Source organism: Topomyia yanbarensis, chromosome 3 (assembly GCF_030247195.1).
Source record: "Topomyia yanbarensis strain Yona2022 chromosome 3, ASM3024719v1, whole genome shotgun sequence".
Taxonomy (NCBI): Eukaryota; Metazoa; Arthropoda; class Insecta; order Diptera; family Culicidae; genus Topomyia; species Topomyia yanbarensis.
Genome location: NC_080672.1, coordinates 152,345,382 through 152,567,636, shown reverse-complemented (window position 1 = coordinate 152,567,636; position 222,255 = coordinate 152,345,382). Strand labels below are relative to the sequence as shown.

At 37.4% G+C, this 222,255-nt stretch overlaps 2 protein-coding genes across 10 annotated transcripts in view; one reads left to right on the top strand and one right to left on the bottom strand.

Annotated features, from left to right (window-relative positions):
* The window catches only part of LOC131692707 (kinetochore-associated protein 1), a 62,952-nt gene extending 53,819 nt beyond the window's left edge, over positions 1–9,133 (bottom strand). The window contains exons 1-7 of the mRNA XM_058979909.1: positions 9,039–9,133; positions 8,835–8,943; positions 8,542–8,777; positions 8,080–8,487; positions 7,832–8,022; positions 7,324–7,775; positions 6,056–7,270 (exon numbers count right to left, since the gene is read on the bottom strand). Coding sequence (XP_058835892.1) covers positions 6,056–7,270; positions 7,324–7,775; positions 7,832–8,022; positions 8,080–8,487; positions 8,542–8,777; positions 8,835–8,930 — 2,598 coding nt within the window. The 5' untranslated portion in view covers positions 8,931–8,943; positions 9,039–9,133. The remainder of the gene's footprint in view (positions 1–6,055; positions 7,271–7,323; positions 7,776–7,831; positions 8,023–8,079; positions 8,488–8,541; positions 8,778–8,834; positions 8,944–9,038) is intronic.
* A 41,575-nt stretch (positions 9,134–50,708) lies between these two features.
* Positions 50,709–222,030, top strand: LOC131692403 (guanylate cyclase 32E). 9 transcript variants are annotated; one of them, XM_058979427.1, is made up of 16 exons: positions 50,709–50,741; positions 51,205–51,745; positions 158,445–159,188; positions 178,434–178,672; positions 178,803–178,925; positions 186,764–186,950; positions 187,307–187,557; positions 188,011–188,082; positions 205,881–206,026; positions 206,099–206,246; positions 206,758–206,848; positions 207,213–207,400; positions 215,004–215,288; positions 215,348–215,594; positions 220,133–221,444; positions 221,503–222,030. In XM_058979427.1, exons 3-16 carry the CDS (start codon positions 158,897–158,899, stop codon positions 221,696–221,698), a joined length of 3,777 nt encoding a protein of 1,258 aa, XP_058835410.1. In that variant the 5' UTR covers positions 50,709–50,741; positions 51,205–51,745; positions 158,445–158,896; the 3' UTR covers positions 221,699–222,030. The 9 variants fall into 9 exon arrangements, with proteins under 9 accessions (XP_058835410.1, XP_058835413.1, XP_058835416.1 ...); XM_058979430.1 differs by having other exon boundaries at positions 50,715–50,902; positions 51,512–51,745; XM_058979433.1 differs by having other exon boundaries at positions 50,715–50,953; positions 51,715–51,745.
* Positions 222,031–222,255: the final 225 nt, after the last annotated feature.

The following is a 222,255-nucleotide window of genomic DNA, read 5'->3' as shown; positions in this document are numbered from 1 at the left end:
TATATATATATATATATATATATAATATATATATATATATAGTATATATATATATATATATATATATATATATATATATATATATATATATATATATATATATATATATATAGCGCTTGTCATAAGATAGGGACAACAGCGACGATAAGTACGCGACGGGAATATTTTTCACACTATTCACTTCTGTAAACTAGAAAAGTCAGCAAAGTGTAACTAAATGATCACAGCAGTCGTGTTTTTGCTTTGCTGAACACCATAGTACATCGTGGCACATTGCGGCACAGACTATCACACTGTTTGTTTGTAAGCATTCGATTTGTGCTAAGCGACAAACCCCTTGGGTTCTGAACTGAGGGTTATTGAGGTCCTGGCGCGAGTTTATGGTAGTGTCAGGCCTCTGAACAGCGCACAGCAACTAAAAATAAATTCTCCCAGTCCGGTTAACGGTAATAAACGATGCTACAGTAGACACGTGGCGGTACTTCGTTTGTCCGACTTTTTGCTGTGTCCGTAATTTATCGATTTAGTGCATGGAAAATCTAGGCATAGACTTTACTACGGCTCATGTATGTACACGATAATAAGATGTGGTCCCATTGTCCATAAATTTATGGCCTATACATAGTACATACGACTTATATCCAAGATTTTCAGCCTTTACTCTCCGAACACCCTATTTGCCGTTCCATTAACCTCATAGGCTTTGCTGGATTATTTTTAAACCATTTTTTTTCTATTTTTTGACCTGTTTCATTCCAACCGTATTGGAACGACACTTGTACTGCTTACACGGAAAAATAAAACAACCCGCAGAATAAGTTCTTTTAACTTAAATTTAGGTAGTTTTGAGTCTTGCGTCGCTTTCGCACTTATTAGTGTTGTCAACAACAAAGAGAGAGATTCGACTCAGTCGAGGGGAATAAGGTACTTTTGTGTTGTTTGAGGTACACTCAAAATTAGGTAGATTCAACTTAAATTTAGGCATATTAAAGTCAAGGTTGAGTACAAAAAACCTGTCAATGAGTTGTGGTTTTGCCATGGTTAAAGTAAAACTACCTTCCCCATGGTTTACCTAATTTTACCTTATTCCACGATACCCCGAGATTGAGTCAAAAGAGCTCAACTTTTGGTAGTTTTTCGTATCCGTGTACATTTTATCACTTTCCCATGCCTATTTTATATTAAGCACTGCTCTTTTTGACATATTCACCACCGGAACCATCTTCTTTACACTTGCACCAGCACGCAATAGAACGACAACGGCTTACCGTTTTGAATTATGGCACATTTTTGGAAACATAATCTTTAAATAAAATTTGTAACCAAAACATGTTCTATCTCAAAACATTCAGGACCTACAATGTTTGCATCTTCAGAAGATATATTTAGCACCTAAAACTTTTTTAGGACATCACATTTCTATCCAGCTTTATTAACAAGTTGATAACAGCGCCGCCCTAACGACTGAATTTCGAACTAGTATGCTTCAACCAAATAAAACGCTAGGTGACATACAGCAATTTTCCCAAAAACACCATAACTCTATAACAAAAGAAAAAAAATGATTCCTTGTGATGGGGAGGTTATTCCGCGGCCCTTTCAACCACAGCTTGCCAACACATGTACCAACATTGCTCAGCGGGCCCTCCGCCAAGCCCGGACCGGGCGCTGGGGAGGTTCTTCCGCGGCACCTGCGACTTCAATCTGCCAACCCATCTACCACCATCAATCAGTGGGCCCTCCGCCACACCCGGACCGGGTGCTGGGGAGGTTGTCACGCGGCCCTACCAGCGTATTATCGCCACCGAGTGCAATATATAATCAAAGAAATCAAGGACTTTGTAAAATGCAATGTAATGACTCCTTTTTTTCTAGGCGAATGACCCTCAGTGGTTAAAGCCTTAATAAACATAATAATAATAATAAAGATTTGAATGTATTGGTATTGCCGTTTGAGGAATTTTTTGATGTGACCGTTTTAGCATGAAACGTCTTGCTATTAGAGCAATTTTTTCTTATTACCGAAAAGGTATTACGCTATAATCGCTACATTAACGTTCCTGAACAAATAATAATAATCAAGATTCTTCTTTCCTGAGGAAAAAATTCAAAACCACGGAATATACATTGGTTCTAATTGTTTACTCCTATCAGCTTCCGAAGCTTGGAGCAAAGTGACCATAATCCAAAATGAACTAATTACTACCGACATGGATACCAAATTACGTATTTTCATAAACCATATTGTTATTATTGTTGGGATAAGTGTAGAAATTTCTGCATTTGTAATCAAAATCTAACAATGCATGTCATTTTAAACAATTATCTTAGTATGAACGAATAAAAATGACACAATTGTAACATTTGATGCTTTAGAAAACGTTTTGATATTTAATGTAACTAGTTACTTGTTTCAACTCACATTCATTGCTGTTTCAACTTACCTTGGTATGAGAAGCGTTGAAACAAAGAGAACACTGTTACAAAAATCAATATATTAATGCTTTGTTATGGATTTGTACCAGTTATTCTGATGTAATTTGATAAAGCATAAACAGAAGTAAGAAATTAAAAAAAAAAGCAATCATCGAATGACAGTTTTTGTCGATTTATCTAACAAAAACAAAAAATTGTTTCAACCCTCCTCGGGCTCCCCTACTGCAACTATAGGTACACCTCAACTATAGGAGCACCCACCGTATACATGAGTAGTGCAAAAGCAAACTAATAGAAGTAAAACAAAACAGACCAATGAAGTAGAAGAAAAGAACGGGAGTGACGTATTCAAAGTTGCTTATATTTGGGAACATAGTCAGTATATTTGGTTTGGTTCGCGTTGATGATGGATGGTTCTTAAAGATTACTAGACAGATTTTGAACATTTGAATTGATATGGTCCCAATACTTTGGATAGTTTACTTAATTTTTTTACCGGGCTGATAGGACTGCAGCTTATAGCTTAAGGGATCTCGGTTCGTCCTGCGAGACAAAATTAGCAAAATCGGACGAATTAGCAACGGTTTGCCAGGTAAACACCGGTCCTCGGGAGTACGAAATTTTGCGCCTGTTTGTCTCGAAGTGTTTACGTCAAGTCCTCTATTTTGTCTAGTTCAAGGAATCCTGCCCCTTACAACGCGTGCTAAGTCGTCTGTGATTCATTAAAACTTCGCATTGATTTCAATTAGGGGAACATGGGGAGACTTGACCAAGCGCAGAATTTTATTATTGGCTATGACGTGTTATATTAGGTTCTTAAAAAAAAAATTCAAAAATATTTTTATACTAGTTTCGGTCTGTTGAGGAAATGTTAAGTTTGGTATGAAAAATTCTTTCCTTACAGAAAAGATTCCGTATTCAATAAATTTGCGTTAAATTATGTTATTTTTTATCAAACTTTGTATGGACATATCTACTCGCCTAATAATTACTTCTAAAGTCTCATACATTATTATATACTTTATGAACTAGTGAAATGATTTTACAAAAATCGGAACATTGAAATAGTTATTACTAAAATTTGCACGAGATTGAACGCAATAACTAATGTTGGGGCGACTTGACCAAGATTTTATGGGGAGACATGACCAAGTGGCAATAAGCCGAAGAAAGATATTTTTTTTGATATTTACTATGCTGTCGTACCTACTATTAGTGTCAATCACGTCCCAAAAAATCCCACATCAAACATCAGTCTTTATCTTTTTGTACTAGTAACCAAAGTTAGTAGTGATATGGCTGATTTCGTGACGTGTTAATATGCAATGTAAGCAGTACAGTTAATCCTTAAAAGGAAATGCATTAAACACAGTCGAAATTTATGAAATGCAACCCGCAGTGGGGAGACTTGACAAAAAAAAACGATCTTGAACTTTTTTATCTTTTGAAAAAGTAAATTAAATTTTTTTTTCGAGAGTTGTCCTACTGGAGCTGTAGAGCTAGGTTCTCGGAAGGGCTCCCCGTCAGAATCACATACTACAATTTGCAGACGAGACAGGCAATGTCGCCCAATAAAACACTGCAATAGGCCAATTGTAGCGGGCCGTGATTCTGAATGTGATATTCATTGTACGGTTCAGGCATGTGCGGGCGTAGGGACTCGGAATCGCGTGTATCATCGCGAAGGGCTCGAACATTTGTACGTTAATGTGCTCGATCGCGTGTGCGTTTGTATGTCGCGTGTGCTAACGTGTAACTTCGCGTGCATAAATTCTATTTCATAACCGTGTGCCTTTCGCATATTCGCGTGTGTTCTAGAATAATCGCGCGCGGACCGTGAATCTGATACTTAATTTTTTGTGTACGGTTGAGATTCCAGAAGGAAGTGGGTTCTTCCATATCATTAGAGTTCCCAATCATGTCGTCGTAGAACGCGTGGTCTAGTGGATATGAGCTTTATTTTTTTTTTATTGGTCCAACTGAATGTATGGACCTAAATTGCTAGAATGAAGGCTAAAGATTTCCGGACGTGACCGATTCATGATCGCGCGCGTTTGCGGGTTCGCTTTTGGGACCGCGTTTGTAACTTCGTAAGTACTAAAACGTTCACAAAATTGCCGCAGTGTTATCAAGTTTACGCGATCGCGGGCATAGGTGTGCGTAGATGATCGCGAAGGGCTTAAGCGTTCGTATGTTGACGTGTTTGTCGCGTGTATGTGACTTCGCATGTATAAATTAGATTTTGAAACCCTGCGGTGATTCATATATTCGCGGACCGTCATTCTGATCTTTAGTTTTCGGTGTACGGATCACATTCTGACAGGGAGAGAGTTACCCCATATCACTAGAGTTTCCGGTCATGTCGCCATGGAACGTTTTGTCTAGTGGATATGGTAGTTATTTTTCAATTTTATTATTTTTTTAATAATTAACAAGGACCTAGATTGTTTGTACCGAGGATAGATACTCCCGGACGATCCCGATTCATGATGGCGCGAGCGCGGGAGTTTGTAGGTTGACACTTGAGATCGTGTTGGTAAGTTTATGAGTGCTGAGATTTTCACCTTATCACCGGGGTGTAATCATGTTTGCGAGTTCGTATGTTGCTTGGAAAATCGCGAGGGGCTCTAACGTTTGTGCGCTGACGTGATTTTGTAACGTATGTTCTTGAATAGTTGCGCGAACCGTGAGTCTGATATTAAATTTTCAGTGCGCGGTTTGAATTCTGGCAGAGAGTGGGATCGTTTATATCGATAGGGTTCCCGGTCATGTCGCCATGAGACGTGTTGTCTAATAGGTATGGGCGTACTTTCTTAATTGGTCCAGCTGAAGGCATGGATCTAGGCTTCTAGGATCAAGGATAGACTTTCGGACGTGACCGATTCGTAATCGCGTGCACGATGGCATTTTTGTAGGTTCCCGCTGAGACCGCGTTTGAGAATGTGTGAGTGTTAAGACGTTCACTATCACCATCTTTGTTGACCCAGCTGAAGGCGGGTGTAGAATGGCAGTATAGGACTCGAAAAGAAGAAATAAAAGACAATATATGAGAGACGTAATAGATTAGATAGGTACAAGATACAGCTGAAGTTATGATCATCACATGAGACATAGTACTGATTGTAACATTCCCCCGAAAACCATTCCCTAGAAGAAAAAATACCAAAGCTATTTCCCCAGAAACACATATTCCAGAAAGTACTAATTCCCCGAAAACTGATTCCCAGAAAGTACCATAGCTCAGAAAACTTTCACCCAGAAAGAACCATAACCCAGAAAACTGTTCCGCAGAAAGTACCACAACACAGAAAATTATATTACCGATTTTTTTTCTTCTATTTTCTCAGTAAACAATTCGTTACATTTAGATCATGTGTACTTAAATACTTGTTATAAGTTTGCTATTCGCAGTATTTTTTAATATTTACGCATTGTGCCGTTTTTATCAGCCCCTTTGGTGTATTTTTGGTGGACCAAATGGGGGCAACGAAATCGGGTTAAAACGCTGACAAAATTGGGGCTGATAAAAAGGGTGTTCACTGTGCTGTTTATAATCGCAAGTTAGTCTCATGTAGAAAGGAATATAGGACTGACATGGGATAATGGGCAGTGTACCTACCATTAAAATTTCCACCACGGACCGACAACAGTTCTGTTTACGTTGCTCAGCCAATCCATCGATGTAGCGAATCGCGCCGACGAATTCTTCGTACTCCGCAAGTCGAATCATCACGTTCATGTCCACTGCGTGAGCGATTTCTGGAGCCGATTCAGTTAGTTCTTTGATGTCATTCAACATACTCGGTTCGCGCATCTTCAGCACTCGATTGGCTAACATTCGCAGGCAACCCTGGCTCTTGGCCGGCCAACCGTACTTAACTTTAATAATTTTCACAACCTGAGTGCGCTGCTCGAGCAAAATTTTCGCTGCTGTGGGATGGTCAGAATTTGCATACTTTATCAGTGGTGTTATAGTTGGGGACCACGGTGCCGGAGATGATTTCAGTATATCAAGAATGACATTCAATTTGGTGTCTTCGTTATGAATTACCCCCACAAGAATGACGCAGCGTTTCTCCCAATAGCTTATGTTTTGATTAGAGACCAGAAACTGAATGTACTGGGTGATGGAGCTCTGTAGTCGAATTTCCTGTCCAACAAACATTGGGTAGAGAAACTCGGTTACAACCCGCTTTAAATTCAACAGTTGCACAGTTTGTAGCAGTCGAAAAGCGGTATGTTCTTTAGTTTCCTGGAGATAGTTTTCGACGTTGGTGGTGAGGTTGAACTTTTCTTTCAGCAAAGTAAGATCCTTAAGAGCGTCACTTAAGTGTTCCATCTCTTCCATGTTGGTCTCGTACTGCAGTCGCATATCCATGATTGGGAACTTCACGTCTTTGAAGATAACGATCACATCGTTTATGAAAGTAAGACCAACTTTCGGCCAAAATGGAGAAAACTGAAGAGCTTTTGTCTTTCCAATCACGAACGTTACCAGCATGCGCATCATTTGTGGGAGATGTTGCAGGATGGGAGGTACGAAGTGCATTAGCCACTGGATCAATTGCAACGGCGGAGTGCCTTCTGGAATTGATTTCAATAGGCTAGCAATTTTGAGAGCGTCCATATTCAGGATGATGGAAGATATATGGCGAGACCATATGAGACAGGCTGCAGGCATGTCGGTTTTAAACAGTTCAATGCAATGTTTGGTAAGATTATGATGATACACAAAATTTTGCCATTCAGAGTCCACCTCGTAAGGGTCAATTAGTCTCAATGTGTCCAATCGAAGCAAATGTTCGTTAATTTCTGCGGCTTCAGTGCAGTTTTTCTGTAAATTGAAAATATGTAAATTAAACCCTTAAATAAAATTTGACTGCATACATTTATTTTATCCAACAAAAATTGCAGGAACACTTTCTTCATGTTTCGTTCGGGAATAGCAACCAGACGAATGGTGAGGAAAAACGACGGGTCTTTGACCATGTTCAATATTTCCATCATTTTGTCAAAGGTTTGCTGAAGTGTCTCGATTGCTGCATGCCTGCTAGTGGCCAGCTGTCCTAACAAACGACGAGTCTTTGCCTGATAAATTAACTGTAAACTAAGATCAAACTGTTTGGCAAAATCTTCGGCTTCATCTAGACGTCCTGTGCGGATCAACTTATCCAGACGTAGTGATGGTTGTGTTTCTGACAAGATTTTCATTTCAATTTCCTGAACATGCTGGTTATTTCCAGCCACTCCTGTGATGTAGTAAATGTTTACTGCACTTTTAGGCTGCTGTACCAACCAGACATACTCGTTAATATCCAGTTCGTATTTACATTCCAATGCTGAAAAATTGAATTCATTATAATGAACAGAAACCATGTATGTAGCCAGCACATACAAGGAAAATCGACAATTTTCATCAATCTTATACCGCTCTCATTTGGTTTCGTCAGTATCAACAATTCGACGGTATCTTCCGTGCATTCCATAATGATGAAGTCGTCAATTTTATAGGCTACACAGAGCTCTGATGTCAGTTTAACAGTGGAACAAATTTCAACTAACTGCCCATTGTGCGTTAAAGCTACACTGTGAAAGAATCAACCGTTTTCAAAATGTTGAGAATTTAAGTTTTAAAAAACGTACTAGCATCCAAAAAGGTTGAAAACTTTTTTCATGCCACTGTATTCCGGTTTCAACAAGACCTTGCTAAAACTATTTGAACGTTGAAAATACACCGATTCATTGCTCGTTGACATGACTGAAGTATATGCAACATTATTTTCTAGATTGTAGCTTACCATCGGCACAAAACTAGTTATAATTTCGCGCAGATGTTTCTCAAACACACGATCAATAACGATACAATCATCAAAGTTCAACGTATTATCCATGTTGCTTGTGTCCAACTGTTTTAGCGATTCGTTTACCTTGACTTCGTCGATAATGATTTGATACACTGGACCTCGAGAACATTGAACAAAGTAGCTTCCATTCATATATCGAATTTCTGCAAATGTTCGTCCTGTATTATAGTCATCCGGATGGGTTGACCTGAACGAAATTGTTAATAGGGAACAACAATCTTAATTTAAGATAATTTCTTACAAGTTGAATAAGTTGAACCCTCGTACATGAAATCCGCTTATCATTCCATTGGAGAGCGCACAAACAATCAGGTCGCCACTCTCCGAAGTCGCAACACCCTCAATATCACACGAAAGGTCCAAAAAATTTCCATCGTTACAACGGTTCTCATCCTGGAACAGCACCAATGTTTTGTCGATTGAAATTATTAGTCGGCGATTCTGTAGAATTCCAGTTACGCGAGGATTTCTTTCAACCTGCAGTATTAGTATTTATGAAGAAAGGATCAAAACAGGATTTAGAAATATAGTTACCAATTTCTCGCTGGAAATACGGAAAAGACCGTTACTACAGAATGCACTGTTCAATGTTTCATCTTCGACCGAGATTAGTTCAAAGTTGGACCACATTATTGTATTCACACTTGATAATAAATAATATTGGTTAGTATAAGCAAATTTACAGTAAAAAAACTAAAACTAAAACGGGTTATTCTTTAAAAATAACTAAATGCCTACCGTTTGCCGCCCGCGAATGGATGACGACCAGGGTGGCCAGATTGAATTCCTTAATATCGGTAGGGTCACTGAAAGTTTATCGGTAGTTATCGGTAGGCCGGGTTGTTGTCCCAAAAACGTAGTGTTGACATCGTTCACATAGAATTGTAAAATACTGAAATACAGATCTCAGTCCAAATCCAACCCAAAAAAAGGAAAGTTGAGTAGGATGTGTCCAAAATCAATAAAATTCGGTAGTTTTCGGTAGGTATAACAAAATATCGGTAGTTTTGCCTTGGTCATCCGTGAATCGGTAGGGAAGACCAAAATCGGTAGGACTACCGATAAATCGGTAGGTCTGGTCACCCTGATGATGACATACACGCTCATTGAAAATAACTCAAAAGTGAGTGACCAGCCACTCAATTCCATAAAAAGTGCACATGGTCAAAAATTGAGTTTTCCTCACTTACTCAGTTTTGAGTTCGGGTACAAAATGTCAATTTTGGGTACTTTTTACGCAAAGTCAAAATATGAAATTTAACCGATCTGTATTTTTAAAAATACTAACAAACGCATTAATCTGTATATAAAATTCCACTTACCTGCATCTCTAGTTGTTAATACGATGTTTATAAATTTATTCCGAGGTCCTTTCTCCTTTCTCCTGTAAATAGGAGCTCGTGCTACTGGATCTGCAAAATAATAAAGTATGTTATTTTAAAAAAGAAACCATACTTGTGAAAACTTACCTTTTAGTTTTCCGAATGTCTCCTCGTTGATTCTTTTGCTGTTGAATGAACATTTGAATCTATTTTCATTTTTTTTGTGCGGTTTTTTTTCGCTCAAATAGTTTATAATCTCATGGTTACTCAAAAGTTCAGTCAATTCTACTCAAATCGATACCCATCTTTTGACAGTTTGCCCCGGTTTTTAAAATTGAGTAGCGGAAACTCAAATTTTGAGTAGTTTTGAATGAGCGTGTACACGCTCATTGAAAATAACTCAAAAGTGAGTGACCAGCCACTCAATTCCATAAAAAGTGCACACACGCTCATTGAAAATAACTCAAAAATGAGTGACCAGCCACTCAATTCCATAAAAGTGCACATGGTCAAAAATTGAGTTTTCCTCACTTACTCAGTTTTGAGTTCGGGTACAAAATGTCAATTTTGAGTATTTTTTACGCTAAGACGAAATATGAAATTTAAACGCTCTGTATTTTTAATAATAGTAACAAACGCATTAATCTGTTTATAAAATTCCACTTACCTGCATCTCTAGTCGTAAATACGATGCGTATAAATTTATTCCGAGGTCCTTTCTTCACTTCCCGGTGAATAGGATCTCGTGCTACTTGATCTGCAAAATAATAAAGTATGTTAAATTTAAAAACAAACCACAATTGTGAAAACTTACCTTTTAGTTTTCCGAATGTCTCCTCGTCGATTCTTTTGCTGTTGAATCAACATTTAAATGCATTTTCAATTTTTTGTTTGCGGGCTGTATCACTTCGTGCGGCAGTAAGTCTTGTTTTCACTCAAATAGTTAGTAATTTCATGGTTACTCAAGAGTTCAGTCAATTCTACTCAAATCGATACTCATTTTTTGACAGTTTGCCACGGTTTTTGAAATTGAGTGGTGGAAACTCAAATTCTGAGTAGTTTTGAATGAGCGTGTACGTCAAATTCGAATTCAAATCTCGCATATATTTTGAAAAGGGCCAATTGGCCAATTGCACTGGGAAAAAACCTATAGTATCTGTGACCCGACTTTCATAGTTGTTTAAATAGAGTCCAAAATTTTTCCCACTTGGGAATTTTGCATAATTCCAGGCGATTGGTACTTATACCAAAAGACAGTTTCGGTTCATATTCCTCGTCGGCAAACAGAACCTCTGTGCTTACTATCGAGACATCACTCGGTATAAGCCAGTGGTTTAGTGTTCACGCAAGACGTGTGACTTTTTGGAATTTAGTGTCTAACTAGTGCAAATTTGGGTACTAGTTCAGATACATAGTCTAACTGGACACCCAGATGGTGCCAGTTACTGCCGAGGAGAATCCGAAACACTACACGCTCATTGAAAATAACTCAAAAGTGAGTGACCAGCCACTCAATTCCATAAAAAGTGCACATGGTCAAAAATTGAGTTTTCCTCACTTACTCAGTTTTGAGTTCGGGTACAAAATGTCAATTTTGAGTACTTTTTACGCTAAGACGAAATATGAAATTTAAACGCTCTGTATTTTTAATAATAGTAACAAACGCATTAATCTGTTTATAAAATTCCACTTACCTGCATCTCTAGTCGTAAATACGATGCGTATAAATTTATTCCGAGGTCCTTTCTTCACTTCCCGGTGAATAGGATCTCGTGCTACTTGATCTGCAAAATAATAAAGTATGTTAAATTTAAAAACAAACCACAATTGTGAAAACTTACCTTTTAGTTTTCCGAATGTCTCCTCGTCGATTCTTTTGCTGTTGAATCAACATTTAAATGCATTTTCAATTTTTTGTTTGCGGGCTGTATCACTTCGTGCGGCAGTAAGTTTTGTTTTCACTCAAATAGTTAGTAATTTCATGGTTACTCAAGAGTTCAGTCAATTCTACTCAAATCGATACTCATTTTTTGACAGTTTGCCACGGTTTTTGAAATTGAGTGGTGGAAACTCAAATTCTGAGTACCCACTGAGACGTCCAAAAAATTGTTTCAAAATCGTTCAACACGGGTCCAATGATGGACGTTCGTTGAACGGTTTTTTGGACGTTGTCCAAATTGGTCCAACGAACGTCCTTCATTGGACGATTTTGAAACCAACCGTTCTTAGAGGGTAGTTTTGAATGAGCGTGTAAAACAAAAAAACCATACACGCTCATTTAAAACTACTCAAAATTTGAGTTGCTAATACTCAATTTCAAAAACTGGGGCGATCTGTCAGAATATGAGTTTCGATTTGAGTTCAACTAACTCCAACCTTGAGTAACAACTAAATTTTCAATCTGTTGGGTGAAAAAAACTTTGTTAAAGTTCATATCTCGACAAACATATGATTACGGCCTAAAAGCCAACTGTCAAAATCCACTTTGAATGGAAATTCCGGACAAACCGTTACACGCCAATCACAGATGTTGGTAGTAAACGAAAGAGAAAAGTTTTCTCTTTCATAAACTGTTGTGAACTGTGTTCGACTAGTAACGGTTTGTCTGGAATTTCCATTCAAAGTGGATTTTGAAAGTTGGCTTTTAGGCCGTAATCATATGTTTGTCGAGATATGGTGGGACGCCAACTACGCAATGTTAAAAAAACGATCTAGTAGTGCAAGAATCGGGGAAGACACAATCAGAATCTGAAAGGTAAGTTTCGACAAGTTTGTTGATGTTTTGAAATAACATTCCTTCAATTTTTCCCACTTGGGAATTTTGCATATAAAAGTGTTTTTCGCTGCTGATAGCGGGTGGCTGAAAGGAGTGAACAACAAATTAAAGAGAGAGCAAGTGATTTGCTTTGGAATAAGTGCCGGTGAAAATAGATGCGATATTGCACACGGCAACGGCAAGACTTTGGTGTTCATTCTGTTGTGTTGGTACACTGCAAATAATCCACACATTGAACTCAAGTGTTTAACACTTAATTTTGCCGCAACTGGCTTCACACTTAGATCTTATGTGTTAGACACTTAATAACAATCTTCTTTAAAAACTCGTTAATTCCAACAGATGCCACACTTAAGTTTCATATGCGTGGTGCTTTCAAATGAAGTGTCTGAAAAATAGTTATTGAGTGTGATACACATGGACATCAACTGTGTCAACTTAAAGATTAAATAATTTCTTATGAAAGACATGTGTGTAAATGTTATTTTCTATATGACAAGAACATTGTTTGCTTTGAATAAAAATAAAGTACACTAGATATTTCTGTTTTATTTAGACCTTTTATTTTATTTTATTATAAAAGCCAACTTAATCTACTTACAAATAACAAATTTATGGAGTAAAGTTTATTTTTAAGCTTCTGAAGACAACTTGCTGGGTAAGTTCGCCCCCTTGAAAAGCTGGATGTCTCTAGCTTAAGTTCCGCTAGCACCTCATCTTCATTCTGCAATAAAGAAAAAACAGGTCAATAATTTATAACTTTACATAATATATTACTTACCATCTAAAATTACCAGAATACGCTGCCGAAATCCTGTCTAAATATCAGTTCTGCAAGTTTTTTCACAGCCATCTCAAATTGATGTGGAAAACTGAACTTTTTAAATGTTTCTACACTTAATATTGCCGCACTTGTAAAAACCAATGGATTTAAAGAGCAAAACTTTTCTGATTTATTGCACTGACACATGAAATTGAATTGTGATGGTTATCGATTATGCCATTAAATGGTACACATACTTTTCAAGTGTAATTTTATTAAAGTGCATATGAAAAAATCTTAATTTTTCCATGTGGTTTGAAACTTAAATTTTATGGGTGGAATGTTTTCGAAAATATGGGTGAAACATGTATGATTTACTATGTTGACACTTAAAATTTTAAATGCGATGATAGTCGACCATGTCATAGGGTGGCACACTTAATTTTGAAGTGTAAATTCATTGAAGGACAAATGGAAAACTCTTGAATTTTCAGTGTGGTTTGACACTTGAATCTTATGTGTTGAAACTCTTCGAAAAAAAGTGTACATTATTTGCAGTGTAGAGTTCTCATTCAGTGAGATCCCAACATAATTTCGGACAGTTCAGCGCAGTGCTGCCAGTTTTACTGCAGTTCTGCTGGCTTGAGTCGTGCGAAAAGTTTGTCGAATATTGTGTCGGGCTGAAATTTTTAGCAGAATTCGATACTTTTTGTTGGTTGAGACGGGTGTCGAGTACGGTAAGGTACCATATACGGGACGGTGAGGTGAGCGAAATAAATAAAAGCATATTTTGTTTATTTTTTATTTTTGCGCTTGAATTGTTTTATTTAGCACATTCGATATGGCTGAAGGTAGCAATGGTAAGGCCAACGTGTTGATTGGCACGATTGAACCGTATGTGATTGGTACTTCGTTCACCAATTATTCTGAGCGGTTGGAATATTTGTTCCAAGTGAACGGGATTGACGATCCGGTGAAACAAAAAGCGCTCTTTGTCACGTTGAGTGGACCGACAGTTTACGAGGAGCTTAAATTGTTGTATCCTTCAAAGGATGACCTTAAAAATGTTGGTTACGGTGATATTTCGCAAAAATTGCGTGAGCGTTTTGACAAGGTCGATTCAGACTTGATTCAGCGCTATAAATTTTATAACCATGTACAAGGACCAAACGAGAAGGCAGAGGATTTCGTGCTAGCTGTAAAATTACAGGCCGAATTCTGCGCGTTTGGCGAATTTCGCGAAACTGCCATCCGAGATAAACTTGTGATGGGAGTTTTCGATAAATCTTTGCAGGAAAAGCTACTGAATGAGGAAAACCCTAGTTTGGCAACGGTTGAAAGATTTATTGTAAACTGGGAGTTGGCTGGGTCACGGGTTCGAATGATCGGCGATCGACAAGGTGGCCAAGTAGCTTCGGTAAAGCAACGTTTGGGTCGAAAAGAAACGTTCGACAGAAAGGTCAGCCGTGACAAGAAACGGCAAGGGCGAAGCAGGAGTGGCGAGTTTCGACGAGCTGGACGATATGCGGATAAAAAATGTGATTTTTGTGGAATTAAGTGTCACATCAAGCGCAATTGTTGCAAGCGCGTGCGACAGGAGCGGAATTCGGTAAAGTTTGTTGGTGTGACAAGGAAAAAGAGTTTGAGTTTTGGCGATGAGAAAATCGGCGAACTTTTCAACCGTTTACGAGCTGATTTGGACAATCCTGAAAGCGATAACGATTCAGGTGATTTTTTATGCATGAAAGTATCGTCCATGAATAAAATAAGCGAACCATGCTTTTTGAAGTTACTTGTTCAAGACAAGGTGGTTAAAACGGAGGTTGACTGCGGTTCGGCTGTTTCTGTTATTGGTTCTATTTTATATGAGAAATTGTTTGACTTGCCATTACAGAAAACTAACAGGGAATTGGTGGTGGTGAATGGTTCGAAGCTGAATATATTAGGAAAACTTGACGTTATGGTTCGTTTTAGGACCATTGAACTTGAATTGCCATTGTTTGTATTGGAGTGTAATTATTCGAAGCTGAATATATTAGGAAAACTTGACGCTATGGTTCGTTTTCAGGACCATTGAACTTGAATTGCTATTGTTTGTATTGGAGTGTAATTATGACTTTGTGCCATTAATGGGACGTAGATGGCTTGACGTATTCTACCCGGATTGGAAAGAATATTTTACAGGGGTTTTTCAGATTAACAATTTACATTTACCAAATCTAGCTGAGATTTTTTTGCTGGAAATAAAGCAAAAGTATTCTCAAGTATTTTCAAAGGATCTTACCTCGCCAATCATTGGTTTTGAGGCGGATCTTGTGTTGAAAAAGGATGGTGAGATTAGGTTGGTAATAGATTGTAAGGTGTCCATGAATAAATTAATTATTCTCAACAGCTATCATTTACCTTTAGCGCTGGATATTTTCGCAGATTTAGCGGGTTGTAAAATTTTCTGTGCCCTTGATTTGGAAAGAGCGTATATTCAACTTATGCTGTCAGAAAAATCCAGGAAGTTTGTGGTTATCAACACGATCAAGGGACTTTACACTTACAACAGGTTACCTCAATGAGCTTCATCGAGTGCGGCGATTTTTCAATAGGTAATGGACCAGGTGCTGGCTGGATTGAAACATATACGCTGCTATTTGGATGATGTACTCATAGCTGGAAAGGATTTAGACGACTGTCGTAAGAAAGTTTCTGCTGTTTTAGATAGGTTAGCTCAGGCAAACATTAAGGCGAATTGGAGTAAATGTAAGTTCTTCGTGTCATCTTTAGCTTATCTAGGCCATATTAATTCGGATAATGGGTTGCTTCCTTGTCCTGATAAACTAGCTACAATTAGAGAGGCTACAGTACCAAGGAATGTGACGGAGCTGAAGTCGTTTTTAGGGCTCGTAAATTATTATGGAAAGTTTGTTCCCCACTTGTCTTCGAAGATTAGTTGTTTGTATAGGCTTTTGAAGAAAGACGTGAAGTTCGTGTGGGATGAGAATAGTGACAAGGCTTTCGTTTGGTGTAAAAATGAGCTACTTAATGCTAATATTCTCGAGTTTTACGACCCTATGAAACCAATAGTAGTTGTTTCGGACGCTCCACGTTATGGTCTAGGAGGAGTGATTGCACATCAGGTAAAGGGCGTAGAAAAACCTATCTCCTTTACTTCTTTCTCTTTCAGTAAAGCTCAAATGAAGTATCCAGTACTTCATTTACAGGCTTTAGCATTGGTCTGCACTAAGGCATTGCAAAAAAAAAATTTTTTTTTGAATTCTCGAAGGCCCCCCCTCTCATATTGTGACAAATGTCAAATTAAGCTCAGGTGCCAAATTTCACAACATTTGGACAATTTTAAACCCCGCCCACTTCGCTTGAATTTTTTGAAATTGGTGCTATGGGAAAATATGGAGGAAAAATACATTAAATGCTATAACTTTTAAAGTAGCAATCAGAAAATTACAATTTATACCTCTTTTGAAAGGAAATAGTTTTAGTATTTGAATGGAGATATTTTTGTTCCAAGGAAAATACGGAAAAGTGGGGTACCGGGTCATTTTGGCCCCAAAATCCCCTATTTTTAATGATTTTTCTGCTCCGTGATGCAAATCATACATATTTTGTAGTTATTCTAATGTGAAAAAATCTCAAAAATTGAACGGAACCCGGAAGTCAGAATACGAGAAATTGGGGTTATAGGGCTTTTTGTCATTCATATTAAATTTTATCATTTTCTCATGTATATATCTCTATTATTCTTCGATTAATTTTCATAAAATGCAACTTGTTGAACGTGTAAAATTCTGAAGAATAAAACAAAAATAAAAACGTTACAGGTAAAATTCAGAAACATCATACTTTTTGATATTTACTCTACAAATCTCATTTTTTTTTCCTTATTTGTCCTAATACCTCAACTTTCCCTATTTTTCCAGGAATGAAACTTTTCTCATGTGATCCCTAAGCATATTTTACACTAAAAGTAGTAAATTAAATAAGAATTTTGTTGTTAAATGGAGTTAATATGTGCGACTTTATGATAAAAATGTGAAATCGACACTATATATCAGATAATTTGATGTTCCTGAATTTTACCGGTAACGAATCTATTTTTGTTATAACTCTAAGGATTTTCCACGTTCAACAAGGTATAGTTTATGAAAATTGAGTGAAGAATATATATATATATATATATATATATATATATATATATATATATATATATATATATATATATATATATATATATATATATATATATATATATATATATATATATATATATATATATATATATATATATATATATATATATATATATATATATATATATATATATATATATATATATATATATATATATATATATATATATATACGAGAAAATGATGAAGTTTAATATGAATGACAAAAGGCCATTTAACCCCAACTTCTCGTATTCGGACAAAGGTCAAAAAGACTCCGATCGAATTTTGAGATTTTTTCACATTAGAAAAACTACAAAATATGTACGATTTGCATCACGGAGCAGAAAAATCATTTAAAATAGGGGATTTTGGGGCCAAAATGACCCAGTACCCCACTTTCCCGTATTTTCCTAGAAACAAAATTATTTCCATTCAAATACTAAAATTATTTCCTTTCAAAAGAGGTATAATAATTTTCTGATTACTACTTCAAAAGTTATAGCATTTAATGTATTTTTCCTCCATATTTTCCCATAGCACCAATTTCAAAAAAATTCAAGCGAAGTGGGCGGGGGTCTAGAATTGTCCAAATGATGTGAAATTTGGCATCTGAGCTTACTTTGATACTTGTCACAATATGAGAGGGGGGGCCTTCAAGAATCAAAAAAAAATTTTTTTTTGCGATGCCCTAGTCTGCACTGTGAGGAAGTTTCACAAGTTTTTATATGATCAGAGGTTTGTTGTTTATACTGATCATAAGCCTTTGGTTGGAATTTTCGGGAAAGCAGGGAAAATGCTAAATTTGTAACCAGATTACAAAGATATGTTTTGGAAATGGCTATTTATGATATCGATATTATATATAGGTCGTCTGAAAAGATGGGAAACGCTGACTTCTGTTCGCGGTTTCCGTTGAATCAGGCAGTTCCAGCACAGTTTGACAGAGAAACCACAGAGAACAGACGTCCATCTTCAGCATTCAACTTGTGTAATATCTGCAACGGTTTCGAAGGTAGTTTGGATATCTAAACCAGGTGCGCTACTGTCGTCATGTTTTTTTGTGGCTGAGTGCGACAGAATTGACAGCGGTTATTCCTCTACTCAGTCAATATAGTCCGGAACCGATTCGGACTTCCAGCATGAATTCCAGCTCAAATGCGTCAACCGATAGAGTCGGAATCGGTTGTTTTCTTTGAGCTAGATTCCATGCTGAATCCATCCAGGATTTCGAACCGGTTCCGGAATCGATTTGACGGATAGTTGGGATAGGTTGCTTTGGCGACGCTAGTGTTTTTCGAATATTAATTCAAATGTTTACACACGTTTTTTAAATATTTTTGTTCGATCATGGATGTCTGTTCTCTGTGGAGAAACTGTCAAAAGTATTAATTTTAGCCAGGAATTTCCTGTAGATTTTTCTCAAGTTGCCAACGAGCCGACGAATTTTTACAACAAGTTGTTAAGTTTATGCAGAATGGTTGGCCAGAGAGAATAGACAAACGTTATGCACACATTTTCTCAAATCGTGTTGATTTGGAAATTGTCGGGGATTGTTTGTTATTTCAGGACAGGGTGTTGATTCCAAATTCCATGCATAGCTGGATTTTGACATTATTACACGCCAATCATTCTGGAATTGTGAAAATGAAACAATTAGTTCGTCGTGCAGTATTTTGGTTTGGAATTAACTCAGACATTGAAAAATATATCGATGATTGCGAATCTTGTAGGAGAATGGCTGTTGTTCCCAAACCAAAAGTAATTTCTGCGTGGATCCCTACCAAAAGACCATTTAGCAGAATTCATGCCGATTTCTTCCATTTTGAGCACAGAACATTTCTGTTGGTTATTGAAAGCCATTCAAAGTGGATCGAGATTGAATGGATGAAACATGGAACTGATGCTAGGAAAGTTTTAAAAAAATTGTTGGGGTATTTGCTAGATTTGGATTGCCAGATGTAGTGGTTATTGACGGCGGTCCTCCGTTTAATTCTTGCGGCTTTATAATCTTTTTAGAAAGGCAAGGAATCAAGGTGTTAAAAGCCCTCCTTATAATCGTCCCAGTAATGGACAGGCAGAGCGATCTGTCAGGATTGTTAATCAATCAAAAGATTAGACATTGATGATCAAATTAATTTGTTTCTGATGAACCACAGAAATACTTGTTTGTCGTCAGATGCCAAATTCCCATCAGAGAGCATATTTTCATACAAACCCAAAATGTTAATCGATTTGTTGAACCACCAGTCTCATTACAACCAGCAATTAGCTGAACCACCACCACCAAGTGATAAACCGATACCAAAGATTTTTGAGCAGATTCAACCTAGTGAACCTGTAGATAAGTTGACGATAGGCGATGTGATTTATTACAAAAATCACAAATCCCAGGATTTCGCAAGATGGCTGAAGGCTTAATTTATAAAAAAATTATCGAAAAATTTATTTCAGATTGTGATTGGAAACGTTCGGCTCACAGCTCATCGAAACCGGCTAAAGGTGCCAAGTAAGACGATGGCTAAGGCGCGTGGAATTTTATTTCCTTCCGCTAGCACGGTCGTTACCGAAAAACATTGTGATGGTAAAACCGCCAGTCGAAAGCGAGATTTTCGCGGTACGACGAGCGATGATGAGGAGGATGTTTTCCGAGGATTTTCAGAGAGGATTATCAAACGGAGGAAACTTTTCGAGTCATCGAGTGGCAAACGAAGAACAGCTAAAATACAAACTCCTACTCTAAGGAGATCGAACAGATTAAGAAGAGCCAACATCGAAAAGAATTTTGTATATTCTAAGTGAAATATTTTATGATATAATTTTGAATTTATTACTATTAGTTAAGGTTTTATTATGTAGATTTATTTAAACTGAATTATATCGTGCTGAATTTATAAACATAAAAGGGGTAAGGATTGGTATGTATTGTCGAATGACGAATGACGAGTTTGCGCGAGGATACGATTAAGAAAATAAATATATACAGACGGTTGCTGGGCGATCGTTCTCAGTTTACTCACACCATCAAAACATACGCGTGTTATTAATCAAAGAGAACTGTCCCTCAGTTTACATAGTTTAAACTATCAATATGTTATTTTCAGTTTGATAGGAAACAAGACTTGCAATTTCAACATGCACTTGGAAAACAAACACTTAGTTGGGCTCAGCAATTTCCCGTACAGCTGAGTAATCAGTAAATGTGTATACCGATATCTCGGAAAAGTGTCATTTGTTTGCTGATTTTCAGCGATATATTTCCCGAGTCTCACAGACAATTGGGCGGTGATAAGTCAGACGGGACTAAGTCGCAAAACATCAAAAAATGAGTTAATGATAGCACTGGATAAAGAATTTCTTCATCTACATTCCATTTTTACCGGATTTGAAATATGAAACAATAAACAAGAATTAAGGCAAAAATTATTTTCCAATTATAATGTAAAGGAGTGCTCAGCTGTTCAAATCTTGGCAAAAATCAAATTGGCAAATACTTCACGGTCCACTAGAACCCCAGGTTGAGAATTACTTGATTAACATGATCGAAAAACCTCGTCTTACAATATTGCGAGAATTGCTGGATAAAACGACAGACAACTTAGTGTCACCGAAGCTTTCTTCAGAAGATGGCGTATAACAAAATAAAACTTCATCAATCAGAAGAAGGTTTTAAGCAGTAGGTTTAGTCACAGAGAACAGACATATAAGCTAGAACGGACTTTCCCGAAAAACCTGTGTAAACATTTAAATGAAAATACGTTGAAAATCACCATCGCATACAGGTTTGCATGCGTGAGTCACCATTGTATCCAAGTTTGCATACAAATCCCGTATAGCAATTGCTGGCCGATCGAAGCGCCGACCAGTGGCAAGTTGCTACTTGCCGTTGTCATTTCAAAACGTCAGTTTAATTTCTTACACAAGTTGAAAACTTTACTTGTATGTCAGTTCTCAGTGGTTTAGTATTAGACTTAAAGAGTAGAATACAACTATAATAAAACTATTACTTCTGTAGTAGGTCGCATAGCAGGTTCTACTGATGACAATAAAACTGGGCTAACTAGTCATAATATAGGTTTATAGCACCCTATAGGAAGGCATGGAAGAATTTAAATATTAGTTTTATTAAACGCTATAAAACTTGATTATGACCAAAATTGTTACTTGAGCTGGTCGAGATATATATTGGCTAGAAGAAACAAACGGAATAACAACAAAAAAAGATTTGTGAGGCTTGCACATTTGCAGTATTGCTTGAGACCCGCAGCTTGATTGCTAGTTAAATTGTTTTCACTAAAATAAGATGGCGTCTCTTTGTTATTCTAGTCTCTTTACACCGAACTATAGGAAGAATCAATGGTGAAATTGGTATTGAACACAAAAACTTACCACAATGTGATGTTGCAGGATCTTGTTCTGCTACACTGATAAAATTAGCTGTATTGTATCTTTTGATTTCGCACATGATGTTTTGTAATTTGTAATAGCACATAAAATTATCTGTCACACGTAAGTATCATGTGAAAACTATTGAAATTCATGTGGCGTACATCAAAATGATAAAAGTTCGCCACATAGAAATTTGTTTCATAAAAGATTTCATACCAAATGTATGTGTGATTAATACAATTTATATTTTCAGAACATTTTTGTGCATATGCATATCATGTGTGTGGAATACATAAAATATAAGGATTTTTAGCAGTGTATACTTACACATTCCACAATTTTCCACATTCGTTGGCTAAACGAAGCGCACTAGAAAAACAAACTGTGTCTAACTTACTGTGTTTAACATCCTACACTTATGAAAATGTAAACGTTATGCCTATTGATTTTACACATAATTTTTTGCAATTGGCGGTGGCATCCCTAATAAACTTAATCTTATGTTTCAAGAGCCTAACGACCAGATCAGGGTATCATCCAAACAATATGTGGAATCGTTGCACTATATGGGTTAAAGTTCGTGTATATTTTTATTAGGGATATAGACACTATTTGCTGACACATAAACCTAATGAGTGTATTTACAAGAAATATTAATCTTACATTCACATTTGATAACTATAAGGCACATAAAACCCAATTCTATAACAATACGCACATATACATAGTTTATACAGATGACACATAGAAGGTATGTGTGCGCTGTATAACATTTCTTCTTCATATGAATTTTAAGTGGTTTGAAGCAAATAGAATTAACGTTTGGATTTTTTTGAGTGTACATAACAGAGAGCAGCTTTCGATAAGATAAATCACGATATCGCAATCGCAAAAATGGAGAGATTTGGAATAAATGGTAGTGTTTTGCAGTTATTTCGATCCAACCTCACAGACCGAGAGATAGCGGTTGTCATAGGAGATTGTCAGGCCCCCACCTTCATTTCTACGCCAGGAATACCTCAAGGAAGCCACTTGGGACCGTTGATGTTTCTTCTATACTTCAATGATGTACATCTAGTTCTGAAGTCTCCACGATTGTCTTTCGTAGATAATATCAAGATTTTTTGCCTAATTCGTTCAATTGAAGATTGCAGCTTGATGTCTTTGGTGATTGGTGTAATATGAACCGCATGTGCGTGACCCCGAAGAAGTGTTCGGTAATATTTTCACGGAAAAAGGATTCGATTCATTTTAACTACCATCTACTAGAAACAGACATTTAATGCGTCAGTCACGTTAAAGATCTGGAAATGATTCTGGATTCTCAACTTACGTTTAAACAACACGTCTCCTTTGCAGTTGGTAAAGCATCCCGATCACTGGGATCTAGGGGCAGATCACTTGTGCAGCATTTTCAAAAATCAGCGAAATTAAAGGCATTTCTTTCCATCAAAATAGACATCCATAATGTACTTTGCATTGCGTGCAATGTACTTTGCGTCAAAACCCTATAAAAAACTAGCTTTACATTCAACAAAACGTCGAATAAAGTCAGCGTAGGACGTTTGTTAAACAAACTTTTCTGCGAGAGATTGCCAAGTTGATGCAAAAATGGAAATTAAATGCATTTTTTTTCTAATTTGATATACATTACTAGAGTGATCTCCCCCGTAGATTGGGATGCATCTTCAGGATAGCCTAAAAATTTTACGAATATCTATGATCTCAAATCGCTCTACTGCTCTTTATCGCGATCAATCCTAAACTATTGCTCTGAAGTTTGGAGTCTAAATTACAATAACTGCGTTGAGACAATAGAGTCCGTTCAGCGTCGCTTTTTACGTTTCGCGCTTCGTAGATTGCCGTAGATCCTTCCCAACTACCTCGCTGTGAAAACCGGTGTCAGCTGATTCAATAACAGCCCCTACATATTCGAAGGAATACCGCAAGAGCTTTGTTCATCACTGACACTCTGTAATATCGTATAGATGGCCCCAGTTTGGAACAAATCAACACCAACGTCGCACCTCGAGTACTACGCAACAACATTATGTTCAGGTTACCATTCTGACGCACTAACTATAGTACACTCAGGCAAAAAATACAGCGAATTTCATAGGAATATCGTATAATTTTTAACCACAAGTAGCACGTATGTAAATCATAAGATTATCTTATGAAACGGCTTTTATTTGGTCAAATCGGTTTGCTATGATTTCTTGTTCTATAAGGCATCTTTGAATTATCATAAGACAATATTACATTATACATTTCTCTTATGTTTATCAGAATCATAAGATGCTCGTATGAAACTCGAACGACTGGCATATGCAGTAACTTGTAAAATGTTAAGGTAAACGTACAAGTCGTATGTTTTTCATAATAATCTTATGAAAACATAGTTTTGTTACTTTTCTAGTCATCATAAGATGAATCTTATGAATTTCGCTATGCATTTTGCCTTAGTGTATGTATGGAGCCATCATTGGTGTGCAACGAATTTTTAACCATCAGGCAGCGTCAGCATTCGATTTCAGGACTTCTCGACAAACTCTGCGTATACGTTTTACAGACTATTTAATCAATTAGCTAACAACACTTGACCATTGTTTTAATTATTGTGTTACTATTGATTTTGTGTACGGCTTGATTGTTAGAAATAAGATTAGTATTAATGCGAAGACTGCATATAAATAAGACTGGCAACTCTGTCCAGAATCTGGAGACAGTAACAGCAACACTTGCGGATGAAGGTGATACTTCCCATAGTGATGCACACACACATATACATTTTTACATTAAGCTTCCTACCTTACTCCAATAGAGGCACTATAACCTCTGTCCCTTCTCGTTTGTATGCGGGAAGGTAAGAGATATCAGTCTTGTTAATATGTAGTCTTCGGTATTACCTAAGTCGCTCGAGTTCTCGCTTGTATTTTGTTTGTCTAGTGCACTTCATTTAGCAACGAAATTGTAGAATCCTGTGTAAGTATAGTAGAACAAGATCCCTGGCCTAAAGTCTGAACGAAAGTCAGATTGTGGTAAGTTTTGGTGTGCAATACCAATTTCGACATTGATTCTTTCTATAGTTTCGTGGTTATTACCTAATATGCTGATAATTTTAAGTGAAAAGATAATGAATCCGAAAATAAGTATTATTTATAATTTTCATATTAGGCAATTGAGGGCGATTGAACGGCGCGTTCCGTAGGTGATTTGGTGGCGATTTAAGGGCGGATACGGTGGCAAAAAATGAAGCGGCAAATCACTTAAATGTTGTAATTGAAATCTGGGACGGGACTTGCCGATAAATGTTTGCTTTTTCTTTTTCCTGTTCATTCTATCGTTCGTCTCACATTGTCTTTCTTTTTGCCTCATACAGTTTAAATGGGCTGGTTGCATTTGACAGTACCTCCTGGCTGCATTTAACGTTCAATTTTTTGCTATTTGCATGTCTCGTCTCAGATTGAGATCGCCCCCCATTTTGCCGGCAAATTGAAGGGCAAGTGGTGCATACAAGTTGGTAAATAGCCCCCCGTTAGCCAGCAAATTACCATTTTTCACTGGAATGGTACCAGTTTCCTAAACCAGTTTCCCCGCTGCGTGCGGGGGCTTTGTTGCAGTCGCTGGGTGTTCGCCAGATATTTCAAGATGGCGCAGAGTAATCAACTATTGTCATTTGGTACATCTCAACCACAGAGAACAGACGTCCATCTTCAGCATACAACTTGTGTAACATCTCTAACGGTTTCGAAGGTAGTTGGGATATCCAAACCAGGTGCGATACTGTCGTCACGTTTTTGCCTTTCTCAATAGAAAGGTATTGCAATTGCTCTGAAAACCGACTTTTTAACGGAGGCCCGGAGGGCCGAGTGACATATACCATTCGATTCAGTTCGTCGAGTTCGGCAAATGTCTGTGTGTGTATGTATGTGTGTGTGTATGTGTGTGTGTGTGTGTGTGTGTGTATGTGCGTCTGTGTGTGTGTACGCGAACACAATCTCACTCACTTTTCTCAGAGATGGATGAACCGATTTTTACAAACTTAGTCCCAAATGAAAGGTGCAACGTTCTCATAGGCTGCTATTGAATTTCTAATAGATCCGACTTCCGGTTCCGGAATTACAGGGTGATGAGTACGATCACGCAGAAAATGTCGATTTTAAGAAATTCTGCAATGAATGTATAATGGTGAAAATTTTTCCAAAATGTGACCACAACTGCTTCGATTTGTAGTACTAGGTTATTAACAGCCATTCAAAGTCTCTTTGGTCACATTGGCCACCATCATCGGTTCCGGAAGCCCCGGCGGAAGTATCCAAATTCAGACTAACAGTCACATCGGTTTCTCGGAGATGGCTAGACCGATTCGACTAAACTTGACCTTAAATGAAAGGTATTACGTCCCCGTAAATGGCTATTAAATTTTATCCCCAACCGACTTCCGGTTCCGGAGTTACGGGTTGTGGCGTGCGATCACATAGAACCGATACCCCGATGGAAGCAAAAAAGGTAAAAATTTCGCTAAAATGTCTCTCAAATAACTTAACTTTGCAGTTCTAGGTCACCGACGGCCAAACAAACTTTCGTTGACTACATTGACCACCATAGACGGTTCCGGAAGTGCCCGGGAAAAGCGGCCATCTTTCATAACTAGCAAACTCATATCAGTTTCTCGGAAATGGTTGGGCCGATTTTCACAAACTTAGTCCCAAATGATAGCTATATTATCCCCACAGATGTCTGTAACATTTCGCACGGACCGCTTGTGTGGTTCCGGAAATATAGACTGAACGGTCCGGTCACACATGAAATTCCCATATAAGCCGGAACTCAAAATTTTTTTCAAAGGGGGGACCCCATGAAATTTCAGAAATCGAATTCGTATTTTTGATGCCAAACATCTTTAAAATGCATGAAACGTCGAGATTTTATGTTATCACGAAATTTTTTTTTTTTAGAAATCGACTTTTTGGGACTTTGCCGATTTTGCACCTTTTTGCTTTTCTCAATAGAAAGGTATTGCAATTGCTCTGAAAACCGACTTTTTAACGGAGGCCCGGAGGGCCGAGTGACATATACCATTCGATTCAGTTCGTCGAGTTCGGCAAATGTCTGTGTGTGTATGTATGTGTGTGTATGTGTGTGTGTGTGTGTGTATGTGCGTCTGTGTGTGTGTACGCGAACACAATCTCACTCACTTTTCTCAGAGATGGATGAACCGATTTTTACAAACTTAGTCCCAAATGAAAGGTGCAACGTTCCCATAGGCTGCTATTGAATTTCTAATGGATCCGACTTCCGGTTCCGGAATTACAGGGTGATGAGTACGATCACGCAGAAAACGTCGATTTTAAGAAATTCTGCAATGAATGTATAAAGGTGAAAATTTTTCCAAAATATGACCACAACTGCTTCGATTTGTAGTATTAGGTCACTAACATCCATTCAAAGTCTATTTGGCCACATTGGCCACCATCCTCGGTTCCGGAAGCCCCGGCGGAAGTATCTAAATTCAGAATAACAGTCACATCGGTTTCTCGGAGATGGCTAGACCGATTCGACTAAACTTGGCCTCAAATGAAAGGTATTGCGTCCCCGTAAATGGCTATTTAATTTCATCCCGATCCGACTTCCGGTTCCGGAGTTACAGGTTGTGGCGTGCGATCACATAGCAAATTGTGATTCAAACCGATACTCCGATGAAAGCAAAAAAGGTAAAAATTTCGCTAAAATGTTTCTCAAACAACTTAAATTTGCTGTTCTAGGTCACCGACGGCCAACCAAACTTTCGTTGACTACATTGACCACCATAGACGGTTCCGGAAGTGCCCGGGAAAAGCGGCCATCTTTCATAACTAGCAAACTCATATCCGTTTCTCGGAAATGGTTGGGCCGATTTTCACAAACTTAGTCCCAAATGATAGCTATATTATCCCCACAGATGGCTGTAACATTTCGCACGGACCGCTTGTATGGTTCCGGAAATATAGACTGAACGGTCCGGTCACACATGAAATTCCCATATATGACGGAACTCAAAAATTTTTTTCAAAGGGGGGACCCCATGAAATTTCAGAAATCGAATTCGTATTTTTGATGCCAAACATCTTTAAAATGCATGAAACGTCGAGATTTTATGTTATCTCGAAAATTTTTTATTTTATAAAAATCGTCTTTTTGGGACTTTGCCGATTTCGCACCTTTTTTCAGTTCAATATTACCATGGCTGTTTTTTCTTTTTCAAAATTTTAGAACTCGAATAATGATTTATTTTCCTGTGTATAGTTTTCATGTGATGTATATTAATAAAATGTAATATATGCATTTAAAAGTTTTTAATGAATATAAACAACGCACACATTCTCGTGATTCATGATTGAGAAAGGCACAATTGCACCGCTAGGTGGATTAAAATAGGTTTTGTGGCTGAGTTCGACAGAATTGACAGCGGTTATTTCTCTACCCAGGGAAGGTACTGGTAAACTACATTTTTTTCGGTATATTTACATTTGCACAAGCCGTACAGCCCGCTACAGCGACGCATCACTACAGCTCTTGCCAGAACGGTAGCCAAACCGAGTACATTTTCCCGTAGAGCAGTAGAATACATTTTTGTTTTGCTGCTGTACACCGACTGCTCGGTGAGAGTGTGGCGTAGTAAAGTTTGTTTTCTCGCTTTGTACACTTTTCTCTGCTTAGTTAAAGGGAGAGGCCCGCACACGAAAGCGATGATGCCGGTCGTGGCGTAAACGAACCGCATTTATTGCCGTCGGTTGTGATTGAAAATATTGAGTAGATTAAAAATATTAAAAAGTGTAAAATAAGCAAAGAGAAGCTGTACCGCTTGCGTCTGGTGGCTGTACTCGGGGCAGTATTTCTTTGTCACGTTACTGCTTTGCTTACAGACTGCCGTACAGCGCTGGGCGTCCTGCAATAGCGAACGACAGCAGCGTCAAAAGAGAATGTAGGCAGAAAAATTACAGCCGCAGAAAATGTAGGCATTTTGCATCCTTGCCTCTACCCAGTCAAACTAGTCCGGAACCGGTTCGGATTTCCAGCATGAATTCCAGCTCAAATGCATCAACCGATAGAGTCGGAATCGGTTGTTTTCTTTGGATTCCATACTGAATCCATTCAGGATTTCGAATCGGTTCCGGAATGAATTTGACGGATAGTTGGGATAGGTTGGTGTGGCCGCGCTAGTGTTTATCGCATATAAATTCAAATGTTTACACACGTTTTTAAAATATTTTTGTTCGATCATGGATGTCTGTTCTCTGTGTCTCAACTTTCTATAAATAATATTTCGTGTAATTTGGATACGGTGAACACTTTGCACCGTATCGTAAGGATTCCTTGATTATATTTTAAGTCATCCGTACACATTTGCATACTTCATGAGCGATACCGAAGCTTGCGGATATTTTTATTCTGATTTTTCGTCCTAAAGTATTTGTGACTATTTCTTTCTTTTCAAGCGGCACATGAGATAACAATAATAATAATATAAAAAGACGGGTGGGAAATGTCAGAGACATAACCGGAGTGAAGTAGAATACACTTGAGGCTGTTAATACGAATGCTACAATTTTGACTATATTCTGATAGGTTGTAATAAAACCAGTTAATTCGTTATTTCTAATGGAAATACCGAAATATCGGTACACCTACATCGAAATCTAAAATATTTCAACATTCGGCTTTTCGGCCATCCATCGATAAGCCGTGTAGTGTCGGTAAGAATTACACTACGGATTACATGTTCCGGTGGTAAAAACCCACCAAACAGGAAACCCCAATTCCATAGTGTCATGCGACCCGTGCGATGGGTAAAATTGTTGAGGGGGTTTAAAAATGGCGAATGGAGACTGGGAAGAGTTGGGCGTAGTCCCCAGTATGCTGCATTACGCAGTGGAACGTTCACTTTACGCACCGAAGATTTTTCGCCGATGTTCCGCTTAATTTTGTCTGGTGAACTACCATGCGGTTTCATCGTTTCCATACATTTGGGTGTATACTAGGGGCAGATCACTTGTGATGCATTTTTTAAAATCAGCTAAATTAAATGCATTTCTTTCCATCAAAATAGAAATTCGTAATGTATTTTGCGTTGCGTGCAATATGTTTTGCGTTGCGTGTAAGACGTCAAAACCCTACAAAAAATTAGCCCTACATTCAACAAAACGTCGAACAAAGTGAATCAGCGTAGGACGTTTGTTAAACAAACTTTTCTGCGAGGGAGTGCAAAGTTGATGCAAAAATGGAAATTAAATGCATTTTTTCTAATTTGATGCAAATTTGTTATACATTTCTAGAGTGGTCTGCCCCTAGGGTGTACAGTGTACACACAGATTTTTTTATTTTCAAAAAATTATATCTCCGAAACCTAGATCTGACTCAAAAATATGTTTGGAGATGTTGTGTAGAATTGAATGATCTTTCAAATAAAAATATAAAAATATGGAGTAGTTAAATACCCTCGCAGTGAAAATCAAGAAAAAAACAATTAATACGTAATTTGTTCATACAAAATCCAATATTTTTCAAAGTTTACCATTTTTTTCTTGAAACTACAATACCTTTCATTTTACCTATTAACGATAAAAATCGGTGCAGCGGTTCAAAAGTTATGATGTTTTGGAGATATATTTTTTTGAAAATAAAAAATCTATGTATACACCCCACATGCATGGGAAACGATGAAACCGCATGGTAGTTCACCATACACCTCCAGCGAGTCACAGCAGCTATGAATAAAGAAATCTATGATCTACTTACATGCTGGGTGCAACATTCGTTTCAACCTGGAGGCTGTCCATTAACCACGTAGAAAAAATTCAGACATTGCAGACCCTGCTCTCGCGTTCAAAATATTTTTACCGAGCGTCCAGTTTTGCTAGACTATAGCTCCCAGCTAGCTTCCGACAAATCATGCTGTCATCCATATTGAGTGTTGTAGAAATTTTATCTTACCTAATACTATCCTTATCAATGGAAGTATTGCTCGGATTTGGAAAAAGGAGTATTCTTCCTATTTGCTGATACAAAGGACATGGTTGCTATGAGTAGCAGATAGTTTTTGGGTAACTAGAGAACTTTTACCTGATTTTCGGGTTTGTTTCAATAGCTTTTGTCGCAAGCAAGTTGAAGAAATAGGTAAATTTTGCTTTTGCTGGTACTTCATCACTAGCTCGTAGGTTCGAATATATTACATAAAACGAGGAATGTTTTGAAAGAAATTATAAGTTAGAAAACAAAATTTCCTACAACAACAGTTCAATTGAAGAATCTCTTAAAATGAAACGTAATATTGAGTACGCGTATCAGAAAACTCAGCAATAAATTGTACGATTGTGCAGTGAAAAAAAAAATTAAAATAGACGAGAGCAGCTCCTTCATTTGTTTTCGTAGCTACAAGAAACTGTATGAACCAAACGATCCCGAAATCGAAGAAGCCGTTGCAGGACTATCGAGAGTCGTTGTTACAGTTATATTAACGAAAATATGACATGATTGTTTTTTAAATCTCAATTCTTTTCTTCAAACTACTAACACGAACTCTTGTTCTTGAAACCGTTTTTCAACGTCCTTCGAAACATTGACCGCCATTGCAGGAACTTCCGGATTCGTCCATTTTCCTACCATGGCAAATAATAAAAAAGAAAACATTTGCATGATTTTTTTTCTGATAATCTATCATATGTATTTTCAGAATCGTTAGAAGTACCCAGTTCTGAATCGATCGTTACCACTTACAACGCAACTTTGTCGGACGATAATGAAATTCTTACACAACTTAAGGAGAAATATAAAGAAACAAGAGACAGCAATGAGCGATACAGAATTTTAACCACACTTCCCAAAAGTTGGACTACATATAGAATTATGCAGGAGTTCAATGTTTCTACCAACACAGCAAAAGTATTGCAGCAAGAGGAAGGAACAATGATGTTGCCTGAAAAGAGTTTAAGCTCTGCGACAATAGGAAGAGAAACGATAACATGTGTTACGAATTTTTATAATAGTGACGATGTAAGCCGCGTCTGTGCAGCGAAAAGGAATTATTTAATATCTAACAATGAAGAAGGCAAAATTTACGTACAGAGAAGATTAGTTTTGTGTAACTTGCAGGAGGCGTATTCTTTCTTCAAAAATACTTATCCTGATATCAAAATAGGATTTTCCATGTTCGCTAGTAACCGTCCAAAACACTGCATTTTGGCAGCGACAAGTGACACGTATACCGTATGCGTGTGTATATATCATCAAAACATTAATATTATTTTTAGAACATTACAAAGCAGTAAATCACTTCCAGATGGTGTTAACTCCTATCATGATTTGTTTCTAAAAATAATTTGTGAAAATTCGAGCGAACAATGTTGGCTGCAGTTCTGCGGAAACTGGTCTGGAATGCAAATTTTAGCGATATATATATATATATATATATATATATATATATATATATATATATATATATATATATATATATATATATATATATATATATATATATATATATATATATATATATATATATATATATATATATATATATATATATATATATATATATATATATATATATATATATATATATATATATATATATATATATATATATATATATATATATATATATAAATATATATATATATATATATATATATATATATATATATATATATATATATATATATATATATATATATATATATATATATATATATATATATATATATATATATAAATATATATATATATATATATATATATATATATATATATATATATATATATATATATATATATATATATATATATATATATATATATATATATATATATATATATATATATATATATATATATATATATATATATATATATATATATATATATATATAATTTTTTATTTGATGATTACATTATTTTGTTTGCATTACATTTCAAATTTAGTATATTGGGAGTTCAGCCACAAGTGGTGACTTTTCATCCCTATTGTTTACATGATTCGGTTAATTATTATTAAGATATAATATGCTTTCGCAGTTAAGTGATTTTTGCAGTAGGAAGTTTAAACCTACTTGTCATGTGAATAAGGAGCTAAACAAATCTTATAAACTAACTTAAAAAATATAAAGAGAACTAATTGGTGATTGCAACGATTTTTGTCGGAAGTTGCTTATAATACACACCAAAAAATAATGAAATTTAAACGACATGTAAATCAATACGAATATAAACATACACAGATTAAATCGAAAATTTGATTGAAAATTACGTTAAAAGCAATTGGAGCATCAAACAGCATACAAATTTACACTTTCATTCGTGTAATATTACATGTCATTCATTTTACAGCAGTATTCGAGTAAAAATACATTGAAGTGCATTGGTTTTCCGTTTAAAGAAACTGTAATTTGAATCCACGCGTAAAATTATAATAAAATTCGTTGAAGAAAGCACGATAAGTCGTGTGTATTTGTGGTGGAACTTAATATCACATTTATATTAATGCTCCAAATATGTGCATGAAAATAAACTTAAGATTACATTTTTTTTGTGTACTGTTCGCCATAATTTCTAATGTTTCTATGTTTGCGAGCCTGTGCAACTCGTTTGTGCTAAACCAGGGAGGACGCTTCAAAATCATTTTCAGAATTTTATTCTGAATCCTTTGAAGCGTTTTCTTCCTAGTAGCACAACAACTTGCCCAGATTGGCACTGCATATAGCATTGCCGTTCTAAATATTTGTTTATAAATTAATAGTTTGTTCTTTGGGCAGAGCCTAGAGTTCCTGTTTATAAGAGGGTATAAACATTTTATATATTTGTTGCATTTTGTTTGGATTCCTTCAATATGATCCTTAAAAGCTTTTATCGTGAATCAAACCCAAGTATTTAACTTGATCTGACCGCGTTAAATTCAAACCACTAAATTTAATAATATGGTTATGATTTTGTTTAAGAGAAGAAGCTCTTGGCTTATGCGGAAACACAATCAATTGCGTTTTTACTGCATTAGTGGAAATTTTCCATTTTTTCAGGTAATCATTGAAAATATTCAAGCTTCGTTGCAGGCGACTGCAGATAATACGGAGACTCCTACCAGTGGCTGAGATATTAGTACACTCAAGTTTTTTTTACGCGGTTTTTTTTTGCGCGGTATTTTTTTACGCGGATTTTGAAATTTACGCGGTTTTCATTTACGCGGATTTTGAAAATCACGCGGTTTTCATTTACGCGGATTTTGAAATTTACGCGGTTTTTGAAATTTACGCGGTTTTCATTAGCGCGGATTTTGGAATTTACGCGGTATCCATCAATGAGGTTCCCTTTATCGCGGATTCTTAAATTTAAGTGGTCTTCATTTACGCGGATTTTGAAATTTACGCGGTTTTCATTTACGCGGATTTTGAAATTTACGCGGTTTTCATTTACGCGGATTTTGAAATTTACGCGGTTTTCATTTACGCGGATTTTGAAATTTACGCGGTTTTCATTTACGCGGATTTTGAAATTTACGCGGTTTTCATTTACGCGGCTCGTATCCCCCGCGTAAAAAAAACCTGAGTGTATCATCACAGAAAAGTGATTTTTTACAGCCTGTAGGTAGATTTGGAAGATCAGAGGTAAAAATATTGTATAGGATTGGTGCGACGCTTGACCCTTGCGGGACACCTGCTTTTACGGGTAGCTTATTAGATTTACAATTCTGATAAGAAACCTTTTTTAACACAATGAAGATAATTTTTAATTATCTTTATTATGTAAATTGGAAAATTGAAATCCCACATTTTGGCAATTAAACATTTGTGCCAAACACTGTCGAAAGCTTTTTCGATGTCTAGAAGAGCAACTCCAGTGGAATAGCGCTCTGAGATATTTGCCTTTATCATGTTAGTTACTCTCACAAGTTGATGAGTAGTTGAATGTCCAATACGAAATCCAAACTGCTCGGGTAAAAAAATAGAATTCTCATTCATATGTGACATCATTCTAGTTAGGATGATTTTTTCAAATAATTTACTATTAGAAGAGAGTGAACTAATTGGTCGATAGCTAGACGCTTCTGCTGGGTTTTTATATGGCTTTAGAATAAGAATAACCTTGACATTTTTCCATCTTTCAGGAAAGTATGCTAAATCAAAACATTTGTTGTTGACCAAGTATCTCATGGTGATTTCGGGAAGGTTTTTAAGAAGAATGTTGAAAATTCCATCATAACCTGAAGCTTTCATATTTTTAACTTTTTCATGATGGATTTGATCTTATCATAGTTTGTTTCAACAATCTCGTCGAGAGACAATACTTGATTTGAAACGTTTTCATATTTTTGTGAGACTTCGTTTTCAATAGGACTCACCGCATTGATGTTAAAGTTATGTACGCTCTCAAACTGCTGAGCAAGTTTTCGAGTTTTTTCTTCGTTTGTAGGAAGTATGTGGTCACCTTCCCGTAAACCTGGAATTGGTTTCTGAGGTTTCTTAAGAACTTCTTAGGTTTAGAATATGGCTTTATTTGCTCAACCTCTTTCGCGAAATTTTCATTTCTTGAGAGAGTGAATCTATCTTTAATTTCTTTTTGTAGATCCTGATAGATACATTTCATAGCAGGATCACGAGAACGTTGATATTGACGTCTTCAAACATTCTTCGAGCGAATCAGAAGTTGAAGATCGTCGTGAATAATAGGAGTATTAAATTTTATCTGTGTTGTTGGTACTGATAAATTTCTAGCATCAACTATAGAATCACTTAAATTTCGTAATGCCGTATCAATGTCAGCTTTGTAAATCATGATCATGATTAAAATTATTCTCAATATAAGCAAAGCTAAACTCGAGATTACTAGGTCTCATACAGACGATTTAAAAAATAAGGTTCAGTCACCGTGAACCAGGTATCTGCTACGCCGCCATGATTTCTATACCAACATCTAAAACGTCGCGTTAGGGTCGATCCACAATAAACAGAATCGATTTCATTCGACACAATTTTGTGAAACTCGAGTTCGTTCAATTTGTTGGTGAATCATGGTGAAAAGTTTTTGTTATTCACCGACATGTCCAAAACAACACTTTTCATCAATTGGCGGTGCAATATTTAAACTTTTTAACAAACATCTAAAGATTGAGGCATGCCGTGCCGTGTTTGAATAGTGAAGGTCGAGCTTTGAGCAAAACGAGCAGAACAATTTGAACTGTCAGTGGGGCCCATAATTTGTGTGCCCGCTGAGATGTTGACTTATGTCAGTTCAATGCAAATGGGATAGGGGTGCCATATACGTGCCGTGAACCGATGAACTCAATAATAGTGTGATTTGTAGCCCCCTCGTTGGTTGGCGTCGATCGCGTTTCCGAATATCCGAAATGCGTTGATAAAATACCATGGATACATAATAAACAATGTTGCAAAAATTCTCTGCATGAAATGAAAGTCTTTAAAATGGCGATTGGTTTGAAGTAAGAATATTTAAATGATGAATACTCACAGAACACCAGTGATTAAAACAACGGAAGGTTTTTTGCTCCTACAGGTAAAATGCAGAGCAGCAAATGCACGGAATCATACATTTATTTTGATAAAAAGTGAGATTGTTCTTTGGTGCATTCTCCAAGCCTATGTATCTTACACCTATTTCGTAAGTATTTACATCCATCTTGTGGTAGAATATCAGATAATAAACATAGTTCTGGCTCGTATACAATGATTTTCGGTTCAGAAAACCAATATGTTTGTAATAATAATAACATATTTGAAGCAGAATTATTGGTTTGTTATTTATAAGAAAAAACTTTTCGGTGGATACCTAAGAGAAGAGAAGACAATCGCGTAGCCAATTTGATCCAGTCCCAACCTCAATATTGAACCAGCTTCTGATTGGTCGTATTTCCAGTCAAAAGCGTTCATAATATTTTCAAACGGGATGAAAAACAGTGCTGCTGAATTTATTTTGGCTACTTTTCATACACATGAACATTTCATGCAAATTGAATAAATACCCTGAATGACGATATAACTACGTGTATTGTTAAGGAGAGACGAATTAACATAAAATTCAATTTTTAAATGCAGCTACTATTGTGAATTCTTGACAGAGGGTCGATATTTGAGGAACAATTATTTTCAGCAATTGTGAAAAACATGCAAATGGAATCTGGCAACGATGGATGCTTGTTGTCTTTAGAAGATGCTAAAATTAAGAAGAGCAAGAAGCCTGTTGTCGTCTCTTCTCTTAGGTGGATACCGTCATAGATCGGCGCTGCTTGGCGTTGCGCAAAGCTTCGCTGCAATTCATCGTTGATCTGTCATTCTGACGGCGAACCGGGTTCATCGAGGGGTCGAACTTGAATGGTACATCAAAAATACCTGACCACTCTATCTTGAGTTTATCTTTGATATAAGTTTTGTAGCTTCGTGAGAAAGTGAAAAAGTTACTGGAAGGTGATCAGAATCAAAGTCAACATGTGTAATCAATTCGCTACAAAGGTGACTTTGATATGTCAAAACCAAATCAATTGTTGATGGATTCCTTACAGACGAACAGCAGGTAGTACCATTCGGGAACAAAATTGAATAGTAACCAACAGAGCAATCATTAAAAAGTAGTTTACCGATGGAATTGCTTTGAACATTATGCCAGGATCGACGTTTGGCGTTAAAATCACTGATTATGAAGAATTTCGACCGATTTCTTGTAAGTTTTTGTAAGTCTCCTTTCAAGAAATTAATTTGCTCGCCAGTGCACTGAAAAGGCAAACAGGCTGCAGCAATAGAAATGATACCAAGAGCGGTTTCAACTTCAATACCCAAACTCTTCTTGGTGTCAAGACACGGTGTAACAGAATGTTTGATCCTGCGATTAACCGCTATTGCGATTCTTCCGCCGGATCCAAAAATTCGATCAAAACGATGAATAACAAAACTACTCTTCACAACGGCCATATGCACATTATGTATCCTCAAGAAATTGAAAAATTTGAAGTCGGAGATCATCACTGTTATAGGCGGAGGTGATTGGGTTTTCTTCTCATTGGCATTATGCACAATGTGATGAAATTTACAAATTTCATCAGCCTCACATTCGGATAAAACATCAAATGAGTTGCTGCAATCAATTGAATTTTCGGGTGGAGAAGATACCCTTTTCCATTTAGTTTTAATTTTTGGCACAGGACCCAGACAAGTTGGAAGAATTAAATATTTCTTTAGGATAAATTATTCTTGAAAAAGTTTTTATCTTGAAAAAGACTGATTGAGTAGAAAAAGTAGGTAGTCTTGAGAAAGACTGATTGTCGAAAAAATATAGGTAGTCTTGAGAAAGACTGCCCCAAGTAACAATTAAAATGCCTCGGGGATTTATTATTGTTTTATCCTGGTTTTATGAAGGAATCCTTAAAACCGGTGATTTTACTATGGTTCTATGTAGCTGTCATCTCATTTGTTTCTAAATTTTACTATAAAACTATGTTATGATTTCCACGATAAAGCTTTAGGTTACAAGTTTATATAGTGGTTGTGAAACGGTTCTATATACTTTGTTAGAACTGTAATAAAATTAACATACAACAAGCGATTAAGTTATAAGACAGTTTTATCGTAGATTATTGCACGTATTCAGGTTTTGTCTAATGTCTATATTAAAACCTCTTTAAAATAATTACACTTATGAAAGGCATGAGCTTTACTAAGGAGTTATAAAAATTGTCATCAGAAGCTCGAATCTTTGTTTACTTGGTTGTAATGTAGTAACTGTAGTGCAAATAAGTTACTTCGAAAATACCGTTTGGAAATGGAAATCTCCCTCAATTTCTTTTGGCCCAAAGCAGAAGACGAACCAAGAATAGGATTCGTCTTTGCAGGTTATTATCTCTTCAGAATTTCTGAACAACCGCTGACAGGAGAATTTGTTTGTTTTTCTCGTTTCTCCACGATTATCAAGATGGTAAATAAAGGGTAGAGCTTTTTTGTGCGTGCTGATGCAGTTGAATCACGAGAAGCTAATATCATTAATTGTTTCGTTTTTAAAACGTTTTGTGATTTAGTGACTTATGTTGATGCTAGAAAACACATTCAACAAAATAACATGCGTTTGAAGAATTAGTAAATTTCAAAATTAGATCATTTGTGAAAACTACGTCATTATTGATAATTAAATAAAAGCTGGTAAATGATTCAGAGGGCATGGTAATTTTTAATATTGAAAGCAGCAATGTAATTAATGGATTTTCATTATTTCTAGGTGTGATGAAGAATACATCACTTTGCCGACAAAAACAGCCATTGCAACAATTTTAAGAACCACTTTTCGCATTATATTACCAAAAGGGAAGTCTGCATTTTAGTATTATACACAATAAGCTCATACAAATGCATTTCGGTCTAGGGGCAGGTCACTCTAGGCATAACAAATTTTAATCCAATTTGAAAAAACGCATTTTATTTCCATTTTTGCATCAAATTTCACTCTTTCGCCGAAACATTTGTTCAACAAGCGTCTTACGCTGATCTACTTCGTTCGATACTTTGTTGGATGTAGAGTTAGTTTGTTGCAGGGCTTTGACATTTTACACGCAACGCAAAATGCATTTCAAATGTCTATTTTGATGCAAAGTAAATATTGAATTTCGTTGATTTTTAAAAAGATCTGTCCCTAGATTTCGGTACACAATTTGAAGAAAATCTCTGCGAATCTTTATCGAACAAGGACTATTGACAAATCTCGCGCTCGATTGGAATGACACTGACGGTTAATGGTGAACACACTATAGAGATGGCGAGTATTTAGCGTCTTTATTTAATCTATCGAGTTACTCAAATTTGACAACCGCACCGTTACGTAGTAAAAACTCCCACCTTTCTTTTACCATCCTGGACAAAGTCACTGTCAAAATAATCAAGCTGTGATTTTGTCCAGCATAAAACTTGTTACTCTCAACATAGATGCAGAAGTGCCATGATAAACACACTTGCTATATGCTCAATTATGATCATTTTAGGAGAAATTGTCTTATGGAAGAATAATTCAAGTATACCAAGCTTTATTAAAACTATGTCGCCTAGAAGCAAAACTAGCAAATTGCAAAGTAAAATTTCTCGAATATACGCCTTCTTGTTCGTTTGAAGGGTGGAATCAAACGTTTTTGGACATTTTTAATGTAGAATACATTTAAGGTTTCAATATAGGGGTCCCGTTTCAAAATATCGGCTGCGGCGCCGCGTCAGATTTTGAACGTTAATAACTTTTATCATACTAAACAGAATGATTTGATTTTTAGGCCAATTTGTTGCAAATATGTTCCTCTATGCTGTATTAAAATTTGAAGTATGTATAACATGTACTAATAACAAAAAAAAATGTATTTTGAAAAATCTTTCGAAAACGACTCGGAAAAGTGAAAATTTTCAGCCCATCCCGCACAGAGCCGTCACTTTGGTAGACCAACCGAACAATAAAATAATGAAAAGTTTATATATAGGTCCACTACATGTTTGTTTCTATGGTTATTCGCATTGGGTTGCTTGACGAGAGCAGTTGGTGGGGGAAAGACGGCATATTCCTTTGGTTAGGCCATTAGAAGCCGGACGGAAAGGAAAGGCTCATGCACGGCACGAGAACGAGCGAGAAAGCGATAGTAGTGCATATTAGCGCGATTATATAAATATCTGTCGGTCGGTTTTTCTCATCATTCGTATTCGTTCAAGCACTAGCAAGCAGCCAGTCCACCGAAGGAAAGCAGTTGGCGATGACGACGGCGGAAAAAGTGCCCCAGCTACTGGTGACTCATCGCAACCCGATCAGGAACTGTCGCCCTGCAAGAATTTCGCCCCAACTAAAGGGCAACAGAGTAGGCTACCGTTCCAGCGTCTGGGTCGTGAGATTGTACAGGACTGCAAAATCGAGCTACGCTTACAAAGCTCAGTCGTAATGATGCCCCGAGAAGCCAACGATGCATACTTGGTCGGTTTGTTCGAGGATGCAAAATAGTGCTTTCTGGCTCACCGTGTCCGCGGGGAGTGCGTCTGAATTATGCTCCCGCAATAAAACAATAAACGGTTCTTTACAGGACCAATTAATTGTGTTGTAATAAGAGTTAAACTGAAATTTACATTTTATGGTGTATAACAAATAATTTTCAGAAAGCAATATAAGAAATACGATGTGTGGAAAGAAAGAAAGAGAATTTAAATTATCCTCTCTCGCTCGTTTTCGTGCACTGCTTTTCCATTCATTTCTGCTGCTACTACCATCATAACTAAAACGAATGTGCGTGTTCCCCCACCATCTCATGGCCAGTGTTGCAACAATTGCATGTCGCTATAACAATTTGAATTATTTTATTGTTCCTCTCTAGTATTGATAAAATATAGAACATGCAAAGTACACTAGTCGCATGCTTTTATTCGAACTTTTTGGCAGCCTCCGTTGATTAACTGCATAAATCGATTTGTTTGTGCAGCTCCTTGCTAGTAGCAAACTAAATAGCCTTTATCAGCGCTAACAAATAAGACAAAAGAATTTAAATTTGTGAAAATCTTCTCCTTCCTTCTTTTCAAATCTGCAACATTCTTTGAAAATATTGTTGGAATGTTGTTATTGAAAAACTGATCATGCAAGTTTGCTAGCACTGGCCACTAGATTGAAGGCGATGGAAAGACAGAATATTCGTTTTGGTTATGCTAGTATTGGTAGCCGAACGGAAAGGAAAGGCACAGGAATGGCACGAAAACGAGCGGGAGAGCGATAGTAGTGCTTTCTCGTGTTTTCATATATGAATATTGGTCGGTTGGTTTTTCTCATCATTCGTATTCGTTCAAGCACTAGCAAGCAGCCAGTCCACCGGAGGAAAGCAGTTGGCGATGATTACGGTCCGCAAAAGTGCCCCAGCTACTGGTGGCCCATCGCAACCAACTACCGATCAGGAACTATCGCCATGCTAGTATTTCGCCCCAACTAAAGGGCAACGGAGCAACTAATCCGCTGGCTAACATTCCAGCGTCTGGTTCGTAAGGTTGTGTATTACTTCAAAGTCGAGCTACGCTTACAAAACTCAGCCGTAATGAAGCCAGTGATGCCTACTTGGTCGGTTTGTGGGAGTGGGCGTAAATTACAATAAAAGCAACGGTTCTTTTCAGGACCAATCAATTGTGTTCTAGCGAGAGTTAAACTGAAACTTTCATTTTAAGGTGTGTAGCAAATTTTCAACAAGCAACATAATACGTTGTGTGGAAAGAAGTAGCTTGCACATGGAACAAAAATTTAAATTATCCTCTCGCTCGTTTCGTGCACTGATTTTCCATTCCTTTCTACTGTTATTATCAGTATTACCAAAACGAATGTGTTGTTGCATGTGTTTAAGAGAAACGTTGAAGTCGCATGCTTCTATTCGAGCTTTTTGGCAGCCCCCGTGAACTAACTGCATATGATTTTTTTGTGCAGCTCCGTGCTAGTAGCAAACAAAATGGCCCTACTAGTGCCTGATTCGTGAGATTGTGCAGGATTTCAAAGTCGAGCTAAGCTTATAAAGTTCAGCCGTAATGGTACCCGAAGAAGCCAGTCTTGTCGTTTTGTTCGAGGCTACAAAACAGTTCGCCAGGCACGTAACTATCATGCCAAAAATATCCAACGATCCAGCGCATCACCATCAACACCAACGCCGATACCAAAGGTTCTTTTCAGAACCACCATTATTACCATAGAGAATTATTTGAAAATTTCCCATTCAAACGTGATTCTGTTGAATATTATTAGATTTAAATTAACGTCTCGAATTGAAATCACGACGCTCTGGTTATGTGACAGACATTACCCACCCATCTTTTAATGTAGAATACATTTAAGGTTTCAATATAGGGGTCCCGTTTCAAAATATCGGCTGCGGCGCCGCGTCAGATTTTGAACGTTAATAACTTTTATCATACTAAACAGAATGATTTGATTTTTGGGCCAATTTGTTGCAAATATGTTCCTCTATGCTGTATTAAAATTTGAAGTATGTATAACATGCACTAATAACAAAAAAATGTGTTTTGAAAAATCTTTCGAAAACGACTCGGAAAAGTGAAAATTTTCAGCCCATCCCGCACAGAGCCGTCACTTTGGTAGACCAACCGAACAATAAAATAATGAAAAGTTTATATATAGGTCCACTACATGTTTGTTTCTATGGTTATTCGCATTGGGTTGCTTGACGAGAGCAGTTGGTGGGGGAAAGACGGCATATTCCTTTGGTTAGGCCATTAGAAGCCGGACGGAAAGGAAAGGCTCATGCACGGCACGAGAACGAGCGAGAAAGCGATAGTAGTGCATATTAGCGCGATTATATAAATATCTGTCGGTCGGTTTTTCTCATCATTCGTATTCGTTCAAGCACTAGCAAGCAGCCAGTCCACCGAAGGAAAGCAGTTGGCGATGACGACGGCGGAAAAAGTGCCCCAGCTACTGGTGACTCATCGCAACCCGATCAGGAACTGTCGCCCTGCAAGAATTTCGCCCCAACTAAAGGGCAACAGAGTAGGCTACCGTTCCAGCGTCTGGGTCGTGAGATTGTACAGGATTGCAAAATCGAGCTACGCTTACAAAGCTCAGTCGTAATGATGCCCCGAGAAGCCAACGATGCATACTTGGTCGGTTTATTCGAGGATGCAAAATAGTGCTTTCTGGCTCACCGTGTCCGCGGGGAGTGCGTCTGAATTATGCTCCCGCAATAAAACAATAAACGGTTCTTTACAGAACCAATTAATTGTGTTGTAATAAGAGTTAAACTGAAATTTACATTTTATAGTGTATAACAAATAATTTTCAGAAAGCTATATAAAAAATACGATGTGTGGAAAGAAAGAAAGAGAATTTAAATTTATCCTCTCTTGCTCGTTTTCGTGCACTGCTTTTCCGTTCCTTTCTGCTGCTACTACCATCATAACTAAAACGAATGTGCGTGTTCCCCCACAATCTCGGCCAGTGTTGCCACAATTGCATGTCGCTATTACAATTTGAATTATTTTATTGATCCTCTCTAGTATTGATAAAATATAGAACGTGCAAAGTACACTAGTCGCATGCTTTTATTCGAACTTTTTGGCAGCCTCCGTTGATTAACTGCATAAATCGATTTGTTTGTGCAGCTCCTTGCTAGTAGCAAACTAAATAGCCTTTATCAGCGCTAACAAATAAAACAAAAGAATTTAAATTTGTGAAAATCTTCTCCTTCCTTCTTTTCAAATCTGCAACATTCTTTGAAAATATTGTTGGAATGTTGTTATTGAAAAACTGAACATGCAAGTTTGCTAGCACTGGCCACTAGATTGAAGGCGATGGAAAGACAGAATATTCGTTTTGGTTATGCTAGTATTGGTAGCCGAACGGAAAGGAAAGGCACAGGAATGGCACGAAAACGAGCGGGAGAGCGATAGTAGTGCTTTCTCGTGTTTTCATATATGAATATTGGTCGGTCGGTTTTTCTCATCATTCGTATTCGTTCAAGCACTAGCAAGCAGCCAGTCCACCGGAGGAAAGCAGTTGGCGATGATGACGGTCCGCAAAAGTGCCCCAGCTACTGGTGGCCCATCGCAACCAACTACCGATCAGGAACTGCCGCCGTGCTAGTATTTCGCCCCAACTAAAGGGCAACGGAGCAACTAATCCGCTGGCTAACATTCCAGCGTCTGGTTCGTAAGGTTGTGTATTACTTCAAAGTCGAGCTACGCTTACAAAACTCAGCCGTAATGAAGCCAGTGATGCCTACTTGGTCGGTTTGTGGGAGTGGGCGTAAATTACAATAAAAGCAACGGTTCTTTTCAGGACCAATCAATTGTGTTCTAGTGAGAGTTAAACTGAAACTTTCATTTTAAGGTGTGTAGCAAATTTTCAACAAGCAACATAATACGTTGTGTGGAAAGAAGTAGCTTGCACACGGAACAAAAATTTAAATTATCCTCTCGCTCGTTTCGTGCACTGCTTTTCCATTCCTTTCTACTGTTATTATCAGTATTACCAAAACGAATGTGTTGTTGCATGTGTTTAAGAGAAACGTTGAAGTCGCATGCTTCTATTCAAGCTTTTTGGCAGCCCCCGTGAGCTAACTGCATTAAATGGTTTTTTTGTGCAGCTCCGTGCTAGTAGCAAACAAAATGGCCCTACTAGTGTCTGATTCGTGAGATTGTGCAGGATTTGAAAGTAGAGCTAAGCTTATAAAGTTCTGCCGTAATGGTACCCGAAGAAGCCAGTCTTGTCGTTTTGTTCGAGGCTACAAAACAGTTCGCCAGGCACGTAACTATCATGCCAAAAATATCCAACGATCCAGCGCATCACCATCAACACCAACGCCGATACCAAAGGTTCTTTTCAGAACCACCATTATTACCATAGAGAATTATTTGAAAATTTCCCATTCAAACGTGATTCTGTTGAATATTATTAGATTTAAATTAACGTCTCGAATTGAAATCACGACGCTCCGGTTATGTGACAGACATTACCCGCCCATCTTGTTTTATTGTGACCACGACTAACGGTTTAATATAGACACCCCATTTCAATATTTCTGAAGGAACAGAAGGTCGAGTTTGGAAAGTTTGTAACTTTCATTGTACTTAACCAAATTACACAATGTTCGCACTAATGATTCAGAAATATGATCAGGAATCTTCTGTTAGATTTGTAAGTATGTATAATTTACATGAATAAAGAAAAATTGATTTTCAGGAATCAATTATTATCTGTTCTTCCATTGGCCAGTACTACGCGACTTCCTCATGCTAACAATTAATTTCATCGTTAGCCATCTCCCTCACCAAGGCCAACAACGCCAACAAAACCGGTCCTTTTCAGGACCACCATCATTTTTGTAAAGAATAATTTGAAATATTCCTCGCCCAAATCACCTTTTGTCCGAAAATTCCAATGAGTATCAAAATATTTAAAGAACGTGTTCCTTATGTATTCTACATCTCTCCGGTTATGTCGCAGACATTACCCACCCATCTTTTTTTGAAAGAATCTGTACTTTTTAAGAAAACATTAACATTTTTTACCAAAACTTGGTTAAGTGTTGTTTCAATATTTGCAGAAAAATATTACAGAATGCTCTTTTTTAGCAAATTTCATGGGGCGCATTTATTTTGCGTTGCTCTTTCATGAGATTTCACCATAAATCCTTAATGGCAATGAAGTTCTTTTATATTTACTATTCTGAAAAAAATGTATACCTTACAATATGGCATTTTGTTCGATGATTGGCATCATGCGATGTTAAGGAATAAAACCACGTTAAAATTTTATTGAATACATTTAATCAGGGAAAAATCTAGGTTAAAATTGAAAGTTCCAACATCGATAGAATAAGAAGTTTTATGGACTTCTTCAGGATGATTTTACACCGCTTTAAGATGGTTTAATAGCGCTCATATAATTGTTTTCCAAACTGCTAGGTCAGGAGTAGGTTTTATGCTGTTAGTTTAATATCACACCTGAAGAGTAGAATAGAACTTTAATAAAACTTTTACTCCTATGATAGTTTGCATAACAAGTTCTACTGATTACAATAAAACTGGGCCAATTTGTCATAACATGGGTTTACAGCAGCATGTAGGAAGTACATATAACCATAAATAATTGAAAGTTCCAACATCGATAGAATAAGAAGTTTTATGGACTTCTTCAGGATGATTTTACACCGCTTTAAGATGGTTTAATAGCGCTCATATAATTGTTTTCCAAACTGCTAGGTCAGGAGTAGGTTTTATGCTGTTAGTTTAATATCACACCTGAAGAGTAGAATAGAACTTTAATAAAACTTTTACTCCTATGATAGTTTGCATAACAAGTTCTACTGATTACAATAAAACTGGGCCAATTTGTCATAACATGGGTTTACAGCAGCATGTAGGAAGTACATATAACCATAAGGTTGGCATAGGTGGTTTCAAATATTATTTTATTAAACGCTATAAAATTTCAATATAACCAAAATTGTTACTTGGGTGTTGCTGATGAAAAACTCTAGGTAAACCAGGAGCTATCAAGATTTGTGACCGGTTCGAACGAAGGTTCAAGCCGGTATGGAAAAAAAAGTTAAAAAATCGTAGTACACGTGTAAAGCAAATTTCGGGATCACAGTCATTCCATAGTTTTAAGCCTCAAAATGAAAACTATATTATTGTCAAACGGCATTCATTTTCGACGGAAGAAATATGTGTTAAATTGTAGCTAAAGAAATGCCTTGTGAAAAATAGAACGAATAAAGTTATAAAAATGTTTTATTTATTTCTCTTCGTGCTTCTTCTGGAATTTTGATACAAAAATAAAAAAAAATGCCGAAATATGACCCATTTAAAATCATCTGGATTTTTATTGAAGTGGAATATCTAACCAAAGATGACGCTTGGTAAAATATTTTGAACGCGAGGGTCTGCAATGTTTGAATTTTTATCTACGTAGTTAATGGACATCCCCCAGGTTGAAACGAATGTTGCACCCAGCTTGTAAGTAAATCGTGGATTTCTTTATTCACAGCTGCTGTGACTCGCTGGAGGTGTATGGTGAACTACCATGCGGTTTCATCGTTTCCATGCATTAGGGGTATATACATAGATTTTTTATTTTCGAAAAATTATATCTCCGAAACCTCTAGTTCTGAAATATGTTTGGAGATGTGGTGTAGAATTGAATGATCTTTCAAATAAAAATATAAAAGTATGAAGTAGTTAAGGACCCTCGCAGCGAAAATCAAGAAAAACCAATTAATACGTAATTTGTTCATATAAAACCCAATGCAGTGAAGACCCGTTTTTATCAGCCCCTTGGTGAATTTTAGGCTGATAAAATGGGGACATTGATAAAATCGGGACATACATTTTTCGTTCTTTTTAAGAAACTGAAGCTCTTTAAATATTCTTCTTTGTTCCCTAGATATAGCCTCATAACTTTTCTTTAATTTAATTCGCTTAAGGGGGTCTAACAGCGCAAAACTAAATTTTTTTTTGCATATTTCGGATCTCTAAAATAAGAAAAATATGCTTAAGAAAGAAGTTACTCGAATTCAACTTGGTTCATCTGCCCGAACCCATCAAACTACCAACTATCAATTTTCATATGAAGCTGATAAAATCGGGTCAAAAAGCTGATAAAATCGGGGTTGATAAAATCGGAGGCTGATAAAGTCGGGTCTTCACTGTATTTTTCAAAGTTTACCATATTTTCTTGAAACTACACTTGAACATCTTTCATTTGACCTATTACCGATAAAAATCGGTGCAGCTGTTCAAAAGTTATGAATTTATAAAAAATTCAGCTTTTAAAAAATCACGACTTTTTGGACCAGCGACACCCTAATGACGAAATACAAAAATACGTATGTAATATTTTTCGGTAAGGAACGATTCTACCAAATATTACAGAATTCTATATATATATATATATATATATATATATATATATATATATATATATATATATATATATATATATATATATATATATATATATATATATATATATATATATATATATATATATATATATATATAATATATACAGGGTGTTTGGTTCATGGTTAAGAATCTCTCGGGGGGTGATACACTGCCATATTTGGAGAAAAAAATTGTTCTACACATACCATCAAATCTCAACCGTTACAGAGTTATTGAACTTTTAGTGTAAAAAACTTATTTGTCTTAAAATACCTCCAACTTTAAAAGTATACTTTATATTTTAAATGTTTGAGTTCCATTCGAAAGGTGAGAAAATTTCGCATTGAGGCATGCCCTCACATGTTTCAGCTAATGAGTTTAAGTAGCCTTTTCAAAGTAATTTATTGAAAATTAAACAATTTTAAACGATTTTTCGTTCATTTCTTGAAAATCCTAATAGTTAACCTCATCATTTTAATAATTCAGATTGTTAGCTGCTTAATTCGTTCTTTGACATGATACACTTACCTTTTCTTATTTTCATGATTTTGGGTTATTCTACTTGGATATTTTTATCTCATTTTCACTAGTACCAGCTCTAATTGAAAATTTATGGCACTTATTGTACTTTTTTTCTTTTTATTCGAAAGCCAGGAAAATTTTACAGTGAAAAATGTATTAATACCTTTCAGTTAAGTGAATTTAGTATTCTTTTAAAAGTAAATTAGTTTAAAGTTAGTGCTATTATTAGAATTTTCGTTATTTTTTTTAAATAGTAAATAATAAACATCACCATTATTATCATGGGAATAATGCATCTCAGCAAGTTCTACAGTTCTTTCTTTGACTCCATTCAATTATCTCTTTTGGTTTCGACGCAAAATCGTTTTTATCACATCGTTTCATATACAAAATAACGATTTCGAACCCACTACATTTGTGGAGGGCCCATGCTGTGTTAACTATTAAATAGTAGCAAAATGAAAAGAGATATAGACAAAGTGTCTAATACAAAGTTATAGAGAACATTAAGGGGCATCAAATGAACAATAGTAACGATAAATTTTGTTGATTAATAATTAGAATAATTAAAAAACTCTTCAAAAACACAAATTTTGAGTTATTTCGTTAGTAAAAAAATCATTTAGTACACTTAACTAAAAGATTTTTGTACATGCATTGATAGGACATTTTCTCAGCTTTCCAATGAAATCTTGTAAATAACGATATAAAGCATATTTTTTAGATTAGAGTCTTTTAAGCACTTACAAGTCGGTTACAGGAAAAGTATAGTATTGAAATTACAAAGAAATGAGAAGAGATAGAAATATGACATCCAAGAACAAATTATGAATCGTCCTAAAACCCAACTTTTGGATAATGGATATTGCTATAATCATACTTCATTATTTCGAGAAAATTAGCAAAAACCTCCGCAAAAACACTAACTTTTAACTACTTTACAGCTAAAAGGTAATTAATACTAATTACTTAAAAAATATGAGAACATCATTCAATAGAAAATTTTCTCACCTTTCGAATGGAACTGAAACATTTAAAATACAAAGTATATTTTTAAAGTTAGAGGTATTTTAAGACAAATAAGTTTTTTACTCAAAAAGTTCAATAACTCTGTAACGGTTGAGATTTGATGGTATGTGTAGAACATTTTTTTCCTCCGAATATGGCAGTCTATCACCCCCCGATAGATTCTTAACCATGAACCAAACACCCTGTATATATATATATATATATATATATATATATATATATATATATATATATATATATATATATATATATATATATATATATATATATATATATATATATATATATATATATATATATATATATATATATATATATATATATATATATATATATATATATATATATATATATATATATATATATATATATATATATATATATATATATATATATATATATATATATATATATATATATATATTAAAAGAAATAGAAGAAGAAATATAAAAAAACTCTTTTAACACTATTTATGCTTAGTAATACGGGAAGAACAAAAAGCCCTCGTAAACAAACTTATGATATTTGTAGAATCCCCCGTCCCCCATGATTCTACGTGATTTATGAACCTACCTTAGTCGATGGCTTCACCCACTGTAACCGGCTCATGAAAAACCGCATGAATGAAACCAGAATGAAAAACCGAATCTAGCCGAATGAGCACGTGGTTTGCGCTCGTATTCTTCTGTTTTTCTTACACACGATAACGTTAACCGTGCATAGTATGCGTGCCCGCCCATTGAATATTGGTAGCATTTCATTGTGCTTTCCTCCGCTGCCGTCTTAACAAATGCCGCAACACACCCTGTTTATGCCTGGCAGCTGACCGGTGTTTTGTTTGCGAATCGCTTCGGCTATGTTCGTATGTTTATGCTTAGCCCTTTCGGACGCGAAGCAAACGGTTCGTCCAGTAGAAGACGAATTGTGAAAATATTGAGCGCTATGATTTTTATTTACACTACATGCAGGGAGCCTTTACTATGCAGACGAAGTAGTAGCGCTGTTCAGTTGCTCGCATGACTTCGTCGGGATCGGACGCTTTTTTATGGTATAGTTGTGTTGTGCACGGTTGCATAAAAAGTGCAGTTTAGTGTGTTGGGTGGCTGATCAAGTGATCTGAGTGTATTTGTTTTATTTGCAACCTCACGGGGATGCATATGGCTCATGTTAGGTGTTGCACCGAAACGAAGTGCATTCACTTTCACCTGAGTATGAACAAGAAAAAACTCTTTCGATAAATTCCTTTCATCAGATTGATGGGTTAGTGAAATATGCAGTAATTATTGATCGTACAGGGTTTACTATTCGATTTCGTGAATACTGTTACTGTGCTGATTGCGTTTGTGTTATGATAAATTACCAGATTTGCGTGATTATTGAACTCACGCACGACGTTGAGTTCAACGATCTCATCAATGTTTTGTTTTCGTCGTTTTCATGAATCTATTGAGTGAAGAATAAGGAAAAAGATACGTGTAATAATAATTGCGAAAATTTATTTTTAAAATAAGATGCTGTGCACCGATTCGCTAGAACTGGGCCGTGTCACCGTCGGTCGGTTTGTTGAACGTTGAACGCGACGCCGCGTTCTAGTTTTACAATTTTAGTTTTCATCTTACATTCTGCGGTTTATGTGTGCGTTGTGGAAATCGTATGTGGTTTTTCGTATCTCTTTTGATTGCGTAGCAAAAATAACCTTGAGTGATTCGTGCTATGAACAAGTTTTCAAGTTGAGGCTGGACATTTTTGCTCACTTTCCCTATCCATTAATTGCAATGTATCTATGTTGTGTATCCGTGTTAAAGTTCAGCTTTCCAGTTTTACTAGTAGTGTGAGTTCTTCAAGCAATTGAACAACAATTATTGGAAATGTCACAATCTGGTTCGTGGTTATGGATGTAATACCGTTTGGTAGTATGTATTATGTTTATATCCGATCACTGCGGGAAGTTTCAAGAAATTTAAGTCGACCAAAAAGTTAAGCGCGGCCATGTTTTATCCGTTAAAGAAATTTTTTTGAAGTGTGCATCCGCCGAATTCGGTTTTCTATTAGGTGAGTTTCTATTTATTCCTGAGATCTTAATTTCATGTTTTATTTTTGTGAAGTGTCAAATCTGTTTGATTAAATATGCAATTTAAAATATATTAGGAAAAACCTGTTTTAATCCACCTAGTGGTGCAATTGTGCCTTTTTCATTTATCCAAACTATTGTTTAATAGCTGGTTCGTACAATATAACATTATGGAAATTTCTTTCATTCTTATTACACTTGGTAAGTATATAAAAAAGCACCTTTTTGCATTCATCGCGGTATCATCCACAATCCGTAACTCCGGAGCCGGAAGTCGGATGAAGATGGAATTTAATATCAGTTTCCGGTGACGCAACACCTTTCATTTGAGACTAAGTTGATCAAATCGGTCCAGCCATTTTCGCGAAACCAATATAACCGTTATTCTGAATTTGGACGCTTCCGGATCCGTCGATGGTGGCCAGTGTGGCCAAAAAGACTTTGAATGACTGTTGGTGACCTAGATCTACAAATTCAGCAGTTGTGTTTACATTTTGGAAAAAAAATCACCTTTTTACATTCATCGTAGAATTCGTTAGAATCGGGATTTGCTGCGCGATCGTGCGTATCACCCTGTAATTCAGGAACCAGAACTCGGATCCACACAAAATTCAACAGCAGCTGATGGACCTTTCATTTAAAATCAAGTTTGTCAAAATCGGTTCAGAAAATTCCGAGAAACCGATGTGGACAAATCAACATTTTTTTTAGTAACCAACTCAACTCTTTATCCGGAAGAAGATGTCGGTTGAAAATGAAATTCAAATTAACAAATCCGCACATACACACACATACATACATACATACATACATACATACATACATACATACATACATACATACATACATACATGCATACATACATACAAACATACATACACACATACATACACACAGATATTTTGCGATCTAGGCGAACTGAGTCGAATGTTATATGAGACTCGGCCCTCCGGGCCTCGGTTAGAAAGTCAGTTTTTGGAGCAATTGCATAACCTTTCTATATGAGAAAGGCAAAAGAATAATATTTAATTAGCTTAATCAGCATGAGTTCAATGTTATCTTCATGTGATTATATTTTGAAATGTTGGTGGAATGGGTTTGAAACGTATACGGGGTGGATGAAGGAAATGCGGGCGTGAGGGTGGTCCAAGGGGAGGGGAGTGATGAAGGAGGGAGGTGTCCGGGCAAGGTGGGGGGAGGGGCGGCGACGCAATACTCAACTGTATATTTTGCCGTCCATTTGAGACTTGGTTTGAGAAAATCGGTTCAGTCATCACCGAAGAACCGATGTGACTTTAATTGTGGAATATGCTCGGAATTCCGGACTTCCGGAATCGTCGATAGTGGACAATATATTCAAAGAATGTTTGATTGGCAATCAGTGATCTAGATCTGCGAGTAGAAGTAATTTGGTGACCATTTCAATAGTTTTTAGCCTTTGAGGTATTACGATTGTACCGATTTATATGGGAAATTCCAGTGTATCCTTACTAACACCCCTGTAACTCCGGAAGCAAGAGTCAGAACCGAATGAAATTCAGCAGCAGTCATTTGTATTACTGTATCTTTCATTTGAAATCAAGTTTGTAAAAATCGGTAGAGAATTCGTTGGGGAATGGGTGTGATATTAGCTTAGGATCTTGGCGGGTTCCCCGGGGGCGTCATGACCCGTCATAGGTGGCCAATGTGGTCAAAGCTGCTCATTAGTGATCCAGACCCGCAAACTAGAGTAATGTATCATCAATTTTAATTTGTTTTACATCGTTTGAACATCATGGTTGTACCAGTTTATATGGGAATTTGCTGTGTGACCGCACTCTTCAACCCGTAACTCCGGAACCGGAAGTCGGATCAACTAAAAATTCAATAGCAGCTTATGGGAGCGTTATACCTTTCAGATGAAACTAATTTTGCGAATGTCGGCCTCAGCCATCTCTGAGAAAATTGTGTGAGTTTAAATGACACACACACATATACACACATACACACACTGACATTTGCCGATCTCGACGAACTGAATCGAATGGTGTATGACACTCGGCCCTCCGGGCCTCGGTTAAAAAGTCGATTTTTACAGTGATTGCATAGCCTTTCTTTATATGAGAAAGGCAAAAACACCCACATTATAAACCAAAAATATCCATGCACTAATTTGATGTGCGAATTGTAATCCTACTTGCTCGCGACTAGAGTAAATAATCCGGTGGAAAATGACTTGACTGACCACATGTTTTACGACGTGTTCGCGAAATAACGACTAGATTGGAATTGTACATCGTATTAAATACCACCATGATAACAAACTGATACAAAACTTTTTAAAATGGGTGTAAAATCACTTGAATTTGCCAGTCTAGATCAATAATTACTAACCAATGTCGATTTGACCACATTCGTCACCTACGACGGATCTGCATTCCATATAAGCCGGAACTGCTCAAAGAGGAGAGTAAAAGAAAATTCCTAATTAAATTTGTATTTTTGATGTCAAATGTCTTTAAAATGCATGAAACGTCGATATTTGATACAATCTCGAAAACAATTTTTACCTTTCTCATATAAAGAAAGGCTATACAATCACTGAAAAAATCGACTTTTTAACCGAGGCCCGGAGGCTCGAGTGTCATATACCATTCGATTCAGTTCGTCGAGATCGGCACATGTCTGTGTGTGTGTGTTATTTAAACTCACACAATTTTCTCAGAGATGGCTGAACCGATTTTCACAAACTTAGTTTCATCTGAAAGGTATAACGCTCCCATAAGCTGCTATTGAATTTTTAGTTGATCCAACTTCCGGTTCCGGAGTTACGGGTTGAAGTGTGCGGTCACACAGAAAATTCCCATATAAACTGGTACAACCATGATGTTCAAATGACGTTAAACATATTAAAATGGGTTCAAAATCACTTTAGTTTGCGTGTGTGGATCACTTATGATAAATCAAAGTAGCTTTGACAACATTGGCCACCTATTCATGATGCCTCCGGGGAACTCGCTAAGTTCCTAAGATAGTATCACAACTAATAACCCAGCGAATTCTCTACCGATTTTTACAAACTTGATTTCAAATGAAAGATACAGTAATGCCATTGACTGCTGCTGAATTTCATTGGGTTCTGACTCTTGGTTTCGGAGTTACAGGTTGGTTAGTAAGGTTACACTGGAATTTCCCATTTAAATCGGTACAATCGTAACACCGCAGAGGCTAAAAACTATTGAAATGGTCACCAAATTACTTCGATTCGCACGTCTAGATCACTGATTGCCAATCAAACATTCTTTGGATATATTGTCCACTATCGACGATTCCGCAAGTCCCGGATTCCGGGCACATTCCACAATTTAAGTCACATCGGTTCTTCGGTGATGACTGAACCGATGTTCTCAAACCAAGTCTTTTGTTTTGTAAAAGTTGTGGGTGATATTGTGTTTTCGAGCATACCAAGTATTTTTTTTGAATTTTAAACACTGTGTTATTTAGGGTGATTTTAAATTTATTTCCCGATTGATTTTATTTTTCGATAGTGCGTAAAAAGAGCTTCCAGTATCCGTATAGATATTAAATCTATCCATGAATTAAAGTTATTTTTTAATAGTTTTTGTATAATATGCAGTTGGAGTAAGTTGGCGGTGACGCATGCGGGTCAAGTTGGCGCTACTATAGTCATCAAATATTTTTATTTTTGGAATTCACTCCAAAGTAAAACTTTGTGTATCTCGTTAATGCAGGGGATATTTGCTTCGGCCAATCGCCTGAAGAATTTCGAAAATATGCTTTTGAATATGGAATACGCGACAAGGTAAAATGCCGGGGTATAGAGACTGAAATATATTGGCAATTGTCGGCTAATATACATTTTTATTGAAAAAACTTTCAGCACAAACCTTTGATATAATTGAATCTCCATTTTCTGGCGTATTCATACATACCGCCAACTTACTCCGGGGTCGGGAAAATTGGCGGGTTTTCCGCGTAGCACATTTTTGTCTATAAAAACAAAAAAAATTCAACAAACACTTTGATAAAATTCAGGGATGTTGGCAACAACCACATGTTCTATTTTGCAAGATCTATCTACATCAAAGCGGTAAAAAATGGAAACTTAAAACATCGCAAACTAGCCCCGTCTGCCCTATACTTTTTGTTTAAAGTGAGTCTGCGTCAACTTTCGTGGTAGTAGTGGGATACGTGCTAAGTGATATAGAAATGCAATAGACATTTCCACAATTCTATTGAACAAAACCAGCTAATGAATCATAGTTTGGATAAATGAGAAAGGCGCAATTGCACCACTAGGTGGATTAGAACAGGTTTTTAAAACAAGGTTTTTCCTTTCTCGTCTAGAAAGGTTATGCAATCGGTCGGAATTTCGACGTATTACTTGGATTTGGATGTTTAGATCATTAATTACCCATCGAACTTGCTAAGTCCCTAAAAAAATGTCATACCTATTTCTCAGCGAATAATTTATCGATTTTTACAAACTTGGTCTCAAATGAAAGGTACAGCGTTCCCACTGGCTGCTATTGAATTGCTAATTGATCCGAATTCCGGTTCAGGAGTTACAGGGTGATGAGTTCGAACACGCAGCAAATCCCGATTTCAACTATTTGGCGATAAATGTAAAAAGTTGAAAATTTTTCCAAAATGTGTCCACAACTGCTTGGATTTGTAGGACTAGGTCACTAACAGACCTTCAAAGTCTCTTTGGCCACCTTGGACACCATCGATGGTTCCGGAAGCCCCGGCGAAAGCACCCAAATTGAAAATAACAGTTACATCGATTTCTCAGTGATGACTGGATGTAAGCAGAAACAGGGGGCCCATGAAATTTCAATAATCGTATTCGTATTTTTGATGCCAAACATCCTTCATGCATGGAATGACGAGGTTTTATGTTAAACCGAAAAAAATATTTTGAGAAAATTAGACTGAGAATTTCCGTCGGAATTTCGACCTTATAACCGCGGTCCGAGTCTTTTATACCATTAGATTTAGTTTGTGGAGAACGCCAAAGGTCTGTGTGTATGTTTGTGTCAAATAGTGTCACTTAATTTTCTCGGTGATGGGTGAACCGATTTGCACAAACTTCGTTTCAAATGAACGGTATAACGCTCCCATAAGCTACTACTGAAGTTTAACCGACTTCCAGTTCCGGAGTTACAAATAGAAGAGTACAGTCACATAGCAAATCCTCTTATAAACTGGTAACACCATAGTGTCCGAGTGATGTAATACATATTCCAATAGGTTTAACATTACTTGGATTTGAGGGTCTTTTTTTCTTTTTTTTTTACAATGGAGAAGACGTTTACGTACTAACCCAGTACACGTGCTATTAGTAGGTATCCAAGCTACCACACGGGGTGTACTGGGGGCGAGTCGGGCTCGAATGGTGACGCTGCCATTAATACCGACTAAACTCCATTGGGCTCCGCCATTGTTCCCCCCAGGGACTACCTCTCGGTATTACTTCTGGGGGGATGGCTGTACTTGATGTACTCATTCACTCTCGCTCACGCGTTCATACGTGCTGTATGAGGCTTACTTGGGTGCTCTCTCTATCGCACCTTGATTCACTCTCTAACACTCCACATGAGGCTGACTTTTGTGCACACCTTTTTCGTTCCTTGCGAGGCTGACTTGTGTGCTCACCTTTTTCATTTCTTGCTAGGCTTACTTTTGTGCTCGCCTCTACCATACCATGTGAGGCTGACTTGGATGCTCACCCTATCACTTGGTTCACTCTCGATCGTGCCACTCTATTATACCCCTGTCACTCCCCCTGGCATCCCATGTGGGACATTTTTCTTAGGCCCAACTTCTGACATACCATGCGAGGCTGACTTGTGTGCTCACCTTTCTCATTCCTTGCTAGGCTTACTTTTGTGCTAGCCTTTACCATACCATGTGAGGCTGACTTTTGTGCTCACCCTTAACATACCGTGTGAGACTGACTTGGATGCTCACCCTTTCACTCCTCTGTCACGCCAGGAGGCATCGATAGCTAAGTCCCAACATACTACGCTACGACCCTCCCATCTTGGCATGAGGCAGTCCACATATACGCCTATACACTCGCTCTTCTGTCTTGCTTCAGGGTGGCTGGGTTTACCCCTTACGCGGTTGCCAGTCGCTGCGCCAAACCTGCCTTAGCATGGACAGACCATTCACTCACTTTTTTGCACTCGGTCTTTTTCGCTCCAACTAACCAATCACTAGTTAGTCGTGCCCATCGTCTGTTGCTAGGTTAGCCAAATTACCTGTAGCCTACAGGCAATCTGGGTGGTAGCAGCCGAGACTGCGTTCCACTTCTCCACCGATTAACACATCCGCTGAATAAGGGTATCAGGGGTTGTGTCCCAGCCACAGACGTCAAGCATTGCTCTTCTTTCGACGTCGAACCGAGGACATACGAACAGTATGTGTTCGGCAGTTTCGTCTACACCTGGTCAGTCCGACAAGGACAAATACGCCGATGTCCTTAAATCGATGAAGGCGGCCGAAAGTCTCTCGGCCCTTGGGCAGGATGTGCGTAGCGTAAGACGCACCAATACGGGAGAGATGCTCCTGGTGCTGAAGCGAGGCGCACAATCAAGTGCAGTATATAAGGCCTTGGCCCAAGAGGTCCTTGGTGAGGGCGCCCAAATCAGGTCGCTAGGTGCGGAAACAACTCTCCAGTGCAAGCACTTGGACGAGTTCGCGACCGCAGAAGACGTCGTCGCAGCCGTCAAGGAGCAATGCGGCGTCACAATCGAGCGGGCCTCTGTGCGATTGAGGGACGGACCCTCTGGCACCCAAGTAGCCTACCTCAGGCTACTGAATGCGGATGCCAAAAAGGTAACCGAGAAAGGGAAGCTGAAGATCGGCTGGTCGGTATGCCCTATTAGTATACCCCAGCCGCCTTCAGTGGACAGGTGCTATCGGTGCCTAGAATCCGGCCATAAAGCTTACGAATGCAAAGGCATAGACAGGAGCAAGCTATGTCGTCGATGCGGCGAGGAGGGGCATAAAGAGCGGGGGTGCACTAAGGCATATAAGTGCCTTATCTGCACCGCTAAGAAGCAAGCCCATAAACATGCTATGGGCGGACCTTCGTGTCCCTTCGGCGAGTTAAATAAGAAGAAGCCGTGAGAGTCACACAGCTAAATCTTAACCATTGTGCAGCAGCCCAACAGCTGCTGTGGCAGTCGGTCTCGGAGTCGAGGACAGATGTCGCCCTCTTATCAGACCCGTACAGCATCCCTGCCGGCAACGGCAATTGGGTGTCGGACGGGTCTGGAATGGTGGCAATCTGTACAACGGGAAGGTTCCCGGTTCAAGAGGTAATACACCCCTCCGCCGAGGGTGTGGCGATTGCCAAGATCAATGGTGTGTTCTATTGCAGCTGCTACGCCCCACCAAGGTGGCCAATAGAACAGTTCTACCAGATGATCGACAGGCTCTCGTCGGACCTCGTGGGCCGGAAACCGGTAGTAATAGCGGGAGACTTCAACGCTTGGGCAGTGGAGTGGGGCAGCCGCTGTACAAATAGCAGGGGTCAAGCGCTAATGGAAGCGTTTGCGAAACTCGATACTGTGCTAGCTAATGATGGCTCCGCTAGTACATTCCGTAGAAACGGAGTGGAGGCGTGGATTGATTTGACCTTTGCCAGCCCGAGTCTGGCTCCAGGCATGGAATGGAGGGTAGACGAAGGCTACACCCATAGCGATCATTTAGCAATCCGCTTTAAGATCAACTATGGTGTGCAGCATCCGAGGGCGGGAGATCCGTGTCAGGTACGCGGGTGGAAGTCCAATCACTTCGACAGCGAAGCTTTCACCGCGGCCCTGGGACTGGAGGCCAACACCGACAGTCTAAGCGGGGATGCGCTGGTAGCTGTTCTACCACGCGCGTGCGACGCCACTATGCCGAGAAAAACACTGCCAAGAAACGGTAGATGCCCGGTATACTGGTGGAGTGCCGAGATTGCAGCTCTACGGTCAGCCTGTCTCAGAGCTAGACGTAGGATGCAAAGAGCTCGCACCGAGGATGCTAGAGAGAACCGCCGTGAAGTGTTTCGAGCTGCGAAATTAGCCCTTAACAAGGCTATTAAAAGCAGCAAGAGAGCGTGTTTCGACAACCTGTGTGAGAGTGCCAACGCGAATCCGTGGGGTGACGCCTACCGGATTGTGATGGCCAAGACCAAAGGGGGCTCCTCACCCCCAGAACGGTCTCCGGACCGGTTGGCAACGATTATCGAAGTACTCTTCCCGTCTCGAGCCACAAGCCCCTGGCCACCTGCACTACGAGACAGTGCGGGCACGGTCGAAATGGTGGCTCCAGTGACGAATGAAGAACTACTCGCAGTGGCTAAATCCCTAGCAATGAACAAAGCTCCAGGGCCGGATGGAGTTCCAAACAACGCTCTCAAGGCAGCGATCATAGCGAACCCGAACATGTTCAGGCTAGCTATGCAGAGATGCCTTGACGAGTGCCGTTTCCCCGATAGATGGAAAAGGCAGAAACTGGTGCTGTTGCCGAAGCCCGGGAAGCCTCACCCCGTACGCGGAAGGTACGGACGGTCTGTCAAGCAACCAGTTTGGCTTTCGAAAGGGTAAGTCCACAGTGGACGCTCTCAACTCAGTGATAAATACTGCCGAGATAGCGATCCAACGAAAAAGGCGAGGTATTCGATACTGTGCGTTAGTGACACTTGACGTGAAGAACGCATTCAACAGCGCAAGCTGGGATGCCATCGCGCTCTCGTTACACCGGCTTAGCCTACCGGTGGGTCTGTACCGGATCCTGGAAAGTTACTTCCAAAACCGCGTGCTGATATACGAGACCGATGCCGGTCAGAAAAGGGTTCCGATTACCGCCGGAGTCCCGCAGGGCTCGATCCTAGGCCCGGTGCTATGGAACCTCATGTATGACGGGGTTCTGAGACTGAAGTTCCCTCCTGGGGTCAAGCTCGTCGGCTTTGCCGACGACGTAACCTTGGAGGTCTACGGGGAGTCAATTCCTGAGGTAGAACTAGCCGCAGAACACGCGATTAGCACGGTGGAGGAATGGATGAGCGCGAGAGGCCTGGAGCTCGCTCATCATAAGACGGAGGTAGTTATCGTCAACAACCGCAAGTCGGCACAACATGCAGTTATCCATGTGGGAGAAGTCGCGATCACTTCACAGCGAAGTCTGAAGTCTCTCGGAGTCATTATAGACGACAAGCTGACCTTCGGCAGCCATGTCGACTATACGTGCAAGAGAGCGTCGACTGCTGTTGCGGCACTATCGAGAATGATGTCCAACAGCTCAAAGGTGTGCGCCAGTAGACGTAGATTACTGGCAGGTGTTGCCGTATCTATCCTCAGGTACGGCGGCCCGTCATGGTCAAGAGCACTGAGGGTAACCAGTTACCTACAGAAACTGGAGAGCACCTACCGCGTGATGTGCCTCAGAGTGATATCTGCCTACCGCACGGTGTCACACGATGCATCCTGCGTGATAGCGAGCATGATGCCAGTCGGGCTGGTCATTCGGGAAGATGAGGAGTGCTTTGAGCTACGTGGAAATAGGGGAGACCGCGAGCGCACCAGGGTGACCTCGGTCGCCAGATGGCAGCGTGAGTGGGACAACTCCTCGAAAGGTAGGTGGACCCACCGGCTGATACCTAGCATATCGAGCTGGGTGGGAAGACCCCATAGGGAAGTTCACTTCCACCTGACACAATTCCTGTCAGGCCATGGCTGTTTCCGTCAGTACCTCCACAGGTTCGGACACGCGGAGGTCCCAGTCTGCCCGGACTGCCCAGGTGTAGATGAAACTGCCGAACACATACTGTTCGTATGTCATCGGTTCGACGTCGAAAGAAGAGCAATGCTTGACGTCTGTGGCTGGGACACAACCCCTGATACCCTTATTCAGCGGATGTGTCAAACGGTGGAGAAGTGGAACGCAGTCTCGGCTGCTACCATCCAGATTGCCAGTAGGCTACAGGTAATCTGGCGAACCGAGCAACAGACGGCGGGCACGGCTAACTAGTGATTGGTTAGTTGGAGCGAAAAAGGCCAAGCGCAAAATAAGAGAGTGAATGGTCTGTTCATGCCGAGGTAGGTTGGCGCAGCGAATGGCAACCGCGTAAGGGGTAAACCCAGCCACCCCGAAGCAAGACAGAAAAGTGAGTGTATAGGCGTATAAGTGGACTGCCTCATGCCAAGACGGGAGGGTCGTAGCGTAGTATGTTGGAACTAAGCTATCGATGCCTCATGGCGTGGCAGAGGAGTGAAAGGGTGAGCATCCAAGTCAGTCTCACACGGTATGTTAAGGGTGAGCATAAAAGTCAGCCTCACAGGTTGGTAGAGGCTAGCATAAAAGTCAGCCTAGCAAGGAATGAAAAAGGTGAGCACAAAAGTCAGCCTCGCATGGTATGTCAGAAGTGGGGCCTAAGAAAAATGTCCCACATGGGATGCCAGAGGGAGTGACAAAGGTACAATAGAGTGGCACGATTGAGAGTGAATCAGGTGATAGGGTGAGCACCCAAGTCAGCCTCACATGGATGGGTAGGGCGAGCACAAAAGTAAGCCTAGCAAGGAATGAGTAAGGTGAGCACACAAGTCAGCCTCGCATGGAACGTAAAAGGTGAGCACAAAAGTCAGCCTCATGTGGGAGTGTTTGAGAGTGAATCAAAGTGTGATTGAGAGAGCACCCAAATAAGCCTCATACAGGATGTATGATCGCGTGAGTGAGAGTGAATGAGTACAATTAGTACAGCCATCCCCCCAGAAGTAATACCGAGAGGTAGTTCCTGGGAGGAATGATGGCGGAGCCCAATGGAGTTTAGTCGGTATTAATGGCTGGTCACCATTCGAGTCCGACACGCCCCCAGTGCACCCCGTGTGGTAGATTGGACCCTACCGTTAGCACGTGTACTGGGCTAGGACATAAAGGTCTTCTCCATTGTAAAAAAAAAACACCTGGGCAGTCCGGGCAGGCTGGGACCTCCACGTGCCCGAACCTGTGGAGGTACTGTCGGAAATAGCCATGGCCTGACAGGAATTGTGTCAGATGGAAGTGAACTTCCCCATGGGGTCTTCCCACCCAGCTCGATATGTTAGGTATCAGCCGGTGGGGTCCACCTACCTTTCGACGAGTTATCCCACTCACGCTGCCATCTGGCGAACGAGGTCACCCTGGTGCGCTCGCGGGCTCCACTATTTCCACGTAGCTTGAAGCACTCCTCATCTTCCCAAATGACCAGCCCGACTGGCATCATACTCGCTATCACGCAGGATGCATCGTGTGATACCGTGCGGTAGGCAGATATCACTCTGAGGTCAACACGCGGTAGGTGCTCTCCAGTTTCTGTAGGTAACTGGTTACCCTCAGTGCTCTTGACCATGACGGGCCGCCGTACCTAAGGATAGATACAGCAATGCCTGCCAGTAACCTACGTCTACTGGCGCACACCTTTGAGCTGTTAGACATCATCCTCGATAGTGCCGCAACAGCAGTCGACGCTCTCTTGCATGTATAGTCGACATGGCTGCCGAAGGTCAGCTTGTCGTCTATAATGACTCCGAGAGACTTCAGACTCCGCTGTGAGGTGATCACGACTTCTCCCACATGGATAACTGCATGTTGTGCCGACTTGCGGTTGTTGACGATAACTCCCTCCGTCTTATGCTGAGCGAGCTCCAGGCCTTTCGTGCTCATCCATTCCTCAACCATGTTGATCGCGTGTTCTGCAGTTAGTTCTACCTCAGGGATTGACTCCCCGTAGACCTCCAAGGTTACGTCGTCGGCAAAGCCGACGATCTTGGCCCCAGGAGGGAACTTCAGTCTCAGAACCCCGTCATACATGAGGTTCCATAGCACCGGGCCTAGGTCGAACCCTGCGGGACTCCGGCGGTAATCCGAACCCTTTTCTGACCGGCATCGGTCTCGTATAGCAGTACGCGGTTCTGGAAGTAGCTTTCCAGGATCCGGTACAGACCCACCGGTAGGCTAAGCCGGTGTAACGAGAGCGCGATGGCATCCCAGCTTGCGCTGTTGAATGCGTTCTTCACGTCGAGTGTCACTAACGCACAGCATCGAATGCGTCGCCTTTTTCGTTGGATCGCTATCTCGGCAGTCTTTATCACTGAGTTGATAGCGTCCACTGTGGACGCTATCGGGGTTTGCCTGTTGAGGATAATCCTCTCAAGCAATTTGACAGTCGTGTCGATGAAACAGATTGGTCTGCACGCCGATGGGTCGCCTGTCGGCTTCCCGGGCTTCGACAACAGCACCAATTTCTGCCTTTCCATCTATCGGGGAAACGGCACTCGTCAAGTCATCTCTGCATAGCTAGCCTGAACATGTTCGGGTTCGCTATGATCGCTGGATTTGCGGGTCTAGATCACTAATAACCAACCAAGGTTGCTTGTTCCTAAGCGAATGTCACACCCCTTTTTTCCAGCGAGCTCCCAACCGATATTTACAAACATGATTTAAAATGAAAGATATAATTCTTTCATCGACTGTTATTGCATTTCATTTAGTGCTGACTTTTGGTTCCGGAGTTACAGCTTGGTTATTGCGGTCACATAGGTCACAATCTATTGATATTAACATCAAATTACTTCGATTCGCTGGCCTAGATTACTGATAAATAAATTGTCCCCTATCGATAATTCCGAAAGTTCCGGGTTCAGTACATATTCCAGAATTAAAGCCACTTCGGAGATGATTGAACCAATTTTCACTAACCTAGTCTACTAACCTAGTCCACTTGCCTAGGAAGGTATAATATGCATTTGGGTGTTGAACCCTTCCATCGACATGTCACGACCCCTCGGTCGGCACAACTCACTAAGACGATCACCCTTTAGTTAACGACCGCGGCCGTTAGATTATGTCTGACAAATCATGATGGGAGATAGAAGAATGATCATCTGAGGAACGTGTTACAAGGCTATCAGGTTTTGCAGTTTGTGTCTAAATTTATTAATTAAAAAGCTAAACTAAATTGAATTGAAATTTATGCTAAGTAAGTTAGTTTGAAGTGTCCTATTAAATTTTATAACCTACATACATTGATTGCCCTACTTGAATTTGATAACCAACGTGCAAGCAATATAATTTGTTAACATATATACTTTTCTTAACCTATAATTGGATAACCTAAAGAATTGGATTATGATTCGGTGAAAATCATAACCGGACCCATTATAGGTACTATATTATCGAATACGTGCGTAACATAATTTAACATCATCGAATTTTATTGTAACTATCTATCAATTGTATTAACAGGATTGTAATTGGATAACTTTTTAATCAAGCTAGATAGAAATATTACGTCTTCCAGAAAGTTGTAGGCCCTATCATTTGAAATATATCTTCTGAAGATGCAAACTTTGTAGGTCCTGTATGTTTAGAGATATAGCATGTTTTGGCTAAAAATTTAACTTGCAGATCATGTTTCCAAAAATGCTATGATATTTCAAAACTTGTAGGACATGCAAAATTAGTATCTTCAGAAGATATACTTATGATTAGCTGACATACAACTTTGTCGCAGACACCATCTTTCTATCTCTTTCCTTTAAAAAGATGATAACAGCGCTACCTTAGCGACTGAATTTCGAACTAATATGAATTTATCAAATATGGCGCTAGATGCAATGCAACAACTTTGTCAAAGACACCGTGACACTAAAACGAAAGATAAAGAAACGGATGTGTGAATTGTGGGTTACCCCCTTTTGAACGCTAGGTACTCCCGGGGTTACCCCCTGAGTAACAAAAATGCTCATGAATCAAAAAGTAGTACATGCAATGATCTTATTGGTTCTAGACAACATAAGTCAATGGACTACTAATAAAATAATGCATGTTTACATTAAAAAAAATGTTTATTTGGAAATGCGGATTTTTTTCAATTTTCTGTAATAAACGCAAAATGTAGGTTAGCCCCTTTTGGACGCCAGCCATTCAAATGCAATTCTGATGTATGAACCACTAATCGTCGTCGATGTGCAATGTTATAACTTCAAAAGTTTTTAAACTGTCGTCATATTCGATTTTCTTCAATTACTTTCTCTTTCTGAAAACTCAGATCTACGGCACCGAGCAGACAAATACATTTTAATCATTAAAGTGCCACAAAACCGCACAATATATGTATACATACAAGTGTACTTTTGTATAAGATGTTTAATGATACCTCTTGCTGAGTATGACTCAAGGATATATACTGTCAGATGTGCCACTCGTATAAGGTAAACATGTCTTGCAAAAGTTGTTTTTAACCGTGATCAGCTTTCACAGTTAGCGAAACGAGACCTTAATGAACTCATTAGCAGAGGCGTAATCAGATTCCATATGAGGGAAGTATGCCTTCATACGGTGGTTGGTCTTAGTACGCAGTTAGCCTTGAAAACGACCTTGATCAGCTGCAGACATGCGAAACAACCTCAGACTAACTAACTAAGGTGGTGCGGAGGGCAACAAAAACCAATGACTTCAAATATTTGCACACAATTGATCAATTTGTATGCCTCCTTAGATCATAGCTCATTAGTTACGTTCTATTCTGTTTTCATTTCATAAAATACGCTGTATGTATTACCTCAGGTTATCTAAGTCAGAATTCATAGCCTTTCAAATATCTTATTTCTTGTGACATTAGTAACCAACTGTAAAGGATTATGTTGGTTGGCCTATGGAAGTAGCATTATTAGTAGATAGTTAGATTAGTACTAAGGACGTAAAGTGCTCAAACCGAAAGTAATTTTCTTTTACGATTTTGTAGGCAAGGTAACAATGGAAAATTATTTATACATTCATTACACACGAAAAAATCAGTCGCGCGTGGCTCTGTGTATGAGCGTTCCAACAGTAGATGTCCAACCATTTTCACGCCGACGAGCGCCACGGCAGATATGATAAATGTTGATAAAATTGTCTGAAACAGTAAGTTCAATAAGATTTATGAAGCTTAGACTTGTAGTTACTCGATGAACCAAAAATTAGAAAAAAGTATGAAACATGAAAACAGAAAAATCTTGTTTTGCAAAGTAAAAATCGCTTTTCTTCAAAATACAGGGATTTGTTTGTATAATATAGTCAAACCAAGCATTTACACACAGAAGGTAGCGCTTCCCAAGTCTGGCACGACAGATTTATGTGCTTAGCGCACTACACTTCTATGAATGACGTCATCAATGGCTAGGAACAGAATTGATCGGACAAGCTCATCAGCATTCGATGTCTGTCTCTCGCACTGACAAGTACAGTATATTTTTTCGTTCGAGTTTTGTCGCAAAAGTCGCGTTGCCATGTGGAAACCAACAAATCCCTGACATGGGGAAGAATAAGCTATCTCTTAGCGGAGAGCGTTGCCTTCCCGATGCCGGAGTGGATGGAGTCGAGTCCATCAAGAACATTCTTAGCAACAATCGGTATGCTGTTCTTCCTGTCGAAGAGATAGAGAAAAAGAAACATTGCGTGGATGTACTCATTCAACATCTGAATGGTATAATCGCTGAAATTCGACATTGCACAGAGGGTATAAAAGTTGTCGTTCCTTCGGAGGCTGAGTACAAGACGGTGTCTGAATACCTTGGAAGTGTATAAGGCAGAGTACTTCACACACGATATAGCGTCACAAATGCTATTTAAAGTGGTACTGCGAGGGCTACCGGACATTGAAATCGCGCAGCTGGAGGCAGCTTTGAAGGCAAAGAATTTGAACCAAGCGCAAAATTTAAAAATGCGATGGCTCAATGAGACTATAAAATACCTTGATCAATTGTACCTAGTGCACCTGCTGAAGGGCACGAAAAAGTTGACGGAGCTGAAGAACTAGTGCTCGAGAATATCATCATCCAATGGGTGCAGTACGAGCCTGTTCACTGCGATGTAACTCAGTACGGCGACTGCCTGAGCTTCGGGCATGGATGCACACTTTGCCACATGAAGAGCCGCTGCCCTAAAAGTGGTGAAAACATGCGCCTTCCGACGTATTGAGACCGAAACAAATGTCGCCTGTCCAAATTGCGTTAAGCGACATTTGTCAACCGGTTGGTGCTGTCCCAAACGCGCGCAATTCATTAACGTTCGGAAGCAAGTGGCCCAGCGAAATCGATCGAAGCCGAACAACGATACGAACATATCAACGACGGAACTGGGTGAAACATGAAGGAACCAAACGGTCCTTGCTCCCCTCCCACTACCATCCTACAGTACCAGTACAACAGTTACAGTTCGACTTCGGATATAACCCGTCACTGCCCGGATTCCGCACGTATGCGGAGGCAGTAAAGGCAGTTCCTGAGGATACCATGTACTCAATAGAGCAACTAGCATTCATCTTCTCCGAACAGGATAGCCACACATGGGCCTTTCGCACAAACAACTACCAACACCGTCGGCTTCTCACTACGACTGGGTAACTTCAATGCCGCTTCTGTGGCAGCTAAACGAGCGGAGGTTGCTGACTTCCTGCAAACACAGGATATCGATATCGCCTTATTAACGGAGACGCATCTAAAACCGGACATCAACTTCGACCTGATCACGCCATCGTCAGACTGGATCCAATTGGGGCCGCAAAAGGTGGCGCAGCGGTCGCTGTTCGTCGAAGACTTAAGGCAAAATGCTTCCTGATTTTCGCCTGTCCGCCATCGAAATCGAAACAACCATAGGCGCTATCATGTTAAGTGCGGTATATTACCCAAGGCTGGTAAATGAATGAGATGGTTCTTCAAGGACTTTGAAAAATCACATCATTAGGCTAACTAGGCGACGCTCCAAGTTCAAGTATATCAACGGCGGTGATCTGAACGCTACGCGTGAGTCATGGGGAAATAAGAGGAGGAATCGCAACGGCGTCATTCTAGGCGATGACCTCCTAGAAGGTCACTAAAACATCCTTTGTCCTGCCTTACCAACCTTATAATCCCACAACGGAGTCGGACTAATGCTGGATATTTTCATCACCAACATCAACGGTCACTTGTCACCACAAACAACCATCACAGATTTGTCATCCGACCAGATAGTGTCGTTCTGGTACAAAATAGAGTGAGTTCCTCTCTTCAAATCGATACCACCACAAAGCATCTCATTAGAATAAGAAAAATCTTCCGGAGACTGTTTTAGAGAGCAGGTTCTTCTGGGGGCGCAGAGATGGTACGTGTCTACTAACATCAACCGAAAAGGCGAATGCATTCGCCACTGGCACGATTTAGAACAAAAGGTAGACTAAAGTCCAAACTTTGCCGTATCGGTTCAAATAGGACGATTTTATGTAATTTTGGTATGCTGAATTCATTTTTGATATTAAAACATTTCAAAAATAAGCGTTTACTATTCATTAGGGTGACCCAAAAAATCTTTTTTCCAGATCGTTTTTAAAATTTGTGTATATTAATTTTTGTGTGCTAAATCGTTTTTGATATTAACACACGTAAAAAAAATTTCATTATACGTTAGGGTGGTTCAAAAAATTATTTTGTGGTGAAGGTTCGAAAATTTTTTAAAGAAGATTTTTTGCGCTGAATTTCTATTTTAATTATTAGAATAGAAATTAACTTTACTATTTATTAGAGTGGCTCAAAAACAAGTATTTTGTCTTTTATAATGATTTTTTTTAATCGTATGTTTGGAATTCTTTTTCCATATTGAATTGAAACGAATTAATTGACATCTCATTATGGGGCTTCAGAAATGACTATTTGGTTTTTACGGATCAAATAAGATGTGTGCGACTAATTTTGGTACATTTAATTCATTATTGGGTTACTTGATATGAAAGCTAAATTTTCTATCATTTTCAAAACAAATATTTTGAACGTCTTAGTGGAATGTTTAATTACTTCCACTAATCAACAAGATGGTTAATTTTTTTTTTCGTAGGTGTGTTTTAAGTTACTTAGATTGCTTATTTCATATCGTAAATGAAAATAAATCCAAACCCCTTTTTTTGTGTATATGGTTCATTTCAAATGATGTTATTTAATTTGGATAATATCGCATACCCTTAAGCTATATCAGTGCTATGAAAATTCGGATCAAAATAGTCTCACCAAATGACTAGAACTCAACTATGTTCACTCTATTTGACAGTTATTTCGCATGTTAGCAAGAAATAGTTCCAGAAACATTTTATAACCTATTTCAGAAGGTTGAAAATATTTACTGATTTTCAAACATTCTTAATACCTCTTCTATATAAAAAACATACTTCCCATTCGGCTCCTTACTCTTGATCACTAGTAAAATCCTTGTAGATCATGCTCTCAATGCTATTTGAAAGTTGTGCAGATATTCGTGTTATTATTCTAGCTATAAAGTGATTATTCAAATACAATATCAGTAATAACCATGCGTCTCCATTCACAGTTTTTTTTTTAATTTTGACTGCTTATCGCAAGTTTTCGCAAAACTAGCATACACTCATTTTAATGAAAAAATTAAAAGCTTTCGAATGAATATAGTGTGATCGCGGGTATTCACGGGCGTCGTTGTTATTATCGCATTAGAAGTTCGAATTCAATAAAAATTCATGACAAACAGTTTTCTAAACACTAACTAAACCAACTAGTGACTTATTTTTGGCGATTTTACGATGTAATTTTATCACACGGATAATTTTGGTGAAGTAATGCAATGCATAAAAACAACCATTTCTTTGAAAAACGATTATAACCGGATGTAGTTCCTATGGTCAAATTATGCAAAAAACACTTGAATTATACCCTTAAAAAGGCTGCCAAAAATTCATTTTACGTTCAAATCACTTAAAATCTAGCAAAAATGTATCTGATGGCTCAGCTGATAGGAGAAAAATACTAGCGAGAATATCGCATAACATTCATATATGGACTTAAGTCCGGGCTCGTCCTACTGTGGAATGGGCTTTTGCGGCAGTTTGAGTCTTCTCACAACTTAGGACAAAGCATAGGTAATCCACACAAAAGGACCGTTGCTGAGGGCATAGCCGAGATTAATCGATCGGATAGTCTCATCCCTGAGGAATCGAAGTCAATGCGGATGAGCCGATGGCTTTTGTCAGAACATCCAAAAATATGGAGGTTCACAGTTTTGATAACACTTTCAACATCGAGCTAAAGCATTTGAGCACCACCTCATATGCCATCTTAGGCAAATTGTACTCGACTTTTCACTTCGCTTAAACGCGAGTATTTTACATTTTCCAAACCAGATTTTTAATCTATTGCTTCTTAAAAACGAAGCAAGCATGCTGAGACATATTAAAGAGCAATCTAATCAATGTAAGCCGAGCTAGAATCGAAATAGTGTGACATCCTGACTAATGAGATGAATAAGGGCTCGTCTACGCTATATAGACTAAAACTAAGATGCAGGGCCATGCGGCCAAATCGCTTAAAATGTACAATAATTTGTAAACCAAAACGGATTCAAATCCAAAAATTAAATAAGAAGTAGAGGACAAGCTCAGTTACCAATTGAACGGCAGGCGTTTCGTGCTTCCACAGCCAATGTAGCAGACTGATAAGTCCGTTACAATGGCTGTGGAGATACGTTTCGCAGTGCCGTTCAACAGGCGACTGAGCTTGTCCGACCAAACACAACGCTTTCCCTCTTCCTGATGCTGTGCTCGTTTTAAGCACAAGTTTTATGTACAATCTCAAACGCATTAATTCGTATAAAGCACGTGCACAAAATCGCTTGTACAGTAGAACTCCATGTGCGAACACGGTTAATATAGCGTCGTGGTACTAGTTGTCTCTTTCGGTCCACATCCATCATCACTAGCGTTGACTCCTTTTGATTGGTGTGTATCTTCCAATCATGTACAGGGATGCCATTGTGCCAGATTTATTTGGTACAGCCAGAGTTTTTTACAGCTTCCAGCCAAAAAGACAAATTTTTCATTATGCCAGATATTTAAATTATAGAAATTCTTACACACAAATTATAATGTAACTAAAAGTACTGAGTACATTTTGGAGATTTGAATTATATCTTCCCTAATTCATTAATCACAATTGTTGCACGTTCTATGAAGACTAGAATGTATGTCGAATTTCAATGGTTTTTATGTTGCTGTCCAATGATAGGCTTTGCCAGACATTTTCAGGTAAACTGCCAGATTTTCTTTGAAAAATGTGATAACCTGCTCGTGTATGTATACTATACACACAGCTGTTTGATTCGAGCATTGTACAACTACACAATTCATTTGGGTTCAATGTTTGAGACGAATACCTAATACGTTTGCGGTTGCTGACTTTGGCACATTTTTGCCTTTGTCATAGAAAGGGTACACTGAAAAAACTAGACACGTTAACATCATGTGGAAACCACTTGAATTGATTCAATTGTAAAACACATGAAAAAGATACGTTTCCCATTTCAATATCTGATAGAGTGTAGACAATGTGATTTTCAAGTGGAATTCTTGCGAACATTAGGGTGACCAACGTAGTTTGGACCATTTACCTATTTTGGACCCTGTTAATGTATTTGCCTCCTGCACTGCCAGGTTTCTCTGTATTTGTTTGGTTTGATGCAACAATTACATACCTAAGATTGTCTATTAAGTTTCAATATCATTAGTTCATCTCTAATAGTTTAAAATTGAACAGAATCCACGGTGTTAAAAATAGCATCGAAAACGAAATGCCATTGTCAGATTTCCAAATGAATTACACGTGAATATCGATTAGTTTTACTTATAAATTTATTGAGCAGACGAATCGGTGAAGTCAATTGTTTTTCACTTGAATGTTATGTGTGAAGTTCATATTATGCGTCTCAACAGCATGGCAACCAACATTAAATGGTAAAATATGTCGTATTCATGTGAAAGTTGTATGAATATAATTTGAAACATCACATGAACCGCGTTTTAATAGGATTTCATGTGAAACTCGAATGGAAATCATTTGATTTGCTTTTCAACATGCAAGTACACATGAAAATGATGTTAAATTTCGTATAGTTTTATAGGGTGAATTTTTATTAGTGTACACAATCACTCTGAACATCGGCGACCTAATCATATGCCATTCGAATCAGTTGGTAAAGATCGGAAAAATGCCTGTGTGCGCGAATGTGGTAAAAAATGTCACCTCTGCTATTGAATTTTGAGTCGATCGGAGTTCTGGAGCTACGGGGGAATAAAAGTGCGACCACACAGCAATTTTCCATAAAAACTTGTACCACCATGATATCAAAATGATGCAAAACCTTTTAAAATGGGCGCAAAATTACTTGGATTTGCCAGTCCAGATCACTAATGACAAATCAGAGTCGCTTTGATCACATTGGCCACCTATGACCTACTGTTGAAAGAAGAAAGAGAACATTTCAATATCAAATTAGTATACAATCACTCTGAAAATTATCAGAGCCGTAGCTAGGGGTGTATGGAGAGGGGTTATCGCCCACCGATCACCCCTCATAGATCACCCCTCATTACACCCTTCTCAGACCACCACCCCATCCATCACTCATACCCCCTCCCCCTCTCATCCACTTCATCGTTATACAACGACTATATCACCAATTCTAACAACTTAAGCTGGGTAGTGGTTCGTTTGTGGGGTTTTAATTCTCCTATCACACCCACCCCCAGTTGGCAGGAAGACCACATTAAACTAATGGTGATTAGGCTAATTAAGTATGATATTTCTTTGTTTCAAGTATTTCACCGTCAACACGTAGCTCATCAAGTTCTTGGCTCGTGAGCCAGGTGCAAAGCATACTTAAATTGTAATACATATTTCCACAATTGTATTGAACATAACCAGCCATGGAGTCGTAGTTTTCGAGAAATGAGAAAGGCACAATCCTACCACTATGTGGATTAAAATAGGTTTATTAAATTATAAATACTCATAACTTCTAAACTAAATGAGCTATCTCAAGCTATGTATGCATAGATAATATACGTCTGGGGCAGCTCTAAAAGTGTGAGGAACACTACTGACGGAAAAAAAAATTCAATAAGTTGTAACGAAAAGTCTGTTTTTAGGCATACTCTCTTTTACAACATTCTAATAGCTATAAAATTAAAACCATTCAATTCAAAATGTCATGTTACCTAATTCCTTCAAAAATGTTGCTGAAAATTGTTTTACTTCAAGTTTGGAACACTTGATTACTCAATCTAATATTATTTCTAAAAAAATTTCAAATCATTGAAACAGTTAGGGTCACCTTAATGACACTTATCTCAAAAGTTGTCTCAATTGACACAGATTATTTGTTCTGAAGACATAAATGTTCTAGAACCAGTAGTTCAACCACAAATATTTTTTGTCATTTTGAATTCAGGATTCGCACAACTGTGCTATGGGTAAATTACTCTACACAATCTAGATCTTGACTTGCATCAAAGGTCCGAATTACTCTTACACGGTAAAAAATCCTCACGTTGATGGAAAGTGATTTGCAGTTGATTTCGCACTACTTGCCCAACATTTCAATGCGAGGTGTCATTCTGTTGGAATGGATCATTTCAAAGCACTACGAAATCAACAACAAATCACTTCCATTTGAAATGTGTTGCACATTGCTTCTAATAGATCTTGCATTTAACTATATACGCATTCCTTATGGTAGGGTGATGAGCCCATTTTCGCCATGTTTCTATTATCACTGTACCCATTTGAAGCCGTTGGTTAGAACAGTGTCTGCCATCTTTGTTCAACGCATTGAGTCAAATGGCAGCGCAACAATAGGGGCACTCGATTCGAATTTTCGTTGCGCTCAAACACGCCAATTTCACTGTTTTCATCGCATTTGTGTCATAATATTGTTTCTTAACAACGAAGCAAAGCTGTTGATGTCAAATTTTACACATTATATTGGTTGTTGGCCGAGAAATTAATGAATTAGTGAGGAATCTTGCTTAGTATGGTGAAAATAGGCACTTTACCCTATATCCGATTATGGATTACCTGAAAACAAATAATTACATAATAAATTAACCACAAGTAAAATATACAATACTCACGTTCTACATTACTTTGGAAATGCAAGTTTTCCATTTTTGCTCCTATTTCCGAGCATACGTTTGTAGTCGATTAAAGACTTTAGTGTTTTGACACTTGTAATTAATAATGGAACCACTCAAATTTAATAGATTAGTACAGTGGTGCGAATTCAACGGATATTCATTTCAATTTAAAGATAATTTCTATTAAATAGCTTTCAAAGACCAGGTCATTCTGATACGAGTTATAAATCCTTAGAAAATCAATGCCAAATCACTTAAATTGTTAGTGATACATGATAAACTGGTTCAAGTGCAGCATCATTTGAATTAGACGTGACAATTTTTTACCGTGTACCCTAATCCAGTTCGGACCACCCCTTTTTATCTTTTTATGCAATAGAAGTGAATTCAAAGTTATTCCTATTTGTTTTTTTTTTATTAAATTTAGGATTGTGAAATCAGAAGTTTCCTTTGATATTTAAAACTTTGTAGTAAATATATAGTAAAAAGCTGGCCCAAATCAACTTTAAAATTGGGTTTTGAGCTGAAACATCGAAATCTGTCAAGCGATTTGCCAAATCTTAAGTTTTGCTGAAAGTTTGATCGACTGCGCACCCTTTCCTCTCAAGCGGTTTTCCACGATTTCGTATTAGATTGTATCTATGGCAAAAGGTCAGAATCGGACCAATGCATATTCTACAATTCACTCACCGAATAGTTAAGCGAAAAATTTTAATAGTCTTACCTAAAGAAGGATACTAGATGAAGGATACTATCCAGCATATCCATACACACGATGTAATTAATTGGTGTTGTCCTCAAAACTCTACACACCAATAATATCTGAATTTCATCATTGACGTAATTCCAAACTAGCCACAATCTAACAAACCGTAATTGACGAAATGACAAAATATAAAAGTGTTTTGTTTAATTTTACATGGAAGATGTACTTTCCATGCGCAGTGCCATAAAATTACACTCTTCAACATTTTAAACAAACACCATATGTGAAGTAAAATTGCGTGACTCGCAAAATTCAACGACATGTAAAATAAAAATCAAACGTAAAACTATGTCATTTTGATGCTCGTATATATCATGGTCAGGAGACGTTAATTTACACGATTTTTCCTAGGTGTGTAACATGTGGCAACATGTGCCTCTAGAGTGATAACTGAGAACCGTCAAATTTTGTGAGATAGGGCAGCTGACCCAATAGTTGCGATAGCAGGTAAAGTTGTGATAGTGATGAAAATTAGTTGTTTTTGATCATTTAAATAACGTTAAGGGAAAATATCAGTTTATAAATTTCATATTTCTAATATTACTTAGAATACTATAAGAATTTGTGCTGTAATAGTATCAAATATCTGCATAAAATGCTTTTTCTTTGCGGACTACATAACGACGGTAGCGCGCTAACCATTTCGCTAGCAGGAGTAGTTTTTTTTCTATGCGTATAACTAAGTGAAAACTAAACCGATCGTGCATATTTTTACATATACTTTATACTAAGAAGTTAAACCATACTTTCCAATATCAAACGTTATTGTTTTGACTATTCGTTCGCATAAAAACGTGTATTACAACTATTGGGCCAGGGTAACCTAACATGTCGGTATAGTTGTAATGGTAGAGCCAGTTGTTTTTCTAAGTCCATAACTAAGTGAAAACAAAACCCACTATGCATATTTTCACATATGCATTCTAATACTAAGTTAAAGTTTCAATATCAAAAGGTATAGTTTAGGCTATTTTTTCGCATAAAACGTGTATTACAACTATTGGGCCAATACGGTCTGCCATGTCGGTATAGTTGTAATAGTAATAGCTTTATTTTTCTAACTGCAAAGCTAAGTAAAAACAAAATGCAACATGAATATTTATACATATGCATAAATATAAGTTAAACTGCAGTTTCTAGTATCAAAAAATAGCTTTGGCTATTTGTTCTCATAAATAAAAACGTATAGCACGACTATTGGGTCAAATCAGCCTCTCATGTTGATATAGTTGTGTTACCTGTTGCATTAGTTGTACTACCATTTCCGTTCATCCCAAACTGGTACGGATAGATGTTTTCTTTTTTGTTTCTACTGCTGCTCACATACTCTTATTCTGGTTCACTTTTAAATCGCCTGCTCTCTCAGTCCAGCTACCACTGATATGAGAGTTGTGTTTCTATTCTCTACATACATAGTTTGGGAATATGTAACATCTTTTTTCCATTCAATAGATTGGGGTCGTTTTAACGAGGTTGACAACTTCAAAGTGACAATAAATTACGAAAATTACGTTCAATGGAAAAATAGAAATAAGTACACAAGTAGCCAGTTGTTAAATTGATTATTCGTAATTGTACTCGTTTATTATTTTTACTCTTTATGATTTTTAACCAACAACATAAAAAAACATTTAACCTTTAAAAACCAAAAATCAAATTTGTTACAATTGTTTCAGAAATCTGTTATTCATCGTTACGGGACCATATGATACTTTGACATCCAAACGGCAACCCACGGCCCCACGAAAACCTGTTCAGGAATGTCCGTTTCGAATTTTGAATTTTTCATGAATTTTGATACCCATATTGCCAGTATCCCATTGAAATTTACAAATGGTATTCCAATACCAGATCATTCTTCCGGAAACATCCGAAATCCCGACAACCAGATGAATTCATCCGGTTCATTTTCACAGAGTCTAAAAGTAGATGGGTTTCTGAATCCAAAACAGCTAAAAGAGTCAAAATTGGTTAGAAAATGCCGCAGTTATGAGTATTTCAGTTTTTGGGTACCCGGGTGCTCTTGTCGGCTGTTACGGGGTAAAAAAAATTAGTAGCCCTTGCTCAGGCCCCCGTTTTCCACATCATCAATTTTATTAAACACTGGAATTTCATGGATTGAAATATGAAAAGGTACCCGGGTATCCTGTCGAACACATTACTGTAAAACCAAAAAACTGAAAATACATTAATAATTGTTTATACTATTTTTACTATTATACTATTAGAATTCGATAATGTTTAATGTTCGAATCATTATATTCGTTAAAATGGTACGAACTAACCCATGTGGATGAGTGAAAACAAATATTACAACTATAGGAACATAGACTTCCAACTATAGGAACACTATCACTAATATTGGGTTTTACACAGCGTTTCCTTTTTTCAAACATTTTGCAAAAAGTAGGGGTTTAACTTAGATGTATGGATTTTTTTAGCTGTAGAATTGAAAAATCTTTCAAATAAATACAAATACATAGCATATAGTTTACTTTTAAAATTGCTTAGGCGTTGGCATAGTTCATCCCCTATTGGGTCATCTCCCCTATAACAGAGCTGCCAATTAATTCCCATACATATACGATTTTCATCGTATTGCCGTACTTGATAAACAGCTGAGGGTCCGAATTGGCCAGCGGTCCGATTTGGCCCACTTCCCCCTACACATAATAATTTTTTTGCTCAATTGTGATACATTTTTAGCTTGAAAATTCTAAAATCTCCAAGCAATTTCCGCAAATCCTCGCCATTGCTCAGTTCTACACACTTAGAAAAAATGAAAATTACATTTGACGAAAACAACATTGCAACGTATTTTACTGTCTAATAATGGAATTTTACATGCTTTGACGTGTGAAATAAAATATTGTGTCTCTTTTGATGTAGAACTCAGTTGAATAGAGATGGAGAATTGTGAACAAAGCGCATTTTTACATGTTCTTGAATGTATATTTAAGTGAATTGTAACACTCCTTTGATGTGCATCTTGAGAAATGTAAATATTTTTAAGTGCTTGCTATCTGGTCAGTATTGCAGTCACTGTAGTTTTGGCTGGATTGATCGATCCCACTGAGAAGCGTACAAAGTATGCGGATTTTCACATATTCACATAAGTCAAACCTTTCATACTTTTCCAACGTTTTTGTGATAATAGTACCCGATGCAATTCGCAGCAACCAGAACCAAACAAGTGGGTAGCACGGAAAGTCTCTGCGTGCGTTTAGGTCAACTTTAACGCTATTTCAGAGAGACTTCACTCTTAGAAAAAATAAAAAATTACATTTGACGTAAACAACGCAGCGACGCATTTTTCTATCCGATAATAGGATTTTACATGCTATGATATGTAAAATAGTATATTGTGACTCTTTTGATGTAAAACTCAGACTGAATGACCTAAGAAAATCCGAACATCTCACATTGTCACATGCAATAAAATGTAAATTTATGTGAATTGGGACGCTCCTTTTATGTGCATCCGGCAAGATGTAAAGTTACATGATTTTTTTTGCTGTGTTTTTTATAATTGCTAACGTAGCGCTTTCGTGTGAGTGATATTTATGCTAGTTTTTTACAATTGGATTTATTAGGTGGTAATAGATGTACAGAACAAGCATTATTTTCATTTGTGTGATTTAGGGATATGGGCTACGCAACCCTCCCGCAACTTGACGTTTAGCCTAAGTTGCTTGAAACCACCGCGTTTCGAATGATGTCGCCACCATAGAACGCCGTCCACTAATTGCGATACTGTAAATTTCTATGCGAGAAAATAATTTCGTGACGTCTTTTACGAACTTGTTTTCTTTGTTTACATTCGGAAGAGATAATCAAGATGATCATTTTAAAACAGCGTAATAATTTAAGATAAATACAAACAAGTTAAGGATTACAAATTGTGCCGAATGTAAAATATAAAATGCATGATTTGATTTGAGTGCGCTTCTAGTGTGAACTTTTTCCTCTCCCATTGCCCTTGAAATATCTTTCGCATATGACAATTCGCGAAAGTTTGTCGTTAATCTTTAAATACATTTAGTATTGTGATTATCATTTTTCACTTCGCATTTATCAAAGGCAGGATTGACTTCGACTGTTTATTTCTGACAGTATAGCATCTAACTGATAGGTGCTGCGACATGTACGGTGCAAAGGTTTCCACAAAAATCTGAAGTGATGAGAGTTCATTTTTAATCGGAGAGGGAGCAAAATAGTCCAGTATCATTGTGTGTGTTTTTTACATTGCAATACAAATATTACTACCTAATATCTTAAGACTAAATAAAGGTGCTCACTAACTAGTATAAGCGCCACTTTTTTGTATGCTGATGATTCCAAAAAATCATGAATCATTTAAAAATAATGCATCGGAATAAAGATGCATTTTTATAACAAAACAACACCAAACGCCCAAAAAGTTTACGCTTTTTTTAGAAATTGTTCTTGAATAAAAATTGATCCGCCATTTTAGACCCACAGACCCAAATAAAGTGGTTTCAACGATTTGTATAGGAGCTGTCAAGTTGTTCCCCCTCTGGGGCTACGAGAAACTCTTACGAAAAAATTCGTACACCATTTAGCAACGAAGCGTAATCGTTCACCATGCGTAGGCACACGGTTTACATTGCGTACGAATTTTTCCCTGAGAGTTGGTCAGCTTAGCTATGAGGGATTGTATTTTAGCAATTTATTTGATATATGCTGCCAAAGTTTGACCGTTGCCTAGGGGTTAAAATAGGCCAATAACCATTATCTACTAAAAGTGAAACAGCATGAAATGTCACATCAAAATTGGCGATCTTGCGAAGGTTCGCGCGTTTGGGGAAAGAAGAATTGGCGACGGTGCGGTGCGTCACCTTCAACTAAAACTATAACGCAGACGTTGAAAGAAACGCGAGGTATGAGACTGGATTTTTTGCAGGTTAAACCGGCTGAATGTAGGTTTTTTGCTCTTACGAAGCCGGTTCACTGAAATCGAATGAATGTGAAGGTGCTATGGATTGCAGGTATGCTATAAACAGTCATCGTCTTAGGGTGGAGTAGACACCAACAAAAAGAAACAACTAAACTTGGTCGTACTGTCAGCTGTTTCCTTCCTACCTCGATATCGCGAGGGATTAGTTTTTGAAAGTTTAGCAATGATAAATGTGGCATTATGTAATTATTGAAAACAACTCGGTAGGAATCTAAGACTAGTGCGTTTCTGCTAATCAATTCCATTCCTTTCCAAATAATTACTCTCGTATACATGTCATGTGATCCATCTTTTAGAGGCATTTTTATACGCGAGTTCTGGTGATTTTTCAACTTAATGCTATGAATACTAGGGGTTTGAAAATATCGGGAAAATAATCGACTCTTTTAGCCTATTATTCCATCATCGACTCTAACTATAGATGGCCGAGTGAATTGGGAATCGATCAAAAGAATCAACTCTTGAAAAAGAGTGAGTGAGTGACGAATAACTGAATGAATGTGCTACATCGTATTAATGAAGCATGCCCAAGTAACATTGAAAGTTTTATAGCACGCTACAAGTGCAATCTAAGTTTTATGAGCGGCCATAAAACTATCATAAAACCTCAATTGCTACTAGGGTGATGATCCTAAAAAGACACTTGCAAATGGAGTGAGTTAGCTGTTGATATGAATCATATAAAAATAAATTAGCGAAAGGCACACGCACACTTATTTGTATACATGGAATCAACATATCTACTACAGATCAAAAACAAACAGATATTTCTTTAATCTTTCCTAATGAGCCACTGAATCGATCAAGAGTCGATTCTTTTGTTTCGAGTGAATCGGACACGATTCGCTCACTATACTGAATCGGTTTGCCAATCTCTAGTTCTAACTATTTCTAAGCTCAATAAATTCAAGCTGTGACTTATCCCAAGTATTTCTTTTCCACCACAGCTTGGAAAATATTGCTAATACATATATTCTACGTCCTGTTCGGTAATCTTAGGTGAATATTCAGCAAAATAAATTTGAAGTTGTTGCAAATGATGTTGATGCCGATATAGAATTTGACTCAATATTGAACTTCTGCTAAGTATACTCGATTTTAGATCAAATCAGGGCATGTAAAAAACTGAATAGCGGACGCCATTTGAAATGACGGACGAATGCACCATTTTCTTTCGATGTCGAGTGAATTCTTTTAATGACTTCAATAGCCTTTTCAGAGATATCACGCAAGAATTTATAGGAAATGTTTGAATGTTTTCAATTGTCGAAAATTTAATTTCAGTCCGGTGTTTGTAGACATGCATAATGGAATAGCTGATTTTAATACAATCTTTCGCAAAATAGTTAAAATGTCTGCATTCGAATTAACAGGCTATTTTCTTTTTATTTTGATTATAGAAGTTTTAAACTTTGCCGGGCCATTCGCCTCTTTTTCGGGTTAGAGAAATCTCTTTTGGAAAAACCTCTAACCCTATGTGTGGGATTGGGAATCGAACCCAGGTGAGCTGCGTACAAGAGGAATTCCACGAAGATCCGTCCGAAAATAATTAAAATCCTGATCGACCATCTTGGATTCCTTTGAGACTTTACACATTTCATCGGCATGGAAGACTAAACATTTTCCACAATCAGTAAGATTATTTTGACTCAAGAGTAAGGGCGTAAACATTTCTACGTGTATTAATTTCAATTTTTTCTTTGTTCGATTACTGTATTTTATACAGTAAAACTTTCTGAGGACGAGTTTGAGAAAATGAATATTTATGTGCGAGAAAAATATACACTGAAACAAATTTTGTGTCATTTTTTACAAAAACAAAAATTTGTGTTAAAAATTTAAAGTGTAAAAAACTCATTTTTTCTAATTTTTTATATTTTGTCAATAAAAACCTCAAGAGAAAAGAAACATTTTGAATGTGATTGTATGATGGAGAACTTATCGGTAAAAAAGTTTTTCTAACAATAACTTTATACATATTTTTAAATTTCATGCTAATTGACATACAAAACTGTAATTTTATTACAGAATATAATTCAAACTCTCATTTTAATTCAAAATGTATTTAACAAAAATCTTCCAAAATGCGATAGTTTTCGAGATATTTGTAATTTTGTTCCAACAAAAACAATTAATTTGTGTGATTATGCTCTTTTTAAAAGTTATTCGCTTTACCCAATTATAAAATGTTAAAAATCTTATGTTTATCGTTATAAAGACGTAAAAGAAACTTTTCTAGTGTATTTGGATCATGGAGAAGCTTTCAATAAAAAAATTTTCGTGAAAAAACTATTTTTCAGGATTTTCAGCACGAAAATTTTTTCTGCGCGGTCATTTTTCAACCGATTTTTAATTCACTAAGTGATTTGGCCTTTCCGACAGTATGCTATGTTATGTTCTGCTGTTAAAAGTACTGTGCGGTTTTAGAGCGACAAAGTAACCATTATTTTGCAATTTTTTCATTAAAAGTATGAAAATTTCTCAACATTTTTATTAGGAAGCGTCTTTGTCTTAATAGGAATTTAGGAAAAATATTTAATTCCGCATCCAACGACCTATTTATGTTCAAAATCAGTTGAAAAATGGTAGCTATTATTTTCTTTCAAATTAGAAATCTGTTTGCATGAACTTTTAAGGTGGGATTTTTATATAAAATTTTCAAATAATATATTTTTTTGCTCGATTACGTATATGTACATTCAAAAGTATGTGTGTGAACTTTTAATTTGAAATAGGAAAAAATAACGGACAATATAACTATAGAATCCTATAGTGCGAGACAATACCTCACTAACCCCTTAAGAGTTCATGCGAGCAAGTTTCTTATTTGGAAAAAAATAACTGCATTTTTCAACCGATTTTCATGATAATAGGTCGTTGAATTCGAAATTGAATTCTCTATATATTTCTATTAAAATAAAGACGCTTATTTAGAAGTATGATAAGCAATTTTCATAATTTTCTTGAAAAAATCGCAAAATAATGGTAGTTTTCCTGTTGTTTTCCCAAAACCGCAAAGTTTTTTTTTTTAAAGAATATAACATAGCATATTGTTGGAAAGATAATTTCTTCTTCTTTCCAGAATACTCAAAAAATAAATATTGAAAAATGACCGCGTCGAAATTTTTTTAGCGCCGAAGGTCCAGAAAAATATAGTTTTTTTTTCCATAAATCAAGATTTGAGGGTATACAACATTTTTCAAACATTGTTTTGTGTTGCATTTGGTGAGATCTACAACCTATGGTAGGTCACTGGAAAGTACTAGATCACTGTAGCACCGTGTTATCATGTAGTCTCTTTCTAGTCACCCTTATAGCTTGTGAATTGTTTCGTTCGGAATTCTCGTTCCGGAGATATGGATTAATGAGTCGTATACAAACCCGTTCCACGAACATGAACTGGTTCAAACTATCAGAATAATAAATTAAATTTTTAAGAAAGCAAATGGCCATTAAAAGTACCGTAAAACGGGGTATATTTGATCACCGGGGTTAGTTTGATCAAATGAGACTTTTTTCACTGACGTAGGATTCCCTCTAGCCAAATCATCGAAACAAAATACAAACTATATTCTAAACATGTTCAGCATCTATCAGCAACGATTATTTCGACATTTACTGTAAGGGAATGTAGTCTAGGTTGGGACGGGTTTGTTTAGAGGCTGATATCTTGTTTCCATGACAATATTTTTTAGCTTGTGTACACCATTTTGTAGATATATTATGTGGCTTAATGTCTGCGAATGGAAGATATTTACTAGGAATTTTAAATAAGACTCAGGATCGATTTTCTGCATAACGGAAAAATGATCAAAAAAAAGTTGTGTCGTATTGGTTGGGACACTTCAAACAATTTAAATAATTACAGACAATTTAAACTTTAATGCATTATATTTATTTTCTGGTTAATATTTAATTGTTGATTGGTATTATAGAATAAGAATAGGTAACTGAACGACTTATTTACTTCCATTTGACAGAGTTAATCTGACTCAAAGTTTTTGCATGTAAAACTTGTACGCAATCTTGTACGCATGCGTAAGTGCATGGTGTCCCAACCTATACGATACGCTCGTCCCAACCATTTTTCCGAAGAAAAAATGCAATGTAGCAAACGCAAAACCCTGATCGGTAATAACATTTCAGTAACTTCTTAACACTTTAAAATTATGTACGTTGCAATTTCGATGAAGAAGATTCAATTTAAGATGGTCCAAAATTCAGCACAACAAAAGATTTTTCACTCGTTTTTTGACACTGATCAATGCAGCTGTGACAAGAATGAACTATAACTTCAACTTGGTATAAAAAGTGAGCTACAACCGGGTCAAGTATGCGCTAAAAATAACAGATGGCAACACTGCATAGGAACGTAACTATCGAGCTGTCCAAACCTATACAGCGTCCCAACCTATACGACAATCCCTTACGTTTTATGAACACAAATTCAAATTGAAAATGATTCAACTCTTAACTCGTTTCAATCTGTTCAAACAATTTCTTGTATATTAATGAACCTAAACAACCTCAACTGAACTGATCACATTTTTGGAAACCGTTAATATTTTTGACCAATAATTCATTTTAAAAATCCGATATTTTTGTTGTAAACTATTTAATTTCGACTATTTTGCTGAAAAAGTTCGATAAAAGTCGGCTGTAACCTTCTAAGCAACTTTGTTTTCCTTTAAGACGTCACAATATCGGACCACGAAATTGCCTACGGATATGCAGTTTACACAACAGTTTGAGCGTTATGTCTCATTTCGATACACATATTTTACTGATCAAAATTACCCCGAAAACAATGAATGAAAATTTTCAATAAAGTAATTTTATTTTCATAGTAAAACGAAATCAAATACCCACCAATTTGAACATTTTCAATCTATGGGTACCAGTACTTGTTTTAAAAATGCAAACGGTTACATCTATTTGAATTGAAGCTAGTTATTCGAAAGACTTTTGAAAAAATGATCAATGTTCCCCCATTTTACGGTATCCCTGGACTCATTAAAAGGACTTTCAATGAAAGATCATTTTTGAAATTACAAGTCATTTTTTGTAAATCAATTTGTTTTAGGCGCATTGATCATGAAAACTGTACCTTGGGAATTTCAGTACAACTCAGCTACGCAGTAATGTGTACGACAAACATTTAGTCAGATTAACTATCTGTTCAGTGCATAAACTTTGATTTTAATCCTCACTAATTAACTTGTAAAATGCGTACTGAAGTATCCACCGCCTCTCGACTGATTGTGACTGCCGTTGAAACTACACTTGAAGCGTTCTCAGCATAGGGTAAATATGTGTAGCTGAAGACTCCGCTTTAAGTTTTAGACATACCATCGCTCTAACATTATACTTACATCTTCCATCGAGAGTTCAAGAAGTCTTTGGGAGGCTTTTTTCCCGGATATAATGTATGCATATTTTGGCTTATAGATCTGTTATTTTGCATAAAAGGTCATCAGTTATCAGGAATCAAAATATATTGGCTCAAATGGCACGTTCCCCGTATGTAGTATGTACGAAGTTAATAACTTTGTCGAGCAAGCTCCGTTGAAGGGCCGATGGTACCCCGCACATAATCGCGAAGATTTCTGCTTGGAGTACAGTACAATATCTACCCATTGAGTGAAATAGTTCCAATCTCATTTCACAACAGTAGACACCAGCACGTCCCTCCACCAGAGAACCGTCAGTGTAACAGACCACTTGCGTTTGTTGTTGTCTTTCTATATATCCAGACAACCACTCCTCTCGAGAGGGAATCTTCTCATGGAATGTCCTGTAAGGAAAACTACATGTGAGTGTAATATTGTTGGAAGCAAGAATATCTTCACCCCATGTAACCATTTGTGACCATAATTTGAGTCAAAACTGTTCATATTAGCGATTTTACATGTTCTACAATGTTTGTGTGTGTAAAAAGCGCCATCTTTTGGCTACATTGTTGTTTTAAAAAATTGATCATAGTAGGCTATAAAAAATTAACTTTTGAATCGAAAGAGATAGCGCTTACTAGCACGTCTGCTAGAAGCTTAACACCGATATTGAATGATTTTCTAACGGGTGATGTACTTTTCCAGTTAATCGAATGAATTTTAGTTTCTGGATATAGAAAGAAGAGGTAAAAGATACACTTTTTCCATATAATCGCTGTATTAAACGGATGAATATTTTCAAATATTTCTTACCGTGGTGAATGCAGCAATTTTGTGCATCTTCTTTATCCTAAAGCTAACATTCATACGGTAATATACTTGCCATTCTCCTGGAATGCTGTATGTAAAAGTATAGTATTTGGTTGATGATTTTATCAATTCTTTATAAGAGTTTGAAAATTTAGGAAGCAAATCTTCTTCAGTTCTTTAAAGATTTTTTTTAAGGCGGCGAAAATTTGGTTACATATTTTCAATTTCTTTTTTCTACATGAAAGAAATTGATGTTTAATTAAAAGTACACAACTTTCTAGTATATTCGATTAATGTTTTCTGATCCGCCTTTGAGTTACGCTCGATGATGGGATCAAGGCTCCTCAGTTTCTCCCGCAAATATAATGGTGCGTGCGGAGTATGTTCAAAGTGTTTCCAAGTTCCAAAAAGGATCCAAAGATTCTCATTTATTTAAGTTTTAAATGTCGATGTTGGTGGTGCACTGGCAGTGTTGGAAAAAATTATAAATTTCTGCATTTGGATGGAACCATAAGTTTTCAAATCGTTATAACTATTTTTTGAAAACTCGTAGCTAGTTTCCGTCTTCGACAAAGTTGTTAACCAATCGTTGAACTATAGTTTTAAAAAAAAGCTGTTTTTTCATATTGAGTGAAATAGCGATCTTTATTAACGTTAATGCACAATACTTGATTTTCCCGTATAAAATCCCATACAAACTTTGAAGGCAATGCGCACCGGGAAGCAACCGACCGCTCCCAAATTTTGCACAGGCATTTGGCCCCCAAAAGGAACTCAAAAAGTGCTGTGCTGAAAAATGTCATATGTCGAGCCACTCTAATGCTTATTGTTCTCAAACAAAATTTCTTTCCCTAGAATGAGTACAACTGACAACCACTTGTCTAGTCTATCGACTAGATTATAACATAGCTGAGTATGAGTCTTGTACATATAGAAACGTATTATTATATGAAGAGAGTCAGAGCTTTCAGTGTGAAAAAACACTTTTTCTGCAATTTTTTAGAACATTACGTGAAGCGAATTGATCAAAACTTTCGTACATTATGGTGTATCATTTCAATAACATGCTGTAATTTTTTAATGCAAAAATATCGAAAAACGACTTGGTGACGAAGCTTCTTGTAGAAAACCTCTGGAAAAACATGATTTGCGGTGTTACCTGCCAATCAAAAGCTACTTAACCGATTTCTTTCAAACTTTGCACATACATTCTATATAAAAAATATCTAACGCCGACGTTGAGTTTTTGAGATAATTTTTTGATTCTATTTAAATTTTTTCACGCTGAAATCCTTACCGCCCCCCTTTATTAGATATTTTTCAAAAATTCGGATTTTCACAAATATTTCACAATTTTTTGAAACAATGGTTCTTAAATTCTCCTAATTCGTTTTATGCAATTTCTTTATATAAATCATTTTTGTTTTAAATTTCATTCCATATACTCATTTTTTTCAATTTATTGATTTCATGGATTTTACTCGTTTTGTTCATTTCTTTCATTTTGTATAGTGGACTAATTTTAAAGAAATGATAGTTTCATTTTAATAATTTATTTCATTCAGTATTATTTTATTCATTTTGTTCATTTAAGGTTATTTTATTTATTTCATCTGTATTATTTGTTTCTTTCTTTGGATTCATTCTGATCTATTTATTTATTTCACGCATTAACTTATTTTATTACCTGTTTTCATTGTATACATTTTATTGATTTTTCCACTTTATATTTATATTTATTCAGTCTCTTTAAATTAAAAAGCGCCCTATTTTATTCTTTCATTTATTTTAATCTTATCACCAAATTATTATTTGGACACAAATTAATTTATTTTATTATTTGCAATTTCCTTTTGAAATCATAATAAATCAAATTGATTAATGAAGACATTTTAAAAATTTATATTTGCTCAAGCAGAGTTCCCCCCTAGGACGGAAAATTTCATCCTTGGTTGAAGATATATTATATAAACATTGACCTAGTCTGGTTTCCAAAATTATTGAAAACCCGCTTCTGGCTCATAGTCTGTTAAGGCTGAAGCGCAATAATTTTTCGGAATGCTTATTCGAGCGACTACCACGCGTTCCCAAAATTACGTCGCTACTTGAATCAGCGGGTAATTTGAATACATACTGCCAAACCTTCACTGTAAGGTGCCATGTTACCACCATGAGATGAACATCATTGGCATTGGTTGCACTACTCAAACCGAGTAAAACGAAATTGGAACAACATTTTGTGCGAAACGAGAATGTAACGAGCAGAAATAGTCATAAATTACCTCATTATTAGGTATGACCATCGGGAGCCGCAAACCAACAATAGTGTCTTCGCTATGTTGAAAACCACTCGACAGAATATATTTAAGTATATTTATGTCATGAGTACTGATGCCCACCTACTGCGAACAGTAATCAACAGCAGGTGTGGATGGTATATTTTAAAATCTTGTGTATTCTTTGTTGCATATGTTGTGTTTTATGGAAATGAGTGCGGTTCGTCAAAAAAGATTATAACCTATAGAGGTCGCATGTCGTTGCTAGCACTGGTCGAAACATTATTCACAGCCTAAAAAATATCTCTGTTATGTTTGTAAAATTATCTCTCTGCCACATATTTAAGACCATTAGTATGTCGTTCATTGCTCTAGATAAATAAATGACAAAATAATGGGTAACGATATGCTGGAGCGCCATATAATGGTTCGACCAGTGAAGGCGTTGAACACGGTAGCGATTTGCGATCATTATCGAAATAGATAATCGTATTTTGACTACGACGTACAGTATTCAGTGCCATATGAACACTGAAGAAAACTATACATGTACTATGTACGGTGTAGTCGAAATACTAGTGTCTGTTTTGATAGTGAAATGCAAGTACATTACACATAAGTGAATTAAACGGATATATCATATTTGTCTTAAAGGGTTACATACATTTTTATTTTTCAAAGAATCGATTTTTTTATTACTGTATCTGAAAGTACAACACCTTGAGGGGTGGGCGTAGCGTAGTTGGTAAATCGATTGCCTTGTACGCAGCGCACTTGGGTTCGAGTCCCGACCCCGTACATAGGGTTAGAAATTTTTCATAAGAGATTTTTCTAACCCGAAGAGGCGAATGACCTTAAGGTTAAAACCTCTATAATCGAAATAAAAAAAATACAACGCCTTGAGAATATTTACCCAAATTTTTATTGGGATCCGAGAAATAGATCGAAAGTTACAGCGCTTCCAAGCGCACTTTGTTTACCTAGAGCAGTGGTAACTTGTTGAAATTTTATACTGGATTATCTCGAAATGTCGTTTTTCCTAAAAATTGTTTTTCACTATTGCCGATTGTCTTTTTTTTCTTTCAATTGATCGGAATTAATTTTTCTAGTACCTTAACGATTCCTTTTTTCATAAATTTTTGTTTTATAGATGAGAACTTTTCAATAAAATTTTTAGAGCTTAAAACAGCATTTTTTTAGGAAAAACGTTCCCGAATGCAGTAAAAAAATATTATTTATTCATCTAATCGTTAAGGTACGAGGAATACTTATAAGTATAAATATACTAATGAAATTTTCTTAGTTTAGTGATTTCAGTTTATCTATTGGTCTTCAAACGTGATCACCGCAAACGTCTTAAATAAAAAAGGGTTTCGGGGAAAGAGCCATAACTCTGCCAAGTATAGATGTATTTTTATAAACTTATGCTTGTTTATTTCACTGAAAATGTACTACTAAAATTTTACAAGTTTGATGTAATGAAATCATTGCTTCATGTCTTTACGTAAATTCAAACTTTCTTGACATTTTTCGTACAGAAAGGTTTGTAACTCCTTTAGAGGGCTAAGTGCAATATTTGTTTTAATTGAGATTGCAGTCAACTGTAAATAATTTTGATTGTTCTTCTGAGATATTTGGAGACGATCCGTTGATCACGGAATCTTCCAAAATTTATACTGTCGGTTTTGTTGGACTGTCAATGAATTATTTGAACTTCAATTTATCAAATTTTTAGCTAGTAGCTTTCTTTACTGCCCGTTTTACGTCACTGTGTTACTTTTGGGGAATTTCACGACGATCTGTCCGAAAATCTTAAAAATTATTACCGACCGTCTTTGATTCCAATGAAACTTTACTCTTTTTATCGGTACGGGAGACTACACATTACACTTTAATCTCCACAGTCAATGAGACCAGTTTTACTCAAGAGCAATTTTTATAAGAGCGTTTTGCATACAGCATTTCACAAAAAATGATGTTCGATTACTGTATTTTATACAGCAAAACTATCCGAGAACGAGTTACTGGAATTCTGCACGAAAAAATATTCACCGAAAACAAAGTTGTGACATTTTTCACAATTACAAATTTTTAAACATAAAATTATGTGAAAAATGTTCCAACTTCTTTTCAGTGAAGTTTTTTGTCGTATAGAATTTCACGGTTTTTTACGTGATGTAGCTGAATGTACGTAACTTCAGCGAGATTAAGCTCCATTTCATCATTAACTAATTTTTCCACTTCCTGAACTGTGGGTCTAACACGAGTTTTATTAAAGTTGATCGAATTCGTGTTATCCCATAGCACGGGCACTTTTGTTTCATTTGGCAAACTCATTTCACTTCGCAGCCGGGGCAACGATACAATATTGTTTATGCACTGATATAGAACAAAAGGCTTCACTGGTGCCTATAGCCTGCTATATCGTAGCAATTTTTCGCTTCTGCTTTGTGCGAGGTCAGAAGATAGACTGGGATGGTATTAATAATAGCGTCTAATAGTCTCCTTAGGCCTTTTGTTTCAAACTAGATTTGTTGAGGTCAGTTCAGCAATTGCTGAGATAACTACATGACATTAGTTTACATAAATACAGACACGCACATATACAGACATTATCCCAATTTGTCGAGCTGAGTCGATTCTATATGAACTTTTTTCCGAAATTTGAGTGAATCTATAATATATATCCTATACCCTTTGTAAGAAATATAAAACCGAAATAAAAAGGAAACATTTTAAATGCACTACGGAGAAGCTCCCACTAAAAATGTTTTTCTAACGATAAATAACGTGAAATACATTTTGAAGTTTCATGTCAATTAGCAGTTCAAACCATAATTCTATTATATAATGTGACTCTAAGTGTTATTTCAAATCAAAATGCTTTTATCCAAAATCTTTCAAAATGGGATAGTTTGGAATTTTGTTTCAACAAAAACAATAATTTCGTGAAATATGAAAATATTTTTTTGTGAATTTGAGTTTGAGAAGCTATCAAGAAGAAAATTTTCCTAACAAACACTTTAAACATATTTTTATTAATCATAATATTTTGAAAAAAAAACAAATTACTTATTGAATATGATGCTAAACGCGATTTCAAATCAAAATGATCAAAATAACCAATTTTCGAACGAAAATGTAGTAGTTTCCGAGATATTTTAAATTTTGTTTCAATACAAACAATTAATTTGTTTTATTACGACCAGTGGTGAGCTCCAGCACGGTACTGATGCCAAATTAACCCTAGAACGTTGCACTTGCGTTTTCCACCCTTGAACGAAGCACTGGGGTACAAATGTACCCCATGCGTTTAATTGCAATTTTCGCAGGTAAATCAAATGATTCTAAAAGTTGAATGAATGGACTAGAAACGTAATAAAACGGAATTTAGATATTTTTGGAAAAGTGAAATTATTTGGAGGAGTGAAAGTTTGAAAATCAGGTTTTGGAAAATACCACGAAATGGGATGGAAATTGAAATGAAAACAATAACCAGGAGTACATTGGTAACACGCAACATTACTGTTACAGCAGTTACTGTTTGCAAATTATACTTGCGAGCCATTGTTTTGAAAAACTATAAAAAGTAAACAATAAAACAATAAAAATCAGTAAAAATGAGAACGATTTTTTTTTCTACTTCAAATTTAAATTAAAAAGAATTGAATAAATGATTAAAAACGATTATATAACACTAATTGTTACTTACGTAGTAAAACAACGAGTATTTAAACTGGTATTGTCACGTGTCACATTTGCACTGACAGAACGAAACCTGACGAAACAGTAACGGCAACCGTACACTGGGGTACAAATGTACCCCACGTCAATTTTCGAGCTTGAGCTTGAGCTTGTGCGACCACCCCTGGCTGCTACTCCGTTGTCGATCTGGACTAGCTGAAGTTGCACAGAGAATAAGTAGATAATTATGCTTGGGAATAGCGAAACATCTTTCAATGTGTAACTCCTGGTAATCCTAAAGTATTGATCAATACCGGCGCCGGCCAGGCCCGAACGTAGATCGCGGTAGGAAAGGGAAGGAATGGTTAGTCCGATACTTGCTTTTGCTAGAGGCCGTATATACTACTGCGCACTCCACAAGTATCACAGGAGGAGGATATTTTTGTTAGTAAGCGTACAGAAGTTTGATCACTTCTTCTTTACCGACGTCAGAGGGGTGACTTCACTATCTGGACTAGATATCGATCCACCAAACTCATAGACCGGGGACCAACGGCTTTACTTCCCTACCGAAGGAAGACGTAACCACAGATTTTTTCACCTCAGAAAAATCTCAACGACCTCGGCTGGAATTAAACCCAGGCATATTGGAATGAGTGGCGGTCACGCTTACCACTCAACCACCGGCGCCGTCAAACAAACTGAATATACCACCTTTTCCTACTCTTACTAGAAACTCTAAATTGAACTATGGTTAGGGTCGATAAATACCGAATTCTCGTCTTCACACGGCTCCAAAGAAGGCGTGGGGTACATTTGTACCCCAGTGCAACGTTCTAGGGTTAATAAACAAATGAGAATAAAACGGTTAGCAATCAAAACAGTAACAGTTGTGGATGGAGAAACGTGGATATCTAAAAAATTGAACAATTTCACGAATTAATTGTTTTTGTTGAAACAAAATTCCAAATATTTCGATAACTATCACAGTTTGTAAGATTTTTGGATAGTAAGATTATAGTTTTACCTGCCAATTTGCATAAAATTTAAAAACACGAATAGTTATTGTGGAAGAGGTAGTCCCCTAGGACGACCAACTACCGCTTGATTGTAATGTTCCTACTTTTTATCACCATTATACTAACACCATGTCTCGGTCCTAAGAAGTAAAATGTTAACCAATTTAAACTTCAGACAAACTCATAGTGCTTGATTTTCGCTCACCGCATCAGTGACTAATTATCAGCTTAACGAAGTCGAGCCCACTACCATTTGTAGGTTATTGAATTATCTTATGTATGTACGAGACGACGTGTTATAGAATTTCACTTTATGTAGCTCGTAATGTGGGATCAGAATGTGTGCTTGATGGTTCCGAATAGACCATCCGTTTCGCCCATATATAGTCAAACCGTGCAGTTTTTTGCAACTTCTCTGGTTACATGATATAGGTTTGCCCATATATGTATTTCCATCTGGTGAAATGCAACATTTTCCCCTTAGATAACTCTCAGCAGCTTTGTGGCATGTGATTGGCATCATCAGAGAAAATGATATCTTTATTCCGAACTCCAATGAGAATTTGAGCATCTTTCGCCTGTACATCATAGTGTGAAAGTACAGCCAACGTTGTCATTGTCCTCGTCATCCGCGACCGGTAGCTGCTCGACAAGCACAAGTTGAACCATAGACGTGTTGGGAAGCACCATGTCGTCACATATCGCCACGCTTTATAATAGGATGATGGTGTAAGGAAACACTTGGTTGGTTCTGATGTGTGATAGGGATGAAATTTAAGAACACGTGTGCCTGGTTTCCCGATTCAGTTGATGTTAAGTTGAATAGAGAGTCGTTTGCTGTTTTTGGGTTTTTTGGTTTGGCCACAATACCATACCAGACTAAAGCATATAATTAGCGCAAATTTCGAAAAAGCGCACAGCGTTGAATACAGTGTGTGTTATTCATTTTTTTTGGAAAATATGATAATATGTTATCAAAGGATTTCACACATTTAATACATAACAAGCAATACTTATGTTAATTTTTTTTCAAATAATTTGACTATTGAAACTCGAGTACTTCTTTAATTTGTGCATTGCTGATACTTTAATATAACGTCACTAAACGTTATATTAAAGTATTGTGCAAAATCAACACTGCAGCATGCTGCAGAACAAAAAAGTGTTTTGGAATAACAATAAAATTTTATCAAAACAAGCCTGTATATGGCGCGACAGCAAAATAACGTTGACCATTCCACCGAAAATAATCCCCATGCGTGCTACCCACCATTTAATTGTACGTTGCAAGAAAAGTTTGGCGAGTTGAAGCCATTCTCTTACTTGTAAACCGATTTGTGCAAAGAAACGCGATACAATTAACGTCCTTCCATATATGTGAGTGCAATAATAATAATCGATAACTCTTCCTCGCTTGGCGGAAACCGTTCACTATACGGTTAAACGAAAACTTATTGCACACGAGCACACCTTATGCCGAGGGATGCATTTTATGGCGAGCACAGACGCCAATCGATGCATACGCGTTGAGAGATGCATATAAAATATGAATGTAATTGAAATCGAAAGTGTACAGCTACACTTGAGTTGGTCTTAAAAACTGGAGGCCAACAAATGACATTACTCACGAATGGTATTTCTACATTTAAAACATGAACATTCTCTAAATTGATCTGTAGTCTCGTAGTTGTTTAAGTTTAGATGGGTTTACAAAGAAAAATGCCAAAATTGAGTGGCTTAAGTTTCTTGTGAATATTCCATTGCATCGTCGTTATGGAATAGTTATTGGTAACGACCAATTAGATGGCCTTGACGTCAGTAGCCTGGCAATGAGTTGGAAATAATCATTTCTCCTAATAATTTTGAGCTTTTGACTTCTTTGGAATGAAAATGTCAACTGTTGGCTTTATTTCAGTTATTTCAACAGATTGGTTGAGACCTTAAGGGGAGCAGGTTAATCCAGTATATCACAATTGAACAATATATTATCATAATTTCTATTCCAAATTCTGAAAAATGAGCGAGCGGCAGTGCAAAAAAATATTCACTGAAAAAAAAGTTTCACAAAAACAAAAAAAAATTATAAACCTTTTTTTTGTTTTGTTTTTTTTTTATATTTTGTCAACAAAACCTAAAGAGAAAGGAAACATTTGGAATGATAGAGAACTTATTGATAAAAAAGTTTTTCTAACAATAACTTTATACGTGCTTTTAAATTCCATGCTGAATGTCATATAAAACTGTAATTTAATTACAGAATATAATTCTAAGTATCGTTCCCTGGGCTTGGGTGATGGGCCTAATGGGCGCGTACTCTTGCTTGGTCGATAAGAGTGGGAGATCCGAGCGAGTGCTGGTTCATTGACCTCTGAATCTCATGACTAATAATCATTCGATCGAGTGTTTTGGCGGGCGGCTGATATGGATGTTTCTACTTTCAAATGGGGGAACATGCTGGTTCGGTTGTTCGGGGACTCATTTGATCTTGAGCATAGTGATCGAGTCATTCGATTCGGATCGATGGACTGTCATCTATAAGAGATGATCAGACTGAAGGTGGGTGTTTTTATCTCTTAAATCGCTCTGGCTCGTGAAGATGGCGAGTAACATTCGTTTATAACGAATCGGATTCGCTGTTTTCAGAAACAGAGATGACAATCTCTTATGGATGGAAACTTCTCTTAAACATACTGTTCAGCCACTAGTTAATGCTCAACTAGATCAACTAAATAAACTGAAACACGTAGTTTTTGAAGAAATCCAATCCACGTGAACCACATCACCAAACACCTAATAGTAGTTTAGATGCATGTAATATCTATTTCTGTGTTATCTATTATCTTATCTATTCTATTATCTATTAATATCTATTTCTTTATCCCTCTCGCAGGAGGCTTGACGGTATTGTAAACATCATCAAGCCACAATAGACTAAATAGAATTATCTAAATATAAGGACCCTTCGCTCTTTTTGGTTTCTATTTGCACCAAGTGCTACTACTAGAGGTTAATTAGTTCTTATGTTAATAATTCACCAATCATTATGACGCAAGATTTTATTTATATAAGAAGCCCGCTTCAAGATGTTGATTACAATACGCCTCGATAGTGGTGTATCGAGGAGGCCGGGAGGGCTGATAGGAGCCTTTTTTCTGTTCTTTATCTTTCTTCTATTCACCCGCTCATAAACAACAATCAACTAGTAACAAATAGATAATTGAGAAAGGATGTGCTATGTGTGGTGGTTGGGTATTCAAGTATTAGTAGTGTTTGAAGTACTAATGTATGTCTTTCATGTGATGATCATAACTTTAGCTGTATCTTGTACCTGTTTTATCTATTGCGTCTCTCATATATTGTCTTTTATCTCTTCTTTTCGAATCCTATACTGCCATTCTACTCCCGCCTTCAGCTGGGTCAGCAAAGATGGTGATAGCCAACATCTTAACACTCACACATTCTCAAACGCGGTCTCAAGCGGGAACCTACAAAAATGCCCTCGCGCGCGGTTACGAATCGGTCACGTCCGGAGGTCTATCCTTGATCCCAGAAGCCTGGGTCTATGCCTTCAGCTAGACCAATTGGGCAAATACGCTCATACCTATTCGGCGGCACGTCTCATGGCGACATGACCGGGAAGCTTATCGATATAAGGGATCCCACTCTCTGCCAGAATTGTGGCCGCACACCGAAAATTTAATATCAGACTCACGGTTCGCGCGACCATTCAAGAACACACAACACACGCAAATATGTTAGAAAATCACGTTAGCGTACAAACGTTAGAACCCCTCGCGATTTTCTAAACAACCTACGCCCACCAACTCGCAAGCATGATTATACCCCGTTGATAAGGTTAACGTCTCAGCGCTCATAAACTTACCAACGCGATCTCAAGCGTTAATCTACAAACTCCCGCGTTCGCGCCATCATGAATCGGAATCGTCCAGAAGTCTATCCTCGGTACCAACAGTCTAGGTCCATGTTAATTTAAAAAAAAGTAAATAAAATTGAAAAATTAAAAAAATCGCTCCCATATCCACTAGACAAAACGTTCCATGGCGACATGACCGGGAACTCTAGTGATATTGGATAACTCACTCCCTGTCAGAATGTGATCCGTACACCGAACTAAATATCAGAATGACGGTCCGCGAATATATCAATGGTCGCAGGGTTTCAAAATTTATACACGCAAAGTCACATACACGCGAGCACACGCGACAAACACGTCAACATACGAACGCTTAAGCCCTTCGCGATCATCTACGCACACCTATGCCCGCTATCGCGCAAACTTGATAACACTCCGGTAATTATGTGAACGTTTTAGTACTTACGAACGCGAATCCGCAAACGCGCGCGATCATGAATCGGTCACGTCCGGAAATCTTTAGCCTTCATTCTAGTAATTTAGGTCCATACATTCAGTTGGACCAATCAAAAAAATAAAGCTCATCCACTAGACCACACGCTCTACTGCGACATCGCCGGGAACTCGTGATGTGGAAGATCTCACTTTAATTTAGCATCTGAGCCGTACACCAAATATAAAGTATTAGATTCACGGTCCGCGCACGATTATCCAAAGAACACACGCGAATATGCGAAATGCACACGGTTATAAAATAGATTTTATATACGCGAGGTTACATACACGTTAGCACACGCGACATACAAACGCACACGCGATCGAACACGTTAACGTACAAATGCTCGAACCCTTCGCGATGATACATGCGATCGCGAGTCCCTACGTCCGCACATACCTGAACCGTACAATGAATATCACATTCAGAATCACGGCCCGCTACAATTGGCCTAATGCAGTGTTTTATTGGGCGACATTGCCTGTCTCGTCTGCAAATTGTAGTATGTAATTCTGACGGGGAGCCCTTCCGAGAACCTAGCTCTACAGCTCCAGTAGGACAACTCTAAAAAAAAAAAGAATATAATTCTAAGTATCTTTTTAAATTAAAATGATTTTAACAAAAATCTTCCAAAATGCGATAGTTTTCGAGTTATTTGGAAATTTTTTCCATCAAAATGAATGATGATGATGGTCCCACCTCATACCCCTACAAAGGTGTGAGCTAAGCGATTTATCTAAAAGATAATTGATATTTTGATCCATAACAAAACCAGTTAACAAAAAGAAACGAATTGGTTCAATTTGCAGACATAGCCTTTCCTTCAAAAGAACGTAACCAGATACATTTCAAATATTTCGCCAACAACCAGGGTCCATCAAGAAAATTTCCATTCCGGGAAGATACTTAATAGAATCGGGAATTGAACCCAATAGCTTCCATTTCCGATAATTCTCTGTAAGACTCTTCCCGCCTGACCAAGACATCGGTACTACCACCTGCTAAGATGAGAAGTATCGAGCCTAGTGGCAGTGCAGAGTCCGGTCGAATTATATCATCCACATCAGACCCCTTTAATGAAAGTTTCGTACCATTAACCCAAGGCGATCAAGGGATATTCCTATCCGAGAACATCCTTGATTGATCAGGAATTGAACCCGATATCTAGTTAGTTATCAGAAGGAGTCATCAAGCCCCATACTCAACGAGCTAACTCCGTTATTACCACTATCGCAGCAATAACCGATATTAACTCTATTGTCGAGCAAAGTCAACACAACTCCATCATCAAATGAGACCCTGATCACAACAAAAGTCTAAAAGCTTCGATTCAACCCGATGAGCTTTTAGTGCTGGTCACCATGTTCGATTTCAAGTTAGTCTCTATCTGCTTAGAGCGCGCGTGGCTCAGACTTTTGTATACATCTCATTATTTTGTAATAACTTTAATAAACAAGTAACAAAAATCCATCATCATCATAGCGAATATAATAAATTAGTGTGACTAAATGCAAATATTAGAAGTGAAAAAAATACAATCTTCGTGGTATTACATAGTTATTCAAATAATTCCAAAATATAAAAATCCAAAAAATCTGTCTACAAAGCAGATTTTACGTGTGAAATACATAGTGTTTTGAGCTCCGCCAATGTTGGTGCACGCTTAATATGTCTAGGCGTCGAATTGAAAAAACTTATTCCTTTGTACAACAAGGAGTTCTGTGATCTACCAAATAAAAAGTTTGGTGTTCTAGCATCCGACGCGTTTCTAGTGGTGTACCTATGCACATCACTTCCTCTTTCAATTCGATCACACAAATATCGAGGCAGCATTCCATTAATAATTTTAAAAATGAACACCATTGTTAAGTAATAAATTCTTTGCTTCACAGAGAGCCATTGTAATGCGCTTAGCATGAAACTAGAGGAAGTGTATCTCGTCGCTGTTGTGCTATCTTGTGACAAACGCAATTTTGGGGTAAACTGAGTTAGATATGCCACATTACTTGTTTGAAAAATCTCTACAAAGCGGCGATTTCAGAATTTTGAAATTCTACCTGATTACTTAGATATAGCGAGAAACATGATGAGAAATTGTGAGTTTTTTGCTTCAAATCACTGTATTTAGAGATTTGCTCAAGTTATATTGAAGTTTTAGATTTTTTTATGTGTGAAAATGTCTGAGGAACGCAATGGCATAAACATTTCCAAAAAAAATTACACGAGTTGTGAGAAAAACACAGTTTTAGTTTTAATCTGGAAATAAAGCATATTTGGCAACACTGTAATCAAAAATAACAATTTTTTCTAGATTCACTGACTCATTTCCTTCAAAATGAATTTCACCGATTGTTTATAGACTATATGAACGCAAAGATATGAATAAAAGATAAAATTTGATGATTTGGAAAATTTTCCATGCACGATTATGACACGTCATATAAATTTTGTCATCAATACACGCCTATGACACGTGTGAGTGCGACTTTTGTTTACATTCATAGTAAAAACTCGCAACATAGTCAACCGATATTCGTAATATTTGAGAGATTAATGCAGAATAGATAGAAGCATCAATTGTCTTCTTTGGATTGTTTATTCCATTTATAAGTTTCAAGATATTCAATCTCAAACTTTAAAAATCGTTTTTCTCGAAATGTGCTAAATGGCGCTTGTCATAAAATAGCACAACAGAACAGCACAGGCAGAAGTCAATATGTGGTGAAACAATAGATTTATATAATAAAATTTTACTACTAATTGTTAAATCATTTTTCAGACGGCACAATATACATACCATACTTTTTAGCAATATTTTTGATGACATTGTCGATATGAGACTTAAAGGTTAACTTGTCATCAATGATTATTCCAAGATATTTTAATTCACTAACGCGATCAATAGTCTCACCATTTATTTCAACGTTAACGTCAGGCCTAGTATTAGCCGAAGAGATAATCATGTATTTAGTTTTAGCAACATTTAACTTTAATTGTTTAAATTTTAACCAACGAGCAAGGGAATGCAAATCTTCGTTCAAATGCGCCACGGCTTCATCTATATCCTTAGCTGAAATGAACAGAACAGTGTCGTCAGCAAACAAATTTTACGTCACAAAATCGTAAAACTCACCTCATGTCATTTATATACATAATAAATAAAATAGGACCTAAGACACTACCTTGCGGCACTCCAAGAGGATTGCCGAGAGGACTAGATACAAAATCGTTGAAACTAGTTTTCTGAGTTCTATCACATAAATAGTTTTCAAACCACTTATGTGCTATCCCTCCGATACCAAATCGCTCTAAAGTTTTCAAAAGTAAAGGTCTCGAAATTGTCTCAAAAGCGCGTTTCAGATCCAAAAATACAGCAAAAACAGTCTCTTTAACCTCGATTTTCTCTTTCCATTTTGCTAACACTAGATTCAAAGCGGTTTCGCAAGAGTGTCTCTCTCGGTATCCCGATTGCTCCGGAATTAGCAAATTATTATTATTCAAATAACTCATCAGCTGGCCCTTAACAACAAGTTCTAAAATTTTCTCTAATGTGTGCAACATGTTAATGGGGCGGTACTCTTCGGCTTTATCCGTCCCAGTAACTTTGGGAATAGGAATCACAAGTGATTCCTTCCAAACTGTCGGCACGTGCCCAGTTTGTATCGATTCATTTACAAGGTCCAGCAGATCGTGTCCGATGACATGAAAGCAATCCTGTATCACTTTCGCGTTGACATTATCGATACCAGCCGATTTTCCCAAAGAAAAACAAATATTCTTCAACTGTTCAAAAGTGATTGAGTGAAATCCGTCAAATCTACAGTTAATATTAATCGGCTGTGTTATTTCCACAGGTTCTCTAACCAACTCAATACTTTGATTGATCAGTTGGACACTGCTAACGAAATAACTGTTCAATTTTTCAGCTATTCTTTGTTCAGATTGTTCTTCTACCCCGTTAAAAGTTATGCACTGCGAGGAACTACGCTTAGGTTTAATTAAATTCTTTAGGATTTTCCATAACTCTTTGCTGTTGTTTTGATGTTGATTGATCTTCCTTTGAATATATTCACATTTGGTCTTCTTCAAGGCCCGTGAATAAATATTTCGCGCGAGCGTGTACCAATTCCAAAGACGTTCACTATTAGTTCTGCAAAATTTCTTGTACTTTTTATCCCTTTTACGTTTAAGGCGCAAAAGATCTAAAGAGTACCAGAGTTATTTGAATTAACAAATTTTTGAGAAACTAAACTATTTGTACACTCTTTTAACACGTTAGTTAGAACAGCTGCCTTGTTATCCAAATTTCCATTCAATTTCGTAAAATCCATGCTTCTCTTCTTCTAGTTAATTCGTGTGAGTATGCCCTTTTTAAAAGTTATTCGCGTTACCCCGTTCATGTAATGAATAATTTAACCAACGAATCGCTTTGAAACTTGAATGAGGATGGAACGAGGTCAACGTACTGACCGTTTCAGATTGTAGGGGGTTGGGTTAAAACCTTGTCCTGGGTCATAAGCCTAGGTGAAACTGCCTTTTCTCGCTCTCTGAAATAAGAAATTAATAAATTTAACCCTTAAAGACGCCCTTCAATTATTTTCAAATATTGTAAAAATCATCTCAGTGGCAATACGGTACTGTGATAATTTTTAGATGATTTTCGCAATGTTGCTTTAAAACAACATTGCACAAAGAAAATAACTTTTGGTACACGGGTTTATATGGGCTTCAATGTTATTTCATCAGTGAAATTCAGAAAAGATAAAATAATATTGGCAATTTATAATTGATCAGTTCGAATACCATTCGTTTATTATGTTATTTTCAATTTTGATCTGACATTTCATTGTCCGAAAAGCAAAAACATTCAGATGATGTAAGAAATTAATAATCCCATCATCTCCCATGACATGGAAGAGGGAATTAATTAATTGGATCAGCTGATTGCAGCCGTCCGATATTTTACATCATTTAAGCTGACTCCGTTTGGAGAAAGACAAGCGTTTTTAAGCCCTTAGTGGAGTTTTTTATGAAATAAAAACAGTAAAACTCAATCAACCACCAAAGAAAGATACAGAATATAAACTATATGAGCCGGAACAGGCTCACTGGAAACAGACTTGAGGTCAAATACTATTCAAACCAGGCTTCATACCTTTCTTCACTCTTATATTCTGAGGTCTTCCTTGGGCCTTCCTTTTATGTTGCGGATCGCCTATCGTATTGGACCGCTCGCCTTTTCAGCTCTTCCGGAAAGTCCCTCCACTTCTTCCGGGAATCAACAGCCAAACACTACCGAGATTCAAATCTCGAAACCGGTGTTACTATGAAAAATCTATAAAAATCGTATAAAATATCGCGAGAAAAATTATCGACAAAAAATGAACTGTCTCCCTACGACAACTAATGTCAGAAGCCAGCAGAAAAGAATTTATACCAACAATGTGGCCACATGAGCAAATAAAATCTAGAAAACACTAAACAAATGGACAAGCAAGGCATCGATGATGATTCGACCGATGTGTGGACGCTGAACATAGTCCAGAAATATGAGAAGCGTGTGGGTCTCGAAATTATTTTTTTGGCTGATTCCGTAGCAGGTAATACGAAAGATAAAAATTGTAGTTTATTTCGTTTATTTGGAACAGCCCGTTCAAGCAGAACATAACAAATTCTCTCATGAATAGGCATAAAACCTCCTCATCTTTTCGCATCAACAGATTACATCGAATCCTAATGATACATATAACAACATATTCAACTTAAACTAACAGATATTCTACAGGTAACATACGCTAACAAAACAAACATGATATACTCTTATACTATGAACTAGATAGGATTCGTTTAAATTTACGTTTAAGGCTCAACTGAGAATGCCTGAAAAATCGGCCATCTTGGAAAACGAAAAAAGCAGTTTTTTCTCACGCCGTTGGAAAAATTTTCATGAAAATCAATCAACTACTCTACCAATGCCTCGAGTACATTGATTCATTTTCATGAAGATTGTCCCAACGGTGTGAGAAAAAACTGCTTTTTTCGTACTCCAAGATGGCCGATTATTGAGGCGTTCTCAGTTGTACCTTACAGAACGGGAAAGGTGAAAATCGAAACATCACTACATCGATTAAATATGCGACAGAAGCTGGAAATGGGTTCATTATAACCATAGTTAGTTCGTGAAACAGGTAAATGAAAGAAATTATGGGTACGCAAATTTCGGCTCCTGGTGTTGAAGTTTGGAGCCTGAAGAAGCTCTGGACAATCAATATTGGCTTTCATTAAATCTGAAGCAAATGAAGCTTTAGCGACATTTCGACGAACACTTAGTGTATCAAGCTGTATTAAATTGCATCTGCTGTTCTGCCCATAAACGCATAAGAGTCCCATGTGGATTTTTGTCGAAAATGAATTATCCGTTGGATTGTATTCTGTATCACCACTGAATCACACTGCACAAATAAGATTACCGGGTTTGTTCAGAAAATATAAAAAAAATACCAAAACATGGTTGTCCCATCCATTTGGCTCAATGGATGGGACAATCTTGAACAGCGTTTTTCTCGGGTTGCTGTTTTTCAACATGGGACTCTTATGCTGTTATGGGCAGTGTTGTAGTTCGGCAAATTTTCGGGATCATTCCATGGAAGATGACGAAGGGCGAAGCGTACAAACTTGTGTTGAATTGCTTCAATTTTCTGTAAACCATTCTGGTATAATGGAGACCATACAACTGATGCATACTTAAGGGTGGAGTGGACGAGCGCGCAGTAGACCGATTTCAAGCACTGTATATTTTTAAAGGATTTTGTGATACGAAATACAAAAAAAACCTAGAACTTTGGAAGCTTTCGCGGTGATGTACGATGTGTGATGTTCTTTGAACGATATGTTTGAATCCAGCATAACACCAAGATCCTTCACCACAGTTTCTCTTTTTAAAACTATCCCGGATAAAGTATAATCATACGATAGCAGTGAACGTTTCCTTGAGAAAGATATTACCGAACATTTCGAGGCGTTAAGGACCATTCGATTTGCTATACACCAGGTAGCAAAATTATCAAGCTGTGATTGGAGAAATTCCTGATCAGTTCTACTTTTGATGATGTGGAATAATTTGAAGTCGTCGGCATAAGAAAGATTAGGGACCTCAATACTATTGTGAACATCGTTTAGATAAAGAAGGAAAATAAAAAGTCCGAGATGACTCCCCTATGGCATTCCGGAAGTGGCGCCAAAACTGATGATGTAGAATCGCTTATTTTCACAGCCATTTTACGACCGATTAAATATGATCGTAGCAAAAGCAGCAGTGAACCATTAAATCCGAGACGTTCAAGTTTAGCAACAGCGATACGGTGGTTGATTTTATCAAAGGCCACAGGAAAATCGGTGTATATAGCATCAATTTGATATCTCTGTTGCATAGCACGGGCAATGGTAGATGCGTAAAGGACAAGCTTACTACTGGTCGAGCGGTTTGGCACAAAATCATGTTGTTCCTCATCGATATAACTGGAGCAACTATGGGTGATGAACTCTAGAACGATAACTTCGAGCAGTTTGGAAATAGCACACAGCGCAGAGATTCCTCGATAGTTGCTAATATTAGATTTGTTGCCTTTTTTGAATACAGGGAAAATATAGGAACTTTTCCAACAGGCGGGAAAGACACCTGATTGAAGTGATGAGTTGAAAATTAGCGAGATCGGCGTAGCAAGGGTCATCAAGCATTTTTGATTATTAGAGAGGGTATTCCATCTGGGCCAGGTTTCGATGAGCTTTTCAATTTAACACAAGCATTGCTAACGAATTCGGGCGTGATGAATGGATGTGTCCCAATTGATGGGTGAGTGGGAACTTTATCAGTAGCCTGAGAAATGTGATGGTCACTCAAAGTTTCGGCGACGAAAACGCTACTAAAATGTTCGCGAAACAAATTGCATATACCTTCAGTGGAATTGGCTTCTTTTCCCTCTAGTGTCATGGAAGTAGACAATCCGGCTTCATTCCGTTGCTGATTGACGTATCTCTAGAATCCTTTGGGATTATGTTTCAATTTCAGCTGAACGCTACGTTGATAAGCACTGAAAAGTCTCTGGCTGAGTTTTTTATATCGCTTGTTGATCCGAGTGTAGTAATGCTTAGATTGTGTAGAACGGTGCTTCGAGAACTATTTAAAAGTGGAACGTTTGTTAGATTTAAGTCGTTTTAGGTTGCTATTCATCCAAGGAGGAAAAACTGGAGTCTTGTGGGTCTGTTTCGGAACAAACTGATCGGTAGCATAGAGTGATAGTATTGGTTGTAACCATGACAGCACTGTTGATATCGTAGCTTTGCAGAAGCTCATCCCAATCGGACAGAAATTCGTTCATTGATGCAAAGTTCGCTGTAGTGTAATCATATGCTGGTTTCGTTTTTAGAATCGAGTCGCTCTAGGTTCGCTCTGAGCTGTCGCTTTTGTATGGATTTTGTAAATATTAGAAACCTAGGACGACTCTGATCTAAAACCGAAATCAGCAATAGAACAAAGATTCAGAAGTGTCATGGTAACTATAGAGCATACACTCTGAGATTACGATATGCAGAGGTGGATGGTACTGGCAGGACTTCACAAGTGGCGATGGTGCTTATTGCACAGTTGCTGATCAGCTCAGAGCTAACGAATGCAAGGTCGAGAGTACGAAGGTTGCTGTTCAGAACATCGTTCATTTGGCATACACCTGCGGTGCTGTAATCATGCAGCATCTTAGATATAAGAGGGTTTATAGACGAACGAGCGATATCAAGGTAAACGTAATTAGTAGAACTGCGTAGCCACTTATTGCCTGGCAAATTGAAGTCGCCGAGAATAACTATCTTGTCGTTCAGATCCATTCGTGAAGTTATCCATGAAAGCGAACTAAAGTGTTGATCGATAACAGTCGGATCATTTGTTCGATCTGGTGGGACATAGATCACGCATAAAAAAGAGTATGATGTAAAAGTTGCAACGCAATACAAATTTGCTCTAACGCAGTACAACTAGGGGTGATAATCTGACGCGCTTGGAGGCTTGAGCGAATGGATAGTAGAACACCGCCTCCGTGAGCTTTAGTGCTATTACGATATGAGCGGTCAACACGAAAAACTGTGTACGATGGGTCGAAAATTTGCTGTGAGGTTGTATTATCGTTTAGCCCAGTTTGGCGTAGACATCGTAGATTGCGTCGGAACAGGACAGATAGTAATCTGAAATCTTTGAGTTCATGCCGCCCACATTTTGGTAATATATAGAGAGTGTTTTACTTACACCAACGATTCTCTCTGATCCTGCGGGGTGGGGTTTTGATGTGAGAACATTCGGTCATAGATCACTGGTTGGTGGGGGTGTATTTCCTTGGAGAGCGGATGATGGTAAGGGGAGTTCGATGTGGGAAACCGTCGATAGCCTTAGTGGAGGAAACGGTCGATCGCGCGAGGGGTAAACAAGAGATTGTATTCGAGTAGTCAAAGTATTGGGTTGCTTGTCTAAAAAAGTAGAGATCGATACTCCAGCAGGCCAAAATTGTTCACACGAAATTAAGCTTTCTAGAGCGACCGGAACACATAGTCTGAAAGAAACGTATGAAAGTGGTAGTGCACTGTTGCGATTTTGTGGCACTAGTTTATGGCAGCGAATGTGCGAGGGGTCACATTTTGTTTTACTTACAATATATGCGGTGGTTTCCATCGGTTGGAATCTAGTTAAATAATACCGTCTAAGGGGGATAACTTGGGGAGCTACATACAGTTTAGGAAATGTTACATTACATTTGTATTGGTTGGAATTGCTATTTATCGTACGTGTTATACAACCTGCTAAAGTCGACTGATAACGCGGCAACGGCACGTGTGGTTCCGAATAGGTAATAGCGGTTGCAGCTGGAACGGCAGTCATGGCTGGAGCAGAAATTGGGACACGATTGGTAGTGGCATTTACAGTTGAAGCGGTCATCATAACAGGAACTGCTGCAGCAATAGCAGTGCTGACAGGCACAGTTGATAAATTGGAAGCTCGATTGGAAAAATCCGTGCTTGATGGGGCAGAAGTGATGGCGTTGGCGGAATCATAAGTTGTCGGCCAAGTTGGAACGGCGACGTTAGTGGCAGAGTTGGTAGGGACAATACTTGATGATGAAGTGTTTGCTACGGCAGCGATAGCGGTGGGTGGCAGAGCAGTAACGTAGGTCGGTGGCTTTGCAGATATGGTAGAGGTAGTGGCGTGGATGATGGGATTTTCGTTGGCATGTTCGTTTGATGTTGCATAGTTGGTTGGATGGTCAGCAAGATGGTTGGTTACGTAAGAATGCGAACTGTCAACTATCATCTGTGTTTGGGCATCAGGGAGTTGTTCGTGGATGCTGTTCACGCCGGGTGCGATTCGAGGGTGCGTGGAATTGTCAGGTCCAGGGTCTACAGTGGCAGACACGAACATACCTTGAGAGTTATGGTAGCGGATATCATCTAGAATGACAGAAGCTGTAGTGAATGGTTGACTAGATTGATTTAATGGAACGTCGACTCGCGGAATTTTATCCGGCTGCGACAACGAGGGCCTGGAGGTGCTGCTGGTGCGAGGGCGTTTGCTGTCACCAATATTCGAATCGAAGAGATTGCTTAGGTTGAGATGTAGGTCGTCTATGCAATTGTGGAATGCTTCTCGGGCATCAGTCGTGTTGTCTGAACAGGCACGAGTTCCGGATTATGGCCAACAGTTGGATCTGGCACAGGTATGCGAGTACACACGACACAAAAATTGCATAGAATCCATCACAGCGCCGATTAACTTCAGGGCCGAGCTAGTGCGTTGCAGGATCAAGCTGATAGTATTGTTTGGTGTGTCACTCAGATTGGTTGGCACACGGCATTTATGGCACAACCAACAGACACCCGGACCATCACGAATAGAGAGATGAAAGCTGATTGCACACAGCTCACACTTAATTTTGGCACTATTAGAACCGGAAAATCCAAAACAAGCATCAGCATCACATTTATTTGTTTTCGTCTTTTTCGTGACGACGACCGTTGTGTTAGTGCGAATAGAACGAGAAGATGGCTCGTCGAGGGCAGACAGGAACACGTCTGATTAAAAGACGGATTGGAGTCCAACGGAGGAAATATATTAACAACTAAGTGTGATAACTTTTTTGCCAGTAATTGAAATTTAACACGCGAAAGATGATCGATTTTTGTCGGAGCACAAACTGTAAACAGTATTCAAATAGGGTGACCAACTGAGTGTAGTAACACACATATAAGCAGAGTTAAAAATAATCTAAGCTCTTTTTTGACGGCTGAAAATGAACCTGATTCGACTCGTGGTGAATAGAAAAAATATTCATTCAAATATCCATATTTTTCATTCAGTTGAATATCGTACAATATATTCATTTCACTAATTATCTAGGAAAATGTTTTCAAATGCTGGTAAAGCATATGAAACAAAAATCATCATCGCTTACATTGTGCCAGGGCCTACTTTGATGCGTTTGATTCGTTGCTGCACGGTCGCTTTGCGTAATGCTTGGAGAAGAATGAAAATCTTCATGGATGAATGGGCGGTTTGTTCGTTTGACGTTTTCAGCCGCGTCAATGAATATTGAAAATGAATGCGGCTGAATATGATCAATTTTCATTCAATGAATTTTAATATTTTTAACTCTGTGTATAAGCAAACGAAGTACACTCCGAGTAATCCAGCGAAGAAAATATAAAACAACAGAGTTATACTACGTTCACACTATGAGTTAAAACGTGTTTTAACGCTATCTTGATGACATCTTTCTTGATGCTAATTATTATATCATGTTTTAACTCTGTAGTGTGAACGTAGTATTAAACGATTAAAAGCGTGAAATGGTACTTCTGTTTCTACCATTCCGAAAAGAGACTTGTGATATTCTTGAATGAAACAAATTCATTGATTCGTATAACCAAAATGAGACTTTCATATTGGACAAGTTGAAACAACGTGATTGTGGTATTAATTCGGTATAAATCTTCGAAGAATATCTCCGAAGATATCACCGAAGAGAGTGAAACCGACGATCTATAAAAGGCAATTAACGATAAACAAAACGAATTAGTAAGGGCCATTTCAACGTAGCCCAACGATGATGACATCGAACAATTGAATACTGGTGCTTTCGCAGCGGTCGTTAAAAATGTACTATTACCATGAGCTAGCAATTGTATTGTGCTATGGTCAGGACAACAAATGTAGAACATTGAAACTGGGCTGTACATTTAATAAATATATTGCGCACCCTGTCAGTGCGCGTCCAGTTTACAAGCCATGTAGAAACTCCATTTGCGGACCTATACTTTGGCAATACAGCGCAAATTCGTTAGTTGGGGGTTCGCTAGTTGGGCTGTTCGTCAGTTGCAGGGCCGGCGGAAAGCGTTGGTAGTATAGGTAGTACTACCCACTCGAAATTTTGAGCCATTTTCAAAAAATTTAGATGCGCATCGCATGTATCTCGTACTACACATATTTGAAAACATCGATGTACCACAATTCCATTTGCATAAACGAACGTGATTAAATGTGAATGTAATGTAAGCGTGTGCATTGCGAAAAGGGAAAACAATCCTTACTAATGAACCCCTCCCCTATGCTTTCTACCCACCCGGGCGTAAAGTGTTTCGCCGCCTCTGGTTACCCGAGCAAACGAAAAGCCCATAATACCCCCATGCTCATGGGGTTTGACATGGGTGTTTGAAATGGGTTCAACCCATGAAAACACCATCGCCATGGTCCGGTAGATCCCATATAAAATACCATATGTTGGTATATTTATGGGTTACTGAGACCATTATATGGTGTCTTGATGGTAGTGAATTTTGGCATGGACCATGTTTAAGGTCTTTTCAAGGGGCTATGTGGTGTTTGAACCCACGAGTATTTGCTCGGGTAGTTGGGTGTTGGCTAGTTGGGGCATGCCCCAACTAAAAGACACTCTTATGTCAAAACTAAAAGTCAAAAACTGATTGACCTTTGAATGTCATCGATGTCAAGGGACTTATTGGTTGTTTCTGTGGAGATCTAGGAAAAAAGCATACTTTGAAATTCAATGGAATTTTATTTTTTGAGTGCATATTTCGGAATGTTTTTAGTGAAATAAATGTGTTAAATGTTTCGCTTCTTCCATTCAGCCTCAATTAGTTTATGTCGCAGAGAGGTTAGTTTACTAACTTTTACTGATGTATTCAATCACATTATCCAATGATTTTTAGCTAGTGGCAACGTAGTAAGCTTGCGCTTTATCGGCTTTTTCCGACGGTGTATCCATTTCCTGTTTTATGTGAAGGAATTTATCAAAAAAATAATTGATGACAAAAAGAACACTAATAACATACTTTGTCACAACAATCAACTTTAAACTGGAAGGAAACAGCCTACTTTTATGGATCGTAAAATATTTCTGTTTGTTTTTTATTGAAAGAAAAAAATCAGCGTTTCCCTCGGGTAATTTTTGCCAGCTGTCAGTTGCCCCAATTAACGGATACGATTCGCTAGTTGGGGCGCAGTCGTGACCCAACTAACGAATTTGTGGTGTATCTTAATATCTTCCCGTTGCACAGTGGCGGATTTGCTTAAAAACCTGGCCAAAAGTCGAAAATTGCATGCTAGTACTTTGGGTTCTAGTACATGTCCTTCAGATGGTGCTGCCGCATGCTATTGTAAGTGAAACGCTCCGAAATTTCCATATGTGAGGTTTTGGTATATACAAACAGTTTAAACCATCGCGTTTTGCTCATCTTTTTTTATGGAAAGTTATGCTAAAGGTATGTACTTTATTTATATGTATTGATGTCAAAAGATATTATTTTGTTTGTTTAAAGAAAATGTCAATAACTTTCACGATTTTGTAGCAGACGGTTTCAGCACACATTTTTGCAAAATTATTGAAATACTTTTTTTGTCCACGTATGTCCACTATGTTTCAAGGCAATTTGTGTTCAATCAAAGATTCTCCATTTGGAACACTATAGAATTCTTGCCCGAATTTGCCCGTTTTTGAGTAATCTTTGATTAAGTGGAGAAGGAGATGGATTATAAGATTTTCAGTTCAAAATTTAGACTCGTACTTTTAATTACTACTGCACCTCTGGTTGGCATAGCGAGTCGCACAATACTGCATTTTGAGTAGGAAGAATTGTGTATTAAGTGGTGAAAATTTCATCGAGATTCACTAACATTTTCAAAACTTATCAAAAGTTGAATGCAAAAGACGTAAATAATTTTGGTCATTCACATTAAAAACCAACGGGGTGAGCAGAAGTGATTGCCAAAGGTTCCAAATTTCAAAAACCGTTTACGAATACCATGGTTAAACGTTACCGGGCAACTATGACGTTTGATCATGCAAAGCAAACCAAATCTAGAGGTGGAATATATGACTGGATTCTACGAGCGAAAATCAGTGATGAGTGAGGGCAGAGTAGTGCAAAACAATACTAGGAATACTCCGGCAGTGATTTGGCTAAAAATTTCACTTTGGCGTACACTCCAGCTTGGCGAATTTGTTCGTGAGAAGGTTGTCAGTCGTAGTATGTCAGCAAGCATGACAACAAAACGTGGTTGCTCAAAACTATACCAGGAAGCGGTACAAGCATGTTCTGACCAAGTATAACGCATGTACTTAAATAGGCGCTTCATCGTAATGATGAGCTTTGTACAAATCCTCGGTCTAACAATTTAAATAAAATTATGAATCTTAGTTAATTTCACTTGTTTTCATTATTTTTGTCATATTTTTTTAGTTACTACAATTTGCATGCAAACTTGTTGTCAATTTTCACTCCATGCATTTCGTCGTAGAATCGGCTTATTTTCTATAATTTAAAAAAAAAATACTATTTTTCGTTCTTTGAGAAATATGTGCATCGGACAGCAATTGAATAATAATCGTACAGAGAGTTGAAGTTTTATAACTATAGTTGAAAAGTTTTATAACTATATATTTATATTAGAAAAGTTTTATAACTATAGAATATCCTTTAGCAAATAGGACAAATATGCAACCATGGGTAGTATAATACTGAAACATTGCGTGATCGTGAGGACCTTGATTTTATTGTCGAAGATATTTTCACAGGCTACAGAAATGCGTAACAACTAGCAAGTGCTAGGGTTAAGCTGCATAAAATGGGCGTTGTGGTGATAGGTGGTTTATCTTACTTATTGGCAGTTAACTCTCGGCATGCCCTATATAATCACTACCAACATTGACGTTGAATATGGTATGGTTAAGGTTCGCTAGGTAGTGTGATCGCGCTCACAGTACACAAATCACATGGAGGTACCTTCTCTAGAATTGTGTATGATTACGATAAATATCTAGAACAACAATATGTACGGCTATCACAAGTCACATACTCACATCAATGTTTGGACTTTACTTAACTAACTCGAAAATCAATTTTAAATTTCATCACTCTAAGGGTAATTCACCCCGAATGGTTGAATTGAGAACATAGCTAGATCGCCTTTCAAATGATCAACTGCTGACTATTAACAGTAAATTAGTTAATTTTATTGGGGCGATAGATCATAGTTACAGTTAGATATATTTTGTACAAAGTTTGAATGCTCATTTCGCATATATTTCAACTGACCGTTTACTAACCACATTTTGGCCTTCAGGAAGACTTGGTTGAACAACTGTTATGCTGTCGATATAAATGGTTATAATGGTATCGCCGAATCCATGCGCCCTAATTCTAGAGCTGGTGGTGTTCCAATTAATAAAGGACTACTATATCTACCAAGTCTATTGTGCATTAACATGTTAGTGAAGAATATGACGAGAATTTGTATCTGGCGGATAATTTGACGTTTGTGCAACAGATGCTAAAAGTTAATAAAATGTTGCTGTCTACACTTCGCCAGATACAATCAATAAAGAAAAACATTTTTTTTTCGTTACACGTAATTTATTTCCTTATGCTAGGAAAATTATTCCGGTGGTTGTTTCAGGAGATTTTAACACAGACATTTCACAGAAGGAAACATGAAATCTGAAATAGAAATCTTTTCTCGATCGACATACATGATTTAACATCCATTATTCCAATCAGACAATATCATGCATATTCCCCACGCTCGTTAAATGTCCAATGATTTAGTTCCCTAGTTGGCTAAATAAATACTGAACAAAGTAATTAGTTTGTTCAGTCCAAGAAAAGGTCGATTGGCATCACCCGGTTATAATTTGCGTTAATCCTCCGGAAGTCCGCAAATGGTTCACCGAACGAGCACCCGCTGGTGCCCTCAAACGATTTTCAAAGCAGCGTGCACTCAGTGCTCTAGCGCGACTGCCGGAAGGTTAAACTAAGCACCCCCTTATAATTTGCGTTTAACTAAGATCGGATGAAATTAGTCACATAATAAAAGTGGTTCATTATCAAAGATATCATAGCTGACAAATTACTGTATAAAAATAGCTTCTGCAATCGAGATAGGGTTTGCTAACAACATATATTGTGTAACTGTGTAGCACTTTTCAACAAAAGGAACAAGTAAGGCAACAAACCTTATTCGTTCCATGATACCTTACTGGGACTCTGCCTTTAATTAGCAAGGGAGAAATCACTCAAATTAATAGTGACCTTGGTGTATCATAAAACAAAAAGGGACCCGCCACAATATATCAATATACTGCAACGGAAAATGAACCCGATAAGTAAAAAAGTTATTGAAATCGTTGAAGAATGAAAATCCATTATCGAAGCTATAATGGTGTAATATCTGATAGCAAACTTACGACCATGAACGACTCTTGCACTCAGCACGAGAGAAAATTAAACGTCACTTTTTGATGTCAATCCCACACTTTGAATATAAGATTTCATTACTCATGTCTGTCGGGCAGATAATGTGCGATTGATAATGAATTCTTTGTGGGTTCACAAATGTAGTTCTCTTTCACTTAGCGTATGTGGCATTCAGCATTGGTTCAAAAAAAACTTCCGAAAAACTAGTTATTGATGCTTGATATCTTGACCTGGAAACCGCGAGCCATTTTTCACAATACATATTGCAAAACATGCAGTTCCAACGTGACATAAATGAAATAACACTTCAATGAATTTCTATAGACACACAGAAACTCATTCACTAATGTGCTCCAAATATGTCACAGCTAGTACAAGTAGAAATATGATGAACTACGTCACAATCAAAGACGTGCCATATAAAATAAATACTACTGCCCTAAAGAAAGTGGGAAGCCCCAGCTATGGAATCACTTTGTGCACAGTACATTCTAATTGATTTTCGTTGTTCGGTTCCTTCCTTTCAAGAAACAGCCGTCGAGATTTACTCTGGAATCAAGCAGCGTAAGTGCTGTACAGGAAACGCTAGTCATGTACGCGTATTGTGCAGCTACTTACTGATCCAGCAGGCGAATCGCGTCGGAAACGTCGAACTTGTAAATGGCAAACACTTATTGAGCATTAGCCAAGTGAAAGCATTGTAAACTAAGTGTTTCTAATGAAATGCAATCTACAATGCGAAATATCGCCAGTATTACCGTCAAATAAATTGTCAGTAGGGGAGACCGTGGAGGATTGAAACTTTTTTTTTGTTCTTATTAGATAATCCGAGTAAAATTGCCAATTGATGATTGCTTATTATTCAATTTCTCACTTCTGTTTATGCTTTATCAAATTACGTCAGAATAACTGGTACAAATCAATAAAAAAGCATCAATATATTGATTTTTGTAACAGTGTTCTTTTTGTTTCAACCCTCCTCTTACCGAGGTAAGTTGAAACAAATAACCAATTATTTTAAATATTATCAAAACGTTCTCTATAGCATCAAGTGTTACAACTGTGTCATTTTTATTCCTTCACATTAAGATAATTCCTTAAAATGACATGCATTCTTATCATTATTTTTCACACTGTATTACAAACTGATACTTGTTTTGAAAATTCATGTTAGATTTTGGTTACAAATACAGGATCTGAACTCTGGATTGATCTCAACAGTAATAACAGTATGTTACTTTACCTAACCACTAATTAACTATATCTATAAAATCAATAAATTTGGACCCATTTTTTAAATATTTTGTTATGTATTATTTTTCAACCACTTCCCCTGGAACATTCTGCATTCATTATAATGGTTGCTATGTCCAGTAATACCATTTACAAACAGGTAATTTGGTATCCATATCGGTAGTATTTGGTTAATTTTGAATTATGATCACTTCGTTCCAAGCTTCAGAAGCTGATAGGAGTAAACAATTAAAACAAATGCATATTCCGTGGCTATAAATAACCTAGAACTAATAAACTGAGAATGTTGATCATTGTTGTCAATCAAGGAAAGAAAAATCTTAATTATTATTATTAGCTCAGGAACTTTAATGTGATTATATATACATTACCATAAGACTAGAAGTTCCTCATCGAGGAGTAAGGCTTGGTACACAATTTAAAATTTATACATTGCAAATATAGAAAGAAGCGCATGCAATTCATACATCGTCGTTGTTGTGCTATCTTATGACAAGCGCCATTTTGCACATTTCGAGAAAAACGATTTTTAAAGTTTGAGATTGAATATCATGAAACTTATAAATGGTAGAAACAATTCAGAGAAGACAATTGATGCTTCTACCTATTCTGTACTAATCTTTCAAATATATCGAAGATCGGTTGACTATGTTGCGAGTTTTCACTAAAAATGTAACCAAAAGTCGCACTCACACGTGTAATAGGTGTGTATTGATGAAAAAATTTGTATGACGTGTCATAATCGTGCATGGAAAATTTTCCAAAGAAAAAAAAACACCAATTATGAACTTTTTTCATATCTTTGGCTTCATTTGGTCTATAAACAATCGGTTAGATGCATTTTGAAGGAAATGAGTCAGGGAATCTAGAAAAAAATAGTTATTTTTAGTTACAGTGTTGCCAAATAGGCAATATTTCGAGTTTAAAGCTAAAACTGCGTTTTTCTCCCAATACATGTATTTTTCTTTTGAAAATTATTATAACTTGAGCCAATCCCAAGATATAATGATTTGAAGCAAAAAACTCACAATTTCTAATCAGTTTTCTCGCTATATTTCAGTATCCAAGCAAAATTTCAAAATTCTGGAAACGCCGTCTTGTAGAGATTCGTTAGACGAGTAATGTGGCATATCTAACTCAGTTTACCCCAAAATGGCGTTTGTCATAAGATAGCACAACAGCGACGACATGTTAACTGTAAGACTACATAATAATGATATTGCCATAATTTTGAATCACTGAATAAACAAACAAATGGCTAAGAAATAATAACGGTAGGTAATGTCAGAGACATAATCGAAGTGAAGCAGAATACACTTTTTGTTATTATCGTCTAAAAGGTTTCATTAAAACCAGTTATTTCGGTATTTCTAATGGAATTGTCGAAGTAACGGAACACGTTCGATATGTTCGAATATGTTTGAATATTTTGGATTTAGATGTACGTGTACCGATATTTCGATTTTACCTATTTCCATTAGAAATACCGAAATAACTAGTTTAAAATCAACCTTTCAGAAGACAATAAAAATACAGCATTAGTATTGACAGCCTAAAGTATATTCCACATCACTTCGGTCATGTCTCTGATATTATCTACCCACATTTTTTTAGTCATGGAATGCATTCCTATGAGTTGTCACTTCAATGAAGATTATTATTATTGCTTACAATCAAAATATGCAGTGACAAGGCTCGGAGACTTCAATCCAGGGGCACAAATTTTGACCTACTGTGAAGTTCATGTCGAAAATATTATGTGCATCTTAACCCCTTCATGCCTATGTTGTTTGTGGACAACAACGTTTTTAAACAGCTATAACTTTTTATTGAGAAAAGATTTGTTTACAAAAACAAGTAAGGCTAATAAATGTGACTATTTCCTTTCATTTGAGTATGAACAGTTACAAGGATCAGCACTAGAACTGAACTTATTGTAATTAGTCTGATTGGATTCCGATGGAGCTGTTTTGCCAAGGACAGTTTACGTTGACGACGGAAAATGAATTTTTGATATACCTTCGTTATGTTGCAATATTTCTGAAAACTGATAAAAATTATCAATTTAGACTGTCTTTGGCTACGTTTCTCACGCTAGTGGACTATTGCAAATATTCTAGGAGAATTGTATTGAGCATTGGAAAGTAAAAATTGAGCAGCTTCTATCACTGCGTGGGAAGCACCTATATTTATGAAAACAGGCTTCTAAACCCCCGTTTCAAGAAAAAATAGTTCTGAAACCCTACAGACACGAGAAAAAAGTTGGTATGCCCCAAAAAGGGTTAAAAATTTCTTTCCATTTCAATTTCCGCGTTAAATATATGATTTTGCATTTGCATAGGGGAACCCTGGTATAAAGTATTTTGTTTGACATTTACTTTATCTACTATAGAATCGTCACTAAGAGATTAGTTACAATGCCCCATTCCCACAATTTATCAAAAGTCCTCATAACGCTTGAAACATTAGGTTCTCATTGTGATGATTAGATCATAAACTTAAAAATTATTATTGGAATCCTATTTAATTAAACTAGTCACCATCAATCTTTTTTTCTTTAATTTAAATATTTTGGTTTGGAGGTGATTTTAACCCCCAAAATCCCCGCTTGGCTACTGATATTTAATAATTCACTTTGTCTCACATTAATAGGTTCATCCTATTTTTTGAGGATATTTTTTCTATTGCATCGAACTACACCAAATTTTCGGTAGTTTTTTAAGAAGTTAATTTTTAATAAACGCAATTAATTTTTCATAGATTACGGTGAGCATGATGTCTAGCGTATCGCTGAACGGAAAATTTTAGAATAGTCATTAGCTCTTAGCATTCTTTACTGATTTAGCCTTCCGGAAGTCGCACAAATGGCTCTGAACAAGATCCTCTGGTGCCCTAAGACAATTTCGCTAGATTTTCAGAGCAGCGTTCACCCAGTTCACTAGCGCGAGTGATGGAAGGTTATCGTAGAGTTTCGCGAAAATTATTGTTCCAGCCACGATAATAATTTTCCTTAACGTGTTTTGAGAGTTTTTTAATTTTTTCAATGGCATTCGGATTAGTAATAATGGTTCAATTCAAAGTTTGCGGTCGATTGGTTCAACGGTATTCGAAATGTGTTGCTCACCGTGAGCTCAGTTTTTGAAAATGTCGATATCGAAATAAAGTTTGAAGTATGCACGCATGCACTTCAGAAGCAGCGTGATATCAAGAGTTTCAGTTATTAGTTCTCAATCGCATTAACGAATAAAGTAAACGCTATTAACCCTCTAATTTCCACCACCGCCTCCAGGCGGTCTCTATAAAAATCTAAATAAAACTACTAAAACATGATTGTATGTTGTCACCCGCACTAGCATTTCTTCCCAACGCGCACACATTTCATACACACACATTGTTTGAATATTCGTAGCATTCTGTCAAAAGCAATTGAAGCTCAAAGCTGAAAATTCGAGGAAAACGTGTTAAAAACTATTTTGTGTTTAGTGCTAATCTTCATAAAACAAATTTAAACTATTTTTTTGAAAATTTCAATGACCAAAAAAATATTTTTGAGTAACCACACACACGCACACACAGACAGACACACATTCAAACACACACATACACACACAATAATACAGCTACAAAGCAGGATTTTCCTTCGACAATTGAAATCAATTCCGATATTTGACCCATCAGAAGTTGCTGTCTCTATTGACATTCCTAACAAGTCATTTGGGACTCTAATCGGATTGGAACGTTGCCAAATAACTGGCTGTTCGAATAGCGAATGGCTGCATCTTGAATTGTTCTTTTGTTATCAAGAAGAGCACATATTTTGTACCATTTGCACAGATGATCAAACTGTATTTTATCTGCGTAACCAAGACAATCGTTTGAAGATGCTACTGAGATGAACATTTTTCGGCTTTAAGAATAAAGCATCTTCTCGTTCTAAACTTCTCCGAATGTTATAAACTTACCGATTGCGTTTAACAGTGGCCATTTATCACAAGAAGTATCTTTCTACTCTATTTAAAATTATCAAAATTCTGATATATTATGATAAGAGTTTGAACGTTTCATCTAAGTACAAGACTTCTGCTAAACTATCACTGGCACGTCATTCCCAGGCACTTTCTTTGGCCACCGTGTGCGATAAAAATCAATATTATACCAGGCAGTACTGGCAGCTGTGGCGGCGGCAAATAGGTACCTAATGCTGAATAAGCAAAACTATTCTAGACCGGTCGCGCGTGGGCATGCCACACACACGTCGGAATAATTAAAATCATGTTTTATTGTCGTCCCAATTTTGTACTATACAGGTGCGATAACAATTAACCTAGATTTTCGTTTTTACCCGCTTGCACCTAATGCGAGGAGCAGATGGAATAGTTTCAGCATGAAGGTGTTTGTACACATACAAAGTGCATGTGATATCTTATGGTATCCAGGCTGTCTTCGACAAATGGAGCCAATAAGTGAACTTTGGATGATTTAAAGTTTGTTGGCTTGAATATATTTAGAGATGGCTTATTGCAGTACTCAAAACAATCTCAGCAATCGATGTTTTGGGAGGAAAATCCAGTTAACAAGGTTTCCGTTTTGATAGATTTTCATCAATCTTTTGACCGTTCAGTGAAATTTAATGCATTTTATCACGCATACGAGGTTGCTCTTAGTTTCTGCCAACCAATTATCTGTTACCGAATCACATGTTTTACCGTTATTTAGATAAGAAAGTGTGTGAGTTATATAGTTCTAGTTATGAGATGTATTATATACAGGACATCAACGGAATCATCCTATGCACTTACACTCATCGTGAGTGCCAACATATGGAGTTAATCGAAGCAGTCTTTGACTCTGCCTCTTTTGGCTTTTAATCGTCCTACAGATAAGGCGGGATTTCTTTCTAGACTGAAAATCCAACATACTGAGGACCTTTTTGTTTAGTATGGTTATCTGTGGTATGGTTTTAACCATAATGTCATTCGCCTACACTGCAGAACTATTCCCAGCTGCTCTTTCTGTCATTCCACAACAAATCGCCTCAATGCTATATGCATATATGGTAGACGTGCCCTTATTTATCTCATTAGTCACGATGTTATATTATTTCGCTGATAACTCGGCTTAAACTGATTGGATTGCGCTTAAATAGTTATCGACATCTTCACTTCGTTCTTAAGAAGCAGATCAATTAAAAATCTGGTTTGGAAAACATAAAACGCTCGCTTTAGAGCGTAGCAAAAAGTCAAGTACAACGCACCCTTATTCATCCTACCATTTGAGCTAATGCGTTGAATAGAGATAGCAGATACTGCTCTAACTAATGTGTTCAAATGGGTGGGATGAGGCGCTAAGATGAATTGGGGCACAGTAACCATAGTTTAAATACTTCTAGAAACGATACCGTTTTTATATGTTTGCTCTGTTGCAACTACACTACTCAACTTGAAGATTATCGATTACTGTTATTTTTCATCGCCTACTACGATTACTTGCAAACATTTTCTTAAATATATATCCAATTTTTATATTTGTGTTGAACCATCGAATAATATTATATTTTGCTTCTGTCAAAAACACTATGACGGCAGTTTTTGACATTTTTAATCCACAGGGGGTCTGACGATGTGTCAAAATGAAATTGTTTTCAACTTTTCGAGAAAGTATTTCATATTGAAGGAAAAGTTGTTGGCAGTTGAAAATCAATAGTTTTGGGCATTTTTAATGTACAGGGGGGTTTGATGATGTATCAAAATGGATTTTTTTTTAATTTTTCGGGAAAGTGTTTTATATTGAAGGGAAAGTTATTGGCAATTGTAAATCGATAGTTTAGGACATTTTCAATTCACAGGGGAGTCTAGGGGGGGGGGGGGGGGCTTATGACGCTGTTCTTATGCGTCATAATGTCCGATTATGACGCACATCCGTTTTCGGGCGTTATGATGCAGTCTGATGCGTCATAATGTCCCGGACATTATGACGCAGTACCTTTCGGACGTTATGACCTCGTTATGACACGTTGCCATCTTCGATGTGGCGTTTTTAAACGAGCGTGTAGCACCTTCTAGATAGGACGATAAAGAATAAAAAATGCATTTAAAACTTGATTGCACCTGTTTTTCATACAGGATAAGACTTGCTTACTTGGCCTCATATGGTTTGTGTGCAACAAACATAATTTTGCACATCAGTTCGGTTCGAGATGCTAAAGAGGAAGGTTCATTTATCGGTTTTCTCGCGTCGCTTATGTGCAAAAGAATGGCTGAGCAGCGTACTGCTGGATTGTCAGGCATTTTTCGGAGTTTACGTGTGTGTGCGTTGAAACGGTGTCGTTTTTCGATTTGTGGAAATTTGTGCAATTGAATACCATCCAATTGAGAACGGAAGCGATGTGATCAATTCGAAGGCAATAGTTATGTATCGGAACTAAGAGATTCCGTTTAGTGATTATAATACCACAACTCTTACCATAAAACTGGCCTACTGAGGTGTCCATCCTGACGGCTGCTAAGCGGGTGAGAAAATTCCAATTGGATTTTGTATATAAGTTCTATTCCTTATAGGGAAATGCAAACCAAACTCCATGTGCTCATTCTGTACCCGCATTTCGCGTACATACACGAATCTGGCTCATTCACATACGAACGCGAGCACATATTCGCCTGTGCAATCGGGTTTGCTTTTTCTTCAATTTTGTCTCTCCCAACGTTGCCAATTTATCAACAGATGGATCGCGTGTTTCTACGAGCGGCAGGCAGCCTAAGTATAACGTAATAAGCATACATATATACAGCATTTGGGCTCCGGAGCAAAGTACATAGTGGGAATGAACAAGAGAAAAAAATGCTCTCGTTTAGGTATGTGCGTATATATTCTGTGCTCCACGATTCGTACGGACTACGGGGTTCCCTCAAGCGGACCCTGCTCGGGCGGGGGTATTGTCAGTAGATCGAATATTTAGCGATGTATTGGTGGTGTGATAGCGTCTTGAAGGTATTGATTCCATGAGCAGGATGAGGGTGTTGTCGGTGGAGATGTAGACGGGACTGCTTCAGTGCGTTAATCCTATATAGCGGGCTTTGCACGACCGGAGATTCGCACAAGCTCAAGCATTAGCGGACCTTGCGCGAGCGGAGGGGTTGTCAGTGGATCGATTGTTAATCAATATATGGATAGGTGAAGATATTGTTCATTTAGAAATCAAATGCGATTGACGTATTGAAGCGGTTTTGTCTTTCTTTTTATTGACTATATTCCTGTCTCCTGAAGGGTCTGCTTTGAATTTTTTTGCAGTCAGTGTTTTGGGGGTGCTCTGGCGACATCAGTACGTTGGTCGGTAGTCGATTTGTTGTCAATGTTGCCAAACGTGGAAGGTCCGCTAAACAATTCAAATGGGGCTGATGTATTGGAGCGGTTTTGTCAGTGGATATATTGACAATATCCTTGTCTCGCTTTAGGAATGTATGCAGGATTGCTAGTTTTAAATTATAACGTTTATTTTGCGCACGCTAAGTACGTGAAATTGAACGCTGACGTCTTGCTACGGAGCTCATAAGATTTGTTTCATTCAAATTCTTCGGGTATATGATTGCTTTGCTTCTACATTCAAGAGACAGAATAGCTCAATAGCATCGCTGGTGGATTTTCAGGAGTGCCGCGAGATCTTGATTACAAATGGTACTTTAAAAATCTAGTATTATAATTTAATATATGCCCACTCCATACATTTTATTATTATTTAACGCATTGTTACTAATTGTATTATTGATACTTCATATCTTTAATTGCTTATATAATAATTTATAATGCACTTTTTCAGTAATAAACAAGACGCTGCATTTTTCACACAAGTCACTGAAGTTTAGGTAATGTAGTGTACACGAATTATCGAACGTTCAACATTGCTCGAGTCATATAATAACAATGGTTATGAGGAATACGAATACAACTGATTTATATTTTTATTTAGTTCGTCTATAGGAGCCGTCGTATTCTAGGTGTTACTGACGTTCAGTTTGGTTTGTTTGTTAAATTTTTAGTTCAAATGAGTACTTTTTTAGTCCTTAATAGCGTGCAGGTTTGATGTTGACTATATTGCTTGAATTCACCATATTCATATTATGTAATTATAGAAAGAACTTTAATAATATTTAATGTTGATTGTTATTTTATATTTCCTTGAAAATTTCATTTAGTTATGCAGCGAAGACCCGCTTTTGCTAACACGACTTGAAAATTTTTTGGCACTATTTTGTTAGCCTCACCTGCAATTTTGTCTGATGGTTGCTAGTAGACCAACCTAACAATATTCGAGTAAATCCTTTATTGCATAACCCTCCGAGCTCTCGATCGAAGCAGTTCGTTTTCTGGTGCTGTGTATAAAGTGAACAAGAATAAATTGTCAGTGAAGGTCAACCATTGTTCGAGGCAGTCTTTGTTCGCCGGTGCCCAGGCTGGTGAAGTGAATACCAGAATAGCCGGAATCGCCGCTATATAAGCTAAGTATTTTTTTTTCTTTCATTTCCCTTTCCCCGATCGGTCTCTACTTCTGCCCTTTCCCCTGAATATAAGTTTCATCTCTCGTTTACACCACGTGTTATCCTCGTGCCTAAATGGCCGAGGGCGAAGTAACATTGGATGGGAATGATATTCCCATGGATATACCGGATAAACCCGAAATTACTCCCTCCCCTGATTCCCCCAGTCCTCCCCGTATTAAAACATACCCAGCCAGTTCGACTGGACCCTGGGTGGTGTATTTCCGGCCCAACACGAAATCGCCCAATATTCTAGAAATCTCACGGGAGCTGACTGCCAACTACCCGTCCGTGGCTCAGATAACACGTGTTCGAGCTAATAAGATACGCGTTATAGTAAATGACCTCGACCAGGCAAACCAGATTGCTCGCAGCGAGCGTTTTACGAAGCAATTCAAAGTGTATGTGCCTTGTAGAGTTGTGGAGATCGATGGGGTCGTCGCCGAACCGGGTCTAAAGTGCGAAGACCTGTTGAAGTACGGGGTTGGCTGCTTTAAGGACCCTTCACTTCAAAAGGTGAAAATTCTGGAATGCAAGCAATTGTATTCCGCAAAAACTGAAGATGATAAGACAACTTATTCTCCGTCAGACTCGATTCGGGTGACTTTCTCCGGATCTGCTCTTCCCAACTATGTCCTCCTGGATAAGGTTCGCCTACCTGTTCGCCTATTTGTACCGCGGGTAATGAACTGCAGCAATTGCAAGCAACTGGGCCACACAGCCACTTATTGTGGCAATAAAAAACGGTGCGGCAAATGCGAGGGAGAGCATGAGGATGACGCTTGCGGTGGAGAAACTGAGAAGTGTATTTACTGCGGGGGCCCTCCGCATGCTCTTAAGTCATGCCCGGCGTACAAGCAGCGCGGGGATAAAATTAAGCGCTCCCTTAAGGATCGCTCGAGGCACTCTTATGCAGAAATGCTAAAGAATGCTTCGCCATCTGTCCCTTCCGAAAATTCCTTTGCTCTTTTGGCTGGCGTTGAGCAAGAATCTGACGACCCACAAGAGGGAACATCATTGGTTAACCCAGGGGAATCCAGGAAGAGGAGAAATCTAGCCTCCCCTACATTGCCTCGTAAGGGTGCCAAGGTGTCGTCCACTCAGAGTGCGCCAACCGCAATCAATAAATCCAACGGAAGTGATGCACAAAAGCCGAAGCAATTTGCTCCAGGACTTGGAAATATTAATTCTAACAAGGAGTACCCACCACTTCCAGGGACACCAAAAACCCCAAGTGTCCCCTTTTTTCAAACAGATACTCAGTCCAGTAGCGGACTAATGAAATTTTCTGACATAGTGGACTTAATTTTCACAGCTTTCAATGTTACTGATCCTCTTAAAAGCCTTCTGATACGTTTTCTCCCTATAGTGCAAACATTTTTGAAGCAGTTGACTACTAAATGGCCCCTCCTTGCAGCGATCGTATCCTTCGATGGCTAAGTCATCGAACGAGGTCACCGATTCGATCACTGTTCTACAGTGGAACAGCAGAAGTATCCTCCCGAAAATCGATTCCTTTAAATTTTTACTAAATAGTTTAAAATGTGATGCTTTCGCATTATGTGAAACTTGGTTAACTTCCGATATAAATCTCAACTTCCACTACTTTAATATAATTCGTCTGGATCGAGAAAACCCCTATGGAGGAGTACTTTTGGGGATCAAAAAGTGCTATTCTTTCAACCGAATTAACCTCCCTTCGACACCAGGCATTGAAATTGTCGCTTGTCAAGTTTTAATCAAAGGTAAAGACCTTTGCATTGCTTCCATCTACATTCCTCCTAGAGCCTCGGTAGGGCACCGAACGCTTTGTAATATCACGGAATCCTTACCGGCACCGCGGCTAGTTCTGGGAGACTTTAACTCGCACGGTACGGTATGGGGCTGTCTTCATGATGATAATAGATCAACATTAATCCAAGATCTTTGCGATAATTTCAACATGACCATCTTAAACACGGGAGAAATGACGCGGATTCCTACACCACCAGCACGCGCAAGCGCGTTGGATTTATCTCTATGCTCGACTTCGCTACAGTTAGATTGCATGTGGAAGGTGATCCCTGATCCCCACGGTAGCGACCATTTGCCTATCGTGATTTCAATTGCTAACGGTTCAAGACCATCGGAAACAATCAATGTCTCGTATGACCTCACACGGAACATTGATTGGAAGAGTTACGCGACCGCGATATTCGTTAAAATCGAATCCACTCAAGAACTTTCTCCGGAGGAAGAGTACAGGTTTTTGGCTGGCTTGATTCTCGACAGTGCGAATCAAGCTCAGACTAAACCAGTACCCAGCGCGAATACCCATGGACGGTCTCCCACCCCGTGGTGGGATAAAGAGTGCTCAGAGCTGTACGCGGAAAAGTCCACTGCATATAAGGCCTTCCGGGAAGACGGGTTACCCGCTAGCTATCTACAGTACGCGTCGTTAGAAAGGCGAATGAAGAGTCTAATGAAAGCCAAAAAACGTAGTTATTGGCGCCGGTTCGTCGACGGGTTAACGAGAGAAACAGCGATGAGCACTCTTTGAGGTACGGCTCGACGTATGCGTAACCGTAATAGTACCAACGAGAACGTGGAATATTCAAACCGTTGGATATTCGCTTTCGCCAAGAAGATCTGTCCGGACTCTGTCCCGGTACAGAAAACGTACCGCGCCGCGTCTCCTCACGATACCGCGAACGAAACACCGTTTTCGATGGTGGAGTTCTCACTTGCTCTCTTATCATGCAACAATAACGCCCCAGGGTTAGACAGAATCAAATTCAACTTGCTGAAGAATCTACCTGACATTGCAAAAAGGCGCTTGTTGAATTTATTTAACAAGTTTCTTGAGGGTAACATTGTCCCTCATGACTGGAGGCAAGTGAAGGTCATCGCCATCCAAAAACCAGGAAAACCAGCCTCCGACCACAACTCATATCGGCCGATTGCAATGCTGTCCTGTATTCGGAAGTTGTTCGAGAAAATGATCTTGTTTCGCCTCGACAATTGGGTTGAAGCAAATGGCTTACTGTCAGATACACAATTTGGCTTCCGCAAAGGCAAAGGGACGAACGATTGCCTTGCGTTGCTTTCTACAGAAATCCAAATGGCCTATGCTAACAAAGAGCAGATGGCATCAGTCTTCTTGGATATTAAGGGGGCTTTTGACTCAGTTTCTATCAACATTCTGTCAGAGAAGCTGCACCAGCATGGTCTTTCGCCAATTTTAAATAACTTTTTGCTAAACCTGTTGTCTGAAAAGCACATGCACTTTTCGCATGGCGATTTAACAACATCGCGATTTAGCTACATGGGTCTTCCCCAGGGCTCATGTCTAAGTCCCCTGCTCTACAATTTCTACGTGAATGACATTGACGATTGTCTTGCCAATTCATGCACGCTAAGGCAACTTGCAGACGACGGCGTGGTCTCTGTTACAGGGCCCAAAGCTGCCGATTTGCAAGGACCATTACAAAATACCTTGGACAATTTGTCTGCTTGGGCTCTTCAGCTGGGTATTGAGTTCTCCACGGAGAAAACTGAGTTCGTTGTTTTTTCTAGGAAGCGTGAGCCGGCGCAACTCCAGCTTCTATTAATGGGTGCAACGATCAACCAGGTTTTCACATTTAAATATCTCGGGGTCTGGTTCGACTCTAAAGGTACCTGGGGATGTCACATTAGGTATCTGAAACAGAAATGCCAACAAAGGATCAATTTTCTCCGAACAATAACTGGAACATGGTGGGGTGCTCACCCAGGAGACCTGATCAGGTTATACCAAACAACGATATTGTCGGTGATGGAGTACGGGTGTTTCTGTTTCCGCTCCGCTGCGAACATACACTTCATCAAACTGGAGAGAATCCAGTATCGTTGCTTGCGCATTGCCTTGGGTTGCATGCACTCGACCCATACGATGAGTCTCGAAGTGCTGGCGGGCGTTCTTCCGCTAAAAAATCGATTTTGGGAACTCTCATATCGATTGCTCATCCGATGCGACATTCTGAACCCGTTGGTGATTGAAAACTTCGAGAGGCTCGTCGAGCTTAATTCTCAAACCCGATTTATGGCCTTGTACTTCGACTACATGGCACAGAGCATTAATCCTTCTTCATATACTCCCAGCCGTGTTCGTTTCCTAGATACTTCTGATTCTACTGTATTCTTCGACACATCCATGAAGGAAGAGATTCGTGGAATCCCGGACCATATACGCTCGCAAGTGATCCCCAATATATTTTATAATAAATTCCGAGAAGTCGACTGTGACAAAATGTTCTACACTGACGGATCAAATCTCGATGGGTCCACTGGCTTCGGTATCTTCAACAATACTATCACCGCTTCATTCAAGCTCAATGATCCCGCTTCAGTTTACGTCGCAGAGTTAGCTGCAATTCAGTACACCCTTGGGATCATCGACACTGCCCACAGATCACTACTTCATCATTTCGGACAGCCTCAGCTCCATCGAGGCTCTTCGTGCGATGAAGCCCAAAAAGCAATTCCCATATTTCCTGGGGAAGATACGGGAGTCCTTGTGTACGTTATCTGAAAAATCTTATCAAATTACCTTTGTTTGGGTCCCCTCTCATTGCTCTATCCCGGGCAATGAAAAGGCCGACTCATTAGCAAAGGTGGGCGCATTAAATGGTGACATATACGAAAGACCAATCTGCTTCAACGAATTTTTTAGTATTTGTCGTCAGAGGACACTCAACAGTTGGCAAACCTCGTGGAGCAATGGTGAACTTGGACGATGGCTACATTCCATTATCCCAAAGGTATCAACGAAGCCTTGGTTCAGGGGGATGGATGTGGGTCGGGATTTTATTCGTGTAATGTCCCGACTTATGTCCAACCACTACACCTTGGATGCGCATCTGCGGCGTATTGGGCTTGCGGAGAGTAGTCTGTGCGCTTGTGACGAGGGCTATCACGACATCGAACACGTTGTCTGGGTATGCGCCGGGTACTTGGACGCCAGGTCTCAGTTAAGGGATTCCCTTCGGGCCCGAGGTAGACCACCCAATGTCCCAGTCCGAGATATACTGGCAAATCGTGATTTCCCCTATATGTCCCTTATTTATACTTTCATAAAAACGACAAATATCCCAATTTAGCCCCTCTCTTTTTATTTCTCGTTTTAGAAGCTTTCTCTTGCCTTGTGGGACCGATCAGCTCCAGCTGCAACTATGTAACCGCCGTCGCACTTACCACTACGGAAACTGAAGCGAGAGCGACTCAAGGTCCGATGACTTTTGAAGGATTCCCCGCGGGTCCGAAGAATACCATCCGCCAATCCGACCTACTAGACTGAGGCGGTAATCTTTCGCTGATCTCCCGTTTGAGCGAAAGTTGCAAGTTTTGCTCTTCTCTCCTGGTCACCATCTACGCTTTCTCTCCCCTGTCCTTGATACAACTGCTTCTACAGCCCCCCTCTGAATATCTTGACCAAGCATAAGTCTCCGCTAAAAAAGTTCAAATTTGTATTCTGTATTCCTAGTTTTAAGATAGTTGTAATTTTACCTCTTTGTTAAAACTATTGTCCCCCATCTTGTAAATAGAATTGTATCCCTAGTCTTAAAACACCTGCGAATTTTCTCATAAATATTTGTTCCCCCTTTTGTGTACCAAACTATATTGTTAGTTTTAAGATAACTGTAAATATTTCCTAAAAATTATTACTATTGAATTCCTTGTTTTAAAATTTTTTCATAAAAAAAATCTTTCGCCCCCTCTCTTGTATATAGAATCTTATTTCTAGTCTTAAGATAGCTGTAAAATTTTTCTTTTTTAAAAAAATATTTCAACATTGTAACCTCCTAGTTTTAAAATATACAAAATGTAAAAACAAAAGAATTTGGCACCGCCAAGCTAACGCATTTGTGCCTATCAAATAAACGAAATGAATAAAAAAAAAAATCCTTTATTGAGTAAATCTGTTTCATGTTATCGATGCGAAACATGCAAAATAAAATTGAAATTTGAATTGTACGACCCGATTATGGGTAACGAGCCATGGTTTTCATTGTCTACACTTCATCAGCCGTAAATACACCAGGAGGCTGATAAAACGGGTCTTTACTGTACTGTTATCATTTATTTCCAGCAACACATGGATTGTCTGTATCATCACAATATTATCCCTTTGATTTCATAACTCATTATATGAACTATTTTGTTTTATATTGCTCATTAACATAATTAAATTCATGGTATACGTTATATTAATTGCATGTTGTTATATAATATTCATTATGAATCATAATTTCTATTACATACATTATCCTGATAACATGTAATGCTGTGAACACACTATATAACAATTGAATACTGGGAAGGGATGGGAGCAACATGGTATCATACAAATTGAGGACTGGACGAGGGAACGTGGATAGCCAGCCCAAGTCACTTGAAGGAAACTTGTTTTCTTCAAAAGGTCTTATATGAGTTTGACGCACCCTTCTCAAAACAAACCATCAGGTGGGTAAAGCATGTATAGCGAAATTGTTTACCTTTTGACTGGAATATTATTGTTGGAAGGGACTCTTTTCCTCCTTTTTCCCCTGCGGGGTGTGCGTAAGTGTCTCTGCTTACGTGCCCGTCCAACCCTTTTTGATTTCCCTTTAGTAACAGCAATAATGTGAAGGTTTCACGATGAACTATTTTGGGGCTACTGTAAGTCTACCCGCATTCACTGGAAAAACCTTGAGCTGATGGTGGCTTCAAATCACATCACATCACAACAAACATAATTTTGCACATGAAGGTCGAAAAATTGATACAAATTATTGAGATGTATGCAAGAGGAACATGGCGGCCTTTTACACTGTTTTCGATTGGCTTCAGGATTTCTGCAATGACAGGTACTAACGTCTTAGGCCGGACTAAACTCAGGCCTAAAATAAAAGATAATACCGTGTGGCGGTACCAACTAGATTGAAGCTTACCACTAATATTGAGAAAACCCTCGATTTCTAGAAAATAGCAATTTGCGCTTTTCTTGACGTCGAGGGTGCTTTTGATAATACGTCCTACATACAGGCAAACAAACGGGGTAGAAAAATCGATAGGGGACTGGATTCCTACAATGCTCAAGAGTCGAGAGATCACAGCAACGTTAGGCACAAATCCCCGACTACATACGGGGAACGTGCCATTTAAGCCAATATATTCTGATTCCTGACATTAGGCGACACGAATTCAACTGGTGACAACCAATAGAGGCTGTCCCCAGGGAGGTGTGCTGTCACCCCTGCTCTGGTCACTAGTGGTGGACGATCTTCTCAATGATCTGGCTGAAATGGGTTTCGCGATTGTTGGATACGCAGATGACATTGTGAGCGGAAAACATGAATCTGTACTAAGCGATCGGATTCAATTAGCCCTAAACTTCATCATCGGTGTTTCAAAGAGGGACTCAACGTAAACCCTACAAAAACGGTCATTGTACCGTTTTATAATAGGAAAAAAATGATGTTCGATCCCCAACAGTCAGTAGAACTACAATTAACTATGCAGAAAAAGCGAAGCATCTAGGTGTTATCCTAGACAAAAAACTGAATTGGAACTTGCACCTGACATACACGGTTAATAAAGCACTAACAGCATAGTGGGCGAGTAGTAATTTCTTCAGGAAAACTTGGGGTCTCAAACCGAGGTTGGTTCCATACTGCCTCAAAGTACAATATCATTCTATACGGATGGTTTTAAAATGGGTGAGTTGAATGACTCGGGAGTATACGGATCAAGAATTAATGAAACGATATCAAGTGGCCTACAATTTTCCAGTATTTGCCATATACACCTGTTCCGAAGTCTGTAGGAAACGAAACTGCAGGCATGCAAAAACTGCAATCTTCTCGGACAGCCAAGCAGCACTGTTGGCATTAAGGTCGTCGAAATGTGAGTATTTCCATGGAGGGCCGCCTTGGGGAGATCTGATTTTCCAGCATTCGTTGTGCTTTTCTCGCACTTTAATTTGTTTACAAAGTGGTTTGCCCGTTAAAAAGTTATCGACATTCAAAAAGGAGCTATTTTCAATCAAAAATCGTTAATATCTCCACACATACTAGCGATAGCAAGTTTCCGTCTTCGGCTAAGTAATGCAGTTTAATAGTCCAAACAATGTTCTAGAACATTTATATAATGTAAAAAATCTAGAAGAAAACTTATGAGCAAAAAACTGTTTTAAGGTGCTTTTCACAAATGATGTCCCATATCTCAAAAAGCTTAAAAGATAGAGAGTTAAAGTCTTCAAATAAAATGTTTGTAACGAGTTTCTCTATAACTTTGCTGAAGTAAGTATTTGTCTATCTGAATTATTGAAGAAAATAAATTTCACTATTAGGGGGATTAATCATCAATCCGATAAAACAGAAAGAAGGGGAGCTCTAATCCAATAAACTTTCTCAAAGATACCATATTGCTGAAGTCAACAGTTTTGACACAATCTAAAAAACACCTTTTTGGCTCTTTGGGACCACTGTGCGTGGGTGTAATCATCCTATCTCTTTTTGCACTACACCGGTGTGGCACCAAGAAAAATCGAAAACGATCGGTATAAACAACTGTACACTCTACGCCAAATCACCGTACTGAAATTTGCATTCCGAAGGATACTACTCAACATCCCAATAAGCTCGCCTAAATACCTGCTTTACATCTTCTACCAGTCCTGTTGTGAATAAAATCTACACACTCAAATCGCCTCGGCAATTTTTCAACTGCTGTGTAATCAGCAAATTTAGAAACTGATATCTCAGTAAAGTGAGATTTGCTTGCTGATTTTCAGTGAAATAATTTCCGAATATCAGCTATCAAACGTAACTTTTACTGAGATCTCAGCAAATTTTTTTACTGAAATCTCAGTTGTTGACATTTCGGTAAAAGATGCGAAAAAAGCTGAGATTCGGCATAAAAAATTAGTGTGTAAACAGAATCTCAGCAATACGGGCTCGGATAGCGAAACAGATTTTGTGCTCGGTGGATGGCATCAGCAAGCATTCAATTTACACATCCCTGATTATGCTTCACAGTCAACGCCAATTTCCTGTTTGGTTTACGCCTAATGCGGTATCGAATAAGGGGCCTATTTTAAATGGGGTATAATGAGGAATTAATTTTTCAACTCCGAGCAATTTGAACCTGATTTTATTTGCTGAACATTCTGTGCCGCATCATTGATGCGTAAAAAATGCCTGGAGCTAAGCAATGGATTATTCGATTTAATATTCAGTGACGCATCACGTGGCCTACTTTTTACATTATATGTATATACCGAAAACAAATTACGATTACTGATGTCGGTTACACTGATAACGTTGTCATATGTGTATGTCGGGAAACGTATTGAAGTCAACTTGTTGAGCTTATACGACTGTGAAAATAGACCACAAACATAGGTTAGACTGATATTGTTCCACCAATGTTGCTTGTGCAGAAAACTATTCAGATTCAAATCTAAATTGCAAAGTACATACAACAAGCGTTATCTTTGCAGTCTGCTGTCCTCATTCCAACCAACACATCCGTACAAGTGTCGTTGACACATTCTTTATTAGTATCACCTGGCAATCGACGATAGAATATATACGATAAGGATGTCGCAGTAGTTTTTCTACAATGACCTAGATTTTATTATTATATTAACAGGCCCGTGCGCACGGGGGGGGGGGGGGGGAGAGTTCAGGAAAAAAATATACTTCAAACCGTTTGGACACATAAAATGTCATTTGAGTTCGGTCACTCTAGAATCAAGTCAATGAAGAAACCAAGGACGAAACTTTGCGAGGGTGGCTGGAAAGGGATGTATGTCAAGTTGGACGGCTATTCTGAAGGGTCGGTTAACGTTTCAACAAGCTTCGATATTAGCAAAAGTAGTGAGTAGACGGTAGATGTCGGTTAACGGGCTAGCAACGGTAGTCAAGGAGGAAAATCACGAAGTTGGAGAAAATCGGGATATCGTTGTCTAGAGAAATTTTACCGCCGATGATTATTCCGTTAGAGTGGCAGCGAAATGGATCGCGAAAATAGGCATCGGTATAGGGTGAAATTCTGCCGCCAAGAAGTTCTCAGCACCAGCTAGCAGATAAATAGGAACGACTAGCATCAAGAAGGATAGGAAACCCGGCGAAGGTGGTTGTAAACAGATGTAAATTCTTATGGTCGACACCCCTGGATCGCTTCATGTCTCAACAGGGTACTTGCAGCAGACCTGTGCGGGTGAGATATATCACGAAGGTTTGACAGCAAGTAAGGAAAAGTAGCTATGGATAAAAACATAACTATTAACACAAAACAAAATAAGCAAAAACACAATCCTTGCTAAAGCAGTACTTAGCGGTTGCCCCGGATGGATGAGGATTACAGGATACAAAAGGTTTAAGTTTAGTCGGTTGGCTTAACAACTACTACAAACCAATCCGAATCCACCACGAGCCAGCAGGCAACGCACAGTGGTCGGAAATGCCAAAAACGTCACTAGGGGCCAAACCATATTCATAGAGTATTTTTGGAGGAATTGTTCGTAAGAATATTCCCCACAATCTGATGAAAATTAAATTGAGGCATGGCTTACTATGATTGAACTAGAAAAATTAACTTTTTATACTGACGAGGTAGAAAGATGGTGTCTTCGACAAAGTTTTAGGAATGCTCATAATAAAGAATTTTGTTGAACAACTTGAGCTTGTAGGACTTAATGTTATCGATTTATAAAGCGTTTTCTAAGGCAAACCCCTTAAATTTAGCTTTTTAAGATAGCTTTTTTCGCTGTGACTTTTCGTGCAAACGATGTTCCAGACAAATGTTGAGGTATTAAAACCACATAATATTGTTGAAGACTACATGTTAAAATATTGTCGAACACTGTATATACAAATTGTACCTGAAATCGGAGGCGCGGCGCACACCTCTTGTAAAAATACTCATTCGTTTTAGAGTTATTGAATAATTTCAATTTTTTACACCAAGTTCAACTGCGTATAAGAGAGAAAGGTGCAAACCAAAATGGACGAGCACTATTTTCAATGTCCGGACTAAGCATAATTAATGGTAAGAAGGTTTTAAGCTCATTTTGTAATGTTTTTTTACTTGGGTATTTTAATTTATAGTCTTCAACAATATTATGTGGTTTTAATGTCTCCACATTTGTCTGGAGCACGGTTTGCACGAAAAGTCACAGTGGAAATAGTTATTTTAAAAATACTAAATTTGAGGGTGTTGCCATAGAAAACGCTTTACAAATCGATAACATTAAATCCTACAAGTTCAATTAGTTCAACAAAATTCTTTATTACGAGCATTTCTATAACTTTTTTTTTTATTCATTTCGTTTATTTGATAGGCACAAATGCGTTAGCTTGGCGGTGCCAAATTCTTTTGTTTTTACATTTTGTATATTTTAAAACTAGGAGGTTACAATGTTGAAATATTTTTTTAAAAAAGAAAAATTTTACAGCTATCTTAAGACTAGGAATAAGATTCTATATACAAGAGAGGGGGCGAAAGATTTTTTTTATGAAAAAATTTTAAAACAAGGAATTCAATAGTAATAATTTTTAGGAAATATTTACAGTTATCTTAAAACTAACAATAAAGTTTGGTACACAAAAGGGGGAACAAATATTTATGAGAAAATTCGCAGGTGTTTTAAGACTAGGGATACAATTCTATTTACAAGATGGGGGACAATAGTTTTAACAAAGAGGTAAAATTACAACTATCTTAAAACTAGGAATACAGAATAGAAATTTGAACTTTTTTAGCGGAGACTTATGCTTGGTCGAGATATTCAGAGGGGGGCTGTAGAAGCAGTTGTATCAAGGACAGGGGAGAGAAAGCGTAGATGGTGACCGGGAGAGAAGAGCAAAACTTGCAACTTTCGCTCAAACGGGAGATCAGCGAAAGATTACCGCCTCAGTCTAGTAGGTCGGATTGGCGGATGGTATTCTTCGGACCCGCGGGGAATCCTTCAAAAGTCATCGGACCTTGAGTCGCTCTCGCTTCAGTTTCCGTAGTGGTAAGTGCGACGGCGGTTACATTGTTGCAGCTGGAGCTGATCGGTCCCACAAGGCAAGAGAAAGCTTCTAAAACGAGAAATAAAAAGAGAGGGGCTAAATTGGGATATTTGTCGTTTTTATGAAAGTATAAATAAGGGACATATAGGGGAAATCACGATTTGCCAGTATATCTCGGACTGGGACATTGGGTGGTCTACCTCGGGCCCGAAGGGAATCCTTTAACTGAGACCTGGCGTCCAAGTACCCGGCGCATACCCAGACAACGTGCTCGATGTCGTGATAGCCCTCGTCACAAGCGCACAGACCACTCTCCGCAAGCCCAATACGCCGCAGATGCGCATCCAAGGTGTAGTGGTTGGACATAAGTCGGGACATTACACGAATAAAATCCCTACCCACATCCATCCCCCTGAACCAAGGCTTCGTTGATACCTTTGGGATAATGGAATGTAGCCATCGTCCAAGTTCACCATTGCTCCACGAGGTTTGCCAGCTGTTGAGTGTCCTCTGTCGACAAATACTAAAAAATTCGTTGAAGCAGATTGGTCTTTCGTATATGTCACCATTTAATGCGCCCACCTTTGCTAATGAGTCGGCCTAATCTGGTAAGATTTTTCAGATAACGTACACAAGGACTCCCGTATCTTCCCCAGGAAATATGGGAATTGCTTTTTGGGCTTCATCGAACGAAGAGCCTCGATAGAGCTGAGGCTGTCCGAAATGATGAAGTAGTGATCTGTGGGCAGAGTGTCGATGATCCCAAGAGTGCACTGAATTGCAGCTAACTCTGCGACGTAAACTGAAGCGGGATCATTGAGCTTGAGTGAAGCGGTGATAGTATTGTTGAAGATACCGAAGCCAGTGGACCCAACGAGATTTGATCCGTCAGTGTAGAACATTTTGTCACAGTCGACTTCTCGGAATTTATTATAAAATATATTGGGGATCACTTGCGGGCGTATATGGTCCGGGATTCCACGAATCTCTTCCTTCATGGATGTGTCGAAGAATACAGTAGAATCAGAAGTATCTAGGAAACGAACACGGCTGGGAGTATATGAAGAAGGATTAATGCTCTGTGCCATGTAGTCGAAGTACAAGGCCATAAATCGGGTTTGAGAATTAAGCTCGACGAGCCTCTCGAAGTTTTCAATCACCAACGGGTTCAGAATGTCGCATCGGATGAGCAATCGATATGAGAGTTCCCAAAATCGATTTTTTAGCGGAAGAACGCCCGCCAGCACTTCGAGACTCATCGTATGGGTCGAGTGCATGCAACCCAAGGCAATGCGCAAGCAACGATACTGGATTCTCTCCAGTTTGATGAAGTGTATGTTCGCAGCGGAGCGGAAACAGAAACACCCGTACTCCATCACCGACAATATCGTTGTTTGGTATAACCTGATCAGGTCTCCTGGGTGAGCACCCCACAATGTTCCAGTTATTGTTCGGAGAAAATTGATCCTTTGTTGGCATTTCTGTTTCAGATACCTAATGTGACATCCCCAGGTACCTTTAGAGTCGAACCAGACCCCGAGATATTTAAATGTGAAAACCTGGTTGATCGTTGCACCCATTAATAGAAGCTGGAGTTGCGCCGGCTCACGCTTCCTAGAAAAAACAACCAACTCAGTTTTCTCCGTGGAGAACTCAATACCCAGCTGAAGAGCCCAAGCAGACAAATTGTCCAAGGTATTTTGTAATGGTCCTTGCAAGTCGGCAGCTTTGGGCCCTGTAACAGAGACCACCCCGTCGTCTGCAAGTTGCCTTAGCGTGCATGAATTGGCAAGACAATCGTCAATGTCATTCACGTAGAAATTGTAGAGCAGGGGACTTAGACATGAGCCCTGGGGAAGACCCATGTAGCTAAATCGCGATGTTGTTAAATCGCCATGCGAAAAGTGCATGTGCTTTTCAGACAACAGGTTTAGCAAAAAGTTATTTAAAATTGGCGAAAGACCATGCTGGTGCAGCTTCTCTGACAGAATGTTGATAGAAACTGAGTCAAAAGCCCCCTTAATATCCAAGAAGACTGATGCCATCTGCTCTTTGTTAGCATAGGCCATTTGGATTTCTGTAGAAAGCAACGCAAGGCAATCGTTCGTCCCTTTGCCTTTGCGGAAGCCAAATTGTGTATCTGACAGTAAGCCATTTGCTTCAACCCAATTGTCGAGGCGAAACAAGATCATTTTCTCGAACAACTTCCGAATACAGGACAGCATTGCAATCGGCCGATATGAGTTGTGGTCGGAGGCTGGTTTTCCTGGTTTTTGGATGGCGATGACCTTCACTTGCCTCCAGTCATGAGGGACAATGTTACCCTCAAGAAACTTGTTAAATAAATTCAACAAGCGCCTTTTTGCAGTGTCAGGTAGATTCTTCAGCAAGTTGAATTTGATTCTGTCTAACCCTGGGGCGTTATTGTTGCATGATAAGAGAGCAAGTGAGAACTCCACCATCGAAAACGGTGTTTCGTTCGCGGTATCGTGAGGAGACGCGGCGCGGTACGTTTTCTGTACCGGGACAGAGTCCGGACAGATCTTCTTGGCGAAAGCAAATATCCAACGGTTTGAATATTCCACGTTCTCGTTGGTACTATTACGGTTACGCATACGTCGAGCCGTACCCCAAAGAGTGCTCATCGCTGTTTCTCTCGTTAACCCGTCGACGAACCGGCGCCAATAACTACGTTTTTTGGCTTTCATTAGACTCTTCATTCGCCTTTCTAACGACGCGTACTGTAGATAGCTAGCGGGTAACCCGTCTTCCCGGAAGGCCTTATATGCAGTGGACTTTTCCGCGTACAGCTCTGAGCACACTTTATCCCACCACAGGGTGGGAGACCGTCCATGGGTATTCGCGCTGGGTACTGGTTTAGTCTGAGCTTGATTCGCACTGTCGAGAATCAAGCCAGCCAAAAACCTGTACTCTTCCTCCGGAGGAAGTTCTTGAGTGGATTCGATTTTAACGGATATCGCGGTCGCGTAACTCTTCCAATCAATGTTCCGTGTGAGGTCATACGATACATTGATTGTTTCCGATGGTCTTGAACCGTTAGCAATTGAAATCACGATAGGCAAATGATCGCTACCGTGGGGATCAGGGATCACCTTCCACATGCAATCTAACTGTAGCGAAGTCGAGCATAGAGATAAATCCAACGCGCTTGCGCGTGCTGGTGGTGTAGGAATCCGCGTCATTTCTCCTGTGTTTAAGATGGTCATGTTGAAATTATCGCAAAGATCTTGGATTAATGTTGATCTATTATCATCATGAAGACAGCCCCATACCGTACCGTGCGAGTTAAAGTCTCCCAGAACTAGCCGCGGTGCCGGTAAGGATTCCGTGATATTACAAAGCGTTCGGTGCCCTACCGAGGCTCTAGGAGGAATGTAGATGGAAGCAATGCAAAGGTCTTTACCTTTGATTAAAACTTGACAAGCGACAATTTCAATGCCTGGTGTCGAAGGGAGGTTAATTCGGTTGAAAGAATAGCACTTTTTGATCCCCAAAAGTACTCCTCCATAGGGGTTTTCTCGATCCAGACGAATTATAATAAAGTCGTGGAAGTTGAGATTTATATCGGAAGTTAACCAAGTTTCACATAATGCGAAAGCATCACATTTTAAACTATTTAGTAAAAATTTAAAGGAATCGATTTTCGGGAGGATACTTCTGCTGTTCCACTGTAGAACAGTGATCGAATCGGTGACCTCGTTCGATGACTTAGCCATCGAAGGATACGATCGCTGCAAGGAGGGGCCATTTAGTAGTCAACTGCTTCAAAAATGTTTGCACTATAGGGAGAAAACGTATCAGAAGGCTTTTAAGAGGATCAGTAACATTGAAAGCTGTGAAAATTAAGTCCACTATGTCAGAAAATTTCATTAGTCCGCTACTGGACTGAGTATCTGTTTGAAAAAAGGGGACACTTGGGGTTTTTGGTGTCCCTGGAAGTGGTGGGTACTCCTTGTTAGAATTAATATTTCCAAGTCCTGGAGCAAATTGCTTCGGCTTTTGTGCATCACTTCCGTTGGATTTATTGATTGCGGTTGGCGCACTCTGAGTGGACGACACCTTGGCACCCTTACGAGGCAATGTAGGGGAGGCTAGATTTCTCCTCTTCCTGGATTCCCCTGGGTTAACCAATGATGTTCCCTCTTGTGGGTCGTAAGATTCTTGCTCAACGCCAGCCAAAAGAGCAAAGGAATTTTCGGAAGGGACAGATGGCGAAGCATTCTTTAGCATTTCTGCATAAGAGTGCCTCGAGCGATCCTTAAGGGAGCGCTTAATTTTATCCCCTCGCTGCTTGTACGCCGGGCATGACTTAAGAGCATGCGGAGGGCCCCCGCAGTAAATACACTTCTCAGTTTCTCCACCGCAAGCGTCATCCTCATGCTCTCCCTCGCATTTGCCGCACCGTTTTTTATTGCCACAATAAGTGGCTGTGTGGCCCAGTTGCTTGCAATTGCTGCAGTTCATTACCCGCGGTACAAATAGGCGAACAGGTAGGCGAACCTTATCCAGGAGGACATAGTTGGGAAGAGCAGATCCGGAGAAAGTCACCCGAATCGAGTCTGACGGAGAATAAGTTGTCTTATCATCTTCAGTTTTTGCGGAATACAATTGCTTGCATTCCAGAATTTTCACCTTTTGAAGTGAAGGGTCCTTAAAGCAGCCAACCCCGTACTTCAACAGGTCTTCGCACTTTAGACCCGGTTCGGCGACGACCCCATCGATCTCAACAACTCTACAAGGCACATACACTTTGAATTGCTTCGTAAAACGCTCGCTGCGAGCAATCTGGTTTGCCTGGTCGAGGTCATTTACTATAACGCGTATCTTATTAGCTCGAACACGTGTTATCTGAGCCACGGACGGGTAGTTGGCAGTCAGCTCCCGTGAGATTTCTAGAATATTGGGCGATTTCGTGTTGGGCCGGAAATACACCACCCAGGGTCCAGTCGAACTGGCTGGGTATGTTTTAATACGGGGAGGACTGGGGGAATCAGGGGAGGGAGTAATTTCGGGTTTATCCGGTATATCCATGGGAATATCATTCCCATCCAATGTTACTTCGCCCTCGGCCATTTAGGCACGAGGATAACACGTGGTGTAAACGAGAGATGAAACTTATATTCAGGGGAAAGGGCAGAAGTAGAGACCGATCGGGGAAAGGGAAATGAAAGAAAAAAAAATGCTTAGCTTATATTGCGGCGATTCCGGCTATTCTGGTATTCACTTCACCAGCCTAGGCACCGGCGAACAAAGACTGCCTCGAACAATGGTTGACCTTCACTGACAATTTATTCTTGTTCACTTTATGCACAGCACCAGAAAACGAACTACTTCGATCGAGAGCTCGGAGAGTTATGGTTTCTATAACTTTGTCGAAGACACCAACTTTCTACCTCGTCAGCATAAAAAGTTATTTTTTTTAAATTTGATCGTAGTAAGCCATGCCTAATTTTAATTTTTAAAAAGGTTGTGGGGAATATTCTTACGAACAATTCGTCCAAAGATACCCTGTGAATATATTCGATGGTTTGGCCTCTAGTCAATTAACTTCACGTTTTTGGGGTTTCCGACCACTATGCAGCGGTGTCTTTTGATGGCTCCTTCTCGATAACAAACATTTACCCAATTTGTTGAGCAGAGTCGTTTGGTTCACAAGACTAGGTCCAGGCCTCTGAAAATTCTTCAAAGTTTGAGGGTTTCTATACGTTTCTTTTAAAATAAACGTTAAAAAATCAAAAAAACCCTCCCCCCTTGAGAATTTTCTGCGCACGAGCCAGGATATTAATGTTACGCTGATGCACAGTTGTCTCTCGCCATACAAATTTGGGACAATATAGAAGGAAAATCAAATACCTAATACACTTATTTTTGGTACTGTCTCATTTTAATTTGACAATTTTTAAAACTGTTGGAGGAACTGGGCCATTTCGGACGTAGTAAGGGTTTATGAGCTGTAAAGCTGAAACGTGTCGATGTTTTTTTCTGAAAGCCTGATCAATTGTGCATTTTTTTCTAATGCGACTTTTTCCAATCTTTTATCGTATTGTGTATAAACGATTCTGTGCAAAAGTACTTCAAAAGTTTAAATTATCCCAACCCTGGTCCAATTCGGATCACCCATTACATATCGATTTTTGCAATAGAAGTAAATTTGTTTTTTCCTCCTATTTCGCTGAAAGTCGCAGCAACGCGCGATGGGTATTAGCTAGTCTATCTATCTACCTATATATAACAGTCAAAGTTTGTATGTATATGATTTATAAACTCCCAAACGGCTTAACCGATTGCCGTAAAAATTTATACACAGTAGGCATTTATTATGGAGCGTGTTTGTGTGCAATTGGTTGGGAATTATCTTCCCGCCAGATGGCGCTTCAGAACAAATTGTGTTTTCCTCCTATTTCGCTGAAAGTCGCAGCAACGCGCGATGGGTATTAGCTAGTTATATATAAAAGTCCATGTTTGTATGTATATGAATTATGGACTCCCAAACGGCTTAACCGATTGCCGTCAAAATTTATACATAGTAGGCATTTGTTAAGGAGCGTGTTTGTGTACTATTGGTTGGGGATTATCTGTCCGCTAGATGGCGCTTTGGAACAAATTGCATTTTCCTCCTATTTCGTTGAAAGTCGCAGCAACGCGTGATAGGTATTAGCTAGTATAACATATAAACAGCTAGTTATAGATTTTGCGATTTGACTTCGTCTCATGTCCCGCAACAAAAAGGAGCTCATTTTAAGCTGGTGAGATCTGATGAAATCGAAACATTTGGTTTGGCTTTGCAGCCCAATGATCATGAGCCTTATTTAAAGTTGCAAGCAAACATCTTCCATTCGCAGACAATAGGCCACATAATATATCTAAAAATGTGTATTAAAAGCTAACAAATATTGTTATGGTAAAAAAGATATCAGCTTCTAAACAAATCCGACCCAACCTAGGCGACATTCCCTTACCAGTTTGACGATTTTGAAAACAAACTGTAATCGATTATTAACATTTTTATGCCCAAATTTTTCCTAGTGATTAACCCTTTCATGCCCAACTATTTTTCTCTGAGAACGGTGAGATCAAAAATCACGAAGAGCCTTTTTTCATTAAGATAGGTGCTTCCCTTGCAGTGCTAGAAGCTGCTCAATTTTTACCTTGCAATGCTCAATTCAATTCTTCTAGAATATTTACAATAGTCCAATTGCCTGGAAAATATAGCCAAAGACAGTCAAAATTGATATGTTTCATCAGTTTTCAAAAATATTGCACTACAACGAAGATATATGAAAAATTCATTTTCCGTCGTCAATGTAAACTGTCCCTGGCAGCACTGCTCCATCGGAATCCAATAAGACTAACTGCAATAACTTCAGTTGTAGAGTAGGGTGTCCCAAAATGACATCATGTTAAAAAAGTCATCGGGCTCACTTCTTAAATGAAAGGTTAGGGTATCAGGACCACTTTCTTCTTCGGTGTGAATTTGTTAAAACGCTCCCTACTTGGGGCGAATTTTGATTTTTTTTGTAAAATGGGCCGATTTTGGTTAAAATTTCAAATTCATGCTTGTTGAAGTGCTCCTCAACTGTCTTAGATTTTTTTCAGTATTTTTTTTTTATTTTTCTGAAGATCCAAATGGAGAAGTTTGATTAGCTAGTTTGTACAAATTGTGAATTATAAGAGCGGCAGAGCCTTTAAAACTTGGTAAAAAGTGTAATTTTTGGTGTTTTTCATTAGTTTTTCTTTAAAACTGGGTATCTACAAAATTTTAAAAGTATAGGAAACACTTCAAATAGTTGAGCCAAATATAGCGGCGTATTTTTTCTGAAGAAAGTGTATAGCTGCGGCTAATGGGGTATGAGTTATTGAAGTTTTTGCTAAATTACCTTTTGATATTTTATGCTATTCATAAAAATAACACTGTTCAACAAAATAAAACAATTTCAGTGTGCTTAGTCCGCATTTTGTTTTTCGCAAAATAAGAGGAAAATTGTGAAAAATGGCGTTTTCTTTTTTTCTCTACTACATCAGAATCGGTTTTTATGAGCATTTGACGATTTTTTTTAAAATTATTTAGTATATTAATAACAAATTATGGCGTATATTAGTATGCCGAATTGATTAACGTATTCAGATTTTGTATATAAAGTCTCATTTCCATTTTAGGTACCATAGAGTGAAGAAAAATGCAGAAGGGTGGGGTGAATGTTGAAAAACTGATCTTTACGTTTTAGATCACGCAATTCCGAAATAGTCAATTTTAAAGGCTTTGTATTTTCGAAAATGTTTTACAACAGAATACAGCGCATCTTCTAGTACAATCATCTTGGTGAATAAGCCTCCAAGAAGTAATAATGGAGAATTAACTTTTCAGAAAATAATCAAAGACTTGGCATCATTAGTAAAGTTATTATTTTTGTAGTTGATGGTACAAAAATTCATCAATTTCTTATTAAACCCGATCCTGACGCACTAAAGACAGAAAACGCCGTTTTAAATCATTTTCCTTTTTTTTTCAAAAAATAATATGTGGTCTAAGCACATTTGAATTGTTTTATTTTTTGGAACATTATTATTTTTGATGAATTGCTAAAAATGTCGAAGGTTATATAACAAAAACTTATATAACTCAAACCACATTAGACGTAGCTATACACTTTCTTTAGCAAAAATTCGCCCCTATATTTGGCTCAACTATTTGAAGTGTTTCCTATCCTTGTAGATACCCAGTTTTGAAGAAAAACTAATGAAAAACACCAAAAATTACACTTTTTACCAAGTTTTAAAGGCTCTGCCGCTCTTATAATCTATAATTTGTACAAACTAGCTAACCAAACTTCTCCATCTGGAATTTCAGAAAAATAAAAAATACTGAAAAAAATCTAACACAGTTCAGGAGCACTTCAACAAGCATGAATTTGACATTTAAACCAAAATCGGCCCATTTCACAAAAAATCTAAATTCGCCACTAGCGGGAGCGTTTTAACAAATTCACACCGAAGAAGAAAGTGGTCTGATACCCTAACCTTTCATTTAAGAAGTGAGCCCGATGATTTTTTTTAACATGATGACATTTTGGGACGCCCTATTCTAGAGCTGTCCCTTGTAACTGTTAATGCTCAAATAAAAGGCAATAATCAAATTTCTTAGTCTTAAATGTTGTTGTGAGCAAATCTTGTCTCAATCTAAAATTATAGCTGTTTAAAAACGTTGTTGTCCACAACAACATGGGCATGAAGGGGTTAATAAACAAAGAAAAAGCTCCGCAGTATATTGGAAATGAATAGCTCATCAAAGATGGATGAACTGAACTGCCCATTAAATATAACAGTCCCATTCACCTTTTTGTCAAAGCAGAGTTATGTAGAGGATCGTATTTTGATTCGCCTTTTCACACCGAAGCATAATTAAAATTACGTACTTTAAGAAAAATAATAAAACCAGGTTATCTACTTCATGAGGACCAATGAATGAGTAAATCCTGAACAGTCTTTTTCTCGGCTTGCTGTTTACATGATGAAATCAATATCCCTGTTCCAAAATTTTGTAAAAAAAGGCCAAATCGAAAACTTTAACATTAAGGGACAGAAATCGGCGATTTGAGACATTTTGGTAGCTTTAATCAGCTGATGGGGGAAGAAAAGTAAGGTTCGCACCATATGTGGGAAGAATACTTTATGCCCAAATAAATTAAACACCAAAAATTGCTCGCAAAATTTTTTCGAAGCAGTCGCGATATTCTTAAATTGAAAAACCCGTTTAAATCCACAGAGTGGTGCGATTGTGCCTTTTTCATTTATCCAAACTATGATTCATAAGCTGTTATATTCAAAATAATTGTGAAAATGTCTATTACACGTGTCCCACGACCACCACGAAAGTCAACGCTGACACACTTTAAATAAAAAAAAACTTTAATATTTGATTAGCTTAATAAGCATGAGTTCAATGTTACCTTCATGTGATCATATTTTGAAACGCTGGGGGAATGGGTTTGGAAGTGGATGTGGTGGGGGGTCAGTGGAGTGAGAGTAAAAGATGCGTCATAAATCCTTTATCTTATGTCAGTATGCGTGGTACATGAAGGGGAATGAAGCAAGGAGGTGTAAGAATAAGGGGGGGGGGGGAGGGGGCGATGCAACACCTAACTGTGTATTATACCTTCCATACCTTTTTTGAGACTTGGTTTGAGAAAATCGGTTCAGTCATCACCGAAGAATCGATGTGACTTTAATTGTGGAATATGCCCGGAAACTTTAATTTTGGAATATGCCCGAGACTTCCGGAATTGTCGATAGTGGAAATATACATTCAAAGACTGTTTGATTGACCATCAGTGATCCAGACATGCGAATCGATGTAATTTGGTAACCATTCCAAAATATTTTTAGCCTCTGAGGTATCACAATTGTTACGGGTTTATATGAAAAATTCCAGTGTGACCTTACTAATCAAACTGTGACTTCGGAACCAAATATAAGAACCGAATGAAATCCAATAATCCAGTCAATGGGATTACTATATATTTCATTTTAAATCAAATTTGTAAAATTCGATCAGGAAGTCGCTCAGAAATAGGTGTGATATTAGTTTAGGAACTTGGTGAGTTCTTCGGGGGCATCAAGAGCCGTCATAAGTGACCAATGTCCTAAGTGACATGGATCGGCAAATGCAAGTAATGTATTGCATCATTCGGACATCAAGGTATTTCCAGTTTATATGGGAATTTGCTGTGTCACTGTACTCTTCAATTCATACCTCTGGAACCGGAAGTCGGATCAACTAAAAATTCACAGCATTAAAAATTAATAAGCATTTATGGCGATGAAACACCGTGAATGGCTGTTAGGACCTGGTACTACAAATCCAAACAGTTGTGGTGGCACATTTGCCGGACTCCACGAACTGAATCGAATGGTACTTGACACGCGGCCCTCCGCGCCTCGGATTTTCAGAGCAATTGGGTGATATAGCCTCCGATGACGGTAGCGATATAAGATAGATTCCAGCTACTGCTAATCAAAGAGTAAAAAGTTCAAAATTTTATTTTGTTTTGTCAACACTGACCATCGAACGAACCTTTATGCAAGCGTGTGTACTGCGTATGGCGTATCGTATCCCTAGAAACATTCTCCTATACTCAATCATCGAACAACAATCTTTCATAACTGGTGCACTGCTAGTCGAGGTATACACATTTATGCGAGGCTTACATTAAACGAGCGCTACTCATCCAGGGCTTTACGCGTATAGACTTTTTTCAATGTCAAATCGAACTAACCTGAACTATTGCAACATTATTATTAGAAGCAGAAGTAAATCAACTGCTTACAAGTATAACAATTATAGAACCTACAATATGGCGCTATACAGCTATTTATCGTGAATAGCAGGTATAACGTTGGAAGCATTCATTATTATTCTGTATGTTATTATTCTCTGTTCTATTGTATGTATGCTGTTTGGCCAATCAAATAAATTGTTTAGGATTGATTGATCGCATTGATATTTTTAATGTTGATATTCGTGACGATGTACGTATATTCATCTTTTGTCTTCAATCTATTTGTATTGCAATGAAGATGATTAGAAATATAATATTAAGCATAATTCACGGCCCTACATTCCCCTCTCCATTCACTGGCCGATTTACGGTTTTGATATAGAATACTCCTAACGTTTCAATAAAGGGGTGCCGCTTCAGCGCTTTCGGCCGGAATATTAGCCGATTTTTAGAATGTGCATAACTACCGTTGTACTGAATGAAATAACTAGATTTTTGCACTACCTGATAGGAATATTCATAACAATTTTGTTACTAATTCCCCATCACCCCTCCTTCATCACCTCCCCCCCTCACCCTCGGATCTCTATCACACCCATATCCCCCTCATCCACTCCGCATTCCGCAATAAGATAAAAGATTTCTGACGCATCTCCCAATCTCACTCTACTATCCCCCGTCTCCTTCCAAGCCCATTCTCGCAGCATTTCAATGTATTATCACACGAACATACGTTTTTGTTTAAAGCGAGTCACCGTCGACTTTTGGGGTAGTCGTGGGATATTTGCTAAGTGTAATAAGAATGAATAACAATACTTAGTTTCGTCGGATAGGTATTCATAGTCATTATTTAATTATACAGTGTGCGTTTAGATATATAAAAAGTATAACTAAATGAATAAACCGAAATAAAATGTTTTGGGCTTTGACCCGAAATTTTTCCTTACTTTTCTGTGCGCCGCCCAGTTTGAACCAAATGTTCTCAAGACCACAGGCTTCAAGTTCAGACAGTTACCAATCTGTTAACATGGCACTATGACTGGGGTCATTCATAGTAACATTGCCTCTATCCTTGTTTTTAACAAAGATAAACCATTGATTCCATTGGCCCGTAAACCGCACGAAACCGTAGTTTTTTGTGAATAAAGTGTTAGCTCTTGAAACTACTCGGTATGCTTGATGTATCAGCTGAGCCAGAAATAGGCTTTATCGCTGAACAGATCATTTGCTGAAATCAATGGTTCCTTTCCATATTTTCTATACTCCAAATGAAAAATTAGAAAGCGTTATGTGGTTATAAAGTCGTTCCATTATGAAAAACGTTTTTAATCCACCTAACAGTGTGATGAGACATTTCTTATAACTCTTATCACTCTCTTCGGATATTATATCGTTTGAGAACATTTAGAACTTGATGCTTCGCGATGTTTTTGATAACACATATTACATGGGATAGTGGCAGGACTCAGAGAATCGCTCAAATCAGCATAGGACAACATCAGTGCTAGAAATCTCAAACCAAATCAATGGGAAAGCGAAAAAATCGACTTTTTCCAAAGGTGACTTCCCAGTAGTATCCTTGATTTGAATTATTATCGCTAATCCTAATGCCAAAGTACAAATAAAAACCTCACGAAAACGAACCGTTTGGGAAAATCATCATCATTACTGGAATTTTCATTTTCACTTGCGTTAATGCACTGGGTGCATAGTGCCCTGAAAATCTAGCGAAATCGTCATAGGGCACCAACGGGTCTGTAAAGAATACTAAAAATTAATTTCTATTCCATAATTTTCAGTTCAGCAATTCGAGAGATCGTGTTCACCGCAAACCACTATTTATTAAAAAATCACGGTTAAATAAAAAATAAAACTATTAAAAAATTTCAAATAGTTTATAATTTTCACAAACTTATTAGGAAAAATTGTTTAATAAGCTTTCGTAATATTGTGTAGGAAAAAAGCTGAAAATTTCAGTATTTTCTCTATCTGCAACATATAAACCCTTAAGTATACCAATTAATTGGTATACGAATTGGAATAGGTTCGCCAGAAGAAGTCTATAAAATAACCCCTTGAAAACTACCTAAAAATTGTTGTAGTTCGATGCAATAAAAAAATCTCCAAAAATGAAATGTACCTATTAATGTGAAACACAGCGAATAAGGCATACAATAAATACCCATTTTTATCAGTCTCATGGTGTATTTTAGGCTGACAAAATGGGGACATTGACTAAATCGGGCATTTTTTTTGTTTATAATAAACTAAAGCTGTTAAAATATTCTTCTCGTCCCTTGATGTAGTCTGGTAACTACTTCTGATTATGATGAACTTTTTATTTTCGTATATTTCGCATATCTTCATGATAAGGAAAACATGCTCAAGAAAGGATTTACTCGAATTCAGTCTTGTTCGTCTGCTAGAGCACATCAAACATATGTTCATATTTGGCTGATAAAATCGGGATTTCAATGTGTTATAATAGATATTCAGCATTCGAAGAAGTTTCTTTTGAACGAGTGTAGAACGACTTTGTTTCTACTTATTTGAAATCAGCGGCGTAGCCAGAAATTCGGTTTGGTGAAAATCGAGCATACTGTCCAAACGGCATAATTCCGAAACCGTAATATTTGAAGTTTTAAAATTATGCAGAATTAATTTTTCAGAAAATAGTAACAGAGTTCGTGTCTTTAGCGAATTTGTTGAGACTTTATTGTAGTCATGAATATTAACCTGAGAAAATTCACCATAAATACTTCTTGGACGATATACCGTCAAAATTATTTTATCAAGAGATGCGCTGTTTAACGTTTGTAAAACTCGTCGAAGATACTAAACCTCCGAAATTGGCGGTTTCAAAATGATGCTATCTTGACCTTAAATTACTGTTTTTAAACATTTGACCTATACATATAATTGGTCATACAACAAAAATCAAATGCTCATCAAAATCGATCAGGACCTGCTAGAGTCGAATGGAAATCGTAATTTTTCATAAATTTCTCTCTACATTCGGAAAGTGTTATCCTCGTTATTAATCATATTACATTTTCATCTCAACTCGACGCATTCCTAAAATAAAAACATGTTTTAATCCACCTAGTGGTGCAATTGTGCTTGTCTCATTTGTCCAGACTACGATTCCTGGTTATGTTCAATACAATGGTGGAAATGAATATTACATGTTCAGTACGATTTGCACATACATACAATGGATCGACAGCCACGATCTTGAGATACTATGTGATACTGAAACATCGCTTGAAACCAGCGTCGGATCATGGAGAAAGATCCGGGAGGTGTTAAGAAATTTTAAACTAGTTTTAATTTTAAAGTAGCAACCCCTCACTGCATACTCCCTCCGGGCCGGTATGATTGACGATTTTTGGAGTGATTGCATAACCTTTCTATATGAGAAAGGCAAAAATGTACCAAAGTCCAAAGAAGTCAATTTTTGTCAAACATCTCAATGTTTCATGCATTTTAAAGTCATTTGGCATCAAAAATACAAATTTGATTTTGAAAATTTTTCATTTCAGTTTATATGGGAATTTGCTGTGTGATTGCACTCTTCAACTCGTAACTCCGGAACCGGAAGTCCAATCAATAAAAAATTCAATAGCAGCCGATGGGAAGGTTGTACCTTTCATTTGAGACTAACTTTGTGCAAATCGGTTCAGCCATCTCTGAGAAACAGAGGTAACATTTTTTTCTACATACACACATACACACACATACATACACACACAGACATTTTTCGATCTCGACGAACTCAGTCGATTGGCATATGACACTCGGCCCTCCGGGTCGGGATTAGATTGACGAATTTTAGAGTGAATGAGAAAGGCAAAAACATTTTTAGCAAATGTTGAAAGTTATGCATTTTTTTTGGTGAGGTGTTCTATGTTTCATAGACATTAAATCAATTTTAACTTCGCTTCATATTAAATAAAGACCCTTATTACAGTACATCTCTACAAAAGCGAGCTCAATTTAAAAAGAAATCTGAGGATTATGATTGATTACAGAACTCTGGAATTTTCTATTGGAATGTTTTCAGGTAGGAATTTGATATTGATGCAATTAGACAACTCGTCGCTGTTGTGCTATCTTATGACAAGCGCCATTTAGCACATTTCGAGAAAAACGATTTTTAAAGTTTGAGATTGAATATCTTGAAACTTATAAATGGTATAAACAATCCAAAGAAGACAATTGATGCTTCTATCTATTCTGTATTAATCTCTCAAATATTACGAAGATCGGTTGACTATGTTGCGAGTTTTTACTATGAATGTAAACAAAAGTCGCACTCACACGTGTCATAGGCGTGTATTGATGACAAAATTTGTATGACGTGTCATAATTTTGCATGGAAAATTTTCCATAGAAAAAAATCATCAATTTTTAACTTTTATTCATATCTTTGCGTTCATATAGTCTATAAACAATCGGTGAAATGCATTTTGAAGGAAATGAGTCAGGGAATCTATAAAAAATTATTTTTTTTGGTTGCAGTGTTTCCAAATATCCTTTATTTCCAGTTTAAAACTAAAACTGCGTTTTTCTCACAACTCGTGTAATTTTCTTTTGAAAATGTTTATGTCATTGTGTTACCCAGACATTTTCACACATAAAAACATCTAAAACTTCAATATAACTTGAGCAAATCCCTAGATACAGTGATTTGAAGCAAAAAACTTACAATTTCTCATCATGTTTCTAGCTATATCTAAGTAACCAAGTAGAATTTCAAAATTCTGAAAACGCCACTTTGTAGAGATTTTTCAAACAAGTAGTGTGGCATATCTAACTCAGTTTACCCCAAAATGGCGTTTGTCATAAGATAGCACAACAGCGACGAACTGTGAAATCAAGACCAATAGATCAGTTACATATCAGGACCCCATTCCGACAATTTATCAAATGTCCTCATGATGTTTACAACAACAGGTTATCAATCTACGGATCAGATAATTGTTATTGTAATATTGAATTAAATCAGTCAGCATCAATAAATTTTCAACTTCAAACCAATATTTTTTTTGGGTGTGGTGGGGGGGGGGGGGGTTGTATGGTGTTATACCCCAAAACCTTCTCTTGGCTACGCCGTTGCTTGGAGTTATTTATTTCGCTTTTCTTTTTCCGATATGTTTCAGATCGATCCGATGGTTATAAGTTAGAAAAATTGCAGTCAGAAGGTTCGCACAAATGAACATTTTTGTACTGATAAGTTATCAAGTTCCTTCCAGACAACTTGAAAGTGTTCGGTGATTATTTTTAGCGGTTGTAGATAGTAAAATGAAATACAAAATTCGTTTTATCGAAATAATGTTTGACTTATTTCAATGGATTATTGCCATTGATTGGATTGATTTATTATGAACAATCAGAGCTTTCACCATTCATTCAAATTCAATCCGAACGAACCACAATACAGTTCAGTAAAACGCTTGCCTTCACCCCAACCGAATGAATTGTCGCTATGGATACCGAAGCAACAACACGAGTAAACAGAAACAGGAACGAATATATCCACACACGCTTGCATAAGCACGTATCATTATAATGATGAACAGTTGTGAGTATCATTGAGAGAGAGGATATCAGTATTCTCTTCTCTCTTGAATAGTGGTTCCTCTTTGCTTGGTTGATTATTTAGTGAAATTGGTTCAAGAACATACAAGCTGTTGAATCATTCAGATTCATTGTGTAATGCTGAATCTGAATATAAAATTCTTCTGGCCATATTAGCGGTTTTCAGCGTCTTTCGCTACGTCAGTTAAGAACATATGGCTTGTCGAGAGGACATTAGGCAACAGGTACCGCTTATTTGATTCTGCTGAGGTTTGAGGGGAAAAAATTTGAACTTGTGTTCACGATGCATTATAAATTTAGGGAAATCGTGGATATTCAAACATCGATATGCATTTATCAGTTTTTTGGATGTTGGTTCCTCAGATGATTCAGCCCAACACATATAGGTTCATTTTTTTCTAACATTGTATCTCTAGCTTATGAATATTTGGAATTTTATAATCGTGAACCAAAACGAAGTGGTTATAAGCTTGGTTATAAGTTATTCGCATTTAACAAGGACAATATATGTTTCAAACTATGATGTACTACATTCTTTTCCTAAATGTTGTACAGACAGGTTAAATGTTAACAAATATAATATTAACCACAAATTCGATGAGCAGGATTTATGACTCCTGATTAAATTGGATACCTACTAACGGAGTGTTTAAAATGTACGGCATATTGTGGAATATTTAATAATCAAAAAATTATTTCGAGCTTCGTCTAAAGTTGAGCAGGAATAGCAAAATTACACATGCCTTTTAATCTTTGGGAAGAAATTAGTATCCCGCTTTAAGGCTTTAGTGATCTGAACAGATTAGTTCGCTGCAATTATTCCGAGCTTGGCGAATAAAGTTTTATTCGGAATATCCTCCAAATGAATCTTAACAGTTGACTTTAATGCCTTTATTCTAAGTTACCCGAGATTTTTATTGCAACCAGGCAACCAAAAATGTTTTCAAATTTTGTTTAAATGGAAAAAATCACACTATATTTTTTCCTATTCCATCAACATTACTATCCTATCATTCAAAATTTGTCAACTGGTTAATAAAAACATGACACAATTTAACAAATTGCATTCATTTATTTGACATTTAAATCAAACATGATTTACGAAATTCATAGTCATGTGAAATTAAAATTAAATCTAAAACATTTTTGATGCTCGTATATGTCAGGAGCAGAACACGTAAATTTTTACGATTTTTCTAGTTCTGTGTAATACTAAAAAAACCCCTGAGTTGAACTTGAACAACGACTGGCTTATGAATATTTAAAAATATATTGTATTCCATAAGACAAATTGTTTTTGGTTTAATAATTGAATGTCTTTCAAAACTCGTTGAAATGTAATATGCAAAAGTATTCTGCGTATTAATGATTTTTTTCAGAATTGATAATTTGCTTTTTCAAAAGTTACAAAAGCTTTTCTGTGATCGTTTTTTCTGGTCAAGTTTACCCACCGCTGGAGCCTTGACCAAGGCTTGGGGAGCTTGACCAAGAGAATTTTAAAATATCAGAACAAAAAACAATGGCATATAACATGCTGTTATCTTTTCTTCCCATATTGTTGAGGTTCTTAGTACTAGTTAAAAATATAAAACGATTGTATTTCATGAGCTTTGATTTTTTTTAATGCATTGCTTTTTTGGATTAACTGTACTGATTACATTGCAGGTTCACGTGTCACAAAATCAGCCATAAAAAATCATTAGTGTATCTATCTGTGGTGTCCTTGAACAATTGATTGAAAAAAATTTCTCTTCTTTTTGGAAACGAGAACGATTTTTTCAAAAATACACCATTTTCACCTGAAAAAAATTATTAACAAATCCATAACATTAATATGGAAATTTTGACGAAAAAATGAAATCGTTCAAGGACACGGCAGTTAAATTACGAACAAGCAAAAATAAAGTTTAAAGTTTTAAATATAAGCGTAAGGGAGCAAGATGAAAAACGAAATGAAGAAGATGCAAAATTAGCTGATGGGATCGAAACAAATATAAAAATATAAAAAAAATTAAGTACCAAATGGAACACGTTATTAATAATTGTTGAATGTCGTGCTTGGTAAAGTCTCCCCATGTTCCCTTAACCCTATTTGTATTTTCACAATTCGACAGATTCAATAGGTTGAAGACAAAACTAAAAAATATTGCATATGAAAAGCGCACAGAACATGTACCTATCTCGAATAAAAATAATAAAAGACAACAAACACATTCTCGTTATGGGCGCTGTTCTCCGGGGCAGCTGGGCGGCATCATTTTTCGTACCTACATTCGCACCCAGCAAGCAAAGAGAATCTGGGTGCCTATGTACAGCTTACTATGGAGAACGAATGATGCATAGCAGTTGATATCTCTTCGAATGGGAGAGAGAATGAGCAACGGGTACTATTACGCTATGCTCATATACCTACACTATAGAACAGCAATGATTCACCAGCCTCGGTGGTGGTGAACCAAAGCCGTCAACTCCGCAGCTCAGTGGTGAATGGTTCAATAGGGTGTATGTTCGTGAAGCGCAGAACGAATGAAGAGTGTTCGTTCTTTTTCAGCTGATTCATTTTCCAAGCTCTGTGAACAATAAATATGCGACAAAGAGTAATCAACAAACAACAAGCCATAACTTTTAAAGTATTCAAAATAGATATATGAAGTCTTTAGTAAAGTTATTCGTAAAAGTAAGAGCTACAAATTTGCCGAAGACATCATTTCGATATAATCACTTCCAAGAAAATTTGTGAAAATATCTCACTCATAGGGGGATTAATCAGCAAAAGCAGAATACCAAAAGAAAGGGCATATTACCTCCATTAAATTCTCCGAAGATACTATTGACCTAAAATAAGCCGTTTTGGCGTTAATAATAGATTATATGTTTTTGGTCATATTTCTGGCAATGGGAAATGATAAAAATCTTTCGTCCGCATTTAATGTTAAATATCTCTTTTGATAATAGTCCGATTTCAACAATCTACAGCTTGTTCGAAAGGTATTCGTTTAAGCTGTCTAAAAACATATAAATTGTTAATCTATGTTGTCAATTTAGGCAAATAATTCAAAAAAACTGCAAAAAGCGCCATTTTTCCACATTCAAACATTCATATCTTGGAAACTAAACATCAGAATCAAAAACAAATTAATAGCGTTCATACTGTTTTTTAGTTCTTTCATTTAAAATTGGTTTGGATAAGATCGGTTCAGCCATTGCTGAGAAACACGAATGAGAATTTGTCCGTTACATACACACACACAGACATTGTCCCAAATCGTCGAGCTGAGTCGATTGGTATATAAGACTCGGCCCTCCGGGCCTCGAAAAAATTCTTGAAAGTTTGAGCGAATTCTATACATTTCTTTTATAAGAAATGTAAAAACAATATTGAATAATAATGGCATTAGAATTTGTTGTTTGCTCACATTTGCCACTAGAACCAGGGACTTGGTTAGAAAAAACCTCTTGTTGAATCACCCTCTATATAGCAATAGTATCTACATATACAGTAATGTTTCGATTATATCACTATGCGTTTATATCAATACTCGTTTATATCCCCTTCGATTATATCACGGTTTTGTCTCGATTATATCACGCTTTTTGAAAAACAGACACTACTTTTTGACCCAATTAAGTCACATGTTGTGTCCTGACACTTTTAGGTTTTTTTACAATTGATTTGCTAATTTACATGTAGGGTAATGAGCCTATTATTGGGTTTCGGGCTATTTCGTTAAGGGTTTATATATGATAATGTCAATCAAAAAGTCGACCTTTTTATTCTTTTATCTTAAAGTATAGATTCTTAAGAAAGTATCTGAAATTTTTATAGAGTTTTAAGCATTAGAAGCAAAGTTATAGCGCTGTTAATCTTGTTTCTTTACGTGAGCGGAGGGTGTGGCGCGAAACTTTAAACGTGAATAATCTCGAAATCATGTTTTACCAAGACGTTGTTGCAATGACTAGGATTGCTGAAATATCTTTCGGCCATTTACAATTCAATATTAATTCTTCAAAAGAGATTTTTTTGTATACAGGCCGGTGGATGCCCGTTGTGAGTAGTTTGTTTTCTTGTAGTACTTGTCACTGTCTTTCTTATAGAATCGAAATGTCTTCCACATATTTCCACATCTCTTAGTAATTGACGTTCAAAATGGCGGTATTTTTAACCCATTTTATTTAATAAGTCTTAAGTTTTGTAATAAAAAATGTTGACGTCTTCGACAAACATTTGCAATTTCTTAATTTAAAGAACTTCATAGGACATATGAAGAATTGCAAAATTCTCAAAAAAAAGTTATAATGAAAAAATGATTTTTTGGGTGCCTCCCACAAACAACGCGCTTTATCTCAACACCATTACATTTTGGAGAGTTCGCATGTTCAACAGGTTTTCTCGCAATAGAATTTTCTATAACTTTGTCATTCACATCATACCTCTATCTCGAAAGTTAGCGGAAATAAATTTTCTATCTCACTTTTAGGTGGCTTAATCGCAATTCAGTATACATCAAAAGAAGGAGGCTTCCATTCTGAAAAAGTGTTCCTAACACACCAAATCGCCAAAATCAACTCCTAGGGCACCATTAATTAAACGCACGTTTGGGTACCATTGCGACCACTGTGCAACGGCTTCAAATGAGTAGTGATAATAGAAACATGGCAAAAATAGGCTCACTACTCTACTATGATTTATTTTTTTGACTAACTATAACTTTTTATTATTTTTGTTTATAGAAACACATGAGTTAATGCTTTAATGTATTTTTTTGTTTTGTTTTGAATATATCACGCTTCAAATATATCACGCTAAAATACAGACCGACCGTGATATAATCGAAACATTACTGTACCAGTAATTATCCTCAATCTTCGTATACTGATAGTATTTTTCTCATATTTCCAGGGTCCATCAGTGTGCCAAGTGAATTGCATTAGTAATGTCATATAGGTGGAAATGTAACAAGTCAGTGGTATGTCAGTCAACGATTTGTCAGTGTAGTGCAGTATCTGCCATTAATTATTTAAATGTGTATCGAACCGAATAAAGTGGTTAAATACTTTCAAATGAGATTGGTTAGTGGAAAACAAGGAAATATTAGCAGCAGCAGGTGTTGCAGAAGAAGCTGATATTGAAAGTCAATCGGAAGCGATTCCAACTAGTGCGCGCTGATCGTGAGCTGGCTGCTAGAAATAGAATGCAACATGCGAAAAATGTTCCGATGTTTTAAAATGTTATATCAAGTGCATATATGTAGCAGTGCAAGAGCTCGTTGTGAAATTTTGCTGATATCGTTGGTTCGAAAAGCTATCCATCGCCAAGGGTGGTTGTGCGATAAAACGTAACAGTCGAGTAGCATGAAGTTCGAATATATCGCACTGAAGACCGCCGAAGAAGTTAGCAGTGCAGTACAGTGGAATCTTCCGGTTCATTACCACCAGCAAGTTAACGTTAGAAACGGCTGGCGAGGCCGCAGCATTAGGTGTAAACGGTGTTGTTCTTCACGTGCTGGATGTGAATTAATGTTCGTTGCAGTTGTTGTGATTATTCTAATCAGTTTCACCGTGATGATCGGTGGTGACGTATTTACCGTTGGGTATATTACCGGGTCACAGAGACGTCCGGGTGATCGGGAGTACGCGAGACCAGGTGTGTTTCAATTTTACTTCAACTAGAAATTGTGTTGCTATGTTCAGAATGGATTTTATACATCCTAAATACTTTTTCAGCATTTGTAAAAATTGCGGTATAAATTTTGTTTTTTGCCTATTTCCGGAATCTCATCCAGAATGACTTGTTTTGTTGTTTGCATGGTATCATGGGGTGGACTTCTTTGCGTGATCAAAAAAGTTTTTTGTTATTTGCATTAAAGTAGGAACCAGGAATTCGAATTTTTATTTTCAAATGCCTTTCAGTTCAATCCGCTCCAATGGCGTAGCCAGAAATTTGGATTGGGGATGGAAATCGTTAATTTTTCGAAAATGCTTAAATTCAGTGTAAGTTTGATAAATTAGTGAAAGTTCAGAAACAAAATTAGGCTAACAGATGCGTTTTACAATTTCTTTAAGTGGAATAAATGTTCAAAAACTTTTCTAGCGGTCAAGCTCACATAATTTCGAAACCATCAACTTTGAAATTAAGGAAAAAGAACCTTGAAACGAGAAGGTAATCATGAAACATTGTTGTCATGTTTGTTGCTATTTCAATCAATGTACCTTCAATTCACATATTTTTGCATTGTAGAGTGAACGATGCCATTATGCGATATTTATATTATTAAAATTGTCTAAAGTTGATGAAAGTTGTTATGAAAGTTGCTGTATAAATTCCAACTTGGGACTCATGCTACATAATTTGCGTAGTTAAGTGCAGATAAATTACTAGCATCAATATTTTTTAATGTAATGAGAGATGGCGTTTGGTCACGGGTTTCTTACAATAATATATTAATAATATTTTTTTTGTAAACAGTATCGAGATATGGTGATATGTTCAAACGCCACCTCTCATTACTGAAAACAAACTGGTCGTTCATCTTTCTGTCGAATATTCATTAATAAGAAAATTGATTATGAAAGGCGTCTTGAAATATTTGGATTTATTACAAAATAATTTCTTTTTATGATAAGTGTTATTTAAAACGAAAACTCCGCTGCGAAATCAGCTTTATTGAAGTTAGCTTAAACACACAATTAAGAAAATTGTCGATTAAAATGGACAAACAATATCCGAGATGATATGTGAAAGTCATAGTAAGAATGTCGATTGATTCCATCATCTAACATAACAATTGTAGTGAAAATAAAGGGCGAACACGAAATTATTGCGACACATTCAACTGGGCATAACTTTTTTACCATTGGGTAAAAATCGACCAAATTTTGCACACTTTCTCATTGATGTGTATTGTTTACATGCTGTCAAACTCGAAGTCGTGTTTTTCGATTCAACGAAAATGGAGGTGAACCAACGCGAGTCGTGAGAATAAATTCTTTCCAAACACCTGGAATTTCCTGACCTGTCGCACCGGCAGTTGGGAAAAATGTTGAACATTCACCATTCAACCGTCTCCAGAGTGTTGAAGCGGTTCCAGGAGCGGTTGACGTTAGACCACGGCAAAGGAGCTGGAAGAAAACCGGGACCGGAGAACAAAAAGACGGAGGGAAAGGTGAAGCGGATGATCAAAGCAAATCCCAACGTCTCAAGCCGTGATTTGGCTAAAAAGATCGACATGTCGCAGAGCTATGTCCAGAATGCAAAGAAGAGAGCTGGACTACATACATACAAGGTACAGAACTTCCCAAACCGCGATGAGCGGCAACAATTGACGGCTAAAACTCGGGCACGGAAGCTCTACGAGAAGATGCTGACAAAATATGGCTGCTGTGTGATGGACGACGAAACGTATATAAAAGCCGATTTTATGCAAATTCCGGGGTGTGAGTTTTTCACCGGCAAGAGCAAGTTCTATGTGAACGACAAATTTAAGAAGAAGAAAATGTCGAAGTTCGCCTTCAATATCTCATTTGGCATGCCATCTGCTCTTGCGGACTGAGGAGTGAGCCTTTCGTGACAAAGGGCACAGTAAGTGGCGAGATCTACAAATCTGAGTGCCTCGAGAGGCGCCTTTTGCCGTTCTTGCAGCAGCACGACGAAGCTCCGCTATTTTGGCTAGATTTGGCATCATGTCACTATTCTAAAAATGTCCTGGAGTGGTATGAGACCAATTTTGTCCATTTTGTTCCAAAGGACATGAATCTGCCAAACTGTCCGGAGCTACGCCCGGTGGAGCAGTACTGGGCAATGATGAAGCGGGAACTTCGGAAGAGCAAGAAGACCGTCAAAGACGAGAAGGACATGTTAAGAAAATGGAAAAAAAACTGAGAAACTGGTACCGGATGACACTGTAAAGACTTTGATGGAGGGCATCAAGCGAAAATGCGTTCAATTTTACACTCAAGGCTCCATCGATTAACTTTTCTTTTGATTTTTGAAGTCAATATTTGTATAAAACTACCCTAAAACTTTGGTTTGATTTTAAACATTATAAGAAAATTGGCATGACATTTTCGGTGTCGCAATAATTTCGTGTTCGCCCTTTAATAATTATAGTTTACTAAAGCACGTTGAAATCTGATCCGCAAGAACCGAATTGACGATAATGCAATCGGAGAGTTTATTTCTGTTCTCATTTGTTTTCATCATCCACTAATGGCAAAACTTATATCATAAAATGCATGAAAAAATCGACTTTCACTGTAAGGTGAATTAATACGGTCTTTTCGATATCAAATTTGTGCTCAGTGACTCCAAATTCACTGGACGACATTCTCTAAAATGTATATGGTGGTAGAAAGAAATGCATGTTACAGGGGTGGGGGGGATAAAGATGCAGAGAAATTTTACGAAGATCCGTCCGAAAATCTCCAAAATCGTGACCGACCATCTTATATTCCGATGATATTATTGATGGCATTTAAAACTGGACTCCATAAAAGTGCGATTTTTCTTATAAAAGTGCCGCTTTTACATTGAATCGTTTTCATGTATGAGGCACACTTATTCCTCGTTGGATAATACATAAGTGCGTAATAGACACCAAGACAATTCAATGTAAAAGCGCAGTTTTATTTGTGTTTCCGCACTTGTAGTCGCACTTATTATGTGCGCAATGCGCTATACTTTGCACATTTCACCGGCATGGAAGACTAAATATTTTCCACAGTCAATAAGATTAATTTGACTCAGGCGTGTCTAAAACCATTATTAACAAAAAATGACCACAAATTTGGCATGCGGCATTCGAAAGATACAGTATCCAAGCATCTCCTCAGTGAATTTCAAAATGATCCATCGAGAGATTCGAGAGATATGGCGATTTGAAGTTTTATGACAAGTTTCATAAGGCTACCAGCAAACACCCACGGGATTGGTCCTATCTTTATTAACAAAAAATATTTGTCTACTTATTTGGTACTTGAAATTCGAAAGATATAGTAATCAAGTATATCTCCTGCAAGTTTGAAAATATTTCATTGACGAAATCAAAAGTTATAACGATTTGAATGCGGTATGCGGTCATGGATGGGTTTTCTACCAGATTTCAAGCTTGAAGCCATGTTTGTCCATTGACTATTTCGATCGTTTATATGTGTCGCTGTTTTAAAGAAAAACCGTGCCATTTAAGCATAAGCACAAGAGATCGCCCGTAGTTGCTACTCCGTTATTGACCAGAACCAAATTAGGTTGCAAAATGTTGATTGGAACAACATGCTTGGGAATAACATGATGAGCCACATTGTACAATCTATTCTGATCTCTGCATGCTGATCAATACCGACGCCGGCCACGTCCGAATGAAGATCTTCTGGGAAAGGAAGGAATGTTAGTCCGATACCTGTTGCTACTAGAGACCGAGGAATCCTCTGCATCTCCACATGTATCATGGGAAGGGGAGAGTTGTTAGTAAGTGTGCCAATAGCGTTATCATGCAATAATTGCTCTGGGCAGCCGGCTGCCGAGAATTTGGGGAATTTATCATTTGTTGTATTAATACGATTAGCAAAATAAGCAACTTGAACTCCAGATAGCCGGCTATAAGGAGCACTGCTTATATTTTTTAATAATATTCAATCACGCGACGAATTTTTTCGTGGTTTGTATCGTGTCGATGCGTTTATACGTGTCGCTGTTTTAAAGAAAAACCGTGCCATTTAAATACACAAATATAATGTACAAAAGGTGTTACTTTCTATGGTGCGCTGAAAAAAATATGAAAATAGGGTTGTCTACCTAACGATAACTATAACGTGTAAATTAAAAACTACAAGGGGCAGCCCTATGGGGTTGCACGAGCTGTAGACGTAGGACTATACTACTTAATGTAAAATATTTATTTTCTTAGTACATTTATAGTAATAATAAATCAAACATATTTCTTACGTATGGTTTAATCACAACCAATCAACATCGAATATTACATATTGAACCAAACCTTTTTGGTTATCAGATCATTTTATTTGTAGTAGGAGATCGAATCCGATTAAACTTATTTAAGAAGATCTGAAGAAAGAAGACAGAAATCTGTGACCGAACTAATTTTAGACAATATAGTTACATTTCATGTATAGACCAAGCATTCTAGTTATATTTTGCCATTATTGTAACTTTCTTAAAGTACGCATACAAATATAGCGAATGCAGTGGTCTTAATCATATATCGAAACTATAAATATACAAGAATCGAAAACAATTTTATATATGGAGAAGATGCGTTTTGCAATGGTTTTTCAAGTAACAGTGTATTCATTCATAAATAGGCTTTGTAGTATGTACCTATTAGTAGAATCAAAATACTATAGGCTGAATGGAAATGAATCACGTGAAGGGGAAATGAATCAATGAATTGATCGAACGTAAATAATAAACTTTCGTTGTGCAATTTAGTAACAAATTAGATCTACCTACCTACACATTCGCCTCAAACATTAAACCCAAGCGTACAAAACAAAATGAATCAACGCTGATGAGCGAAAGAGACAACTAATACCACGACACTATGTTAACCGTGTTTGCAAATGGAGCTCGCATGTACAAACTATTTTGTGTACGAATAATTATACATAAAAGTGTGCTGGAAATGAGCACAACACAAAAGATAGCATAGTGTTAGAACGGACAAGCTCAGTCGCATTCACTGGGTAGCGTACCACCGACGAATCGACGTGCCACATGAAACAAAAAATGTGTCAAATGTTGTCCTAATTGTTTAAATTAAAATACGTTGTTACACTAGCGGCGTCTGTATAATGGTCTTCGTCGATAACAAAACAGTACGCAAAAACCAAGATGTATCGACGTTGTACAAGGTATGCTAAAACAAACAAACTTTCTTTTAGCATGTTGAAGATCGTTTTTCCAGCTTTTTACTATCCTATGTATGCACTTTTTAACAAAACTGTCCGTTACAAGCAAAAAAGTAACAGAATACATACTTTTTCAATGATTTCTGAGTACTGTTTTGATGCACACATACGCAGCTGAGGAAATTGCACACCTTCTGTAATATCAATATACTCATCGAGAAGCCTGCCCAGATTCAAACATGGCGGAGCGATCTGTAGTAGTTTGACAGTAGTGATCGCTTCATTTCAAAACAATCGTTATTTTGTAAGGGACACTTTTCGAATGCCTCTGTCATGTCGGTTCGTCGGTGAGCGTACCTCCACAAGCAGTGCAACGGACTTCTAACTCAGCTACACTGGCTATGAAAACTAGCAACTGAGCGTGTTCGGCGAAATCCGTCTGTTTAAATAGTCGATGATGACGTCATTCATACAAGTGTAGCACGCTAGGTACACAAATCTGTCGAAAAAGAAAAGATCTTGTTTAGTGTTTTGTTCTTTTTAAACTCTAGGCAGCCGGATACCGAGAGTAACCTATGTTCCCTAAACAGAAGCAATTTGAACTCCACACAGCCGACCGTTGCCTAGGAAAACAAATCTTATCTGCGTAATGGGCCGGATCACTATTTACTGCAACGGTATTTAGACTGATTTCGCTACTTCTTCTCTACTATGTATTTATTGGTTTGAAAATTACCGAGTGATAACACATTATACAGGCAACGAGTTATGATAGCGCGAATTGTTATAAATCAAGAAAAGTATTTCCTATTTTCCAAATCGGATTGTTCGTGAAATACACGTATACAAGTGAAAATAACGAACATTGAAGGGAAATATAAAGGATTGTGGACCTGATGCACGGGCTTGTTAGCAGTAACTTGAAACTTGAAATTAGATTCACAAAAACACGCGGCGAATCTTTCGTACCCGTGATCATCGATACTAGTCAGATTAAAGTCTCATTGGGACTGATTTCCGATCAACTATTCATTTTTACGGTAATGTTTTCTCGACTAGATTTGTTCGCACCATCTCATTCTGCTACAATTGGCAGAAGGCTGATAGCAACCAATCATCGCCGGTCTAAGTTTAAAATTGGACCACTTTTCGTTACATACCATTTTTGTAGAATTTGCAACGTGCACCCCTATATCGAAAACAAAGACGTAGTCCTACGTCAAAAAATTGAATAAATGTTGGAATGTTTACTTAAAAAGGCCATATCTCAGGAGTTTGTTTACTGACTCTAAATGTTTTCATTACTTAACTGGTAGACGTTTTATCAACAATTTTCTTTCAGAATAAAATAGAGTTGTCTACCTCAAATAATAGACAATATAATTGATCTGAACTATATGTATTATCATTATATAGTAAATACTTTTGTGTTAAAAATAACAGCCCGTCCATTTTTATTCACTAATTGACTGCAATTGCTGAATACTATAAATTGTGGATATATGAAATGTTGAAACTAACACAGTCGTGATTCGCTGGTTGGACAATTTTTAACAGGGGCCGCTTTTTAGTTGGACCTTCGCTAGTTGGTCCATTCTCGAACGAAAATGCATCTGAATGTCAAATTCTTTTGTTAAATTCATTTAGACAATAAAACTGACAATAGTTAGTGACGTGAACAGATGCATTTGTATTGATAACATCCCTTTTGACCAGTTTTTGACATCTGTTAACCCAACCAGCGAATCACGAATGTACAAAATTTCCAACAAAAACCGTACTATAACATAAATTGATCTGAATCTGCAAATACCATGTTTGAATATTGAATTTATGATTGTATTTTTCCATAATTTGTAGTTTGCGTTCGTTGCATTAAACCAATGTATAGAAATCGATAGGTCATCGTTTTGGAGTTACAGGGAATGGATACTTCTTCATGATAAAAATATGCACTGAAAAAAATGTTGGAGAGCCATCATGCTATCACATTCAAAATATTTCTTTTCTTTTTAGGTTATTGTTGACAAAATATAAAAAAATAAGAAAATGGGTTTTTTAAATTTTTAACATAATTTTATTTTTGTGAAAAACGACACAACATTTTATTTCAGTTTATCGGTATCGGTAAAAAAGTTTTTCAAACACTAATTCTTTACCTATTTTTAAATGTGATACTTATTGACATGCAAAACTATAATTTTATTACAGTATATAATTCTATGTATCATTCTAAATCAAAATGCGCTTTATCATCCAAAATGCGATAATTTTCAAGATATTTGGAATTTTTCTCCATCAAAAACAATCAATTTGTGTAATTATGCCCTTTTTTAAAAGTTATTTGCGTTACCAAATCATGAAATGTCAACAATCTAATGTTTATCGTTTCAAAGACGGAAGAGAAACTTTTGATTATGGAGAAACTTTCGATAAAAAAGTTTTTCTAACAACAACTTTTGGCATATTTTTATAATTCATACTATTTGTAGTCCAAAATACAGTTTTATTTTTGAATATGATTTTAAACGCCATTTTAAATCAAAATGGTCATAGCAAAAATTTTCTGAAATGTAATAGTTCTTGAGATGTTTTAAATTTTGTTTTAACAGCAGAATTCTTTTGTATTATTACGACCTTTTCATACGTTATTCTCATTTCTCCATCGAAAAGGTCCAAAACATTCCCTGTAACTTTCATTGTGCACGAAAAAAAATATTTTCAGTCACGCAGAGTCACACATACGAGTGTTCCATGATTAGACATTCACCCATTTCCACGTCGAGAAGCGCCGCGGCAAATACGATAACTCTTGATAAAATTGTCGGACACAGGAAATTCAATAAGATTTGTAAAACTTAGACTTGTAGTCACTCGATGAACCAACAAAACAGAAAAAAGTTCGTGTTTCGGAAAATGGCTTCATTAAAATCGAAAAATCTCATTTTTTACTGTAAATTCGCTCACTTTTCTTCAAAATACTGGTGATAATTTTTTTATTCGGTTTTCTGCAGTTCATCGACTGGCTACATATATTGTGTATTCACATAAGAAAATCAAGCCAATTCGTTGATTAGTTTTTGAGTTATCGTGTTCGCCAATTTGAAAACCGCCGTTTAGAGAAAAACGCAATTAAAGTTGCCGATAGATTGAAATCTACGTGTGTTACAGCAAATACGCGCGAGGAATGCATGGCTGTTTAAAACAAAAAAAAAGTTCAGCATGGCCACGTAGATTGCAGGAGACCATTCCAAAGGTTCAATGCTAAAAATTAAGCGAATAAAAAAGAAGTCGACCCCAAACGGCCCCCTTAATCATCGGACCCTATGGTTAAATAATATTTTGATTGTTTTTGTATAGCTTTCAAATTGTTTACAGTATCGATTTGGTGTCAATGGAAAAGTTAAAGCAAATGTTATGGGCCTTTTAAAAACCTATTGTTGTTGATGGAGAAACGCGAATAACTTATGTAAAGGTCATAATTAAACAAAATAATTGTGTTGTTGAAACAAAATATAAAATATCTCGAGAACTACTACATTTCAGAAAATTTTTGTTATTAAACTTTCGATTTAAAATGGCGTTTAGAATCATATTCAAAAATAAAATTGTATTTTTGACTGCAAATTGTATGAATTATAAAATTATGTCAAAAGTTGTTGCCAGGAAAACTTTTTATTGAAGCTTCTCCATAATCCAAATACACTGAGAAAGTTTCTTTTACGTCTTTAAAACGATAAACATTAGATTGTTGACATTTTATGATGGGGTAACGCGAATAACTTTTAAAAAGAGCCTAATTACACGAATTAATTGGTTTTGATGGAGCAAAATTCCAAATATCTCGAAACTATCGCATTTTGGAAGATATTTGTTATATGACACATTCTTTCGTGACGTGATAACGATTTGACGATTCTTCATTCATATGTTATAACTTTCTCCAATGAACGCCTACATCATAACTTATTACAGATTCGGAAAGCAGACAAAATTTCACTAAAGATTTAATAAACATAAACTGAATATACTGGAAGACGATTGTTTTATGATCGATAATGTAACGTGACGTTACAACGCGTCACAAATTAGAACTTTCAACGTATTTATAAAAACCTGTTTTAATCCACCTAGAGGTGTAATTGTGCCTTTCTCATTTCTCCAAACTATGATTTAATAGCTGATTCGTACAATATAACATTATGGAAATGTCTTTCATTCATAAGAGCACCTTTTTGCATTCACCGCGGTATCGGTTTGAATCGGAGTTTTCTATGTGATCGCACTCCACAACCCGTAACTCTGGAGCTGGAGGTCGGATGGAGATGGAATTTAATATCAGTTTCCGGGGACGCAACACCTTTCATTTGAGACTAAGTTGATCAAATCGGTCTAGACATTTTCGAGAAACCAATATAACCGTTATTCTGAATTTGGATGCTTCCGGATCCGTCGATGGTGGCCAGTGTAGCCAAAGAGACTTTGAATTACTGTTGGGGACCTAGATCTGCAAATTAACAGTTGCGTTCACATTTTGGAAAAAAATTTACCTTTTTACATTCATCGCAGAATTCGTTAGAATCGGGATTTGCTGCGTGATCGTACGTATCATCCTGTAATTCAGGAACCAGAACTCGGATCCACACGAAATTTAACAGCTGCTGATGAACCTTTCATTTAAAATCAAGTATGTCAAAATCGGTTCAGAAAATTCCGAGAAACCGATGTGGACAAATCAAAAAAATTTGTTTTGTAACCATACTCTTCAACTCGTAATCCGAAACAAGATATCGGTTGAAAATGAAATTCAATAGCAACCTCCCATAGGTTGCCTTTCATTTGAATCTTAATTTGTAAAAATCGGTTCAACCATCTCCGAGAAACCGATGTGGAAATTTTGTTAACAAATCCGCACATACACACTTACATACATACATACATACATACATACATACACACATACATACATACATACATACATACATACACACATGCATACACACAGATATTTTGCGATCTCGGCGAACTGAGTCGAATGTCATATGCGACTCGGCCCTCCGGGCCTCGGTTAGAAAGTCGGTTTTTGGAGCAATTGGGTCATTAAGCTATATATAGTTTTCCGTTCCATTCGATAAATTTTAGGTCCAATATACATAATATAACATGATTTCAAAAAAAATTTCGTTGTAATACGTAAAAACGATTTTTTTGTTTTTTAAAATAAATCTAATGTAAACTTGGCAACCATACATAGGAAAACAGCGGTTGTTTACATCTGGCCTATCAGGACAACACCCAAAATGAAAAAAAAACTATATGCAATGTATGGTGTTTATGTCAAATAAAAATAACCCTGTGGAAAAACCGAGAAAACATGCCTTATTTTTTCTGACAGGGCATCATTTGTCGTGAAATTCGATATGTCAAACCCTTCCTATAGTGTCAAATCCAGACTGTCAACATATTTCTTTATTTTAAATTTTAATATTATTTTCACGTTTCCTGAGTTGGAAAAAAATATTGTTGCAATCACGAAAATCAGCTTTATCGATGTAAGTAATAAAAAACCTGTTTTAATCCACCTAGAGGTGCAATTGTGCCTTTCTCATTTCTCCAAACTATGATTTAATAGCTGGTTCGTACAATATAACTTTATGGAAATGTCTTTCATTCTTATTACACTTGGTAAGTATATATAAGAGCACATTTTGCATTCATCGCGGTATCGGTTTGAATCGGAGTTTTCTATCGGACCTCCACAACCCGTAACTCCGGTGCTGGAAGTCGGATGGAGATGGAATTTAATATCAGTTTCTGGGGACGCAACACCTTTCATTTGAGACTAAGTTGAGCAAATCTAGCCATTTTCGAGAAACCAATATAACCGTTATTCTGACTTTGGATGCTTCCGGATCCGTCGATGGTGGCCAGTGTGGCCAAAGAGACTTTGAATGACTGTTGGGGACCTAGATCTACAAATTCAACAGTTGTGTTTACATTTTGGAAAAAAAATCACCTTTTTACATTCATCGCAGAATTCGTTAGAATCGGGATTTGCAGCGTGATCGTACGTATCACCCTGTAATTCAGGAACCAGAACTCGGATCCACACAAAATTCAACAGCAGCTGATGGACCTTTCATTTAAAATTAAGTTTGTCAAAATCGGTTCAGAAAATTCCGAGAAACCGATTTGGAAAAATCAACAAATTTTGTTTTGTAACCATACTCTTCAACTCGTAATTCGGAACAAGATGTCGGTTGAAAATGAAATTCAATAGCAACCTATGGGAATATTATACCTTTCATTTGAATCTTAGTTTGTAAAAATCGGTTCAGCCATCTCCGAGTAACCGATGTGGACATTTTGTTAACAAATCCGCACATACACACACATACATACACACATACACATACACACATACACATACATACATACACACAGATATTTTGCGATCTCGGCGAACTGAGTCGAATGTTATATGAGACTCGGCCCTCCGGGCCTCGGTTAGAAAGTCGGTTTTTGGAGCAATTGCATAACCTTTCTATATAAGAAAGGCAAAAGAATAATATTTAATTAGCTTAATAAGCATGAGTTCAATGTTATCTTCATGTGATTATAATTTGCAAAGGTTGGTGGAATGCGTTTGAACGTGTAGGGAATGGGGGTTTAGTAGAGTGGGTGTGGAGGATGCGTCAGAAATCCTTCATCTTATTTCGGTATACGGGGTGGATGAAGGAAATCTGGGCGTGAGGGTGATCCAAGAAGAGGGGAGTGATGAAGGAGGGAGGTGTAAGGGCAAGGTGGGGAGGGGGGGGGGGGGTGAAGGGGTGGCTACGCAATACTCAACTGCATATTTTGCCTTCCATTTGAGACTTGGTTTGAGAAAATCGGTTCAGTCATCACCGATGAACCGATGTGACTTTAATTGTGGAATATGCCCGGAATTCCGGACTTCCGGAATCGTCGATAGTGGACAATATGTTCAAAGAATGTTTGATTGGCAATCAGTGATCTAGATCTACGATTAGAAGTAATTTGGTGACCATTTCAATAGTTTTTAGCCTCTAAGGTATTACCATTGTACCGATTTATATGGGAAATTCCAGTGTATCCTTACTAACACCCCAGTAACTCCGGAAGCAAGAGTCAGAACCGAATGAAATTCAGCAGCAGTCAATGGCATTACTGTATCTTTCATTTGAAATTAAGTTCGTAAAAATCGGTAGAGAATTCGTTGTGGAATGGGTGTGATATTAGCTTAGGAACTTGGCGGGTTCCCCGAGGGCGTCATGAACCGTCATAGGTGGCCAATGTGGTCAAAGCTGCTTTGATTGATCATTAGTGATCCAGACCCGCAAACTAGAGTAATGTTACATCAATTTTAATATGTTTTACATCATTTGAACATTATGGTGGTACCAGTTTATATGGGAATTTGCTGTGTGACCGCACTCTTCAAACCGTAACTCCGGAACCGGAAGTCGGATCAACTAAAAATTCAATAGCAGCTTATGGGAGCGTTATACCTTTCAGATGAAACTAAGTTTGCGAAAATCGGTTCAGCCATCTCTGAGAAAATTGTGTGAGTTTAAATGACACACGCACATACACACACACACATACACACACATACATACACACACAGACATTTGCCGATCTCGACGAACTGAATCGAATGGTGTATGATACTCGGCCCTCCGGGCCTCGGTTAAAAAGTCGATTTTTACAGTGATTGCATAGCCTTTCTTTATATGAGAAAGGCAAAAAGTCAAAATATCTGCTCTATAAGATTTTTTATCAAGAACATGATCTATGATGTATTTCTAAATAGCATACGAATAACAAGGTGTCATTAAATATATTTTTTAATGTTTTGTTTCTTATAAAGCATCTTTTAACTTTCGTGACGTTACAACGCTCCTTTCTCAGAAAAACGATATCTCATTGCGTTGTAACGTCACGAAAATCTTCAACTCTGTAGGTTACGCTAGTGCTATTGTTTTGAATAAAATTTTAAATATTTATCACATTTAGCCATGATTTAATGATAATTAACTCGAATAACAATATGGGGTTGTTGAAAAATCACGATACAGTTTATTTTTTGATTGTAGCAGAAATAATTGATCAAACCAAGAAAAATTTTATTACATATCTTGTTGTGGATAGATTTGAGACATTTGATACATTTATTTATTTGACACGGCTCAACATGGTAGTTTAACGGAGCCATAATAGCAGCTTTTATCACATATTTCACAAACAAAAATAAATTGGCGTACTGCTTTCTTTAATTTGGTAAGGATTCAGGTTCCTGATCCGAGTTTATAGCATGACATTTGTATTGTTGGGCTTAAGCAAGTGGATTTAAATAACAAAGCGAGCACAATTTAAGCACCAGACAATCGACAATGCTAAGTATTTTGAAATATTTTATATATTATAGTTACAAAGATTCAGAGAAAAAGAACACGTCACATCGCCGTGATGTTACTAAAGAATGTGTTACATCCAATCGTCAATTCGACGGAATCTTAAATGTCTGCAAACACCAATAAACACTCTCTCATCTGTCTTTCTTGAGCTCATTTGAGATGTGCCAAAGCCTTTTTATCCGACTCTAAGCAATTGAGACGATTACGTGCGGTCACCCAGACAGGTCTCTGTAGACCCAATTATGTTTTTGCAACCTCCCGTAAATTCGGATAGATACCCGTCTATATTGGATTTAATATGTCAGGCATTTCGATTATGTAGCTGCTTCGATGATGTATTTCGGCTTGTAACGGAAGAATTGGTTAGTTACCAACTGACGGCACGTGCGTCTACAACAGAGGTTGCGGACAACCTGATAACGGGCGTCTCCTCGATGATGGCGAAGTGTGGAATGGTTGATTACTGTTAGGAAAGATATATTCAGGGAACGCATTATTGTTCATGGCTAAATAGGGTAAAGTGCCTATTTTCACCATACTAAGCAGGGTGCCTCACCAATTCATTAATTTCTCGGCCTACAATCAATGGAATGCGAAAAAATTGACATCAACAGCTTTGCTTCGTTGTTAAGAACCAATATAATAACACAAATGCGCTGAAAACAGTGAAATTCTCGTGTTTGAGCGCAACGAAAACTCGAATCGAGTGCCCCTATTGTTGCGCTACCATTTGACTAAATGCGTTGAACAAAGATGGCAGACACTGCTCTAACCAACGGCTTCAAATGGGTAGGGTGCTAATAGAAACATGACGAAAATGGGCTCAACACCCTACTAACTCGAGAACAAAGTCCAAAAATTCCATCGCATGTCCAGCGTAATTGCATCAGAACGTGCCATATGACCGCGGCGCCGAGGAGAGTACAGCGTAGGTGGACTTTTAAATGAAATATAATGTGACGTTGCTCAACCGTTTCTTAAAAATACCTTCTCTAGTGCATTCGAGTGTTGTAGATCAAATCTTACACAAAATTTCGTTTATTTTCTGAATCTATAATTAGGTTTGACGAAGGAGTTCATTTGAAAAAGTTATAAGAGATTTATAGAATGAAGGTTGGTCAAATCGTTGTAACGTCAAGAAAGAATGTTTCCATGGTGTATAACCCCTTAGGCACTTAAGGTTATACATTCTGAAGTTATATCCCGCTAGTATAATTTCCTGTTTACGAAACAACTTGAAAGCGTTTCAATAAACCATACGAAGTAAAATTTGACCAGTGGCGTAGCCAGAAATTTGGTTTGGAGGAGGTTTTGACGAAAATCATAGATTTTTCAAAAATGTTGGCGGGTATATTGATGACATTTAATCTGTAGGCCGCGATCGACTGGGTACTACCATGTTCTGCGGTAATAGCGCAATTGGATGGTGTGAGCGGGCATGGGTGCTATAAACCTACCGTAGACAGAACTAAATACCTGTCGCAGGTGTCAATTATGTTGGGTGGCGGACTACGAGACAGGTTAGGTCAAGTTCAACGAGTGGCCCAAAAACACCACTTTACTAACAATCAAGGAGAAAAGGATGAGCTGAAAACTCGCAACTTCCAAACCGTAGCATTGGAGGAGCTTTGCTAGACGGGTCAGAAGTTGTGGAAATGCGGGGATCGAGCAACGGCACAAGAGCTGGGAAAAAATGCGTCAACGCGTGATCAAGTGGCAGGCGATCAGCGAAAGGATGTGTGTAGTGTAGTAGACGACAAGAGTATTGTAAGAATCAGCTTGGAGACCTAAGATTCATGAAAAAATAAGACGGTTGAACCACTGCCAATGATCAACTGTCATATGAGCTACTCAAACACAGAGTAGAGGAATTGGCTAGAGCACTCCACTGGGTGCTTTTGAAGATCTGGAAGGAGATTTTACCGAAGTATAGGATGTAAGAGTAGTATGTCCCAACTATAAAAATTGTGTTAAGCGGGATTTTTGCAACTAATTACCGATTAATCACATTTCTGAGCTGCCAGTGTAGACAAAGGTGACGTAAAGGCCTTCGAGTATATTTTTCAGGAAATCAATTTTCAAATCTTGCATGGTGCGGGTAAAAGCATGCTTTCGCCACTTTGTTTTTCGTATTTCAACAGGTTATTTTTTATTTTTATTTGAAGTCGTTTGCACTGAAAGATGCGAATTTTCGTAGTGAACTTAAAAATACGAAAAAGTTAAATTTGACCAAAGTGGTGTTGAAGTCACTTTTTCATACTAGGATAGTAAACGTCATCTACAAGGTGTTCTCTCTCTCTCTCTCTCTCTCCCAAATTCTTTGATGCCGGAATTCGTAGTTCAATATGGCCTATATTGCACAAATACGGGTTGCATTCATATCTTCAACAAAGCTACTTGCAATAACATTCTTGAAAACTTTGCTGAAGACACTAAATCTCGAACTAAATTTGATTGAAATTGATAATGCATCCAACTGGAAAAATTAATCAACAAAATTATGCTTCTAAATACTATAACTGCAAAAGCTGATGGTTTCTAAATTACGGAATCTTGGCGCCATTTAATTCGATACCCAAATGTACATCATAAATAGCGAAAAACGTAACATATTTTCAATGTTTTAATTACCAATCTTAGCTAGTGGCACTTTATATAAGTGATAACCCAAAAAAAAAAACAACTGCGCATCAAAACCGATTCTGACCTGCTAGAGACAAGCGTAAAACGCCATTTTTCATCAGTTTCTATGTAGGCGTTTTCATTGAGCTATTTTGCTTGATATTTACATGATTTATCAACTATAGGATCCTCACTAAAATGTTAGTTACAAGATCCCATTCTCACAATTTACAAGAAGTCCCCATAACGTTTAAAACATTAGGTTCTCAATGTAATGAACAAATAAGAAAATTCCAAAAATTTTATTTGAATATTTAAATAAACTAGTCAGCATCAAACTTTTTTTCTTCAATTCAAATATTTTGGTTTGGAGGGGGTTTTAACCCCCAAAACCCCCCCTTGGCTACGCCACTGAATTTGACACTATATCTGATAAATCATTCAAGCGGCTGATAAAAGTTAAATTACGTGACGTTACAACGCAAAGTGTATTCTGTTGTAACTTTAGTTCCGCCCATCCAATAAAAGAAATTGTAGGCTTTTTAGAAAAGTATTTTTGAATACAAAGAGAATCCGGAATATAAATTTGAACAAAATTTTAGTTTTTTTATAAAATTAAAGCATAGGCATTTTTCGTGACGTTACAACGCAGAAACAATCAAAACTTCTACTAGTTCAAAAAGTATTAGTGGTCAAATCAAGGAAAAAATCTTTCTAGTTTTATTGTTCTACACTCAATAATGAACAAATTTCTTTAAACAGATAAAAATTTCAATAATAGTTTCATTAAATAGAGCTTTTCTTAGAAGTCAATAATTCAGCAACCATTTTCCGTGAAATTCAACTTCATTCTCTATATATTTTTCAACTATTTGTCGAAATGCTAATAGTTGGATTACATAACTTTTCAATGGTTTAAGCACTACCGAATCGAAAAAAAAAATTGTTATACCAAAATAAGACAAAACAAAAACGACCTTCTGGTGTACAAGCCCGCGGAATGTGTCATATGCATTTTGATTTAGAATGATACTTAGAATTATATTCTGTAATAAAATAACAGTTTTGCATGTCAATTAGTATCACATTTAAAACATGTATAATGTTATTGTTAGAAAAATTCTTTACCGATAATTTCTCCATCATGCAATCACATTCGAAATGTTTGCCAATATATATATATATATATATATATATATATATATATATATATATATATATATATATATATATATATATATATATATATATATATATATATATATATATATATATATATATATATATATATATATATATATATATATATATATATATATATATATATATATATATATATATATATATATATATATATATATATATATATATATATCTTGAATCCATATAAACAGGAGCTTTAAAAGGAAAAAAAGTCGAATTTGAAATTTTGATGCCAAATGTGCTTAAATGCATGAAAAGCGGAGATTTCATGCAACACCGAAATATTTTTTTAACGAAAATTGACTTTTTTGGACTATTGTTTTGGCCCTTTCGTATAGAAAGGTTATGCCATCATTCTGAAAATCGTCAACCTAATCCAGACCAGGTATTCCATATTTTAACAGGGGTGTGCGGCGGGGTGTTACTCCTCCCACAGATCGCACTACCATCACCGCATCCCCCTCCCATCAAACCCTCCTAGGATTCCTCTCCATCACCTCCTACAAACCAACAACTCTGTCATTCCCTTCACCCGCCAGGCAAAATAAACTGGGTGATTGTGGCTGTGGTTTGTGGGATTTTCATTCCCCTCGCATACCCATCATCGCATGCCAAAATAAGTTACCAAGAAGACACCATTGAACTAATGCTAATGAAGCTCGTTACGTATATTTTTTTTTATTTCAAGTGTTTCAGCGTCGACACGTAGCTCATCAAATTCGTGCATGGCGTGCCTTCGTATATAGGTGCAAGGTGGTCTAAGAATGTAATTTCCACACTTATGTTGAACATAGCTAGCTATGAAATAATAGTTTGGAGTAATGAGAAAGGCACTGTTGCATCACTAGATTATTAACTGGATTAATTTTTTTTTATTTTATTCGCCTAAAAATTATTGATTTCATAAATTTCATTCGGTGTCTTTATTTTATTAAACTTCTTAATTCTGTCCCATCATTTCTTTTATTCATTTCATCCATCCAGCTAACAAAGCTTGAAACAATTTAATTTTTTCGATTGCCCTTATATTTTTCATTTTTAATATTGTCAAATTTTATTAATTTGATTTGCATTAATCATTCTACTTATTTCATGAATTTGATAACTTTTTTGCTTCATTAAGTTATTGATTTCATTTGTTTTATTGATTTTATTCAGTGTCTACTACTTATGAGTTCTGCAAATTAATGACTGTGGGATGAAGGGATCTGTGTAAGAAAACTTTCATCTTAATGCTAGGTGGATTAAGTTGGTTTTTTATTGTTAAATAGAAAGAATACTTTTGTTGGTCAAGGGCTAATACGACTAGATTATGTACATTGACTTAATAAATTCAATTTACAAGCGCATCTTTTTAATTGCTTCCTATCATCATAGTATCCACCTCATCGAATCGAATCATTAAAGCTTCTATTTATTTCAGTTTCCTGCTGCTTCCTATGTACTATTTAAAGGTGGTCGTTCTAATTCATATTATGAATGAGGATGTTCCGTACTGTTTTGTCACTCATGTGTTATCTTATAGCAGTTTAAGAATTCCTGATAGTAAATGAAAGAGCTTTCTTAAATCTGTATTTTGTATGTCAAATCATTCTAGAACCAAAGTATAAAACGTAAAGGTCACAAGATACTTCACAAACGAATTGGTATATGTTGATTCTTCATGCTACCATGTTCTCAACTTCTCACTGCCAATCGTTTTTCACTGATTTGCTGTTGATAACCTTTTTCTCTTTTTCTATTGGCCTTTGCTGGAACATTGACAGGGCTGCAGATTTCTGGCGCAATCACACTGGCTACGGAGGAGGTGAACGAGCTATTCTTTAAACGACACGGACATAAGCTGCAGTTCGAAGTAGCGGAAACGTATGGTGAGGAAGTTTCTAGTATTAGGAAAACCGCAGATCTCTGGACGAACGATGTGATAGGCTACATAGGGCCACAGGAAACCTGTGTTCACGAGGGCAGGATGGCAGCGGCTTTCAATTTACCAATGATTTCTTATGTAAGTAAGTATGATAAGATGTCTGTTAATTTTTCTACTACTCCTGGCTAACAAAATGGTATGATAGAATCTCTTGAAACCAATAATGCAATACAGAAAAGTTTCTATTTCTATTTTCTATTTCTTATAGTTTTGCACGCACAATGAGACTTCCAACAAAAAGCATTTCCCAACGTTTGCCAGAACCAGACCACCTGATCTACAAATTTCAAAGTCAGTAGTGTCGTTATTGTTAGCTTGCAATTGGACACAGGTAAACAATTATTTATCACTAGATTTTATTCGACACGGCTCAACGCGTTAGAATAACTGAGCAGTGGATGTTATATGTGCAAATATATATATATATATATATATATATATATATATATATATATATATATATATATATATATATATATATATATATATATATATATATATATATATATATATATATATATATATATATATATATATATATATATATATATATATATATATATATATATATATATATATATATATATATATATATATATATATATATATATATATATATATATATATATATAATATATATATATATATATATATATATATATATATATATATATATATATATATATATATATATATATATATATATATATATATATATATATATATATATATATATATATATATATATATATATATATATATATATATATATATATATATATGAACAAAATATATCACCACCGTCATTGGCATAGTTTGTTACTGTGTGTTGACATCTGTTTTCTTATCGGTGAAGATGCGTTGTTCACCGTACTCCTCTGGTTTGGCTTCTCTCGCATTATTGCCGACAACTAATTCGTCATCGGTACTTGCTTTCTTGCTGTCCACGATCTTGTCTATTTAGTACGTGGACTTTCCATGGTATAAACACTTTCACATTGCAGCAAGGCTAGGTTTCCCGCGGTGTAAACACTTTCACATTGCAGCATTTGCGTGTGGGAATCTGTGGTATCTATCTGATTAAATTTTTCCTTTTCGGATGATCCATATAAAATTATGACGTATTAAGGTATTGGTTCGGTAGGTCGCATTTTAATCAGACGAATACCATTCTCGGTATCTTCATGTGAATGCTTTAATTACGACGTCAGAGTTGTGTGCAGATAAATTATTTAAGCTTACCTCTATAGATTTGTCAACTATACCGAGATGCTGATTTTAACTTTGTCGAACTCTGTGGGTTGCTGCGTACTACACATGTTTAGCTCTGAAAACGAAAGGCGATAGCTCTACTGTACATCCAACGACCCATTTCAAGAATGCCTGTTCCTACACGTACTTTCTGAGGCCGCGTTCATATACAATAAGCCCCGTGCGAATACATCCACGTATCAATTGGATATGTGCACTTCCAGAATGAAAAATGATTTTTTATTTTTTACATGGGTGCGTTTCGTCTCATGTCTCATCAGAAACCGACACTATCTTGTCGTCGGAATAGATTAGCGCCGGCTTGACGCAAATCCCTAAAATCGAACGACTGGTCAAACGTGATGTCCCGTCCGCGCAGAAGTTTCTATTTTAGGGATTTGCGTCAAGCCAGCGCTAATCTATTCCGACAAAAAGTTAGTGTCGGTTTCTGATGAGACGAAGTCGAAACGCACCCATGTAAAAAGTAAGGATTTGTGCCCTTCAAGTGCAAAGACTGGTTTTACCAAAATTTTTCGTCCCTGTGAGAAATTTTTGTGTTTACCCAAATTTTGTCCTTGGGGTGAAATATAGCATATTAAAAATTGTTTTTTTTTGTGATTCTGGCACGTATTTACAAAAAGGAAAATATTTGGGAAAGCATACAAGCATTGAAAAATGATAAAGTCATGATAAATTCATGAGATTTCTGTGAAGAATTCTCCTCCATCCGTGATGTTGTAGCATCAGCTACTCAGACCCGGATGGCGCTGTAGGCGCTAAGCGGAATGAACGGGCGTATTTTTTGGCGACTTGCTTCACATATTTCAATGGCAAAGTTGTGACGATAAATCTCTACGCAAAATCACAATTTTCTTGTGATATTTCAATCAACCAACACGTAACTCGATAGAAAAACAACCTACTGAACGTTCGACTTCATTTTTCTGTTGAATATACTGTATATCTCTGGAAAACTTTTAAAAATATTGAACGTTAACCGTTAACCGTTAGTGACACGTCGTCCGTGAAACCTACGATTTTCACTTTCCTGGGCAGCCACAGTGTCAAGTCCCCATCGTGCATCCCGTTCTGTTGTTGAACAGAGGATGGAGCCATAAGGAACGCCCGCTATGATTCGCATTTACTGTTGGCCTTCGTTCGTATGGTATAGCAGCACTCTGCTCTGTAAGTAGCTCTTCTCTTTGCGTGACGTCTTCCCAGCTGGCGCTGTTAAATGCTTTCTTCACATCGTGACTACATCGCAGTATTGATCTCCTTTTCGCCTCTGTTTAGATTCCTTCTCAGCACTCTAAAACACTGTCCGAATCCCCTTCACTGTCAATGCTCCTTGGCGGATTCCAAACCCTAGTAACAATTAGTACTCTTGAAGCCCTTCTTAAAACTTAGGATGCACTTGTACTATAAAACTAGAAATGTTAGTTGGGAACTACAGCTTGACGAAATGCACGTAGAGTGAGGGTGAACTGTTCACCCTCACTCTCCGTGCATTTCGTCAGCCTGTTAAGGATGATTTCCGAGTGTATCCAGCAAACATACTATACGAGGTCGGATCGCCATATCGTCGTTGTTGTGCTATTTTATGACAAACACCATTTTGGGGTAAACTGAGTTAGATATTCCACATTACTTGTCTAAAAAAACTCTACAAAGTGGCGTTTTCAGAATTTTGACATTCTGCTTAGTTACTGAGATATAGCGAGAAACGTGCTGAGATTTTTTTAATTTTTTGCTTCAAATGACTGTGTCTAGGGATTGGCTCAAGCTATCTTGATGTATAAGGAGTTTTTATATGTAAAACTATCTGAGAAACACAATGGCATAATCATTTTCAAAACAAAAATGCAAGAATCGTGAGAAAAATGCAATTTAAGTTATAAACAGGAAATACAGCATATTTGGCAACACTGTAACCAAAAATAAATATTTTTTCTAGATTCCCTGACTCATTTCCTTCAAAATGCATCTCGTTGATTGTTTATAGACCAAATGAAGCCAAAGATATGAATAAAAGTTAATAATTGATGATTTTTTTCAATGGAAAATTTTCCATGCACGATTATGACACGCCATACAAATTTTGTCATCAAAACACACCTATGACACGTGCGAGTGCGACTTTTGTTTACATTTATAGTAAAAACTCGCAACATAGTCATCTGATCTTCGTAATATTTGAGAGATTAATACAGAATAGATAGAAGCATCAATTGTCTTCTTTGAATTGTTTGTGCCCTTTATAAGTTTCAAGATACTCAATCTCAAACTTTAAAAATCGTTTTTCTCGAAATGTGCAAAATGGCGCTTGTCATAAGATAGCACAACAGCGACGATATGGCTTTTTTGGATTTGGTAGCAACACCAGCTTCTGTATCTTTCACACTTCGGAGAAGTTGCCTTCATCTAGACATTCAACACCATCCTAAACATGTTCAGGTATGTCAGGGTCGCAGCTTTCAGCAACACGTTTAGTGTACCATCCAGACCGGGCCTTTCATTGATTTTAACCGCTTCGATGCTTCTGCGAGCTCATCGTTAGTCACTTGTTTTTGTTTGCTCCCTTTTCTTTGCCTTACGGTGTCTATACTCAGGTTGTTGGATCATGCTTCGTAAAGAGACCCTCAACGGCCGCCGGCGTCGGCGGTAAAACATGATGATGAGTTATGTTCTACCATAGACCATGCGGTAGACTTGGGTGCAACGCCCAACTCCTACTTAGCAGAAGGCAAAGAATTCTTCACATTTCCTTTCGATCATGTCCATATGAGCCTGCCTAGTCCTACTTTTCCGTTTTAAGTTTATAACTGATTCGCTCTAGAATACCTACCCGTCTTTCAATTTCATTGATTTCGTTTCTCTTAGTTTCAAATTTGCCGAAAATAGCCAACAAAATCGATACAAATGAATATAATGCATAAAATTAATACAGTGAACAAAATAAATTAAGTGGATATGAATAAAACGCATGGTCAGAATGAATCCAAACAATTAAGCAAAAGAATAGATAAAATAAACCCATACGAAAAAAATGCTGAATGAAATAAATGATTAAAATAAAATGATGATATGTTCAAAATTGGCCACACACCCAAAATGAATTGAACTAAAAAAAATGAGCATATATAATGAAATTTAAAAAAATTAACTAAAGTAAATGAACAAAACGAATTGTACGGATTTGGAGACTTTTGTTTCAGATAGTTCTGAAATGTTTGTGAAAATTCCATTATTTGAAAAAATGGCTTATCAGTGTACAAGGCACTTCTCCTTTTCTTTTTTTTCTTGCCGGCGTCGTTCAAGATTATTTGGTGTTTCTATTTTGTTAGTGGATCATAATTAGTTATTAGGATACTGCAATGTCCAATTTGTTTTGGAATTCAAAGACGTCCTTTTGGTCAAAGATTGCTGAAAAAGGTTATTGCACAGAATAGAATTTTCAAGTCTAGTTTTCTGACGCACATTTGGAAAAGTAAACAGATAGGGTCACATGTGCTTTTATACCACTTAAACAGCGAGCGATAGAGAGAGAAAACGATTCGTGAATGAAACAGGTAGATATTTCACTGTATTCCTTTTCATTGAAGTAAATAGAAGGGAGTGTAAAGTGTCTCGGCTATGTTGGCGATTATATTGTTGTCGATAGCACAAAGGCCGTGTAGTCCCTTTCCAGTGATCTCTATATCCTGCGAATTGTTTCATTCGGAATTCTCGATTCGAAGATATGAATTAATTAGTCCTATACAAACCAATACTACGAAAATGAAATGATTCAAACAATCGAAAAGTATTTGAATTCTTGGGAAAGTGTCCCTATTCATAAAAACTGCTTGTGAAACATGAACTTTCTAGAAATTAAAGGTCTTAATTTTATACAAACAAATATGTTTTTACTCACATTGATCATGATCATGATCATTTGGAGCAATTGTTCATCTAGGGCCAATATATAAAAACCCAAATTTTTGTGTCAATTGAACCACCCCTCGGGCTGTGGGAGCTTCCCTCGTTTTGACAAATTCCCAAAACCCTTGATTTTCTTTGGTCATATCTCTGGTTCTATTTTAGAGAAAAATTAATTTTTAGTATTTAACTGAAAAAATTGCATAGTTGGCAACACTCCCCCCAAAAATTAATATTTTTTCTAGACTCCTTGAATAATTTTCTTCAAAAGCCATCTAGCGGTTTGATTCTAGAGTCAATAGAACCGAAGATATGATCAAAATAAAATCAAGGGTTTTGGCAATTTGTCAAAACGGGGGGTGATCCCATGACTCGAGGGGTAGTTAAATTGATACAAAAATTTGGGTTTTTATATATTGGCCCTAGATGAACAATTCCTCCAAATTTGGTTCAAATCCGTGAAGGTCGATTTCAAGTTTGTATCTTTTTTTGATCACTTCGCGTGGAATGACCCTTATATATTATGCGATAAACCCAGGTTTTTTACGCGGGGGATACGTACCGCGTAAAAAGTCGCGTCAATTGGAAAATCCGCGCAAAAAACGCGTTAATTGGAAATCCGCGTAAAAAACCCGTTTTAATCCACCTGGTGATGCAATTGTGCCTTTCTCATTTATCCAAACTACGATTCCATGGCTGGGTATGTTTAATATAATGGTGGAAATGTCTATCACATATTCGGTGCGATACGTACAATGAATCTACAGCTTCGAACTTGAGTTGCTATGTCGTCGCTGTTGTGCTATCTTATGACAAGCGCCATTTAGCACTTTTCGAGAAAAACGATTTTTAAAGTTTAAGATTGAATATCTTAAAATTTATAAATGCTACAAGCTTTTCGGAGAAGACATTCGACGCTTCTATCTTTTCTGAAGTAATCTCTCGATTTGTGTGATGATCGGTTGACTACACTTACAGTTATTGCTTAAAATGTAAACCAAAGTCGCTCGCATACGTGTCATAGGTGTGTATTCATGATAAAATATGTATGACCTGTCACAAATGTGCACAGAAGATTTCATATAAAAATGAATCATAACTGATTTGTAAAATTATGCGTTATAGATAGCTATGTCCAATATTATACTTTTCCATGCGATAGCAGCAATATCAGGTTACAAAATGATAGTATTGGAACACAAAGTTTTCCCAGTTTTCCTCCTTTATTCGGGAAAAACAATAAACAAAAGATGGTTCCATTAACAATTTAGAGACAATATATATCAAACAATGTTTGTGTTGATAGGCGACTAGACGAAACAAATAGTCTTCTTGCATAATCCATCACTACATTGCGGTATACTTTCCAAAACTAGTGGAAATCTCAATAGGAAATTTGTTCAATAATGTTGAAAATATAAGCCAACCATTCCCAGAAAAACTATGGTAGGAAAAGTTTTGCTCCCGAGACAAGAACCTAGCTAATGGTTATGGTTTATCTGCATAGAAATTACCTATGTCATGAGAGACATCTATTGGCTTGCTATAAGCTTTTTGGCTTATAGCAAGCCAACAAACTGGGTATGTTGTCTGATATTCCTTTGTCATAAGATAGCACAACTCGATCACTCGAGAAACTGGCGCTTGTCATAATCGTGTTTCGCTATATCTCAGTAACCCAGCAGAATTTCAAAATTCTGAAAACGCAACTTTATAGAGATTTTAAAATTTAGTAACCTGGCATATCTAACTCAGTTCACCCCAAAATGGCGTTTGTCATAAGATAGCACAACAGCGACGATGTGTCGACGCTGAAACACTTGAAATCAGCGGCGGATCCAGGAGGAGGGTTCAGGAGTTTTGACCTCACTAAAAATTTTCAACTTGTTAAGAAATTTTAAATTAGTTTCTCAACTCAAAATCATCTCAAACCAAATTTTTCATTGGTTTTTAGATCCACTAGGAAAATTTATTCTAAAGGAACTAGAAAATTTTATTCGGGTAGAGAGGTACATGATGAGGGAAGGGCGGTTTAGGAAAAGGTGTTGTGTGATGTGGTGGAGAAGTGGTACCCCTCACCGTATTCCCTGTTAAAATACAGAAAACCTAAACAAGTCAAAAAAATGGCCGGGATTAAGTTGACGATGTTCAGAGTGAATGCATAACCTTTCTATAGGAGAAAGGCAAAAACCATTTTTGGAAAACGATTTTTCAAGATAATCGGGTTGGATTATAAATATTATAATAGATAGACACTATTCGAACAAGTTTATTGTGGACGAGTGAACCATTTTTTTGAGAACATATAATCAATATAATTGTGAATATAGTGTAAAAATTCAGAATGAATTTTAAAGTACTTTACGAGATTTTTTAATTACAATCGGTCTAATACTGGGTGTTTAGTGTTAAATGGCGTTTTTAATGCTATAATTAACATCTCGCAAAGTATTTTGAGATCCTCTCCAAAATGTTTACACAGACTTTTTGGCATAATTATTAATATTTAAAGAAACAATGAGCAAAAAAAATTGCCTAACTTAAAAAAAAAATTCCATTTGTTTATAAAAATTACAGAATACATTAGTTATTCAACAAAAAATTGTGGATTTTCTCGGTAGGATCATATAAAAACACAACTTTTCTATTTAATATTTTTCCATGCATCGAATAGTATCCGAGCTATCAGTGATTTAAAACTGTTAATTTTTTTTAACTTCATAATCTCATAACCTGAAAAAAATATGATTTTCAGTCAAAACGAAAAATACGTGTCAATTATTTTTAGTTCAAGAATGCAAGAAAAAATTTCGAAAGGAATTTAAATTTTGGTTATAAAGCTGATATATACGTACATGATTTTTTAAATATTTCCAGTTTAAGTGAATGATGTACTTTATGAACAAATAAATGAACAACACAGCTCTTCAAGTTTTTATAATTAATCTTGTAACTCTTCATAGTTGTAAATTTTAATGGAATTAATTATTTACTTCATAGGTCACGTTTTTCTATCGTGCTTCTGATGACGCGGAATATGATGCGGTCGCTGAAACTTTGAAAACCACCCTGAAATCGAATGGTGTTAGGATTAGAGCGGTTCGCACATGGAGTACAATCTACCACCACGGCTACTCATCAAACCCTTTCGATCGGCTGGTCGATGAAACATTTATGGAAACTAGAAGCAAGTATTTAATCTGCTTTCGCAGACTATGGAGCTTCGTCTCAGCTGTTTAAGTAAAAGTTTTTAATTAGTTTTTTTGCGCATGTAAATAGAAGTGATTAGGCTAGAAATTCATGGGACATCTATTTATTTAATTTAATGCGGAGAATTAACATCACTTGATCCGAGTACAGTTCGTTTTAACACGTCCTAATTGATTATTTGATGTGTTCCGCGCTGGTCATGCAGTTCGGTAGTCAGCAAGACGTGCTTTTCGCTGGTCTCTTGATGCATTTGCCGACATCACGTCATTAATCATTTCATTGACAGGCTCGTTAATTTTGTCCTTTTCTGTTGTATCGGTTTCTTGCTTACAGTATATCTGGTGCTTGGTCATCACGACGAACATATTGGCCTGTTGGTGAGCTTGTGGCGGAAGGAGCTGCTAGCTGCAGGCGAGTACTTTGTAGTCGGAGTCGATCTCGAGCAGTACGACGCTGCCCTGCCAAAGAAGTATATGCATGGGCTGCTGCAACCCGAACCGGATCGGGAAACTGTACAGGCGTTGCAACACTACCTCGGTGTCGTGCCATCGGCTCCCATCATGTTTGAAGAATTTGCTGTTAAGGTTAGGTTTTTCCGTAATACATTTTATATCACGAAGAAATTGATATTTTAGAAATGCTAATTTAATCACTCGGCTGCGATTTCATCCAGAACAGAGTGTAATTCAATTCGTTTTCAGCCTAATATAATTAATCTTGGTATACATATATTTCTTTATGCACTGGAATAAATAAATCTTTTTGGATTTAATGCAGTGGTGTTGCAAGCGAAACTGAATCGAAAAGCGATGCAATGTGAGAATGATTCAGAAATGATTTTTAGTGGTAGAACTTTGTGTGAGTTTCTTTTCTGAAACTTCGACGATTAATAGTAGAAATATTTGGTTAACAAACAATTTCACGAATATCTAATTTTATATTTGATACGTTCATTCTTAAATCTGAATTCAATAAAAACAAGGAAATTTATCGATTAACAAAACCATTAATTGCTAAATTTTCTCTTTCTACGACAGGTAAACAAATACCTGGAGCTTCCGCCGTTCAACTATCGTAATCCACTTGTTTATTTCGGAGGCGTTAAACAGGTAAATATTTATGAGCTATAAGCTATTAGGTAGCATCGAATACCACTAATACTTCAGAGTAACTTCTGCACATGATTATGATGTTGGATCCTAAACGTGCCACCAGGCGGTGCTTAAGGAAACCTCATCACTAGAAGGTGCTGTTTTAGATTTTTTTTAAACACGAATACAACACGAGAAACAAATTTTCTTTCTCATATAGAAAGCTTATGCTATCGCTCCAAACATCGATATACGGGGCATCCCACGCAAAATTTGCCACAATTTCTTTCCCAAATAAATTTCTCTCGTTAGTCAAAAATATTCAACGCGTTTTTTTTATTCAACGTAGGGTGGGTGCTCCTATAGTTGAGGAGTACCAATAGTTGCAGTATTGGGTTATACATCTAACTAAGGTACCACTCATCAACAAATATTTTTTTATCGAGTTATCGCACTAAAATTATGCTACATTAAAACTGTTATCCTTGAAATTTGCTCAAATAACTATTGAAAAAATTTATTTTATTTGAATTTTGAGCTCCCTTGCACATATAGTTGATCTAATGTACCTATAGTTGCAAGTCCCATAAGAAATCAATGGGATTTGCAACAATAGGAACCGAAATTAGCGCTTGCACCACTATTGGTACATGTGTTCCTATAGTGGTTCAAGCAGTTTTGAATACATTAATTGGTTAATAAACCATATTCATATTTTTCCTATGAAGTAGGGATTAAAAGCTTTCGTTTAATGTATTAAGATTGCCCATAGGTCTATTTATCGATTTTTTTAGCAAGTTTTCCTTAAGTATGCGACTACTGGTACATCTACCCTTCCGCATTTGAAAAGAACGCACTTTTTTCAATCACTCGTACTGCAAAAAGTAAAGAATATACCAAAAACTGCCCAAGAAATTTTCTCAACTTTCGAATGAAGTAAAACGTAATCAACGTGTTGATTCATGAAAAATATTGAAACGTTTTAAACAAATCGATTTTTTCAAACTTTTTTTTCTTTTTTTATTAGATGAAGTAGTAAAATCATTTTTCTTCTTCCCATAAAAATTTGGGAGTGAGCAATTTAATACTTACGGAGATATAAGTTTTCAATCGCACCTTGCGCGTGAAAAATGTACTGTCACGTGCTTCGCTCGTACTTGGGTTTGGCGGTATGAGTTTCTACACAGCAAAGCATTCCGCAAAACGCACTTGAAATTAACTTCATTATTTATTACATTTCGGTGTACGCTTAATTTCAGATTTATATTGACTTAATTATTCAAGAGTATCACAGCAAGAAAAGATCTTCAGTTTTAATTCCAAGTCTACGTTCGCACACGCTCAATTCGGCTTGGCAATTTCCCAACAGCCGTGTAGTCAGCCGATTTAACCCTTTCATGCCCAACTTTTTTCTAGTGCATGTAGGGTTTCAAAACTATTTTTCCTTGAAAACGGCTGGGTCAAGAAACACGAAAAGCCTATTGTCATAAAGATAGGTGCTTCCATGGCAGTGCTAGAAGCTGGTCAATTTTTACCTTCTAATGCTCAATGCAATTCTCCTAGAATAATTACAATAGTCCAATTACGTAGAAAACGTAACCAATGACAGTCTAAATTGATAAGTTTCATCAGTTTTCAATAATATTGCACCATAACGAAGATATATGAAAAAATCATTTTCCGTCGTCAACGCAAACTGTCCCTGGCAGCACTGCTCCATCGGAATCCAATCAGACTAATTGCAATAACTTCAGTTCTAGAGCTGATCCTTGTAACTGTTAATACTCAAATTAAAGGCAATAGTCACATTAATTAGCCTTACTTGTTTTTGTGAGCAAATCTCGCCTCAATCAAAAGTTATAGCTGTTTAAAAACGTTGTTGTCCACAAACAACATGGGCATGAATGGGTTAAAAACTGATAGCTCAGTAAAATGAGATTGTTTATTAATTTTCGTTCGTTCGCACTTCACAAGAAAGATAAAGCTGCACACCAACGAATAATCAAATTTAAACGACATGTAAATCAATGCGAATGTAAACATACAAAGATTGAAACAAAAATTTGATTGAAAATTACGTTAAAATCAATGTACTCAATTTGAGCATCAAAAAGTATACAATTTTACACTTCAATTTGTGTAATATTACATCCCCACAGAAAATGCTCTCGAATTTCCCACCGACTAAATCGGCTTTCGTCGGTACAATCGGTCAACTATGCAACAAACTAATCGGTCGATTGTTGCACCGACTCTTATGAGAGTTTAGTATGGATGTCTGCTGTCGCGACAACCGATTGAATCGGTTGAAGTCGGTCTATTTCAACCTACTAAATCGGTCGATTACTTGGTAGTTTAAAACTTTAACCAGATTTACACAGATTAAATCTGGCGATTAATATGCCGAGGGATATTGTTTACCGACGAAGCCCTACTTAGTCGGTTAACTAATCGGTCAACTTCGAAGCACCCGATTTAGTCGGTCGACTGGGAAATTTCACAACTGTCAAATTTTCTATGGGGATTCATTTTACAGCAATATTCGAATAAAAATACATTGAAGTGCATTGGTTTCCCGTTTAAAGAAACTGTAATTTCCAATCCACGTGTAAAATTACAATAAAATTCGTTGAACGTGTGTGTTTGAGGTGGAACTTAATTTTACATTTATATTCATGTTCCAAATATGTGCATGAAATAAACTTAAAATTACAAAATATTTTTTTCTGTGTTAGCAACGAAGAAGCGCATCAGTTGCTTTGTTGTTGTTGGGTTGTTAATGTGATACATTTTTAACGATCATTTATCGGCGTTACTCGTTGACGATAATGTATCGTAATTGGAGAAACAGTTAACGATAATGTATCGTCGTATTCATCGTTATCGTTGATAATTGTATCGACCTATGCATCGTCATCGTCGATAATTCATCTGTTATCGCGATACATTTTGCGTTACTTTCGCGTTCATCGGAGTTGAAGTTAATGCGGTTAACTTTCAATTGCTTAGAAATAAATACCTACCTATTGAAGGACATATTGTTGGCAGTTGAAAATCAATACATTTGGACATTTTCAATGCATAGGGGGGTCCGACGATGTCTCAAAATGGATTTTCTTCAACTTTTCTGAAAAGTGTTGTATATTTTTATTGCACAGGAGGATCCGAAGATATGTCAAAATGATTTTTTTCAACTCTTCGGAAAGGCGGAATGGATTTTTTTAAGCGTTTCGGGAAAGTGTTTTATATTGAGCAGGTTGTTTGCAGCTGAAAATCAATATTCCAAAACTATTGATTATCAGCTGACAACAACTTTCTCTTCAATATAATATACTTTCCCGAAAATAGAAAAAATTCCCCCCCGTGCATTGAAAATGTCCAAAACTATTGATTTTCAACTTCCAACAACATTTCCTTCAATATGTATCAATTTCTAAACATTTGACCGTTAACCGCTTCAACTTCAACTGCAATAAACGGGAAAGTAACGCAAAATTTATCGCGTCAACCGCCGATGAATTCGACGATACATTATTGTTTACGGAGTGTGACGTTGACGGGTGGTTAACGTTATCGACGATGACGATGAATTATCGATTAACAACCCTCCTCTGGAAAAACACGATTGGGTTTTTTTTTCAGAGGAGGGGTTAGGTATTTTTTACATACAATGTGCAAAGTTTGAAATAAATCGGTTAAGTAGTTTTTGATTGAAGTTAACACCGCAAGTCGTGGTTTTTCCAGAGACGTTCTACAAAAAGCTTCGTCACCGACTCGCTTATCGGAATTGTTGCATGGAAAAATTACAGAATGATATTGAAATGATACATTATAATGTACCAAAGTTTTGATCAATTTGCTAAAACCAAATGTCAAAAAAAAATAGCGAAAGAATCGTTTTTTTACTGAAACTCTTACTACAACACCCCCTCCCCTTAAACAGCCATGCGTTCATCGCGCGTATTTGCTCTCACATCTGCAGATCGATAGTTTTCCAAAACCGCAACCAAATCCACTGGAAATAGGTTGCAGCAGATTTATCCTTCCTTAGGTATTAACTTTTTGTAACTAATACAGTGTTAGCGGTCATATTGACCCGGATTTCGAACTCGGTATTAAGACTCATTTTTAGCCAAATCTATATGAACTTGTACCCAAATTGTTTCTTATAGTTTCAATTTTCAGTTTCTGGTAAATTTTATCGTTTTCGACCAGATTGGCCTGTGGGAATTGATGCCGAATGGTCATGTTTGGCATACATAGGTGTGCAGAACCGTCATCATAAATAACAGGTTTATTGACAGAAATTCTGTCACAGAATACTAATAGCTTAGCATAGCCAAGGTAGACTGCCCGTAGTTGCATTTCGTGATTGATCGAATGAGTCAAAATGCATAATGAGCCAACAAAATGATATTTGGGAGAAATAAATCATTCTCACTGTGCAAGTTTCATTGATTCAACACTTTAATAAAACTATGTTGAAATGAGCGTAGACTTCAAATTAAAACCTAAAATCTTTTCTTCTTGTGACACTTTTGAATAATTAAGAGGAGAGGGGGGGGGGGGGGTTAAGGGTTTTTCAGCGTGCAAAAATACTATGTTTTGCGAATTTTTTTAGGTTTTACGTGAAGTGAATTGATCAAAACTTTTGTACATTATAATGCATCATTTCAATAACATGCTGTAATTTTTCTATGCAAAAATATATAAAAACGACTCGGTGACAAAACTTTTTGTAGAACGTCTCTGGGAAAATATCATTTGCGTGTTAACTGCCATTCAAAAACTACTTAACCGATTTCTTTCAAACCTTGCATGAAAAAAAGTAATACGCTCTCTTAGAATTCTGTAAGATTTGGTAGAATCGTTCCTAACCGGAAAATATTAGATACGTATTGTTTTATTTCGTCATTAGGGTGCCGCTTTCCATGTTAGACTCGTTCAAAAAATCGAGATTTTTGTAAAGTTGATTTTTTTTTTAAATCATAATTTTTGAACCACTGCACCGATTTTTATCGGTTATAGGTGAAAAAAGGTTTCAAAGTTTGAGCGAATCCTATACATTTCTTTTGTAAGAAATGTAATAAAAGGTAAAGTTTCAATAAAAATGGTAAATTTTGAAAAATATTGGATTTTGTGTGAACAAAATACGTATTAATTGTTTTTTCTTGATATTTACTGCGAGAGGCTTTAACTACTCAATTCTTTTATATTTTTATTTGAAAGGTTATTCAAAAAAATCTATGCAACATATCCAAACATATCAGGCCGCCAGATCTAAAGATTTCGAACATACATTTTTTTTTTGAAAATTAAACATATATGTATACGCCCCCCATTAGAGTGACAGTAAAAAAATGACCCCTATCGGCCCATGCCTGAGTCGAAAATTTGCTCCAAATTTGAAGCAAATCGGACAAGTTTAGCTACCGGACCAACGTGCCTGAAGTTTGTATGGGATTTTTCGACAATTTACATGGAGAAAACCCACTAACTCGTATTTTCGCCGCTAGGTGGCACTATATGCATTGTATTATCACTGTGTGTTAAAATAAGAAATATAATTTTATTGCCTACAACTTTGTCGAAGTCAATTCGGCTGTGTTAGAAGAAGTTATTAAACTTTAAACGAAGTGATGTCTGAGTCAGTTTTGCATGGGGCCTAGCAGCGTTTGTGTTTCAGTACTCGATTCACACGAACTAAACATTTTTGTGAAACAATCGTTAGGTTTAGGTCAATAGTATACTCAGAAAAATTATAGCAAGTAATACGAGTCATGTTTTGGTTAGAAATTTTGAGTTGAACATTTTACCGCGCAGAGGGCGCCAACACTAACTTTTCAACGGAAAGAGATAGAGATTAGGTGTCTTCCACAAAGTTGTAGAACAGGAATTTTGCAATAATTCTTCTGAACATCTCGATATTCTATCTCCCTTATATGAAAAGTTAGTGTTGGCGCCTTCTATGCGGTAACAGGTGGAACTAAAATTTTCTAACCAAAACATGAGTCGTGTTACTTGCTATAATTTTTCTGAACATACCATTGAGCTAAACCTAATGAGTATTTCACAAAAATATATAGTTGGTGAGAGTCGAGTAATGATACACAACCTTGCACTGCTAGGCCCCATGCAAAACTCACTCAGACATCACTTTGTTAAAAGTTTAATAACTTCTTTCATCACAGCTGGATTGACTAGTAGTCTTCGACAAAGTTGTAGACAATTAAATTATCTTTCTTATTTCTACTTACAGTAATAATGCGATGCATACAGTGCCACCTAGCGGCGAAAATGCGAGTTAGTGGGTTTTCTCCATGTAAATTGTCGAAAAACCCCAAACACACTTCAGGCGCGTTGGTTCGGTAACTAAACATGTCCGATTTACTTCAAATTTTGAGCGAGTGCTCCTGGTGGAACTAGAAATCGACTCAGGGGTGAGCCGATTGAGTTTTCGAAAATTCATTATTTTTCTGGACACTACCCCACACGCATGGAAACGATGAAACCGCATGGTAGTTCACCATATTACCATCTCCAGCGAGCCACAGCTGCTGTGAATAAGAAAATCCATGAATTACTTACAAGCTGAGTGCAACATTTGTTTCAACACTGGTGGCTGTCCATTAGACCTCTCCGCATTTTAATTTTTTTTTTGAAATATACATGGGTCAGTCCAGATTTTTGTTCTATGTGTGAATTTAAGAAGTTTCGCCAAAAATTACTTGATGTGGACATGATTTAGAGGTGTCTCCAATCAAAAATCGTGTTTTTGATATGGTTCCATAGTAAGATAACTTACACTCTGATTTAATAGGCTCTACATACCCACAAATCATCAAATGTTGTTCCTTAGACATATCTTAACATGTTTTAACAGGTGAACATAGCTCTAATCACAATAGAAAACTTGTTAACTGGATTTTTATATAGAAAAGTATATCAAAATCAAGAAAAATTAGTAGTATTTTTTCTTGGTTTTGAAATTATTTTCTTTACAAAAATTCAGTTAACAAATTTTCTATTGCGATTCACCTGTTAAAACATGTTAAGATATGTCTAAGGAACAACATTTGATGATATGTGGGCATGTAGGGCCTATTGAATCAGAGTGTAAGTGATCTTACTACGGAAACATAGCAAAAACACGATTTTTGATTGGAGACACCTCTAAATAATGTCCAAATCAAGTCATTTTTGACGAAACTTCTTAAATTCACACGTAGAACAAAAATTTGAGCTGACCCATGTATATTTCAAAACTTTTTCAAAATGTGGAGAGGTCTACTGTCCATTAACCACGTAAAAAAAATTTCAGGCATTGCGAATCCTACCCTCCCCTCGCGTTCAAAATATTTTAACTCATCTTTGGTGAGAAATTCGACTTCTATAAAAATCCAGGTTGGTTTAAAATGGTCATATTTCGGCATTATTTATTTTTGTATCAAAAATCCAGAAGAAGCGGTACAGCGATTTTATCTACACTTCCCAAAAGTTATATATGCATGTTTCCGCAAGCATATATAAATATATGCAGTTGATATTTCGCACTATATTCAAAACTACAGCAATTTGTTTCATGGTTTATTTTAATTGGTTTACATTTGAATTATATTTCGAAAATATTTCATACCAGTCATAACCGGCTAAGCAACCAATTATTCCCAGAGTTCAGAAATAAGGTAGTATCGCGCCATTTTGAATAACACTGAACAAAGAACATAACAAATGTATTGCGAAATGCCCTATCCAAAGAAACCACTTAGAACTAATTTTAACTGATAAATGACAATTCCTATTATTGGCTTTAAGCAAGATGTTGCCACACTCTACTCACTGTCTTCCACGATACGTACAGCTTGGAATGAGACAATCTACGTGCAAAGCGTGACACTTTCCCATATCAGTTGGTTCCATACGGTTACGGTGGCGTGTAGCTTTGGCTAGGACTGATGGTTTACAGATCGTTGAAATTTCTTACCCAGCTGTGTTAGTAGGAAGGAAACTCTTACAGATAGCGAGCGTGTTGCAATAAGAGTAGTTTTAGGATACTATTTTCTGTTTCTGTATATTCGATGTATCATATTTTGCAGTTTAGTGGAAAGGGCGGTCACGGTACATTCAATATGTAATAAACAACTTTCAATCTCTTTCAGCAATTTATAGTAAGGGAATATATGGAGTAAATAGAACAACACGAATGATAGTGGGGTCCATGTGTTATTGACCGTACAGTTATCCAGTGCATTATAATTCAAGCGACATATTAGCTAGTTGCGGGCAATTTCGTAGCAACTGTTTTAGTTGTATTCGACGTTTTAACTAAAAAAATGTTTGAATATTAGAGTAGAGTGGGGTCAAGTAGGTCAGTTTTCTTTGACGAGCTCGTGCGATGTTATTTTTGCACTGATTTTGACAAACAAGCACTTGTTGGAAAGGTTATACATCTGGTAACATTCTGGCAATAACAATTTTATGCCTAAATATATTTCAAGCTAAATCGAATAAGGCGAATGCACATTTTTTCGATCTATTTAAAATCTGGGGGTACGATAGGCCAGTATACTAGAGGTTAAATAAAACAATGTACACGCCTAGAAAAACAGCAGTTTAAATTTTTGCCTTTCTCATATAAAGAAAGGCTATGCAATCACTGTAAAAATCGACTCTTTAACCGAGGCCCGGAGGGCCGAGTGTCATACACCATTCGATTCAGTTCGTCGAGATCAGCAAATGTATGTGTGTGTATGAATGTGTGTATGTGTGTGTGTCATTTAAACTCACACAATTTTCTCAGAGATAACTGAACCGATTTTCGCAAACTTAGTTTCATCTGAAAGGTATAACGCTCCCATAAGCTGCTATTGAATTTTTAGTTGACCCGACTTCCGGTTCCGGAGTTACGGGTTGAAGAGTGCGGTCACACAGCAAATTCCCATATAAACTGGTACCACCATGATGTTCAAATGATGTAAAACATATTAAAATTGATGTGACATTACTTTAGTTTGCGGGTCTGGATCACTAATGATCAATTAAAGCAGCTTTGACCACCTATGATGGTTCATGACGCCCCCGGGGAACCCGCCAAGTTCCTAAGCTAATATCACACCCATTCCCCAACGAATTCTCTACCGATTTTTACAAACTTGATTTCAAATGAAAGATACAGTAATACCAATGACTGCTGCTGAATTTCATTCGGTTCTGAATCTTGCTTCCGGAGTTACAGGGGTGTTAGTAAGGATACACTGGAATTTCCCATATAAATCGGTACAATCGTAATACCTCAGAGGCTAAAAACTATTGAAATGGTCACCAAATTACTTCTAATCGCAGATCTAGATCACTGATTGCCAATCAAACATTCTTTGAATATATTGTCTACTATCGACGATTCCGCAAGTACGGAATTCCGGGCATATTCCACAATTAAAGTCACATCGGTTCTTCGGTGATGACTGAACCGATTTTCTCAAACCAAGTCTCAAATGGAAGGCAAAATATGCAATTTAGTATTGCGTCGCCGCCCCCCCCCCCCCTCCCCGCCTTGCCCTTACACCTCCCTCTTTCATCACTCCCCTCCCCTTGGACCACCCTCACTTCCGCATTTCCTTCATCCACCCCGTATACCGAAATAAGATGAAGGATTTCTGACGCATCCTCCACTCCCACTCTACTAAACCCCCATTCACTCCACTTTCAAACCGATTCCACCAACATTTCAAAATATAATCACATGAAGATAACATTGAACTCATGCTGATTAAGCTAATTAAATATTATTCTTTTGCCTTTCTCATATAGAAAGGTTATGCAATTGCTCCAAAAACCGACTTTCTAACCGAGGCCCGGAGGGCCGAGTCTCATATAACATTCGTCTCAGTTCGCCGAGATCGCAAAATATCTGTGTGTATGTATGTGTGTATGTATGTGTGTATGTATGTGTATGTATGTATGTATGTATGTATGTATGTGTGTATGTGCGGATTTGTTAACAAAATGTCCACATCGGTTTCTCGGAGATGGCTGAACCGATTTTTACAAACTAAGATTCAAATGAAAGGTATAATATTCCCATAGGTTGCTATTGAATTTCATTTTCAACCGACATCTTGTTCCGGATTACGAGTTGAAGAGTATGGTTACAAAACAAAATTTGTTGATTTATCCACATCGGTTTCTCGGAATTTTCTGAACCGATTTGGTAAACTTGATTTTAAATGAAAGGTGTTGAATTTTGTGTGGATCCGAGTGCTGGTTCCTGAATTACAATTACAATTCTAACAAATTCTGCGATGAATGTTAAAAGGTGATTTTTTTCCAAAATGTAAACACAACTGTTGAATTTGTAGATCTAAGTCACCAACAGTCATTCAAAGTCTCTTTGGCCACACTGGCCACCATCGACGGATCCGGAAGCATCCAAATTCAGAATAACGGTTATATTGGTTTCTCGAAAATGGCTAGACCGATTTGATCAACTTAGTCTCAAATGAAAGGTGTTGCGTCCCCGGAAACTGAAATTAAATTCCATCTCCATCCGACATCCGGCTCCGGAGTTACGGGTTGTGGAGTGCGATCACATAGAAAACTCCGATTCAAACCGATACCGTGATGAATGCAAAAAGGTGCTCTTATATATACTTACCAAGTGGAATAAGAATGAAAGACATTTTCATAATTTCTAGGTGGATTAAACAGGTTTTTTGAAGACTAGCTGCAGATTATTTAAAAATTATTAACACAAATAATAAATGCAATCCATTGACGTCATTCAGCTAAGAAAATGAGAAGGTTGCAAATGATGTGAAAAATCATGAAACCGCGGAAGAAAATGTTGAAGAAACATGCTCACGTGCGTCTGTTTTTGTACTTGCGAATGACTTCTTCGGTTTCCTTATCGTCGCCAGAATGTGGAATGAAAGTGTTCTATATTCCGGCTCACATGGTTGCTTAGCTGAAGGATAGCCACGTTTGCGCTTCGGAGCATTTTGGATTCTTTTAATGTAGAATACATTTAAGGTTTCAATATAGGGGTCCCGTTTCAAAATATCGGCTGCGGCGCCGCGTCAGATTTTGAACGTTAATAACTTTTATCATACTAAACAGAATGATTTGATTTTTGGGCCAATTTGTTGCAAATATGTTCCTCTATGCTGTATTAAAATTTGAAGTATGTATAACATGCACTAATAACAAAAAAATGTGTTTTGAAAAATCTTTCGAAAACGACTCGGAAAAGTGAAAATTTTCAGCCCATCCCGCACAGAGCCGTCACTTTGGTAGACCAACCGAACAATAAAATAATGAAAAGTTTATATATAGGTCCACTACATGTTTGTTTCTATGGTTATTCGCATTGGGTTGCTTGACGAGAGCAGTTGGTGGGGGAAAGACGGCATATTCCTTTGGTTAGGCCATTAGAAGCCGGACGGAAAGGAAAGGCTCATGCACGGCACGAGAACGAGCGAGAAAGCGATAGTAGTGCATATTAGCGCGATTATATAAATATCTGTCGGTCGGTTTTTCTCATCATTCGTATTCGTTCAAGCACTAGCAAGCAGCCAGTCCACCGAAGGAAAGCAGTTGGCGATGACGACGGCGGAAAAAGTGCCCCAGCTACTGGTGACTCATCGCAACCCGATCAGGAACTGTCGCCCTGCAAGAATTTCGCCCCAACTAAAGGGCAACAGAGTAGGCTACCGTTCCAGCGTCTGGGTCGTGAGATTGTACAGGATTGCAAAATCGAGCTACGCTTACAAAGCTCAGTCGTAATGATGCCCCGAGAAGCCAACGATGCATACTTGGTCGGTTTGTTCGAGGATGCAAAATAGTGCTTTCTGGCTCACCGTGTCCGCGGGGAGTGCGTCTGAATTATGCTCCCGCAATAAAACAATAAACGGTTCTTTACAGAACCAATTAATTGTGTTGTAATAAGAGTTAAACTGAAATTTACATTTTATAGTGTATAACAAATAATTTTCAGAAAGCTATATAAAAAATACGATGTGTGGAAAGAAAGAAAGAGAATTTAAATTTATCCTCTCTTGCTCGTTTTCGTGCACTGCTTTTCCGTTCCTTTCTGCTGCTACTACCATCATAACTAAAACGAATGTGCGTGTTCCCCCACAATCTCGGCCAGTGTTGCCACAATTGCATGTCGCTATTACAATTTGAATTATTTTATTGATCCTCTCTAGTATTGATAAAATATAGAACGTGCAAAGTACACTAGTCGCATGCTTTTATTCGAACTTTTTGGCAGCCTCCGTTGATTAACTGCATAAATCGATTTGTTTGTGCAGCTCCTTGCTAGTAGCAAACTAAATAGCCTTTATCAGCGCTAACAAATAAAACAAAAGAATTTAAATTTGTGAAAATCTTCTCCTTCCTTCTTTTCAAATCTGCAACATTCTTTGAAAATATTGTTGGAATGTTGTTATTGAAAAACTGAACATGCAAGTTTGCTAGCACTGGCCACTAGATTGAAGGCGATGGAAAGACAGAATATTCGTTTTGGTTATGCTAGTATTGGTAGCCGAACGGAAAGGAAAGGCACAGGAATGGCACGAAAACGAGCGGGAGAGCGATAGTAGTGCTTTCTCGTGTTTTCATATATGAATATTGGTCGGTCGGTTTTTCTCATCATTCGTATTCGTTCAAGCACTAGCAAGCAGCCAGTCCACCGGAGGAAAGCAGTTGGCGATGATGACGGTCCGCAAAAGTGCCCCAGCTACTGGTGGCCCATCGCAACCAACTACCGATCAGGAACTGCCGCCGTGCTAGTATTTCGCCCCAACTAAAGGGCAACGGAGCAACTAATCCGCTGGCTAACATTCCAGCGTCTGGTTCGTAAGGTTGTGTATTACTTCAAAGTCGAGCTACGCTTACAAAACTCAGCCGTAATGAAGCCAGTGATGCCTACTTGGTCGGTTTGTGGGAGTGGGCGTAAATTACAATAAAAGCAACGGTTCTTTTCAGGACCAATCAATTGTGTTCTAGTGAGAGTTAAACTGAAACTTTCATTTTAAGGTGTGTAGCAAATTTTCAACAAGCAACATAATACGTTGTGTGGAAAGAAGTAGCTTGCACACGGAACAAAAATTTAAATTATCCTCTCGCTCGTTTCGTGCACTGCTTTTCCATTCCTTTCTACTGTTATTATCAGTATTACCAAAACGAATGTGTTGTTGCATGTGTTTAAGAGAAACGTTGAAGTCGCATGCTTCTATTCAAGCTTTTTGGCAGCCCCCGTGAGCTAACTGCATTAAATGGTTTTTTTGTGCAGCTCCGTGCTAGTAGCAAACAAAATGGCCCTACTAGTGTCTGATTCGTGAGATTGTGCAGGATTTGAAAGTAGAGCTAAGCTTATAAAGTTCTGCCGTAATGGTACCCGAAGAAGCCAGTCTTGTCGTTTTGTTCGAGGCTACAAAACAGTTCGCCAGGCACGTAACTATCATGCCAAAAATATCCAACGATCCAGCGCATCACCATCAACACCAACGCCGATACCAAAGGTTCTTTTCAGAACCACCATTATTACCATAGAGAATTATTTGAAAATTTCCCATTCAAACGTGATTCTGTTGAATATTATTAGATTTAAATTAACGTCTCGAATTGAAATCACGACGCTCCGGTTATGTGACAGACATTACCCGCCCATCTTGTTTTATTGTGACCACGACTAACGGTTTAATATAGACACCCCATTTCAATATTTCTGAAGGAACAGAAGGTCGAGTTTGGAAAGTTTGTAACTTTCATTGTACTTAACCAAATTACACAATGTTCGCACTAATGATTCAGAAATATGATCAGGAATCTTCTGTTAGATTTGTAAGTATGTATAATTTACATGAATAAAGAAAAATTGATTTTCAGGAATCAATTATTATCTGTTCTTCCATTGGCCAGTACTACGCGACTTCCTCATGCTAACAATTAATTTCATCGTTAGCCATCTCCCTCACCAAGGCCAACAACGCCAACAAAACCGGTCCTTTTCAGGACCACCATCATTTTTGTAAAGAATAATTTGAAATATTCCTCGCCCAAATCACCTTTTGTCCGAAAATTCCAATGAGTATCAAAATATTTAAAGAACGTGTTCCTTATGTATTCTACATCTCTCCGGTTATGTCGCAGACATTACCCACCCATCTTTTTCCTTCTCTTTTTCGAATATGTTTTTTTCGATTATCTACTTTAACAATACCTCAAATTATTATATTGTTAACTCACGCGAAATTTCTGACGCGCTTTAATTGATGACGAGCACTTTCCTTTCACACGAGCACGCAATATTTTGAAAAGAACCTTGAATTGTTTAGAGCCTGATCGAATACTGGCGCCATCTTGAACAGATGCAATTGTGTTCTTTATGTCCTCTTCACTTCGTTTTGATTTTTTTTTTTCGCGCGGGACTACGCATAATTTTCCTACCAAAATAATTGAAATTTACATTATAGTAGTGCCCCCAAACGGCTGACCTATCGTGCCTCCAAGCGTATGTTTCATGCTGATATTCGTATTTTTTGAATAACAAAAATATTTAAAAAACAAGACACTACTTAGCATTAATGTTTACGTAAAAAAATACTCACTTAACATTTTGATTAAATGTACTGTACTGAAAATGAAAGACAGTGCGCTTTCTCAGAACAACGCTCGAAAACACAAACGACGCCGTAACTAATACAGCTGATCCACTGTAACAGTCGAAATGACAGTCGTCAACGATGCTCTCTACCGTGTATCTAATTCACGCAATATGAGCAACGTCTGCAATAACATAGTAAATATAATGCCCTATACCTAAGGACCAACTCTGACGAAAAAATCCGTACGCCATACCGTAACGAAGCGAAATCGTTCCCCACGCTCAGTCCACATTAGACTGGGTCAATTTTTGACTTTTAGCTCCACCAGGCTCTACTGATTCCTTTTATGGCCCTTAGTAATTGTGCAAATTTTGGTACCGATTGGTTGTGTCTACGCACCCTCCAAAAATTTCAAAGTTTATATGGAAGTTTGTATGGAAAATCGGTTAACATTGAAAATAAATTCTTAAGAAATCACCTTATCAATCAATTAATCAGATCACTATATATTTCTAAAGGTAAGCTTCTACTGAACACATTCGTGGAACATTAAAAGTTTATGAAAATTCGCTGAGAAAAGTTATTAACTAAAGAAGCAGCATGACTTCAAAACAAGTGGATTTTATTATTAATCATAGCAACCCGAATGTGTTCAGTAGAAGAATACCTTTAGAAATATAGAGTGTTCTGATGAACTGAATGATGAGGTAATTTTTTAAGAATTTATTTTCAATGTTAACCGATTTTCCATACAAACTTCCATATACACTTTGAAATTTTTGGAGGGTCCGTAGACACAAATTTGCACAATTACTAAGGACCATAAAATGAATCAGAAAAGCCTGGTGGAGCTAAAAGTCAAAAATTGAACCAGTCTAGTCCACACACTGTACGGATTTTTTCGTCAGAGTTGGTCAGCTTACCTATACCTATGGTACCCCCATACCTATTTGACCCCTCTCTACTCTAAATAAATTTATTTGATTATATATCCAGAGATTTTTAATGCTTTTGGCTCACTAAGTTTTAAACATTCATCCAATGGTAGTGATCAAGTGTTACTTTATATTTTGTTTCCCGTAATTGCTATCTATCGTAAGAAACCTATACACGAAATTCTCGGAGTGTTGAGGAGAGACTTGCATGTCATACATATTAGTTGGTTGAGATAGGAAAATGTCTGCGGTTGTATGTATGCATAAAGGTTTTTTTTTAATTTTTGTTCATGGTCCTGTTTTCATATCGTAAAAACGTGATTATTCCAGAATTCATGGTACTTTATTCACGATTTTGGAAAGATTTTTTTTCGTGTGACCGACCACATAGTAGGGCCTCACGCTGCACAATTGTAAAAACTATACAACAACAATATTTTTTGGTCTTCGTTTGGTCCGCAAGATCGACTATTTTCTTCGAGAATTGAAACCATCAACACTCAGTGCTAGGCATTTGGAAAGAACCCGTTTGATTATGGTCATTTAGCCATAGTACATGGCTAAGGGTGTACTTTTGTTGCTTGGGGATATATGCTATCTGGACTTCTGTTCTCACCGAAACTAATAGAGAGACCATAGTATGCTCGAACTCTACCAAGTTTCCAATTTTTTCGATAACTCTGAAAAAAGTTATGAATTGTCATATAAAACGTATAGAAAAAAATATATATATTTTCGTTCAAATTGTTTTATGATACCTTGATCCAACATCGCAAAACAACTGCCTCGCTAATATATACAGTTATGTATATATTCATACCGGAAAACGCTCAAAAACATACCCTATAGGGTAATGTGCCTATTATGGCAGTAGAGCATATTGTGACTCCATTTCGCACCTCTTAGTTTCGAACCAAGCATATGGGATAATAACAATATTTATTTGGCTAAAACAGTTGTGCAAAAATAAGCGTACATTATTTAGAACTATCCTCTAAATTCAACTTTTTATTAAAATGAAATCATCTTCTTGAAATATTAGCTAATTCGCCTCATTCACATGGTGAACCGAAACAGTACACAACGACGCTTAACAAAACTATGCGCCTCATATCTCGATTTTCCACCACAGCTATATTAAACATTGCACTGATAGATACCTTCATTTTAACTGGAGAATCCATCTATGATTAATTCACTTTAAAAGTACTCGTTAAACGACAGGATAGACCTTGTGTTACAATAAACTGCAGAAATACTATGGTACACATTATCGCCATGCTTTTCCGATACCCTACAACAATCAAAACAAACGTTTTGCATCCAATACACAGGAAAGAATGAACAGTGCGGTCAAACTAAAACATTAACTTGAGAATATATTGTAATGCAATTTCAAGTATAAATAATCAATTATTTCAAGTTAATCAACTGAATGCTGTTTGTAGAGATTTTTTTTTCATCTGGGCATAAATTTCGGCTTGGGACAATGCAATATTTGATGTGAAACTAGTCATTACCAGATATTAGCCTTCGCATTAATATTTCCTGCGAACACAATACTGGGTGTTATTCTTCTAACAGCTGATGAGGTTCTTTCATGTGCGTGATGTTTACGTATGTTTCGATTAGCTGAAAAAAGTAGATTAATTCGTTTTACAAATCATGCGATTGCGCCCACGATATGGATACTTCGAATAGACGCGAATGGAATATAATGCATTGCATTTCAACCAGTTTGTTTTTAGATGAGGTGAAATTTGGCACATCCAGGAGGCGATAATTGGATCGTTGATGTGAGAATAGATGCGCAGAATAGAACATTTAATTTCATTTATGCTGAAAATAGAGACATTTCTGCTAAATAACGATGATAACGAGATGTCCAAGAAACAGTTCACTGATACTTTATTCTGAGAAAGGATGTAGATAATACATATAGCTTTATTTAAAAGATGTTCAAAAATAGTGCGGCCCTTTCGCCCAATAGTGCCAAATAGGCTCATATTTAAACCTTTCGACTTTCAATCAAAAATCGCTTAATGCAAATGTTGTACGGTGAAGATCAGGTAAAATGATATCAAATAGTCATTCATATAAGTTGACTGTTTTCTAGATGCTTCCGTATCGGGCAATATAGTAGATATGTAGTTCATTCAGTTGTTTTTTTTTCCTAGAATCAAGACTGCGTCATGATTATTTGAATACATAAACACTCCCACTGCGTGACACTTTCACCGCTGTACTGTTTCTATTTCTCCACGATCGACAGATTCGCGCCGAGGCAGCCTATCTGTACGATGCGGTCCATTTGTATGCTAATGCATTGCTTCGAGTTCTGCTAGACGGTGGCAACCCTAAAAATGGCACAGCAATTATCGAAGCAATCAAGGGTCGAGCTTATGTGAGTGCCATGGGGTAAGTTACCGCAGTTCTCACGACAAATAGCCCGGGGTTTGGTGAAATTGACTCTTTTTTCTGCTATTTCAGATATTTAATACATATCGACGAAAACGGCGATGCTACAGGGAATTATACCATTTTAGCTAGGAAACCCATCCCGTCTACTTCGTCGGAGAGAGAATATGGACTAGTTCCGGTGGGGCGCTTTAGCACACCAAATGCTAATCAGGCCACGGTAAGTACGACTGGTTTCAGTTTCTTAAACTTATACACCATTATTCAGTTAGGAGCTTATACATACTAATATGTATTTGGTTTCTTTTGTTCTTGTACGATTAGTCTCGAATTCAGGTGAGTGGCCCTTTGCTGATAAAAGTCAATGCATGTCGCATGCCGAATCCCTCATTGTTATTTACTGTTTGTCTGGTCTTGGAATTAAATGTTTGACCTTCAATTCTGTCGTGGATTGAGCATGTCCATCCACCCGATTTCACGAAATTGATGCATATTAATTCAATTGTAATCTGTCCTACTACACATTTCCTCAACTAGTCCAATCGTTCTGTATCATCTAGGTCAATCTTTGGGGAGCTTTGCCCTAGTAGAGAAAAGCCAATCATTAACCTCTGTTTTTAATGTCGTTCGCCTGTTGTTGACTTAGTTTTTCTGTTGGTGTATGTGTGCCACAAGCAGAGTCCTAATACCGTACTTATCTTCATCTGACCACTTGCTTCGGCTACTTTCAGGATATAAAACTTTTCGATACTATCGAGTGGGTGGGGTCAGGACCACCCATTGCCGAGCCACTTTGCGGTTTTCGTGGTGAGAAGTGTATAAGTGAGTATTAAGATAGAGTGATACCTGTTTTTGTGGGGAGGCGGGAATTTCCATCAACGATAAATTTGACTCATTAGCAAAGTTTGTTGCGTTGAACAGGTTGACTGAGAAATTTGGTTCATAATAGGACTGTGTATAAACAACTTCTGATTCAAGAGTTATCAAATTTTCGGATTTGTTATTTTTCTTCAATATATTTCGTGTGGAATTTCGCACTGATTTAAAGAGGTATTAAATTGTACGTGTATTTGATACGAAGTATTGTCTTAACCACCGGCACAATATAGGAGAGATGAAGCTAATGAAAAAGCCCAGGAAAATGAAAACAGTTTAAACTATATATTTATATATTACTTTTGTGAAGGTTACACTGGAGAAATTTCTGCAGGAGTTGCCGGCGGTGCTTTGCTATTGCTGGGAGTCGTTTCTCTAGTGTTGTATCGAAACTGGCGCTACGAGCAAGAGTTGGACAGTTTACTATGGAAAGTGGATTTTAAGGACATTCAGATGCATGAAAACGAGAAAGAAACTGCCGGTCAAAAGTTGACAAGGGTAAGTAGACATTGGTTGTTATAAGGTACACCGGGGCAAGTTAAAACGGCTTCTTCAAAGTTGAAATTTGAACTTCTCTGATGAAATCATAAAATAAACAATTTAAAACCTGCTTGCGGTATATATTAGTACATTTTGTTTATTATTGATAGAATGTTTATTTACATTCAGTTAAGAAATATAGTGGTTATTGAAATTTCTAATTTTCAACAGCTTTGTTTCGGTTTGCCTCTCGTAACGGGGAAAGTTGAAATAATACGATTTCATGAGTTGAAAGTTTGGCCTTTGTACCAATCGCTGCATAATACACCTGTTTGATGTTATCATAAACGGCGGAAGGGAACACACAGAATCGAGCATAAATCGTTAAGGGTCTTAAATCCTGAGTAATATTGTCCCTGTTGTGCTATCTTATGATTAGCGCGATTTAGCACAATTCGAGAAAAACGATTTTTATAGTTTGAGATTAAATATCCTGAAATTTATAAATGGTCTAAACAATACAAAGAAGACAATAGATGCTTCTATATATTCTGTATTAATCTCTTAAACATTATGAAGATCGGTTGACTATGTTGCGAGTTTTTTCTATAAATGTAAACAAAAGTTGCACTCACACTTGTCGTAGGTGTGTATTAGTGTGGCAATAAAACGACCATTTTCTAAATCACTAATTTACACCCCCTAGCGCCGTTCCAAATCATGAAAAAATGACACTGTCCAAATTTGAGCAAAATCGGTTAATCCTAACCCCTCGCCCACAGACCTTGAAGTTTGCATGGGATTTTTGGCTAAAATGTATGGAGAAACACTCGCAGTTCACAAAATCGCCGTTAGAGGTAGCTATAATTATCTGAACACTGACCTAAGAATGACTTAAGCTCTTGAAGATATGCCGAACAAGTTTGTCGAAGACTGCAATCCAAGCACCCGTTGAACAGTTATTAACATTTAAAGTTGGATACTCGAAAAGGGCGTACTCCACTTATTTCATATATGTGTAAGGCAAGAACAAGATCAGGGAAAACACACATATCTCAGAAACGATTAGAGATAGACATTTTTCTACATTATGTTCTACAAAGTTGGAGAGAAATAGACGCACTTTCCGTTTTCGCTTAAAATGTTCAGAATTTCCCCGCATGGTGGCGGTAGTGACTCAAACCATTTAAAGGTACTAATCCTATCTGTATAACGGTAAGAGATAGAGTAGTTGAATATTCTGCAGAATTGTAGAGTTACCAAAAAACTTCCTTGTCATATTTTAAAAATACAAAATTAACCCGCATGGTGGCGCCAGTTGGCAAAACTTATTTTAAGGAAATGTGCCTATCAGAACATTGGTAAGAGCTAGTGCAATCTGATGTTCTACGAAGTTGTAAAGTACTAAAAAACTTTCTTATCTCGTTTGAAGAATACAAAATCAACCCCCATGGTGGCGTACTGAGCAATACTAATTTAAGGTAGTACACCGATTTGGATATTGGTATAAGGTAGTGCAATGTAATTTTCTATGAAGTTGCAGAGCACTGCACAATTTTTGCGCTGCTGCGCGGTAATCTTTTTCAGGGGTGGCAGGTATGTAAATCAATAATTTTTGTATCTGATGAAGATCGTTTCTGGCAGCAGATAAGGCATCGGTTGCTGTAAACCATGACATGACATAAACCCGTAGGATGAAAATACACATTTCACGCATACAACGTTTTTCTCTCTGGCTCATTTTGAATTGGCCCCGAAACATTCAAATTTTTAAACAATATATTGCTTTAGACATCCACCTTGCCCTGCTTTGGGCGCCTGGTTGTTTAAAACAGTGGGTATCCAAGAATGCCAATACCAGCGTCAACAGTTCATCGTAGTCGTCTCTCGGCTGGAACAGCGTTATTTGATCCCGGACAAAACTAAAGATCTCAAATTTCTCATAACCGAGAGTTGCGATAATGCTCGTATCAACGTATTTTTTTGATAATTTGGACCAAAGTGCTTAAAACCGAGTAAATATGGAAACCGAAAGACCAGATGATAAAAATATAGTATCCCATGCCGCTGTCATCAGCAGTTCTGTCACATGGTGTCTACATGGGAACCACAGTAGCTCGCACCCAAGCTTCTTTTCAAGGCGAACGTATACACCTTGCTTCAATCCGGTACTTGTTGCGGTAGTATCAAACCCCAGTGAAGAAATTTGGTGCTCCAGTTTCCATTTCTGCAATAGATTGTAAATTGCATTTACCTTAAGTTCTCCGGTACCATCCCTGGAATACCGACCCATTATTGGTACCGTAATACCGGTACTGAACAAAAGCCAGTACCGGTATTTTCGGTACCATACAATTTTTTATGAAAAATATGTAGACACTATAGCAGGACCTGCTTTCAAATATCGGCCTGCAAGGTGGTTTTTATTATATTTATTTGTCTCCTGAATAAATTCTAAATTCAGCCTACGCCCTTGTGGTGAAATGAGGTGGGGCTATCATCATCATAATTCTAGAATTTAAATATTACCAACTTCCGTTGTACTGATCGGTATGTTTAAATTCTTGAACTATTTGGTCGAAATAAAATTTCAACTAATTTTTCTAAATTTCAAAGTATTCACATCTAGCATAAGAGTAAAAATTTGTTTTGATTTTTTTATTATTGACATTCTGTTTGATTCCAATTATCCATTGGGTGCCGCGTAAAGAGGTCGTGGCCTAGCTCATGCCTCTATTTGGTTTGCGCTTACATCTTTATCTGTAAACACTGAACACTGATTTTTTAGGATCATAATTTTAGAGTTGGTGAACTGCTTCTGAATGGAGCGATTCGTAATATTTGGTGATCGGAAATGTCAGCAAAACTCCATAGTTTACAGGAAATTAGAACGTTTGGTATGCTTAAAAGTCAAAATTTACAGCAAAGCGATAATGCCGAGAGGGTATGTGACAAAAGTACACGTATTTACATTCTCTCTTCGATTTACTGTTAATAATAGGGTTTCTTACATTAACCGTCTGTTGAAGTCGACGAAAGTCGCACCGCTTAGCAGTGATTGAATTCAAATTGGCCTATATCTCGAAATAAAAGGTGCTGCCTTCGAAAAATACCTTCTGATGCAATGAGACATCAGTTTGAGCATTCAATTTAACTTTGAAGCGTTTCTCGAATTTTTTTAAAAAAAATATTCGAGTACCGGTGCTTTACCGACACTACCGGTACTGGGAGCTTCAGTACCGCAAAACCGGTTCTCGCCAAAAAGGGTCGGTACTGCGAACCCTACCTGTGCAGTGTAAGTACTTCCAATATCCAGTATCCCGTATATCCGATGCGATATCTTGAACCCGTTAGTAATTGCTAAGTTCGAAAGGCGCGTCGAGATCAATTCTCAAACCCGATTTATGTCCTTGTACTTCGATTACATGGCACAAAATATCAATCCTTCACAACCGTGTTAATCTCCTTCATGCTTCTGATTCACCTGTATTCTTCGACATATCCATGAAAGGCGAGATTCGTGGAATCGCGAATCACATACGTCCGCAAGGGATCCCAAGCATCTTTCATAGTTACATAGTTAAAATGTTTTACACCGACGGGTCAAGCCTCGACGGCTCCACTGGCTTCGGTATATTCAATCAAAACCTCAACTCAATGATCCTGCTCCAGTTTACGTCGCAGAACTTGCTGCTATTCAGTATACTCTTGGGATCATTGATACTTTGCCCACCGATCATTACTTTATTGTCTCGGATAGCCTCAGCTCAATCGAGGCTCTCCGTTCAATAAAACCTAGAAAGCGCCTGCGTGCTTTGTCTGTAAGATCGTACAAGATTACCTAAGTTTGGGTTCCCTCGCATTGCTCCATTCCAGGTAATGAAGAAGCGGACTCCTTAGCTAAGGCGGGCGCTTTAGAAGGTGATATATATGAAAGACCAATTCGCTTCAGTGAATTTTTCAGTATTATTCATCAGAGAACCCTCGAAAGTTGGCATACTTCATGGAGCAATGGTGAACTAGGAAGGTGGCTACATTCGATAATCCCCAAAGTATCGACGAAACCTTGGTTCAGGGGGATGGAAGTGGGTCGGGATTTCATTCGCGTGATGTCTCGGGTCATGTCCAATCACTACACGCTGGACGCACATCTCCGACGTATTGGGCGCTTGTGGCAACGGTTATCACGAGATCGAACATATTGTCTGGGCTTGCGCCGAATACTGTACTGCCAGATCTCAACTATTGGATTCCCTTCGGGCCCGAGGAAGAACACCCAATGTCCCGGTTCGAGATATACTGGCAAGCCGCGATCTCCTCTATATGTCCCTCATAAACACTTTCTTAAAAACCATCAATATCCAAATTTAACTTCCCCTATCATTTTTCTTATTATTTTTAGAAGTTCCCTCTTCCGCCTACCGTATCCCAACGATTTGATGCGTTTGATGCGACTCCAAGACGAGACAAAACATCTCTGTCGAATGACCCAACAAACACGAGACCTACAGCACAACACCACACGTGTTGCCGATCCGCATCTGAGTCGTACTGCGAAATCGTCTAGATGAACCCCTGCTGGCTCGAGGAAGACTGCCCGGCGTCCCAATACATGATGCTTCCGTTCGTATCTGTAATCCTTACCGTTGATTCCCGATGCCGGCAACTGAAAGTGTATATCTCCCCCCCCTCCCTGTCAGCCTTGTCCACCCTCTCTCTCTCATGTCTCTGATACACAGATGTAGGACTTCACCCCCTCCTCCCCCTTGAATATCTTCCCAAAACTTATGTGCCCCCTATCTTAGAGTTTTAGTTGATCAATATTTTATCTCGTTAATAAATGCCCAACAGTACCATTACTTTAAAATAGCCCTAATTAATCCCCCTTAATCTTAATAAAATTGAACCACTCCCTTTAGTTGACAGGCTTGTAAAATGTTCCGCTTAGTTAATAATTAATTGCTCCAACAATCTCCCCTCTAAAAATTCTAAAGTACATTACCATACATGACCCGTCCCCTAATCTAACGAGTATTGTATTATCCCCTCTTGTATATGTATAAGTTAGCTGTAATTTTTTTTTAGTTTCGTTATATAAAAACGAAATAAAATTGCAATGTGTACCCCCTAGTTTCAAGAAATTCAAAATGTAAAACAAAGAAAAAAAGGCACCTTTAATGTCGTTTTTGCTTGAAGCGAAATTGAGTCAGTTCCTAACCCCAACTGCTGTCGAAATTATATGAACTGACAGCGGTTGGGGTTAGAACCTGACTCAGTTTCGGGTTCAAGCAAAAACGCCATAAGCTAACGCAAACGTGCTTTATCAAATAAACGAATTGAATAAAAAAAACTTGAAATCCAGAGCGCAGAGAAAACAATACACCGATAAACTATCATCTCAAAGCTCTCTCCCACATTTGCTCACTTCACCCGGTTCAAATGTCTCACCAACTCAACTTTTTCCCACCATATTTGAAAGTGTCGTTAAGTAGTGTAGTGCACAGTGGCTCAAACGTTAAACGTGTAAACAAAATTTTTACCTAACAGTAAGTTTAGTAATAAGATTTAATTTTTTTCTAAGCTTCTCAATATCCACATTACACCAATTTTTTATGTACTCAGAGCCAAAGTTTACGAAGAAAACATTTTTAGACCCGCACATCGTTGGCATACGATGTTTTGACGAATAACGATAAGTATAAGATTTTATGGTCACCGCAACATATTTGTTTCATGGACTTGTTGACTTTTCTCGGTGAAAATGAAAACTCCAAATTTTCCCATTACTACATGTAACGTTTTGGCTTACTGACGATGGCTGAAGAGCAGTAAGCCAAAACGTTACATGTAGTAATGGAAAAATTTGGAGTTTTCATTTTCACCAAGATAAGCCAACAAGTCCATGAAATGAAAAAAAGAAGAACGATAAGATAGTGAGTTAGCTAATACGATGTTACATGCAAAATTATACATATTAATACACATTACATTTTCCCCTGAAAAAGGTCAAAGCCAGTGGCCGAAACGTCGGGCAGTATACAACAGCCGTTCTTATTTTCTAGACCGTGAAAGCCGAAAATCCACTAAAAACCAACAACAATTTGAAATATGCTCAGAGGGGAAGTATATTTTAGACTTATTTTTTTTGAGTAAAAGGCACATCCAAGGTCACCATTATAATTATATTGGGATATGCCAGTATGGTTGTCGTAATGGCTTCGCGGATATTTGTTCAAATAACTAAACAAGGATTTTAAACTTGTTTGTTCGAATCTGGACGTCTGTTCTTTGTGACTTAGCCGTAACATATTAAAATTTTAAAATATTTCTGATTGTCGAACAAAACAGTCATTTATACACACTAGAATACAAATAATAACTAGCAGAATAGTTGCAAGGGATATCTTTTAAGCTACAACCTGCAGTCCTATCAGCCCGATAAGCATAATAAACAATTCTTTTAGACCCCAACGTTCAGTTTTCGAGATAATTTTTCAATAGGGATCTTTAATTTGGAAAAAAATCGTCAGTTTTCCATATGTATTGTTAGCGGGTGTCCTTACGAGTACATTATTATCATTCTTAAACCTTAATCATTATTTTCTGATTTTTGAATTAAAAAAAACAAATTAAGTTCAACCAACAAACTGACAGTTGTCCTACTAAATGACGTATCTGAAAATATCTCGTTCGCCTCATTGTTAACTGGGACAGCACCCCACACAGCATGATCTGGTACTTCTGCAATCCGCTAGCAGCCAGTCTTCCCAAGTTTCATCTGCAAACTATGGTAGATCTGATAAGGTAACCTAGAGAGTCGTGCAAGTCGTATGGGTTTGGATGTGTTATTGTCCTAACAAACTAAAGGCCTAAAAATTGAAAAAGGACTGAGATATTTACTCACGGTACTATTCTGCATCAGAAAATGCCTTAACCCGCACACCCCTAAAGATCCCTATTAAGGGTATTTTTCGTGAAAATAGCGATTTTTTCCAAGTGAGTAAAAAAACCCCTTGATTGAAAAAATATCTCGAAAACTCAACATAGGGGTTAAGTATTATTTACATAGAATGTGTAGGCAAAGTTTCAAAGAAATCGGTTAAGTAGTTTTTAACAAAAAACGTCATCACCGAGCCGTTTGTCGATATTTTTGAATAAAAAATTACGGAATGTTATTGAAATGATGCACTATAATGTACAAAAGTTTTGATCAATTCGCTTCACGCAAAGTTTAACAAAAATAGCAAAAAACGTGTTTTTTCACACTAATTCCCTTCCTCCCCCTGTCAGTGTATCTCGTATTTATCCGGAAAGGATCAGGTAGACCATTTTGAGCTGAAAATTTATGGGAACCTCACTAGGTATTCAAGCATAAGTAACTAAACTTCTTCTTGTATTTGTTGAGCTTTTCCCATACAAACTGAGTCTTTTGCGGAACCATTTCGCGTAAACCAAATAAGCAGAAATGTTCAAGGGAATATGTACACGAATTAACATACACAGGTGCAAGGTTTGATATTCCAGGCTTTGGTACTTCTATAAACGTTTTAGCCAGTCTAATATTGCATACATGTTCCAAGTTTCCAAACGTAGCTTTAATTACCTCACCTTTATTTTACAGACCACACATCCGTTGGTGCGCACTAGTCAAGCGAGCCTTAGCTCTAATCCGGATACCGACTTTCGATATTCAACGATTTTCACCCCTATTGGACTGTACAAGGGGCAACTGTACGCAATCAAGTATGTTCGCAAGAAAAGTATTGACATTACCCGAGAAATGAAGAAAGAGCTCAAACTGCTGCGTGATATGCGACACGATAATCTGAACGCGTTCATCGGAGCATGTACCGATCCACCAAACATTTGCATCATCACCGACTACTGTACAAGAGGAAGTTTAAAGGTAAACTGATTAAATTTATCTCTTGTCATATACGAACTGAGTTTCTATAATCATTTTAGGATGTACTGGAAAACGAAGATGTAAAGCTGGACAACATGTTTACCGCATCGTTAGTGGCCGATATTCTGCGTGGCATGATTTACTTACACGACTCACCGCTGCATTTCCATGGATCGTTGAGAACCTCGAATTGCCTAATAGATTCGAGATGGGTAGTCAAATTGAGCGATTTTGGACTATATGCATTTAAGCAGGGAGCAGAGGATGTTCCTGGGGAGAAGAAGAAATTTGAGGAAAAATCCGAAAGTTAGTAATCTGATCATAAATTTTTGTGCGCTTGAGAACGTAACATGAATAAGATCGGCCATCTTTTTGTCGATTCCTAGTCCCACCAAGAGTGTCAGTTACAAGTTTGAACCAAATCGGACTGGTCCACTACCCTTGTATGCAACAGTGACGTAAACGCCACTTTGGTCAAATTTCACTCTTCGATATTCTTAAGTTCCCTACGAAAGTTCACATCTTCCAGTGCACTTGCTTTTAAAAAAATATGCAAAATAGCCTTTTGAAACGCGAAAAACAGAGTGACGTCAACGCTATTTTTTCAAAGTGACGTGCCAGTGCAATTTAATATGAAACGCTTATTTAGCAAGACAAAACATTTTACTCTTTAGCTGTTGTATCTCAAGTAATGTTGTGGTGCTTATTGTACCCCAAATAATGTTAAGGGGCTAGATAAGACTATCTTGTGGTAGAAATCATGGCTAGGGTGGTATTCTAATTAACTGTATGATCAAATTTAAGTCGATAAAAACTTTTTCCAACCGTATATATTTGAATGATGAGTTTCCATGTTCAAATTAGAATGCTCCTTATAAAGCAGCGGGCTTAGCCTATTTTTTTCAACTTGAATTTTTAATAACACCATAATGTAAAAACGTGTATCTTGGTGAAAATTTTTACAGTAGCTTTAATTTTCGATCATTGTTGTTGGTGCACAATTGGTTCTAATTATCAAAATTCCAACCAACCCACTACAAATAATCCGGAATATATTCAATTATCACAGAATGTATATGTTTATTTATTCAGACAACCGGCATCGAATTTATACGAAAATTCCGTCTATCTAAAGCAAATTTAAGTAATTTCCATTTATTTTCCATAGATTATTTTGTTATTGGCATTAGTATGGCATTGTATACTAATGTATAAATTGAATTCATTCTAAATTAATCTTGCAACCATAAAGAAGACGTAGTGAATCCATAATCTGCAATGCATATCCGTGAAAGGCTTGTATTTGAATAAACGTGTCATGCAAAATAAATAAATAAATAAATAAATAAATAAATAAAATGTAATTTGATGTGCACCCGTCTGACAACAAATTGAAAACTAAACTTGATGTTATAATGTTCTAGGGAAATATTTACGGCTCTACAGATGTTCGGCAAATAATTACTCAGGTTGTTGTTATTTTGGTCGTTTTAACGGTTAAAAGATCAAAATGGAGTGCAGCAAAATTGTCCTATGACATCAAACAGAAAACTAATTCTGCTATGAGTGAGAGAAAATTGAAAGCTCATTGACATGTTGAATTTTTTTAATAACAAAATATGTATTCACTTTGATGTTTTACCAAAGAAATATAAGCATAGGAAATTCTTCTAAGAAACAAGGATAGCAAAAAGAGATCAAAATTTGATGTCATATTTAAAAAATCTAAAATTTATAGCAAAATAATTATAGCTATTATCAAAATATTAATTCTACTTGTTGTAATTTTGATGTTCGACTTTGCTCGGGCAGCGTGTCAAGAATATTCACTAAAACCAATTGCTGCAGAAGCGGTATCCGTAATTACCGGGATCGGTCGTTAAGTGGGCCACTGTATCCAAATGTCTTCAAATATAATTGCATTCATTACAGATCACAGAGTTTGATGTGCCACATGATAGCATTAATTACTAGAATTGTTTGGTCCTAACTTCCGTATTCCAAAATCAGTAATAAAGTAGCTTCATGTGTCCTGGTGACTCCAAATGAGGAATAACCGGAATCGATTATAAAGTGTTCCCGTGTGCCCCGATGACTTTACATGCGACAGAATCATTCACAGAAAACCGATTTGATATAATTTGTTGTGTCGTGTGACAGGAACATTCATTTAATTCAATCTCGTCTGAAGAACCGGTATGTGTAATCACCGAAATGGACCGGAAAGTTTCCCCGTGAGTTCGGACAACTTTACGCATGACAAGTATATTCAGGAACAAATATTTCAGACATGGTAGACATTTTGGATTCACCGCTTCCACGTTCCCCGGAAATGATCTATGTGATTCCGACAAGTACATTTTATAATAATTGAGGCAAAATACTGGGAAATTATGAAAATGTATTAAATTGCCCTCGGACATACCCTACGAAATATCCAAATAAATCTGGAAGTGGCCATCTGGCCAGACAACCACATACAATCTCTGAGATTTGAACAAATTCCCGATCAGATGATTCGATTGAAATCGTTGAATGGTTGAAAATACACGACGCATTTGGTTTGTATAGCGCATTGCGCACATAATAAGTGCGACTAAAAGTGCGGAAACGCTTATAAAACTGCGCTTTTACATTGAATTGTCTTGGTGTCTATTACGCACTTATGTATTATCCAACGAGGAATAAGTGCGCCTCATACATGAAAACGATTCAATGTAAAAGCGCACTTTTATGAGAAAAATCGCACTTTTATGGAGTCCAGTTTTAAATGCCATCAATAATATATGAACGACAGAATTGCATGAAAACAGTGAAATTGAATCGCTGCACAGTGGAGCATTCAATATACCAACCTGATCAAAATTATTTTGAAGGTTTTTCGTTTAACGCAACGCTTATAACGTGTATTGGAGGGTTCTGGACGAAAAATAAAAATCGCTTCAGACCCTCCTGAACTTTTGAATTAAACTCATAATATTTGAGAACAAAATGCACAAAAGAAGCTAAAACTGGTCGAATGAAACCTATTGTAACGTAGGTTAACACAAATTTAATAATCAATAATCTGTCAAATGATGCGGAAAACATCACACTACACAATTAAAGAGCACATACCAATGATTTTGATCAGGTTTTGGATTAATTTACTTTTCTGGCGCTGTTTTTTACAAGCGATGTAACTAAAATTCACAAGGGTTTTACAAAAAAAGTAAAAATTAAAGCAATTGGTGATGTTCTCCGAAGGATTGTATACAAAATTAGTACAGAACAGATAGTTGCTATATTAATCCGGCTTTTAAAAACATAACCAAACGCATAAATTGATTTTCTAACAAACATTCTTATTGGTGTAAACATCACAATTGCATAAAAGGGCAATCTAACTATCGGTACAACGTGCTTTATTTTAAATGGAATTTTCTCCATCTCACGTTTGCGACGGGAAGAAGTTTTTGTAAGTGGGATGAGGTGGAGTTACATACATCTGGATTCACCTGAATAAGTGATACGATGTATTGAACTAACAGAAGTATTATTATACGTTTATTACTCTGGGCAGCCGACTGCTATAAATTTATAATAGATCTATCTTATATTTGATTTAATACGAAAACTCTGAGTTTGTAAAAAGTGTAACATCAACATAGGAAAAACGACTGTCGAGAGTGTTCCTTATGTTTGATTCTAAACGGTACAGGAAGGTTTTTATTAGCCCTTGTTTTTTTTAGGCGAAACACGACATCCCAACAACAATAAAATATAATGAAAAGCGATGACTTTTAGCATTATTCATCGTGTGTAAACTTTGGTACTATTATAAGAAATAGAATTTACAATTATATATTGGCTTCTATCACCACGAACTATTGAATAAGATGCCTGTTCTTATGTTATCATTATTCGCGTGCGTTGTTATGCTAACTGAAATGCATTTTGAACGTTATAAAATAATACTTCAACACACGAAACGACCGACTTTGTTTGTCGATCATCTAACCGATGATGCGGACATAATTAGATTAGAGATCACAAGAGCAAATAAAATCTAATTTTATAATTCAAACCAGCAATGTACTAACGCCAGAAAATGCAAAAGATTCAAGAAATAATAAATTCTCGCCGTTTAAAATCATAATCAATCAATCATATTATTATGCTCATGATGAACGATGGTTAACATGGCATTTAATAATATAGTCCGAATGCTACTCAAAAGTTCATATTCGATACAATTAGAACAATGAGTATAATGAATATGGTTTTCGATCCTTCTCACGAATTGTCATTTCTCAGCCATCAAACGTGATTCAACAGTCATTATTCCACTTAGACAGAAATGCGCTGTTGATTTGTTCTTTAGATAATCAAATAAACAATAAACAAGAAATTAGTTCGCTCAGTCCAAGAAAAAGTGAACTCAATTGGTATCACCAGGCGAATACATGTTCCCTTACAATGTTAGCAAATCAATGAACATTTAAAATTACAAAAAATGAAATAAACGATACAACTTATTTCCTATAGAATATGTTCGGAATAAATTGGTTTCATAATTAATTCAAAGATAGCAGTGCCAATAAAAATAGGTGATAAGGGACACGGACGAAGGTATGATCACCGCTTATGCCCATGAACTTTATGTATTTATGAAAAAAGAGTGAGGTTTAGTTAAACAGCATGGACAATTTTTAATCTGGTAACAATAATTGTCCGATTTAATTCTAATTTGGAGCATACACTCCTGGTGTAACAGGAAATTAACTCAGATGTGGGCCGATCAAGTTTTTTCAAATTTGATTTTTTTCTGGGCAACCTAATAGATAACCTATTTCACATTTTAGAGCTTCTCTATCGAGCACCGGAGCTTTTACGTGCTGGACCATCGTACTGCGTTGCTGGGACTCCAAAAGGAGATATTTATTCTTTTGGTATAGTTTTATACGAGATATTCACTCGTAGAGGTCCATTCGGGGAAATCGAATGCACCGCAGCGGAATGTCTTAAACGGATATTGCATCCTTTAGACCCAAATACACCGTTTCGACCAGCTATCCAACCGCTGGAAACTTCCTTCGATTGTGTTCGTGAATGTTTGAAGGAATGTTGGGCAGAAAAGCCAGAAGATCGACCAGATTTCAAAATTATCAGAAATAAACTACGGGTATTGCGAAAGGGTATGAAACCGAATATATTTGATAATATGATGGCCATGATGGAAAAGTACACAAATAACCTAGAACAGCTAGTGGATGAACGAACAGATCAACTGCAGGAAGAAAAGAAAAAGACGGAAGCCCTGCTGTTAGAGATGCTACCGAGGCCAGTAGCTGAACAGCTAAAAAGAGGGCACAAGGTTGAGGCTGAGAGCTACGATCTAGTCACGATATATTTTAGCGACATCGTTGGATTCACATCGATGTCTGCAGAAAGTACTCCACTGCAAGTGGTAGACTTTTTAAATGATCTTTACACATGTTTTGATTCCATTATCGGCCATTACGATGTATATAAGGTGGAAACAATTGGCGATGCTTATATGGTGGTCTCTGGACTTCCGATTCGCAACGGATTAACGCATGCTGGGGAAATTGCTTCGATGTCTCTTCAGCTGTTGGATGCTGTCTCCGAGTTCAAAATTCGTCACAGGCCAGACGATCGGCTGTATTTGAGAATCGGTATCCACTCAGGTCCAGTATGCGCAGGAGTCGTCGGTCTGAAAATGCCTCGCTATTGCCTTTTCGGGGATACTGTGAATACAGCTTCACGTATGGAATCAACTGGACTGCCATTGAAAATCCACTGTAGCCTACAAACCAAAGAAATTCTTGATTCACTTGAAGGGTACCATTTCGAAGATCGGGGATTGATTTCGATGAAAGGGAAAGGCGAGCAGCGAACTTTTTGGCTCGTTGGAGAGGATCCTGAGGCAAGAGCTAAACGAACCCAGGAACGGTCTGAAAGGCGAGGGTCACGTGCACTGAATAAATATCTCGGAATGCTAAAAAGTCAAAACAGCCTTGCGGGAGTACGAAGTTCACTGAAAAATCGTGCCATAGCACAACGTAGTTCACTGCCACGTTCATCTAGTCTAGAGTCACCAAAAAGACTGAGATTTGCAAGTGGGTCTATGCTGGAGCAACACCGCTATCATCGGTAAGAGCATACTATTGACGTATGCATAGTATTAACTAATTTTATGATATTTTTCCAGTTACAGCGATGACGCTTTGATGGAAGTGATATCCGACAGCAGCACTCGCAAATCTGACAATAGTTTAGCTGACACAGAGGATATCACCTCATCATGCCCGTGCATTGACCACCTCGGAATGAACAGTGACCGGTTTCTCATTCAGTCCTGCCCTACGGTCACGACGCCTCTGCTTACTAACACTATTTCTACCTAATTATAAGTAAGCTCAACTACCTATAGAGAGATAAATTGATGTGTAATAAGCCGTATCTAGTCATGAAGTGTAAAACAGTCATTCATGTTTAAGTCGATGTGATAAAATGTAATCAATACCTACTTAATAAAGTAAAGCAGGAAAACACGAAGAAAGATGTAAGACAATTAGTTTCCTATGAAAACCCAGAAGGCTAGTGTTGAGATTTGCACTTTGGCCAAAAGTTGGCTGGAAAGTAAACGATCCAAATCATGTACCAGGTATTTGAAAATAATCATTGGTGGAATCTAATTCTGTACTTATTTCAATAAACTATTTTATTTGATGTGAAAGTTATTCTAGTTTTCTTGGTTCATGGTAAGACGCTCAATTCATTTCGACCAGGAGAAACTAGAAGTACTCCGGAGTATACAAAAAGAAAATCGGAGTAAATTTTTGTTTCTCTTTGCTCCGGTGCAACTGGTAGCAAGAAGCTTGTACTGCAACAAACCTAATGGTGCAGGTTAAACTCCTTACTCGAACAAAATCAAACATCAAAACTACAAGAATTACAAACC

Excerpts from the sequence above, each read along its gene's own strand:
- LOC131692403 (XM_058979427.1), top strand. The coding sequence starts at position 158,897 with ATGAAGTTCGAATATATCGCACTGAAGACCGCCGAAGAAGTTAGCAGT. Across the intron at positions 188,083-205,880 it reads ATTTCGGAGGCGTTAAACAG|ATTCGCGCCGAGGCAGCCTA; the intron begins GTAAATATTTAT and ends CACGATCGACAG. Across the intron at positions 207,401-215,003 it reads CCGGTCAAAAGTTGACAAGG|ACCACACATCCGTTGGTGCG; the intron begins GTAAGTAGACAT and ends TTTATTTTACAG.